At 44.6% G+C, this 286083-nt stretch overlaps 3 protein-coding genes across 5 annotated transcripts; 2 read left to right on the top strand and 1 right to left on the bottom strand.

The window, feature by feature from the left end:
• Nucleotides 1-24767: 24767 nt before the first annotated feature.
• Nucleotides 24768-86728, top strand: LOC143988962 (antigen-presenting glycoprotein CD1d-like). Its single transcript, XM_077488922.1, has 6 exons — nucleotides 24768-24890; nucleotides 59899-60156; nucleotides 68266-68544; nucleotides 74463-74729; nucleotides 81547-81652; nucleotides 86451-86728. The coding sequence occupies exons 1-6, from the start codon at nucleotides 24827-24829 to the stop codon at nucleotides 86485-86487; spliced, it is 1011 nt and encodes a 336-aa protein (XP_077345048.1). The 5' UTR covers nucleotides 24768-24826; the 3' UTR covers nucleotides 86488-86728.
• Nucleotides 86729-97969: 11241 nt separating this feature from the next.
• Nucleotides 97970-176859, bottom strand: LOC143988952 (antigen-presenting glycoprotein CD1d-like). 2 transcript variants are annotated; one of them, XM_077488902.1, is made up of 6 exons: nucleotides 176787-176859; nucleotides 158371-158628; nucleotides 152929-153207; nucleotides 131243-131509; nucleotides 100576-100681; nucleotides 97970-98270 (listed from the first exon to the last, which is right to left on the bottom strand). In XM_077488902.1, the coding sequence occupies exons 1-6, from the start codon at nucleotides 176848-176850 to the stop codon at nucleotides 98234-98236; spliced, it is 1011 nt and encodes a 336-aa protein (XP_077345028.1). In that variant the 5' UTR covers nucleotides 176851-176859; the 3' UTR covers nucleotides 97970-98233. The 2 variants fall into 2 exon arrangements, with proteins under 2 accessions (XP_077345028.1, XP_077345039.1); XM_077488913.1 differs by lacking the exon at nucleotides 176787-176859 and adding an exon at nucleotides 159489-159647.
• Nucleotides 176860-197173: 20314 nt separating this feature from the next.
• On the top strand, nucleotides 197174-280208 carry LOC143983873 (H-2 class I histocompatibility antigen, alpha chain-like). Of its 2 annotated transcripts, XM_077483987.1 has the most exons (6): nucleotides 197174-197334; nucleotides 222098-222355; nucleotides 248417-248695; nucleotides 266517-266783; nucleotides 275163-275265; nucleotides 279577-280208. In XM_077483987.1, the coding sequence occupies exons 1-6, from the start codon at nucleotides 197271-197273 to the stop codon at nucleotides 279632-279634; spliced, it is 1029 nt and encodes a 342-aa protein (XP_077340113.1). In that variant the 5' UTR covers nucleotides 197174-197270; the 3' UTR covers nucleotides 279635-280208. The 2 variants fall into 2 exon arrangements, with proteins under 2 accessions (XP_077340113.1, XP_077340121.1); XM_077483995.1 differs by lacking the exon at nucleotides 248417-248695.
• The last annotated feature ends 5875 nt before the right edge of the window (nucleotides 280209-286083 follow it).

The raw sequence follows: 286083 nt of genomic DNA, 5'->3' as shown, positions 1-286083 counted from the left end.
CAGTACACTATTAGTTATTAGCAGGCAAATTAAACATGGGCATATAATTAAAATTCTTGATATAATATTCCATAGCAGGGCCCGTTCCTGCACTCACCAAGAGTAACTGTGAGGGATTAGAGTGTTATGGTACCACCAACACCTAAGGCCCAATGTTCTGCATAGTATATATACTGCTGTTCAGAGTATATAGTGCCTGGGGGCCTGGGGGACCCCCAAGCCATTTTTTTTAAATTTTGGTTGTGGGGTTCCCCTTAATATCCATACCAGACCCATAGGTTCAGGTAATGGACTGAGGGGGGGGGGATCATTTTTTTTTGATTTTCATCTATATTGCTGGGACCCAACAATACATTACAGCCGCTAGTTTTAAATTACATTTCTTTCCTTTAGAAATGTCATTTTGCTGTGGTTTTGTTCCAAACACGGTAAAAATGCACTACTTTACAAGCATACTAAGGACACCCCCTAGGCATGATATTTAAAGGAATATTTAATTGTTATTGTTTCACTTTAAGCATTATTAAAATCACTGCTCCCGAAAAAAACGGCTGTTTTTAAAACTTTTTTTTGCATTGATACTTGTCCCCTGGGACATGATCCGGGTCCCCAAATACTTTTTATAGCAAAAAACATGCATATAAGCCTTTAAAATTAGCACATTTGATTTTTTACGTTCGTGTCTCATAAACTTTAATAGTGTTTTTGCGTGTTCGAACTAATTTTTTGCCTATTCGCATTTTCTGATGTGAACCAAACCGGGGTGGGTGTTCGGCTCATCCCTACTAATTGCAAAGAATGCTCATATTGCTTGCAAAAAACAGCATATGCTATAACAGTTAATCAGAAGTTTATTTTGAATTCTTAGAAATTATTTCTGAAAATGTAATGGTAATTTTCTGGTTTGGATCAATAAGTTATTTTTTCCTGTAAATCATGTTTATTTTTTTCAATAAAGATTTTATTGCAAGGAAAAAGATTAACAGATATACAATAATAGTGACGTTTGTTCAAATATTTATGTGTGATTAAAGTTCAACAATAAGTACAGAACATCATAAAAACAGTTGTTAGGTAGTAATCAGTATAAGATGGATAGGTTGTGTACTTTGTAAGTGATATTACAGGCGTACCCCACTTTTAAGTACACAATGGGGTTTATTTACTAAAGCTGAACAGTGCAAAATCAGGCTCACTTCTGCATAGAAACCAATGAGCTTCTAACCCCAGGTTTGCTAATAAAACCTGGAAGCTCATTGGTTTCTATGCAGAAGTGAGCCTGATTTTGCACGTTTCAGCTTTAGTAAATAAATAAACCCCATTGTGTACTTAAAAGCGGGGTATGCCTGTACAATTTTAATAGACAAAGCTTATCGTACGATTTATTTCTTAGAAGGCAAATAATCTGATTATTTATTCAGGAGTGATTATTCGGTAAACATACTATTCAAATATATGATACATAAGATATAAACTTGTGTAGGAAAAGTAATAGATCTGAAGGAGTTTGAAAAAAGAAAAGTACGAAAGAGGCAGAAGGCCAAGGTCCAAGGGTTTTCAGAATGAATTATTTATCACTAGACATGTGCATTCGTTTTAGTCCGAATGCATTTTCGTCCGAATTTCAGCTATTTTCGTTTTGACAAACGATAACGAAAGCACAGAATCCGAAAAACGAAAGATCCGACATAAATAAATGCTTTATTTTAATTTTCATTGTTACAACAGTTCGATATAGAATAGGAGATTCGACGTGACTCTGACAATAACAATCTGTCTATAGAACCTGTGGTCGAATGTGCCTAACCTTCATAGTTTCATAGTTAGGTTGAATAAAGACACAAGTCTATCCTGAGTGAGTGTCTACAATTGTCCCTTTTCCCTGTACATTGCTATACCCACATCGGTCCCTATCCTCAAGGAGCCCACAATCCAAGGTCCCCATTCATATACTAGGGCCAATTTTGGACAGAAGCCAGAAGCCAATTAACCTACCTGCATGTCTTTGGAATGTGGGAGGAAACTGGAGTACCCTGAGGAAACCCACGCAGGCACAGGGAGAACATGCAAACTCCAGGCAGGTAGTGTTGTGGTTGGGATTTGAACCAGCGACCTTCTTACTGCTAGGTGAGGTCCTGCCCCAGGGGACATGGATCAATGCAAAAAAAAGTTTTAAAAACTGCAGTTTTTTCGGAGCAGTGATTTTAATAATGATTAAAGTGAAACAATAAAAGTGTAATATTCCTTTAAATGTCGTAGGGGGGGGGGGGGTGTCTATAGTATGCCTGTAAAGGGGCTCATGTTTCTGGTGCTTAGAACTGTCCCTGCACAAAGTGTCATTTATGCAGGAAAAAAAGTCCTTTAAAATCACTCGCAGCTATTATGAATTGTCGGAGAACACTCATTGAAAGTCATTGATAAAAAAATAAATAAATAAATAAATAAATAAAGCGTGGGGGTCCTCCGAATTCAATTACCAGGCCCTTCAGGTCTGGTATGGATATTAAGGGGAACCCTGCCCCAAATTTAAGAAAAAATTTGACGTGGGGTTCCCCCTAAATATCCATAACCAGACCCTTCAGGTCTGATATGGATACTAAGGGGAACCCCGCGTCAAATTTAAAAAAAAATTGACATGGGGTCCCCCTAAAAATCCATACCAGACCCTTTATCCGAGCACGCAACCTGGCAGGCCGCAGGAAAAGAGGGGGGACGAGAGAGCGCCCCCCCCCCCTCCTGAACCGTACCAGACAGATTCGACCATAATTCATGTGGATTTTTGGACGAATGCAATTTTTGAATGAAAAACGAAATAAATAAAAACAAATTTCGGGAGTAACGAAACAAATTGAGTTTTCGGACGAAAACGAAATTCCGAAACGAAATATTTTACTCTGCACATGTCTATTTATCCCTGATGCAAATGCTTCAGAATATTTGTAGACAACCCACAATTGCAAAGTTTTATTAAATTGTTCAGTTGTCTCATGAGGTGTTGCCCTAGTTTCTTCCATAATGTAAATGTGTTGCACTCCATGAAGCCATTCTTTGATTGTGGGAGTAATTGTCGTTTTCCAGTGTCTAGGAATCACCAATTTTGAGGCAGTAAGTAGGAATCTGGTCAATGATCTTTTTTATTTTCAATTGAGCAATTAGAAATGTGCAGTAGGCAGCACACTGTGGTCAATTGGGTGGACGATTCCGTAATGAGCTTTATAATCTCACAGACATTTTGCCAGAATAAATGGTTGTATAAAAAGCGCAGTCCCACCATATATGTTGTAATGTGCTTTTCACCTGATCACAGTGCCAACAGAGATCTGAAAATGCAGGGATCCATCAACAAACTCTACTTATCTGGTATAACTTTCCACAAGATTTTGGAATCTTAATTTGTGCCAGTTTATCCAAAAGAGTATTCATGAAGATTGGACAAAAGAAGAAGAAGACTTGGCTCACAATCAGCATTCTAAAGGTGTTCCATAGGGTGGAGGTCAGGGTATAGTGCAGGCCACTCAACTTCCTCCCCACCAATATAATCAAGTTATGTCTTATGGAGCACAGGGACACTGTCAGGAAAGGGTTCACCTGCTGGTGGCACTGTGGCTCCCAAACCTATAGGCTGCAGTTCTGGTGTCCACCAGCAGGTATCTCTCAGCAGTCAGAAGCTCATGATAATCAGGCATCACCTGATGCTTGTTGCAGGAAGTGTATTTAAGCCCTGCCTATCTTTCCTCTTGCCCTTGATGTTTGGTCCATGTGCCCCACACCTTTGTTCCTGCATCTTGATCCTGTATCCTTCCTGATCCCTGACCCTGCAGCCTGATCCCTTACCTGCCTGCTCGTTCCTTCTCATGCTTACCCTCTCCCTGTCCTAGTTTGTTTCCTGTTCCTTCTGCCTCATCTTCCGTGTGTGACCCTGACTCTGACACCGTCTACACGTCATATATCCAGCTTTCTGTATATACTGTACTTGGTTTGGGCTGGTGTTCATTATTTGCTTACTCACTTATTAGACTCTCTGGTTTGATTTATACAGTTCTGGTATATTGGAGGTGTGTGTTTTTTTTTTGTTATCCACTTATTCTTAATAAATTACTTGTGGCTGGTATTCTCTATACAAGTTCACACATTTCTGGTCCCACCTGTTTCACAGGGTACCAGCACTATCCTTGACAGGCACAGACATACTGGACCAAACAAGGCCTTCTTCAGACTGTTACCCCATGGTTGAAGACACACCATTTTACCAGATTCTATCCATCAGTAGGGTGTAAACATCATAAATCTACCAAGCAACAGCCAAAATCCATAGGCTGGAAAGTGTGAGACCCACAAGTCTTGGGTTATTTTGAATTTTGGGTTGAATTATTAAAACTGGAAAGTTAAAAAATTGGGTGCAGTTTTGCGTAGAAACCAATCAGCTTCTATTTTTTTCTGAGGACTTATTTCCATGTAACAGTTTTTTATACGTATAAATATATAATATGTTTTCACCGTGTCAGAAAGTGGTGGATTACTGCCACATCCCTATTGCGTAAGAAAAAGGAAAGACCACCCTTGGTGGGATTTTAAAGGCTGCAACACAACTGATGTGGAATAAAAGATGTTTATTAATTTTTATAAGAAAAATAAATCTGTGCAATATGTATAATTTTTTCTTATTGAACTTTTTTGGTCTTGAATGTATTTTATTGCTTTGTAATAAAATATTGTATGTTTTTATAACCAGTTCCCGACCAGCGCACGTCAATGTACGTTGGCAGAATGGCACAGGCAGGCATATTGGCTTACGTGTACGTCCATTTTAATATGCCACCCTGCCATTGCGTGTTCGTGCCACCGCCGGCGCGCTCGCATGCCGGTCGGGACCCCCGTGAGTCCAGTCGTGGGTCCCGCGGACTCAATCACCGCGGCGATCGTCTCACGGGCGGCTGAACGGGGAGATGCCATTGTAAACAGCATCTCCCCATTCTGCCTAGCAACAAGTGGCACTGATAAGTGATGGACGAACTTCCGACGGGACAATGCGCGAACGCAGACCGCGAACGCGGCCGATAGTTTGCGAACTGTAACGTTCGCGGCGGGCCCCATTGACTTCAATGGGAGGCAAACTTTGCAAACATACAGGTCAAATTTCCAGCCACAAAATAATTACTAGCTGTGCAAACATAGTCCCACCACATGGCCAATGACATGACACATGTATGAGGTGAATCTGAGATCGACAACTACAAGCATTCTTTTTTTATATGTGAAATTGTGACAATTCAGGACTGTGGAGCGCATGAAGGCAATGGAGGAGAGGGAAGGTCAGGGTAGGCAAAGAAAAGGGTGCAGGAGATGATCACCAGCAGCGTGACATACAGCAATGACATTTGCACCGTGATAGAGTGATCTGACACCAGCACTGTGATAGAGAGCACTGACATCAGCAGCGTGACATACAGCAATGACACCTGCACCGTGATAGAGTTATCTGACACCAGCACCGTGATAGAGAGCACTTACATCAGCAGCGTGACATAAAGCACTGACACCAGCACCGTGATATAAAGCACTGACACCAGCACCGTGATATACAGCACTGACATCAGCAGTGTGACATACAGCAATGACACCTGCACCATGATAGAGTGATCTGACACCAGCACTGTGATAGAGAGCACTGACATCAGCAGCCTGACATAAAGCACTGACACCAGCACCGTGATAGAGTAATCTGACACCAGCACCGTGATAGAGAGCACTGACATCAGCAGCGGGACATACAGCAATGACACCTGCACCGTGATAGAGTGATCTGACACCAGCACCGTGATAGAGAGCACTGACATCAGCAGCGGGACATAAAGCACTGACACCAGCACCGTGATATACAGCACTGACGCCAGCACCATGATATACAGCACTGACATCAGCAGCGTGACATACAGCAATGACACCTGCACCGTGATAGAGTGATCTGACACCAGCACCGTGATAGAGCACTGACATCAGCAGCGTGACATAAAGCACTGACACCTGCACCGTAAGCAGCCCCAGGAGGAAGTCAGCATAGCACAGGGATGGTGGGAGCCCCTCATAATGAGCATAGCACAGGGATGGTGGGAGCCCCTCATAATATGCACAGCAGAGGTACAGCCCCAGGAGGAAGTCAGCACAGCACAGGGATGGTGGGAGCCCCTCATAATAAGCAGCCCCAGGAGGATGTCAGCATAGCACAGGGATGGTGGGAGCCCCTCATAATAAGAAGCCCCAGGAGGATGTCAGCATAGCACAGGGATGGTGGGAGCCCCTCATAATAAGCAGCCCCAGGAGGAAGTCAGCACAGCACAGGGATGGTGGGAGCCCCTCATAATAAGCAGCCCCAGGAGGATGTCAGCATAGCACAGGGATGGTGGAAGCCCCTCATAATAAGCAGCCCCAGGAGGAAGTCAGCACAGCACAGGAATGGTGGGAGCCCCCATAAACCCCGGGTATTCGAGGAAAATATTCTAGTTAGCTTAGACATTTTATCAACACATCAATAAGAATGGTTAGAGATCCTACTTGCAGTGTGTGGTCATTTGGCAATACCTTGTGACAACTATTACTGAAAGTCTGTGTCCAGGTGAAAAAAGAAAGAAAGAGGAGCATTCAGGAAAAGGTTGGATGGCAGGTCCATATGTGCGATGGTGGTATGAAGAACAATAACCAACGATACTGAGCAGATAAATAGAGATACCATCCTGAAAAAATCAAGAAGAAAGGAGAAAAAACAACAGCAACAATATGAGCATGGTGAAGTCGGCCAACAGGGCCTCACATACTTGCCAGAAGAGGGCTGGGGGACTACACCAGGCCACCAGGGGGCAACAGTGGAAGCGCACTTCAGTGTCCTAGAACTTCTCAACAGTGAGAGTAATAGCCTTGGTTGCAGAAAAACTATTTGGAGAACAGTCAGCTATCTCCGCCTTGACCAACTGTCATTGGGGAAGATAGAGGATAAGGGTCTTGTTATCAGCTTTAGAGAGTGTTAGTTCATGCCGGTACTGGGTGTCTATTGCGTGTTTCATGAATTGATTGTTCTTTATGGTCCAACCATTGTGCAACTGCTTCCGGGGAATCAAAGAATTGCACTGATCCCATCACCACAACTCTCAAATGGACTGGGTACAGCATAGCATATTTCAGGTCAAGATCTCTCAGGCGACGTTTAACATCGATAAACTTGGCTCTCTGTTTCTGCACATCTGCTGAAAAATCCGGGAAGAGAGACATTTTAGAATTATCCATTTTCAGTGCTGCTGGTTTTATTCTGGCGTTATGCAGAATTGCATCCCTGTCCTTGTAGTTTAGAAGTTTAAATAAAAATGGCCGTTGAGGGGCTCCTGGTGGGGGAGGCCTGGCTGGCACTCTGTATGCCCGTTCCACAGTGAATATTGGGGAAAACACCTCCCTGCCAAATGCCTTAATCAGCCATTGTTCAATGAATTCCACCAGATTTTTCCCCTCCATTCTTTCAGGGAGACCTACAGCTCTCACATTATTTCTTCTCATCCTATTTTCTAGCTCTTCTAAGCGAGAGGTGTGTTGTGTCAGCAGGTGATTATTATATGTTAGGTCTCTCTGCATGAAGCCATGTCATCTTCTATGGAGCTCACTCTCCCCTCTAGGGCTGATATTCTTTCCCTTAGCTTTTGAGTATCTTGGTGTAGAAAGGTTATTTCTATCTTTACCCCTTTTATTTCAGTAGTGAGGGCTGCTATAGAGACATTGCAAGTGTTTACAGCAGTAAAAATGTTCCACAGCATGGGTTCACCTTCAGCATTATGGTTAGTAGGCATATCAGGCCTAGCAGGGGTATCTGTTGGGGTACACACTGCATCCCATGTAAAGCCGACCCCGTTAGTGTCTTTCATCCTCTGTGTCATCAGCCTCAGATATTCCACCGGATGAATCCTCAGGAACACTAGAGGAGGTTGTTGGATCCGAGAGTGGCATGGAGAACAGCTTTTCGGCCGCCTCTCTGTGTATGGTCTTTGTAGAGCGCTGCGCGAGGGCGCCATTTTGGCCCATGAGGTCCGCGGACCTGGAGGTTTTGCCGTTTTGTAGCAGCCATCAGGAGTGCGACGCCGGGTCAATAAGGTGGTCAGGTACAGTGGACATTCCGACACCTAGTAAGTCGTGTGTTGAGCGGGGTATATAAAATCCTTAGAATATCTGATCGGAGTATCGGCGGAGCAAGCTGAAAGTGCGTCCGGCTACATCCACTGCCTGGCCACACCATGTTTTCCTTTTCTTATGTGAAGGAGCAGTAGAGAGGGGTCTGACACTCATAAGAGTCATTCCTCTGCTCTCCTGTAGCTGCCTCATATTGACATTATATGCACTTATTTGGGTATAGGCAATATAGTGTGCACTGTTCAATGTTTGAATCATTAAGGTGTTAGTTATTTTGCTACCAATAACATTCTTTGTAAGACAACCTTTTTGGGATTAAATTCAGGTTTGTTCTTTGATTCTTGCCTCATTTATCTCATTGAGTACCATATATACTCGAGTATAAGCCACCCCGAGTATAAGCTGAGGCACGTAATTTACCACAAAAAACTGGGAAAACGTATTGATTCGAGTATAAGTCGAGGGTGAAAAATGCAGCAGCTACTGTAAGTGGAAAAGAGGGCAGTGGCGGCTGGTGAAGTTTTAGGATGGGGGGGTGCAAGACCCTGCCCCCTTCACATTGGGTCCCTCCCACTTCTCATAAGCCACCCCCCTTATAGAATCCACCCACTCCATCCCCTGTATTCCACTTGCTTCCACACATAGTGTCAGGAGTATACAGCTCAGCATCACAGAATAGATTATACAGCCACAGCATCACAGGACAAAGTATATAGCCCCAGCATCACAAATCATGGTATATAGCACAGCCTTACAGATCGGCTCAAACTGAAAAATTACACTGTTAGTAATGAAAGACTCTAAATGGGCATTTTTTAGGTGATTATGTGTCATTCCTGCTAGATAAAATATAGAAAATGTTAATGTTTAAGCCAACTGTTAATGAATGCAATAAATGTACCATGAATCAGTGAATTGTTTTAAAACAGTAAACAAAGTTTATTGCACAACAAACAAAAAAACAAAAACCAAAAAAAAAACTCTGAATCAGAGTAAAGGTGACTGAATACAAATGAACTCCACATTCACATTAGCATTAGCAGAATTATTTGAAAATAAATGTTGCTCTCCTTTCTTTCTGGCTTGCACATTTCTCAATGATCTTCTGGTTGAAATCATGAAGTCATCTCTGTCACCACTCTCTTTTTCATGGGCAGCATGACCAATGCATTCAGCCTTTCCTGGGTCATGCTATTTCTCAAAAAAGTCTTAATCCTTTTTAAAGTGGTTGTAAACCCTTACAACCAACTTTGACCTACAGGCAAGCCTAGATTAAGGCTTACCTGTAGGTCCAAGAAATATCTCCTAAACCGAGATATTTATCCAAAGACAGCCACTGCTGTCTACGGTGCATGCGCCATATACAGCGGCGCACAGGCGCACTGGGCAGGCTGCAGATCGTGGTGATATGCCGCGAGTGTCGGCTCCCGTGCGCATGTGCGGGAGTGACGTCATCGCGACTCAGTCGAATCTCAGCACCGGAGCAAGAGAGACCCGGAAGTCTCGGCGAAAAGGAAGACGGAGGACCGCTTTAGGGGCTTTGTTCTAGCTCATTATGCCTTTGCCTTACAGGGTGTGTTTTAAAAAAAAATTGCCTTTACTTCCTCCTTACGGTTTAGAAGCACCTCTCAGCTTCTGCTGTGGTCATGTGTGTGATGATGAGAATCTTTAGAAGAGTGACAGTTTCTCTAAATATGTTTTTAAGATTGTTCTCCATAAACAGCTGGAATAGGTCCACAGCACCATTACATTTTCTGAACCCGTCTGTGCGGTAGATGAGAACAAGCTCTGTCTTTAACTAGCTCTTATTGAACAATGGATAGACCTTCAAAGTCTTACTCATTGCATCCTCCGGAAACTCCATTGCATACTGATCAAACCTGTCTGCTTGAAGCAAGGTGGCACTAACAAGGTGGTTTGTGAAGGAGAAACGTTGCATGCAGTGCAAGAGTATGGTATCACAGACATATAGATTGAAGGATAAAAATAAAAATTATGTAGTGATGACAAATGTCAATGTCATCTCTGTTAGCTCCCTGACCATCAGAAATGCATGAAACTTGACAAACGGATCTCTCTTCATAACTTAAAACTGGTCATTTTAAATGTTCAGTTTTAAGTTATAAAGGGAGATCAGTTTCAGTGGTTTTGAATCCATAACTTCTCAGAACTCTATACACACAGACAAGAAATTCTTAGTAAATACGTCAGGTCTCATGCATTTCTGATGCTCAACAAATGAAGGCTGTAATATTCATGTTATCCACTAGAGGGAATAACAAATCCTTTTAGCTCACATCATTTTTATATGAATATTGTAAGAAACATATTTTTCTTTCCAATCTTCATATCTATAAGGGAGCTATCAAAAAGACAAATATTGCAACAAATAAAAACTCACCTCAGATGCAATGTGTTTATGTTCTCCTGGATTCAGCGAGCACCGCTTCCTCAGTTGAGGACCACCTAGACTGCTTTGGTCAACCAGGGATGGGATAGAATCTCTGCAAAATGTATGAACAATAATAAAAATAATAATAATAATAATAATAACAGCAACACATGAAAAGGAGGAATACAGCTGCTACCAGATCTTCTGTATGTCCTTCTGGAACTGCTGGATGCTCCCCTTAATGTGGACTGAATCTATATCCTTCTTCTGGAGTTTGGCATAGAGGAGGTCCACATAGGGCATGATGTTGTGGAAAAGCGTCAGAAAAAATGTAAAATCCTGATCATCCAGGAGCACGGCAAAGCTGCCTCTCTCATGGTAAAAGGGTCAAAGTCATCTGAGTCTCGCATTGTTTCAAAACAGCGCATGAGGTCCTCTCTGTGCTCAAACACCGTATTGACGGCACAGCTCTGGAAGTTCCATCCGACACTGCTTGATGTCGGTAGTCTATGGGCAACTATTTTATCAAGAACATCTGTGCACTTGGGTGATCTGGCAAAAAATCTGGCAAATCCTCCAAGGTTAGTAAAAAATAGTCTCACCTTGGTCATTTGAGAAGTGGCCTGTTGCATTAACAGATTGAGCTGATGTGCATAGCAGTGGATGTAATGGGCATTTGGGTACACATCTTGAATTTTCTTTTGAACACCTGAAGTGGCACCCCTCATCACGCTGGCTCCATCATACGCTTGGGAGATTCGTTTATTCTTCTGATCCTCCGGAAGGATGACAGCAAGGCGCTCTTGTAGTGCTGTAGCGATGGAACCTGCTGTGGTTGAATGCAGAGGAAAAAACTAAAAAAAATTCTCCTGTACATTGCCACGGAATATCCCAGGATTCTCTGATGTCTCGCTCTTGTCATAACCACGCAAAGCCAGCTCAAATGCACCACAAAATTTCACGCAGTCTATTATTCTAGACAGGATGTGTACATTTTTTGTGACCTCTCCATTGTGTCTTCTAATGGCAATTCTGTAGCCTTCATCTAGCTGTTCACCAATGCTACACTTCCCAAAAAACTGGAGTCTCATAATATTGTCAAGATGGCTTTGGGTAATTTCATGCCACTTGCACTTTTCAATGAGATGCTTTAGGTCGCAAACTCCTGTTGATATCCACAATGTGTCAGTGCCATGACTTTGAAAAAGCAAACAGGGAAAACAATAATAGGCATTAGTCACATCACATCTAGCTAGCCAACTCCATTTGCTATATGAAGTGGTGGAAAAGCTTTGACTGTAACCTCAACCACGATCACTTGACCTCTGCTGAATTTGCAATTTGGGTTGATGTGGTCCAAGATCCTTTGTCCTCTTTTTTTCATTATCTGAATGCCTTGTGAAGGGCACTTGCTTCAAAGATAGAACAGAATTGTCATTCATTTTGAAAAAACAAATTCCACAATGATCAGTACCTATGAGTCAAATGAGAATCAGGGTAAGTTTAAGCGATAGGTATGGCTGCCAAATCCAAGTGTCTATTTCATCAAATGCAGCCTCACTGTGCACATCATATGCAGACTCACTGTGCCCATAGTGAGGGGTTCCCACCATGCCTGTGCTTAATTTCCGGGTCTGTACACCAGCTGTGCCCATAATGAGGGGTTCCCACCATGCCTGTGCTGAATTTCCAGGTCTGTACACCAGCTGTGCCCATAATGAGGGGTTCCCATCATTCCTGTGATGAGTTTGTGGCTGGCTTTTATACTCACAATAGACTTCAGAGAACAAGTGTACAGGGTACATTATGTAGGTTCAACCTGATCACCACATTTTTCAAGCTGTTCTGGATGCATGTTTATTCAATATTGCCATGTGAAAAACACAGCCAGAAATGTTCAGTTTATCTTGGAAAATCAATAGCTATCAGTTGTTATTTTGGGGTATTTCCCTTTAGATTGCACACTTGAAAGGAAGTATAGACTAGCGGTTTCCAAACTATGGCATCAAAACCACATCCGACCCACTACATGATTTTACCCGGTCTGCATCATATACCTATAACATTATACACCGGGCTCTGCACATCATATACCAGGCTACACATTATACACAGGGCTCTGCACATCATATGAAAAAAAGTCAGGTAGAATTGGCAATATACCCTTAAATAAAATGTGTCAATATGTGGAACTCTATTAATTAATAAAATTATTCCTAATCCGTGCAATTGGTTAAACAGTTATACATCCATACCAATAAAGGTTGTGAAACAATAATAAAAAAAAAAAATTGGTGATATAAACCTAGTGAAAAATACTGAAATAAATAAATAAATGCAATATTATTATCCTATAAACATAAAATGACGACAAGTCCTTTGTAATATATTAAACAGTTCATAATCAAAATGGTGCCTGGTGCAAATATCCAAAGAAAATCCCCGATGCGCTTTGGTGAAAATGAATTACCGTATTTGCCGGCGTATAAGACGACCCGGCATATAAGACGACCCCCTAAAAACCTGCACAGTTAAAATGTTTTGCCCGTACTCACCGTTTAAGACGACCCCCCATTCCGAGGCTTCCGACGCTTCATATCCCTCTTCTTCGTTCTTGCTGGAGCCATTTCCTTCTTCCTTCTTGCTGGTGCTGGAGCCAATCACGGCGAGCAATGTATTCTATTAATGAATACAAAGCCTGCTGGGATTGGCGGAGGCTGTTACATCATCAGCCCGCGCCTCACTCTCAAAGCCAATCGGAGCAGGCTACTGTGTGTAGCCTGCTCGGATTGGCAGAGATTGCTACTCCAATCCGAGCAGGCTCTGTATTCATTTGAATACATCGCTCACTGGGATTGGTTCAGTGGTATATACTGTATGTAGCCGAAGCTACATACAGTATTACCGGACATCTAGAAGGCATCCCAGCAGCTGACCCGGCGTATAAGACGACCCCTCCTTTTTGCTCAGTTTTTTTAAGTGTAAAAGGTCGTCTTATACGCCGGAAAATACGGTATATTGCGCTCACCAGATCTTTACCCCTACTGGGGGAAAACTGCCTTCACAGTGTATAGCCCCTGTGTCGCTCTCTGGGAATTTGGTTATTCATCCATCCACAGTTTAGATTCTCATTTAAACGTTACATGTAAAAAGGAGGTCACAGTGCACATAAGGACTTTAAAAAAAAAAAAATCTATTTTATATATATATATATATATATATTTTTTTTTTTACCTTTTTTTTTTTACTGTATGGGTGCCCCTATGGATGGGCTGCCACTGAAAGAGGGTCAACAATGCCCATCTGCAGCTACATAACTCACTGTGTCTATTGCATACCTCTCTGTGTCCATTGCAGCCTTCCTGCGCCAATCTGCAAGCTCTCTATGTCCATTGCAGCCTTCATGTGCCGATCTGCAAACTCTCTGTGTCCATTGCAGCCTTTCTGTGCTGATCTACAAGCTCTCTGTGGGGGATTGCTGTTTAAATGTAGCGGTGAGTGGTCGGGATGTCTCCCTGATCATTCTGCATACCTGATCAGCATGTCATATGCAGGTCAGACAAAATCATTGCAAAAATCATGCAATTTTTTGCCTGAAAACAACACGCCTAGGTGTGAACAGAGCCACATTTTTCAGGTGTTTTGCTTCAGGTGACAAAGCACTCATATGTGAACAGGTGCCATTGTAATGAATGGGATTTTGCTTGTTGGGCATTTTTCAAGCTTTTTTGGGGCTCAGGTCTGAATGCAGCCTAAATAAAACAGCTGATCTGAGCGACCTCTTATTATCCGACCTCTGGAAACCCTTATTACTCGATTCCCTACCAATTACAACCAAAGTGTCTATGATAGCCTGGAGAGCTCTTAACCATTCTAATGACTACTCGAAGCACAACCCGGCAGTGCTTTCCCACTTCCTATCCTGGAACACCTATCACCTCATCTGACCACCAGAGGCTTAGACCAATGAGATCACTTGGATTGAATACCTGCTTTTAGATGGCAAGCCAGGAGCTCCAGGTGAGCTCATACAAAAGTATACTATACTACTTACAAAACATCTTACATTACTTCACATTAAACGTTTTCTAACATCATATCCCCCACCTAAGGTTTATCTCCACACTAAAATGTGGCACTTCCTCACTGGGAATGGCCCTTTAAAAAAAATAGAAAAAAAATGTCCTTAAGTGCACTGTGTTCGGATGCCAGACAGAGTGCACTATGGGAAGCGCCACATCTCTGCAATCACGAGATTGCAGAAGCAGCACTTAATTTGTGGGCTTTTGTTGCACCTTGCGGCACATTCCAAAGCGCAGAGTAGCTTCCGCCCAGCGCCCGTAGTATCTATCACTACGGCCGGGTGGCTTGATTGACATCAAGTTAGATGCCACTTCTGGTTTTCTCTCTCCCATTGCGCCCGAGAGAAAAAAACAGAAGTACTGTATGAGGAGCGGACTCCTCCATTGCTGCTGCCAGTGCCCACTGAAGGAGACACAGCAGGAGGAGAGGACACCACAGCAAGGTAAATTCCGATCTGGACCTCTCGTGGAGAAGGGGAGGGGGATTTGATGGGACAGTCAGGCTGCCTTTGATGGGACACAGGCTGCTTTTGATGGGATAGTGAGGCTGCATTTGATGGGACAGTGAGACTGCAGTTGAAGGGACAGTGAGGGTGTATTTGATGAGACAGTGAGGCTGCATTTGATGGGACACGGGCTGCATTTGATGGGGCAGTGAGTCTGCATTTGTTAGGACAGTTAGGCTGCATTTGATGAGACACAGGCTGCATTTGATGGGACACAGTGAGCCTACATTTGATGGGACACAGTGAGGTTTCATTTGATGGGACAGTGAGGCTACATTTGATGGAACACAGTGAGCCTGCATTTGATGGAACACAGTGAGCCTGCATTTGATGGGACACAGTGAGGTTTCATTTGATGGGACAGTGAGGCTACATTTGATGGAACACAGTGAGGCTGTATTTGATGGGACACAGTGAAGCTGCTTTTGATGAGACAGTGAGACTGCATTTGATGGGGCACAGTGAGGCTGCATTTTATGGGCGCAGTGACTGCATGAGATGGACACAGTAGCTATTTTTGATGCCACAGTGGCAGCATTTAATGGACAGTGGTAGCAATGGATGGGCACAGTGGCTGAGTTTGATGGGCACAGTAGCTGCGATTGATGTTTTTTTTTTTTTTTCAGAACTTATTTGCTTGTTTGCAACCCCCCCCAAAAAAAAATTTTGAGCACCAGCTGCCACTGCTTAGGACATGTGGGGTCTTTCACATGGTCCTGATAGAAATAGGAACCTACCGGGGGCATGGCCTGGCCACTGAGGATGATGGCTGCTTAGTCCGATCGCTCTGCTCCTCCACGCCGCAGCCAAGCAGAATATAGCCGCCGCCCACCAAGGTTTTCGCCTCCACTATGGAGGAATCTTCTGCGGGACACCCCCGGACTATGTCCAGGAAAAAATATAAGCTCAAAGGCCCCCGCAGACTCCTTGATTTTTATATGAAACTGGCACAGCAGGGGCAGCAAGATGGCGCTGGCCATGAGCAGGAGGACACAGACACAGAGCCTGAGCCTCCGCCACACGAACAGCCAGGAGATGCCTCTACACTCTCGATGCAGCCTGACCCCATGGATCAAACCAACAACCAGGCAACATCCCCGGGAGACAGAGGTAAGAGACTGGCTGATTTCCCTGCATAATCGCCTGACAAACAGCCCCCCACCAAGAAACAACATGGCACTGGAACTTGTAGTCCACCTGCAGCACAAGCAGCCTCACAAATCCTCGCTGCATATCCCACAACAGACAATCCAGCCTCAGAACACTCTATTAAAGCTATGCTAATGTCCCTGCAAGCAGAGTTGCATAGAGAGCTTAAAATATCCTAAACCAAATACAGCAGAAAGTTGACTCTTTAGAACAACGCACTGATCACATAGAGCAACATCTCTCTGACGCCACTAAAGCGCATAACACTATGGTGGACATACAGGATGACCAAGTGGCACTTATCAACCGACTCCACCTAAAAATCGCAGATCTTGAAGATCGCTCGCGAAGGAACAATATTAAAATAAGGGGGGTCTCCGAATCATTGGCGCCCACAGAAACAGTTTCGCAAGCTCCTCCCTTCACTGACAACACAAGACATGCTTATAGACCACGCGCATAGGATTCACAAGCTGCAGCACCTTCCTGCCTCGGTCCCCAAAGATATACTCGCAAGAGTGCACTTTTTCCACGTGAAGGAAGAAATCATGCGTGCAGCAAGGTCCATGAGATCATTGCCTGACCCATTCAATAAAGTGCTGCTCTTTAATTACATCTCCGCAACCACGTCTCAGGCGCGCAGAGCTTTTGCCCCAGTTACCACTACCTTGCGAGACCGCAAAATCATATGCAAATGGAGACACCCCACAAAACTCTTGGTGATTTACCGCAATCAACAAGTCACTATTATGACTCCCAAGGAGGACCTCAAGCAGCTCCATAACTGGGGCCTAATCACCCAAGCTCCGCCTCATATCCCCAATGTCAGACCGCCATCTACAATCCCCAACCCATGGGATTCACATGCTCTCACCTAACTAAGAGACGCCATCTGGTTATATACATGGTTTATTATTTTCCGCAGCTTTCTCTGCCAAAGCCATAACTAGCAGACGTCGGCTAATTAAGCCCTGTTATGTGTTTACATACTGAATGTTGAAGTGAAGTGTGGGAGTGGAAGCCTATATGTTACCTCTTCCACGCCCCATTCCTTTTTGATGTGCTACGCACATCCCATAGTTTGGAATTATAGTTTTAGAATTGCTGTTGTCTTTTGTTTATAGATAACTGTCAAACCACTGTTTATTTTTTTTTTGTGCGCTCAGGCTGGGCCCACCCATTAGTGTTGGCTCGTCCTGCCCACGCATACGATTGTTTGCGACTCCATATCCTACCAAATTTTCTCCCTCCTCCCCTACAAGTGACTGGGGGTGAACCCTCTCGGTGCCGTAGCGAGACCTGCCCATCTGGCCTCTCCTATCCATAAAAATGGCACTTACAATTGTATACCTAAATGCCAAGGGCCTTAACAGCCCCTTTAAACGATCACTCCTATGAAGGGAAGCCATAGAACAAAAAGCAGACATACTTTGCGTGCAAGAAAAGCACTTCCCTGAGTCCAACTCCCCCCAGTGCTCGCATAGGTTATTTCCTCACTGCTTCCACGCACGAGCTGATAAAAAAACTGGTGGGGTAATGATTGCAGTACACTCGTCCGTCACCTTCGCCCTCACTCATGTTGAGCAAGACCCCGCAGGTAGACACCTGATATTATCTGCTATGTTCAACAATCAACCACTTCTCATAGTAAACATTTATGCCTCCAATACCCGCCAAAAAGCGTTTTACAAATCTATAATGCATAAGATCCAACCATATCCAAAAGATCACGCTGTCCTATGCTGCGACTTTAACAAAGTCCTAGACACTCATCCAATACAAAACGAAGGCAATCCACTGTCTTATCATCTGTTTCCCTAGAAGACGCCCACAACCCATGGAGATGCTTACATGGCACCAAGAGGGATTACTCTTTTTATTCACACACCCAGAAATCATATTCTAGGATCGATCTGTTCCTGGTCTCCAAAATTCTACTTCAGAAAATTTCTAAAGCCAAGATTGGCCTCATTACGTGGTCGGACCACGCACAATCTCTCTAACCACTACCTTATCCCCTACATCCACCAGACACACACTTTGGCACTTAAATGCAACACTTTTGAGTGTCCCTGAGACCCGGGAGCAGATCCAATCCGAGATTACTTCCTTCTTTGCTACTAACACTGGCTCTATATCCAACCCATCCACTCTATGGAATTCCCACAAGGCAGTTATCCGGGGAGTGTGTCTGAAGCTGGGTGCCCGGGAGAAGAAAAAGAGAACCTCCACGATTAATTCCCTCCTACAAAAAATTCAGGCCACTGAAATTATCAATAAACAAAACCCCTCACAGGCAAAGACAAAAGAACTTACCGAACTGAGGAACGACCTCAGCTATTATCTATACAAAAATTATGACTTCTACCTTAGACGCCTCCGCCTCACCTGGTATTCTCAGAGCAACAAAGCCAGGAATAGGGATGAGCCGAACACCCCCCGGTTCGGTTCGCACCAGAACTTTCGAACCGACCCCACGTTCGTTACGAATGTTAGAACCCCATTGAAGTCTATGGGACTCGAACGTTCGAAATGGAAAGTGCTAATTTTAACGGCTAATATGCAAGATACTGTCCTAAAAAGGGTTTGGGGACCTGACTCCTGCCTCAGGGGACATGGGTCAATGCAAAAAAAAGTTTTAAAAACGGCCGTTTTGGCGGGAGCACTGATTTTAATGACGATTAAAGTGAAAAAAAAAAGTGAAATATTCCTTTAAATATGGTGCCTGGGGGGTGTCTGTAGTATGCCTGTGAAGTGCCACGTGTTTCCCGTGTTTAGAACAGTCCCTGCACAAAATGACATTAAACGGAAATAACACCATTTAAAACTGCTTGCGGTTTTAATGTTATATCTGGTTCCTGCAATATGGTTGAAAATCATTGAGAAAAATGGCATGGGTAGCCCTCCCTGCCCATTACCAGCCTATTTGGGTCTTGTACGCATATTAAGGGGAACCCTGTACCCATATTAAAAAAAGGAAAGGCGTGTGGCCCCCAGGCCCTATATACTCAGAACAGCAGTATACAGGCGGTGCAAACAAGACAGGGACTGTGTAGGTTTGTTGTGTTAAGTTGAATCTGTTTGTAATTTTCAACTGGTACATTTTTAAAGTGTAGCTCCAGTCAAAAAAACAATTTTTAAGCTTTTTGGAAAACATAGGGAAGGGTTATCACCCCTGTATAATTTGTTTTGTCGTCCATCTTTTTTCATCTCACTTGCTGCTGTCTGATGTTTGTAAGTTGGATGTTTGAAAGTAGGGGCCTGCCCTATATGCTCTGCAGAAATGGCGGAACAAGGTGTTGGTTTTGCCACAACATTGTAAGCCCTCAAAGTGACTCTTGGTGGGCGCTGGAGCGCCCTGCTGTGAACGATTATATCAAGAATTGTAATTACATGCCATTGTTGAACAGTGGTAGAAAAATTGACCTTTGGTGGTTGTGGTGCTGGTGCCACAACACTATAAGTCCTCACCGTTACTCTGGGTGGGCACAGGAAGGGGCCCTCCTGTGAAATATTATATCAAGAATTGTAATTACACGTCCCTGTTAAACAGGGGCAGAAAAATTTGGCCTTAGGCACTGCTGCTGGTGCCACCACACTGCAACCTCTTCCATATACTCTAGTTTTTTTGCTGGAATTAGCCCTGCTGCAAAGCATTGCATCAAAATTGTACTTAAACGCCCCTGTTAAACAGGGGCAGAAAAATTGGGCCTTAGGCTGAGGTGAATATCGCGGTGTATACTGCGGTCAGGGCACGCAGACAATAACCAGAAAACAGCAGAGCTAAAGGGGTATATACAGATGTATACTGTGCTGTGCTGGAGGCACACACAACTTCCAATAACTCCTGCAGATGGCAATTGGGCTCAAATAGAGAACAGCTATGTAGGTGGATTATAGCGGTATGTACTGGGTACAGAGCACGCAAACAGCACGCACTATCTCCTAACACTACTGACTGCAAGCTCTATTATTAAAGATGGATCACTAGCTATATAGGTGAGGTGAATATCACGGTGTATACTGCGGTCAGGGCACGCAGACAATAACCAGAAAACAGCAGAGATAAAGGGGTATATACAGATGTATACTGTGCTGTGCTGGAGGCACACACAACTTCCAATAACTCCTGCAGATGGCAATTGGGCTCAAATAGAGAACAGCTATGTAGGTGGATTATAGCGGTATGTACTGGGTACAGAGCACGCAGACAGCACGCACTATCTCCTAACACTACTGACTGCAAGCTCTATTATTAAAGATGGATCACTAGCTATATAGGTGAGGTGAATATCACGGTGTATACTGCGGTCAGGGCACAGACAATAACCACTACACAAGAGCAAGATAGGAAATCAGCCAAAAACGATCGGTGTGTAACTGTGTTGAAGGTACACAGAACACCCACTGCTTCAGATGCCAACACACTACACGAGGCCGCCTCAAAGGCGGCCTTATATAGTGTGGGGCGTGCACTACACAGCCTGAGCTATGATTGGCCACAGGCATCCTGCCTGTGGCCAATCATGGCTCTCCTCGCTGCTGGCGCTGCGATTGGCCAAGCATGCGGGGTCACAGTGCATGCTTGGCCAATCATGAGCCAGCAATGCACTGCGTCATCGCAGTGCATTGTGGGCCGTGCGCGCCACACGAATTTTGACGCGAACGGACCAAGAGTTCGGATTTCGCCGAACGGACGAACAGCCAATGTTCGAGTCGAACGTACGTTCGACTCGAACACGAAGCTCATCCCTAGCCAGGAAATTTCTTGCCCAACAATATAGAAAGAGAACGACACAAAATAGAATACCATTCCTCTTAAATCACAAGAGCCACAAATTAACAAACCCAATGGATATTGTGGACGAATTTAGCCTATTTTACTCTAAACTGTACAATCTTTCCCAATCAGCGTCGGAACCCCATCCCCAGACCTAATCCAAAACTTTCTCGCACCTCTTCAGCTCCCCTCCCTTTCTCTTTCACAACTAGACTTACTAGCCCAGCCATTTACCCAAAAGGAAATTATCAAAGCCATACGAGACCTACCCCGCCACAAGGCGCCTGGACCTGACGTATACATCAATGAATATTACCAAACATATTGGGAACAAATAATTCCACACTTATGCAATTCTTTCAATAGTTTCCTAACCTCGAGAGAGATACCTTTGAAATCCCTAGAAGCGATAATAACTACAATACACAAACCGGGAAAACCAGCACACGACCCAGCTAGCTACCGCCCCATCTCCCTGCTCAACACTGACACCAAACTTTATGCAAAACTTCTAGCCACTCGCCTAGCCGAATATATCTCCAGCCTCATTCACCCACACCAGGTAGGTTTCATCTCCTCCAGACAAGCCTCAGATGGAACCCACAGACTTATAGATATGATCCATTGGGCAAAACACCATCAAATGCCTTCTCTGATGATCTCCCTAGACGCAGAGAAGGCATTTGATAGGGTCAATTGGCTGTACTTAGATGCGGTCCTACAAAAATTTGGCATATAAGGCCCCTTCCGACAAGCCATACTGGGCCTTTATTCCACCCCAAGCGCGAAGGTCCTAACCTCGCGTCTCCTGTCCTCATTACCAACGGGACCCGCCAGGGCTGTCCCCTATCACCATTAATCTTTGCACTAGTGATTGAACCCTTAGCATAAGCTACCAGAACTCATATGGGCATAGCCGGCCTTGAGATTGGCCAACACACCCATAAGATTGGTCTTTACGCCGATGACATAGTCATCTGGCTCACGGATCCTCTACGATCTATACCCCCCTTATGTGACCTCCTACATCGCTTCAGTCAAATATCTTATTATAAACTGAACTACTCCAAATCTGCTATGCTGGGGGTTTCTCTCTCCCCCCAGCTCAAAACAGACGTATCCACAATCTCTCGGTTCTCCTGGGCACCCAGCTCCTCCATGACTTACTTAGGTATGCAGCTTACATCTCCCGCAGCTCTTCTTCGAATGTAGCAACGCTAACTCAGAAACTCTAAGCCCTTGTACACACGGTCGGAGATTCCGACAACCAAATCCGTCGAAGTAATTCTGACGGATTAATTCTGGAAGAGGTCCGGAAGTGATGTTGCATACACACGGTCGGACTAAGTTGTCGGAAAATCTGATTGTATATAACGTGATGACGTTATTTTGTTACGACGGGACTACATTCAGGCTAGTAGCCAATAGCTTTGGTCTAGGAATTTGATCTGAGCATGCATGGCACTTTGTCCGTCGGAGTAGGCTACACATGATCGGAGCATGTCCGATAGCATTTTGTCGGAAAATTTTACCGTCAAGTTGGAAAAATTGGTCCGTCGGATATTCCGACGGAAACAGTCCGATGCAGACCACACACAGTCGGAATATCCGACAAAACGGTCCAAAAGGAAACATTCCAACGGAATCTCCGACCGTGTGTACAAGGGCTAAGACATTATGAAATTACTGGTTTCCGTGAGGGCCTCTTGGACCGGCAGAATAGCTCAATCCAAGATGTTTCTTCTACCACAGATTTTATATCTATTTAGGACCTTACCAATCCCTTTGCTAAAGTCAAACATAGCCGGACTTCAACGGATGATTAATAACTACATTTGAGCGGACCATAAACCACGGGTTAAAGCCTCCCTCCTCAACACTCCATCAAAGTACGCCGGTATGGGAGTCCCCAACCTCAGAGCATGCTATAAAGCCATCATACTAGATCAAACCAGGAAACTATGGGACCTGAATCCGTCATTACCATGGACACTTATTGAAGGTGCGGTCTTATCGTCTCACCCATCACTTAGCTTGTCCGCCATTTGGCTCGGTTGGCATCCTGCACGCTCCATTTTACCAACTGTCAACGCTTCCATGAATACTTGGAGGTCGCTAATACAACCCTCAAATGGAATACACACCCGAGCTCTATATCTCCTGCCACTGGCTTCTGTTGCACTTTTGTCTCCAAATCTACCAATTCATAAATGGACTCTTCAGGGCATAAAAACCCTTGGAGACTTGTTTCAACACGATCAACTCCTCTCTTTCCAACAGCTGCTAGGCCAGTTTTCCCTTAATAACAAGGATTTTTACATCTACCTGTGAATACGACATATCCTGTCCTCCATACCAACCTCAGAGGACACTCTGTCTAAGGACATACTGCAAGTATTCAGTACAAACAACATAAAACTCTCTGGCATCTCTACCTTTTATGGACTCCTGACCAAGCCGCCTAAGGAAGAACCCCCCCCCCCCCCCCGGCAATTTCATTCTGGGAAACTAAACTGAGAATACGAGTTCCCCCATCATTCTGGTACCAAGCGATTCACCTCCCGGCTACTTTTTCCAAAAATATCTCCCACTGGGAAACCGTAATGAAAATACTCTACAAATGGTATTATACACCATCAAAATTGGCAAGAATTTTTCCTTCTCTATCTAACAAATGCTGGAGAAACTGTGATATGGAGGGCCATATCTTTCATGTCTGGTGGTAATGTCCGTCCATGAATAAATATTGGACGGACGTCTCCATCCTCATCCGTGGAATCACGGGTATACCCTCTGATGTGTCTCCGCAGATGGCTCTGTTCGGGCTGGGCCTCTCGGATTGACCGCAAAATTTCAGCCCATTATCACTCATGTGTTCATCGCGGCCCATCTGGCCATATCTCGACGCTGGAAACAAACGTACGCACCCTCCCTGGAGAATGTTATAGACACCCTGAATGAACACTTATCAATAGAATTCCTTTTCTCAAAAGCACACTTTAGACTAGGTAAATTCTATAACCACTGGCAATACTGGCTCTCTGATCACAGGGCTAGGCCCTGCCCATGTTAGACAGCGATCAGTTAACTGTTATCTCCCACGCAATAACCTTCTTACACCTACAAGTGATTTAGCCCTTGTTCGCTGTTTGAACGGACTGAGCCATCTGCGATTCAACACAACTCAGATAAATGCTTCTTTCCTTATCCTGTCTCTCCTATAATGCAAATTATGCTCAAGCCTCTTCACCCCTACCTCTCCTATTCCCACCCGCCCCCCCCCCCCCCCCGCCTTTACTGGTATACTCCCCAGAGCCCCTCATTACGGACACTGGTGAATGCTTTGATTCTTATACACTACTCTTTTCGTTTTAATGCTCAACCATATGAATGTAACGATTATATGTTAAACATTGTTCTGTATTATCTCATGTTTGACAATTTTTGTGCGCTGATTTATATATGTCACTATCCTTTTTTTTGTGATTACTACCAATAAAGCTTTTGAAAAAAAAATAAAAATAAAAAATAAAAATAGGAAACTACCCAGTAGACAGTAGGTTGCTCACAGTTCAACCACAAGAGCTGCGCGGTTCCTAATTTGTACTTGTTTCATCACAGTACAGTAATAAGAAAAATTCCCTTTATACCACTGAACACGCAAGTCTGCTTCCTCTTTATTATAGTATAGTATTTATTATAGTATTTTAGGAGATTTTTGTTTTTCACTCAGCATTTTTAAAGAAGCAAGATGAAGGTTCTTATCCCATCCTTTATTGTATCCCTTCTTTTACTACTGAGCATTACAGCTGCAGGTAAGAAAATAACATGGATCTGTTTTATATTAATTATATTAATGTACAATATGTTCCTTATGCATCATAACTTATATCATCAAACTACATCAATGTGTTATAGTTACTACTCATAGAAACATAGAAGTCTGACAGCAGAAAAAGACCAAGTGGTCCATCTAGTCAGCCCTATTTTATATATAATATATTTATACACATACATATACACACAATACAGTGGTGTGAAAAAGTGTTTGCCCCCTTCCTCATTTCCTGTTCCTTTGCATGTTTGTCACACTTAAGTGTTTCGGAACATCAAACCAATTTAAACAATAGTCAAGGACAACACAAGTAAACACAAAATGCAATTTGTAAATGAAGGTGTTTATTATTAAAGGTGAAAAAAAATCCAAACCATCATGGCCCTGTGTGAAAAAGTGATTGCCCCCCTTGTTAAAACATACTATAACTGTGGTTGTCCACACCTGAGTTCAATTTCTCTAGCCACACCCAGGCCTGATTATTGCCACACCTGTTCACAATCAAGGCATCACTTAAATAGGAGCTGCTTGACACAGTAAGGTCCACCAGAAGATCCTTAAAAGCTACACATCATGTCGAGACCCAAAGAAATTCAGGAACAATTGAGAAAGAAAGTAATTGAGATCTATCAGTCTGGAAAGGGTTATAAAGCCATTTCCAAAGCTTTGGGAATCCAGCGAACCACAGTGAGAGCCATTATCCACAAATGGCGAAGACATGGAACAGTGGTGAACCTTCCCAGGAGTGGTCGGCCGCCCAAAATTACCCCAAGAGCGCAGCGACGACTCATCCAAGAGGTCACAAAAGACCCCACAACAACGCACAAGGAACTGCAGGCCTCACTTGCCTCAGTTAAGGTCAGCGTTCATGCCTCCACCATCAGGAAAAGACTGGGCAAAAATGGCCTGCATGGCAGAGTTCCAAGGAGAAAACCACTGCTGAGCAAAAAGAACATCAAAGCTCGTCTCAATTTCTCCACAACACATCTTGATGATCCCCAAGACTTTTGGGACAACATTCTGTGGACCGATGAGACAAAAGTGGAACTCTTTGGAAGGTGTGTGTCCAAGTATATCTGGCGTAGAAGGAACACTGCATTTCATAAAAAGAACATTATACCAACAGTAAAATATGGTGGTGGTAGTGTGATGGTCTGGGGCTGTTTTGCTGCTTCAGGACCTGGAAGACTTGCCGTGATAAAAGGAACTATGAATTCTGCTGTCTACCAAGAGATCCTGAAGGAGAATGTCCGACCATCTGTTTGTGTACTCAAGCTGAAACGAACTTGGGTTCTGCAGCAGGACAATGATCCTAAACACACCAGCAAGTCCACCACCGAATGGCTGAAGAAAAACAAAATGAAGACTTTGGAGTGGCCTAGCCAAAGTCCTGACCTGAATCCTATTGAGATGTTGTGGTATGACCTTAAAAAGGCCGTTCATGTTCGAAAACCCTCTAATGTAACTGAATTAGGACAATTCTGCAAAGATGAGTGGGCCAAAATTCCTCCAGGACGCCGTAAAAGCCTCATTGCAAGTTATCGCAAACGCTTGGTTGCAGTTGTTGCTGCTAAGGGTGGCCCAACCAGTTATTAGGTTTAGGGGGCAATCACTTTTTCACACAGGGCCATGATGGTTTGGATTTTTTTTCACCTTTAATAATAAACACCTTCATTTACAAATTGCATTTTGTGTTTACTTGTGTTGTCCTTGACTATTAATTAGTAAATAGATGGTGTTGCGCTCCACACCAAATAAATTAAGTCTAATAACACAATTAATAAATAATCGCATAAAATCTTGAAAACGCACTCATGTGATTAAAATTAAAATCACTAAATAATCGCATAAAATCTTGAAAACGTGCTCATGCGATTAAAAATTCCATCAATTCTAAAATAAATACCAAGTGAATAATACAGTGCTTGAAATAAAGCTATTTCCTACTAGTATTCATAAAATGAAGAAGCTAAAATAATCTATATAATCGTGATGAAGTGACAAGAAAAGAATCGCAAATCTTAAAATTATCAAAAGAATCGTGACATCAAACAAATCTGTGTCAGTCCATGAAAGTGCATACAAGTGCCAGCATATGTGCAGAAAAGAGTATATATAATATTAAATATACAATAAAAATATATAAAACGGTGTGTGAAAAAATTATTATCACAAAATACAAAAGATAATAGTCCAGCAAACGTGATAAAAAATGTCTCTAAATAAGTGTAAAAAAGCTAAATCATAAAGTTCATGCAGAAGATGAAATAAATCCACGCTGTGCTATGTGAAGAAATGAATCCTATGAACAACCCCGGGATGATTCCACCAGTGATTTTGCAGCTCCTTAAACGTGGGTGCTCACACACTGAGTGCAGTGGGTACCTTACCTCACTGCTGTCAGTAAGACAGCAAAATACTCCAGTGCAACAGTTGTATCCTCAAATGGGGTGTATATCCTCAGTGGGTGTAGGGGAACTTCAACACTTTGCGGTGTATATCCTAAATGTAGTATGGGCGCCCCCAAAACCTTTTCCTCCAGATATTCCGCAAGGGATCGCAAATCAGACCCAAGAAAGAAAGAGGGGGGCTCCAATGGTGAAGTACGTTCACACAAATACTTTATTATAAAAAGGAACTAAGTCCTGGGTACTCACATTTATACAATAAAAATCAAGCGGTTTTTTCGCTAACAAACAACGAACGGCTTCCTCGTTCGTACCCCGGACGTCACTTCCGGTATCCTCCTAGGCCAATCCTACGCGTATCGTCATTGATCACGTGACTTCATCAGGGACTAGACTAGTCCCTGATGAAGTCACGTGATCAATGACGATACGCGTAGGATTGGCCTAGGAGGATACCGGAAGTGACGTCCGGGGTACGAACGAGGAAGCCGTTCGTTGTTTGTTAGCGAAAAAACCGCTTGATTTTTATTGTATAAATGTGAGTACCCAGGACTTAGTTCCTTTTTATAATAAAGTATTTGTGTGAACGTACTTCACCATTGGAGCCCCCCTCTTTCTTTCTTGGGTCTGATTTGCGATCCCTTGCGGAATATCTGGAGGAAAAGGTTTTGGGGGCGCCCATACTACATTTAGGATATACACCGCAAAGTGTTGAAGTTCCCCTACACCCACTGAGGATATACACCCCATTTGAGGATACAACTGTTGCACTGGAGTATTTTGCTGTCTTACTGACAGCAGTGAGGTAAGGTACCCACTGCACTCAGTGTGTGAGCACCCACGTTTAAGGAGCTGCAAAATCACTGGTGGAATCATCCCGGGGTTGTTCATAGGATTCATTTCTTCACATAGCACAGCGTGGATTTATTTCATCTTCTGCATGAACTTTATGATTTAGCTTTTTTACACTTATTTAGAGACATTTTTTATCACGTTTGCTGGACTATTATCTGTTGTATTTTGTGATAATAATTTTTTCACACACCGTTTTATATATTTTTATTGTATATTTATTATTATATATACTCTTTTCTGCACATATGCTGGCACTTGTATGCACTTTCATGGACTGACACAGATTTGTTTGATGTCACGATTCTTTTGATAATTTTAAGATTTGCGATTCTTTTCTTGTCACTTCATCACGATTATATAGATTATTTTAGCTTCTTCATTTTATGAATACTAGTAGGAAATAGCTTTATTTCAAGCACTGTATTATTCACTTGGTACCGTATATACTCGAGTATAGGCCGACCCGAATATAAGCCGAGGCCCCCAATTTACCCCCAAAAAAACTGGCAAACTTATTGACTCGTGTATAAGCCGAGGGTGAGACATGCCTGTCCATCCCTGTGTGTGTGTCCGTCCATCCCTGTGTGTCCGTCCATCCCTGTGTGTCCGTCCATCCCTGTGTGTCCGTCCATCCCTGTGTGTCCGTCCATCCATCCCTGTGTGTGTGTGTGTCCATCCATCCATCCATCCCTGTGTGTGTGTGTCTCCATCCATCCATCCATCCCTGTGTGTGTGTGTCTCCATCCATCCATCCATCCCTGTGTGTGTGTGTCTCCATCCATCCCTGTGTGTGTGTGTCTCCATCCATCCATCCATCCATCCCTGTGTGTGTGTGTCTCCATCCATCCATCCATCCATCCCTGTGTGTGTCTCCATCCGTGTGTGTGTGTGTGTGTGTGTGTGTGTGTGTGTGTGTGTGTGTGTGTGTGTGTGTGTCCAGCCTACCTTTGTCCCGAGCCTCCGTCCCGTGCCTTGCCTCCTTGCCTCCGTCCCGTGCCTTGCCTTGCATCCGTCCCGTGTCGTGCCTTGCCTTGCCCCCGTCCCGTCCCGTGCCGTGCCGTGCCGTGCCTTGCCTTGCCTCCGTCCCGTGCCCTCTTCGTCGGCGGCCATTGTAAAATTCAAAAGCTGCGCCGCCGCCTTCGCCTGTGATAGGCGGAACACTGAATTTCCCAGCAGCCTGTGTTCCGCCTATCACAGACGTCGTATCATCCTCGTCCGTAGTACGAGGATGATACGATGTCCGTGATAGGCGGAACACAGGCTGCTGGGAAATTCAGTGTTCCGCCTATCACAGGCGAAGGCGGAGCCGGAGGCGCGGCTTTTGAATAGAATGGCCGCTGTCTGTCTGCTCGACACGCTGATCGAGCGGGCAGACAGCGATGACTCGAGTATAAGCCGAGGGGGGCACTTTCAGCCTCAAAAAAGAGGCTGAAAATCTCGGCTTATACTTGAGTATATACGGTATTTATTTTAGAATTAATGGAATTTTTAATCGCATGAGCACGTTTTCAAGATTTTATGCGATTATTTAGTGATTTTAATTTTAATCACATGAGTGCGTTTTCAAGATTTTATGCGATTATTTATTAATTGTGTTATTAGACTTAATTTATTTGGTGTGGAGCGCAACACCATCTATTTACTATTTACTGTCACTTTGAGGGGAGGGTTTGCACCTCTGTCTGTGTTTTTTGCTGCAACCACACCAACCTGCTCTAACTTTACCACTATAGCGCGAGGATAACCTACCATTACTATGTCCTTGACTATTGTTTAACCACTTGCTTACTGGGCACTTAAACCCCCCTCAGTCCCAGACCAATTTTCAGCTTTCAGCGCTGATGCACTTTGAGTGACAATTACGCGGTCATACAACACTGTACCCAAATGAAATTTTTATCATTTTTTTCCCACAAATAGAGCTTTCTTTTGGTGGTATTTAGTTACAGCTCGGAGTTTTATTTTTTGCTAAACAAACAAAAAAAGATGCAAAAAAAAAAAAAAAAAAAATCATGTTTTAATAGTTTGTTATAAAATTTTGCAAACGGGTCATTTTTCTCCTTCATTGAAGTGCGCTGATTAGGCGGCACTGATAGGCTGCATTGGTGGGCACTGATGGGCTGCATTGGTGGGCACTGATAGGCTGCACTGGTGGGCACTGATAGGCATAGTTAAGGCGGCACTAATAGGCACAGATAAGGCGGCACCGATGGGCACAGATAAGGCGGCACTGATGGGCAAAGATGGGCACAGATAAGATGGCACGGATGGGTGGCACGGATAAGTGGCACGGATGGGTGGCACGGATGGGCACTGATAGGTACCACAGATAGATGGGACTGATGGGCACTGATAGGTGGCACTGATAGGTGGCTCTGATAGGTGGCACTGCTGGGCACTGATGGGCGGCAATGCTGGGCACTGATGGGCGGCACTGCTGGGCACTGATGGGCGGCACTGGGGTGCAGCACCTTTGAGGCAGATTTTGGGTGGCACTGTGGGTGGCACTGCTGGGTGGCACTGTGGGTGGCACTGTGGGCACTGCTGGGTGGCACTGTGGGCACTGCTGGGTGGCACTGTGGGCACTATGGGCACTGCTGGGTGGCACTGACAGGGGGGCACTTACTTTATTTCAGGATGGCACTGCGGGTGGCAGGTGGGCACTGGCAGGGGGCAGGTGTCCGCTTGAATTGCTGGCCGTGATCGGGACTGATGTCCCGAACACGGCCGCCGGCGATCGGCTTTTTTTTTTTCTCCTCGCGCTGTCAGCGCGAGGAGGAATACTAGCCGATTACCGGCTCCGTTTTATCACATGATCAGCTGTCATTGGCTGACAGCTGATCACGTGATAAGGGGTCGGGATCGACCCCTTACACGGATCGGTGATCAGGCGAGTCTCACGGACTCGCCGATCACAGAGCGCGCCGCGCGCGCCCCTCAGGGGGCGCGCAGGCCGCTCGTAACCGGGACGACGTCAATAGACGTAGTCCCGGCAATCTAGGTCCGCGCTAATGCCGTCATTCGGCAATAGCGCGGTACCCAAGTGGTTAAATTGGTTTGATGTTCTGAAACACTTAAGTGTGACAAACATGCAAAGGAACAGGAAATGAGGAAGGGGGCAAACACTTTTTCACACCACTGTATGTGTGTAGCCATACTGTATATTTTGTTCTTTAATATTACATTTTTTAGCTTTTTTTGTCTGAGTAGAGATCTATGTTTGTCCCAAATATGTTTGATCTGTTGACTGACTCACTACCTCTATTGAAAGTCTATTCCAAGCATCAAGTGACAAACGCAATTTAAAAAAAAGTATTATAACTGGTGTGATAGACCAGTGCCCCCCCAAAATGACAGATTGAAGCAGGGTGTTATATGCCTTCTTCCACATACTGTACATACTGCACTTCTCTAGAGACTTTTGTCACAGGGTCTTTTAAAAAATGACAGGCAGAGGAAGAGGCAGGCCCTTATGCAGGGGTGGTAGGGATAGGGGAGGAGCAACAGGCTTGAGCCAAAGTGGGAAATTGCAGAAGGTGCGTTTGATTACGTCAAAGGACGCACCAGACTTGGTTGAGTGGCTCACTCAGCCTTACTCTTCTGCACCCTCCTCATCCTCTCGATCTGCACCCTCTTCTGCACTCTCCGTTGTGTGCACCCCCAAAGACACTACCACCAACACCACCACCACCACCATATACCCTTCGCTTGAGTCACAGGAAATATTTTCCGATACATCACAAGACATTGCCGATGCGCAGCCACTCTTGGCATTGGATCAGGAAGAGGAGGTAGCAACAACTGCCACTCAGCAGTCTGACGACAGTACCCAGATCAGCCCAAGCAGGAGGTTGGTCCCCGATGTTGCTGCCTACTCCGAGATCCTTAATTATAGCGGTGGGGAAGGTGACGTGGGAGCCCACAAGAGAGAAAAAGGAGGGGAGTTCAGAGGGAGATATGGACCAGCAGATAGGGAGGAGAAGCAGGTGGAACTTAGATTTCACAGGAAGGACAAAGCAGACTGCTAATGTATCAGGAGCGAGGCATCAACCATGTACGGTCACATCTGGCGCTCCCAGGACGCCGGAACATGGCTCCGCAGTGAGGACTTTTTTTAACGTGTCCGCTGCTGACAATAGTGTTGTCATCTGCAGCCTTTGCAGTCAACGCATAACTCGCAGTAAGCCCAACACTCACCTAGGGAGGACCGCCTTAAGAAGGCACATGAGCTGCCATCACCGAGCCCAGTGGGAGCAAAGGAACCCACAAAGCCACACTCCAGGCTCTCACAGTCAAGCCTCGTCTTCACGTCCTCACGTTTTTCTGGAAAAGGCAGGCTCCGTGTGTTCGAGCGTAAAAAAATGACGACGCTGGATAACCCTCTTGCCCAACGGTTGATGGCTGGCTTGTCAGAACTGATAGCCCGCCAACTACTGCCATATAAACTGGTGGACTCGGAGGCCTTTCGAAAATTTGTGGCCATTGGAACACCACAATGGAAGGTCCCAGGAAGGAAGTATTTCTCACAGAAGGGCATCCCAGAGCTATATGGCCATGTTCAGCGGCAAATGAATGTATCTCTGGCACACAGTGTCGGTGCCAAGATACATCTGACCACAGACACGTGGTCTAGCAAACACGGGCAGGGAAGGTACAGTGGTGTGAAAAAGTGTTTGCCCCCTTCCTCATTTCCTGTTCCTTTGCATGTTTGTCACACTTAAGTGTTTCGGAACATCAAACCAATTTAAACAATAGTCAAGGACAACACAAGTAAACACAAAATGCAATTTGTAAATGAAGGTGTTTATTATTAAAGGTGAAAAAAAATCCAAACCATCATGGCCCTGTGTGAAAAAGTGATTGCCGCCTAAACCTAATAACTGGTTGGGCCACCCTTAGCAGCAACAACTGCAACCAAGCGTTTGCGATAACGTGCAATGAGGCTTTTACAGCGTCCTGGAGGAATTTTGGCCCACTCATCTTTGCAGAATTGTCCTAATTCAGTTACATTAGAGGGTTTTCGAACATGAACGGCCTTTTTAAGGTCATACCACAACATCTCAATAGGATTCAGGTCAGGACTTTGGCTAGGCCACTCCAAAGTCTTCATTTTGTTTTTCTTCAGCCATTCGGTGGTGGACTTGCTGGTGTGTTTAGGATCATTGTCCTGCTGCAGAACCCAAGTTCGTTTCAGCTTGAGTACACAAACAGATGGTCGGACATTCTCCTTCAGGATCTCTTGGTAGACAGCAGAATTCATAGTTCCTTTTATCACGGCAAGTCTTCCAGGTCCTGAAGCAGCAAAACAGCCCCAGACCATCACACTACCACCACCATATTTTACTGTTGGTATAATGTTCTTTTTATGAAATGCAGTGTTCCTTCTACGCCAGATATACTTGGACACACACCTTCCAAAGAGTTCCACTTTTGTCTCATCGGTCCACAGAATGTTGTCCCAAAAGTCTTGGGGATCATCAAGATGTGTTGTGGAGAAATTGAGACGAGCTTTGATGTTCTTTTTGCTCAGCAGTGGTTTTCTCCTTGGAACTCTGCCATGCAGGCCATTTTTGCCCAGTCTTTTCCTGATGGTGGAGGCATGAACGCTGACCTTAACTGAGGCAAGTGAGGCCTGCAGTTCCTTGTGCGTTGTTGTGGGGTCTTTTGTGACCTCTTGGATGAGTCGTCGCTGCGCTCTTGGGGTAATTTTGGGCGGCCGACCACTCCTGGGAAGGTTCACCACTGTTCCATGTCTTCGCCATTTGTGGATAATGGCTCTCACTGTGGTTCGCTGGATTCCCAAAGTTTTGGAAATGGCTTTATAACCCTTTCCAGACTGATAGATCTCAATTACTTTCTTTCTCAATTGTTCCTGAATTTCTTTAGGTCTCGGCATGATGTGTAGCTTTTAAGGATCTTCTGGTGGACCTTACTGTGTCAAGCAGCTCCTATTTAAGTGATGCCTTGATTGTGAACAGGTGTGGCAATAATCAGGCCTGGGTGTGGCTAGAGAAATTGAACTCAGGTGTGGACAACCACAGTTATAGTATGTTTTAACAAGGGGGGCAATCACTTTTTCACACAGGGCCATGATGGTTTGGATTTTTTTTCACCTTTAATAATAAACACCTTCATTTACAAATTGCATTTTGTGTTTACTTGTGTTGTCCTTGACTATTGTTTAAATTGGTTTGATGTTCCGAAACACTTAAGTGTGACAAACATGCAAAGGAACAGGAAATGAGGAATGGGGGCAAACACTTTTTCACGCCACTGTATATAACTTTTACTGCCCACTGGGTGAACCTTCTGATGGCCATCAAGCATGTAACTCTTGGCACCTGTGTAGATTTGGTTTTACCACCACGGATTGCATGCAGGCCTGCCTCTTCTTCTCCTCCTCCTACTCCATCCTCCCTCTCCTCCTCGGCTGACACCTCCTTTTCTGCTGCTAGCGTCTCTTCTGTTGCTCAGCCCAAGATCCCCAGAACCTATTTGACATGCCAGATGAGAAGTTGCCATGCTGTGCTGCGTCTGTTGTGCCTGGAAGCCAAGAGCCACACTACCCTGCACTCCTTTCAGCTTTGCGTTCACAGGTAGATTAGTGGCTAAAACCGCTCAATTTGACAGTTGGTAAAGTGGTGTGTGACAACGGCGCCAATCTGCTTAGCGCATTGAAATAGGGCAAAATTACACATGTGCCATGCATGGCATGCGTCTTAAACTTGGTCGTGCAGCGATTCGTTGTCAAATACCCTGGGGTCCAGGACATCTTGCGGCAGGCAAGGAAAATCTCGGCCCATTTCAGAAGATCTTACACGGCCATGGCTCGCCTTGCTGACATTCAGCGGCGACACAATCTGCCAGTCAGATGTCTTATTTGTGATTGCCCGATGCAATGGAACTCAACCTTCTATGTGCTTAATAGGCTGCTCCAGCAGAAACGTGCAGTTAACGTCTACCTGTATGAACTCTGCGGCAGAACAGGTTCTGGGGAGCTTGTTTTTTTTTTCACCACGCCAGTGGCTGCTCATGCACGACACATGCAGACTTCTGTGGCCATTTGATGAGATCACCAAACTGGTCAGTCGCAGCCATGGCGCCATCAGTGACATGGTACCTTATGCCTTCTTTATGGAGCGTGCATTGCATCGTGTCATTGATCAAGCCGTGGAGGAGCAGGAGCAGGAAGATGAGGAAGTCGCAATGCTGGATGAATTCCCAGGGGGGGGCTACTCTATCTGAGACATGTCAACAACAGGAGTCTAAAGAGGAGTCAGAGGAGGAAGGTGCCGGGGCGGATGAGGAGGAGCAAGAAGAACATGCTTTAAACCTTCCTGGGATCCCTGTTGTTGTCCGTGGATTGGGAGAGGAGGACGAGGAGGACAACATTATCCTGGATGATGAGCAGGAGCCAGGCCACCACACCGCTTCCAGTTTAGTGCAAATGGGGGCCTTCATGCTCCAGTGTTTTAACAGGGACGCCCGTATATAAAGCATAAAGGTAAAGGACCAGTACTGGGTGGCAACGTACTTAGACCCCCAGTACAAACACAAAATGGCACAAATGTTACCACCATCACAGAGGGCTGTCAGAATGGAGCACTTACAGGCCCTGCTTCGAGAAATGCTGCATTCCCCTTTTGCGTGCGCTGGCAGAGGAGTAATTCCCACTCCCAGAGAAAGAGTTGCGGGTACCAATCCAACAGCGCCTGCAAGAAGAGGGCGGTTTGAAGATGTGTTGGTGACTTCTGATATGAGATCATTCTTTCAGCTGACCCATCGACTTGTCTTATCCGGATCCAGCATCAGGGAATGCCTAGACCGACAGGTGTCTGACTACATCGGGTTAACGGCCGATGTGGACGCTCTGAGGAGTGATGAACCCCTGGGCTACTGGGTGGGCAGGCTTGACCTCTGGCCAGAGCTTGCCCAATTTGCAATGGAGCTGTTGGCTTGCCCCTCGTCCAGTGTCCTGTCCGAAAAGGACGTTCAGCACAGCAGGGGGGATCGTGACCGATAAGCGCACTCGCCTAGCTCACGACAGTGTTGACTACCTCACATTTATAAAAATGAATGAGGCATGGATCTCGGAGGAATTCAACGCATGTGACCAGTAGACCATGTAAATGCATAACTATAAACGATTTATTTAATCTAGCACATGGACCTTTTTTCTACCTTTGGCTCACTTCCTTGTACAAAAAAAGCACACCGTACTATATGCCCGTACCCTCCTGTTTGAAGAGGTTGAGCGGTGTCATATTTTTGGGTCCCGCAGCAAGTTGCTGGTATCAGTGCTGGTGTCAGTGCTCTCTATCTCGGTGCTGGTGTCAGTGCTCTCTATCATGGTGCTGGTGTCAGTGCTCTCTATCACGGTGCTGGTGTCAGTGCTCTCACGGTGCTGTTTTTAGTGCTCTCTATCACGGTGCTGGTGTCAGTGCTCTCTATCTCGGTGCTGGTATGGTCTCAGTGTTCTCTGTCACGGTGCTGGTGTCAGTGCTCTCACGGTGCTGGTGTCAGTGCTCTCTATCACGGTGCTGGTGTCAGTGCTCTCTATCTCGGTGCTGGTGTCAGTGCTCTCTATCTCGGTGCTGGTGGCAGTGCTCTCTATCACGGTGCTGGTGTCAGTGCTCAGTATCTATCGCAGTGCTGGTTTCAGACAGTGAGGGAGATAGCAGCGGAGAAGCCAATCAGCAGGCAGTGCCAGCACCATGGCTGAGGATCAGCACTGGACTGGCACCTCCGGACCACTGCAGTGGAGCCCTGCATAGGTGGGGGTAAGGGCCAGGCAGAGGGAGGGGCTCAAGCACAGGTTGGCACACTGGGACACTGGCACAGGACTGCGCTGCCCTGACTGTGGCACAGATCATCTCCTGCACTCCCTTCATAGCCTGCCCTGACCTTGCCTCTCCTCCATGGCCTTCATGTGCTCCTGAATTGTCAAAATTTCACAGATAAAAAAATTATTCTTGTCGATCCCAGATTCACTTAATACTTTTGTTATGTCATTGTCCATGTTGTGGGACTATGTGTGCACAGCTAGTGGCTGAAAATATGACCTGGAGGTTTTTAAGGTTCGCCTGCCATTAAAGTCAATGGGGTCCGCATTCGTTCGTGGTTCACATTCGTAAAACGTCCCATCGGAAGTTCGTCCATCACTAATTAGGAATTTAAAAAATAAGATAATATTATAGCTTAAAGAAAATCCCATTTAATATTTTTTGCTATGCTTTTTATTTTTGTTTATTAATAATTAATTTTTTTTAGCTGTTTAACCTAGCCAACTTCACTTCATATTATGCCAAATTTAGGCTGCATTCACACCTGAGCGTTTTCAGCTCATAAAACGCTTGTAAAACGCCCAACAAAATACTTGAAAAATGGCCAACAAGAAAAAATCCTATTCATTTCAAACGCACCTGTTCACATCTGAGCGTTTTGCCACCTGAAGCAAAACGCATTATTTTTGCTGTAATTTTGCCACGCTTTTGTACAGGTCAAAAGGTTACCAATGTAAAAAGCAGAAAACGCCTGTAATCTGCCAAAAAGAAGCTCCTGTACTTTTTTGAACTTCAGGCTTTTTTCTTCAGATGACAAAACACTCAGATGTGAACAGGGGCCATTGAAATAAATGGGATTTGTCTTGTTGGGCGTTTTTGGAGCTGAGGCTTACAGCAGAAAAAAGCCCAAAAACGCCTAAGTTCAAAAAAGAGCATGAGCTTCTTTAAGGCAGATTACAGGCATTTGTATGCTATTTACATTGGTGACCTGCTCAAAAATGCGTAAAAAAACGCAATAAAAACGCCTTTGACTTCAAAATGCTCTGATGTGAATGCAGCCTAAGGCTGGCCATACACTATACAATTTTCTTGTTCAACTGTTCTTTAAGCCCCATACACACTATCAGTTTTTCTGCTGAGTTTTTCCTTCAGATTTACCAAAACCATATAATGCAAGGGCCTGCCTGGTTGCATACACATTGAAACTCCTAAGGTTTGCCCTCATTTTATATGGTTTTGGTAAATCTGAAGGAAAAACTCAGCAGAAAAACTGATAGTGTGTATGGGACTTTAGATTTACCACAACCATATAATATGAGGTCACACCTAAGCCCTTTCAATTTGTATGCAATCAGGCAAGCCCTTATACTACATAGTTGAAGGTAAATCTAAAGTAAATTGAATAAGAAAATTGTATAGTGTATGGCCAGCCTACGAAAGGTGTACTGCTGCATTCAAACCTGAGGATTTCAAAGTCGTTTGTTAATACAGTGTTTTTGCCGCATTTTTTATTGTGTTTTGCCGCATTTCTGCCACAATTTTGTACAGGTCACCAATGTAAAAAGCAGAAAAACACCTGTAATCTGTTCCAAAGAAGCTCATGTTCTTTTTTGAGTTTAAGATGTTTTTCAGGCATTTTGCTTCAGATGACAAAGCGCTCAGACGTGAACAGGTGCCATTGTAATGAATGGGATTTTGCTTGTTGGGCATTTTTCAGGCGTGTTTTTGATGACCGATCGGATCTTGATCAGACTTTTCAAAGGACTTGGTCAGGCGGACTGGAATCTGTCAGACAATTCGATCTTGTGTGGGCTCCAGCGAACTTTTCCTTCCCAAAAGTCCAGTGGACCTAGAAATAAAACTTGCTTCAAATCTTTCCGACAGACTCGAGTTCGGTTGAAAAATCCGGACGTCTGTGTGCTAGTCCAATAGACTAAAAATGATGCTAGGGCAGCTATTGGCTACTAGCTATGAACTTCCTTATTCTACGCCATCACGGTTGAATCTGTCGGACTTTTGGAGTGATCGTGTGTGGGCAAGTCCGTTTGTTTGAAAGTCCGGCGGACCTCACCTGCAAAGTCCGTCGGATAGTCCGATCGTGTGTACGTGGCATAAGGTTTATTTCCACCCTAAAGTGTGGCTCTTCCTCACTGACCCTTCTATACCCCCTAAGGGCATATCATTACTTTACAACCTGTCACAAAACAAATGTGAGTTTTCTAAAACCAGCTCCATGATAAAATGACAAGCAGACCTTTCTACATCCGTTATTCCTCCCAAATGGCTGCAAGCAATACGATATAGCCACACTATATCCCACTGTGTAAATCACTTGGAATTAGCTTTAAAAATTGGCACAAGATGGTATCTCACCCCCTACAGACTAGCCAATTTGTTTCCATTCAGGTCTTCTCTGTGCTGGAGAGGTTGTGGTCTTACAGGCACCCTTGTACATATGTGCATATAAACAGTGTAGTACTAAAACTTTATACACAAGTGAAAAAACTATACAAAAAATATCCATGATAATAGTGACTTATTCTCCAAAAGAAATTACCGGTAATATACAGTATGTAAATTAAAGTCCCAAATAGTGATGGCCGAACGGTTCGCCCGGCGGTCGTTTCGCGGAGAATTTCGGCTGTTCGCAAGTCCGCCCGATCGGCGGACTATTGCCGCCGTTCGCCCGGCGGACTTCCGTGTTTACTGTGTAAAAGAACTTTGACCTATGATGACACATCCATCATGGGGTACAGGACAGCCAATTGAGACGTTACAGCACATGGACACTTGGACATTCCCCCTAACTTATAAATAGACCCAATCTGGCGGCCATTTTACATTCTTTCTTCTGTCACTATAGGGAGAGGTTGCTGTGTGGTGCAGGGAGAGATTGCAGTGACCCAAATCGCTAGCTATTTGGTACACAAAAGTTCTTTTCAGGACTGGTATAGGTGTTAGGTATAGTTCAGGATATAGGTTTGCTGTGCTACTGATTGTTGCAGCAGCCTTTCGTCAGTTTAGAGAAAGGGACAGGACGGTGTGTGCTGCAGGGACAGTCAGTTTAGTAATTAGCTGTTACTATCAGGTCCACAAAAGTGCTATTCCAGTTATTGTTCCAGTAGCCTCTGTTTTGTCAGTTTATATAGGGACAGGCAGGAAGCTGTGTGTGAGGCAGTGAGGGTCAGTTTAATCAGTAGCTGTTACTATATTAGGTCCACAAAGGTTCTTTTCAGGACTGGTATCAGTGGTATGGTAATAGGCTTGTACACGTATAATATTCTTTCTTCCAAATATAGAAAGAATATTATACTTGACTGCTGCCCTTCTGCTGCAGTCTGCTAATCAGTCACACACAACCTACTTGTTCCACAAAGGTCCTTATAAGGACTGGTAACCTGGTGTAGGGTGCTATAGTACATAGGGTTGAGTGAGGTACAGTCTGCTATTCTATAAGGACTGGTATAGGTCCACAATACATAGGGTTGAGGTGCACTACTGCTGACCGCTGCCCTATACTGCAGCAGTCCTTCATCGGTATAGGGACTGACATACAGTCTGCTAATCAGTCACACACAACCTACTTGTTCCACAAAGGTCCTTATAAGGACTGGTAACCTGGTGTAGGGTGCTATAGTACATGGGGTTGAGTGAGGTACAGTCTGCTATTCTATAAGGACTGGTATAGGTCCACAATACATAGGGTTGAGGTGCACTACTGCTGACTGCTGCCCTATACTGCAGCAGTCCTTTATCAGTATAGGGACTGAGAGTTTTGTCACAGGGTCATTTAAAAAATGACAGGCAGAGGAAGAGGCAGGCCCTTCCGCAGGGGTGGTAGGGGTAGGGCAGGAGCAACAGGCTTGAGCCAAAGTGGGAAGTTGCAGAAGGTGCGTTCAATTCATTTAAAGGACGCACCAGACTTGGTCGAGTGGCTCACTCAGCCTTACTCTTCTGCACCCTCCTCATCCTCTCGATCTGCACCCTCTTTTTCACTCTCTGCTATGTGCACCCCCAAAGACACTACCACCAACAACACCACCACCACCACATACCTTCCGCTTGAGTCACAGGAATTATTTTCCAATCCATATCAAGACATTTCTGATGCGCAGCCACTCTTGGTATTGGATCAGGAAGAGGAGGTAGCAACAACGGCTACTCAGCAGTCTGACGACAGTACCCAGATCAGCCCAAGGAGGAGGTTGGTCCACGGTGTTGCTGCCTACTCCGAGATCTCTACTTATAGTGGTGGGGAAGGTGACATCGATGATGTAGTGTCTAGTGATGTCACGTGGGTGCCCACAAGAGAGGAAGAGGAGGGGAGTTCAGAGGGAGATATGGACCAGCAGATAGGGAGGAGAAGCAGGAATAACTTACATTGCACAGGAGGGACAAAGCAGACTGCAAATGTATCAGGAGCGAGTCATCGACCATGTACGGTCACATCTGGCGCTCCCAGGACACCGGCACATGGCTCCGCAGTGTGGGCTTTTTTTAACGTGTCCGCTGCTGACAATAGCGTTGCCATCTGCAATCTTTGCAGTCAACGCATTAGTCGCGGTAAGCCCAACACTCACCTAGGGACGACCGCCTTAAGAAGGCACATGAGCAGCCATCACCGAGCCCAGTGGGAGCAATGGAACACACAAAGCCACATTCCAGGCTCTCACCGTCCAGCCTCGTCTTCTACTTCTCCTTCTCCTCTCTCCTCACAATTGTCCTCCACTCCACCTTCCATCACGCCAAGCTCACGTTTTTCTGCAAAAAGGCAGGCTTCCGTGGGCCTGTTCGAGCGTAAAAAAATGATGACGCGGATAACCCTCTTGCCCAACGGTTGACGGCTGGCTTGTCAGAACTCATAGCCCGCCAATTACTGACATATAAACTGGTAGACTCGGAGGCCTTTCGAAAATTTGTGGCCATTGGAACACCACAATCGAAGGTCCCAGGAAGGAAGTATTTCTCAGAGAAGGGCATCCCAGAGCTATATGGCCATGTTCAGCGGCAAGTGAATGTATCTCTGGCACACAGTGTCGGTGCCAAGATACATCTGACCACAGACACGTGGTCTAGCAAACACGAGCAGGGAAGGTATATCACTTTTACTGCCCACTGGGTGAACCTTCTGACGGCCGTCAAGCATGTAACCCATGGCACCCGTGTAGATTTGGTTTTACCGCCACGGATTGCATGCAGGCCTGGCCCTTCTTCTCCTCCTCCTCCTACTCCATCCTCCTCCTACTCCATCCTCCTCCCTCTCCTCCTCGGCTGACTCCTCCTTTTCCGCTGCTAGCGTCTCTTCCGCTGCGCCGCCCAAGCTCCCCAGAACCTATTAGACATGACAGGTGAGACGTTGGGATGCCGTGCTGTGTCTGTTGTGCCTGGAAGCCAAGAGCCACACTGCCCGGCACTCCTTTCAGCTTTGTGTTCACAGGCAGATCAGTGGCTAACACCGCTTCTATTTGACAGTTGGTAAAGTGGTGTGTGACAATGGTGCCAATCTGCTTAGCGCATTGAAACAGGGAAAAATCACGCACGTGCCATGCATGGCACACGTCTTAAACTTGGTTGTGCAGCGATTCGTTGTCAAATACCCTGGGGTCCAGGACATCTTGCGGCAGGCAAGGAAAATCTCGGCCCATTTCAGAAGATCTTACACGGCCATGGCTCGCCTTGCTGACATTCAGCGGCGACACAATCTGCCGGTCAGACGTCTTACTTGCGATTGCCCGACGCGATGGAACTCAACTTTCTTTATGCTTGATAGGCTGCTCCAGCAGAAACATGCAGTTAACGTCTACCTGTATGAACTCTGCGGCAGAACAGGTTCTGGGGTGCTGGTTTTTTTTTCACCATGCCAGGAGCTGCTCATGCGTGACGCATGCAGACTTCTGCGCCCATTTGAGGAGATCACCAAACTGGTCAGTCGCAGCCATGGCGCCATCAGTGACATGGTACCTTATGCCTTCTTTATGGAGCGTGCATTGCGTCGTGTCATTGATCAAGCTGTGGAGGAGCAGGAGCGGGAAGATGAGGAAGTCGCAATGCTGGAGGAATTCCCAGGGGAGGCTACTCTATCTGAGACAAGTGAACAACAGGAGTCTGAAGAGGAGTCAGAGGAGGATGGTCCCGGGGCGGATGAGGAGGAGCAAGAAGAGCATGCTTTAAACCTTTCTGGGATCCCTGTTGTGCGTGGATGGGGAGAGGAGAATGAAGAGGACGACATTATCCTGGATGATGATCAGGAGCCAGGCCACCACACCGCTTCCAGTTTAGTGCAAATGGGGGCCTTCATGTTCCAGTGTTTTAATAGGGACCCCCGTATAAAAAGCATAAGGGTCAAGGACCAGTACTGGGTGGCAACGTACTTAGACCCCCGGTACAAACACAAAATGGCGAAAATGTTACCGTCGTCACAGAGGGCTGGCAGAATGGAGCACTTACAGGCCTTGCTTTGAGAAATGCTGCATTCTGCTTTTGCGTGCGCTGGCAGAGGAGCAATTCCCACTCCCAGAGAAGGAGTTGCGGGTACCAATCCAACAGCGCCTGCTAGAAGAGGCCGGTTTGAAGATGTGTTGGTGACTTCGGATATGAGGTCATTCTTTCAGCCGACCCATCGACAGGTCTCATCCGGATCCAGCATCAGGGAACGCCTAGACCGTCAGGTGTCTGACTACATCGGGTTAACGGCCGATGTGGACGCTCTGAGGAGTGATGAACCCCTGGACTACTGGGTGGGCAGGCTTGACCTCTGGCCAGAGCTTGCCCAATTTGCAATCGAACTGTTGGCTTGCCCCTCGTCCAGTGTCCTGTCCGAAAGGATGTTCAGCGCAGCAGGGGGGATCGTGACCGATAAGCGTACTCGCCTAGCTCACATTTCTAAAAATGAATGAGGCATGGATCTCGGAGGAATTCAACACATGTGACCAGTAGACCATGTATATGTCGATAAACAATTTTTTTAATCAAGCACACAGACCTTCTTTCTTCATTTGGCTCACTTCCTTGTCCAAAAAAAGCACACCGTACTATATGCTCGTACCCTCCTCTTTGAAGAGGTTGAGCGGTGTCTCATTTCTACTGGGGCTGCTTATTATGAGGGGCTCCCACCATCCCTGTGCTGTGCTGACTTCCTCCTGGGCCTGCTTATTATTAGGGGCTCCCACCATCCCTGAATGAATGAATGAATGAAATACTTGTATAGCGCACAATGCGAACTGAATCGCCTCTAGGCGCTGTGGCGAGCTTTGATCATCTGCTAAAAGAGGAAGGTCTTGAGTTTTTTCCTAAAAGCCAGGTGATTTTCTTCCAGGTGGATGCTGATTGGTAGAGCATTCCATAGCCGAGGCCCTTGGATAGCGAATCTCCGATCCCCCTTGGATTTATATCGGGCTTTGGGCACGAGGAGGAGGTTTTGTTGGCTGATCGAAGACTGCGGTTTGGTGTGTAATGATTTTTTTCCTGTTATCAGCCTTGCCGCCGTGTTTTGGATCAGTTGTAATCGCGCAAGTTGATATTGTGGTAATCCTATGTAAAGCGAGTTTGCGTAGTCCAGTCGTGAATTAATGATTGTTCCAACTACCACTGCTTTGTCATTCTTTGGGATAAAAGGGATGAGTCTGCAAAGCATGCATAGCAGATGGTGAGATCCACTGACTACAGATCCTATTTGCGCATCCATTGAAATGTGTGCGTCTAAAATAACCCAGAGACTCTTCGCTTTGGTCTTTGGGGAGATAGTCTGCCCAAAGACGGTTGGTGGAGACCAGGAGGTTTTGGTTGCGGGCTTATGATTTGGGTGTAAGATAAGAAGCTCTGTCTTTGATTCGTTCAGCTGGAGGGAGTTGGTGGTCATCCAGTCCTCTATTGATTTGAGGCAGTTTTCAAGTTGTTGTTGGTGATCTTTTTTTCCATTGATCCGGAAATAAAGTTGCGTGTCGTCAGCGTAAGAGTGGAAGCAGAGATCTGAGCATCTGATGATTTGAAGGAATGGGCGAATGTAAATGTTGAAGAGAACGGGTGATAATGTTGAAGAGAACGGGTGATAAAGGAGAGCCTTGAGGGACTCCGCAGGTGACTGCCCGAGTTTCGGAGAGGAATTTTCCTAGTTTCACTGTCTGTGACCGATTTCCTAGGAAGGACGCGAACCATTGGAGATCTATGTCTTGAACTCCGGCTACTTCTGTGAGTCGGACGAGTAGAGTATTGTGATCTACTGTATCAAACTCTGCACTTAGGTCTAGCAGTACGAGGAGACACGGCTCTCCGCCATCTGCTGCTTCGAGGGCGTCATCCCAAATCTTGAGGAGAGCTGTTTCTGTTCCATGAACTGGGCGGAAGCCTGATTGCAGTGGGTCCAGGAGTTTGTGAGTGTCCAGGTGAAGTTGTAGCTGATGTACTACAGCTTTCTCCATGATCTTAGAAATGGTGTTGAGGCTTGTAATTGGCCTACGGTTGTTTGGATCCTGAGGGTCCAGGTTTGGTTTCTTGAGTAGAGGTTTGACGATGCCTTGTTTGAGGATGCTGGGAACAATTCATTCGTGGAATGATCTGTTTATGAGGTGGGTTATGGTTGGAGCTACGATGTCGAAGCATTCTTTCAGTAGTTTTGTGGGGATGATGTCAATAGGTGAGGTACTGTCACGCAGTTTATTAATGATGTTTTTTGCGGTGTCTACGGTAATTGGGGATAGTGAAAATTTCGGCGGTTGCGGTATGTTGGTGCAGACATCCTCTTTATGTATTTGCTGGCTGAGGTTGGATGTTTTCTTATGACAAATTGTTTCCCTGATGGTTTTGACTTTATCGATGAAAAAATCCGACAGTTTGTCACAGTAATTCTGGGATTCGCTTTCTGGGGGTTCTAGGCACACCGGATTCATTGATTGATTAACCAGTTTAAACAGTTCCCGTGGTTGGTTTGCGGCCGTTGAGATTGTATATGAGAAGTGGTCCTTTTTGACTTTGAAGATTGCTTTCCGATAATTCTCTGTGAGAACTTTGTAGGTAAAGTGGTTTTCCTCTGTGCTGTGCTGACTTCCTCCTGGGGCTGTACCTCTGCTGTGCATATTATGAGGGGCTCCCACCATCCCTGTGCTATGCTTATTATGAGGGGCTCCCACCATCCCTGTGCTATGCTTATTATGAGGGGCTCCCACCATCCCTGTGCTGTGCTGACTTCCTCCTGGGGCTGCTTATTATGAGGGGCTCCCACCATCCCTGTGCTATGCTGACATCCTCCTGGGGCTGCTTATTATGAGGGGCTCCAACCATCCCTGTGCTATGCTCATTATGAGGGGCTCCCACCATCCCTGTGCTATGCTCATTATGAGGGGCTCCCACCATCCCTGTGCTATGCTCATTATGAGGGGCTTCCACCATCCCTGTGCTATGCTGACTTCCTCCTGGGGCTGCTTACGGTGCAGGTGTCAGTGCTGTATATCACGGTGCTGATGTCAGTACTCTCTATCACGGTGCTGCGGTCAGTGTTGTATATCACGGTGCTGGTGTTAGTGCTTTATGTCACGCTGCTGATGTCAGTGCTCTCTATCACGGTGCTGGTGTCAGATGACTCTATCACGGTGCAGGTGTCATTGCTGTATGTCACGCTGCTGATGTCAGTGCTCTCTATCACGGTGCTGCTGTCAGTGCTGTATATCACGGTGCTGGTGTTAGTGCTTTATGTCACGCTGCTGATGTCAGTACTCTCTATTACGGTGCTGGTGTCAGATGACTCTATCACGGTGCAGGTGTCATTGCTGTATGTCACGCTGCTGATGTCAGTGCTCTCTATCACGGTGCTGTTGTCAGATGACTCTATCACGGTGCAGGTGTCATTGCTGTATGTCACGCTGCTGATGTCAGTGCTCTCTATCACGGTGCTGCTGTCAGTGCTGTATATCACGGTGCTTGTGTCAGTGCTGTATATCACACTGCTGATGAAAGTACTCTCTATCACGGTGCTACTGTCAGTGCTGTATATCACGGTGCTGGTGTTAGTGCTTTATGTCATGCTGCTGATGTCAGTGCTCTCTATCACGTTTCTGTTGTCAGATGACTCTATCACGGTGCAGGTGTCATTGCTGTATGTCACGCTGCTGATGTCAGTGCTCTCTATCACGGTGCTGCTGTCAGATGACTCTATCACGGTGCAGGTGTCATTGCTGTATGTCACGCTGCTGGTGATCATCTCCTGCACCCTCTTCTTTGCCTACCCTGACCTTCCCTCTCCTCCATTGCCAGTCCTGAATTGTCACAACAATTTCCCATATAAAAAAAGAATGCTTGTAGATGTCGATCCCAGATTCACCTCATACGTGTGTTATGTCATTGGCCATGTGGTGGGACTATGTTTGCACAGTTATTAATTATTTTGTGGCTGCAAATTTGACCTGTAGGTTTGCAAAGTTCGCCTCCCATTGAAGTCAATGGGGCCCGCCGCGACCGTTCCGGTTCGCAAACTATCGGCCGCGTTCGCGGTCCGCGTACGCGAAACGTCCCGTCGGAAGTTCGTCCATCACTAGTCCCAAATCTCCAGAATGGTTAAATAAAAGACTGACAGTTACATAAGCCGTGTTCAAGAGGTGGAGATCATTAGGAGGAAAACCAGAGTGTCATCAGAGGTCCACCACATAGGTCCACCATCCAGGTTGCAAATAACTCCTATCATCCTCGTCCTTTAGGCAACCACTATGACTCAGGTGTCCAGGTGTGTTAGCAATCCGTATGTCATAAAAAGAGAACACACTCTAGTGTATTATCGTTGGTAAAACAATTCGATAAAAAGACTAACACTCACATGGATAAGAACAATTCAGGTATAAAACGTTGGAAATAGTACTTCCTCCAGTAGCCATTTTGGACTGTTTGCACTCATGTTTGTAATGTCACATATCATGACAGTGCACAGCAGCTTCAGTGGTCTTATATACTCAAGCACTGATTTGGTATATAGATACACCATTCTACCTATACTATGGTCCTATAAAAATATTTGGAGCTTCTGGAGGCACATTTTTCAAATCCTTTTGGACATAACTGGTGTCTTGAGGACTCCAGAATGTGTTTTAGCCCTTCTAAACTTGGTTATTGATGCCTTCCCCACTGCCTATCGCAGGACCAGAGCCAGCCTTCTTCTTTCAGCTAAATTAACAATCACCAGCCATTGGAAAGAGAACCTTGCTCCAAATCCATCCGAAGCTGTACGTACCACCCACCAACATTATTTACATAAATGAACACTCGCCCTGCAATCTTACTCATTATCTATCTTTGAAAATTCCTGGAAACCTTGGACTAATTGGTATGTTACTTGATGACTATACAACTCGCTTTTGAGTACAGAATCTACTTAAGTGAAACCTCTGTGACCCCATGTTAATGGTGTTTGGTTATATTTGATTTCCTTACTCACAAAATAGCAGGATCTTGTACATTGTTGTTTTTTTTCCTTGTTTTTTTCCTTTTTCTTTCTCTCCTTACGTTTTATTATCCAGATGATCGATCAGTTTGTAAATCCAAATGTCTTAGGTGGGGATCTGTGTTTAGTTTGTGTGTTGTGTCTACTTGTACTGGTCAAAAATCTTCAATAAAAATTATTAAAAAAAAAATTATTGTTAGAGTTGAGTTTTACATTGTTGAACACTTTTGTAAACTCCATCTAAATCCACCAGTCCATCTAAACCCCCTCTCCACTGACTGACAATGCTGTTGTCCATACCTCCCAACTTTAGAACTTGAGATTGAGGGACAGCTTGGGAAGGAGGAGTTCTCCAGTGCAATGTTTTCCCCCGTGGCAAAAAGTTGGTGTGGCCAAACTGTTAACTTCACTTTACCCCACTTCACCTCTGTCTTCAACTCCATCAAGGCACCTCATCTTCACCTCTGTCGCAGCACCTCCCTTCACCTCCATCACAGCTAGGGATGAGCCTGATGTTCCAGTCAAATGTAATTTAGACTCGAACATCGGGTGTTCGTCCGTTCGCCGAACAGCAAACAATATGCGGCGTTCACAGCAAATTCAACGTCTATGGGACACTAACATGAAAACCAAAAGTGCTATTTTTTTATGGCTTACACTCAAGTTATTGCCAAAAGTGTTTGGGGACCTGGGTCCTGCCCCAGGGGACAAGTATCAATGCATAAAACAGTTTTAAAAACTGCCATTTTTTCAGGAGCAGTGATTTTAATAATGCTTAAAGTGAAACAATAAAAATGAAATTGTCAGGATCTGGGCTTGAACCTGGGACCTCTGTGTCTGATATTGATTCTTCCCATTGAGCTATCTGGGATGCTGGACAGCTCCCTGCCTGATCTATTGGACAATACTATCTGATCCATTGGACAACCCTACATTGAATCTTTATTACTGTTGAACCTTGAACTCCTTGCTCCTCCCATGGACTTCCTATATAAGCCTTGTTTCAGCACTTCCTCTTTGCCAGGTTATTGTGCCTTCTCAGCCAGTGCCTTGCTCTTTTCTTCCCTGCTGCCATCTGTATTTGCTATCACTCGTGATTGACCCTTGGCTTGTTCCTCGACTACTCTACTGCCTGATCCCAACCAGCAACTACTCATTACAAACCTTTTGGCTTGTTTACTGACCACACTGCTGTTTAATCCATATCTGCTCATCTGCTATTGGATCCAGGCTTTCTCACACCCTGGTGAGGCAAACCTGAGGACCGCGACCTGGTGAACACCAGCTAGTACTTAGATTCTGCACCTCAGGTGAGCCTGTGTCATCTGCCAGAGTGTACCTATCCTGCTGTTTGGTGGTAGTCCTGCAACTGCTATAGCGATTGGTCTTCAAGCCCGACATCTGATCATGGCAGAAATATTCCTTTAAATATCGTGCCTGGGGGTGTCCTTAGTATGCCTGTAAAGTAGCACATCTATCCCATGTTTAGAACATTACCACAGCAAAATTACATTTCTAAAGGAAAAAATGCAATTTAAAACTGCTTGTGGCTGTAATGAATTGTTGGATCCCGGCAATATAGATAAAATTTATTGAAAGAAAACGGCATGGGTTCCCCCCCAGTCCATTAACAGGCCCTTTGGGTCTGGTATGAATATTAACCACTTGCCGACCGCCGCACGACGATATACGTCGGCAGAATGGCACGGGCAGGCATATGGGCGTATATGTAAGTCCCTGCCTTCCCGCGGGTGGGGGGCCCGATCGGGCCCCCCCCCGGTGCCTGCGGCGGTCGGCATTCGTTCGGGAGCGATCCGGGATGAGGGGGCAGCCATTCATTCATGGCCACCCCCTCGCGATCGCTCCCGACGAATAGAAATGCTCCTTGACATCACTTCCTCTCCTCACAGGAGAGGAAGTGATGTAATCTCTCCTCCGTGTCGGTATTTTTCGTTCCGGCACCGAGGAGAGAGGATTGGTGAGTTGCACCAACACACCACACGTACAGTAGAACATGCCAGGCACACTCACACCCCCCCTTTACCCCCCGATCACCCCCCCCCCCCCCAATTACCCCTGCCCCCCCCCCCCCCAGTCACAGTGACACCAATTGCATTTTTTTTTTTTTTTGCATTGGTGTCATTTGTGACTGTAATAACTGTTAGGGCAGTTAGGGTTAGCCCCCTTTAGTTCTAATGTGCCCCCCTAACCCCCCCAATAAAGGTTTAACCCCGTGATCACCCCCCGTCGCCAGTGTCAGTAAGGCTGGGTTCACATTGCAGCGGTTTATGAGAACGAATGTGATTCGCACCGCACTGCAGTGCAAATCACATCCGATCTCTGTGCGATTCGAGTTCAGCCATACAGATAGTATGGCTGAATTCGCACCGCACCCGCCGCAAGTTCGCACGGGACCCTTTTTTTGGTCCGCAGCAGAATCGGATCGCATGGGTGTTCACACCATGCGATCCGAGTTTGCAGATCGCACTGCGATATGCGAACTGATCTGGGGGTGTCATTAACATTTCACTGACACTCCCAGCAGTTCGCATAGGGCAGTGTGAACTGCCGCCGGGAGGCATGCGATGCGGGAACCCGCCGCGGATTCGTGGCGTTCCCGCATCGCTCCAGTGTGAACCCAGCCTAATAAGCGATCATTTTTCTGATCGCTGTATTAGTGTCACAGGTGACGCTAGTTAGGCAGGTAGGTATTTAGGTTCGCCACAACTTTTTATAGCGCCAGGGACCCCCATATACTACCGCATAAAGCCCCCTGATTGCCCCCTAGTTAACCCTTTCACCAGTGATCACCATATAACTGTTACAGGTGACGCTGGTTGGTTAGTTTTTTTTTATAGTTTCAGGGCACCCGCCATTTATTACCTAATAAAGGTTTAACCCCCTGATCACCCGGCGGGTGTCATTTGTGACTGTAATAACTGTTAGGGCAGTTAGGGTTAGCCCCCTTTAGTTCTAAGGTACCCCCCTAACCCCCCCAATAAAGATTTAACCCCGTGATCACCCCCCGTCGCCAGTGTCACTAAGACTGGGTTCACATTGCAGCGGTTTGAGAACGGATGTGATTCGCACCGCACTGCAGTGCAAATCACATCCGACCTCTGTGCGATTCGAGTTCAGCCATACAGATAGTATGGCTGAATTCGCGCCGCACCCGCTGCACCCGCCGCACCCGCCGCAAACTCGCACGGGACCCTTTTTTTGGTCCGCAGCAGAATCGGATCGCATGGGTGTTCACACCATGCGATCCGAGTTTGCAGATCGCACTGCGATATGCGAACTGATCTGGGGGTGTCATTAACATTTCACTGACACTTCCAGCAGTTCGCATAGGGCAGTGTGAACTGCCGCCGGGAGGCATGCGATGCGGGAACCCGCCGCGGATTTGTGGCGTTCCTGCATCGCTCCAGTGTGAACCCAGCCTAATAAGCGATCGTTTTTCTGATCGCTGTATTAGTGTCACAGGTGACGCTAGTTAGGCAGGTAGGTATTTAGGTTCGCCGCAGCTTTTTATAGCGCCAGGGACCCCCATATACTACCGCATAAAGCCCCCTGATTGCCCCCTAGTTAACCCTTTCACCAGTGATCACCATATAACGGTTACAGGTGACGCTGGTTGGTTAGTTATTTTTTTATAGTTTCAGGGCACCCGCCATTTATTACCTAGTCTCACTAGTGTACCCCTAAATTTAGGGGTGTCTACTTTCCAAAATGGGGTCATTTGGGGGGGGGGTTTGTGCCATCTTGGCATTTTATGGCCTTCAAAACTGTAACGCCCTTAGAAAGCCTGAAGGCGGTGCTTGGTTTTCGGGGCCCCGTACGCGGCTAGGCTCCCAAAAAGTCCCACATATGTGGTATCCCCGTACTCAGGAGAAGCAGCAGAATTTATTTTGGGGTGTCATTTCACATATGCCCATGGCATGCGTGAGCAATATATCATTTAGTGACAACTTTGTGAAAAAAATAAATAAAAAAAAAAGTTTGTAATTTTCCCGCAACTTGTGGCAAAATATAAAATATTCCATGGACTCAACATGCCTCTCAGCAAATAGCTTGGGGTGTCTACTTTCTAAAATGGGGTCATTTGTGGGGGTTTTGTGCCATCTTGGCATTTTATGGCCTTCAAAACTGTAATAGGTAGTGAGGAGTGAAGTCAAATATTTACGCCCTTAGAAAACCTGAAGGCGGTTCTTGGCTTTCGGGGCCCCGTACGCGGCTAGGCTCCCAAAAAATCCCACACATGTGGTATCCCCGTACTCAGGAGAAGCAGCAGAATTTATTTTGGGGTGTCATTTCACATATGCCCATGGCATGTGTGAGCAATATATCATTTAGTGACAACTTTGTGAAAAATAAAAATAAAAATTAAAGTTTGTAATTTTCCCGCAACTTGTGGCAAAATATAAAATATTCCATGGACTCAACATGCCTCTCAGCAAATAGCTTGGGGTGTCTACTTTCTAAAATGGGGTCATTTGTGGGGGTTTTGTGCCATCTTGGCATTTTATGGCCTTCAAAACTGTAATAGGTAGTGAGGAGTGAAGTCAAATATTTACGCCCTTAGAAAGCCTGAAGGCGGTTCTTGGTTTCGGGGCCCCGTACGCAGCTAGGCTCCCAAAAAATCCCACACATGTGGTATCCCCGTACTCAGGAGAAGCAGCAGAATTTATTTTGGGGTGTCATTTCACATATGCCCATAGCATGTGTGAGCAATATATCATTTAGTGACAACTTTGTGTAAAAAAAAAAAAAATATTTTTTTTTTGTCATTATTCAATCGCTTGAGGCAAAAAAATAAAATATTCAATGGGCTTAACATGCCACTTATCAATTTCCTTCGGGGGGTCTACTTTCCAAAATGGGGTCATTTGGGGGGGTTTTGTACTGCCCTGCCATTTTAGCACCTCAAGAAATTAGATAGGCAGTCGTAAACTAAAAGCTGCGTAAATTCCAGAAAACGTACCTTAGTTTGTAGATGTGACAACTTTTGCGCAAACCAATAAATATACAGTTATTGACTTTTTTTTTTACCAAAGACATGTAGCTGAATACATTTTGGCCTAAATGTATGACTAAAATTGAGTTTATTGGATTTTTCTAATAACAAAAAGTAGAAAATATCATTTTTTTTCTAAATTTGCGGTCTTTTTCCATTTATATCGCAAAAAATAAAAATCGCAGAGGCAATCAAATACCATCAAAAGAAAGCTCTATTTGTGGGAAGAAAAGGACGCACATTTTGTTTGGGTACAACATTGCATGACCGCGCAATTACCAGTTAAAGCAGCGCAGTGCCAAATTGTAAAAAGACCTCTGGTCATTTACCAGCAAAATGGTCCGGTCTGAAAGTGGTTAAGTTGAACCCGCATCAAAAAGTAAAAAAAAAAATTGTGTGGGGGTCCCCCAAAATCCACACCAGACCCTTATCAGAGCACGCAACCTGGCTGGTGGCAGGAAAAGGGGGGGTGAGAGAGTGGCCCCTCCCCCTCCTGAACCGTACCAGGCCACATGCCCTCAACATGGGGTCCCCCCAAAACACCTTGTCCTTATGTTGATGGGGACAAGGGCCTCATCCCCACAACCCTTGCCCGATGGTTGTGGGGTCTGTGGGCGGGGGTCTTATAAGAATCTGGAAGTCCCCTTTAACAGGAGGACACCCAGATGTGAATGGGTATCAGGTACATTGTACCCCTCACATTCACCAAAAAGTGTCAAAATGGTAAAAACGACAGTAGAAAATTTGGGACAAGTCCTTTATTAAAAAAAATAAAAATGTTTTCATTCATCTTTGATCACACCGTCAGATGAACTGAGAAAAAAAACGGAAAAAACTTTGCCTCATTGGGAGGCTGCCACTGACTGCAGGCTTTTTGCATTGACAGCTGTTATATAGCTGAGGGCGGGGCCACCTGGTGACATAAATGGATGATTCCGCCCGCTCTGATGTTGCATGATGTCAGAAGGGATGGGGTTACCCGTTTACATCACCGGGTGGCCTTGCCCTCAGCTATATAACAGCTATCAATGCAGAAAGCCTGCAGTTAGTGGGAGCCTCCCATGGAGGCAGAATTTTTTCAGTTTTTTTTTTCTCGGTCCGTTGGATGCTGTGATCGAAGATGAATGGACATCGTGGGACACTTTTTAAATTTTTTTTAACCACTTTCGGACTGTCGTACGCCAATGTACATCCTCAATTTGAGGACGGATATAATTGTTATGGCAGCTAGCTGCCATAACCCCGGTTTCCCCATGTTCGGCCGGCGGTCCGGTACAAGATAAAAGTGGTCTCTGAGGTGGATCACTTTTATTGACGGTGGGAGAGGGGGCCCCCTCCCACCATGATCCGGTGCCCTCCGCCGCTTACCGGAGCTGTCGGCAGTGGCGGAGGCAATCGGATCCTTCCCGTGGCTGTGCATGGAGACAAGTGAGGGGAAGATGGCCCCCACCCGTCTCCATGACACTGCAGGGCGGAAGCGACGTTGAAACATGATGGCAGGGGAGAGGAGCGGAGACCTGATGGCGACAATGTGGATGGCGGTGGCCAGGGTCAGACAGCGAGAGGAGCGGGGGAGAGTTGCTCTGTCCGGTCACTGATGGGGAGCAGCCTGGGCCCTCCTGGAAGGTAGCGAGTGGTGACATCGGGGGGCGTCCGCAGTGGCACCCAGCAGACTTCAGGTGTAGCGGGCCAGGGCAGCATGGAGGATCGCGAGGACGCTACCTTATCTGAAGGGGAGCTGGAAGACGAGAGTGAAGAAGAGCCAGTGGAGGTACCAGCAGCGATGGACAACGCAGTGAAGACCCGTGGAGGTCAAAATCAGCAGCAGCCTGGTAAGAGGCCAAAAAATTGGCGGGTGAGTATGTTGAAATTTTATCCCTTCTTTCGCTGGAGAAATTTAATCTGGACAGAGGTAAGTTAGATGAGAGCAAAAAAGAAGAGGAGGAGAAAAGGAGATACAGGCTCATTCTTCAGTCATTTATGAATTGGCTTCAGGCAGTCGCTATTTTAGTGAGTGTTATATGGGAAAGGGCGCCGGAGAATTGCTCTGCTCTCTTTTGCTACCTGGACTAGATCAGGGAAGCTTATTGAGTTTATGGGGGTCTGGCCTGGCTCAGGTATGATGAGCAGTTCTGTCAGTGCAAAGCAGTACGTCCGTCTTTGCAGTGGCGTAACTAGAACCTTCAGGGCCCCGATGCAAGAAACCATGAAGGGCCCCCCTGAACCCCAGCCAGGACCCTTCCCTCCGAGTTCGGTGGTGGAACTCCAGGGCGTAATCACAGGTATGACCTTTGTGAGCCCTGTAGTTCCACCACTGGTATCAGCAGTTTTTTTTTTTTTTTTTTTTTTACATTTTTAGGTGCCCCATTGGGGGACTGTCCCTAGGCAGGATTGGGTCCCTGCCCCCAGAAGAGATGAGGTCCTTTTCTCCAGGGCAGATGAAGTTACTGTCCCCAGGTGAGAAGGGGTCCCTGTCCCCAGAGGGATATGGAGGGGGTATGTAATAGTGTGTGCTAGCTACCTATGCCATATGTAGAGGGGGCTGCATGGGCCCCCTGCATCACAGGGCCCGGTTGCGGTCGCGACTGCTGCACCCCCTATAGTTACGCCCCTGCGTCTTTGCTCTGGGACCACAAAGACATTAGTCTTTGGATGCGGCTTATGACCTTGGCGCAGGCTGATACATTGTTATTTCAGTCAGGGGCCGGCGGATCTTCTTCCTCTGGACAGTTGGTCAGCAAACATAAGGGGTGTTGTTGGTCGTTCAACTAAGGAAATTTTAAGTTTGGAACAACGTGTAAATTTAAACATGAGTGCTCTGGCTGCGGGGGCTCCCATTCCCTCAATAAATGTACACAAAGGGGCAAGGGCAAAACAGGGGGAGCTTGCGAGAAAAAGGGAGGACTCTGGTGAACATAGCAAGGATTTGTCAGTTTCTAGGTAGGTATCCACAGAGGGAGGCGGTGGAACTGCTGGTTTCAGGATTCAGTGAGGGCTTTCGTATTTCATGTAGGCTTACCCATCCCCCCCCCCCCCCCCCCCCCCCCAACCTGTGACAATTTGAGGTCGGCATTGGCTCAGGAAGTGGTGTCTGAAAAATTGCCGAAAGAGGTTGAGCTGGGCCGCATGGCTGGTCCATTTGCCTCTTCACCGCTGGATAATTTGGTAGTTTCTCCTTTGGGGGTGGTCCCCAAAAAGGAACCGAGCAAGTTTAGATTGATCCATCATTTGTCCTGTCCCAAGGGGGGTTCGGTGAATGAGTCCATAGATCCGGGCCTGTGTTTCGTTTCATACACTTCTTTCGATACGGTGGTGCGCTGGGTTTGGTTATATGGTCGGGGGGCTTTATTGGCAAAAACGGATATTGAATCCGCTTTTCGCCTGTTGCCGGTACAACTGGACAGTTTTAATTTATTGGGTTGTAAGTGGCAGGGGTGCTACTTAATTGATCAATGTTCTTTGTTTGAAACTTTTAGTTCATTCTTTGAGTGGGTAGTCAGGGAGGTGTCCAGGTTTTCCATCTGTCATCCACTACTTGGATTCATTTTTGTGTATCGGGCCGGCCACTTTAGTAATCAGTATAGGATTTTGTTGGCTACTGTTTGGCACATGGCAGAATGCTTTGGCATTCTGCTGGCAGCAGACAAAATGGAAGGTCCGACCACAGTGCTGAGATTTCTTGGGATTTTGATTGATACTGTGGCCATGGAATGCTGCCTCCCATAAGACAAGTTGACGGATTTGCTGGTGGCGGTGGTTTCAGCAAGGGAGGCTGGCAAGTTGACCCTGCGCAGACTTCAGTCGCTTTTGGGTAAACTCAACTTTGCTTGTCGGTTTAATGCCGATGGGCAGGGTTTTTAACCTCCGGCTGGTGGCAGCTACAGCAGGGGTTCAGGCGCCAGGACATCGTATACACCTGACCCGGTAACACAGGGCAGACCTGGGATTTTGGGAATCCTTTTTGGATTCCTATAATGGCAGGTCAATGTAGATGTCTAAGGCTATGTCCAGTTTTAATTTGGAGCTTGTTTTCTGATGCAGCAGAATCGGCGGGCTATGAGTTATATTTTGGGGGGCGGTGGAGTGCAGAACCGTGGCCCTTGGAATGGTGAAAGGCGGGTTTACTGGGAACCTTGCACTTTTGGAACTGTTTCCAATTGGGCTTGCAGTGGAGCTCTGGGGTTCTCAGTTCTGCAACAAGAAGATCGATTTTTAACTGCGACAATATGGCAGTTGTGCAGGCTATTAATAGCGTGTCAGTGTCATTGCAAACGGTGGTGCGTTTGTTGAGACATTTGGTGTTAGCTTGCTTGCACTGCAATGCTTTTGCGGTTCATATCCTAGGGTGCACTAATTCCTTGGCCGATGCTCTTTCTCAGTTTCAGTGAGACAAGTTTAATTTGTTGACTCCGGGAGCGGCGCAACTGGGAGTTCCTTGTCCAGCATGGCTGTGGCGCATGGCATTAGAGTGACGCTTATTCAGCGGTCGATGAGTGAGGCTACCTGGTCAGTGTATTCAAAAGCTTGGGAGGAGTGGTTCGGTCTGGTCCATGGTTTGGGTGTTGCGGCACCAACTTCCCGCCCGCCCTGCAATTGGTGGGTACTTTGCATTTGTATGGTTGGGTATTGAGGGACTATAGGCGTTGGTTGTGGTATTTGGTGGGGTGCAAAGTCATTTTAGGACATATGGGCACATCAAAAGGCATGGTGTAGGGACCCATCTGAGGCACGACTCCCAGGTGGTATATGGGTACCTGCTAGTTGTCTCAGAGTCAGTGGTTTCACCTGACAAGTGACTAGCAGGTACAGTTCTGGTTTTGATGCCTATTGGGACCTTGTACTCCATTTTAGGGAATAACTGGATGTTATGTTTGAAAGGGTTATTATGTTGATTATTATGGTAATTATTTAATATTTATATTTGGTTAATAAAATGGCTGCGATGGCCACTTTACTCCATTTCAGTGTTGTGTGGTTATTGGGGGGGTGCATTATGTAAAAAGCCATAGTTAATTCCATGGTCAAGCAAAAATGGCTCTGGCAGCAAAAGGGTTCAAATATGGCACTATAGATGAACACTGCAGCCTAAAGAGTTCTACTTCATGTTAAAGGCTCTAATTTTTTATTCAATAAAGCCTCCAGCCTGCATGTAATCACATGGTCAGGAACCCCACTCAACTGGTTACCGAACGTCAATGGTGACCGAAGTTGTCAGTAACATCCGGGATCAAGAGGGCTCCCAAAGAGGAAGGTATTTATAGAATGTATCCCTAGCATGGCACATCATGCCGCAGGATGTTTATATATGTATGATTTTCAGAAAGAGTTATACCAGAAACAGTCTTAAAGTGGTTTTAAACCTCAGATATGAAATATGAACAAAGCACATCCCCCTATAGTAGGTACTTGTCTCAGTCCAGAGCACTAAGTGTAATTTTTGTCTAATAATTTGTTCCCCTGCTATCAGCATGAGTCAAAAAAGGTGACGAGAGGGACCTCCAGCACACAGCCTGTGATTGACAGTCTCAGCCCTGATCCTGTGTGATGTGTGAAGGGGGATGTGTCCCTTCCCTCCTATCAACTCTCAGAGCTTTCCTCACTGGGCTCATAGAAAATACGACTGCAGATAAACAGGTACAACTTATGCAGAAGGATTTGTTTCATGCAGGGGATGATCTGTCAGGCACTGGACCATTCAGGAGGGGCAGATGTTCGTATTGGCTGAGGTGTTTTTCTGTCTACAGTGATTGGGACAGAACAGTATAAGGTCGACCACCCCTCCTGAATGGTCTAATGGTCTAGTGCCTGACATATTGTCGCCTGCATTTTGGCTGGGGTATAGCTGACTGTGAATTGTGGTGTTCCTCCTGTCCCCCCGGAGCTGCAGCAATTGACTATTCTCAACGTATCTACACATTTGATGGATGTTTAAGTTCCCTAAGGGAGCAGATCAAGTCAACAAAACGCGTCAGCCCCATTATTAGGAATCTTCCATCTCATTATATACCATAACATACCATCAATTTTGATTTGTTTTATATGCACATGTGATATTTTAACATTTTGTGTGGTCTTATGGACCTTATTCGTGTTTTTTACTCATTTCGTAATAAAGCTTTACTTGATTTTAAAACTAATTATATTCTGTTGCCTCTCTGACAATATTACATCCTAAAAAATCTTACATAACGGATAGGAGGCCGAGTGCCCCTAAATGTTCTTCTTTTTTACTTTGTGGTTCTTAGTTAAGACATTTGAAGTTTACCCCCAAAGACTCTCTTCTGGAAACACTTGCCTATTTATGTTGTTACATGTTGCATGTTTGCTGGTATTTATTGAATTGGCAATGTTTGTTACATAAAGGGCTAATGTAGCCAATTTAAACCCATAAAAAAAAATCTATTGATTATTTGGAGTGTAGAATTGCAGGGAAGGAGTTTCACAAGTTCATTAATCATGTATGTGAGAGACATAGTCAGACAACTCACAATCACTTCTTTCCCCAGGCTCTATCAGCATGACAGTCACACAGAATTCCTATTTCTCCAGTGACCGACTAAGGACCTTTTGGGGCTCCCTGGAGGTTGAAGACATCGAGACACTGGCAGCCTACAATGATTCAAGGATTATTGAATTCAAGCAAAGCTGGTCAAAAGGGAACCTGGATGACACTCACTGGCAGTATTATAATATGTTTCTTAAGAGTTACTTATATTATTTTCATATACATCTGAGAGAAATCAGTGAGAAAGTTGGGTATAAAGGTAAGACATTGGATTGTAATTGGATTATGGTAATTCAATAATATTAAGAGGATGCATCCAACCACAGAAAAATATAGGGCACTCCAATCTTTGCCCTCAGTAGAAGTCAAGTAATTAAAGAGACACATTCTGGGCAAAGTGAAAGTACATTCTGGTACTTGGGCATACCCATCAAGGGAGTGCTGGAGAGGGGAGCTATTACTCTGCCCAAAATAGGTCTGTCTATTTAAATGACTAGAACTCAGAATAGCAGTTTTCTGTTTCAATGTTTTTATTGATGGTTAACATGAGCCTTTGATGGTAATGGCAAATGAAGCTCGCAATGCAGGCAAAAAGAAAAAAGGCATACATTGACAACGTCTATGATAGGTGCAACAAACCCAAATATCAAAATTTACCTTTGGATAGCAGAGTTAATCAAGAACAGGAACAAGGGAATGTATATGCTAACTTCGGAGCAGCTCCAGTGGTCCAGAGTCTGATTCTGCTCCATTTTCTATCAGTAAATAACAGGAACAAAAAGAACAGGGTGCTACATGATTTTAATGGAAAAATGAGGAGAGAAGAAAAGGAGGAAGGAAAAGGGAGTAAACCCCTGTACACACGGTCAGAAATTCCAGCGGAAAAGGTCTGATCGGACCATGTTGTCAGATAATCCGACTGTGTGTGGGCTACATCTGACTTTTTCCGTCGGAATGTCCGACCAACAAAGTTTGAGAGCTGGATATAACATTTTCCGACAACATGATCCGATTGGACTTTGTCCGATCATTTGTAGAGAATTCCGATCGGAGAAAGTGGCACGCACGCTCAGATAAAATTACGAGACCAAAGCTATTGGCTACTAGCCGCAACGTAGTCCCGTCGCACCAAACGAACGTCATCACGTTCCGAACTATCGGATTTTCCAACAACTTGGTCCGACCGTGTGTATGCAACACCAGTTTCGGACAAAATCCGTCAGAAAAAATCCGAGGGATTTTGTTGTTGGAATGTCCGACCGTGTGTACAAGGGCTTAGAGAGGAAGAGCAAAGATAGAGACATAATCAAACTTTGTGACAGTCCCTTCTATCCCAGCAAAGAGAGGATTTGTTATTAAGATGTAGTCTGAAAGTAACTAATCCTGATTCGCTCCTGGTAGAGATATCAAGTAAGAGGCAGACCATCTTCTCGTTGATCATGATCCTTGAGAGTTTACATTTCATTCATGTAAAGTCTACCACTCGATTCTTCCGGGCAGTTGCAATCGCAATTTTTGCTGCCAGGAACATAAAATATATTAGGGTCTTGGTAGATCTGTAAACTCCAGCTATGGGTTCATTAAGGAGTGCAGTTTTGGGGTTTTTAATATTAGTCATGGTCACTGTGAAGATCAGGGAATTAACTCGTATCCAGTATCATCTAACTTTAGGAATCGTTGTCCATATGTGAAACATCGTTCCCACTTGCCCATATCCCCAGAAATAGAGCGAGGAGGAACCAGGGTACATTCTTGACAAACATACTGGGACCAAATAGAGAAAGAGGACCTTATAGCCTGCATACACAAGGGAGACATTCATAATGTCTTTATGTATTCTAAGAGACCAGTCCCTCCAGTTGTCCTTGCCCATCTCCTCGGCTATGTCCCTTTCCCAGTCGAGCAAATATGAAAGTTTACTTGAAGTGGAGACAAACAACTTATATAGCCTCATGATTCCCTTCTTCTGAGTCTCGCCATGGAAACATCTGCTTTCAAAAGCTGTTCGTGAGGTAATGCCAATGGTGTTTCGTTGTAAGGGGCGGGGAAATTTTAGAGTTTGGTGTAAGCGGTAAAGCTCAGCATCAAGCATCTCGAGCTGTTGTGTAAAATTTGTAGAGGGGTGTATTCCCCTAAGAACCAGAAAGCGTCCCACACGATAGAGGCCTTTATTTAGACACCATTGGAATTCCTGTGGGCAAAGATCTGGGGGAATTTCTGGGTTGCCAAATAATGGCGCTACAGGAGAGTGGGGAGATTTAAGTGCAGCCAGTTTGCAGGAATATTCCCACAAATGCAATGAATGTGACAGTGTAAGACAGAGGATTGTGGGAGAAACCCACATTAAAAGATTGATGGGAAGAGGTGCGCAGGCTTGTGCCTCCAAGGCTATCCAGAACAGTAATTTTCAATCATGGCATTGGTCTCACTTTAGGGGATGGCTGAAAACCTTTGGCAGGACCAAACAGAGTCAACTAGCCCTTTCATGGTAGGGACAGTTTTCTGTGTGCTAAAGAAAGAGTACGTTATAGAGTGTGACATGGTGGACATGGTGAATGATTGTTCCTGAAGGACATGGGTAATTGTGATACGCCTTCCAGCATCAGCCTACATCCCAGTGCACTTCTTGGTCACATGACATCCCACAGCCTCAAAGGAGGTTGGTGGTGGAAAACTTTCCTCTGATACTAGACATGTAGGTCTGAAGGATTAACAGTTATCTGTAAAATGTTGCTATATACAAAAAGAAATGTGGATCATTAATCATTGCATAGACTCACTGCCTCTTTTTCCTGTCTGCAGAGGAGACTTGCAAGGTCGCATTGTGTATCTAGCCTTGTTTTAAAGCGGGAGTCCGCCGTTTTTTTTTTTAAAAGCCAGCAGCTACAAATACTGCAGCTGCTGACTTTTAAAATAATGACACTTACCCGCCCAGCGCGCCCGTGATGTCGGTACCCGAAGCCGATCTCTCGATCGTCTCTCAGGTGCTGCCGCCGCCATCTTGGGTATGGGAATCAGGAAGTGGAGCCTTTCGGCTTCATTTCCCAGTTCCCTACTGCGCATGCGCAAGTCGCGCTGCGCAATAAGGATGGTCCCCGCTGTCTCTGGGATCCGTGTGTTTCCCATCAGGCAGTGGGGGACCTTTGGAAAGGGGCATACCTTCTGCAGAATCTACGCCGGAAGTGGGTGCAGATACCTGTACTGTACAGGTACCTGCACCCCCCTCCCGCCTGAAAGGTGCCAATTGTGGCACCGGAGGGGGGGATGGTTCCAATGAGCGGAAGGTCCACTTTAGGGTGGACCTTCGCTTTAAAGCTATTCAGTGGAAAATGAAGGGCAGAGTTGGAAAGGGGAGAGATGGGGCAGTCAAGAAGGTATTTGTGCCCTTTTGACTGTTAGTATATTCTGTATATACTTTATATATAGGTTTAGTATATTCTTGGTGAATCTTTTACCTGAGGTTTTGTTCATAATTAAACCGCTTATCCCTCAAGGAAAAGGTGTCAATCCCTAGTGATAATTTACAAATGAATACAAGCATTGGGGGGGGGGGACCAATAACCATCAACACATGTAAAAAATTATAAAAAAAATTATTAGAACATGATTAAAATTATCGGAAACAATAAGACACAATGGGGGTTATTTACAAGAGGAAAATCCACTTTGCACTCCAAGTGCACTGCAAGTTCACTTGGAAGTGCAGGCACTGTAAATCCGAGGGGGACATGCAAGGAAAATAAAAAACAGCATTTTAGCTTGCACATGATTGGATGATAAAATTAGCAGAGCTTCCCCTCATTTCAGATCTACCCCTCAGATTTACAGTGACTGCACTTCCAAGTGCACTTGTAGTGCAAAGTGGATTTGCCTTTCGTAAATATCCCCCCAATGAGTCCAATATGAAGAAAAGATATAACATATATTACTCTGAATCTGCCACAGGGGCTATGGGGCCCAGTGGTGACCCCTTACGTGTTTCAACTCGCAGAGTCTTCTTCAGGGGATTCTGGTGGACAGAAATAGTAGTAGATTCTATAAAAGTTTTCATATGTAAGAAACAATAGTATTAAAAACAGTCATATCCATACTTAGTTGCATATAGTTTTAAACTGTTAGTTTAAAATCTACAGCTTACAAAAATTTTGCAGGAGTTTGAGCATTGTGTTAGCACCAACGGGGGGTATCCAGATACCCATACATCGATGGATAGCTCAAGGGAAAGGAGCCTAATGGGGGGAAAAAAATACAATAAGTTACATAGATATAAAAAATAGAATGCAGGTAAGACTAAATATAAACCAGAGCAGCATTGGTCAAATCATGACCATAGACAGTTTAACCAACAGATCGGTGAGCAATATGATTGCATACAGCTCAGTAGAAGTAAGTATAGTTAAAAAAAAAATCTGATAGATCATATGATCCAGAGCTTGGGTATCTAGAAAAATATATACTATATATAGTGAAGTATGGAGCATGGGTGACTCGATCTTATAGATTAACCATAGATGGGTGGGGGGGGGGGGTTATGGTTGATACTTACTACATTCAAGTCCAAAATGGGACAACAAGGGTATGACAAGCAGGTATAGGAGCACTTAGGATTGTGTACTGCTCAGCAGGGATAAATATGCTTCAAAAGCAGATATTATAGATCAGTGATTCTCAAACTTTGTGTCGTGACACACTAGTGTGCCGCTTGATATTTGCAGGTGTGCCGTTGGAGTTTTGAAAAATATTTAAAATTGCTAGCGTGAAACCTTTGAACATATCGAAAAATGAAATAGTAAATCAATGTTGAAAAAGTTTAGAAAGTAACATATATCGGTTCCTTTTGTAACATGCAACTTGTGCGAGATCTCAGGAGAACTTGATCACTCTAATTATTTTATAACAATAGAGAGAGTTCCATTCCAACTTTGATGCTTATAAATAAAGTTTGTTCATTGTTTAGCGAAGGAGAAATACTTAGGCCCCTTTCATACTTTGCGACTTGTCTTGCGACTTGGGACTGCAAAGTCGCATGACACGTTGTACCCCATGATTTCCAATGAGCACCATTCGTATCTGTGCGACTTCAAAGTAGTCACTGCACTACTTTGTTCCAACTATGATGCGACTTGAGGTTCATAGAATTCAAGATTACACAGGCATTGCTTTAAGTCGTGTCAAAATCGTACCAAGATCGCAGAAAAATTGTGTCAAAATTGCAGGACTTTCAGGTCGCACTAGTGTGAAAGGAGCCTTAATCAAGTCTGGAACTCTGAAAGAGAAATTGTTAAATGAAAAGCAAAGAAGCAAGCAAAAGTACAAAGAAGATTACAATTGCTTTAATCTAATTTGCTCTTGAAAGTAAGCACATCCTTCACATTAAATTTAAAATGAAACATATATGTAAAAATAAGTTCTTCACCACAAAAATTGTTAAATCTTTTCAGGTGTGCCATGAAAATTTTTAGACCTTTTTGTTGTGCCGCAAGACAAAAAAAGTTTGCTAAACACTGTTATAGATCATCTGATCAAGGACATGGTTCATATTTTTCAAAATAAATGATTGGATAGCCCAAAGTTGGTGTCTTTTTCCACATTTCTTTTTCTATATAACAGTATTTTTTTCCTGTGGTGACACCCACCAAGACAATTTGGTCAGGGCACCATAACCATTGTATGTGAAGTTTCCCAACCAATTGTGTTCCAGGTTTTTAGCTATAAAATGCCCAGGAAGTGACACTGACTGTGGGTCCTTTTCTGATCACCAATCTTATTAGTAATGGGCTGTTAGGTCAGGGAAGCAATAACCTGCTCTCTTGTCCATTCTTTTTCTGTCTTGCCTTTTATTGTGGATGTTAGAGAGCCAATGGGCCATTTAAAATATATATATATATATATATATATATATATATATATATATATATATATATATATATATATATATATATATATATATATATATAATTGTTTTGGAGCAGCAGCATCCTTCCAGGTAAAGTGTCTCTCACTGAAATCTTGGAGTTAATCTTCTGATAAGGGAGGACTCACTGTTTTGACTCATTCATTCGTGTGTGTAAATTTCAACATGAGTTATTGGGACTGTAAACAACTGGGTTCTCCAACAGATAAAGTGTCACTAAACTCACATCATAAAAAAATTATCAATAAATGGTGTATTACATGCTGTTCATACTCACTCAGTCACTATGAGGTTCCTTTTCAGTATTTTGCAAAAAAAAACTAGTTGATCCTTCTGCTCTCTATCTGCAACTTCTGTTCATGTCCCTAATTTAGCTAGCAATTTTGCAGCTGTTGAGGCAACTCTGCACATGCTCAGTTTTTAGTGAGTTTCTATGCTGAGAATTTCCTCCCTAGCACATCTGAACAGCCCATGTGACTATAGAGTCCCACATGTGGGCGTATACACAGTGGTAAATGACAGCCTACTCCCTCCCTCCTCCTCCATGCCCACTAACCAGCTAAACACAATGGGGTGGGATATTACATGTAGATTAATGGAGTCTTTGCCATCCTCTTATTTTAGACACAGACTGTAGGGGTGTGACACAGCCTGTGATTGGCAGAAATCTGCCCACACCATGTTATTTCAACAAAATAATAAAGATGTTACTTTAAATAAATATTTGTATAACAATTTAAAAATGTGTTCCAAAGGCTGTTTTTTTTAGTTTGAACATGTGACCAGTAGCAGAGGACTTGACGTTTCTTGTACTTATGTTTCCCTGCAGACAGGCTGGGAGAGAGCTGGGTCATATGACAGCAGTATATTGATTAGGAAAAAAATTACTTTTTTTTAAATTAAACAAATTACAGTGCCCTCATCCATATACAGAAATAGAAGGGACAATGTACATTAGTGTGTGTTTAGTATTACTAAAAATACGTTTGTATATTTTTTTATATAGAGATCATAGAGATATGTTAAAAAGCAGAATATGTTATATATTTTATAGGCAAATGGGCCTAGAGCTAGATGAGAAGCAGGAAAACATGAAGTGGGTAGAAAGTTCTATCTGCTGGCTGTATAGAAGACAACAAAACATCTAAATGAAATACTTTGTTAGAATTTGTAAAGTTTCATAAGATTTAATATTTAAATGTAAAGGCTGAAAAAGGCTGGAAGAATTTAGCAACATTAAGATGCTACTAAGAATTGACAAATGTGAAAACAGTATTTTATAAAAAAAAAAAAAGGCAGGTGTTAGGAGTCTGTCCTTAACACACAAAGCTGCAACAATACATACAGCTGAACTCTGGGAATGAGATATAATGATAAAATCTACCCTTGCACTTGGCCCCTCGCAGCACTATAAGGGTTAAATGCGTATTTAGTCTAGGGGTGCAAGGATAAGGTGTATTACTCTATCCCTCATCTTGGGAGACTCCAGAACACCTCCTTGGTTTGTGGCTGGCCCCTTAGTAACATCACACTTAATGAAGGGCAATTAACCCTCCACTGTACATGAGGAGGTGAGCAATGAGCATGTGACCTTGGACTGACACTGTGTCAGGAGCATGTGTAGCGCTTCTGACCCAAGGTAGCTACTGATCTCATTCCAGCATCCTGGTTTTGACTGAGCTGCACCCTCCCTGTCTGACTGTCCACCTGTAGAGTGATTGCTAGATTGCCTTTGGGTGGTGTTCAAACCTGTTTTAAACCTGCCAAGCCCTCGGTGTCATGTTTGTGATAGTGTTTGCAACACATGTTTCAAGCTCCCTATTTTACTAACTTGTTCCTATGCCTTGATCCTGATCTTTCCCCTAGCCCTGATAGTTAGTTTGGATTACCTTGTTATCGACCTTGGATAGGGCTTTGACTATGCTCTGAACTCAGCCTGCCTTTTGACCATGGATTTGACTCTGACTACTCTCTAAAATGCTGCCTGCCCTGTTTCCGAACTGTCACTGACCACTCTGCCTGTCTGACAACCGCAAGTACCTGTTCGCTGTGCTTGGTTTTTGCCTGCCCCATATTGGGGGCCAGGCGCTATAGAATTATGTATAAGACCAGGGAGCAACTGAGTACTGGTAGGCCACAGAACAGAAGAACACAGAAGCCATCTATAATGCCTGACCACCAATGCTAGAGGTGAGTGAGTGAGTGATTTGTATAGCGCTACCTATGCGAACTGAATTGAGGTAGGTAGAGGTAGGCGTGACAAGCTGCTTAGTGGGGATGCAGGATAAAGGGAGCCTGCCAGAGCCATGAATAAGATATCCCTGCACTCTTAGAATAAACAAACCCCACTGCAAGGGTAAAATTTGTCTAATTCCCGGAGTTCAACTTCTACTCTAACAAAAAGCAGCCAGAAAACATTACTACTTATTTTAACTGATAACCAATTTACCTCAGGTGCCTTCTTAATCCAGTGCTGGGTGAATTGTTCTTCGTCCTTGAATGAGATCAAGAGTTTCACCTACAGAGTGGCTGGGAATGGAGAAGATCTGGTGTCCTATAATGTCCTAGACAAAGTGTGGATTGCTGGAACTACTCCTTACTCTCAAGCTATACAGAGGATCATGCAAAAGGACAGAGTCACATCGATGTGTATTTCTAACATACTAATTAAATTTTGCTATTCACTGGCCCTTACATATTCCACTGCGGGAAAGGAAGCTTATTCAAGAAAGAGTAAGTAGCTACAATAATGCTTAAGTCATTAAAGTGTTTGTTACCCTAAAAAAAAGTACACAGTGCTTGTGCTGTGTCATTTGGCCCTTCGTATCACCTGAAATACTTGACTGATCCTGCCTAGCTATGCCCTCCATGGCTGCTGAGCCCTGACACCATGGTCAGTTTAAGTGCCTCCATCACGGCAGCTCTCCTGTCATCTTCTGTGCTCCTCTTCACCCTTCCTTCCCTGCCTGTCAGCTCGTGACAATGCCTGTTCCTTGCCTCCTGCTTCTGAAATTACCCTGAATGTTTCATATAATCATCTGTGTTTCCTAGTCCCGTGTGCCCCTGTATGTTATAAAAAAAATGCCGTTCTATACCTGATTTCAGAGCGCCGCTCAGCGCGCACATGACCAGCTGCCTCTCACCTCCCCTACTCCTCCCCCTCCCGACTGACATCAGCGAGAGGATTCTCGGCCCCTCCTGCTCTAGCTTTTAGATCTGGAGAGGGGAGAGGCGGCTGGTCATGTGAGCGCCGAGCAGCGCTTTGACATCAGATATAGGACGACATTTTTAATAAAACACAGAGACAGGCACACAGGATTAGGAAACTCATGGGATTATATGAAGATATAACAGTGGTTGAACAACTACTTTAACTCAAAAACAAAATTGTAATATTTTGAAGCTCACTAAATATTTATATGTGGTGGCTGAAAGCATTTTCTTTTTCTTTTTTTTTTTTTCTTTATTTGCAACTGGTGATTTTGCTAGTAACACATTTCCCTGCCCCAGGGTGGCAACATTTACACACCATATTGTATCAAGATAGCAAAAACAATGAACATTTTTGATTGTTTTCTCACTCAGTTGCAGTGGTCACCGGGACATCTAGAAATGTGAAGTAGAATATGTATCCACAGAAATCAATGTATCACCCTGAACTAGAAAGTGGCAATTTAAAGCCACAAAACACTTTTTTGTGTGAATAAAATTAATTTGACGTTTGATTAACCTGATCCATCCTTGACTAATTTACAAAGGGCGCCTCTGCCACTTGGACAACCAATAGGCTTTTTCAGACCTCTTTTAACCACTTCTGGACCGGCTCAAACTGATATACTTCGCCACTTTGACAAGGGAAATCGTTGGTATGGCAGCAGCTAGCTACCATAACCCTTCTTCATTGAGCGGTCTGGTTTCAAATAAAAGTGGTCTCTGCGGAGGATTCACAGCAAGATCACTTTTAAGGGCGGCGGTAGAGGGGCCCCCTCCCACCGCTCTCTGGTGCCCTCCGCCGCTTATTACAGCTGTCGGAGGAGATCGGGTCCTCTCCCTGGCTTGGTATGAAGATTAGTGAGGGGAAGATGGCCCCCACCTGTCTCCATACCATTGCAGGGCAGAAGCAAGGTCAAAACAACACTTCCGCCCATAGCTCTTAAAGAATTTTTTTTTTTTTTATGACATTTAATTGTATTTATTTTTTATTGCATTTTTGTGTAAATATGAGATTTGAGGTCTTTTTGAGCCCAGATCTCATATTTAAGAGGTCCTGTCATGCTTTTTTTTCTATTGCAAGGGATGTTTACATTCCCTGAAATAAGGATACAAGTGATACAATTTTTTAAAAAAAAGAACAATGTAATTCTTTCCTATGTGAGGCTGGATTCACACCTATGCATTTATAGTGCCTTTTGCAGATTTGCACTACAGAACGTGTTCAATAGGAAACCATGTTAAATGGACTGTAGTGCAAATCTGCAAAATGCAAAAAAGCACTAAAACTGTATAGGTGTGAATCCAGCCTAACTCAAAACATGCAACTTGTAGAATTTTTTTAAACGTTGCCTATGGAGATTTTTAAGGCCTCATGCACACGGACGTTTTAAAAAACTGGCTGCAAAGCTAGCTCCGACGCCTGGAAAAATCGTCGTTAAAAACTTGATTTTTACAGCGTTTTGCATTGGCGTTTTTGCGCGTTTTTGAGCGTTTTTTAGCGTTAGCGTTAAGTAGCTGTTTTTAAGAAACACATCTCTTGGCTATAGGACTCAGAAAACAAAGAAAATATGTTGCGCGTTTGTGCGCGTTTTTGCGCGTTTTCCCGCGATTCGCGTTTTTACAGCTCTAGCTCCACGCCACGGAACGCACTGGTCCTGGGTTTTTTTTACAGCTTAAAAACGCCTATGCCATTTGCAGCTCAAAAACGCCTAGGTGGGCATGAAGCCATAGACTAACATGGACAGGCCTTTTTAAGCTGCAAAAAAAGCTCAAAAAAGAGGCTGTAAAAACGTCCGTGTGCATGAGGCCTAAGGGTAAAAGTTTGCCGTGATTCCATGATCGGGCACAATTTTGAAGCGTGACATGTTGGGTTTCAATTTACTTGACGTAACTTTACTGTTGTCTTATTTTTTTAATTGAAAAAAGTGGATTTTTCCCCCCAAAAAAGTGTGCTTGTAAGACCGCTGTGCAAATACGGTGTGACAGAAACGATTGCAACGACCCCCATTTTATTCTCTAGGGCGTTAGAAAAAAATATATATAATGTTTGGGGGTTTTAAGTAATTTGCAAGCAAAAAAAAATGTTTTTAACTTGTAAACACCAAATCTCAGAAAGAGGCTCGGTCCCTAAGTGGTTAACTCACCTAGTAGAGCACCTGCCTGTGAACCCCAGAGAGCATCAAAGATTAGGGCCCCTGTGTCATTGAGAGTAACCTTTATAATCCTGTGTGAAGACAGGATTCTTTTCTTTCTTTAACTCACAGAAGGTCCTGTGTTGCCCTCACAGAAGGTCACGTGTTTCTACTCTACTAGGTTACAGCAACCTTAACCTTAGCAGACTATTATCATATTATACAGGATTTATATAGCGTCAACAGTTTGTGCAGCACTTTACAACATGAGGGCAGAGAGTACAGTTACAATACAATTCAATACACGAGGAATCAGAGGGCCCTGCTCCTTAGAGATTACAATCTAAAAGAGAGAGTCATGTGATAAGAAAGGTAATAACCGTGGGGATGAGCTGATGGAGAAAATAAAAGTACAGTTGTTAGATGGAGGTGGGAAAGGCTTCTTGAAGAGAAAGGTTTTCCAGGATTACCTAAAAATGTACAGAGTAGGAGATAGACAGATTGGGGTAGGAAATTCCATAGGATGGGAGAGGCCCGGAGAAGTCCTGGAGGCGAGCATTGGAGGAGGTAACGAGGGAGCTAGAGAGCAGGGAGAAATGCAGAGAACGATTTGGTTGGTATTTTGAGACTAGGTTGGTAATGTAGCTGAAGGCTGAGTGTAGATGGTTTTGTAAGTTGTGGTTAGTATTTTGAATTTAATTTGTTGGGAGAGTGGTAGATGTAAGTAATTTCCTTGTTCATCCTATTGATACACTTTTTTGAGGTAATGATATATATTTCAGTTACTTACTACAGTATAAGGGCTCTTCTGCCTCCCTCTTTTCTTTTCTGGTGGATATCCCATGTCAATACATTATAATTATATATTGCGATTTGGAATGGTTGCTGGCACAGGAAATGGAAAAAGAGGATCAGTTTTTTTATACTTGGACTGCCTGGTCAGATTTCTGAAGTTCCTCTGAATTTCTGACCTGGGCTAAAAATGGACCCTGTCACTGTTCTCTCCCAGCCATGATGGAGTGTTTCTGCCATTTCCCGTGTCCATGTTTCCTTCCACTTCCCTCCCCAGATCCTTACCCTTTTTCCCGAGTGACCTTTCCCTCCTCCTTCTTTTTTTTTTTACCCTCTCTCTCTTTTTTCTCTTCATCTTTCTTCCCTCCTCTTCATTTATTTTTTCCCATTAAAGCGGACGTCCACCCTAAAGTGGACCTTCCGCTCATTGGAATCCTCCCCCCCTCCGGCGCCACAATTGGAACCTTTCAGGGGGGAGGGGGGTGCAGGTACCTGTACAGCATGGGCGTCCGCAGAACTTTTTTCAGGGGGGGGGGCATAATTTTAGAGTCACCCATGCACCGCCCCTTTTCGACAATGTCATTATCACATTATCATGGTCAGAGACTGCAGACATAGTACAGTCCCCAGGATAAGTAATGGATAATGGCCTACAGGCCCTCTTACCAGACCCAGCGAAACTATGGCAGTGATCCCTCCGGCTGGACGATCGCTTACTTTGGGTTCCCCGGGGCGACTCAGGTCAGTAGTGTAGCATGTCTGTACCCTGGCAGTGGCTCAGTCTTTCTCTCTCTAGCGGTACTGGGCAGTGTGGCTCTCTCTGGTGGCGTTGGGCAGCATGGCTCTCTCTGGTGGCGCTGGAAAGCATGGCTCTCTGGTGGTGCTGGGCAGTGTAGCTCTCTTTCTGGTGGCGTGGGGCAGTGTAGCTCTCTCTCTGGCTTCCGCCCAGCACACTCCTCATTCTTTGTCCTGTAGCGCTCTCTCCCTCTGCTTTTTTCCAGGTGGCAGTCTCTCAATCTCTCTCTTGATCGAGCTGTAGTCTCCTCTCTGTGGAAAATGGGGCTGCCAATCTTTGGGACTACATGTCCCATGATGCTGTCCTCTCCTAGTCTCCTTTGATTGGCCCTCAGTTGTGGCCAAAAGGGAAGGAACGGAGCGGAAAGGTAGCTGTGCGAGGAACCTAGTGAGAGTTGTCGTCTCTTCTCCCTGACAGGAGAAAGGGGGAGGGGTGACTGGGGGAAACCTGATAGCCCGCAGCTAACTTTTCTCCTGTCACAGCGCCGCTGAGTTCTCTGCTGGACTGAGCAGGGAAAAGAGCCCGCAGTCACACTACACTGATGGGGGGGCTTGACAGAACCCTAATGGTGTCACCCTAATAGTGATGGAACTGTGCTGAATTTAAGATCTGATCCCTGATTCCAGGGGGGGGCACTTGACCCCCCTTGCCCCTACCTGCAGACGCCCATGCTGTACAGTACAGGTATCTGCACCCACTTCCGGCGTAGATTCTGCAGAAGGTACACCCCTTTCTGCAGAATCTACGCCCCTTTCCGAAAGTCCCCCACTGTCTGCTGGGAAACACACGGATCCCAGAGACAGTGGGTACCATCCTTATTGCGCAGTGCGACTCGCGCATGCGCAGTAGGGAACCGGCAAATGAAGCCGAAAGGCTCCACTTCCTGATTTCCATACCCAAGATGGTGGCGGCAGCACCTGAGAAACGATCGAGAGATCGGCTTTGGGTGCCGACATCGCGGGCGCGCTGGGCGGGTAAGTGTCACTATTTTAAAAGTCAGCAGCTGCAGTATTTGTAGCTGCTGGTTTTAAAAAAAAAGAAAAACGGCGGACTCCCGGCGGACTCTCGCTTTAAGTTTCAGTAAGAAAAAAAAAATACAATATGAATAATATACACACAAATGTATCCCCGAACGCAGTTGTGGAATATAAGACTATCCAATTTTTAACTGGAATTTTTGATCCTACCAAGTGTTGAGGTAAAACTTCTTTTTTGTTCTTTTACAGTATGTCTTTTACCATTGTTTATATTGCATAGTGCTATTTAGATGACGTGTATACATATGAATCTGTAATAATTTATTTTACCCTATTAAATCTTTTGTCAATTTTATATGCCATCCCTTTGACATGTATATGAAATGTATTCATCAGGTCAATGCCATGTATGTGTGTGTGTATACATATTATCCCTTTTCTAAATGTGCATTATTGTTCTGTATTGTCGGACTCCATATGCCAATAAAATATACTTTCTAACTATCTCACCCCCATAAATCAATAGCCTAATTTAAAGTCCCACCTTCCCTTTTCTCGCACCTGAACCAGGGATGGAGGCACAGACCGTGTGCTTCATTTAAAGTCCCATACTCCCCCTCTATTATTCTAACTTCAATAATCATGGTTTTATTTAATTATTATTAAAAATATATATTTTAAATTATTAATAATTAATTAAAAAAGTGTAATTTTTAATCAACTTTTCTCCACAAATCTCAGTCCAGCCACAGGTCTACATTACCAGGAAATCTGATGTATCTGAAACAGAGGTCATCTGTATGGTGACTGGCTTCTATCCAAAACCAATTAATGTAAGCTTGCTGAAGGAGAACCAAATGGAAGATGTGATGTCAACTGGGGCTCTACCCAATGGAGATGGGACTTACCAGATAACAGTGCTGACAACTATAAATATGGCAGATGAGCAAAGTGTCTACTGCAAGGTGGAGCACAGCAGTTTAAAAGAACCACTAATAGTATACCTGGGTGAGTATCCATGAAGTACGGCAATGTGAAATTTAGCAAAAAAAGAAATTCTAGAAAATCAGAGGTAATTTCAGCTGAATTCCAGAAATTCAGCAACTTTGTAAAAAAAAACGTACATGTGTTTTTATTGGGATTTTATGTGATAGACCAACACAAAGTGCCACATAATTCTGAACTGGAAGGAAAATAATAAATGTTTTTTTTTGTTTTTTTTACAGAGAAATATGTGAAAAATGTGGGGTACATTTGTATTCAGCCCCCCTGAGTCAATACTTTGTAGAATCACCTTTTACTGCAATTACAGCTGCAAGTCTTTTTGGGGATGTCTCTATCAGCTTTGCACATATAGAGAGTGACATTTTGCCCATTCTTCTTTTCAAAAATAGCTCAAGCTCTGTCAGATTGGAACAGCAATTTTCAAGTCTTGCCACAGATTCTCAATTGGATTTAGGTCAGGACTTTGACTGGGCCATTCTAACACATGACTATACTTTGATGTAAACCATTCCATTATAGCTCTGCTGGAAGGTGAACTGATAGACTCTATCAGGTTTTTTTCTAAGATTGCCCTGTATTTGGCTCCATCCATTTTCCCATCAACTCTGACCAGCTTCCCTGTCTCTGCTGAAGAAAAGCCAAAAAGTTAAATTTTGTTCTCATCTGACCAGAGCACCTTCTTCCACATGTTTGCTGTGTCCCCCACATGGCTTCTCGCAAACAATAAACAGGACTTCTTATGGCTTTCTTTCAACAAAGGCTTTCTTCTTACCACTCTTTCATAAAGCACAGCTTTGTGGAGAGCACGACTAATAGTTGTCCTGTGGACAGATTCTCCCACCTAAGCTGTGGATCTCTGCAGCTCCTCCAGAGTTATTATGGGCCTCCTGGCTGCTTCTCTGATTAATGCTCTCCTTGCTCGGCCTGTCAGTTTAGGTGAACTGTCATGTCTTGGTAAGTTTGCAGGTGTGCCATACTTTTTCCATTTTCAAATGATGGATTGAACAGTACTCCGTGAGATGTTCAAAGCTTGGGATATTTTTTTTTTAACCTAACCCTACTTTAAACTTCTCCACAACTTTATCCTTGACCTTTCTGGTATGTTCCTTGGCGTTTATAATGTTGTTTGTTAACTAAGGTTATCTAACAAACATCTGAGGGCTTCACAGAACAGCTGCATTTACACTGAGATTAAATTACACACAGGTGGACTCTATTTACTAATTAGGTGAGTTCTAAAAGCAATTGGTTCCACTATTTGTAAAAAAAAATGTAAAAAAACGTTTTATCATTTTCCTTCCACTTCACAATTATGTGCCACTTTGTGTTGTCTATCACATGAAATCCCAATGAAATACATTTACGTTTTTGGTTGCAGCATGACAAAATGTGGAAAATTTCAAGGGGTGTGAATACTTTTTCAAGGCACTGTATAAATGGGCAGAAGAAGGGGCAAGGTGGGCATAGCAGTTCCAGTGACTCTGCTCTTGCAGAAACTCTGAGCGCAGTGAGCATCGGAGCTCCAGAGGGGCAGCAGGCACTTAACTCATGGAGTGCCTACAATTTTAAAGTAGCTGAATTCCTGGAGTATAGCTTCAAAGTAAAATTGTCATAAGAGAAATACAGTGGTTGTTATGATCTTCTTTCAAAATGAATAACTCTTTGGCTTCAGTAATTCCAAGTCAATATCCTAGGACAAGCATTCAAAAGTCAGAATATCTCATATGTATACTTGTGCAGAGTTCCTGACTCAGAAACTATTGCAGCCAAAGTATCGACATGACAGCCAGACAACCAATATTTTCAGAAAGACAGATCAGCAAGAACAACCTCTCATTGAGAAGCTGTACTTCTTAAGCCGCGTACACACGGGCGGACTGTATGGCCAACTTAGTCCGTCAGACAATCCGACGGACAGTCCGTCCTACTTTCGAATGAACGGACTTGACCACACACGGATGCACAAACAGTCCGTCGAAAGCTTGCGCGATGACGTGTACAGCACGTACGACGGGACTAGAAATAGGAAGTCCAATACACAGCAATGCAACCTTTCGCCGTGTAAATCCTTTCTGAGCATGCGCCATACTTAGTCTGTCGAACTAGCCTACTCACGAGCGGATTGTCCGCTGAAACCAAAGTATGACGGACAGTATTATGGATATTCCGAAATACTTAGTCCGCCAGACTGCACGCTGAAAAAGTCCACTGAAGCCCACACACGAGCGGACTGTCCGCTGAAATGTGTTTCGACGGACTAAGTTGGCCAGACAGTCTGCCCGTGTGTACGCGGCTTTAGGGTGCTCAACCAGCGTAATCAGCGGGTGCTCATAGTGGCCTCAATTATTGGTGCTGTGCAAAACCAAGATGAAGAGATGGGAAGTCACCAGCACTTCAGCAATGTTCCTTTTCACACTTTCATTGATGGAACCAACTTCACATAAATTAAGAATTGCCGACCAGTTCTTTCCTTCAGCTTCCAGTGCTGAACAGAGCAGTGAGGGAGTGAAGGAAGGTATATGCTGCTGGGGACGGGGTGGAGGACTAAGAATCTTTGGTCTAGGGGCAATTATGACCAAATGGGCAATTATGTCAAATATTAAGTGTATCGTGCAAATTGTGCCATGGTGCCTCAATGATTGTTGGCCATGATGAGAATTGGGTATTTCTAAAGGATGTGGTGGATTGTGGCAAACCTTTTCATATCTTCCAGCATCGGCTTCATTTACAGCTCTAATTCAGTCACATGATATCTCAGAGCCACAAAGAAAATTGGTTCTTGGAAGACGTCCTTCTGCTACGATCACAGGTTGGACCAGGAAGCATGAAGCTATATAATGTCCAGCACCTGATTGCGGGTCCCATTCTGATCAATGTCTGATTAGTGAAGAATCTCTTGAGGGCCACCAGCCCAACATATCTCGTTACTACTGGCCCAAGGAGTTAAGTGCCTCTCCTGTCCATCACCCAGTTCTCCCGTAGTAGGGTATTAAATCAAATCTGTTGCTTTGCTCTAAATGAGAAAAACACAAGTTTTCTGTGTAACTGTGCAAACAATAGATGCAAGAATAGAAGGCAGAAGAAGAGGAACTGAAAAATAGAACTAATGAATATCTTGTTCCATCCCTGTGTCAGAGCTTGAATCACAAAGCTACTGTATATGTATTTTGCAATAATGACAGTTTTCACATGTAATTGTTTTTTTCAGCCAATGTTAAGAATACCAATCAATATGGCCAATAATACGCTTAGAACTTAGTAATGTGACACTTAAATTAAAAAAGTGAGTGAGTGTATGGGTCTTCATCCGCTTAGCATAGAAAGGTGCTTTCTCCTACCATGTAATGTCTTTTGGTCATTTTTTAACTTGGTTGTTATTATTTTATTTTATTTGTATTTGATTTGTTCTTGGTTTGTACAGATTATTTGCTTTTGACTAACATTTTACATATCAGCATTAAGTTTTTATTAGCTGATCTATTACGGCATAGATTTGTAATGGTGCATCACATTTTCAGCCTGTTACTAGCACTGTAAAATTAATTTTTTTTAGCTTTCTGTACAGTGAGAACAAGTTAGAACCTTTGTTGGGTTTGATGTCACTGGGAAAAAAAGCGAGGGAAAATGTAATGATCAGCTTTTAACTTTACCTTTAGACTGCTTTCACACTGAGGCACTTTACAGGCGCTACACCGTTAAAAATAGCGCCTGTAAAGAGCCTCTCCTGTCTCTCTAGTGTGAAAGCCCGAGGACTTTCTCCCTAGAGCACTAGAGCGGTGTACTTGCAGAATGGTAAAAAAAAGTCCTGCAAGCAGCATCTTTGCAGCGCTGTAGGAGCTGGCAGGAGGTCAAAAAAGTTATGCAAGCAGCTTCTTTGAGGCTCTTTAGGAGCAGTGTATACACCGCTCCTAAAGTGCTCCTGTCCATTGAAATCAATGGGCAGCGTCGCCAAAGCGCCTCGGCAGCAGCGCTTTGCGGGCGCTTTTAACCCTTTATTCAGCTGCTAACAGGGATTAAAATCTCCCTGCTAGCGGCTAAAAAGTGTCTCTAAAATGACGGTAAAGCGGTGCTAAAACTAGTGGCGCTTTACCGCAGATGCCCCTGTGCTGTCAGTGCGAAAAGGCTCTTAACTTCAACTTATCTGCTTGTTTATGCTGAGAACTGAAGCTCAGGTCTCTGCTGTGCACACCTGCCTTCATTAGTGGTATTTAATGTGAGGCCACATTTACCCTCAGGGCCACTGATGGGGGGACCACCAGTTCTTCTGTAGGGTGCCCAGGCTCCTTCACTTATTAGGGGGCCCGGCTGGCAGCTTGAGACTTCATGTAGGATGTCGCTTTGTACAGTTAGTCAGTGTACATAATATACATAAGATACTGTTCCACAACAGAGTCCTGGGTATTTATATTTACTGCTGGGCTGAGGGTAGCCCTGGGGGGGCCCCATCTGTTCACCTCTGGAGCTGGGAGACTGTAGATTGCGATGGCAGCTGTGGAATATTTTAAAATGCTAGGGCGCCCCCTGGGGGGACTTATGCCCTGTACACACGGTTGGACATTCTGACAACAAAATCCGTCAGATTTTTTCAGACGGATTTTGGCCGAAACTTGTGTTGCATACACACGGTCGGACAAAGTTGTCAGAAAATCAGATCGTTCGGAATGTGGTGACGTTCGTTGCGTACGACAAAACTACATAGAGGCTAGTAGCCAATAGCTTTGGCCTCGTAATTTAAGCTGAGAATACGTGGCACTTTGTCCATCGTAATTCTCTCGGAAAAAGTCCGATCGGATTTTGTTGTCGGAAAATTTGAGATTCAGCTCTCAAATTTTTTCCGTCGGAATTTCAGATGGAAAAAGTCCGATGAGCCCACACACGATCGGATTTTCCAACAACATAATCCGATTGGACCATTTTCATTGGGATTTCCGACCGTGTGTTCAGGGCATTACACACACTTTGCTGTCATGTGAGTCCCAGTTCTGTAAGTCCTAGATGCTGGCCTGCCCACTGCCTGTTTCCCTTAACAGGTAAGTGCTGAGGGTATCAGGCAGAAGAAGAGTGCTGGCAAGCTAGGGGCAGCTGGCTTGAGCCTGGAACTGGAAACAATCAGTGCGGGGCAGGCACAGAGTCGAGTCCTTGTGTGATGTCCACTCAGCAGCCAGTCCAGCAGTGCAGACACAGAGGGATTGCTAGCTATGGCAGAAGTCACACAAGACAGGTACAATCCCATGACATGACACAGCACACACCTGTCGCCATGCCATGACCATTGCCCAATTTCATTTATATAGCAGGGAACAGCCAAATGTGATCATCATTATCATGACGACAGTCACACTCACACATAGGGTTGACACTTTTTCTTCATGCCAAGCCTGAACACTTTAGCGGTGCACAGTGGACTCTGTTGTAAAGGGGAACTCTGATGTAAAGGAGTTACTGCTTACCAAACCTCCAACTTACATCAGAGTTCCCAGCATCCCCCTTAAATGGGGGTCCTTAAAGCCCCCCTTATATCAGAGTCCACAGGGGCCCCGTTAAACTGGTGTACTTACTTTCTTGAAGACAGGAGAGAGAAGGGAGGGAGGGGGGAGACTTCAGTTACAGACATTGGATGGTAAGCTCACTCACCCAAGGGTGGAGGCTCAGGCATCGACACCTTCCATTCACCATGTATCTGAGCTGAGTTTCTGAGTTTCAAACTTCCAGCCCACACATCCCTTTCCTAAAGGCGAAGAGCACTGGGGATTGGAGCGTGGGTGGGCAGACAGAGGGGTAGGAGTGGGAAGGGGAGGAGCAGATTAAACCCTCCCTCATGTCTGTGTATGGGGACGGGGGCCCGTGTGGACACCTGTGCACTTGGCATTTGTGGTACTTGATTACTTGGGGAGCCATAGCCTATTGTGAATATTGTGTCTGGGTTTCAGATGGTGTGAAACCCGGACATATGATTCAAAACCCGAACTGTCCAGGTGAGTCCCGGACAGGTGGTAACCCTACTCACACAGTGCAGGTGTTTTGAGCCACAGCACCTGTACTGTGTGATTTTCATGATAAGGGCCTCTGATGAGGCAGTACAGCCAGCCCTCCTGTACTGGGCCCGTGCCCCATCAGTTCAAAAGGGGGGCCCAGGAGGGACAGCTGTACTTTCTTATTACAGACAGCAATCCTCTTCTGTCTCCCACTGCAGCGCTGTCAGCTTCTCCTCCTCTCCCTCCCTCTGGTTGCATTGCAAGGGGATTGGTTCTTGCACATGCGCCCCTTCTGTCCATGGCCCCCCTTTGTGCCAATTTCCTTTGCAAAGCTTCCGACTTCTCTCCTCTCCCGGCAGGCACACGGGGGAATGAACATAGTAAGCGATCGGTACCAATAACTCCTGTGTTGCTTGAGGTGGGTCTTATTTTGCTGGGGGGGAGGGGGGTCAGTCGTTGCTGGGAGTGATCTACTTTTGAGGGAGGGAGTCTATTGTTGCTGTCTGCTGGAGGGTCTGTTGATGCTGGCTGTAGGGTGTCTATTTTTGCTGGGGGTCAATTGTTGCTAGCTACAGGAAATCTATTTTACTGCCTTTCTTGTTGTCAAAATACCTGAATACAGTCCTTCATGGCAGGATCACCGGGTATTATAAACAAAGCTTCAAATTTAAAAATATTCAAACTAACTTTTGAAATTACATTATTATGTTAAAGTTTATATGAGGTTTTAGTAGTTGGGTTTACACATGCTTGAAGAGGACTTTTATGAAACAAAAAAAAAAGAAGAGGACTTCACTTAATATTTCCTATTTAGCAATCACAGTCTGATTTCATCACCTCTTCAGATGAGATACATCACACCCCGATCGGACTGGTCGTAGGAATAACAGTTGCTGTCATTGTGTGTGTGATTGGTTTGTCGTGCTTTATGAAGCTGTATAAAAAGCACAGGTAAGATATTATCATTGAGAGATATAAATGTATTGTGGTGCAAGCTTACAGTAAAACATCCCATGCAATCCATAATCATTCCATGGGAAGCCTAGATTTCACGTGATCTCCTCTTGATTTTATTTCAGGACAAAAAACATATTTTAGTAAATATATTTGTTATGTGCAAACTGCATTTTTCAGTCTGATACATTTCTGTAGTTCATAAAGATTTTTTCATTCCTTTTAATAAGGATATTTTGCCTTTGTCTATACTGCTATATTTCCTTCTTTATCTTCTGAATGGTTTCTTTAGATCAATGGTCTCAAAACTGCGGCCCAGGGGTCAAATGCGGCCCTTTGCTTGCTTTTATCCAACCCTTGCAGTACTATTTCATCCACCGATACAAATAATGGAGCATAATTCCCCCACTGACATCAACGATGGAGCTCAATTCCTCCCAATGACACCAATGATGGGGCACAATTCCTCCAAATGACCCCAATGATGGGGCAAAATTCCTCCCAGTGACACCAATGATGGGGCACAATTCCTCCCAATGACACCAATGATGGGGCACAATTCCTCCCAATGACACCAATGATGGGGTACAATTCCTCCCAATGACACCAATGATGGGGCACAATTCCTCCCAATGACATCAATGATGGGGCAACATTTTTCTTCCAATGATGGGACACAATTCCTCCCAATGACACCAAAGATGGGAAACAATTCCTCCCAATGATGGGACACAATTCATCCCAATGACACCAATGATGGGGCAAAATTCCTCCCAATGACACCAGTGATGGGGCACAATTCCTCCTAATTACACCAATGATGGGGCACAATTCCTCCCAATGACACCAATGATGGGGTACAATTCCTCCCAATGACACCAATGATGGGGTACAATTCCTCCCAATGACACCAATGATGGGGCAACATTTTTCTTCCAATGGTGGGACACAATTCCTCCCAATGACACCAATGATGGGAAACAATTCCTCCCAATGATGGGACACAATTCCTCTCAATGACACCAATGATAGGGCACAATTTCTTCCAATGACACCAATGATGGGGGAACATTTTTCTTCCATTGATGGGACACAATTCCTCCCAATGACACCAATGATGGGACACAATTCCTTCTAATGACACAGATGGTTTGTCAAAATCTCTCCCAATGACACCAACAATGGGACACAATTCCCCCCAATTACACCAGTGATGGGGCACAATTCCTCCCACTGACACCAATGATAGGGCACAATTTTTTCCAATGACACCAACAATGGGACACAATTCCTCCCAATGACACAAGTGATGTGACATAATTTGATTATTTCCAATGACATTTAAGAAGGGGTGAAATACCTCCCACTAACACCAATGATGGGGCACAACTCCTCCACTGAAACCAAAGAAGGGGTATTGATTTTTTCCCACAGACACCAGCACCTTTTCTACTTCCAATGGCCACAGTCTGGCCCTTCTAAAGTCTGAAAGACAGCAAACTGGCCCTCTGTTTAGAAAGTTTGGAGACCCTCAATTTAGATTACGCACAGATGGTGCATTGCTTGTAAAAACCAACAGGTACTGAACAAAGATCAGAAAAAATCTGAGAAATTTTATTTTTAGAGGAAATATTCCAAAGGATCCCCATCAACAGAGCAAAAAAGGGAAATATATTGGGGCCATATTCCACTTCTTAAGTCCACTACCTAGTGAGTTCCAGCTTTGGTCAAGGATCCCAACAGATTACTTTGCTATTTAGTGGTAGTTAGTCACATTTAACCAGACCTGTTCTGTAAGGTTGAAGACATTTTACCACTTACCCAGCTAGTCTCTTTAGTCTTCTCAAAGTTTTATTGCTCCAGTTTTACAGGGAGAGAGGGTTGGGGCCAGCTCACACCATGAATCACACAGGAACATGCTGTGCATTCCTGTAGGATTCACATGTGACCTGGATGCAGTATAATTTCAGCCCATTCTTTTGCATGGTCAAAAATTGTACCAGACTACGCCAAATGTAGTTCATGCACTTCTTTACATAACGCAGAGCAACAGCAAAGCAACCTGCATTTCCGGTGTCCTTAAGTTTACACTGACACCTGCTGCAGGTTGCAAGTGCAGTGTTTTTTGAACGCAGTGTGGGAAATGTGCATAGAACGTGAGTTTTCTGCACCACTGTCTAGTGTGAACTGGCCCTTAGGGTTAGGTTTCAAAACAACCAGCGCTTCCAGACTCCATTAGTCCAAGAGTGTGCCAGACTGCTCTGAGAGAGGACACCAATCCCCCTCCAGCAGAACATCTTTTGGGCTCTGCCACCTTCAAAGCCATACCCTCTTTAAACAAGAAAACAGAAAAGAGAGGGCTCACTGGCCTTGTGCATTATCCTTTGGCAAATTTATTAAAAGAACACGTAATAAAACTACTCACAAAGGTAGATGAAAAATCACGCTTAAAATAGTCTTTGACTTGTGACAGTGTGTCCACTGATAGCAGTCTCCAGATCCTACGACCCACGACTGGACTTTTCGACGGACTAGGTCCGACGGTCTTCCCAACGGACTTTCGGCGGAGATCCAATAGATTTTCTGAACGAAACGGACTTGGCCACACACGGCCGGACTAAGTCCATTCGAAAGTCCATTAGTTTTGAATGTGATAACGTAAACGGGACTAAACAAGGAAGCTCAATAGCCAGTAGCCAATAGCTGCCCTTGTGTCGTATTTGGTCCGTCGGACCAGCATACAGACGAACGGTTTTCCCAATTTTTAGTCCGTCGGACTTGAATCCGTTGGATAGATTAGAAACATGTTTTATTTATAGGTCTGACGGACTTTTGTCCGACGGATTCCGGTCTGCCGGAAAGTCCGGTCGTGTGTATGAAGTGGACATGCAAACCGCTGCAAACCCTCTTCAACCAAGCAGGGCAACTTGAAGAATTCTGTGCTAGACCCCATGGGACTCAAGCCTACACAGCACAAATGTTTGCTAGAAAATGACTCAGAATCCCCAAACATTATATATATTGTTTTAGCAGACACCCTAGGGAATAAAATAGTGGTCGCTGGAACTTTTTATGTCACACGGTATTTGCACAGCAAAATATTAAACGCTTTTTTTGGGGGAGAAAAAACAGTTTCATGAATAAAAAATAAAAATTACGTTAGCCTGATTTTTTTGGTATAATGTGAAAGATGATGTTATGCTGAGCAAATAAATACCTAAGATGTCACACTTTAAAATTGCGCACACTTGTGGAATGGCGCCAAACTTCAGTATTTACAAATCTCCATAGGTGACACTTTAAATTTTTTACAGGTTACATGTTTAGAGTTACAGAGGAGGTCTAGTGCTAGAATTATTGCTCTCACTCTAATGATCGTGACATATGTAATCTGTGCATATCTGGCTCTGATACTAGCCAGTGCCTCACCAGCCACTGACCTCACCGCACATCACTGTTTTTCTCATAGTCTCCTGGCTAAGTCCTACAACAACCTTTTGAACCTTCAGGTGAAGTCCACCTAAGGCAGCACCCATCGATTCTTTGGTAACCATGCTGCTCTGCTCCTCCATGCCCATTTGAGATTGCACTGTCCCTTGGGAATATATTTCTTGAGCAGAAACACAAGTGGAAACAGGCATAGTTCAAGTTGGCATACTATAGACCAGTGATGGCGAACCTTGGCACTCCAGCTGTTTTGGAACTACATTTCCCATGATGCTCCTGCACTCTGCAGTGTAGTGGAGCATCATGGGAAATGCAGTTTCAAAACATCTGGGGTGCCAAGGTTCGCCATCACTGCTATAGACCATTATCTGCATCAACTATACATGGAGTTGAGTTCTGAGGATGCAAGGATATGTACAGTATGTGAGACACAGGCCGCGTACACACGGGCGGACTGTTCGCCCAACTTTGTCCGCTGAACAGTGTTTGGGCGGACAGTCCGCTCGTGTGTGGGCTTTCAGCGGACAGTTTCAGCGGACAGTTTGACGAACAAGGTTTTACGGAATTTCCGAAAAACTGTCCGCTGAAACAAGGTTTCAGCGGACAGTTTTTCGGAAATTCCGTAAAACCTTGTTCGTCAAACTGTCCGCTGAAACTGTCCGCTGAAAGCCCACACACGAGCGGACTGTCCGCCCAAACACTGTTCAGCGGACAAAGTTGGGCGAACAGTCCGCTCGTGTGTAGGCTTGTTCGTCAAACTAAGTTCCGCGCATGCTCAGAAAGGATTTACACGCCGAAAGTTATAATGCAGTGTATAGGACGTCGTATTTTTCGTCCCGTCGTACGTGCCGTTCACGTCATCGCGCACGGTTTCAGCAAACTGTTCGTCCGTCGTGTGTGGCCATGTCCGTCCATGCTAATTTTGAGCGGACTGTTTGCCGAAACTGTTTGACGGACAAAGTTGGGCGAACAGTCCGCGCGTGTGTACGCGGCCACAGAATATCATTGTTGATTATGTGAGTCAAATACTGGCCACTCCCTAACCTAGTTTTGCATCATTTTTCTTTTTGTTTTTGATATTGTATAGGGATCTTGAGGAATTTTTATTTTTAAGCCGTGCCATTCTGTTGCACCAGATTGACAGTAGAGTAGAGTAGATCTGAAGATATTTGGTCATCATTACACATACTAATTTAGAATATTATCCTGTGGTATTACAGAATAGGGGATTCAATATTTGGGTTTTAGAGTCTCCTGAGTATTCTTGCAATGTTGTTGTTTTGTACTATAAAGATTATTTTAACTATTAACTGACAGGTTCTAACCCAGATTGTTTTATATTAAACAGAAGATACACATTTATCACTGGACTGACTATGGACTGACTCTCCCTTAGAAGAGATGAGAAAAGTTGTTGCAACATACAAAAACCATAAACAATTTCAAAGTAATAAACAAGATCACCTTACATGCACAGATTTTTGTAGTTAAATCTATTTTGTTTCTATATGCTACAGCTTTTTTTCTAATTTGTCCAAATTATGGTTGTTTTCAAAAGATTTTTTTTATTTGATGATCCCATAGACTACCACCCTATCAAGAAAGATCATACATTGTTATCTTGTCCTCTCACTTCCTTTTCAATGAATAAAATCAGTGTTAAAAAAACAAGAACAAATGGTTCAATTTTTTTTTTCATTTTTTTTTTTTTTTTTTACAGCTATTTACCCAGTATCTGACAGTAAGATTAACCAATTGTATAAAATAATCCATGTAATGTTTGTCAGCCTCAGCATATAAAAAAGTTGAGTCCTCTTGTACATTTACTCCACCCACTTCCTGTGTACCCAGCCCCCTAGGGATTCACTATCAATCTGCCCTGAACTCGGCAGAGAGCTGCTAAATCCAATTTAGGGGTCTCAAAACAAGACAGATGATGAGATAGTGAGTCCAGATCTTAAGATAAGGTTATTAGGTGCTTTAGGTGCTTTATTGTATACAAACACTGCAGTGGAGAGACACAACACAGACCGACTTCCATCTCTACCAGGCGAAACAAAGCAGGAAGTGTCTCTGAGCTTACATCTACGGGTTGTACAATTTATACTTTATGAATATGCATAAGCACTAGCCGTGATATTGCTTTCTACATATATATATATATATATATATATATATATATATATATATATAATATATTATATTTTATATTATATCAACATTATCAGACCCCAAAAATTCTACTCAGAGCAAACCATGGCATTTCATCGAGCTGTTCTCTGGAGCATCCAGAAGCCACCTACCGCTGAAAGAAAAAGAGGAGAAGGAAGAAGAAAATATATTTATAAAGTTTTTTGTAATCACAGGTGGTAGAAGTAGGTGCTTTAAGGTGGTGACAGGAGATAAAGTGCTTGAAGCCTGTACTGTTTGAACTATTTTCAAATAGCTAATCAATAAATACCCCTTAACCAGGTCGCTATTAGTAAAATATGAAAAAAAAAATAGTTTTAGTTAAAGTGATTGTAAAATCTTGTTTAAAAAAAAAAAAAAAAAAAATAACAAACATGTCATACTTAGCTCCTCTGTGTAGTTGGTTTTGCACGGAGCAGCCTGGATCCTCTTTGCTGCTCCTAGCCCCTTCCTCCTATCAAGTGCCCGCTCAGGCAGCAGCTTTCTATGGGGGCACCCGAGCCGAGTCAGAGCTCTGTGTACCCATTCAGACACAGAGCCCCATGCTGGCCCTATCCCCTTTGGCTGGTGACAGGTACCCGTGTACTCTGATGGGCTGGTGACAGGCACTCGGGTAGTCCGATGGGATGGTGGCAGGTACTCGGGTACTCTGATGGGCTGGTGACAGCCTGGTACTCGGCTACTCTGATGGACACGCCTCATCCCCCATCGCCGCACCCATCAGGAGTGGCGAGAATGGGAGTATGTCAAATGATGGGGTGGGAGAGTGTTCCTGCCGGTGTCATTTTACTATGGCCCAGTATGGAAGTGGTTAAAGTGTTCACACAAAAGATAATAATTCAGATCCTGGTCCCTTAAAGCAGATTACACAGCACAGTGCTTGTGCTGCGTAATCTGCACCCCTCTAAACTGTAAAAGTATCCTCCCTGAATCTGCCACTTTCTGTATCCCCCCTCTGTACTAACCATGAAAATCAGGGCAGCTGAGCCCTGACCACCATGGTCAGAGTGTGTCCCTCCATCACACGCAGCCATCCTCTCTGCTCTCCTCTCTTCCCCTCATCCCTTCCCCCTTGCCTGTCAGCTCCTTCTCTGTGTCTCTGTCTTCACCATGCACCCCCCTGCAGCTATTATTAAAAATAAAAAACCTACAATAGTCACTGCCAGCCCCTCTATTAGAGCCTGGCACACAACGCTATGTAGATCATTTCTAAAAACAAGCATTGTAAATACCTATTTAGAGCTATCTTCAGGCCAGTCACTTGACTCACGGGTGCTTTACAGCTCCGAGACAGGACTTCTGTGGGAGGCCACGGGATCTCCCTGGCTGACATCAGAGGAAGATCTCAGTGCCCCCAGAGAAAGCAAGCAGCATTTTCTAGGGGGGCACTGCTCAACGAGCGCTGGCAAAAGACATTTTAGAAAAAAAAATGAAGTTTTAGTATTACTTTAATCAGATCAAGGAATGTGCAGCATGTTGTATTTGATACAGGTGAGCAGAACTTCTCATTCATTCCCTCCAATCCAATTCATATATTCATTCATTAAATTCTGAAATTAACAACAAGGCCACTTTTTCTGGTATATCACTGCTTCCCCAGAGGCACCCACTACGCCAAGTATGCAGTGGGTGTAAACTCTATCATGGGGTAGCAAAAGAAGAACACACATTAAAGTCCTTTTCCAATTAACTTTTTATCCAATGGCCAGAGTATGTAACACTTCAAGTATAACTCTTTCCAGGTAAAATTTTAAATCAGAAAGGTAGCTTTTACAGAGCAGTGTGACTTACCAGTGGTTGCCTGCTTTAAAGGAGAAGTATAGCCAAAGCTATTTTGGCCGTACTTCACTTATGGATCATAGGAGTGTAGTTTGTTCTGCACTCCTGTGACCAGTTTTCAGCTGACAGCGGGCTAAAGTCTACTGTTGGCTAATGTCACTCAGCCGGTCCAGGCCCTGGAAATACCATGACCACATGGTCAAGGTTTGCCCAAAAGCCTGACCAGCAGCTGGCTCAGCCTCTAAGCCATTGAAAGCCTGAGCCAGCTGCTCCTGCCCCCTCCATAGCCCGGTGGTCCAGTGAGCACTGGAGGGGCTGAGCATAGAGCCGATGACTGACAGTCACCATCTCTCTGCCCACTGAGAACAGAGCAATCAGTGGTCTTGAACGCTCAGAAGCACCCGCGGACAGATGACGCATCGGACCGATGCTGTATCCACCAAGGTATTATTTTCTCTTCAACAAACCCATACTTCTCTTTTAAGCTCCCAATTTGTTCTGGCCCTGCACTTCACTATTTACTGCTCACAGGTCCTAGTAATATATTTCAGGGCACCTAAGAGTAAAACAAAGGAGAACCTTACATCTACCAAAGCTCTCTTCTGGCAGTGCACTCTGCCAACTTTGCCACATGGTGGAGCCTGAGTGAGTCTGGGGCAAAGCTGAAAACAGATTATGGTTTAAATTATATTGTTGTCAAACAACATGAATATACTCACACTGTAATATATGCTGGCTAGCAAAAATGTTGAAAAGAGAAGTGAAGATGGGGACCCATTTGTTTTTGCTATCAGTAGTTTTAAACCTGTCCACCTTATTCAACATTCGTTTTTCTACAGTTCAGTTCTTGGACCAATAACTTGCTGCTCTTATGTTGCCCGCACAGGATATTGTGTTCTAGCAATTAACTTTTTATGTAAAATTATGATGTTTCTATTGGGAAGATAATGATGCTTTTATTGGTATTCATTTCATAGTAATCCTTGATAATTATTAGGTTAAAATCTTAGGGTCTTGCAGTTAGCTTTCAGATTAGAGGTTAGGTTTAGAAGTGGGACCATGCTGACATTTAGGTTTAGAGCAGGGATTTGCAATTAGTGGACCTCCAGCTGTTGCAAAACTGCAAATCCCATCATGCCTCTGGGTGCCCTGCTTGTGGCTGTCAGATTCTTGCTAAGCCTCATGGGACTTGTAATTCTGCAACAGCTGGAGGTCCACTAATTGCATACCCCTGGTTTAGAGTTTAGGTTTACATCAATTCATAAATTTTCCTATACTCCCCCACACTGCTGCAGCTGCTCAGCATTTGCTAAAGTTTTACCTTAATTCCTGTCATGCAGCTACAGTGTCATGGGGAGCAGTGTAAATCTTATGAATAGATTTGATCGGCAGCTGATGCTGGTGCTACCATAAACATACAACCTCTAAAACTTAAGTGAACGTAAGGGTTACTGAGTCAACCAGCAAAATAAACTTGTCCCAGTGACATTGACGATCACTTTTATGCCCCGTACACACGGTCGGATTTTCTGACGGAAAATGTTCTATGGGAGCTTGTTGTTATAAATTTCGACCGTGTGTAGGTTCCATGGTATATTTTCCATCAGATTTCCATCACACAAAATTTGAGATCTGGATCTCAAATTTTCCGACAACAAAATCTGTTGTCGTAAATTCCGATCATGTGTACACATTTCCGATGCACAAAGTTCCACGCATGCTCAGAATCAAGCAGAAGAGCCGCACTGGCTATTGAACTTTATTTTTCTCGGCTCTTCGTACGTGTTGTACATCACCGTGTTCTTGACGAACCAAATTTCCGACAATATTTGTGTGACTGTGTGTATGTAAGACAATTTTGAGCCAACATCCGTCGGAAAAAATCCATAGATTTTGTTGTCGGAATGTCCGATCAATGTCCGATCGTGTGTACGTGGCATTAGTCTGCTGGTGCTTATACTGCTGGTGCTTAGATTGCTGTCTCAGGAGCTGGAAAATCTCTGTGCAGGATGAGATCTGAAAGTGTATTTTTTGCAGTGAGTTCAAGTACTAATGTTGGATTAGAGTAGGGGTCAACTCTTAATATCACTAAGGGTTTGGGACCCCACTTTGAGAACAAGCACTAGGTTATGAGAAGTCTTGCATTTTTCTGCACTACGCCTCATGGGCTAGGCTTTTTGGCCAACACTAGGGCACATTTTGTTACCAGGCCGCAAGGCGTAGTCAATGCCCTTGCATTGGCACTTTTTTACTTTTGCATATTTGTTTTGCTCTCCGGGTATGTGTTCCCTTTTCACTCAGGATGGAGGGAGTGGGTCCTCAACCTACCCTAAAGTTAGGGGGAGGATGTGTGCACATCAGGTTCCTTACGTCCCTGTCTTGGGGGATCTCTCTTTGGCAGATCTCCTTGCTTAGTACTCAGTGGTCGAATTTGGCTGATCATGAGAAGAGGGGTCCTGCCAGGCATTTTGGCTAGATCAGAAAAAATTATATACAAAGTTGCGCTAAATATACGTGAAATCTATAGTGTAAAGAATAATGAAATCCAATATAGATTATATATAAAACATGAATCAAGAAAATACACCATGTAAGAAATTCAATCAAAAAAAAATCCTTATACGAAAAAAATCCTGGATATAACTAAAGTCCCCAGAAAATAGAGAACAGGGAAATCAGTCCTTCTCAAAATTTTGATGAGACCTTCCTGATTTTGCCAGCATCACTTCCAGACCGGAGAAAAAGTTGGACTCTTACCGCAATGGATGGACTCCGGACCAACGGAGTCGTTAGCGCTGGCAGACAAACCCTCTGCAGGGATCACAGATGCGCACTCTTGCAGGATCAGGGAGGCCATGCAGCGTAGGTTAGCTGAGGCATTCAGTCCGGATTCCTCTGGGTCACTAAGGACCACATGATCCGCAGCCACCTCCTCCCAGCCACGGACAAGTCCACTGGTTTCTGCAGACTGTAAATCATCCCTCATCATCCCCTGCTGATACTGAGTGCAAGGCTCCACCTCCATGCTGACACAATCCTCCTCCTCCTCTTCCTGTGTGATCGGTGGGCCAGCAGGAACACTTTCTGGATAAAGGGGGCCTTGAGAGGCAAGGAATTTTCCTCTTTCTGCCTCTGTTCTGCCTCATGTGCCCCGTCCATTATTCCACGCAGCGTGTGCTCCAACAGGTGGACAAGAGGTACAGTGTCACTGATGCATGCACTGTCATTGCTAACCATCCTCGTGGCCTCCTCAAATGGTGACAGGACAGTGCATGCATTCCTGATCATGGCCCACTGGAGTGGTGAAAAAACCGAGCTCCCCTGACCCTGTCTTGGTGCCGTAGTCGCACAGGTACTCATTGATGGCCCTCTGCTGCATGTGCAGCCGCTGCAGCATTGCCAACATTGAGTTCCACCTGGTGGGTATGTCACAGATTAGGCAGTTCTTGGGCAGGATCAATTCCTTTTGGAGGTCAGCCAGCCGAGCACCGGCATTATATGACCGGCGGAAATGCACAAAGACTTTCCTGGCCTGCCTCAGGACGTCCTGTAAGCCTGGGTACCTGCCCAAGAACGGCTGCAACATAAGTTAAGGACGTGAGCCACACAGGGCACATGGGTCAGTTGTCCCTGTTGGTGGGAGGAGAGGAGGTTGGTGCCATTGTCGCAAACCACCATTCCTGGCTTAAGCTGGCGTGGCGTCAACCACCTCTCAGCCTGCCCCTGTAGAGCTGACAAAATATCAGCCCCAGTGTGGCTCCTGTCCCCCAAGCACACCAGTGCAAGCACAGCATGGCATCTTTTTGCCTGCGTACTTGCGTATCCCCTTGAACGCCTACGCTGGTTCAGAGGACAAAGCACAGGAAGAGGCCACGGAGGAAGAAGAAAGGAAAGGGGTGGAGGAGAGAGGTGTGTCACAATCACCAGTAGTCCAACACTACTGCGCCTTGTCCTGCATCCTTCCCACCTGCCAGAAGAGTCACCCAATGCGCTGTGAAAGATAGGTAACATCCCTGTCCATGCCTGCTGGACCATGAGTCAGCGGTAATATGCACCTTACCGCTGCCCGCCCTGTCCAGTGAGGCAAGGACATTGCCTTCCACATGCTGGTAGAGAGCCAGAATCACCTTCCGTGAGAAAAAGTAGCATTTGGGAACCTGCCACTGAGGAACCGCACACTGCACAAACCCACGGAAGGGGACCGAGTCTACCAACTGAAAAGGCAGCAGTTGAAGTGCTAGCAATTTAGCCAAGCTAGCATTCAACCGCTGGGCATGTGGATGGCTGAGAGTGAACTTCTTTTGACGGTCCAGCAGCTGGGGCAGGGAAATTTGCCTGGTACAATCGACCGTTGGTGTACCACTAGCAGATTGCCCGCAAGTACTTGGCTGTGACACATCTAATTCTACACCTTCATTCCTCTCAGTGCAGGTTTCAGAGAGGACTGAAGGTATAGTGGGGTTTGAGATCCCAGCTGATGAGGAGCAAGGAGAGGTCTGCTTTGTTCTTTGGTGTGGGTCTTTTAGGTACGCTTGCCAAGGAACTGCATGGCAGGTCAACATATGTCTGGTCAAGCATGTGGTGCCCAAGCGGCTGATTTTTTGGCCACACGAGATATGCTTGAGACATATGTTGCAAATCGCAGCAGTGCAATCTGAGGCACTCATCTCAAAAAAGGCCCACACCAAAGAACTTTTGGAATAATGCGCAGAGGCAGCGTCCTGCACAGGCGGAGCTCTGCAGTGTGATTCATTCTATGTGCTGCCCTTAAGCTGGCCCCTGGAGGGCATCCTGCCTCATTGGAGATGTGCCTCCTCCTCCTCTCTCCTATCAGGCACCCATGTGGAGTCAGTCACCTCATCATCCCCTCCCTCGTCATCACCGGAGCAAACCTGGCAGTATGCTGCAGCTGGTGGAACATAACTGCCAGATTGCTGCCATTCTTGGGCATCTGTCAGGGAAATAGGCGCATCCCTATGTGCAATTCTACAAGGTCAGTGAGCCAGCATGTGCAAGGTCGCGCTGACATGCATCAGCACACACAAATGCGCAATAGCGGCGCAATCGGGCGAATGCGCGTGCATGCCGCTAACGGGCGAATGCGCATGTGCAATAGTGGCCCTAACGGGCAAACACGCGTACGCATCGGTGCGCGCACGAAATGACACAGGTACCTTGTTTATTTAAACGTTTCCCTGACAGTGCCGCGTGGCTGGATTGTCATCAGCTCTCCCTGTATACCTGTGTTTGCGATTCCTGTTACCCGATCACCTGTGTACTGACCCGGCTTGTTTGACCTGCTCCTGCTGATCTCCTGGCTCTACCTACCGGCTTGCATCTGACGTCTCCCTGCCTGCTTCCTGCATCTGACCCCAGCCTGGCTAATGGACTCCGTGTTTTCCTGTCTTATGTACCCGGACTTCTGGCTCTGATCTTGGACTGTCTTACTGTGTTTGACCCCTGGTCTGGCTTTTGACTCTGCTACTGGACTTCCATTGGTCCTCTCCTCCGGACCTCCCAAGCACGTTGCCTCCATTGACTTTGCTCTACCACGCTCCTGACATCAGCTGCTACTACCAGGCAACCCGTGCTTCTGTGGGCACCACATCCCTGTGTCACTTTCAGGGTTGTACTGCACTCGGCCGCAAGGGGAGCCCTCCCGGCATTTTGGCCTCCTACCAAGTTCTTGACAGCATCCCCTCTCTCTGGGCTCACGTTACTGCCTTCCTCTAGCTGGGTATCATCATCAGAGCCTTCAAAATGCTGGGCATCCTCCTGGAGCATGTACCCAACACTGTGCTCAAACAGTTCGGGGGACTCCTCAGGGGGAGGACATGCTGGGGCTAGGGAAGGAGTTACTGATGCCATTGAGACGAGGAAAGAGGCCACGTTGGCAGCTGCTTTGCCAGTACCCTGAGCCTGGGTGAGAGAGGATGAGGAGGATGAGGAGGGCTTGGTCATCCACTCTCTTCCTGATGAGGATGCACCACATCCACGACCAGCACTGTTGCCTCTAGACACAGAGCCTGCTTGCCCTCTTTTATTGGCTCGTGACTGTCTGCCTCTCCTTGTTGGCCTTCCAGACATACCAATGGCCTGCAGGTCCCAGCACAAAGCTGGGACGTATATACTGATTATACTGCAGCTAGCAGAATCAACTGCCTGCCTGTAGTATTATTACTATGTGAACACCAGCAATTGGGGTAGCTTTAGGTGCACACTGAGCAGATGACATAGTACACCGACTGTAATTACTGCAGCTGCATGCGGATTAGGATCAGCAGAACACCACCAATTGGGGTAGCTTTAGGTGCACACTGAGCATATGACACAGTCCACCGACTGTAATTGCTACAGCTGCCTGCGGATAGAATCAGCAGAACACCAGAAATTGGGGTAGCTTTAGGCGTACACTGTGGAGATGACACAATACACCAACTGTAATTACTGGAGCTACCTGTGGGGTAGCAATTGGGGTAGCTTTAGCTGTACACTGTGCAGGTGGCACAATACACCGACTGTAATTATTGCAGCTGCCAGCGTTATAGGATCAGCATAACACCAGCAATTTGGGTAGCTTTAGGTGCACACTGTGCAGATGACACAATACACCAAACTGTAATTACTGGAGCTGCCTGTGGTATAGGATCAGCAGAACACCAGATATTGGGGTAGCTTTAGGTGCAAATGTGCAGATGACACAGTACACTGACTGTAATTGCTACAGCTGCCTGTGGAAAGAATCAGCAGAACACCAGCAATTGGGGTAGCTTTAGGCGTACACTGTACAGGTGGCACAATACACCAACTGTAATTACTGGAGCTGTCTGCGGTATAGAATCAGCAGAACACCAGAAATTGGGGTAGCTTTAGGTGAAAACTGTGCAGATGACACAGTACACTGACTAATTGCTACAGCTGCCTGCGGATAGAATCAGCAGAACACCAGCAATTGGGGTAGCTTTAGGCGTACACTGTGCAGGTGGCACAATACACCAACTGTAATTACTGGAGCTGCCTGTGGTATAGGAGCAACAGTACACCAGCAATTGGGGTAGCTTTAGGTGCAACCTGTGCAGATGACACAGTACACCAACTGTAATTGCTACAGCTGCCTGCGGATAGAATCAGCAGAACACCAGCGATTGGGGTAGCTTTAGGCGTACACTGTGCAGGTGGCACAATACACCAACTGTAATTACTGGAGCTGCCTGTGGTATAGGATCAAACTGTGCATATGACACAGTACACCAACTGTAATTGCTACAGCTGCCTGCGGATAGAATCAGCAGAACACCAGCAATTGGGGTAGCTTTAGGCGTACACTGTGCAGGTGGCAAAGTACACCGACTGTAACTGCTACAGCTGCCTGTGGTATAGAACCAGCAGAACACCAGCAATTGGGCTAGATTTAGGTGCAAACTGTGCAGATGACACAGTACACCGACTGTAATTGCTACAGCTGCCTGCTGATAGAATCAACAGAACACCTGTCAGGGCTGGCTTAGCCTTTCCTTCTTTGGGCTGGCTGCTCAGCTGTCGGATAATTGCCAGCAATTGGGGTAGCTTTAGGCGTACACTGTGCAGATGACACAGTATACCGACTGTAATTGCTACAGCTGCCTGCTGATAGAATCAACAGAACACCTGTCAGGGCTGGCTTAGCCTTTCCTTCTCTGGGCTGGCTGCTCAGCTGTCGGATAATTGCCAGCTCTCTTCTCTCTGCACAGTTACCAGCTGTTCCTGATAATGCTCTTCTGACCTGCCTACTTAAAGCCTTCCAGCTCACTTCACCTCTGCCTTCACCTTGGTCACATCAGTAGAAACCATCTCCTGTGGTTTGTTTAAAGACTGGCTTGCTGACATCCCATCTGGCTCCTTATCCTGCTTGCTGTTTCTCTACTTGGATCCCTGACTTCTGGCCTGGCTGACTAACCGATCTGGTTATTGGACTCTGGCTATGCTTGACTACGCTTTAACTATTTACCTTTTTATTTTTATTAATAAACAAGTGTGATTTAATTGTACTTCTGTCTCAGTCTGATTCATGGTTTCTGACGGTAGGCGAAGGCAATTGAATTCAGAAGATACAGTCAATCCACTTGTTGGTAATATTTTTTCCAGATTGGATGAGCAAGATCACCGCATGGATCAGTTTGATATGGTGTTACAAACGCTCCTGAATCACACGGGCTCACCCAGACACAGCCCATTCTCAATCACAGTAAGGAGCCAATGAAATTGGCTCTTTACCACGTGACCAGCTCTGCCTAATCACAGCTGGTCACAAATGTCAACAATGCGGTTTTCAAGTTCTCTTCCATACTGTGTGAGGAGATCTGGAAGGAAAAAGTAAAAGTATAGTGCCCAATCTCCCTCCAAATAAAGAGTACCTGTCACACCCCCCAGAGTACCTGTCATAGCCCCAAAGTATCTGTCACAGCCCATCAGAATACCTGTCACCAGCATCAAAGTACCTGTTACAGCCCATTAAATTACCTGTCACCAGCCCATCAGAGTACCAAAGTAACTGTCACCAGCCCATCAGAGTACCCGAGTACTAGTCACCAGCCCATCAGAGAACCTGAGTGCCTGTCACCAACCAAAGGGGGTAGGGCCAGGGCAGGGCTCTGTGTCTGAATGGATACACAGAGCTCTGACTCGGCTCGGGTGCCCCCATAGAAAGCTACTGGCTGAGGGGGTATTCAATAGCAGGAAGGGGCATGGAGCAGCAAAGATGATCCAGGCTGCTCTGTGCCAAACCAACTGCACAGAGGAGGTAAGTATGACATGTTTGTTATTTATTATTTTATACAAATGGTTAATCTTACTGTCAGATACTGGGTAAAAAGCTGTAAAAAAAAAAAAAAAAAAAAAAGGAACCTTTTTTTTCACACTGATTTTATTTATTGAAAAGGAAGTGAGAGGACAAGATAACAATGTATGATCTTTCTTGATAGGGTGGTAGTCTATGGGATCATCAAACATAACATTTATTAGAAAATAACCGTAATTTGTACAAATTAGAAAAAAAGCTGTAGCATATAGAAACAACATATATATAACTAGTACTAAAATCAGTACATCATCTGTGCATACAATCGGTTTTTGTATGTTGCCTTGCACAGTTCAACATCTTTTCTCATCTCTTCTATGGGAGAGTCAGTCCATAGTCAGTCCAGTGATGAATGTGTATCTTCTGTTTAATATAAAACAATCTGGGTTAGCAACTGTCATTTAATAGTTAAAATAATCTTTATAGGACAAAACAAGAACATTGCAAGAATACCTGGGAGACTCTAAAACGCAAATATTGAATCCTCTATTCTTTAATACCACAGGACAATATTCTAAATTAGTATATGTAATGATGACCAAATATCTTCAGATCTACACTCCTGTCAGTCTGGTGCAACAGAATGGCACATCTTAAAAAAATAAGTCCTCAAGATCCCTATACAATATCCAAAAGTAAAATTATGCAAAACTTACCTGGGGAGTCGCCAATATTTGACTCATATAATCAACAATGATATTCTGTGTCTCACATACTGTACATATCCTATGTGTAGTGGATGGAGAGAATGGTCTATAGTATGGCAACTTGAACTATGACCGTTTCCACTTGTGTTTCTGCTTGAGAAATGTATTCCCAAGAAATAGTGCAATCTCAAATGTGCATGGAGGAGCAGTGCAGCATAGTTACCACAGCATTGCAGGGAGCTGTCTGGACTTCATCTGAAGGTTCTACAGGTTTTTGTAGGACTTTGCAGGGAGACTATGAGAAAAATAGTGACGTGCGGTGAGGCGAGTGTCTGGTGAAGCACTGGCTAGCATCAGAGCCAGATACACACAGGTTACATACGCCACGATCGCTAGAGCGAGAGCAATAATTCTAGCACTAGACCTCTTCTGTAACTCTAAACATGAAACCTGTAAAAAAATTAAAGCGTCACCTATAAAGATTTATAAATACTGATGTTTGGCGCCATTCCACAAGTGTGCGCAATTTTAAAGTGTAACATGTTGGGTATCTATTTACTCAGCATAACACCATCTTTCACATTACACAAAAAAAAAATATTATTATTCATGAAATCTCCTCCCCCCCCCCCCAAAAAAAAGTGTTTAAAAAAATTGCTACGCAAATACCATGTGGCATAAAAAGTTGCAATGACGACCATTTTTTCTCTAGGGTGTCTGGAGGAGTTGTGCCCCATCATTGGTGTTAGTGGGGGTATTTCAATTCTTCCTAAATGTCACTGGAAATTATGAAATTATGTCACATCACTGGTGTCATTGGGAGGAATTGTGTCCCAAAATTGGAGCAATTTGGAGTTATTGTGTCCCATTGTTGGTGTCATTGGGAAAAAGTGTGCCCTATCATTGGTGTCAGTGAGAGGAATTGTGCCTCATCGTTGGTGTAATTAGGAGGAATTGTGTCCCATTATTACATAGTTACATAGTTAGTAAAGTTGAATAAAGACACCAGTCCATCCAGTTCAACCTGAGTGTCTACAATTGTCCCTATCCCTGTACACTGGATGCTCACATTAGTTCCTACCCTCAAGGAGCCCACAATCCAAGGTCCCCATTCATATACTAAGGCCAATTTTGGACAGAAGCCAATGAACCTACCTGCATGTCTTTGGAGTGTGGGAGGAAACCAGAGTGCCCGGAGGAAACCCACGCAGGCACAGGGAGAACATGCAAATGCCAAGCAGGTAGTGTCGTGGTTGGTATTCAAACCAGCGACCCTTTTACTGCTAGGCGAGAGTGCTATCCACTACACCACTGTGCCACCCATTGTTGGTGTCATTGGGAGAGATTTTGACCCATCATTGGTGTCATTGGGAGAAATTGTGTCCCGTCGATGGAAGAACAATTTTGCACCATCGTTGGTGTCATTGGAAGGAATTGTGCCCTATCATTGGTGTCATTGGGAGGAATTGTGTCCCATCGTTGATGTCATTGGAAGAAAAATTTTGCCCCTTCGTTGGTGTCATTAGTAGGAATTGTGCCCCATCATTGATGTCATTGGGAGGAATTGTGCCCCATCATTGGTGTCATTGGGAGGAATTGTGCCTCATCGTTGATGTCAGTGGGGGAATTACGCTCCATTATTTGTGACAGTAGATGAAATAGTACCTCAAGGGCTAGGTAAAAGCAAGCAAATGTGGCCCCTGGGCTGCAGTTTTGAGACCACTGACCTAAAGAAACCATTCAGAAGATAAATAAGGATATATAGCAGTATAGACAAAGGTGATTATTCTTATTACAAGGAATGAAAAAATCTTTATGAACTACAGAAATGTATCAAACTGAAAAATGCAATTTGCACATAACAAATATATTTACTAAAATATAGTTTGTGTCCTGAAATAAAATCAAGAGGAGATCACGTGAAATCTAAGCTTACCATGGAATGATTATGGATTGCATGGGATGTTTTACTGTAAGCTTGCACCACAATACATTTATATCTCTCAATGATAATATCTTACCTGTGCTTTTTATACAGCTTCATAAAGCACGACAAACCGATCACACACACAATGACAGCAACTGTTATTCCTAAGACCAGTCCGATCGGGGTGTGATGTATCTCATCTGAAGAGGTGATGAAATTAGGTCAATATTAAAATGTATTGCTGGGCTCAAAAAAAAATGTGATTGTTAAATATCAAATAATACGTGAAGTCCTCTTCTTCTTTTTTTTTTTTGTTTCATAAAAGTCCTCTTCAAGAATGTGTAAATCAGGGCTTTTTTTCTCAGAGAATAGGTGCAGGAACTCCCTTCTTTTGAGTCACCCTTGCCTGTGCCCCCTACCCACCGCTGAGCACCGTTCCATGGTTCCAACCCCTCCTCACTTCCCAGTACCATCCCTTTTAGAGAATACAGAACCAAGTATCATTTTGTAGTGCTCATTAATTTGTATGGAATTTGTAAATGACAACAAGAAAGCCAGTAGAATAGATTTCCTGTAGCTAGCAACAATGGACCCCCCAGCAACAATAGACACCCTACAGCCAGCATCAATAGACCCTCCAGCAGCCAGCAACAATAGACTCCCTACCTCAACAGTAAATCACTCCCAGCAATGATTGACCCCCCAGCAAAATAAGACCCTCACCCAGCAACAATAGACCCTCCACCAGCAATAATAGACCCCCTCCAAAAAAATAGATACCCTCCAGCAACAATAGAACCTCCAGCAACCCTTGCCATTACATACATTCAGTGCTGGAGGTACCGGAACTGCATTCCGCCACGTTCCCCCTGAAAAAAAGCCCTGCCTAAGACAGATTATTGTACCTGTTCCTGACATCTATTAACAAATACCAACAATTTCTTTATTTTTAATCAGAATTTATTTTTGAAAATTTTTGTATAATATATATTTTTATTTATTTATTTATTTATTTCAGTGTGGAGGTGCAAAGGAGTTCTGAAGAGTATATATAAAATTAAACCTAGGAATGCAACACTGACTATGCCCACTTTTAATCACATGCACAAAATCACACACCACAATTTTGATCAATATCTAAACAGCATAAAAAATATATAAACTTTAACCTCCCTGGCAGTTTTCCTTAGTGTGGCTCGGGGTTAAATTACAGCAGCATTAGCGGTAACCCTGAGCCACACTCGGGATTACATTGCAGGATCCTGGTGCGGTATACTTACCTTGTCCTCGGGATCTTGAGATGTCCCTCCGCGGTGTCTGCAGGCTCTGTCCTCTGCCCATTGCCTCTGTGTGCCGAGATCCGTTCCCTGCGAGCCACACGATGCATGGGGGCAGAGCCCGGCAGCAAATTCAAAAAAGTGAAAAATCATAATACATACAATACACCGTAATCTTACAGATTACATTACTGTATGAAATTATTTCACATCCCTTTTTTCCCCAGTGCTTTGTCCAAATCCCGGCATGCAGTTTTATAGGATATATATATATTGTTCTGCCTGGAAACTGGAGATTGTCCATGGCAACCAAAAAGTGTCCCTTTACATCAAAAGTGGTTTAAGACAAGCTAGAAAACAGCGATAGTAAATTAGAACTCTTGCAGAATTGAGCGATAGTGAAACATGGGGAAATTCATTTTATTATTATTATATTATAATTTTTTTATAATTATTTATATTTATTTATTATTTATATGTATGCGGCTCCTGAAGAGCACGCGCTATGCATTTTTCTAAAGTTAAAGTTGCCTAAACTGCAGTTTGGTTTGGGTACAATTGCCTAAATTGGGCCTCGGCATCAGTCTGACTAGACCGTGAGATGTTCAGCCTGGCCACAGGGGGCACTGTCTCTTCTAGCAGGCATGGAACTATGGTCTGGTCAGGTGTTTAAGTTACTCTTTCTCGGAGCCAACCCAGTGGGAGTGGAGTTCTCGCTGTGCTTTCTGGGAGAGGGTATTTAAGATGTGGACGTCACGTGGTTTGGGGTTCCGGTCCAGAATGATGTGCTGACTTCATGTCCCTGGTCCTCCTGACCAGCCCCCAGGAAGGCTATGGCCTGGGGTGCGGATCCACCCGACTTTAATGTCTCAGGACTGGCTAGCCCTAGGCAAGGAAACTAAAGGAAGGATTCTGAGGTGGTTGGGTGCCGTCTCCGGTTCAGGAGAGACCCAGTGTACTTCAAGCATTCCAGGGGAGGACTCTGTTATCAGTCTCAAGTTCCTGCGCCATTTACCACGGGACATCTCCTAGACGTGCAACAAGGAGAGTGGAAGATAACGGTAAGCCCAAAAATAACCAGCAGCTCCTTTGGGGGTTAGTGCTACATGTGGGGACTTGCACTCCGGGATTTACCGTTACCCCGCAAAAGAACTGTACACGTGGTAAAGAACAGAGGTTTGTGTTTTGAACTGCGCCATCGCTGCCATCTTTACTTGGACTTTCACTGAGGTGCATAAGCATGGGAGGAGCCTTTGCCGAAAAGCCCATGAAATTGCGCAACCCAAGCATCCTAATGGGAAGAATCTGAGTTGTTCTTTCCTGCACGAGGCACCGCGTGAGAGTGTGTTGTGGAAGGAGGAGAGTTCAGTTGATTTTATCTCGGAGTGTTGGAAAGAAGATTTTTTCCTCAAGAATGTACCGTGCCCCGTATATGCGGTCTGTGGCAGGACCCAGGATGCCTATTGGAAGGGGTTCCACAGGTATGCAGCTGCCTGGTACCATGCTCACAGACACGGGCATTCGCCTGCTGCCGCAGGGGCGGTTTATACTGTATACCGCTGGAGATATCGAGGGCCTTGGCATGCTATGCGGAAAGTGTGACAGCCTGGTCGCCAACCCTCGACCGTATGCCAGATGCAAGAGGTGTGGGGAGTACACCTTTAAAGTAGAGCAGCCCACCAAATTGCCTTGGGCCTATTACATGGACTGGGTCACAGGCATGGCGACCGAGGAGTTGATCGTCTATGCCCCAGCTTCATCCGTTGGAGCTCGCATCCGAAGTCCAGGAAACTACCCTGGAGGTCATGGACACGACTTTGCTGTGAGTGTTGCCGCTGAGGAGCTGGGCTGCATGGAAGGGAAACAGCCCAGCGCTTCTTGCGGCCGTAAGAGCAGATCATCCCTACGCCGTCCCAGGGCCGAACATTTGGAAAAAGATACCCATGAACAAGCACAGGAAAGCTGCGGGTATTGCTACCGGGAACTGCCGGCCAGCAGGGGAGTCGTCGCAGAGCTCGGGGAACAGTTCTGGCTCCAATGAAGGAGATGACTGGCACTTTGAACCCATTTGCCTGCTGCCACAGGGGCGGTTTATACTGTATACCGCCCTCAATATCTCCAGCGGTATACAGTATAAACCACCCCTGTGGCAGTAGGCGAATGCTCGTGTCTGTGAGCACAGTACCGGGCAGCTGCATACCTGTGGAACCCCTTCCAATAGGCATCCTGGGTCCTGACACAGACTTTTTGAACTTTCTTTTAACGGCTTGTAGTTGTTAAGCCACTCTAAAAAACAAAAAAAAATTGCCCGATTATGACGAGGCCAATTCTGGTCTCCGAGACTTTTGGAATAAGCAGGTGGCAACAGAGTATGGGGTTGGAATTCCCCTATGTTCCAAGGGACATTATGACCGTTATTGAAAGGAACCATAAGACATGGTACAAGGACGATTTATGGAGATATTTAAAGGTACCAAAGCCGCTTCGGAAAAAGGCTTTTTCACCAGAGCTGTATGAACGGTTTGTCAGATGTCTACGGCATTAGAGCTACGGTCGGCACAGTTATGAGGACAAAGTTGCTGATTTGCAGACCAGAGAAAGACAGTGCCATGTACTTTATTACTACTGTGGATGCACAGGGGAAAGATTTAACTTTGCCTGATCCCCGCTTCTAGTGGTGAGTCAAGACTTTGAAATTTGCAAGGAGGGTTACTCTTGGTCTTTGCCTCTTTGCAATTTTTCTTGAAGCAACTGAACTATGGGGTAGTTAGACAGAGCCAGTTACACAAAGAATGGGACATCCACCATGTCAAGAACACTTAACCTGTTTTAAGTTAGAGACTGCACTTCAGCGACGCATACCACTAGGTGGCATGAGTTGGCACAATTAGTACTGCACTACAAGTAGAAAAAAAAAGAGGGTTTTAAAAGTTTTTAATGTTTTAGAGTTTAGAGGAGAGGAATCCATGGAGATTGGATGGAATCCTGCCTTCCAATGGTCTGTGTATAGTGTATTGTCTGTGTGTTTTCTTCTTTTTCAGGTTTCACCGAGGAGCATCTATCAAACTGCTGGAGAGTGGGTGGGTTAGATAGACAGGCTTGGGTGGTAATCTTAATGTATGATAACTTTATGTTTAACTATGTCTTTACACAATATAGGAAGTTTATTGTTTCCTTCCCTTTTTTCCCCATTCCCACCCAAACCATTCAGGTACTCTAAGGTTTTTTTTTTTTTTGGTAGAACAAGTTGTTAACTCTAGGTTTCTTTTTTTTCTGTCTTTCCCAGACGATGGGGACATCGTCTAAATAAGCAGGGGGAGTGTGTAGTGGCGGCTCCTGAAGAGCTATGCGTTTTTCTAAAGTTAAAGTTGCCTAAACTGCAGTTTAGTTTGGGTACAATGGCCTAAATTGGGCCTCGGCATCAGTCTGACTAGACCGTGAGATGTTCAGCCTGGCCACAGGGGGCACTGTCTCCTCTGGCAGGCATTGAACTATGATCTGGTCAGGTGTTTAAGTTACTCTCGGAGCCCATCCAGTGGGAGTGGCGCTCTTACTGTGCTTTCTGGGAGAGGGTATTTAAGATGCGGACATCACATGGTTCGGGCTTCTGGTCCAGAATGATGTTCTGACTTCATGGTCCTAGTCCTCCTGACCAGCCCCCAGGAAGGCTATGACCTGGGGTGCGGATCCATCCCGACTTTAATGTCTCGGGGCCGGCTAGCCCGAGGCAAGGAAACTAAAGGAAGGATTCTGAGGTGGTTGGGTGCCGTCTCTGGTTTGGGAGAGACCCAGTGTACTTCAAGCATTCCAGGGGAGGACTCTTCAGAAGAACACCATGTACGGATTGGTTTTCTTAGCAAGAGCCTGGAAGGGCTGAAGTAACCGAGAGAATCCGGTCTTGTGGCTATCGCCAAGCAGGCTGAAAGATCCAGGTATCCTAGAAGTGTTCTCAAGCTTAGTTTTCCTAAGGGTTCTACAACAACGTCTGTGGCAGAGATATTATCTTGTACATTCCTACAACAACGTCTGTGGCAGAGACGTGTTCCTGAGTAAGCACCAAGTTGGCTGCTAGGCCTTGTGAGAGAGGGACTGTCAACCTGAGTGATCATCCAGCTGCGAATGGCTATTCTCTGGATGCAGTCAAAGTAAGCAAGTTCTTCAATGTTTTTTTTTTTACTTTGACACTAAGAGTACCTGAACTTCCTTTCCAACCCTTTGATCCCAAGTTGAAAGACTGTTCAATTGCCTGAGTTTTGCAAATAAAATCTATTCAAGCGAATCTATTGTCAGTCTCAAGTTACTGGGCCATTTACCACGGGACATCCCCTAGACGTGCAACAAGGAGAACGGAAGGTAGCGGTAAGCCCAAAAATACCCAGCAGCTCCTTCGGGGGTTAGTGCTACATATAATTTATGATTTTGTGTTTCAAATGTTATCATACCCGGAATATCTACTAGACTCTTGTTTGGACAGATTTAAGTGTGTTATTGCTAAGAATTACAGGCCTACAATATAAAACTTTCTATGCAAAATAATTGTACCGCTTTGAGACGCAAACATCTGATACAATTATACCGCCAGGGAGGCTACCAATACCCATAAAGGCACTCTGTCTATATTTATGGTTGAAAAGCTAAAACAGTAAAGGGAGGATTTACTAAACCTGGAGAGTGCAAAATATCTGCAGCTCTACATAGAAACCAATCAGCTTCCATGTTTTAGTGTCAAATTTAATTGAACAAGCTGAAGTTAGAAGCTGATTTGCTACCATGCACAGCTGCACCAGATTCAGAGTGCTCCAGTTTCAGTAAATAAGCCCCAGTGGTGGGAATTTACTAAACCGGAGAGTAAAAACTCTGCAGCTATGCATAGAAACCAATCAGCTTCGAGGTTTTTTTGTCAAAGCTTAACTGAACAAGCTGATTGGCTACCATGCACAGCTGTGCCAGATCCTGAGTGCTCCAACTTCAGTAAACCAACACCAGTGTGACAAAATGTGAGCATGAATAGAGTTAAGAAAGACCCGGGGCATCCTGGGATAGAATTCATAAAAAAGTTCAGCGGAGCAAATGGGGGATATTACTAGACATCCGCGGTTTGTTTAATTAATATTCATACAATTTTTTTATAATTCGGAGATTTGGATAAATCCAAATCTCCAAATTACAGTATAAATGAAGTTGAATGCTCAGAATAACAAAACGTAATTCGAATTTGTCTGAATTTCTGAAATTCTAATTGAAATTTGAATCAAATTTTACATTGAATTCCATTCGAATTTGAACTGTAAATATATTTCTGAAATCAAAGACTGTGTGTTATTAGAGTGCCATTTCAAAATAATGCTGTTTTTGTTAAGCCAAAGGTGATTTAAAGAGTCATTGTAATCATTTGGTGAAGATTTTTCTTTTGCTTTTATTTGTTCGCTTTTCTGCATTCGAATCGAAAAAATATAACATTTTAATTTCGACCGATTCAAAATTTATCGATTTGAATGCTTTGAATTGAAAAAAATCTGTAAATTCAAAGAACATTCAAAAAAGACAAAACTAATTCTGAATATGAATCCCGAATCCCGAATACGAATTAAACAAATCAACCGGATTTAATGACATTAACCACTTCAGCCCCGGACCAATTAACAGCCTAAGGACTAGAGGTCTTTTTACAATTTCGCACTGCACTTCTTTAACTGGTAATTGCGCGGTCATGCAATGTTGTACCCAAACGAAATTTGCGTCCTTTTCTTCCCACAAATAGAGCTTTCTTTTGATGGTATTTGATTGCCTCTGCGATTTTTATTTTTTGCAATATAAATGGAAAAAGACCGAAAATTTTGAGAAAAAATGATATTTTCTAATTTTTGTTATAAGAAAAATCGAATAAACTCAATTTTAGTCATACATTTACGACAAAATGTATTCAGCCCCATGTCTTTAGTAAAAAAAATGTCAATAAGCGTATATTTATTGGTTTGCGCAAAAGTTATAGCGTCTACAAACTAGAGTACATTTTCTGGAATTTACACAGCTTTTAATTTACGACTGCCTATCTCATTTCTTGAGGTGCTAAAATGGCAGGGCAGTACAACCCCCCCCCAAATGACCCCATTTTGGAAAGTAGACACCCCAAGGAAGTTGTGGAGAGGCATGTTGAGCCCATTGAATATTTTTTTTTGTCCCAAGTGATTGAATAATGACACACACACAAAAAAAAAAAGTTTACAAAAAGTTGTCACTAAATTATATATTGCTCACACATGCCATAGTTATATGTGGAATTGCACCCCAAAATATATTCTGCTGCTTCTCCTGAGTACGAGGATACCACATATGTGGGACTTTTTGGGAGTCTAGCTGCGTACGGCACCCCGAAAACCAATCACTGCCTTCAGGGTTTCTAAGGGTGCAAATTTTTGATTTCACTCCTCACTACCTATCACAGTTTCGAAGGCCATAAAATGCCAAAATAGCACAAAACCCCCCCCAAATGACCCCATTTTGGAAAGTAGACACCCCAAGCTATTTACTGAGAGGCATGTTGAGTCCATGAAATATTTTATATTTTGCCACAAGTTGCAGGAATTTTACATTTTTTTTTTTTTTTTGCACAAAGTTGTCACTAAATGATATATTGATCACACATGCTATGGGCATAAGTCAAATTACACCCCAAAATAAATTCTGTTGCTTCTCCCGAGTATGGGGATACCACATGTGGGGGACTTTTTGGGAGCCTAGCCACGTACGGGACCCCGAAAACCAAGCACTGCCTTCCGGATTTAAATATAAAATGCTACCAAAAAAAACTGTTAGCGATCGCAGGGATCAGGCCTGACTCTGAGATCGCTGCAGTTATGTGTTTAGTGTTTTGTAAGTGACAGTGATCGATTGATACTGCACTTGGGTGGGCTGGGCAGAGGGGCAAAACGCAGGTGCTAGCAGGTATCTGATCCCGCTAACAATGCGTTTTTTTGGAACCCTAAACTGCTGGGGACGCTAGTATAGATCTGATCAGATCAGATATTGATCTGTTCAGATTCTATACCACTACGGGAGGTTTATGCTTTGCGTGTGGGTGTTAGCGGTACTGGCACTAACCTAGCGCTGCCTGGGGTGACGCAGACCCTGACCCTAAAACCTAATTGATATCACCCGTCGGGTGATCAGGGGGTTAAACCTTTATTGGGTAATAAATGGTGGGTGCCCTGATGCTATAAAAAGCAAACTAACCAGAGTCACCCGTAACACTTATACGGTGATCAGTGGTGAAAGGGTTAACTAGGGGCAATCAGGGGGTTCAAATTTTTATTAGGTAGTATATGGGGGTCCCTGGCGCTATATAAAAACCTGACGGGGTACCTAAATAACTAACTGGCTAACCAGCGTCACCAGTGACACTTATACTGTGATTGCTGGTGAAAGGGTTAACTAGGGGCAATCAGGGGGTTAAAACCATTATTGGGTAGTATATGGGGGTATCTAGCGCTATAAAAACCTGGCGGTGAACCTAAAAAAATAACTAGCTACCTAGCGACACTAGTGACACTAATGCAGCGATCAGAAAAATGATCGCTTAGTGACACTGGCAAAAGGGGGTGAAAGGGTTAACTAGGGTCAATCAGGGAGTTAAAACCATTATTGGGTAGTATATCGGGGTACCTAGCGCTATAAAAACCTGGCAGTGAACCTAAAAAAATAACTAGCTACCTAGCGGCACTAGTGACACTAATGCAGCGATCAGAAAAACGATCGCTTAGTGACACTGGCAAAAGGGGTTGAAAAGGGTTAACTAGGGGCAATCAGGGGGTTAAAACCATTATTGGGTAGTATATCGGGGTACCTAGCGCTATAAAAACCTAGCGGTGAACCTAAATGAAAAACTAGCTACCTAGCGACACTAATGCAGCGATCAGAAAAATGATCGCTTAGTGACACTGGCAAAAGGGGGTGAAAGGGTTAACTAGGGGCAATCAGGGGGTTAAAACCATTATTGGGTAGTATATCGGGGTACCTAGCGCTATAAAAACCTGGTGGTGAACCTAAAAAAATAACTAGCTACCTAGCGACACTAATGCAGCGATCAGAAAAATGATCGCTTAGTGACACTGGCAAAAGGGGGTGAAAGGGTTAACTCTAGGGGCAATCAGGGGGTTAAAACTTTATTGGGGGTGGTAGGGGGCTACCCTGGACCTAACACTAACTGCCCTGACAGTTTTTACTTTTACAACTGACACTGAATGCAGTGATCAGTAAATAAATGATCACTGCAATCAGTGACACTGTGACTGTGACTGGGGGGGGGGGGGGGGGGGGTTTGTGTGCCTGTGCCTACATGTCAGTGTAGTGTTGGTGCACACTTACTTTCTGTCTTCTCCTCGTAGTCCGGTCAAAAAGACCGCCCCGAGGAGAATTACATCACTTCCTCCCTGCCTGAGTATACAATACACAGTGGGAGGAAGCTTCTCATTCGCCAGGAGCGATCGAGAGGGGATGGCCAGAAACCAACGGCCATCCCCTCATCCTGGATCGCTCCTGAAGCGAAACGGACCGCCATATCCAGCGGGAGGGGGTCCGATCGGACCCCCCACCCGCTGGAAGGCAAGCACGTACATGTACGTGCTTGTGCCTGCCGGTGCCATTGTAATGACGTACATTGGCAATACGGCGGTCCTTAAGTGGTTAAATAACTAGATTAACGAATCAAAACAATTTTTTTCGTCATGCACTTGTCTAGGTATTACAAGATTATGTGTAAAATAGTAAAAATGGTGTAAGGGTAAACAGGGCCGCTGTTAGAGATCATGGGGCACAATACAGCCTACCTCATGGGGCCCCCAAAATCCCACCCCTGTAACTCTGTAGCTCCTGCTGGATTTTGCTTCTAATCCCCTTGTGGAGGCTTCCATCTGTGGATGGACATGTTATGGTTACACAACCTATCCCATTGCTATAATCTTTTTATATGGAATATAAACCAAAGGATTTATGAATAAATGGTCGTGGAACAAATCATCTGAGTTTGCATTATTTCTTATGGGGAAATTTGCTTTGATATACAAGTGCTTTGGATTACAAGCATGTTTCTGGAACAAATGATGCTCTAAATCCAAGGTTTTACTGTATGCTGCGTCTCGGTGCGCTGCCCTGTTTGACAAGCTTTGTTTTACCTTTATAAAGCTTTATGTTCTGCTTTGCGTTATTGAACTGTTGTATAACACTAGTGAGACATTTTAACAATAATTCAGATGTCAAGAAACGTGAGATGTCAGATCTGTATGTATTAATTTTTCTGAATAACTTTGTAAAACTACAACATAAGCATAAACAAACATGTGTCAGTACATTAAACATTATACAGCAGCCTCACTCTATCATTGAAAGTACTCACAGACAATTCCACCATTAGTCCAGGAATAGATAACAGCTCTGCTGCATGCAGTCTGCTTGGATGAAGGAGCAATCATGAAATGAAGGAAATACAGTTCCAAGTTAAAGGTTACTACCTTTCACTGTGAAGAAAATACCACTTCCTGTCAAGCTGTGGCAAAATAATAATTAACTCTGACCGCTAGATGGCAGCAACGTCAAACTAACATTGCAGTATAATCTGTAACAGCACATAGCAAATATTACTATGAAAAATATGGGCAGAACACTCCCTGTCTGGCATAATTTATTATGTCACTAACTAAATAACTACTGACATGCAGAAAAAAATATATAAACAGGAAAATGGAATCCTAGCTAGTCCGAGATCAAAACTATAATGTCAGTTACAGGTCTGAGATAAATTCTGGTGGTCTCATTTTTTACAGTTTTCACCTCCACCTTTCTAACCTTGCCATCCCTGCTTGGTAGAGTATTGACAATAAGTCCTACGGGCCACTCATTCCTGCTCTCTTGGCTGTTCTTCAACAGAACAACATCAACCACTTTTACATTTGGGCGATCCTCAGTCCATTTCCTACGGCGTTGCCGATTTGATAGATACTCTCTCTTCCATCTTTTCCAAAAGGTGTCTGCCAAACAGTGTACTTGCTTCCATTGTTTCACATGAACTTGTGTTGTACTTATGGTTCCAGATGGAGCAGACAAAGAGTTCAACTTTTGAGTCAACAACATTGCTGGGGTAAGGACCATAGGTGTATCTGGGTCTGAGGACACAGGAGCAATAGGCCTGGCCTTCATAATAGCTGAAACCTCTGCCAGAAAGGTGCTTAAAGTCTCATGAGTCAAGTGAGCAGGTTTGGTTTGTAGCAACATAGCATCCAAGATTCGCCTGGCAATACCTATAAGTCTCTCCCAGACACCACCCATATGTGAGGAGTGTGGAGGGTTAAAGGCCCATGTACATCCTCTGTCTTGGAGAAAATCTTGCAATTGTGATTCGTTGTCACAAATGTTAAGTTCTTTGCAGGCTCCCACAAAGTTTGTTCCTCTGTCAGAACGGAGCAGTTTTGCTGGGCCACGAATTGAGAAGAATCTCCTCAAGGCATTAATAAAGCTAGATGTTGACATGGCTTCAAGTAGCTCTATGTGTACAGCTCGGGTGGACAAACAAGTGAAAAGGACTGCCCATAGTTTACTGTCCTCGCTGCCTCCTCTAGTGTGACGGGTTAAAACAGACCACGGACCAAATACATCTAAGACCACATTGGTGAAAGATGGTTTAGCAATTACTCTGTCCTCTGGTAGCTCTGCCATCTTTTGACTTTGTAATCTTCCTCTCAGCTTGCTACAGATGACATATTTGTGTATAACAGCTAATACCAAGCGTTTTCAACCAAGAATTCAGAAACCTGCGGATCTAATTGCACCTTCTGTGATGTGTCGCCCTTGGTGAACTACTTGTTCATGATAGTACCTAACAAGCAGTGTCGCAATATGGTGATCATAAGGTATGATGACAGGCTTTTTCTCTTCCTCTGAAAGTTCAGCAAGAGACAAGCATCCACCTACTCTCAACAACCCATTCTTGTCTAGAAAGGGGCTAAGCTTCCTAAGTGCCGGTTCACACAGGGGCGACTCAGATCCGACTTCAAGTCGCCCCAAGTCACCTCAGGTCGCACAACATGTAGAAATCAATGTAAGTGAATGAGAGCCGTCTTAATGCACACTACTGAAGTCGCTCCGACTTCATAAAAGGTTCCTGTACTACTTCAATCCGACTTGTAGGCGACTGGTACCCATTGATTTCAATGGAGGTCACCTCCAAGTCGGATCTCCGTCTATACAGAGGCGACTCTCAGAGAATTATCAGCTCTCAAAAGGAGTTCCCCCCTGAGAGCTCATTCTCTGATTGGCCACGGCAAGTCGCCTGGCCTGGGGCGACTTAAAGTAGTGTTGTAAGTCGTGTCCAAGTCACGTCCAAGTCGCGTCTAAGTCACGTCCAAGTCACGTCCAAGTCACGTCCAAGTTGCCTCCAAAAGTCGTGTTGCCCCTGTGTGAACCGAGCCTGAGACGGCTTTGTTTTGGGAATGACTTTTGTTTTTTGATGCAGTCAATTTCCTTCTGGAAATGTTTGTTTTGAACAGAAGAAATTATAACAGACTTTGCCTGAGCAAGTTCTACTAGATTGACCTGTTCGTGGAAACTTCCCCACCACTGATCGCTATTAGTTTCTCTCCGGAAAGGTTTTAGCGACATGGATGAGTCTGGCTAGGGTCTTAACTAATATCTTCCAGCAAGAAAATCTATCAAAGCAATGTGAGTGAAGTGTGGCTTCAGAAGCTTTGGTACTGAAACTCGTAATTTACAATCTGATTTCAGGGTCAGCTTGGGGCTCTATGAGTGGATAAACATTATCAGTGTCTATCTGCTCACAAAGTCACAATGTGGTTGGTACAGAAAGGATGGGCCTGAGAACCATATAGAATTCTGAAGACATGCTGCTTGAGTAGGTCTAGTGGCAAAATCTGCAGGGTTTTGCTCTGTAGAATGCAAACGCTTCATGGCTTGCTCCCTGTTACTAGGAAAAACACGTCTGGGTGTGCAAAAGGGGAGAGGGGGCACCTGATTGTGACTGTCATCTTGGTAAGCCTCTCTATCCATAATCTGCAAGAAGGTCTGATCCTCTATAGTGAGGGACTGTTTATCATCATCTTTAGTTTTCTGGAACACTGTAATCCCTAGATTGTCTGTCTCAATGTTGGAATTGACTTCTTCCTTACCATATAGTGTAGCAGGGTCACAGTGTTGTGTTGACCTGCCAAAGCTCTCCTTGACAAGGAAGCTGTTGTGACGGGGACTGAGAAGGGATGTGCGTCCATTTGTTAACACAGACGTCTTCAAAGTGGTGATATTGTCAGGCTGGTGCACTGTCCCCAAACTTCTCCTACAATGACCCACCCCAGGTCCAGTCTCTGTGCGTAGGGGGCATTATAAGGTCCATTGATTTGCTGGCGCACCTTGTGTACCTGAAGGATGTCTCTCCCAAGAAGTAGGATCTGGCTCAACAGCTGGGATAAGGTGAGTAATTGAGCGGAGGTGCGGGTGGTGATGGGCTACTTCTGGAGAGGGAATCTCAGTTTTGTCGTCAGGTATCATGCCATACTCTATTAGGGTAGGAAGTGGCAACTACACTTTCTTATTGAAGGATTCAATGGTAAAGTCAGAAGCTCTTCTCCCTGTGGTTTTAATTGTCCCCACACATGTCCTTATCAAATAGTCATACACAGTCACTAAACAGATTTTAGAGCATGAACGTGCACTCTTGCCTTTTCCACATACTTTAGTGCAATTAGACATCACTGAGGAGAGCGGGGTCTCTTGTTGCTCCCTGCCCTGATCTTTCCTGGGTTCTACAGTCTCTAGTAGGGCAGGAGCAGGGCCTGGGTGCAAAGCTGCAATATGTCTCTCACTGCCACATTCTGTACAGTCTACTGGTATTTTGCAGGCTTTGGCAATGTGATAAGTAGATCCACAACACTTGAAACAGATGACGTTTTGTTTAAGTAAGGACATCCGCTCTGCAATGGGTTTGCTTCTAAAGCCTTTGCATTTCTTTAATGGATGTGTTTTTTTGTGTATTGGACAATGTCTATCCGTGTTTTCTGTGGGTGCGTCTGTGACTTCTGAAGGTACAGCTGTTTTATGTGCGGATACAGAAGTCCTACCGTGAGGTCTGTGAGGTTTCTCAGGGTTGTGTGATTGATTGCCGCTGGTGGTGAGGGCGAAACTGGGATCACTTCGCATTTTCGCTTGCTGTCGGACAAACCTAGAAAACACAGAGAAACGGGGGGAAGGCAACTCCATAATCTTCTTTGAATTTACCTCCCACAGACATCCACTTGTCTTACAGATTTGAGAGTAGTGTCTCTACTATGGGATTGGTGCCTCTAGCTGTATCTAGATATGAAAGTCCTGGAAAGGAGCTGTCCTCCTTGGCATATTCTATCTCTATTAATAGATCACATAGTTCTTGTAGCTGCACGTTGTCTCTGTAGTCCACCTTGGGAAAGACTTAAAGTTTTTTCAACAGTGCTCCTTCTATTACCTCTGGGGACCCATACATTTCTTCTAGTCTTTTCCAGGTCATATTGAGTCCTGCTGCAGGGTTGAACAGGTTTGCTCTTCTCATCCTCTTAGCACTCTCTGCTGACTCGGTACCAAGCCATTTTTTACTAAATTAAATATTTCTGCTGGTGAAAAGTTCAGACCTTCAGTGGCATTCAGAAAGGAAGATTTCCATGCCCAATAGTTTTCAGGACAGTCATCAAATTGGAGAAAGCCTGAGCTAACCATTTCTTTGCGGATGAGATATTTGGTGACATTCACTGCACGTTGTTGTTTGCACATGTAATCTATAGGTTGAGGTGATAGGAACACTTGTATGTTGTTCTTAGGAGTTTCTGATGCTTCATTCTTGATTTGCTGTCAGCCGCTGACCTCATGTGGTTGATTGGGCCTGCTCAGGGGGTATGTTGATCTCCGCCTGAATTCCATTGCTTCAGGTTTAAGAGACTGTTCCTTTGTATGCGCATCAGTAAGGTTCTGGATGTACTCACTTGTACGATCTGCCGAGAATAGAGGTTTTTCTGGAACTTCTGAGTCTTTATATGTTTTTTCACTTCCTGACCGACTTGTTCCCATGCCATGTAGGCAGCGGCCTCTGCTTCAGCAGCTGCAGCAGTGGTCTGTTACTTCAGGATGAGCAATTTTGATTCTAATTCTGCTTCTTCTTGTGCTATGGCAGCTTTCTTTGCTGCTAACTCCTGCATCATCATCTTTTTCTGCATACTGTAGCTAGACGCGGGCAGCTTCTGCCTTGGCACAAGCTTTAACTGTTGAGGAACTTGCTGAGGACATCTTGCTAGCCCGTGAAGATCTGGACACATGCGATTGTGCATCGTTTTGCTGTGCACTGGGAATGTTCTCCTGCCTTGCTGTGTCGGCGGTAGCATGTCATCAGCCTGGTACTTTGTTCCTGATCTTAGTCTCACATTGACAGCGCAGGGGCATCGGCTTTGCAAGTGCGTCTGCGACGCTGCCCATTGATTTCGCTCCTAAAGCGCCTCAAAGAAGCTGCTTGCTTGGATTGCAGATGTGGCATTTTTCTGGTGCTTTAAAGGTGCTATTTTAGCGCTAAAGCACCTGAAAAACGCCTTCATTGTGAAAGGGGTCTAAAGGTAAAGTTAAAAGCTGATCATTACATTTTTCCCTTGCTTTTTTTTCCAGTGACATCAAACCCAACAAAGGTTCTAACTTGTTCTCACTGTACAGAAAGCTAAGAAAAAAAATCTATTTTACAGTGATAGTAACAGGCTGAAAATGTGATGCACCAATACAAATATATGCCGTAATAGATCAACTAATAAAAATGTAATGCTGATATACAAAATGTAATGCCCCGTACACACGATCAAACTTTCCAACAACAAAACCATGGATTTTTGTCTGAAGGTTGTTGGCTCCAACTTGTCTTGCATACACACGGTCACACAAACGTTGGCCAACAATTACAAACTTACTGACGTACAAGACGTATGGCAAGCCAATAAAAGGGAAGTTCAATAGTGATGCGTGATTCCGAGCATGCATGTTTGTATTTTGGACTTTTGTCTGACGGACTTGTGTACACACGCTCGGAAAATCAGACAACAAACATTTGTTGGCTGAAAATTTGAGAGCATGCTAGCCAACATTTGTTGGCTGAAAGTCTGACAACAAATGTCCAATGGAGCATACACACGGTCGAACTTTCCGCCAACAAGCTCACATCCAACATTTGTTGTCGGAAAATCCAATCATGTGTACGGGGCATAAGAGTAAAAGATGCACAAAAAAAAGACATTACATTGTAGGAATAAGAAACTTTCTGTGCTAAGATAACTCGCAAGAGGACCCATACACTCACTCACTTTTTTAATTTAACCACTTCCCGACCAGCGCACTCCGATGTACGTCGGCAGAATTGCACAGGCAGGCATATTGGCGTACAGGTACATCCAATCTTAAATGCAGCCCTGCCATTGCTCGTGTGCCGGGCGGGACCCCTGTGAGTCCGGTCGCGGGTCCCGCGGACTTGATCGCCGCGCGCATACCTGCGATAGTCTCATGGGGCAGCTGAACTGGGAGATGCCGTTGTAAACAGTATCTCCCCGTTCTGCCTAGCAACAAGTGACGCTGATCTCTACTCCATGTGATTGGAGCAGAGATCAGTGTTCACAAAAAGAAAGCCCAGCCCCCAACAGTTAGTAACACACCCCTAGAAACACTTAAAGCGGGAGTCCGCCGGGACTCCGCGTTTTTTTTTTTTTTTCTTTTAAAGCCAGCAGCTACAAATACTGCAGCTGCTGACTTTTAAAATAGTGACACTTACCTGTCCAGCGCGCCCACGATGTCGGCACCCGAAGCCGATCTCTAGATCGTCTCTCGGGTCCTGCCGCCGCTATCTTGGGTATGGGAATCAGGAAATGGAGCCTTTCGGCTTCATTTCCCGGTTCCCTACTATGCATGCGCGAGTCGCGCTGCGCAATAAGGACTGTCCCCGCTGCCTCTGGGATCTGTGTGTTTCCCAGCAGGCAGCGGGGCACTTGCAGAAAGGGGCGTAATCTACGCCCCTTTCCGCAGAGAGCTATCCCCCTGAAAGGTGCCAATTGTGGCGCCGGAGGGGGGGAGGGTTCCAATGAGCGGAAGGTCCACTTTAGGGTGGACCTCCGCTTTAACCCCTACACTGTCACCCACTGGTTAACCCCTTGACTGCCAGTGTCATTTACACAGAAATCACTGCATTTGTATAGCAGTGATTGCTGTATAAATGACAGTGGTCCCAAAAATGTGTCAAAAATGTCCGATGTGTCCGCCATAATGTCACAGTCACAATAAAAATTGCTGATCGTCGCCATTACTAGTATAAAAAAAAATATTAACAAAAATGCCATAAAACTATCCCCTATTTTGTAAACGCTATAACTTTTGCGCAAACCAATAAATAATTGCTTATTGCGATTTTTTTACCAAAAATATGTAGAAGAATACGTATCGGCCTAAACTGAGGGTATTTTTTTATATATATATTTTTGGGGGATATTTATTATAACAAAAAAGTAAAAAATAATGCGTTTTTTTCAAAATCATCGCTCTATTTTTGTTTATAGCGCAAAAAATAAAAACCACAGGGGGGATCAAATACCACCAAAAGAAAGCTCTATTTGTGGGAAAAAAAGGACGTCAATTTTGTTTGGGAGCCATGTCGCATGACCGCGCAATTGTCAGTTAAAGAGACGCAGTGCAGAATCGCAAAAAGTGGTCTAGTCTTTGGCCAGCAAAATGGTCCGGGCTGAAGTGGTTAAGTGTCACATAACTAAGTTCTAAACATATTATTGGCCATATTGATTGGTATTTTTTAACACAGACTGAAAAGACAACCACATGGCTGTGAAAACAGTTATTATGGCAAAATATATATACAGTAACTTTGTGATTCAAGCTCTGACACAGGGATGGAACAAGATATTCATTAGTTTTATTTTTCAGTTCCTCTTTTGCTCCCTTCTATTCTTGCATCCGTGGTTTGCACAGTTACACAGAAAACGTGTGTTTTTGTCATTTAGGGCAAAGCAACAGATTTGATTTAACACCCTACTACGGGAGAACTGGGTGATGGAGAGGAGAGGCACTTTCCTCCTTGGGCCAGTAGTAACGAGATATGTTGGGCTGGTGGCCCTCAAGAGATACTTCACTAATCAGACATTGATCAGAATGGGACCCGCAATCAGGTGCTTGACATTATATAGCTTCATGCTTCCTGGTCCAACCTGTGATCATAGCAGAAGGAAGTCTTCCAGAACCAATTTTCTTTGTGGCTCTGAGATATTATGTGACTGAATTAGAGCTGTAAATGAAGCCGATGCTGGAAGATATGAAAAGGTTTGCCACAATCCACCACATCCTTTAGAACCACATCCTTTAGAAATACCCAATTCTCATCATGGCCAACAATCATTGAGGCACCATGGCACACTTTGCACGATGCACTTAATATTTGACATAATTGGCCATTTGGTTGTAATTGCCCCTAGAACAAAGGTTCTTAGTACTCCATCCCGTCCCCAGCAGCATATACCTTCCTTCACTCCCTCACTGCTCTGTTCAGCACTGGAAGCTGAAGGAAAGAACTGGTCAGCAATTCTTAATTTATGTGAAGTTGGTTCCATCAATGAAAGTGTGAAAAGGAACATTGCTGAAGTGCTGGTGACTTCCCGTCTCTTCATCTTCATTTTGCACAGCACCAATAATTGAGGCCACTATGGGCACCCACTGATTACGCTGGTTGAGCACCCTAAGGAGTACAGCTTCTCAATGAGAGGTTGCATATCTCCCAACATTTTGAGATGGGAATGAGGGACTCCTACTGTCAAATGTAGGCATAGGACACACACCCTGCCACACCGCCTTAAAAGGAAAATTAACCAAAAAAGTTTAATTAAATCCACAAGGACTTTTCTTTACCACTACTATTCCTTTATATTGGCTTTTAAAAGGTAAAAATGCAGCAATTTAGAAATTGTATGAAAGGTTTAGCACTGGGAAACACTTTTTGAAAGATAAAAAGTGCATTTTATGTACAACTATATAGATCAGACCAAAATGAGGAACAAATGAGGGACAATTGAGGGGGATGGGAGTGACAGAGGGACATTGCTCCAAATCAGGGACAGTCCATTCTTGCTGATCTATCTTTCTGAAAATATTGGTTGTCTGGCTGTCATGTCTAGGGATGTGCTGAGTGTTCGAGTCGAATGCATGTTCGACTCGAACACTGCCTGTTCGCCCGTTCGGCAAAACCAGAACTTTATGGCCCTTTTGCGTCAAATTCGAGTGGCGCTCTTGGCCCATAATGCACTGCGGCATCGCAGTGCATTGCTGGCTGATGATTGGCCAAGCATGCACTATGACCCGCATGCTTGGCCAATCACAGCGCCGTCAGCGAGGAGAGACATAATTGTCCACAGGCAGGATGCCTGTGGCCAATTAGGGCTCAGGGGTTTAGTACACGCCCCACACTATAAAAGGCCACCTGTGCAGCGGCCTTGTGTAGTGTGTTGCGGGTGGCTCATAGGGATAGACGGAGAGACAGTGTGTTTGTTTCCTCTGAAGCTAATGCAATTACAGTCGGTGTATTGTGCCCCCTGCACAGGTTACACCTGAAGATACCCCAATTGCTGGTGTTGTTCTGGTCCTATACCACAGGCAGCTGCAGCAGTTACAGTCGGTGTATTGTGCCCCCTGCACAGTGTACACCTGAAGATACCCCAATTGCTGGTGTTGTTCTGGTCCTATACCACAGGCAGCTGCAGCAGTTACAGTCGGTGTATTATGCCACCTGCACAGTGTACACTGGAAGCTAATTGGAAGCCAATTGCTGCTGTTCTTCAGATCCTATACCACAGGCAGGCAGCTGCAGTAATTACAGTCTGTGTAGTGTGTCATCTGCACAGTGTGCACCTAAAGCTACCTCAATTGCTGGTGTTCTTCTGATCCTATACCCCAGGCAGCTCCATTAATTACAGTCGGTGTATTGTGTCATCTGCACAGTGTGCAACTAAAAGTTACCCCAATTGCTGTTGTTCTGCTCATCCTATACTGCAGGCAGCTCCAGTAATTACAGTCAGTGTACTGTGTTATCTGCACAGTGTGCACCTAAAGCTACCCCAATTGCTGGTGTTCTCATCTCCCTGCAGGCCATTAGTATGTCTGGAAGGCCAACAAGGAGAGGCAGACAATAACGAGCCAATAAAAGAGGGCAAGCAGACTCTGTGTCTAGAGGCAACAGTGCTGGTTGTGGACGCAGTGTATCCTCATCAGCACATGGCCATGGGACACGCTTGTCCTTATTTTCGGCAGCTGGCTGGACGTGTTGAGCAGCAACATGCCAAAGACTTGGTAGAGTGGATGACCAAGCCCTCCTCATCCTCCTCATCACTCTCACCCAGGCTCAAGGTACTGGCAAAGCAGCTGCCAATGCGGCCTCTTCCCAATTGCACCAGTCACTCCTTCCCAAACCCACCATGCCCTCCTGAGGAGTCCCCCGAGGAGTCCCCCCTGTTTGAGCACAGTGTTGGGTATATGCTCCAGGAGGATGCCCAGTGTTTTGAAGGCTCTGATGATGATACCCAGCTAGAGGAAGGCAGTAGCGTGAGCCCAGAGAGCGGGGATGCCCAAGAAGGACAGCAATCTGGCAGTCATGTTCCACCATCTGCAGCATACTGTCAGGTTTACTTCAGTGATGAGGAGGGAGGGGATGATGGGGTCACTGACTCCACGTGAGTGCCTGATAGGAGAGAGGAGGAGGATGAGGAGGCACATCTCCAATGAGGCAGGATGCCCTCCAGGGGCCAGTTTAAGGACAGCACGCCGACTGAATCACACCACAGAGCTCCACCTGTGCAGAGCGCTGCCTCTGCACGTTCCAAAAGTTCTTTGGTGTGGGACTTTTTTGAGACGAGTGCATCAGATAGCACAGCTGCTATTTGCAACATATGTCTCAAGCGTATCTCGTGTGGTCAAAACATCAGCCGCTTGGGCACCACATGCTTGACCAGACATATGTTGACCTGCCATGCAGTTCTTAGCAAGTGTACCTTAAAGACCTACACCAAAGAACAAAGCAGACCTCTCCTTGCTCCTCACCAGCTGGGATCTCCAACCCCACTATACCTTCAGTCCTCTCTGAAACCTGCACTGAGAGGAATGAAGGTGTAGAATTAGGTGTGTCACAGCCAAGTACTTGTGGGCACTCTGCTAGCAGTACACCGACGTCCGATTGTAGCAGGCAAATTTCCCTGCCCCAGCTGCTGGACCATTGAAAACAGTTCACTCCCAAGCATCCACATGCCCAGCGGCTGAATGCTAGCTTGGTTAAACTGATAGCGCTTCAATTGCTGCCTTTTCAGTTGGTAGACTCGGCCCCCTTCCGTGAATTTGTGCAATGTGCAGTTCCTCAGTGGCAGGTTCCCAAACGCAACTTTTTCTCACGGAAGATGATTCCGGCTCTCTACCGGCATGTGGAAGGCAATGTCCATGCCTCGCTGGACAGGGTGATCAGCAGTAAGGTGCATATTACTGCTGACTCATGGTCCAGCAGGCATGGACAGGGATGTTACCTATCTTTCACGGCACATTGGGTGACTCCTTTGGCAGCTGGGAAGGATGCAGGACAAGGTGCAGTAGTGTTGGAGGCTGTTCTGCCACCACGCCTCCAAAATGCTACTACTGGTGATTGTGACACACCTCTGTCCTCCACCCCCTCCTCTTCTTCTTCCTCCATGGCCTCTTCCTGTGCTTTGTCGTCGCAAGCAGCGGTGCTCCGTAGGCGTTCAAGAGGCTACGCAAGTACGCAGGCAAAAAGATGCCATGCAGTGCTTGCACTGGTGTGCTTGGGGGACAGGAGCCACACTGGACAGATATTTTGTCAGCTCTGCAGGGGCAGGCTGAGAGGTGGCTGACGCTGTGCCAGCTTAAGCCAGGAATGGTGGTTTGCGACAATGGCACCAACCTCCTCTCCGTCCTCCGACAGGGGCAAGTGACCCATGTGCCCTGTGTGGCTCACGTCCTTAACTTGGTGGTGCAGCGGTTCTTGGGAAGGTACCCGGGCTTACAGGATGTCCTGAGGCAGGCCAGGAAAGTCTGTGTGCATTTCCGCCCGTCATATAATGCCAGTGCTCGGCTGGCTGAGCTCCAAAAGGAATTGAACATGCCCAAGAACCGTCTAATCTGTGAAATGCCCACCAGGTGGAACTCAACGTTGGCCATGCTGCAGCAGCTGCACACGCAGCAGAGGGCCATTAATGAGTACCTGTGTGACTACGGCACCAGGACAGGGTCAGGGGAGCTCGGTTTTTTTTTCACCATGCCAGTGGGCCATGATCAGGGATGCATGCACTGTCCTGTCACCATTTGAGGAGGCCACGAGGATGGTGAGCATTGACAGTGCATGCATCAGTGACACTGTACCTCTTGTCCACCTGTTGTAGCACACGCTGCGTGGAATAATGAACAGTAGACATGTGCATTCGTTTTCGTTCGAATGCATTTTCGTCCGAATTTCCGCTATTTTCGTTTTCGTTTTGACAAACGATAACGAAAGCACAAAATCCGAAAAACGAAAGATCCAACATAAATAAATGCTTTATTTTCGTTTTCATTGTTACAACAGTTCGATATAGAATAGGAGATTCGACATGACTCACAATAACAATCTGTCTATAGAACCTGTGGTCGAATGTGCCTAACCTTACCTCTATTAGTCCAAGATTATATAGAGAAAATATTCGACAGAGAAAAAAGATTTGACAGAGAGAAAAGATTCTGCAAGTTACTGTCCTAAAAAGTGTTTGGGGACCCGGGTCCTGCCCCAGGGGACATGTATCAATGCAAAAAAAAGTTTTAAAAACGGGCGTTTTTTCGGGAGCAGTGATTTTAATAATGATTAAAGTGAAACAATAAAAGTGTAATATTCCTTTAAATTTCGTAGGGGGGGGGGGGGGGGTGTCTATAGTATGCCTGTGAAGGGGCTCATGTTTCTGGTGCTTAGAACTGTCCCTGCACAAAGTGTCGTTTATGCAGGAAAAAAAGTCCTTTAAAATCACTCGCAGCTATTATGAAAGTATTTCCAGATTCTGATAAGCCCCCCGCCCGCAGACCTCCACAACCACCGGCCACGGTTGTGGGGATGAGGCCCTTGTCCTCATCAACATGGGGACAAGGTGCTTTGAGGGGTCACAGACCCCAAAAGCATCCTCCCAATGTTGAGGGCATGTGGCCTGGTACGGTTCAGGAGGGAGGGGGGCCGCTCTCTCGTCCCCCCCTCTTTTCCTGCGGCCTGCCAGGTTGCGTACTCGGATAAAGGGTCTGGTATGGATTTTTAGGGGGACCCCCACGTCAATTTTTTTTAAAATTTGACGCGGGGTTCCCCTTATTATCCATACCAGACCTGAAGGGTCTGGTTATGGATATTTAGGGGGAACCCCACGTCAAATTCTTTCTTAAATTTGAGGCAGGGTTCCCCTTAATATCCATACCAGACCTGAAGGGCCTGGTAATTGAATTTGGGGGACCCCCACGCTTTTTTTTTATTTTATTTTTTTATCAATGACTTTCAATGAGTGTTCTCTGTATTACAGAGCCGACAATTCATAATAGCTGCGAGTGATTTTAAAGGACTTCTTTTCCTGCATAAATGACACTTTGTGCAGGGACAGTTCTAAGCACCAGAAACATGAGCCCCTTCACAGGCATACTATAGACACCCCCCCCCCCCCCCCCACGAAATTTAAAGGAATATTACACTTTTATTGTTTCACTTTAATCATTATTAAAATCACTGCTCCCGAAAAAACGGCCGTTTTTAAAACTTTTTTTTGCATTGATACATGTCCCATGGGGCAGGACCCGGGTCCCCAAACACTTTTTAGGACAGTAACTTGCAAATTAGTCTTTAAAATTAGCACTTTAGATTTTGAACGTTGGAGTCCCATAGACTTTAACAGGGGTTCTAAAGTATGCTATATACTAGCTCCGTCGAATCTTCTTTATACATTCGACAGACACCATAAGTCTTCAAAGACAGATTTGACCGTAATTCATTTGGATTTTCGGACGAATGCAATTTTTGAACGAAAAACGAAATAAATAAAAACGAATTTCGGGAGTAACTAAATACGGACGAAAACGAAATTCCGAAACAAAATATTTTACTCTGCACATGTCTAATGAACAGGGCACTTGTGGCAGAACAGAGGCAGGAAGAGGAGGACTTAATTTCCTCTCAAGGCCCCCTTTATCCAGACAGTATTCCTGCTTGCCCGCTGATCACACAGGAAGAGGAGGAGGAGGAGGAGGAGGATTGTGTCAGCATGGAAGTGGAGCCTTGCACTCAGCATCAGCAGCCGTCTTTTAAGGGTGATTTACAGTCCCAAGAAACCCGTGGACTTGAACGTGGCTGGGAGGAGGTGGCTGCAGATCATGTCGTCCTTAGTGACCCAGTGGACTCCGGACAGAATTCCTCAGCTAACCTACGCTGCATGGCCTCCCTGATCCTGCAAAGCCTGTGGAAGGATCCTTGTATTCAGCAGATCAAGGAGAGGGATCATTACTGGCTGGCAACTCTCCTTGATCAAGGTACAAGGGTAAGATTGCAGACCTTATCTTGCTGTCGTAGAGGGAGCAGAGGATGAGACATGTCTGGGAGGCCTTGCAGAAAGGTCTGTGCAAAGCATTCCCAGAGACTGGGAGGTTACAAATTCCTGGTCCTGGAAAACGTTTTGCTGAGGCTTCGGTCAGTCACAGAAATAGCGGTGGAGAAGGTTGGCCGTCTGACCGATGCGTTCAGACAATTTTTTTAGTCCGCAGCCCCAAGGTATGATCGGTTCCAGCAACCATCTCCAGCGTCTGATTTACATGGTGCAGGAATACCTAGGGACAAGATCAGACTTGGACACCTTTCCCACCGAAAATCCTCTGGCTTACTGGGTCTTGAGGATGGATCACTGGCCAGAGCTTTCACAGTATGCAATTGAGCTACTGGCCTGTCCTGCATCCAATGTCCTTTCGGAACGCACATTCAGTGCTGCCAGAGGCTTTGTAGTCAATAACAGGGTGCGCCTGTCCACCAACTCGGTTGATCGACTGACCTTCATAAAAATGAATCAGTCTTGGATCACCACCAGCTACCAAGCACCTGAAGCTGATGTAACCAAATAATTTTTTTTGAAATGTCACATCCCTTCAAGACTGCCTATGCTGATGCTGAGTGACTATCCTGTTATGCTGACTGACTATCCTCTTCCTCCTCAATGATGCTGCTGATAGCTTGGAAGAACATTTTTTGGCCACCAGTGGCTAAGGCCCAATTTTTCAGCCCCTGTTTAACAGGGGCATGTCATTTAAATTTTTGATGCAATACTTTGCAGCAGGGCTCATTCCTGCACTCAAACTAGAGTATCTTTGAGGGGTTGCAGTGTCGTGGCACCAGAACCAGTGCCTAAGGCCCAATTTTTCAGCCCTTGTTTAACAGGGGCGTGTAATTACAATTTTTGATGCAATATTTTACTGAAGGGTTCGTTGCTGCGCTCAACTACAATATTTGTGAGTAAAGATGAGCTGAACACCCCCCCCCCCCTGTTCGCTTCGCACCAGAACCTGCGAACAGACCTAAACTTCATGTGAACTTTAGAACCCTATTAAAGTCTATGGGACTTGAACGTTCAAAATCTAAAGTGCTAATTTTAAAGGCTAATATGCAAGTTACTGTCCTAAAAAGTGTTTGGGAACCTGGGTCCTGCCCCAGGGGACATGTATCAATGCAAGAAAAAGTTTTTCGAGAGCAGTGATTTTAATAATGATTAAAGTGAAACAATGATCAATGACTTTCAATGACTGTTCTCTGTATTACGGGGAGCCGTCAAATTCATTATAGGTATAAGTGCTTTTAAATGACTTTTTCCTGCAGAAATGACACTTTGTGCAGGGACAGTTCTAAGCACGGGAAACATGCGCCCCTTCACAGGCATACTATACACAACCCCCAGGTACAAAATTTAAAGGAATATTACACTTTTATTGTTTCACTTTAATCATTATTAAAATCACTGCTCCCGAAAAAATGGCAGCTTTTAAAACTTTTTTTGCATTGATACATGTCCCCTGGGGCAGGGCCCAGGTCCCCAAACACTTTTTAGGACAGTAACTTGCATATTAGCCTTTAGAATTTGCACTTTAGATTTCTCCCATAGACTTGTACAGGGTGTTCCGCTGCTTTTTGAATTTGCCGCGGGCACCCCAAATTGTTCACTGTTCGTCGAATAGGCGAACAGGCAATGTTTGAGTCGATCTTGATTTCGACTGGAACTCGAAGCTTATCCCTATTTGTGAGTGGTTGTAGTGTTGTGGCACCAGTGCCTAAGGCCCTATTTTTAAGCCACTGTTTAACAGGGGCGTGCAATTACAATTTTTGATGCAATACTTTGCAACAGGGCTCATTCCTGCTCTCCAACTAGAGTTTCTGTGAGGTGTTGCAGTGTTGTGGCACCAGTGCCTAAGGCCCAATTTTTCAGCCCCTGTTTAACAGGTGCATGTAATTACAATTCTTGATATAATATTTCACAGCAGGGCCCGTTCCAGCGCCCACCGAGAGTAACTGTGAGGACTTACAGTATTGTGGCACCAGCACCACCAGAACCACCAAAGGCCCAATTTTTCTACCAGTGTTCAACAATGGCATGTAATTACAATTCTTGATATAATAGTTCACAGCAGGGGGCTCCAGTGCCCACCAAGAGTCACTTTGAGGGCTTACAGTGTTAACTTGTCGCAACACCAACACCTAATTTCTGCAGAGCATATAGGGCAGGCCCCTACTTTCAAATATCCGACTTACAAACGTCTCCTACTTGCAAATGGAAGGAGACAACAGGAAGTGAAATTAAAAAAGATAGACGGCCAAAAAAATTATACAGGGGTGATAACCCTTCCCTATGTTTTCCAAAAGCTTAAAAATTGATTTTTTTGACGATTTTTGGAGCTACACTTTAAAAATGTACCAGTTCAAAATTACAAACAGATTCTACTTAACACAAAGGGGCTGGTAATGGGCAGGGGGGCTACCCATGCAATTTTTTAATGATTTTCATCCATATTGCCAGAACCAAACATTACATTAAAACCGCAAGCAGTTTTAAATTACTTTTTTTTCCGTTAGAAATGTCATTTTCTGCCTCTATATACAGTGCATTGAAAAAGTATTCATACCCCTTGAAATGTTCCACATTTTGTCATGCTGCAACCAAAAACATAAATGTATTTTATTGGTATTTCATGTGATAGACCAACACAAAGTGACACATAATTGTGAAGTGGAAGGAAAATGATAAATTTATTTAAATTTTTTTTTTTTACAAATAAATGTCTGAAAAGTGTGGTGTGCATTTGTATTCAGGCCCCTTTACTCTAATACCCCAAATTAAAATCGAATGGAACCAACTGCCTTCAGGAGTCACCTAAATCATAGATATAGTCCACCTGTGTGTGATTTAATCTCAGTATAAATTCAGCTGTTCTGTGAAGCCCTCAGAGGTTTGTTAGAGAGCCTTGGTTAACAAACAGCATCATAAAGGCCAAGGAACATACCAGACAGGTCAGGGATAAAGTTGTGGAGAAGTTTAAAGCAGGGTTAGCTTAAAAAAAATTATCCCAAGCTTTGAACGTCTCAAAGAGCACTCTTCAATCCATCATGGAAAGAGTATGGCCCAACTGCAAACCTACCAAGACATGGCCATCCACCTAAACTGACAGGCCGAGCAAGGTGAGCATTACTCAGAGAAGCAGCCAAGAGGCTCATGATAACTCTGGAGGAGCTGCAGAGATCCACAGCTTAGGTGGGAGAATCTGTCCACAGGACAACTATTAGTCGTGCACTCCACAAATATGGCCTTTATGGAATAGTGGCAAGAAGAAAGCCATTGTTGAAAGAAAGCCATAAGAAGTCCTGTTTGCAGTTTGCGAGAAGCCATGTGGGGGACACAGCAAACATGTGGAAGAAAGTGCTCTGGGCAGATGAGACCAAAATTTAACTTTTTGGCCTAAAAGCAAAACACTAAATTCTAAAAAGCAGAACTAACACTGCACATCACCCTGAACACACCATCCACATTGTGAAACATGGTGGGGGCAGCATCATGTTGTGGGAATGCGTTTCTTCAGCAGGGACAAGGAAGCTGGTCAGAGTTGATAGGAACATGGATGGAGCCACATACAGGGAAATCTTGGAAGAAAACCTGTACCAACGGCCGGACTTTCCGTCAGAAAAGGTCCGACTGAATCATTCTGTCTGACATTCCAATCGTGTGTGGGCTTCACCGGACTTTTTCTTTCTAAAATTTTGATGGACCTAGAAAAAGAACATGTTTCAAATCTTTCCACAGGACCCAGTTCGTATCAAGAAAACCGCTCGTCTGTATGCTGTTCCGACGGACAAAAAACAACGCAAGGGCAGCTATTGGCTACTGGCTATTGAACTTCCTCTTTCTAGTCCCGTTGTACGTCATCGCGTTCTAAACGATCGGACTTTGGTGTGATCGTGTGTAGGCAAGTCTGTTTCTGTTTCAGTAGGACTCTGTTGAAAAGTCCTTCGGAGATCAGTCCGATGAGAAGTCCGCTCGTGTGTGCGCGGCATTAGAGTCTGCAAAAGACTTGAGACTGGGGTGGAGATTCACCTTCCAGCAGGAGAATGACCCTAAACATACAGCCAGAGCTACAATGGAATGGTTTATATCAAAGTATAGGCACTCACAATCCAATCTGACAGAGCTTGAGCTATTTTTCAAAGAAGAATGGGCAAAAATGTCACTCTTGATGGCCAAAGCTGGTAGAGACATCCCCAAAAAGACTTGCAGCTGTAAAGGGGGTTCTACAAAGTATTGACTCAGGGGGGCTGAATACAAATGTACACCACACTTTTGACATATTCGTAAAGAAAATTGAAAACCAATTTATTATTTTGCTTCCACTTCACAGTTATGTGCCACTTTGTGTTGGTCTGTCACATAAAATCCCAATAAAATACATTTACGTTTTTGGTTGTAACATGACAAAATGTGGAAAATGTCAAGGGGTATGAATACTTTTTCAAGGCACTGTATAAGCTTTATATTTTATGAACGAAGCCACAAAATACTGTACAAAGACTGTACAAAGGCCTTTTTGAACGGGCAGCAGAAGGGAGGGGAGGGCACAGCTGCTCTGTGTGCTTCTCTCTTCTCACAGCTGGAGTGTATCCTACTGGAGTGCAATAAACCTGTCGCATATACGTAATAGAGATAAGTCCCAGAGGTGACATGCCCCTAAGGCCGCGTACACACGGGCGGACTATCCGTCCAACTAAGTCCGTCAGACAATCCGACAGACAGTCCGTCCTACTTTTGAATGAACGGACTTGACCACACACGACGAACAGACAGTCCACTGAAAGCTTGCGCGATGACGTGTACGGCATGTACGACGGGACTAGAAATTCGACGTCCAATACACTGCAATGCAACCTTCGGCCGTGTAAGGCCGCGTACACACGCGGGGACTGTTCGCTCAACTTTGTTCGTCAAACAGTTTCAGCGGACAGTCCGCTCAAAATTAGCATGGACGGACATGGCCACACACGACGAACGAACAGTTTGCTGAAACCGTGCGCGATGACGTGAACGGCACGTACGACGGGACTAGAAAACGACGTCCTATACACTGCAATGCAACTTTCGGCGTATAAATTCTTTCTGAGCATGCGCGGAACTTTGTTTGACGAACAAGCCTACACACGAGGGGACTGTTCGCTGAAACCAAGTTTCAGCGGACAGTTTTTCGGAATTTCCGAAAAACTTTGTTCAGCAGACTGTCCGCTGAAACTGTCCGCTGAAAGCCCACACACGAGCGGACTGTCCGCCGAAACACTGTTCAGCGGACAAAGTTGGGCGAACAGTCCCCGCGTGTGTACGCGGCCTTAATCCTTTCTGAGCATGCGCCATACTTAGTCCGTTGAACTAGCCTACTCACGAGCGGACTGAAACCAAGTTTGGACGGACAATATTACGGAAATTCCGAAAGACTTAGTCCGCCAGACTGTCCGCTGAAAAAGTCCGCTGAAGCCCACACACGAGCGGATTGTCCGCTAAAACACGTTTCAGCGGACTAAGTTGGACGGACAATCCTCTCGTGTGTACGCGGCCTAATTGTACTGAACTGATATGGGTTGTTTTACTAAAACTGAAACCAAACAGCTTCCAGGTTGTTGTTTTTTTAAATGATCAAGCTGAAGTTTGAAACTGATTGGCTACCATGCACAGCTGCACCCAATTTTACACTCTCTAGTTTTAGTAAATCAACCCCTATGCATGCTGAACTTTTGACAAAGTTGCTGAATTTCTGGAATTCACCTGAAATAACTTCTGATTTTCTATAATTTCTTTCTTGCAAAACTTTATGGATACTCACCCAGGTGTACTATTAGTGGTTCTTTTAAACTGCTGTGCTCCACCTGGCAGTAGACACTTTGCTCTTCTGCCATATTTATAGTTGTCAGCACTGTTAACTGGTAAGTCCCATCTCCATTGGGTAGAGCCCCAGTTGACATCACATCCTCCATTTTGTTCTCCTTCCACAAGCTTACATTAATTGGTTTTGGATAGAAGCCAGTCACCATACAGATGACCTCTGTTTCAGATACATCAGATTTCCTGGTAATGTAGACCTGAGGCTGGACTGAGATATGTGGATAAAAGTTGATTAAAAATTACACTTTTTTATTAATTTAAAAAAAATAGTTTTAATAATAATTCAATAAAACCATGATTATTAAAGTTACAGATCGGTGGTATACACGGTACCAGCTCGATAATAAATTAATGAATACAATTTAAATTAATTAATACCTTTTACTTGGATCCCTTTTGTTTTCAACATGATATGATTCAACAAAAGAGAACAAAGCAAAAACAAAGCAAAGTCCCACCTTATATCAGTGTCCCCATTAGAGTATTACTTTACTTCAATGTCCCCATTACAGTTCCCCCTTACATCAGTGTCCCAGTTAGAGTATTGTGTATTTCAGGCACATTTTCCAGTGCATTTTGCGTTTTTAAACCAGCTGTTTACGTTTTTTTTTTCCGTCTCTTTAAATGCACAAACACACTGTATATATCTTGTTGCTAAGGAAGGGTCGGGAAGCCGACCGTCGCATCCTTAGCAACCGATGAGTCATCAGCTGTCAGCGAGGTTCCCCGCTGAAAGCTGAATGTAAAAAAAAAAAAAAAATTGCCACAAGGGACGGGCTCTCCGGGTGATGTCATCGGATGGCCACGCCCCATGGCTATATAAGAGTCAGCAGAGAGCAGGCGACAACAAAACAGATAAGGACATCAACAGAACAAGAGCGGCTTTTTAAAAATTATTAGCAGGTATCCGGCGCAGAGGAAGAAGACAGCAGCGGGAAGAGACAGCTTGAGGAGAAGACGGCAGGAAGGAGAGGACAGCTCGGGGAGGAGAAGACTCTGGGATGAGACAGCTTGAGAAGACAGGGCTATTAATAAAGGAATTGTTAAAAACTGGCTCTTGTGTTTTTATTACATTTCACTGCTTTTTTGGTGAATGGGCAGGGGTACCTGATACCCATTCACATAGAGGGGGGTAAGATCTGGGGACCCCCTTTTTAAGGGGGGCTTCCAGATTTCAATAACCCCCAGCCCACAGACAATGGGTAGGGTTGCTGGGTAGAGGTCCTTGTGCTCATCAACATGGGGGCAAGGTGCTTTGGGGTGGGGGGACAGAGCCCCCCCGCCCCAAAGTACCCACCCCTCCCATGTTGAGGTCATGCACCTTGGTATGGTTCGGGGGGCCGCTCGCTGGTCCCCTCCCTTTCCTGACCTGCTGAGCGGCATGCTTGGATAAGGGCCGGTTATGAATTTTGAGGGGGACACCACGCCATTTAAAAAAACTAAATAAATGGCATGGGTCTCTTTCAAATCCATACTAGACCTGAAAGGCCAGGTATGGACCTGGAGGGGGGGAAACCACACATTTTTTTTTTTATACAGTATATAAATATTAACCACTTAACAACCGGCCCATAGCCGAATGACGTCCTCCTAGAATTCCGCTCTCGCGCGCCCCCTGGGGCGTGCACTCTAGAGCATCCGTGACCGCCGGGTCATCGCGGCCATTTACCACGTGATCGCTCCGTCAAATGACAGAGCGATCACTTGTAAACAAACCACCACCGATCAGTACAGCAGAGGGGGAAGAGATCGGTGTCAGCAGCACTGTGGGCTGGATCTGCAGTGCCCACAGTGCTGCTCACCGAAAATTAACCCCTCAAATCCCTGCCAATTTTCTGCAATACCCAGCAATACTCTGCAATACCCAGCAATACTCTGTCAATACCCTGCCAAAACCTTGCCAATACTCTGCAATACCTTGCCAATACACTGCAATACCCTGCCAATACTCTGCAATACCCAGCAATACTCTGCAATACCCAATACCCTGCCAATATTCTGCAATGCCCAGCAATACTCTGCAATACCCTGCCAATACCCTGCCAATACCCTGCCAATACTCTGCCAATACTCTGCCAATACCCTGCCAATACCCTGCCAATACCCTGCCAATACCCTGCCAATACTCTGCCAATACTGTGCCAATACCGTGCCAATACTCTGCAATACCCTGCCAATACTGTGCCAATACCCAATACCCTGCCAATACGCTGCAATATCCTGCCAATACTCTGCAATACCCAATGCCCTGCCAATACTCTGCAATACCCTGCCAATACTCTGCAATAACCTGCAATACTCTGCAATACCCTGCAATACCCAATACCCTACAATACCCTTCCAATACTCTGCAATACCCAATACCCTGCAATACCCTGCCAATACTCTGCAATACCCTGCCAATACTCTCCCAATACTCTGCAATACCCAATACCCTGCCAATACTCTGCAATACCCTGCAATACTCTGCAATACCCAATACCCTGCCAATACTCTGCAATACCCAATACCCTGCCAATACTCTGCAATACCCTGCAATACTCTGCAATACCCAACACCCTGCCAATACTCTGCAATACCCAATACCCTGCCAATACTCTGCAATACCCTACCAATACTCTGCAATACCCAATACCCTGCCAATACTCTGCAATACCCTGCAATACTCTGCAATACCCTGACAATACTCTGCAATACCCTGACAATACTCTGCAATACCCAATACCCTGCCAATACTCTGCAATACCCAATACCCTGCCAATACTCTGCAATACCCTGCAATACTCTGCAATACCCAATACCCTGCCAATACCCTGCAATACTCTGCAATACCCTGCCAATACTCTGCAATACCCAATATCCTGCCAATACCCTGCAATACCCTGCAATACTCTGCAATACCCTGCCAATACTCTGCAATACCCTGCCAATACCCTGCCAATACCCTGCCAATACTCTGCAATACCCTGCCAATACTCTGCCAATACTCTGCAATACCCAATACCCTGCCAATACTCTGCAATATCCAATACCCTGCAATACTATGCAATACCAAATACCCTGTCAATACTCTGCAATACCCTGCCAATACTCTGAAATACCCAATACCCTGCCAATACTCTGCAATACCCTGCAATACCCTGCCAATACTCTGCAATACCCTGCAATACCCTGCAATACCCTGCAATACTCTGCAATACCCTGCCAATACTCTGCAATACCCTGCCAATACTCTGCAATACCCAATACCCTGCCAATACCCTGCAATACCCTGCAATACTCTGCAATACCCTGCCAATACTCTGCAATACCCTGCCAATACCCTGATAATACTCTGCAATACCCTGCCAATACTCTGCCAATACTCTGCAATACCCAATACCCTGCAATACTATGCAATACCCAATACCCTGCCAATACTCTGCAATACCCTGACAATACTCTGAAATACCCAATACCCTGCCAATACTCTGCAATACCCTGCAATACCCTGCCAATACTCTGCAATACCCTGCCAATACTCTGCAATACCCTGCAATACCCTGCAATACCCTGCCAATACTCTGCAATACCCAATACCCTGCAATACCCTGCCAATACCCTGCCAATACTCTGCAATACCCTGCCAATACTCTGCAATAACCTGCAATACTCTGCAATACCCTGCAATACCCTGCAATACCCTACAATACCCTTCCAATACTCTGCAATACCCAATACCCTGAAATACCCTGCCAATACTCTGCAATACCCTGCCAATACTCTCCCAATACTTTGCAATACCCAATACCCTGCCAATACTCTGCAATACCCTGCAATACTCTGCAATACCCAATACCCTGCCATTACTCTGCAATACCCAATACCCTGCCAATACTCTGCAATACCCTGCAATACTCTGCAAAACCCTGCCAATACTCTGCAATACCCAACACCCTGCCAATACTCTGCAATACCCAATACCCTGCCAATACTCTGCAATACCCTACCAATACTCTGCAATACCCAATACCCTGCCAATACTCTGCAATACCCTACCAATACTCTGCAATACCCAATACCCTGCCAATACTCTGCAATACCCTGCAATACTCTGCAATACCCTGCCAATAATCTGCAATACCCAATACCCTGCCAATACTCTGCAATACCCTGCAATACTCTGCAATACCCAATACCCTGCCAATACCCTGCAATACTCTGCAATACCCTGCCAATACTCTGCAATACCCAATATCCTGCCAATACCCTGCAATACCCTGCAATACTCTGCAATACCCTGCCAATACTCTGCAATACCCTGCCAATACCCTGCCAATACCCTGCAATACTATGCAATACCCAATACCCTGTCAATACTCTGCAATACCCTGCCAATACTCTGAAATACCCAATACCCTGCCAATACTCTGCAATACCCTGCAATACCCTGCCAATACTCTGCAATACCCTGCAATACCCTGCAATACCCTGCCAATACTCTGCAATACCCAATACCCTGCCAATACCCTGCCAATACCCTGCAATACCCTGCAATACCCTGCAATACCCTGCAATACTCTGCAATACCCTGCCAATACCCTGATAATACTCTGCAATACCCTGCCAATACTCTGCCAATACTCTGCAATACCCAATACCCTGCAATACTATGCAATACCCAATACCCTGCCAATAATCTGCAATACCCTGCCAATACTCTGAAATACCCAATACCCTGCCAATACTCTGCAATACCCTGCAATACCCTGCCAATACTCTGCAATACCCTGCCAATACTCTGCAATACCCTGCAATACCCTGCAATACCCTGCCAATACTCTGCAATACCCAATACCCTGCAATACCCTGCCAATACTCTGCAATACCCAATACCCTGCAATACCCTGCCAATACCCTGCCAATACTCTGCAATACCCTGCCAATACTCTGCAATAACCTGCAATACTCTGCAATACCCTGCAATACCCAATACCCTACAATACCCTTCCAATACTCTGCAATACCCAATACCCTGCAATACCCTGCCAATACTCTGCAATACCCTGCCAATACTCTCCCAATACTCTGCAATACCCAATACCCTGCCAATACTCTGCAATACCCTGCAATACTCTGCAATACCCAATACCCTGCCAATACTCTGCAATACCCTGCAATACTCTGCAAAACCCTGCCAATACTCTGCAATACCCAACACCCTGCCAATACTCTGCAATACCCAATACCCTGCCAATACTCTGCAATACCCTACCAATACTCTGCAATACCCAATACCCTGCCAATACTCTGCAATACCCTGCAATACTCTGCAATACCCTGACAATACTCTGCAATACCCAATACCCTGCCAATACTCTGCAATACCCTGCAATACTCTGCAATACCCAATACCCTGCCAATACCCTGCAATACTCTGCAATACCCTGCCAATACTCTGCAATACCCAATATCCTGCCAATACCCTGCAATACCCTGCAATACTCTGCAATACCCTGCCAATACTCTGCAATACCCTGCCAATACCCTGCCAATACCCTGCAATACTATGCAATACCCAATACCCTGTCAATACTCTGCAATACCCTGCCAATACTCTGAAATACCCAATACCCTGCCAATACTCTGCAATACCCTGCAATACCCTGCCAATACTCTGCAATACCCTGCCAATACTCTGCAATACCCTGCAATACCCTGCCAATACCCTGCAATACCCTGCCAATACTCTGCAATACCCTGCAATACTCTGCAATACCCTGCCAATACTCTGCAATACCCAATACCCTGCCAATACCCTGCAATACCCTGCAATACTCTGCAATACCCTGCCAATACTCTGCAATACCCTGCCAATACCCTGATAATACTCTGCAATACCCTGCCAATACTCTGCCAATACTCTGCAATACCCAATACCCTGCAATACTATGCAATACCCAATACCCTGCCAATACTCTGCAATACCCTGCCAATACTCTGAAATACCCAATACCCTGCCAATACTCTGCAATACCCTGCAATACCCTGCCAATACTCTACAATACCCTAACAATACTCTGCAATACCCTGCAATACCCAATACCCTGCAATACCCTGCCAATACTCTGCAATACCCAATACCCTGCAATACCCTGCCAATACTCTGCAATACCCTGCCAATACCCTGCCAATACTCTGCAATACCCAATACCCTGCCAATACTCTGCAATACCCTGCAATACTCTGCAATACCCAATACCCTGCCAATACTCTGCAATACCCTGAAATACTCTGCAATACCCTGCCAATACTCTGCAATACCCAATACCCTGCCAATACTCTGCAATACCCAATACCCTACCAATACTCTGCAATACCCTGCAATACTCTGCAAAACCCTGCCAATACTCTGCAATACTCAATACCCTGCCAATACTCTGCAATACCCAATACCCTGCCAATACTCTGCAATACCCTGCAATACTCTGCAATACCCAATACCCTGCCAATACTCTGCAATACTCTGCAATACCCTGCCAATACTCTGCAATGCCCAATACCCTGCCAATACTCTGCAATACCCTGCAATACTCTGCAATACCCAATACCCTGCCAATACTCTGCAATACCCAATACCCTGCCAATACCCTGTAATACCCTGCAATACCCTGCAATACCCTGCAATACCCTGCAATACCCTGCAATACCCTGCCAATACTCTGCAATACCCTGCCAATACCCTGCCAATACCCTGCAATACCCTGCAATACCCTGCAATACCCTGCAATACTCTGCAATACCCTGCCAATACTCTGCCAATACCCTGCCAATACTCTGCAATACCCTGCCAATACCCTGCCAATACTCTGCCAATACCCTGCCAATATTCTGCCAATACCCTGCCAATACCCTGCAATACCCTGCCAATACTCTGCAATACCCAATACCCTGCCAATACTCTGCAATACCCTGCCAATGCCCTGCCAATACTCTGCAATACCCAGCAATAATCTGCAATAAAGGTAAGAGAGTAGTGGTGCGCAGTACTAACTCAGGAAATATTGGCCTACAAAATCTGTAGATACTATAGATGCAGGTGTTTAAATGCTAGGTGTGTGGCCACCCAGACCAAAAAATGTATTGGGAGCTTAATATGTACGTTCTATGAGGGAGCGTGCGAAAACCTCACCACTATCACATAATAGTGTTTGGGATGTATATTGAAGTGATATAAAAAAAAAAAAAAAAATATAGTGGTAAAAAACTAAATAATTTCTGATGTGATTTTTTAGGGTGAGCATAGGACTCTAAAATAGCAATGCTAAGCAGTAAATAGGTCCGTTCTTACAGCATCCCATAGGTAAAATCAATATATAAGAATTGTGATAAAAAATATATTGCGATTTGTTGCGACTAATCCAATCGCATAAAAAGTGCTGGTGCTAAGTGATACAATAAGCGTGTTGCAATGTCTACTACACCGTGAACAACAATGTATAAATACACAATTATTAACTAAAAAACAGTTTAGTGCAAAAAGAAAAAAAGGAGATAGCTACTTGTGGTTAGCAAAGAAATCGCATAACGTGCCAGTGTTATGCCGGCCATACACGGTTCGAATTTCGAAAGAATTTTCTTTCGAAAATCGTATCTAAGAATTTTCGTATGAATTTCGCACCATTAGTGGGCTGCAGCAACAGCCGATTTTCGTGCAGAAATAAAATTTGAGGAATCGGACATGTTGGAAATTTTTAGAAAAACGAACGATTTTCTAATCAATGATGGGAGAATCGTGCGAGAAACGTAAGAAAATGTACGGAGATAAAAGAAAATGTACGGAGATAAAAGAAAATGTACGGAGAGAAAAGAAGATTCCCAGCCAAGAAAATTCTTTTCTGTAGCAACATGAGGTGAAATTGAAGGCTTGGTCGGCCGAATTTCGAAAATCAATGGTGGCACCATCGGATCACAAAAAAAACGAATTTTCTGATTTTGAAAAGAAAATTCGTTCGAAATTCGACCGTGTATGGCCTGCATTAGACAAATTGAGTTGGATGCGTATGGGTGTCTCTTCACCCTATACTAGGTAATAACTGCAGTGAAGTGAGATAAATTCATGCAAAATTGGCACAGAAAAAAAATTGAAAAACGCAGCATTAAAAACGCATAAAAAATAAATGCAGGTGAAAAAAACTATCTAACAATAATGCAAGTGAAATAGTGCTCAATGGTCAAAAACTATATGACATATACATTCCACAATAACGTGTGTAAAAATTGTGTCCATATACAACATGTGCGACAACCAATAGCGATTATATCCAAAATCGCATCAGGTAAAAAACGCATGCAGTACTGGTGTTAAGTGCTATATGAACTATAGCGATCTGGTCGGTGGTGATAGTAGTGAAAAATATCCCACGTGGTCCTGTGTACTCAGGATATGGGTGTCCCCTTACCTTACAGCTGTAAGGTAACAGCATGTAACATATATATCCTCAGGGTTCCTGGTGGTCTTTATCCCACGAGGTCTTGTTACTGTGTCCCCGTCTCTTGCCTATTCCGCTGTGTGGACACTTTAAATTGGTTGTGACCACACAGCGGAATAGGCAAGAGACGGGGACACAGTAACAAGACCTCGTGGGATAAAGACCACCAGGAACCCTGAGGATATATATGTTACATGCTGTTACCTTACAGCTGTAAGGTAAGGGGACACCCATATCCTGAGTACACAGGACCACATGGGATATTTTTCACTACTATCACCACCGACCAGATCGCTATAGTTCATATAGCACTTAACACCAGTACTGCATGCGTTTTTTACCTGATGCGATTTTGGATATAATCGCTATTGGTTGTCGCACATGTTGTATATGGACACAATTTTTACACACGTTATTGTGGAATGTATATGTCATATAGTTTTTGACCATTGAGCACTATTTCACTTGCATTATTGTTAGATAGTTTTTTTCACCTGTAACATTTATTTTTTATGCGTTTTTAATGCTGCGTTTTTCAATTTTTTTCTGTGCCAATTTTGCATGAATTTATCTCACTTCACTGCAGTTATTACCTAGTATAGGGTGAAGAGACACCCATACGCATCCAACTCAATTTGTCTAACACTGGCACGTTATGCGATTTCTTTGCTAACCACAAGTAGCTATCTCCTTTTTTTCTTTTTGCACTAAACTGTTTTTTAGTTAATAATTGTGTATTTATACATTGTTGTTCACGGTGTAGTAGACATTGCAACACGCTTATTGTATCACTTAGCACCAGCACTTTTTATGCGATTGGATTAGTCGCAACAAATCGCAATATATTTTTTATCACAATTCTTATATATTGATTTTACCTATGGGATGCTGTAAGAACAGACCTATTTACTGCTTAGCATTGCTATTTTAGAGTCCTATGCTCACCCTAAAAAATCACATCAGAAATTATTTAGTTTTTTACCACTATATATATTTTTTTTTTTTTTATATCACTTCAATATACATCCCAAACACTATTATGTGATAGTGGTGAGGTTTTCGCACGCTCCCTCATAGAACGTACATATTAAGCTCCCAATACATTTTTTGGTCTGGGTGGCCACACACCTAGCATTTAAACACCTGCATCTATAGTATCTACAGATTTTGTAGGCCAATATTTCCTGAGTTAGTACTGCGCACCACTACTCTCTTACCTTTCTTGATTCTTCAGGTACCCCGTATTCAGTGTGTGCAGCGGCACTAAAAAACTATTCCCCTTCCTGATTAGGCGCAGGAATAACTCCTATACTTATCAACATAATAATCTGCAATACTCTGCAATAGCCTGCAATACCCTGCCAATACTCTGCAATACCCAATACCCTGCCAATACTCTGCAATACCCTGCCAATGCCCTGCCAATACTCTGCAATACCCAGCAATAATCTGCAATACTCTGCAATAGCCTGCAATACCCTGCCAATATTCTGCAATACCCTGCCAATACTCTGCAATACCCAATACCCTGCCAATACTCTGCAATACCCTGCCAATACCCTGCAATACCCTGACAATACTCTGCAATACCCTGACAATACTCTGCAATACCCAATACCCTGACCATACTCAATACCCTACCAATACTCTGTAATACCCTGCAATACCTTGCCAAGACTCTGCAATACCCAGCAATAATCTGCAATACTCTGCAATAGCCTGCAATACCCTTCCAATACTCTGCAATACCCTGCCAATACTCTGCAATACCCAATACCCTGCCAATACTCTGCAATACCCTGCCAATACCCTGCAATACCCTGCCAATACTCTGCAATACCCTGCCAATACTCTGCAATACCCAATACCCTGCAATACCCTGCAATACTCTGCAATACCCTGCCAATACTCTGCAATACCCTGCCAATACCCTGATAATACTCTGCAATACCCTGCCAATACTCTGCCAATACTCTGCAATACCCAATACCCTGCAATACTATGCAATACCCAATACCCTGCCAATACTCTGCAATACCCTGCCAATACTCTGAAATACCCAATACCCTGCCAATACTCTGCAATACCCTGCAATACCCTGCCAATACTCTGCAATACCCTAACAATACTCTGCAATACCCTGCAATACCCAATACCCTGCAATACCCTGCCAATACTCTGCAATACCCAATACCCTGCAATACCCTGCCAATACTCTGCAATACCCTGCCAATACTCTGCAATACCCAATACCCTGCCAATACTCTGCAATACCCTGCAATACTCTGCAATACCCAATACCCTGCCAATACTCTGCAATACCCTGAAATACTCTGCAATACCCTGCCAATACTCTGCAATACCCAATACCCTGCCAATACTCTGCAATACCCAATACCCTACCAATACTCTGCAATACCCTGCAATACTCTGCAAAACCCTGCCAATACTCTGCAATACTCAATACCCTGCCAATACTCTGCAATACCCAATACCCTGCCAATACTCTGCAATACCCTGCAATACTCTGCAATACCCAATACCCTGCCAATACTCTGCAATACTCTGCAATACCCTGCCAATACTCTGCAATGCCCAATACCCTGCCAATACTCTGCAATACCCTGCAATACTCTGCAATACCCAATACCCTGCCAATACTCTGCAATACCCAATACCCTGCCAATACCCTGTAATACCCTGCAATACCCTGCAATACCCTGCCAATACCCTGCCAATACTCTGCAATACCCTGCCAATACCCTGCCAATACTCTGCAATACCCTGCCAATACCCTGCCAATACTCTGCAATACCCTGCCAATACCCTGCCAATACTCTGCCAATACCCTGCCAATATTCTGCCAATACCCTGCCAATACCCTGCAATACCCTGCCAATACTCTGCAATACCCAATACCCTGCCAATACTCTGCAATACCCTGCCAATGCCCTGCCAATACTCTGCAATACCCAGCAATAATCTGCAATACTCTGCAATAGCCTGCAATACCCTGCCAATACTCTGCAATACCCAATACCCTGCCAATACTCTGCAATACCCTGCCAATGCCCTGCCAATACTCTGCAATACCCAGCAATAATCTGCAATACTCTGCAATAGCCTGCAATACCCTGCCAATATTCTGCAATACCCTGCCAATACTCTGCAATACCCAATACCCTGCCAATACTCTGCAATACCCTGCCAATACCCTGCAATACCCTGCCAATACTCTGCAGTACCCTGACAATACTCTGCAATACCCAATACCCTGCCAATACTCAATGCCCTACCAATACTCTGCAATACCCTGCAATACCCTGCAATATCCAATACCCTGCCAATACTCTGCAATACCCTGCCAATACCCTGCAATACCCTGACAATACTCTGCAATACCCTGACAATACTCTGCAATACCCAATACCCTGACAATACTCAATACCCTACCAATACTCTGTAATACCCTGCAATACCTTGCCAAGACTCTGCAATACCCAGCAATAATCTGCAATACTCTGCAATAGCCTGCAATACCCTTCCAATACTCTGCAATACCCTTCCAATACTCTGCAATACCCTGCCAATACTCTGCAATACCCAATACCCTGCCAATACTCTGCAATACCCTGCCAATACCCTGCAATACCCTGCCAATACTCTGCAATACCCTGCCAATACCCTGCCAATACTCTGCAATACCCTGCCAATACTCTGCAATACCCAATACCCTGCCAATACTCTGCAATACCCTGCAATACTCTGCAATACCCAATACCCTGCCAATACTCTGCAATACCCTGAAATACTCTGCAATACCCTGCCAATACTCTGCAATACCCAATACCCTGCCAATACTCTGCAATACCCAATACCCTACCAATACTCTGCAATACCCTGCAATACTCTGCAAAACCCTGCCAATACTCTGCAAAACCCTGCCAATACTCTGCAATACTCAATACCCTGCCAATACTCTGCAATACCCAATACCCTGCCAATACTCTGCAATACCCTGCAATACTCTGCAATACCCAATACCCTGCCAATACTCTGCAATAGCCTGCAATACTCTGCAATACCCTGCCAATACTCTGCAATGCCCAATACCCTGCCAATACTCTGCAATACCCTGCCAATACTCTGCAATACCCAATACCCTGCCAATACCCTGTAATACCCTGCAATACCCTGCAATACCCTGCAATACCCTGCAATACCCTGCAATACCCTGCCAATACTCTGCAATACCCTGCCAATACTCTGCAATACCCTGCCAATACCCTGCCAATACTCTGCCAATACCCTGCCAATATTCTGCCAATACCCTGCCAATACCCTGCAATACCCTGCCAATACTCTGCAATACCCAATACCCTGCCAATACTCTGCAATACCCTGCCAATGCCCTGCCAATACTCTGCAATACCCTGCCAATGCCCTGCCAATACTCTGCAATACCCAGCAATAATCTGCAATACTCTGCAATAGCCTGCAATACCCTGCCAATACTCTGCAATACCCAATACCCTGCCAATACTCTGCAATACCCTGCCAATGCCCTGCCAATACTCTGCAATACCCAGCAATAATCTGCAATACTCTGCAATAGCCTGCAATACCCTGCCAATATTCTGCAATACCCAATACCCTGCCAATACTCTGCAATACCCTGCCAATACCCTGCAATACCCTGCCAATACTCTGCAGTACCCTGACAATACTCTGCAATACCCTGACAATACTCTGCAATACCCAATACCCTGCCAATACTCAATACCCTACCAATACTCTGTAATACCCTGCAATACCCTGCCAAGACTCTGCAATACCCAGCAATAATCTGCAATACTCTGCAATAGCCTGCAATACCCTTCCAATACTCTGCAATACCCTGCCAATACTCTGCAATACCCAATACCCTGCCAATACTCTGCAATACCCTGCCAATACCCTGCCAATACCCTGCAATACCCTGCCAATACTCTGCAATACCCTGACAATACTCTTCAATACCCAATACCCTGCCAATACTCTGCAATACCCTGCCAATACTCTGCAATACCCAATTCCCTGCCAATACTCAATGCCCTACCAATACTCTGCAATACCCTGCAATACCCTGCCAATACTCTGCAATGCCCAGCAATTGCCTGCAATACCCTGCCAATACTCTGCAATACCCTGCCAATCCTCTGCAATACCCAATACCCTGCCAATACTCTGCCAATACTCTGCAATACCCTGCCAATACTCTGCAATACCCTGCCAATACCCTGCCATACCCTGAAATACTCTGCAATACCCTGCCAATACCCTGCCAATACCCAATATCCTGCAATACCCTGACAATACTCTGCAATACCCAGCAATAATCTGCAATACACTGCAATAGCCTGCAATACCCTGCCAATACTCTGCAATACCCTGCCAATACTCTGCAATACCCAATACCCTGCCAATACTCTGCAATACCCTGCCAATACCCTGCAATACCCTGACAATACTTTGCAATACCCTGACATTACTCTGCAATACCCAATACCCTGCCAATATTCAATGCCCTACCAATACTCTGCAATACCCTGCAATACCCTGCCAAGACTCTGCAATACCCAGCAATAATCTGCAATACTCTGCAATAGCCTGCAATACCCTGCCAATACTCTGCAATACCCTGTCAATCCTCTGCAATACCCAATACCCTGCCAATACTCTGCAATACCCTGCAATACCCTGCAATACTCTGCAATACCCTGCAATACCCTGCCAATACCCTGTCAATACTCTACAATACCCTGCAATACCCTTCCAATAATCTGCAATACCCTGCAATACCCTGCCAATACCCTGCAATACCCTGCCAATACCCTGCCAATACCCAATACCCTTAAATACCCTGACAATACTCTGCAATACCTAATACCCTGCCAATACTCTGCAATACCCTGCCAATACTCTGCAATACCCTGCCAATACTCTGGCATTTTTTTGTTATTTCAGGCTTCCCAGCCTAAAGGGGAGATGCAGGGTCTTATTGAACCCCATATCGCACTGTAAAGAGGACCTGTCATGCCATATTCCTATTACAAGGGATGTTTACATTCCTTGTAATAGGAATAAAAGTGATCAAAAAATTTATTTTTGGGGAAAAAATTTCAAACTAAAATAAATAAAGTAAAATGAACAATAAAAAAAAAAAACATTTTAAAAGCGCCCATGTCCCCATGTGCTCGCATGCAGAAGCGAACACATGTGTAAGTCCCGCCCACATATGAAAACGGTGTTCAAACCACACATGTGAGGTATCCTTGTGAATGTTAGAGAAAGAACAATAATTCTGGCCCTAGACCTCCTCTGTAACTCAAAACATGTAACCAGTAAAACAAAAATGAAAGGGTTGCCTATCGGGATTTTTAAGTAGCGACGTTTGGCACCATTCCACGAGCGTGTGCAGTTTTGAAGAGTGACATGTTAGGTATCTATTTACTCAGCGTACCTTCATCTTTCATATTATGCAAAAACATTGGGCTAACTTTACTGTTTTTTTTGTTTTGTTTTTTAAGCACAAAACAGTTCTTTTTTTTCCAAAAAAAACGCGTTCGAAAAATTGCTGCACAAGTACCGTAAAGTTGCAATGACCACCATTGTATTCTCTAGGGTCTTTGCTAAAAAAAACATATATAATGTTTTGGGATTCTATGTAATTTTCTAGCAAATAAATTATGATTTTTACATGTAGGAGAGAAATGTCAGAATTGGCCTGGCTGCTCCAGAACGCCTGATGGCGCTCCCTGTATGTTGGGCCTCTGTGTGTAGCCACGCTGTGTAAAAGTCTCACACATGTGGTATCGCCGTACTCAGGAGTAATAGCAGAATGTGTTTTGGGGTGTAATTTGTGGTATGCATATGCTGTGTGTGAGAAAGAAACTGATAATACCGGTCCTGCAGGCTAGGTACTCAGGCCCAGCACTACCTGGCACGACTTGAGTAAGCCTCTTTAAATGATTGGTCCCCTTTAGTTATGTGTCTGCTAACAAGTTGTGCCTCTGTATAGCACTGTTCTATTAGTCACGACCAATGTAAAAGTGTAATAGCGCTATCTGTATTACGAGTAGATATGGTCGTGACAGCACTTTGTGTTTATGATGTTTCTCTGACTTGCATAGTTGTATGTCTTGCATTTTTTTCAATAAAATCTTTTATGAAAAAAAAAAAAAAGAAACTGATAATATGACAATTTTGTGAAAAAAAAAAAGGAAAAAGAAGGATTTTGCAAAGAATTGTAGGAAAAAGCTCATCATGCCTCTTACTAAATACCTTGGAATATCTTCTTTCCAAAAAGGGGTAATTTGGGGGGTATTTGTACTTTTATGGCATGTTAGGGTCACAAGAAATGAGATAGGCCGTCAGTCCTTCGGGTGTGATCAATTTTCAGATATTGGCACCATAGCTTGTGGACTCTATAACTTCCACAAAGACCAAATAATATCCACCAATTTGTACTTATTTTTACCAAAAATTTGTAGTAGTATAAATTTTGGCCAAAATGTATGAAGAAAAATTAATAAAAGTTATATATTATGTTATAATGTTATAAAATGTTATAAAATTACTAATTGTTATAATTGCTAAATGTTATAACAGAAACAAAGAAAATTTCATTTTTTTTACAGAATTTTCTGTCTTTTTTCTTTTATAGCACAAAATATAAAAAACCCAGCGGTGATTAAATACCACCAAAAGAAAGCTATATTTGTGTGAAAAAAAGGACAAAAATTTCATATGGGTACTGTGTTGCATGACTGAGTAATTGTCATTCAAAATGTGAGAGCACCGAAAGCTGAAAATTGGTCTGGTTATTAAGGGTGTTTAAGTGGCCAGTGGTCAAGTGGTTAAAAAGAAAGACGAAAAAAGAAGAGGAAGAAAAATTAAAAAATATATAATTTTGTTTTACCTCAACACTAAGTAGGATTAAGAATTCCAGTTAAACATTGGATAGTCTTATATTCCACAATTGTGTTCCGGGATACATCTGTGTGTATATTATTCATATTGTATTTTTTTTTCCCTTACCGAAACTTTAGAGGAAAAAAATACACGAAGAAGAGGGGGGAAGAAAGATAAAGAGAAAAAAAAAGAGAGAGGAAAAAAAAAAGAGGGGGGGGGGGGGGGGAATATGGAATTAGGGAAAGGTCGCTTGGGAAAAAGGGTAAGGATCTGGGGAGGGAAGTGGAGGGAAACATGGACACGGGAAATAGCAGAAACACTTCATCATAGCTGGGAGAGAACAGTGACAGGGTCCATTTTAGCCCAGGTCAGGAATTCAGATGAACTTCCGAAATCTGACCAGGCAAATCTTCTTTTTCTACTTCCTATGCCAGCAGCCATTCCAAATCGCGATGCATAAACTTTTGGCGCTAAATAATTCCTGTATAATAATATAATTATAATGTAGTGACACGGATTATCCACCAGAAAAGAAAAAAGAGAGAAGTGAGAGAGCACTTATACTGTATTAAGTTACACAAATATATTCATTACCTCAAAAAAGTGTATCAATAGGATGAACAAGGAAATTACTTACATCACCACTCTCCCAACAAATTAAATTCGAAATACTAACAACTGGACATGTGCACACTGAAATATTTTGTTTCGAAAATGTTGTTTTCGTCCAAAAAATACATTTATTTAGTTACTCCCGAAATTTGTTTTTATTTATTTCGCTTTGTTAAAAAATGCATTCGTCCGAAAATCCGAAATAATTAAGGTCAAATCTGTCATTGAAGGCTTATGGTGTCTGTCGAAAGTTCTAAGAAGATTAGACGGAGCAGCTAAACTGTACGACGCCGCAATCATACATTTCCGGACAAATATTCCGCCTACAACCTATAGTAGAATTGTAATGTTGTATGACACTAGTAATCTACTAGTCACCCAACATTAGAATTCTAATATAGCCTATAGGCAGAGCACTTGACCATAAATGTCCGCTCGTGGCGACTGCTTCGTTGAATCTTCATGTCGAATGTTTTCTCTCTATGTCGAATATTCTTGGACTAATAGAGTTAGGTTAGACACATTTGACCTTTTTTGCTATTGTCTCTATAATGTTGAATCATTCTCTTTATTTCCCCCTCGTCACCTCCTCCCATGCTCACCTCCAGGACTTCTCCTGAGCCTCTCCCATCCTATGGAATTTCCTACCCCAATCTGTCTATCTCCTATTCTGTCCACTTTTAGGCAATCACGGAAAACTTTTCTCTTCAAAGAAGCCTATCCCGCCTCCATCTATTAACTGTACTTTTATTTTCGCCATCAGCTCATCCCCCACGGTTATTACCTTTCTTATCACTTGGCCCTCCCTCTTAGATTGTAATCTCTAATGAGCAGGGCCCTCTGATTCCTCCTGTATTGAATTGTATTGTAACTGTACTGTTTGCCCTCATGTTGTAAAGTGTTGCATAAAACTGTTGGTGCTATATACAGTGCCTATACAGTGTATTCGGCCCCCTTGAACTTTTCAACCTTTTGCCACATTTCAATTTTTTGTGAAGAATCACCAACAAGTGGGACACAATTGTGAAGTGGAACAAAATCTATTGGATAATTTAAAAATTTTTAGCAAATAAAAAACTGAAAAGTGGTGCGTGCAAAATTATTCGGCCCCTTTACTTTCAGTGCAGCAAACTCACTCCAGAAGTTCAGTGAGGATCTCTGAATGATCCAATGTTGTCCTAAATGACTGATGGTGATAAATAGAATCCACCTGTGTGTAATCAAGTCTCTGTATAAATGTACCTGCTCTGTGATAGTCTCAGGGTTCTGTTGAAAGCGCAAAGAGCGCATCATGAAGACCAAGGAACACACCAGGCAGGTCCGTAATACTGTTATGGAGAAGTTTAAAGCTGGATTTGGATACCAAAAGATTTCCCAAGCTTTAAATATCCCAAGGAGCACTGTGCAAGCGATCATTTTGAAATGGAAGGAGTATCAGACCACTGCAAATCTACCAAGACCTGGCCGTCCCTCTAAACTTTCAGCTCAGACAAGGAGAATACTGATCAGAGATGCAGCCAAGAGGCCCATGATCACTCTGGATGAACTGCAGAGAACTACAGCTGAGGTGGGAGAGTCTGTCCATAGGACAACAATCAGTCGTACACTGCACAAATCTGGCCTTTATGGAAGAGTGGCAAGAAGAAAGCCATTTCTCAAAGATATCCATAAAAAGTCTCGTCTAAAGTTTGCCACAAGCCACCTGGGAGACACACCAAACATGTGGAAGAAGGTGCTCTGGTCAGATGAAACCAAAATCAAACTTTTTGCCCACAATGCAAAACGATATGTTTGGCGTAAAAGCAACACAGCTCATCACCCTCAACACACCATCCCCACTGTCAAACATGGGGGTGGCAGCATCATGGTTTGGGCCTGCTTTTCTTCAGCAGGGACAGGGAAGATGGTTAAAATTGAGGGGAAGATGGATGCAGCCAAATACAGGACCATTCTGGATGAAAACCTGTTGGAGTCTGCAAAAGACCTGAAACTGGGACGGAGATTTATCTTCCAACAAGAAAATGATCCCAAACATACAGCAAAATCTACAAAGGAATGGTTCACAAATAAACGTATCCAGGTGTTAGAATGGCCAAGTCAAAGTCCAGACCTGAATCCAATCGAGAATCTGTGGAAAGAGCTGAAAACTGCTGTTCACAAACGCTCTCCATCAAACCTCACTGAGCTTGAGCTGTTTTGCAAGGAAGAATGGGCAAGAATTTCAGTCTCTCGATGTGCAAAACTGATAGAGACATACCCCAAGTGACTTGCAGCTGTAATCGCAGCAAAAGGTGGCTCTACAAAGTATTAACACAAGGGGGCCGAATAATTTTGCACGCCCCACTTTTCATTTTTTTATTAGTTAAAAAAGTTTCAAAAATCCAATAGATTTCGTTCCACTTCACAATTGTGGCCCACTTGTTGGTGATTCTTCACAAAAAAATAAAATTTTTATACCTTTATGTTTGAAGCCTGAAATGTGGCAAAAGATTGAAAAGTTCAAGGGGGCCGAATACTTTCGCAAGGCACTGTAAATCCTGTATAATATGATAATAGTCTGCTGAGGTTAAGGTTGCGGTAACCCAGTAGAGTAGAAACATTTTTTTTGCTAGAAAATTACCTAGAACTGGCAAACATTATATATTTTTTGCTTGCAATACTTTCCGTCACACTGTATTTGCGCAGTGGTCTTACAACAGCACTTTGTAAAAAATACACTTTTTTGAATTAACAGTAAAGGTAGCCAATTTTTTTTTGATTTTGTGAAAGATAATGTTACGCTGACTAAATTGATACCCAACATGTCACGCTTCAAAATTGCACCCGCTCATGGAATCACAACAAACTTTTACCCTTAAAAATTGTCATTTAGGACGACGTTTAAAAAATTCTACCGGTAGCATGTTTTGAGTTAAAGAGGAAAGAATTATTGCTCTCGCTCTACCAATTGTGGCAATACCTCACTTGTGTGGTTTGAATACCATTTTCAGAAGTGGGCGCTGCTCACATATGCGAGCGCTTCTGGACGCGAGCTTGGTGGGACGGGTCGGTTTAGATTTTTATTTATTTTACCATTTATTTTTTATTTTTACAGTGTTCTTTTTATTTTTTTTAAATGGTGTCACTTTTATTCCTATTACAAGTAAACATCCCTTGTAATAGAAAAAAAGCATGACAGGACCTCTTAAATATGACATCTGGGCTCAAAAGGACCTCAGATACCATATTTACACTAAAATGCAATAAAAAAAGAAATAAAATTAAATGTTATTTAAAAAAATAAATAAGAAATAAATGTATGGCTCTGCTAAGCGGCAGAGGGCACCAGAGAGTGGCCCTCTCCCACCGCTGATAAAAGTGATCTTGCAGTGAATCCGCTGCAGAGACCACTTTTATCTGAAACCGGACCGTTCACTGAAGAAGAGGATACTGGGGTTGGGGTAGCTAGCTGCTGCCATAACAAAGATATTCCTCTTCAAAGTGGCAACGTATATAGGCATGAGTCGGTCCGGAAGTGGTTAAAAAAGGTCTGAAAAAGCCTATTGGTTGTCCGAGTGATAGGGGCGCCCTTTGTAAATTAGTATAAGGATGGATCAGAGTCACCTGGTTAATCAAACATCAAAACACTTAAAAAAAAAAAGTGTTTTATGGCTTTAAATTGACACTTTCTAGTTCAGGGTGATACATTGATTTCTGTGGATACATATTCTACTTGACATTTCTAGATGTCCCGGTGACCACTGCAACTGAGTGAGAAAATAATCCAAAATTCTAATTTGTTTTTGCTGTCTTGACACAATATGGTGTGTAAATCTTGCCACCCTGGGGCAGGAAAATGTGTGACTAACAAAATCACCATGTGCAAATAAAGAAAAAAAAAAGAAAAAGAAAATGCTTTCAGCAACCACATATAAATATTTAGTGAGCTTCAAAAAATTACAATTTTATTTTTGAGTTAAAGTGGTTGTTAAACTACTGTCATATCTTCACATAATCCCATGTGTTTCCTAATCCTGTGTGCCCATCTCTGTGTTTTTTTAAAAATGTCACCTATACTTGATTTCAAAGCGCTGCTCGGCGCTCACATGACCGGCCGCCTCTCCCCTCTCCAGATCTAAAAGCTAGAGTGGGAGGGGCTGAGAATCCACTCGCTGATGTCAGTCGGGAGGAGGAGGAGGAGGGGAGGAGAGAGGCAGCTGGTCACGTGAGAGCCAAGGGGCGCTCTGAAATCAGGTATAGAATGGCATTTTTTTATAATATACAGGGGCACACAGGACTAGGAAACACAGAGGATTATATGAAACATTAAAGGTAATTTCAGCAGCAGGAGGCAAGGAACAGGCACTGTCACAAGCTGACAGGCAGGGAGGGGAGGGTGAGAGGAGCACAAAAGATGACAGGAGAGCTGCCAATGATGGAGACACGTAAACTGACCATGGTGACAGGGCTCAGCAGGCATCGAGGGCATGGCCAGGCAGGATCAACCAGGTATTTCAGGTGATACAAGAGGCCAAATTACACAGCACAGGCACTGTGTACTTTTTTTATTGTAACAAACACTTTAATGACTTAAGTAATTGTAGCTACTTACTCTTTCTTGAATAAGCTTCCTTCCCCGCAGTTGAATACGTAAGGGCCAGTGGAAGGCCACGATTAATCAGTATGTTATTAATAGACATCGATGTGACTCTGTCCTTTTGCATGATCCTCTGTACATCTTGAGAGTAAGGAGTATTGCCAGCAACCCACACTTGCTCTACGACATTATAGGACACCAGATCTTCTCCATCCTTAGCCACTCTGTAGGTGAAACTCTTGATATCATTCAAGGATGAAGAACAATTCACCCAGCACTGGATTAAGAAGGCACCTGAGGTAAATTGATTATCAGTTAAAATAAGTAGTAATTTTTTCTGGCTGCTTTCTGTTAGAGCTGAACTCCGGGAATGAGACAAATTCCACCCTTGCAGTGGGGTTCATTTATTCTAAGAGTGCAGGGATATCTAATTCATGGCTCTGGCAGGCTCCCTTTATCCTGCATCCCTACTAAGCAGCTTGTCACGCCTACCTCTAGCATTGGTGGTCAGGCACTATAGCTGGCTTCTGTGTTCTTTGACTATAGCAGCCCCCTTTTCCATAAGGCAAGCAGGCCTACCAGTACTCAGTTGCTCCCTGGTCTTATAATTCTATAGCGCCTAGCCATTATTATGAGGCAGGCACAAACCAAGCACAGCAAACAGGTAATTGTTGGTTATCCTCGCGCTACAATGGTTAAACAAAAAGAGCTAATATGGTTGCAGCAAACCACCGACAGAGGTGCAAACCCTCCCCTCAAGTAATACTAGTGATAAAGAATGGTGTTGCGCTCCACACAAAATTAATTAAATCAAATAATAGTGAATAAATAATCGCATACAAAATCTAAAAAAACACACCTATGCAATTATAATAAACAATTAATTTAAACTGTATCTATACCCTATATGCATAAAATCATTATAAAGTGACTAATAGGGTATTCAGAATATACACATATTCCTAGTATCATTTGTAAAGTGATCAGTAAAGAAATTCAAATAGTCTACGTATTCCTAATAAAGTGCAAGTGAAGCAATAAATAGCGAAATCGCAGGTAATAATAATGATAATCCGGAAGGGTGTGCAATCCAAGATGTGTCTCAATCCATAAAAGTGCATCCAAGTGAAAAAATATACGTTAAAAATTGTATAAAAGTAAAATCCAGCAAATAAATAAACAAAAAAATATAAAACTATACAAAAAAATAAATAAAGCTAGATATAAACCACAATCCAAAAAAATTCTTAAAGTGTCTCTATTTGTCGAAAAAGTGGCAATCCATATCAGGTCATGCAAATAAGTGAATCCACACTGTGCTGTGTAAAAAGTTAATTCTGTGAACAAACACGGGATAGTTCCACCGGTGATCTTACAACTCCTCAAAGCAGGTGCTCACACACTGAGTGCAGTGGGTACCTTACCTCACTGCTGTCAGTTAGACAGCAATATGCTCCAATGATTAAGGTGTATATCCTCAGTTGATATAGGTACAGCAATATGCTCCAATGGTTAAGGTGTATGTCCTCAGTTGATATAGGCACCCCAGACACTTCACTATTGGAGCCCCTCTTCTCTTTTCCAGGTTTGATCTGTGGTCCATGGCTGAGTACCTGGAGGGAATTGTCTGGGGTGCCTATATCAACTGAGGACATACACCTTAACCATTGGAGCACATTGCTGTACCTATATCAACTGAGGATATACACCTTAATCATTGGAGCATATTGCTGTCTAACTGACAGCAGTGAGGTAAGGTACCCACTGCACTCAGTGTGTGAGCACCTGCTTTGAGGAGTTGTAAGATCACCGGTGGAACTATCCCGTGTTTGTTCACAGAATTAACTTTTTACACAGCACAGTGTGGATTCACTTATTTGCATGACCTGATATGGATTGCCACTTTTTCGACAAATAGAGACACTTTAAGAATTTTTTTGGATTGTGGTTTATATCTAGCTTTATTTATTTTTTTGTATATTTTTATATTTTTTTGTTTATTTATTTGCTGGATTTTACTTTTATACAATTTTTAACGTATATTTTTTCACTTGGATGCACTTTTATGGATTGAGACACATCTTGGATTGCACACCCTTCTGGATTATCATTATTATTACCTGCGATTTCGCTATTTATTGCTTCACTTGCACTTTATTAGGAATACGTAGACTATTTGAATTTCTTTACTGATCACTTTACAAATGATACTAGGAATATGTGTATATTCTGAATACCCTATTAGTCACTTTATAATGATTTTATGCATATAGGGTATAGATACAGTTTAAATTAATTGTTTATTATAATCGCATAGGTGTGTTTTTTTAGATTTTGTATGCGATTATTTATTCACTATTATTTGATTTAATTCATTTTGTGTGGAGCGCAACACCATTCTTTATCACAGCAAACAGGTACTTGTGGTTGTCAGACAGGCGGAGTGGTCAGTGGCAGTTCGGATACAGGACAGGCAGCATTTAGAGAGTAGTCAGAGTCAAATCCATGGTCAAAAGGCAGGCTGAGTTTGGAGCATAGTCAAAGTCCAATCCAAGGTCGATAACAAGGTAATCCAAACTAGCTGCCAGGGCTAGGGCAAAGATCAGGATCGAGGCATAAGAAAAAGGCAGTAAAACAGGGAGCTTAAAATACGTGTTGCAAACACTATCACAAACATGACACTGAGGGCTTTTCAGGTTTAAAATAGGTTTGAACACCACCCAAAGGCTGTATCTAGCAATCACTCTACAGATGGACAGTCAGACAGGGAGGGTGCAGCTCAGTCAAAATCAGGTTGCTGGAATGAGATCAGTAGCTACCATGGGTCCGGAGCGTTACATGCTCCTGACACAGGGTCAGTCCAAGGTCACATGCTCATCTCCTCACATACAATAGAGGGTTAAATGCCCTTCATTAAGTGTGATGTTACTAAGGGGCCAGCCACAAACCAAGGAGGTGCACTGGAGTCTCCCACGATAAGGGATAGGTTAATACACCTTATCCTTGCACCCCTAGACTAAACAAGCATTTAACCCTTATAGTGCTGGGAGGAGCCAAGTGCAAGGGTAGACTGAGTGAGTATGAACCGCATGTAATACACCATTTATTGGTAGTTTTTTTTATGATGTGAGTTTAGTGACACTTTATCTGTTGGAGAGTCCTGTTGTTTACAGTCCCAATAGCTCAAGCTGAAATTTACACACACACAAGTGAATGAATCAAAACAGTGAGCCCTCCTTTATTAGAAGATTAACTCCAAGATTTCAGCGAGAGCCACCTTACCTGGAAGGATGCTGCTGCTCCAAACAATTATATATATATATTTTTAATGGCCCATTGGCTCTCTAACATCCACAATAAAAGGCAAGACAGAAAAATAATGGACAGGAGAGCAAGGAGGTTATTGCTTCCCTGCCCCAACAGCCCATTACTAATAAGATTGGTGATCAGAAAGTGTATCATATAATTATCCTTCAGGAACAATCATTATTCACCATGTCCACCATGTCACACTCTATAGCGTACTCTCTCTTTAGCACACAGAAAACTGTCCCTACCATGAAAGGGCTAGTTGAGTTGTGTTTGGTCCTGCCAAAGGTTTTCAGTCATTCCCTTAATTGAGACGAGTGCCACGATTGAAAACTACTGTTCTGGATAGCCTTGGAGGCACAGGCTTGCACACCTCTTCCCATCAATCTTTTAATGTGGGTTTCTCCCACAATCCTCTGCCTTACACTGTCACATTCATTGTATTTGTGGTATTATTCCTGCAAACAACTCTCCCTACTCTCCTGTAGAGACATTATTTGGCAAGCTGGAAATTTCCCCCGGATCTTTGGCCATAGGAATTCCAATAGTGTCCAAATAAAGGCCTCTATCATGTGGAACACTTTCTGGTTCTTAGGGGAATACACCCCTCTACATATTTTACACAACAGCTTGAGATGCCTGATGCTGAGCTTTACTGCTTGCAGCAAATTCTCAATTTTCCTCGCCCCTTACAATGAAACACCATTGACATTACCACAAGAACAGCTTTTGAAAGCAGATGTTTCCATGGCGAGGCTCAGAAGAAGGGCATCACAAGCCTATATAAGTTATTTGTCTCCACTTCAACTAGACTTTCGTATATGCTCGACTGGGAATGGGACATAGACGAGGAGATGGACAAGGAGGACTGGAGGGACTGGTCTCTTAGAATACATAAATACATTATGAATGTCTCCCTTGTGGAGGCAAGCTATAAGGTCCTCTCTCATTCGTATTTGGTCCCAGAATGTTTGTCAAGAATGTAGGCTGGTTCCTCCTTGCTCTGTTTCCAGGGATGTGGGCAAGTGGGAATGATGTTCCACATATGGAGGACGATTCCTAGAATTAGATGATACTGGATACGAGTTCATTCCCTGATCTTCATGGCGACCATGACTAAAATTAAAAACTCCAGTACTGCACTGCTTAATGACCCCATAGCTGGAGTTTACAGATCTACCCAGGCCTTAATCTATTTTATATTCCTGGCAGCCAAAATTGCAATTGCAACTGCCCGAAAGAGTCGAGTGGTAGACTTTAGATTAATGAAATGTAAACTCTCAAGGATCAAGATCAACGAGAAGATGGTCTGCCTCTTACTTGATATCTCCACCAGGTTTGAGTGAATCTGGAGCGCATGGATTAGTTACTTGCAGACTGCATATTAATAACAAATCCTTTTTTGCTGGAATAGATGGGACTGTCACGAAGTTGAATTATGTCTCCCCCTTTTCTCTTCCTCTCCTAAGCCCCATACACACTATCAGATTATCTGCTGAGTTTTTCCTTCAGATTTACCAAAACCATGTAGTAGAAGGGCCTGCCTGATTGCATACACATTGAAACTCCTAAGGTTTGTCCTCATATTATATGTTTTTGGTAAATCTGAAGGAAAAACTCAGCAGAGATAATCTGATAGTGTGTATGGGGCTTTGTTCCCTGCAAAGAGTGCAGAGACGGACTTGTCATCCGCCGGCTCAGCGGAGATCAACGGAGCGATCCCCGCTGAGCAAGCAGAGTAGTAAAAACAGACAGCCCCATGTGGCCTGAGGGTAAACTTTGGTATATGGGTTTGCTGTACCTATAATAGATCAATGCCTGTCTTTTTTCTTTTTATTTGCCTACATTGTGAGCTTCATTTGCCGTAACCATCAATAGAAATATTGAAACAGAAAACTACTATTCTGAGTTCTAGGCATTTAAATAGACAGGCCTATTCTGGGCAGAGTAATAGCTCCCTTCTCCAGCACTCCTTTGATGAGTATGCCCAAGTACCAGAAGGTACTTTCACATTGCCCAAAATGTGTCTCTTTATTTACTTGACTTCTATTGAGTGTGAAGATTGGAGTTTCCCATATTTTTTGTGGTTGAATGTATCCTCTTAATATTATTGAATTACCATAATCCAATTACAATCCAATGTCTTACCTTTAAACCCAACTTTCTCACCGATTTCTCTCAGATGTATTTGAAAATAATATAAGTAACTCTTAAAATACATAATATAATACTGCCATTGAATGTCATCCAGGTTCCCCTTTGACCAACTTTGTTTGAATTCAATAAGCCCTGAGTCATTGTAGGCTGCCAGTGTCTCAATGTCTTCAACCTCCAGGGAGCCCCAGAAGGTCCATACTTGGTCACTGGATAAATAGGAATTCTGTGTGGCTGTCATGCTGATAGAGCCTGGGGAAAGAAGCGATTGTGAGTTGTCTGACTATGTCTCTCACATACATGATTAATGAATTTGTCAAACTCCATCCCTGCAATTCTACACTCCAAATAATCCCTTGATTTTTTTATATGGGTTTAAGTTGGCCACATTAGCCATTTACGTAACAAACATTGCCAATTCAATAAATACTAGCAAACATGCAACAAGTAACAACATAAATAGACAAGTGTTTCCAGAAGAGAGTATTTGGGTGTAAAATTCAAATGTCTTAACTAAGAACCACAAAGTAAAAAAGAAGAATATTTAGGGGCACTCTGCCTCCTATCTGTTATGTAAGATTTTTTAGGATGTAATATTGTCAGAGAGGCAACAGAATAGAATTAATTTTAAAATCAAGTAAAGCTTTATTACGAAATGAGTAAAAACATGCATAAGGTTCATAAGACCACATGACATTTTAAAATATCACATTGTGCATATAAAACGAATCAAAATTGATGGTATGGTATAGAATGAGATGGAAGATTCCCAATAATTGGGTCCGACACGTTTCGTTGACTTGATCTGCTCCCTTAGGGAACTCAGACATCCATCAAATGTGTAGATACATTGAGAATAGTCAATTGCTGCAGCTCCAGGGGGACAGGAGGAACACCACAATTCAGAGTCAGCTATAGCCCAGCCAAAATGCAGGCGACAAACTGTCCGGAACTAGACCATTCAGGAGGGGTGGTCAACTTTACACTGTTCTGTCCCAATCCATGTAGACAGAAAAAGACCTCAGCCAATACGAACATCTGCTCCCCCTGAATGGCCCAGTGCCTGACAGATTGTCCCCTGCATGAAACAAATCCTTTTACATAAGGTGTACCTGTTTATCTGCAGTCTTCTTTTCTCAGAGCCCAGTGAGGAAAGATCAGAGAGTAGATAGAAGGGAAGGGACACATCACATAGGAACAGGGCCGAAGACTGTCACTCACAGGCTGTGTGGTGGAGGTCCCTCGCCGGTCATCTTTTTTCTCTTGGTGTCAGGAAAACTTGCTGATAGCAGAGGAACAAATTATCAGACAAAAATGACACTTAGTGCTCTGGACTGAGACAAATACACAATGGGGGATATGCTTTGTTCATATTTCATATGTGAGGTTTAAAACCACTTTAAGGCTGTTTCTGGTATAACTCTTTCTGACAATCATACATATATAAACATCCTGCAGCCTGATGTGCCATGCTAGGGATACATTCTATAAATACCTTCCTCTCAATCTCAGATGTTACTGACAACTTTGGTCACCATTGACGTTCAGTAACCAATTGAGCGGAGTTCCTGACCATGTGATCATATGCAGGCTGGAAGCTTCATTGACAAAAAAATTGAGAGTCTTTAACCTGAAGTAAAACACTTTAGGCTGCAGTGTTCATCTATAGTGCCATATTTTAACCCTTTCGCTGCCAGAGCCATTTTTGCTTGACTATGGTATTAACTATGGCTTGTTACCTCCTGCACCAATAACCCCATTCCCCCCTCTAATAACCACACAACACTGAAATGGAGTAAATTGGCCATCACAGCCGTTTTATTAACCAAATATAAATATAAAATAATTTCCATAATAATTAACATAATAAGCTTTTCAAACATAACATCTTGTTATTCCCTAAAATAGAGCATAAGGTCCCAATAGGCATCAAAACCAGAACTGTACCTGCTAGTCACTTCTCAGGCCTCCAGTCACGAAACCACTGACTCAGAAACAACTAGCAGGCACCCATATACCACCTGGGAGGAATACCTCAGACGGGTCCCTACACCATGCCTTTTGATGTGCCCATATGACCTAAAAGGACCTTGCACCCACCACCACCACTCAAACCTGACACCTTAGGTTTGAGCGGAGCTCCACACCCTCAGGGCCCTCTGTATACCTTCCTCCAAACCAAGACACCACATGTCGATACCAACTTCATTCAAATGAACACTGTCCCTGCATAAGTATCTCCAAGGTTCAACCACCAACTCGTAATGGTGCACCGTCAAACCCCCATTGCGCATCAGAAATCTTGCCACCTCCAGATTCACCTTAACCCTTGCCTTGTTAATGCCTACCATCGACCTAGCCCACCTCCATTGTTTACGTGCTACCATATCCGACCATACTATTTTCAAGTTTGGGTAATCTATTCAAAGCCACAAGAAGTCAAATTTGACATCCTGTATGAGCTCTCTTATAGACCACAGCCCTAACAAATTCCCCCCAGCACGTACCAATAACACATGGGGGGCTCTATCCAGCCGAGCATAGCTCTTAAACTCTGGAACTACTCTACTCCACAATAGACCGGACATCCCGATCCAGTGAATCACTGTCTCCTCCCACAGAGGGGACAAAAAGGACAAAATACATGCACAAAACCCCAACATGAATTAACGTACTACAGCAACTTAGGATGAACATACAGGCAATAACCCCGAGATTCCAAGTCGCCGCAATGCCTACTCACTAGGGATGGTCCAGATGTTTGAGTCGAACGTAAGTTCGACTCGAACATCGCATTTTCTATGGGAGAAATCAAAAGTGCTAATTTTAAAGGCTTATATGCATGGTATTGTCATAAAAAAAAGTGTTTGGGGACCTGGGTATCAATGCAAAAAAAAGTTTAAAAAAAAAACGGCAATGAGCAGTGATTTTAATAATGCTTAAAGTGAAACAATAAAAGTATAATATTCCCCTACTTAACTAAGAACCACAAACTAAAAAAGATGAACATTTAGGAGCCACTCGGTTACTCGCTACGGGAAAGCTATATGGATGTCCCCGTGTGTCAGAGGGGGGTGGGGTCACCCAGTGATGTCATTGTGTTATAAAAGAACTGCCACCTGAGAGGCCCCGTCATTACGGTGGGTTCCTCCCATGGAGGCAGATCGTAGGCGGCTTGCATTTTTTTGAGGAAGGAAGAAGGAAGTACATTTGTACCCTTTACCGGGATCTGTGGGTCCCCTTGTTAAAGGGGGCTTCCAGATTCTGATAAGCCCCCTGCCCACATACCCCCACAACCACTGGGCAAGGGTTGTGGGGATAAGGCCATTCTCCCCATCAACATGGGGACAAGGTGCTTTGGGGGGCTGCTACCCCAAAGCGCCCTCCCAATGTGGAGGGCATGTGGCCTGGTACGGTTCAGGAGTAGGGGGGCAGGTTGCATGCTCGGATAAGGGTCTGGTATGGATTTTTGGGGGACCCCACGCCATTTTATTTTAGCGCGGGGTTCCCCTTAATATCCATACCAGACCTGAAGGGCCTGGTATGGAATTTGGGGGGACCCCCATGCATTTTTTTACATTTTGGTTCGGGGTTCCCCTGTGTTTTTATCAATGAACTTTTATGTGTATTGCCCAACAATTCATTATAGCAGCGAGTAGTTTTAAATTACTTTTTTTACTTTAGAAATGTAATTTTGCTGTTTTGGAATATTACACTTTTATTGTTTCACTTTAAGCAATATTAAAATCACTGCTCCCTAAAAAAAAACGTCAATTTTTTTAAACTTTTTTTTGCATTGATACATGTCCCCTGGGGCAGGACCCAGGTTCCCAATCCCTTTTTAAGACAATACCATTCATATAAGCCTTTAAAATTAGCACTTTTGATTTTTCATGTTCGTGTCCCATAGACTTTAACGGTGTTCACACAAATTTTTTGCCTGTTCGCATGTTCTGGTGCGAACCGAATGGGGGAGGTGTTCGGCCCATCCCTACTCCTCACTCAAACTCCATCACAGCCCAAATGTGAAAAGAATGAGAAGCAAAATCCGATGGACAAAATCCCAACACCCACAAACACCTCTGAAACACTGCCGTGAATTGATACCGAGACAAAGTCGAACCATCCACATGCAAAAGCAGGGGTCTGACCCTGACTGGGTGTGACTCCAGGAAACACAAAACAACCAGCACCAGACAACCCGGTGACCCGCTAACACCGAACAACTCAACCCATACCCCCCGCCCGGCTTGGTCGGTCTTGGATCTTCAGATCCAAAAACAACCAAATTGTTGCTGTATTGCACGTCCGCTGACTGCAAACCATCGGACCCCCCACCCTAGAAGAATAAACCAATTCCCAGATGCACAGCACTCCGAAAAATGCCAAGGAAAAAGCCGACTGAAACAAAAGGTCCTCATAGTCCGACAAACATACTTTAGACATGTTCAAACACTGCATAATTTTATTTGCCTAAAAATGTCCTTGCTAAGACCATTCCTACTCTTTCAGAATATACTTATACTCTCCTAAAAATGCCTCTGAAGAAGGAAGGGATTGTATCCTGAAACGTCAGGCTATTGGAGGATTTCTTGTATTCATATTCATCTTTGAATTTGTTTAACAGTGTATTGTATGTAAAGGAATTTTTTCTTGCATAGAATGTATTTTATACATATTTCTTAAAAAATATATTTTTCAAATAAAATTATATTTTAATAAATAAGGTTTTTCCTTGTTCGCCTTTAAAGTCCCGCTGTACCAGGGGGTACTTGTATCTCTCTTTTGAGGGTCCTTGTAGAACAAACACACTTCCAGCAGCACCAGGAAAAATTAACCTAACAACTCAAAGTACACTGGATGACGACCATTCACTGGCCAAGGCCTCCTGCCGTAACCCTTCACTGCTTGCCGCACAAAAAAAAATCCTTCGTGCAATCCCTGCGACCCAACTGTTTGAACAAAAAGCCAACCTTGCCAGTTTACTATTCAATACTGACACCGAAACTCCCATCTCCTATGAAATACAACATCAAGAACCCATCATCCCCTTCAGGTGCCATTCCACCAAAACGATGGACCAAATCTAACCACTCCTCCCAGGATTTTGAATACACCAACCAGGTAGCCTCACTCACCGACCGCCGAAAATGTGCTGGACAAGGAACTCCCAGAGTCAACAAACGAAACTTGTCCCACTGAAACCAAGAAAAAGCATCGGCCAAGGAATTAGTGCACCCTGGGATATGAACCGCATATACAAAGCATTCCAATGCAAACAAGCTAACACCAAATGTCTCAACAAATGCACAGCCGGTGGTAATGACGCCGACACGCTATTAATAGCCTGCACAAAACAGGTCCAAAAGTGCCAGGTTCCTAGTAAACCCCACCTCTCTACATTCCAAGGGCCATGGGCCCGCACTCCACTGCCCCGAAAATGTGCCCCATAGCCCACCAATCCTGCTGCATCAGTAAAAAGCTCCAAATCAAAACTGCCATTATAGGAATCCAAAAAGGATTCCCAAACTCCCAGGTCCGCCCTGTGTTCCCAGGTCAGGTAAATATGATGTCCCGGCGTCTGAACCCCCGCTGTAGCCGCCGCCAGCAAGCAGTTAAAAACCCTGCCCATCGGCATTAAACTGACAAGCAAAGTTGAGTTTACCCAAAAACGACTGAAGTCTGCGCAGGGTCAACTTACCAGCCCCCCGCGCTGAAACCACCGCCACCCTCAAATCTGTCAACTTGGGAGGCGGCATTCCATGGCCACAGTATCAATCAAAATCCCAAGAAAGCTTAGCACTGTGGCCGGACCTTCCATTTTGTCTGCTGCCAGCCGAATGCCAAAGAGTTCCACCATGTGCTGAACAGTGGCCAACAAAATCCTACACTGATTAGAAGCGTCCGGCCCGATACACAAAAAATCATCCAAGTAGTGGATGACAGACGGAACCCCAGACACCTCCCTGACCACCCACTCAAAGAATGAACTAAAAGTTTCAAACAAAGAACATTAAATAGCCCCACCACATGGGCAAACATTGATCAATGAAGTAACACCCCTGCCACTTACCAACCAACAAATGAAAACTGTCCGGATGTAATGGCAACAGGCGAAAAGCAAATTCAATAGCCGTTTTTGCCAATAAAGGCCCCTGACCATATAACCAAACCCAGCACACCACCATATCGAAAGAAGTCTATGAAACGGAACACAGGCCCAGATCTATGGATTCATTCGCTGAGCCCCCCTTGGGATAGGAAAAATGATGGATCAATCTAAACTTGTTGGGTTCCTTTTTGGGGACCACTCCCAAAGAAGAAACCATCAAATTATCCAGCGGTGAAGAGGCAAATGGACTAGCTATATGGCCCAGCTCAACCTCTTTTGACAATTTTTTGGACACCCCTTCCGGGCCAGCCAATGCCGACCTCAAATTGTCTGCAGGTTGGGAGGGTGGGTAATCCTACATGGAATACGAGCGCCCTCCTAAAATCCTGAAGCCAGCAGTTCCGCTGTCTCCCTCTGTGGATACCTACCTAGAAACGGGCGTATACTTGCTATGCTCACCGGAGTCCTCCCTTTTTCCCACAAGCTCCCCCGTTCTGCCCTTGCCCCTTTGTGTGCATTTATTGAGGGAATGGGACCCCGCAGCCGGAGCACTCGTGTTTAAATTTGCACGTTGTTCCAAACTTAAAATTCCCTTTGTTGAACACCCAACAACACCCCTTACGTTTGTTGACCGACTGTCAGAGGTAGAAGATCCGCAGGCCCCTGACTGAAAAACCGACATCCCAGCCAGCGCCAAGGTCATAAGCCGCATCCTAAGACTAATGTCTTTGTGGTCCCAGCGCAATTATGGACGTACTGTCATCGTAGCTGAGCCTGGCCAGACCCCCATAAACTCGCTAGCTTCCCCGATTGAGTACAGGTAGCAAAAGAGAGCGGAGCAATTCTCCGGCGCCCTTTCCCCTATAACACTCGCTAAAATGGCAAATGTCTGAAGCCAATTTGTAAATGACAAAGGAATGAGCCTGTACCTCCTCTTCTCCTCCTCCTCTTTTTTACTCTCATCTAACTTACCTCTGTTCAGATTAAATTTCTCCAGTGGAAGAAGGGAAAAAATTTTGACATACTCACCCGCCAAATTTTTTACCGCGCTTCCTGCTTGAGGTGTGCTCCCAGCAGCCCTTCAAAACAAACGTACACCTCACATTTTGTTGAATTTACCAAGCTAACCCTGTCCACCTCCTTAGCCAGTGCCTTACCTTGTCCGCCGCACCATCCTCCCCTGCTACTGACACTTGCGCCACCCCTGCTCCCGAGGCAACTGACGCCAATATCTGCACCAGATCCTGATCCCCCAGAATCCACTGCCACGTCCACCCCTGTCACAGACACACCAATCAACCCCCTCCCCCCCCCAGAACCCGTTCCCTCAAACACAGGCATACACACAGAAGACAAAGATTGTCGGCCAAAACAGCCTCTTACCAGGCTGCTGCAGATTTTGACCTCCACGAGCCATCACCGTGCTCCCCTTAGCTGCTAGCACCTCCACTGGCTCTTCTTTGCTCTCGTCTTTCAGCTCCCCCTCAGATAGGGTAGCATCCTCGCGATCCTCCACGCTGCCCCAGCCCGTTACACCTGAAGTCTGCTGGGTGCCACCGCAGATGCCCATGACCTCACCACTCGCTACCTTCCAGGGGGGCCTAGGTTGCTCCCCATAATTGACCGGATGGGCCCTTGCCACACTGCTTATCTGGCCAATCGATCTGGATGCCTGGACCTCTGAGCCCGTGTCACAGCGGGGGTGCAGGGACAGCACTCCCGCTCCCAGCTCCCGTGAGCAGTTCCCCGACCAGGGTGTGCAGCTAGTCGGCGCTGTGCACTGCCGCTGTCACCCTTAGCTGGGCCATGAATGTTTCTACGTCCCCCATGCTAAAGAAAAACAAGCGGAGCAGTAGCCAGGAGGCAAGTTACTTACCCTCTCTCCCCCCTTCCTGTTTGGTTCACTTCCTTCCACAGCTCCACCCCACTACACCTAGCCCACTGCACTGCTCTGCCTCCTAAGCCTTCCCCCTTTCAATTACTTCCTGTACCAAGCCCCATTAACCCCTGTCATGCCGGCCCTCCATTTATACCTCTGGTAATACTCCGGGCCTCTCTTTTTGCACGCATGCTTAAAAAATTATTTTAGGACTGAAGATTACATTACCCCCAAAGCATTATATATTTTTTTAAAGCAGACACCCTAGAGCAGTGATGGCGAACCTTGGCACCCCAGATGTTTTGGAACTACATTTCCCATGATGCTCTGGCACTCTGCAGTGTAGTAGAGCATGTAGTTCCAAAACATCTGGGGTGCCAAGGTTCGCCATCACTGCCCTAGAGAATAAAATATTGGCAGTTCCAATTTTTTATGTTACATTGATTTTAGGGCACACAAACACAATACATTACCAAATTTTTTGGTAAAATATAAAAGATAAGGTTGCACTGAGTAAAGAGATAACATTTCAAACCATAAATTTGCATGCATATTGCAAACTTCAGTACCCTATATTTTCTATAGGCGACACTTACCATAGGTGTTTAGTGTTGCAAATAGGGATGAGCCAAACACCCCCCGGTTCGGTTTGCACCAGAACTTTCGAACAGACTGCAAATTCGTGCGAACTTTAGAACCCCATTGAAGTCTATGGGACTCGAACGTTCGAAATAAAAAGTGCTAATTTTAATGGCTAATATGCAAGATATTGTCCTAAAAAGGGTTTGGGGACCTGGCTCCTGCCCCAGGGGACATGGGTCAATGCCTAAAATGTTTTTAAAAACGGTCGTTTTTCAGGAGCACTGATTTTAAGGACGATTAAAGTGAAAAAAAAAGTGAAATATTCCTTTAAATATCGTGCCTGGGGGGTGTCTATAGTATGCCTGTGAAGTGCCACGTGTTTCCCGTGTTAGAACAGTGCCTGCACAAAATGACATTTAATGGAAAAAAAGTCATTTAAAACTGCTTGCGGTTTTAATGTAATATCTTGTTCCGGCAATATGGATAAAAATCATTGAGAAAAATGGCATGGGTAGCCACCCCTGCCCATTACTAGCCCCTTTGGGTCTTGTACAGATATTAAGGGGAACCCCGTACCCATAAAAAAAGGAAAGACGTGCCCTATATACTCAGAACAGCAGTATACAGGCGGTGCAAACAAGACAGGGACTGTGTAGGTTTGTTGTGTTAAAACGGGACTGCACTGCGTAAAAAAACATTAAAAGCCAGCATACTACAGCTGCTGACTTTTAATAAATGGACACTCACCTGTCCAGGGGTCCAGCGATGCCGGCAGCCGAGATCGATTGATCGCTCGGGTCTCGGCTGCTGCCGCCGCCATTCTAGGTGAGGGAATCAGGAAGTGAAGCAAAGCGGCTTCACTTCCCAGTTCCTTACTGCGCATGCGCGAGTCGCGCAGCGCAATAGGAATTGTCCGCGCTGTCTCTGGGACCCGTGTGTGTCCCAGCAGACAGCGCGCAGGGACAGGAAGAGGCATAGACTCCCGTGGGAGTCTATGCCCGGAAGTGGGTGTAAGTATCTGTCTTTGACAGGTATCTGCACCCCCTCCCCCCTGAAAGGTGCCAATTGTGACACGGGAGGGGGGGGAGGGTTCCGATCAGCGGAAGTTCCACTTTAGGGTGGAACCCCGCTTTAAATAGAATCTGTTTATAATTTTGAACTGGTACATTTTTAAAGTGTAGCTCCAGTCAAAAAATCAATTTTTAAGTGTTTTGGAAAACATAGGGAAGGGTTATCACCCCTGTATAATTTGTTTTGCCGTCCGTCTTTTTTCATCTCACTTCCTGTTGTCTCCTTCCGTTTGCAAGTAGGAGACGTTTGTAAGTTGGATGTTTGAAAGTAGGGGCCTGCCCTATATGCTCTGCAGAAATGGCAGAAGAAGGTGTTGGTTTAGCCACAACATTGTAAGCCCTCAAAGTGACTCTTAGTGGGCGCTGGAGCGCCCTGCTGTGAACGATTATATCAAGAATTGTAATTACATGCCATTGTTGAACAGTGGTAGAAAAATTGGGCCTTTGGTGGTTGTGGTGGTGGTGCTGGTGTCACAACACTATAAGTCCTCACAGTTAGGCCGCGTACACACGGGCGGATTGTCTGCCCAACTAAGTTCGTCAGACAATCCGACAGACAGTCCGTCCAACATTTGAATGAACGGACTTGACCACACACGATGAACAGACAGTCCGCTGAAAGCTTGCGCGATGACGTGTACAGCACGTACGACGGGACTAGAAAAACAACGTCCAATACACTGCAATGCAACCTTCGGCCGTGTAAATCCTTTCTGAGCATGCGCCATACTTAGTCCGTCCAACTTGCCTACACACGAGCGGACTGTCCGCTGAAACCAAGTTTGGACGGACAAAACCAAGTTTGGACGGACAAAATTACGGAAATTCCGAAAGACTTAGTCCATCAGACTGTCCGCTGAAAAAGTCCGCTGAAGCCCACACACGAGCGGATTGTCCGCTGAAACACGGTTCAGCGGACTAAGTTGGGCAGACAATCCGCCCGTGTGTATGCGGCATTACTCTCGGGGGGCACAGGAACGGGCCCTGCTGCAAAATATTCTATCAAGAATTGTAATTACATGCCCCTGTTAAACAGGGGCAGAAAAATTGGGCCTTAGACACTGGTGCTGGTGCCACGACACTGCAACCTCTCCCGTTTACTCTAGTTGTAATGCAGGAATGAGCCCTGCGGCAAAGCATTGCATCAAAAATTGTAATTACATGCCCCTGTTAAACAGGGGCAGAAAAATTGGGCTGGTGGCATCACCCAGAACCAAAAATTTTCTTCCAAGATATCAGCGGAGGAGGAAGAGGATAGATAGTCAACATAACAGGACAGTCACTCAGCATCAGTATAGGCAGTCTTGAAGGGATGTGATATTTCCAAAAAAATTATTTGGTTACATCAGCTTCAGGTGCTTGGTAGCTGTGGGTGATCCAAGACTGATTCATCTTGATGAAGGTCAGTCGATCAACCGAGTCGGTGGACAGGCGCACCCTATGATCGGTAACAAAGCCACCAGCAGCACTGAAGGTGCGTTCCGAAAGAACGCTGGATGCAGGACAGGCCAGTAGCTAAATTGCATACTGTGCAAGCTCTGGCCAGTGATCCATTCTCAAGACCCAGTAAGCCAGAGGATTTTCGGTGGGAAAGGTGTCCAAGTCTAACCTTGCCCCTAGGTATTCCTGCACCATGTAAATCAGACGCTGGCGATGGTTGCTGGAACCGGTCATACCTTGTGGCTGCGGACTAAAAAATTCTCTGAACGCATCTGTCAGACGGCCACCTTCTCCAACGCTCCTTCTGACCGATGCCTCTAGTGGGGTTGGAGATCCCAGCTGATGAGGAGCAAGGAGAGGTCCGCTTTGTTCTTTGGTGTGGGTCTTTGAGGTACACTTGCCAATGAGCTGCATGGCAGGTCAACATATGTCTGGTCAAGCATGTGGTGCCCAAGCGGCTGATGTTTTGGCCATGCGAGATACGTTTGAGACATATGTTGCAAATAGCAGTGGTGCGATCTGATGCACTTGTCTCAAAAAAGGCCTACACCAAAGAACTTTTAGAATAACGTGCAGAGGCAGCGCCCTGCATAGGCGGAGCTCTGCGGTGTGATTCAGTCGGTGTGCTGCCCCTAAGCTGGCCCCCGGAGGGCATCCTGCCTCGTTGGAGATGTGCCTCCTCCTCCTCTCTCCTACCAGGCACCTACGTGGAGTCAGTGCCCTCATCATCCCCTCCCTCTTCATCGTTGGAGCAAACCTGGTGGTATGCTGCAGCTTGTGGAACATGACTGCCAGATTGCTGTCCTTCTTGAGCATCCCCTCTCTCTGCGCTCATGCTACTGCCTTCCTCTAGCTTAGTATCATCATCAGAGCCTACAAAACACTGGGCATCCTCCTGGAGCATGTACCCAACACTGAGCTCAAAGATTTTAGGGGACTCCTCAGGAGGACGTGGTGGGTCTAGGGAAGGAGTCACTGATGATGACATTGAGACGAGGGAAGATGATGCGTTGGCAGCTGCTTTGATAGTACCATGAGCCGGGGTGAGAGAGGATGAGGAGGATGAAGAGGGCTTGGTCATCCACTCTACCAAGTCTTCGGCATGATGCGGCTCAACACGTCCAGCTGCCGAAAGTAAGGACAAGTGTGTCCCATGGCCACGTGCTGATGACGATGCACAGCGTCCACGACCAGCACTGTTGTCTCTAGACACAAAGCCTGCTTGCCCTCTTTTATCGGCTCGTGCCTGTCTGCCTCTCCTTGTTGGCCTTCTAGACATGGTAATGGCCTGAAGGGAGATGGAAAAAGCAGCAATTGGGTAGTGTATATTGTGCTGGAGGCACACACAACACCCACTAACTCCTGCAGATGCATTTATTATAGAACAACGGGAATTAAAGGGTAGATAACGGTTTATACTGTGCTGTGCTGTAGGCACACAGCACCAACTAATCCCTGCAGATGGCAGATGGCTCAATTAGAGAAGAGCAAAATAGGTGGATAATGGTGTATACTGCGGTCAGGGCACACAGACAACACCCACAAACTCCTACAGCTGACTGAAAGCTGAATTACAGAAGAGCAATATAGCTATATAGGTGGATAATGGTGTATACTGCGGTCAGGGCACACAGACAACACTCACAAACTCCTACAGCTGACTAAAAGCTGAATTACAGAAGAGCAATATAGCTATATAGGTGGATAATGGTGTATACCAGTGATGGCGAACCTTGGCACCCCAGATGTTTTGGAACTACATTTCCCATGATGCTCACCTACACTGCAGAGCGCATGAGCATCATGGGAAATGTAGTTCCAAAACATCTGGGGTGCCGAGGTTTGCCATCACTGGTGTATACTGTGGTCAGGACACACAGACAACACCCACAAACTCCTACAGCTGACTGAAAGCTGAATTACAGAAGAGCAATATAGCTATATAGGTGGATAATGGTGTATACTGTGGTCAGGGCACACAGACAACACCCACAAACTCCTGCAGCTGGCTGAAAGCTCAATTACAGAAGAGCAAGAACGCTAAATCGGTGGATAATGGTGTATACTGCGCTCAGGGCACACAGACAACACCGACAAACTCCTGCAGATGGCTGAAAGCTCAATTACAGAAGAGCAAGAACGCTAAATTGGTCGAGAACGAACGGTGTATACTGCGTTGAAGGTACACAGAGAACACCCACTAACTCCTACAGACGCCAACACACTACACAAGGCCATCGCGCTGGCGGCCTTATATAGTGTGGGGCGTGTACTACACGCAGTGCATTGTGGGCAGTGAGCGCCACACGAATTTGGCGCGAACGCCCCATAACTTTGGTATTCGCTGAACGTGCGAACAGCCGATGTTCGAGTCGAACGTATGTTCGACTCAAACACCAAGCTCATCCCTAGTTGCGAAGGAGGTCTGGCGCAAGAATTATTGCTCTCACTCCGGCATGTGCAGAGATATATAACATGTGTGTCGCAATCATGATTCTCATGAGTTGGCACTCTCGACACGTGCATTTACGTTCATAAATGCGTATATGTAGAGGTGGGGGGCCTAAAAAAATTTTTTAGGGGGGATTTTATATGCAACTTACATTTTTTACAATTTAAGAACAAAATTAGTTTTACTTAGGTTTTTCTTTCATCGCATAGAGGACAAAAAAAGTTCTCTTTAATGAGACATACATATCTGGCTGGGGACACCGAGAGGCGGACCCGGAGTGTTCGCTTTCTGGGTCAGCAACAAGGAGGGAAGGAAAGCACATGTGGGTCCGCTCTGCTCCCTCCCCTCTACCGAGTGGCACCTGCTATGTCGGGCCTGGGCCCCGCAGATGGGCAAGTGGAGCCCAAGATACAGAGAGGGGTCACGCGTGGTGGGAGGGCACCGTTACTGGGGGTCAGTGGGAGCAATTGGGCGGCAGTGCAGGCACCAGACTGATTCCATCTGACAGGCAGGAGTCTGTGGCTGCAGCCACTGGGAATGTTCTCTTTAATGAGAACATTCCCAGTGGCTGCAGCCCAGAGGATGCTGGGACTGTGACATCATAAGGGGGTGGGGTCACCATGTGACCCGGTGACTCAGCCCCCTGTCCCTATATAAGTCGCCGCACAACGTGTCCTTGCCATTGCGGCCAGAGAGAGCGTTGTGTCAACATCAGAAGGAAGAAGAAGAAGAGAAGAAGGCAGCGGCGGCGGCGACAGAAGACCGGGCCAATGCTACTAAAAGAGCTATAAGAAGATAGCGGAGGCCTGGCAAGAAGAACCAAAGAGTGGGACAAGACCCCTGAAGAGTGGGACAAGACCCTGAAGTCGGAAGAAGACCCCCGGATGGCGACGAAAAAGAAAGCTGGTCTCCTCCACTAGTAAAAAAGCTAGCAGAAGATAGCAGAGAAGTCCGGCGAGAAGACCCGCCAAGAAGGAAGAAGAAAAGACTACCGGAGCGGTCTAATAAATTATTTTAAAAACTTGTGTTGTTTGTTTATTTACACTTTTTATCACCAGATGAATGGGTAGGGGTACATCATACTCATTCACATAGTGTGGGGGCCAGTATCTGGGGGCCCCCTTATTAAAGCCCCCCGCCCACAGACCCCGACAACCAACGGCCAGGGTTGTCAGGAAGAGGCCCTTGTCCTCATCAACATGGAGACAAGGTGCTTTGGGGTGGGGAGGCCGCACCCCCCATGTTGAGGGAATGTGGCCTGGTATGGCTCAGGACCGCCCGCTCGTCCCTACCCCCTTTCCTGACTAGCTGGGCTGCATGCTTAGATAAGGGTCCGCTATGGACCATACCAGGTGACGGGGACAGCGAGGTGTCAATCTCGCCGATGGAGGCGGCGACATTGACTTCCTTCGCTAGTCCCGGTTCAAAATTAACGGACTTTTCTCCGTGTGGACAAGTCCGTTCATTTCAAAAGTCCAGTGGACTAGCACACAGACGGGCAGATTGTTTTGAGTCAAAACTTCTTTCTAAGTCTGCTGGATTTTTGGTAAGAAAAAGTCTACTGGAGCCCACACACGGGCGGATTGTCCAAGTCTGCCGGATAGTCCGATCGTGTGTACGCGGCATCAGTGGTAGATTATACTTTTGTATGAGCTCATCTGAAACTCCTGGCTTGCCATCGAAAAGCGGGTCTTCGATCCAAATGATCTCATTGGTCTAAGCCTCTGGTGGTCAGATGGGGTGATAGGCGTTCCAGGATAGGAAGTGGGAAATGCACTGCCTGGTTGTGCTTCGAGTAGTCAATAGAATGGTTAAGAGCTCTCCAGGCTATCAGAAATGCTATGGTTGTACTTGGTAGGGAATCGAGTAATAAGGGTTTCCAGAGGTAGGCTAATAAGAGGCTAATAAGAGGTGGCTCAGGTCAGCTGTTTTATTTAGGCTGCATTCACACCTGAGCAGAAAAACGCTCAACAAGCAAAATCCCATTCTTTACAATGGCACCTGTTCACATCTTGTCACCTGAAGCAAAACGCCTAAAAAAAGAACATGAGCTTCTTTGGGGAAGATTACAGGCGTTTTTCTGCTGTTTACATTGGTGACCTGTACAAAATTGTGGCAGAAACACGGCAAAACACGATAAAAAAAAACTGTAAAAACGCACGACTTTGAAACGCTTAGGTGTGAATGCAGCAGTACACCTTTCTTAGGCTGGCCATACACTATACAATTTTCTTATTCATAGTTACATAGTTAGTCAGGTTGAAAAAAAAGACACAAGTCCATCCAGTTCAACCATAAAAAATAAATAAATAATTTAAAATAAAAAATCTCATACAATCCCATACCCACAGTTGATCCAGAGTAAGGCGAAAAAACCCCAACAAAGCAGTATCCAATTTGCAACAGCAGGGGATCTCAGATCCTGATCCCAGAGGGGGCAGCCGGATTTTCCCTGGACCAACTTTGCCTTTAGATTTACCTTCAACTATGTGGGTGAAGAGGGTGGAACGATCAAGGGTAATAGAAGAGTCGATACATAAAATAGAAGAAACAAAGGGGAAATACCAGGGGATATGGCAACAATGGCTGGCATTCTGGGAAAAGGGGGATTATCTTGTAATGCTCGAGGGAAACGGGGACAGAGAGGGAGGTGAGTGAGAGAAGTTAGTTAGAGGGGGGGCTTTTTTTTTTCTTTTTCTTTTCTTTCCGGGTGGGGGGAGGGGGGTAGAGGGTAGGTAAGGGTTGTTTAACTAGAATGTAATTTGTAAGAAGCGGCTGTGAAAGAAAGACTTTTGAATAAACTGTACAAATTGTTTTTACAAACTGTAAGCATAAAGAGGAAAAAATTAAGAATATATAAAAATATTTTTTTAGATTTACCTGCAAGTATGTAGTGCAAGGGCCTGCCTGATTGCATACAAATTGAAACAGCTTAGGTGTGACCTCATATTATATGGTTTTGGTAAATCTAAAGGAAAGTTGAACAACGAAAATTGTTTAGTGTATGGCCAGCCTAAAGGCCCGTACACACGGTCGGACTTTTTGACAACAAACATGCAAATGAGCTGTTTTGGAGCAACATCCGACTGTGTGTACGCTCCATCGGACAAACTTTTTCTGTTTTCATCGGACTTTTGTTGGCTGTGCGAACGGACAAACTTTCTGGCAACAAAAGTCTGATGGAGCAAAGTCCGACCGTGTGTACGCAAAAGCATCGGACTTTTGTACAAGGTACAAACACGCATGCTCAGAACCTATGCAAACGATCAGACTACAATACAGAAGTTGACCAAAGGTGGCGCTGGAGTCATTGAACGTCCTCTTTTGAAGTGGCGTCCGTACGTTGTGACGTCACCACGTTCGTGTTTGTTGTCAAAAAGTCCGTGTGTATGCAATACAAACTTGTGGACCACGCCCTTTGTACAAAAGTCCACGGAAAAGTTTGTACAAGTCCGACCGTGTGTACAGGCCTTTAGGCTGCATTCACACCTGAGCATTTTGAAGTCAAAGGCGTTTTTACCGCAGTATTTTAATTGCGTTTTTGCCGCATTTTTGCTGCGTTTTTTCACAGGTCAACAATGTAAAAAGCATAAAAACAGCTGTAATCTGCCCCAAAGAAGCACATGTTCTTTTCTGAGCTTAGGCTCTGTTCACATCTAGGTGTTTTTGGGCATTTTTCTGCTTTCTGCAGCTCCAAAAACGCCCAACAAGACAAATAACATTCATTTCAATGACCCATGTTCACATCGGAGTGTTTTGTCATCTGAAGCAAAACGCCCGAAGCTTCTTTTTTTGGCAGATTACAGGTGTTTTCTGTTTTTTTTTTCTCTTTTACATTGGTGACCTTTTGTGCTGTACAAAATCATAGCAAAAATCGCGCAACTTTCTTCCTGAAAACAACACGCCTACATGTGAACAGAGCCACGTTTTGCTTCAGGTGACAAAACGCTCAGATGTGAACAGGTGCCTTTGAAATTAATAGGATTTTGCTTGTAGGGCGTTTTCCAGGTGCTTTACAAGCATTTTATGAAATGAAACCGCTCAGGTGTGAATGCAGCCTAAATTTGACATAATATGAAGTGAAGTTGGCTGGGTTAAACAGCTAAAAATAAAAAATTAAAATATTAATAAACAAAAATAAAAAGCATAGCAAAAAAAAAAAGAATATTATAGCTTAAAGGAAATCACATTTATCTCATTTTTTTTAATTCCTAATAACCAAAAAATAAAAGTTGCATTTTCTGCAGATTCCATCTTAACATTCTCTATGTTCCTATTAGTAAAGCCCTTCTATTGTTTTGTTTTTTTACTTTTTCTTTACTTATTTTAATGTGCAGAAATGGAAACACCTTCACTGATTGTGAGATTAGCTTTCACACAGCAGCAGTAAAATCAGTGTGGCAATGAGTGATTGATAACATTAGAATGGGGGGGATGTAAAATTGATGTTCTGGAAACTTGCAATCTTATATTTTTTGAAAGAGTGGCTGGTGCTTGGAATAGACTTTCAGTAGAGGTAGTGAGTCAGTAAACCGATCAAACATATTTGGGACAAATATAGATCTCTACACAGACAAAAAGGGTAAAAATGTAAATATTAAAAAAAAATTAATATACAGTATGGATATACACATATAGTGTGTGTCTGTATATATATATATATATATATATATATATATATATGCACTCTGTATATATATAGCTAGATGTACCACGTGGCCTTTTTCTGCTGTCAGACTTCTATATTTCTATGAGTAGTAACTATAAAACATTGATCTAGTTTGATGATAGTTTGATGATATAAGTTATGATGCATAAGGAACATATTGTAAATTAATATAATTAATATAAAACAGATCCATGTTATTTTCTTACCTGCAGCTGTAATGCTCAATAGTAAGAGAAAGGATGCAATAAAGGATGCAATAAGAACCTTCATCTTCCTTCTTTAAAAATGCTGTGCGAAAAACTAAAATCGACTAAAATATTATAATAAAGAGGAAACAGACTTGCGTGTTCCTGTTCAGCAGTACAAAGGGAATTCTTCTTATTACTGTACTGTGGTGGAAGATGTGGAACTGCGCAGCTCTAATGGTTGAACTGTGAACAACCTTCTGGCCACTAGGTAGGTTCCTATTTCTTTCAGGATCATGTGAAAGACCCCACATATACTAATGTTAATCTAAACCCAAGAACAAACATTATATATGTAGCACACCCCCTAAGGAGCCCCAAGTAAACTGGGATCCCCCACCCTACACAGCCAGGCACCCCAAATCTTCACAGGCACATTTGAGTCAGAGAACAGTCCATCACTTTGTTTTTCTTGTTTTATTGAGGGATAATATCTTGGATAGAGAGGGGTGGTTATGGGATTCCCATTTGACTTTAACAACAAACTTCATGGACAACTCTTCCTATATACAGTCTCTATATACAGATCTATGTACAGCTCCACTTCTTCCAGCACTCACTTGCTTGCAGAACCCAGCTGGAACATTGTCAATATCTGACAGTCACTCAGTCAGATTGAAGCAATGACCCATTGTAGGCAGGAACCGGAGGCCCCATAGTTGTGTAGCAGTATATCAGTGTCCAGCTTGCACCTCTTCTCTGACTACTGATCCAAGCACCACCTCTGCAGGCAATGCCAACCCACCTGTCTGCAGCTGGCCCTCTCACTAGCCCTCCAGGCTAACTTCTATCAGCAGTCCTTCAGACTGACACTCACCAGTCCTCCCATCTGACTCTCAAGAGATCTCCCATACGTGCTGACTGGCTCCTGCTGTCCTCTCCTTGCTCCCGCGCCTCCAGAAAGGAGTTCCTCCGTGTGTTTTGGCAGGATCTTTCCAGCACCTGAGCCCCAGTGCCCAAGGTCACCCACCCCCAGACTAGAGGGCATACTCAAGGGCCATAGAAGCCTCCACAGCACTCCATCGTCCACCTGACTGTCCCTGCTGGCATGGCTCATGTCTATTTATGAGGTGGCCTGCCCCCTTCCAGACCCTTTTTCCTGGGGATTTTTTCAAGGACCTCATAAATATGCATGACAGTACCTCCATATTCCCACCTTTTAGCTCTAGAAGTTTCTATCAACTTCTAGACCAGGGGGAAGTGCCAGAGAGAGCTTCCTGATGAGCCATCCAGTCCCTAAGTTACTGAACCCTGACCTAGATTCACAGCCCCCCCCCCCCAGAAAAAGAGCCTGTCCCCATGGCTGGAAAAAAAAAACACTGCTGAGCCCAGGAGAAAAAAGGGCATCCCATAAGAAAATAAAGTAGGGGAAAAGGGAAACTACTGGGAGGGGGCTATGTACAAATGAGTAGTATCAAAAATATTCTTGTATTTTTTTCAAACCATATGTACATGTAGCGCTACCCTCTAAATCAATACCCCTATGGTTGCACTGACCCTGTGAGTCCTCTGACACTCTGGGTTCAAACATTTTTCCTCTGAATAACAGCAGCAATAAGGAAATACCTCAGAATTCGTTAAATCAGGAATGGTTTACACAATGAGATGAATGAGGAAAGAATCAAAGAACAAACCTGAATTTAACCCCAAAAAGTTTGTATTACATTATGTAGGTATCACATTAATATTACAATTTAACTTTTATGGTAACAAGGGGCGTAACATAGGCAGGCTAAATTCTAATCAGGACTTCAAAGAATGCAACATGTATTCAAAACATTATTAGTGATGTGTGCACAATGAGTGCACTGTGAATTTACAAATTTCCTTAAAAAAAAAAAAAACAATCAATATATAAATATACACCAATTGAGATTTTTTTTTATCAAATGTGTTTTTTTTCAACATGTTTGTTCCTTTTTTGTTTATATTGCAAAAAATAATGATAAAAAAAAGTGGTGTTCAAATACCAACAAAAGAAAGCTCTATTTGTGTGAAAAAATATTATATAAATTTTGTTTGGGTACAGTGTTGCATGACCGTGCAATTACCAGGTAAAATGGCACGATGCTAAGTGGTAAATAATGGCCTGGTCATGAGGGGGGTAAAATCTTCTGGAGGGCAAGTGATTAAAGAGTGTGTGAAAGCCCCAGCCTCCAATTATAAGTGGAGGAGTGGAGACATTTTATGCCTCTATAAGCCCTTGTACACACGGTCGGAAATTCTGACAACTAAATCCGTCGGATTTTGTCCGTCGGATTTTGTCCGAAACTGTTGCATACACACGGTCGGACAAAGTTGTCGGAAAATCCGACGTGATTACATTATTTCGTTACGATGGGACTACGTTCACGCTAGTAGCCAATAGCTTTGGTGTAGGAATTTGATCTGAGCATGCGTGGCACTTTGTCCGATCGGAATTCTCTACACATGATCGGAGTATGTCCAATCGGAGAATTTTGTCTGAAAATTTTACCAGCAAGTTGGAAAAGTTGGTCCGTCGGATACTCCGATGGAACACAGTCCGATGCAGAACACACACAGTCGGAATATCCGACAAAACGGTCCGATCGGACACATTCCGTCTGAATCTCCGACCATGTGAACAAGGGCTAAGAGAGCTCTAATGTGGTGCTTGAAGGAAGCATTAGTACAAATAAACTGGCTGGGGCATATGAATCAGTCAGTGACAAGAGGCTTTATCTAAAGAGTGTATTAGAGCCCCAGCTCCTTGTGTTTATTCCTGTGCTACACTAACGTACAGCTTTGCAAGGTTGAAGAGACATAAATAAACTTACTAGAATAATGAGCCACACTCAGTGATGAGGGGCTTCATTTAGAGAGTGTGTTAGAGCCCCAGCCTCCACTTATAAGTATTAAACACACAAATTCTGTTGAATAAAGCACCCTTTTTTAAGTACCTCTAAGGCCGCGTACACACGGGCGGACTGTTCGCCCAACCTTGTCCGCTGAACAGTGTTTGGGCGGACAGTCCGCCCGTGTGTGGGCTTTCAGTGGACAGTTTCAGCGGACAGTTTGACGGACAAAGTCTTTCGGAAATTCCGAAAAACTGTCCGCTGAAACTGAGCGAACAGTCCGCCCGTGTGTAGGCTACTTTCGAAATGAGCAAACTGTTCCCGCTCGGAGGAAAGTCTGCTCATTTCGAGCGTGTGTGAAGGTAGGCGGGGCCCGCGACGGAGACGTCGCGGGCTCCGCCGCCTGGAATGGGCTTAAAGGGGAACCCCAACGCCGAAAAAAATCGGCGTGGGGGTTCCCCCAAAGTCCACAACAGACCCTTGTCCGAGCACGCTACCCGGCCGGCCAGGAAAGGGGGGCGAGCGAGCGCGCCCCCCCTCCTGAGCCGTACCAGGCCGCGTGCCCTCAACATGGGGGGGTGCCTTGGGGAAGGGGGGGCCGCGCGGCCCCCCCACCCCAAAGCACCTTGTCCCCATGTTGATGAGGACAAGGGCCTCTTCCCGACAACCCTGGCCGTTGGTTGTCGGGGTCTGCGGGCGGGGGGCTTATCGGAATCCGGGAGCCCCCTTTAAGAAGGGGGCCCCCGGATACCGGCCCCCCACCCTATGTGAATGAGTATGGGGTACAATGTACCCCTACCCATTCACCTGTGAAATAAAGTACAAAAAAAACACAACACAGGGAAAAAATATTTTATTGCACAGCTCCGGGGGTCTTCCGTCTTCGGGGGTCTTCTCGCCGGACTCCTCCGCTATCTTCGTGTAGCTCTTTTGCTAGCGGAGGAGTCCGGCTTTCTTCCTCCCCGCCGCCGGCCTCTTCTCCCGACTTCGGGGGTCTTGTCCCCCTCTTCGGTTCTTCTGCCGGGCCACCGCGCCTTCTTGTAGCTCTTTTGCAGGCGGTGGCCCGGTCTTCTGTCGCCGCTGCCTTCCGTTCTTCTGTCGCCGCCTTCGGTTCTTCTGCCGGGCCACCGCGCCTTCTTGTAGCTCTTTTACAGGCGGTGGCCCGGGCTTCTGTCGCCGCTGTCGCTGTCGCCGTCGCCGTCGCCGTCGCCGCCTTCCGTTCTTCTTCTTCTTCTTGTTCTTCTTCTTCTTCCCCAGGAGATGTTGACACGTCGCTCTCTCCGGCCGGAATGCCAGAGCCGCGCTGTGCGGTCACTTATATAGTGACAATGGGGCGGGGTCACATGGTATATGTCACATGGGTTGGTCACATGGTGACCCCGCCCCCTTACGATGTCATAGTCCCCATGTGACATCAACCCATGTGACCAACCCATGTGACATATACCATGTGACCCCGCCCCATTGTCACTATATAAGTGACCGCACAGCGCGGCTCTGGCATTCCGGCCGGAGAGAGCGACGTGTCAACATCTCCTGGGGAAGAAGAAGAAGAACAAGAAGAAGAAGAAGAACGGAAGGCGGCGACGGCGACAGCGACAGCGGCGACAGAAGACCGGGCCACCGCCTGTAAAAGAGCTACAAGAAGGCGCGGTGGCCCGGCAGAAGAACCGAAGGCGGCGACAGAAGAACGGAAGGCAGCGGCGACAGAAGACCGGGCCACCGCCTGCAAAAGAGCTACAAGAAGGCGCGGTGGCCCAGCAGAAGAACCGAAGAGGGGGACAAGACCCCCGAAGTCGGGAGAAGAGGCCGGCGGCGGGGAGGAAGAAAGCCGGACTCCTCCGCTAGCAAAAGAGCTACACGAAGATAGCGGAGGAGTCCGGCGAGAAGACCCCCGAAGACGGAAGACCCCCGGAGCTGTGCAATAAAATATTTTTTCTCGTGTGTTGTGTTTTTTTTTTTTGGGTACTTTTATTTTACAGGTGAATGGGTAGGGGTACATTGTACCCCATACTCATTCACATAGGGTGGGGGGCCGGTATCCGGGGGCCCCCTTCTTAAAGGGGGCTCCCGGATTCCGATAAGCCCCCCGCCCGCAGACCCCGACAACCAACGGCCAGGGTTGTCGGGAAGAGGCCCTTGTCCTCATCAACATGGGGACAAGGTGCTTTGGGGTGGGGGGGGCGCGCGGCCCCCCCTTCCCCAAGGCACCCCCCCATGTTGAGGGCACGCGGCCTGGTACGGCTCAGGAGGGGGGGCGCGCTCGCTCGCCCCCCTTTCCTGGCCGGCCGGGTAGCGTGCTCGGACAAGGGTCTGTTGTGGACTTTGGGGGGACCCCACGCCAATTTTTTTCAGCGTTGGGGTTCCCCTTTAAGTCCATTCCAGGCGGCGGAGCCCGCGACGTCTCCTTCGCGGGCCCCGCCTACCTGTACACGCGCTCGAAATGGGCGGATTTGCCTCCGCCTTACGTGGGCGAGTCCGTTCATTTCAAAAGTTGAGCGAACTGTTTGGCAAACAGTTCGCTGAAACAGTCCGCTCAAAAAGTGCCGTGTGTGGCCATGTCCGTCCATGCTAATTTTGAGTGGACTGTTTGCCGAAACTGTTTGACGAACAAAGTTGGGCGAACAGTCCGCCCGTGTGTACGCAGCCTTAGGCTTCATGTTCAGTCAAATGTTCCTATCTTAAACGCGATTCTTCCACGTTCAGGAGAGGGAGGTTACCCTCTAAGCACTGCTAAAAGCCTATGTGTACATTGACACAGGCTTTTATGGAGTTTAGGAGCTTTGGCAGAAAAACGCTAAAAAAGTTAAATTTTAACCCTGTGACTTCTTTAGTGCGTGGGCATGCACACCCTCATTTATGTTTTGAATAGATGATGGACTAGGGTGATAATACATTCCTTGTGGAACCAGGTCTACAACATGTTGAACAAATTGTTAGGTACCTCTATCCCCATGCACCCAGGCGAAACTTTGTTCAACCAAGAAACCAGATGGCCTCTGAAATCATCAATTTAGACTTATACTAAACTTAGACTGTGATGTTTATATCCTACCGGCTGATGGAATCTGGAAAAATTTTGCATCTCCAGCCATATGACAACAGTTTGGAGAAGGTGTTTTCTGTTAAAGCATGACTGTACCCTTGTGCTGCATAAAGATATTGTTTTGATGAGTTTGGTGTTGAGGAATTTGAATGGCCTACACACAGATTTGAGCTCAGGCCTACTGAACACCTTTAGAGTGCTGATCGTGAGCCAAGTTTTCTTGTCCAAGCCTCACAAATACTCTTTTGGCTAAATTGGCACACATTTACAAGGACTACAAAATCGAGTGGAAAGTTTTTGCAAATGCTAAAGATTGTTATAGTCACAGACCTATATTAAAGTGATATACACAGAGGTTGATTTACTAAAACTGGAAAGTGCAAAATCTGTGCATCGTAGCCAATCAGGTTCTAACTTCAGCTTGTTCAATTAAGCTTAGACAATAAAACCTGGAAGCTGATTGGTTTCTATACAAGCTCAAGTTTTAGTTACTTAACCCCAGTAGGTTTAATTACCATTATCCTCTCTATTTTAACCGCTTCAGCCCCGGAAGATTTTACCCCCTTCCTGACCAGAGCACTTTTTGCGATTCTGCACTGCGTCGTTTTAACTGAAACAAACAAAATTGACGGTCTTTTTTCCCCACAAATATAGCTTACATTTGGTGGTATTTAATCACGTCTGCGGTTTTTATTTTTTGCGCTATAAACAAAAAAAAGAGCGACAATTTTGAAAAAAAAATGCATTATTTTTTACTAATTGCTATAATAAATATCCCCTAAAAATATATAAAAAAAAAATTTTTTCCTCAGTTTAGGCCGATATGTATTCTTCTACATATTTTTTGGAAAAAAAAAACGCAATAAGCGTATATTGATTGGTTTGCAAAAAAATTATAGTGTCTGCGATTTTTGGTTGGACTGTGACATTATGGCGGACACATAGGACACTTTTGACACTATTTTCTTACCAGCATCATTTATACAGGGATCAGTGCTATAAAAATGCAGTGATTACTGTGTAAATGACACTGGCAGTGAAAGGGGTAACCACCAGGGGGCAATGAAGGGGTTAAGTGTGTCCTAGGGAGTTATAAGGTGTTAAGAAACATTTGGCTCATAGTGTATACATTATTTAATAAAAATTATATATATATATATATATATATATATATATCTATATATGTGTGTGTGTGTCTTAGCACCCAGGAGTCTCAACATCGAATTTGATCTAAATTACTTTATCAGAAATAATTGATGGAAATGGTGGTTTTACCCCAAAAGATTAGATTGAGGTAGTAAATAAGGTGAATTCATTTTATATGCCCCCTGGTAGTAAAGCGGGATAATAATAATTAAGGTCATACCGATGATTATACTGTAAATTCATAATTAATAAATAAAAATTTAACTTAATATATAAATATGACACTTTTCATTACTGATGTTCGGAGCCCCTGGCTCACCCTATATAGGGTCCCAGGGGGAGCCCCCGCAGGCCGGGGGCCCTTACGTGGGACCTTCCCCTCACCAAACACACGGTGGAGGCCGGGAAGGCGACACCCCTTGATACCCCCCCCCCCCGCTCCCTACGCGACCTTCCCCCTTGTAATTTCCCTCCCTGATATCCCTCTCACCCCCTCCCCCCATAGATGACTGACTTATTCCCTCTCATGACTACCCTAGCCCAGACGACTGACCACTCTCCTTACTCCTTTCATCTACTAAGACAGATGAAACCGCTTTTCCATCCAGAGTCTCCCAATCAGACAAACGGGACACAGCCACCAAGGTTCGCATTTTGACATATGCATATATGACCGACGCCCCGATTAACTCAAACCCCACATCTTGGGAGACAGGGCCTGATAGGCCCCCCTGTCCTAATCAGTAAATAGTGGAGACATATAAAGTTGTTCAAATACCAATAAGCCCTGTTAATTACTCTACACATGGTCAGACTAAGCTTGTAAATGTTTGCGATGTACGCACAATGTCTGTTCATTTATATAACAATTTTGTATTTGCATTTTATTCTTAATAAAAATTTTCATGGAAAAAAATAAATATGGTACTGTAGCAGAGGTATTAAGGTTGGATCATTTTAAATGCATTTTAAATGGATATTAAATTGTAAGACTGATTTAAATGATTTTAATAAATAAGATTAATTGAGATTTAATCAAATGATTTCAATAAATAAAAATAATTAAGTGGTGTAAAATGAATGATATAATGTCTTTTATTTAGCTTGTTAATCTTTTAAGAGAAAATTGGTTATTATTTAGACCAAATTGTATGCAGATACAGCGTTAGGTTTGTACGATCGTCTTTTGGTGATTATGCTGCGGTGAAAGTCAGTTCCATTGCCCACAGGAAGTGGGCGCACTTCTTGTCACTCAGGTCTGCTAGGGAGAAGCTTGGGAGGTTACTATAGTAACGACAGACTACTTAAGGCTCGGGTGAGGTATCCCGCCCCATCTGCTTATGAAGACCAATCAGTGGTCAATACGGGTGCAGAGGGGATGATCCCAGCCTATGACGTCACACAGCCATGGTGGTGAGCCAGCGGACGCTCTTATTACATGAAATTAGCGATAGTTTGTCTTTTATCGCGTCACAAAGACAGGCATGATGATTGCACACCTGTGTGTTGGGTTTATATTCCCCTCATGAAAAGAGCTGAGGGTGCACACTTGGGAACAGCTTCACCCTACAGGCAGATGGCCTGGTGTAGGAGTCGGGAGGGCTTTCAGGTGGAGACGGCTCCACGAAAGAGAGACAGGCGGCCTCTAGAAGTCTGAGCGTGCAGGATGTCTGCAGGAGGCACAAGTGGCTGGTGACCAAGCAGCACGCAGCTGAGCAAGTAAGCTCCAGGAAGGAGTTTGACTAAGTAAGTGTGAGTGAGCCAGGAGGCTGAAGTTTTCTGTTATACAATGATGGTGGAACCCCCTGCGAGGAAAGATTTTGTGAAGTTTGGTTTGTTTAAATAAAATTGGGCTGCCACACCCTTAAAAATACAGTCTGGACTGACTGGTGTTCCTCAAAATGCATACACCACTTGTTGAACATAATTACCGTGGATCTTTACCATATATAATATATATATATATATATATTAAATAAATGCATAAAAAGATACAGTAGAACTAAGTGAGCCATTTGATTTAGCAGCTTAGAGCAATCTTTCTCAACTTTTTAACCACAGGGAACCCCTGCTAATATTATTCCATGGGGGGGGGGTTCATTAGGAAAATGCCCCTTACACTGATGGTCAGTGCGTAGAACAACCCCCTTATTGTAGAGGTGTAGACCCCGCTCCTCTTCCCCTCCTCTGTGCGGTGGCAGCATTCTAACTGTGGGCGCCTGGCTGTGGCATCACAGCCAAGTGCTCACTGCGAATACGCCAGCCGGGCGTGCACTGTCCATGCGTGAGCTGTGCTGTGAATGGCCGGGCAATCTTTTGGGACCTGCGATGTGTCCCAGAAGATTGCAGGGAAGGAGGGGAGAGAGGTGATCTTTCTTCCGGCGCCACGGCGACAGGGGAGGAATTGGGAGCAGGGTGCCTGTAAAAACAGGGTACCCGCTCCCCTTGCCAAAAAAAAACGTGGCATGTCAGGGGCTCACCAACCCTTAAAGTAGAAGTTCAATTTTTGGGTGCCACTCCGCTTTAAACTGTTGTTTTCTGCTATCATCAAGTACTAAAAAGTACCTCTATGTTTCTTTTTCCTATGATGCTATTTCCTATACAGTCATCTTTAACAAAAAGTGGAAATTGTCTCTGCCACTTTGCCCATTCATTGCAAAGTGGCAGTGCCCAGTGGCCTTGCAAAGCCCCCATCTCCATTACTTATCTAGTAAGTGATCCCTTCTTCTGTTGTAGCTGGCAATAAAATCCAGGATTGGATGCTATGGGGTGCTGTGACTTCACTCCCTCCATCATATGACAGTGCTTGGGTCTTTAATTAGCTATAAGACCTGAGCATTGTCAGTGGTGAGACGGTAACGTGTTCCCCTATTGCAGGAAACACCAATCATTGTTGGCAGCTGCGAAGGCTGAAGAAGTGATATATGGAGAATCTCTTGCAAGGTTAAATATTTTGGGAGCCTCTTTACAAAGATCCTGTCGTCTGTCCTAACAGACAAGATAACAGCTTACAACAGATAAAAGCTTTAATCAGCTTCTGTATTGGTCTGTTGGTTGTCTTTTAGATTTGTTTTAGGAAGATCCTTAATTAACTCAAAGTTTTCTATAAGTTCATTCTCTTTGGCGAGATTGCATATACAGTATTTCATAGATTACTCACCCAGATGGACTATTAGTGGCTCTTCAAAGCTGCTGTGCTCCACCCGGCAGTAGACACTTTCCTGTTCTATGACATTTACAGTTGTTGCAACTGTTATCTGGTAAGTCCCGTCTCCATTGTGTAGAGTCTCAGTTGACAACACGTTCTCCATGGGTTTGTTTTCCTTCCATAAGCTTACATTGATTGAATGTGGATAGAATCCAGTCACCATACAGATGACCTCTGTTTCAGATTGATCAGTTTGGCTGGTAATGTAGGGCTGTGGCTGGCCTGAGAAATAGGGGATTGGAAAAAAGAAGAATGATGAGATCTTATGTATGATGCATGTGGGATCAGATATGTTTTGGTGCATTAGCAAGGAAGGTTACATAATGTATATAGAATCATGTAAACTGGATCAAACGAATGCCTAGATTTGAGGATCATTGCTTTTACATACATTTTCATTTTCAGCTTAAGTATTTATTTTGATATTTTTGCTTTCATGCATTTACATACATCTCCACTTAGTAGCTTGAAGAAAAACTAAACCTAAAAACGAAAATGCAATATTGCAGCTTACCTGTTGATCTCATATGACTATTTGTATTAAAGAGCTGTAAGGTGTCCATTGATTGTACCTGCAGACTTTAGCCTGCATATTTGGCCGGTCTTTGAGATTTAAACTATGGCATGCAACAGAACATGAGGCCATTGCATGCAAAATCTCTTTATTCATTCCTCTGTAAACTACTAATCCTATTAGCCCTCAAGTAATGGAGATAAACAACTGTAGACTTGTTTAAACCTGAACTTCAGGAATAATATATATGTTGCATACTTACGTTGATCAAGCTTTGCAAACCTCATACCCAATGAGTAGCTTGGGAAAGGAAAATCACTGTGGGGGTTCTGTGTGAGAGCCTTACCCTCTGCACACTGACCATAGGGGTCACTTACTTGGCACTGCCACCATTTATAGAACGTTTTGTATTTTTTTTTTAAATAACTAATTTTTTGTTTTCTTTGTGAACATTGTGGAGATCATGACAGCACAACCCATCCTCTACAGGTCGAAAAAATAAAGCAAAAAAAAAGCCTGGAAAAAAATAAAATGAATGCAGCCACCTTGCCTAAGGATTGGTAAGCTGCGATATATCACAATTTTGTTTTGGGGGTTAGACATGCTTTAGATTGTAGTACACCCTAACAATTAACTTCTCTTTTGCTCCCTGGTCTGACATGAACCCCCATCAACTAAAAAAAACAGTAAACAACAGTGCTCTTGCTCCCTTAGCATTGCTGTTGATTGGAGCTGCTTTGTGAGAGCAGTGCCCTAACTCTTCTACTTGCTTTGTGTGAGAGCAGTGGCCTGACTCTCCTACTTGCTTTGTGTGAGAGCAGTGGCCTAACTCTTCTACTTGCTTTGTGTGAGAGCAGCGGCCTGACTCTCTTACTTGCTTTGTGCGAGAGCAGTGGTCTGACTCTCCTACTTGCTTTATGTGAGAGCAGTGGCCTGACTCTCCTACTTTCTTTATGTGAGAGCAGTGGCCTAACTCTCCTACTTGCTTTGTGTAGGTGCAATGGTCTGAATCTATTTGCTTTGTGTGAGAGCAGTGGCATGACTCTCCTACTTGCTTTCTGGGAAAGCACTGATTCAACTCTCTTAATTGCTTTGTGTAAGAGCAGTGATCCAACTCTCCTACTTGCTCCTCTACTCTTGTTGTATCACTTGAAAGCCAGAGTGCATTACATCAATAAATAAAAGTCCAATTAGGCTTTAATATTTGCATTACATGTTTTGATTTTAGGTAATTTCAATGGCTTGCCCTATTCCCTATGAATTTCTTTTTTAAATCACACTACACCAAAATGCTTGCTACTGCGGTACCATGTGTTTTGGGGCACAAATTAAGAAATATTAAGAATAAGTCTGCAAAAGGCAGCATGTTTTTGATTTTGCATCACATTCCTGCACCACACCTAGTGTGAACAAGTCCTAAGGCAGTACCATGTATTTAGCTACTGTGTGATTTTATAAAATGGCGCAAGCACCTTTTTTCCACTTTTCATGCACATAAGGCATACTATTGAAATAAATAGACCATTCCCCCCAAATGTGATGTGTGGGATGAGCCCCGAACACCCCCCCCCCCCCCCGTTCAGTTCGCACCAGAACATACCGTACAGGCAAAAAACACTGTTAAAGTCTATGGGACACAAACATGAAAAATCAAAAGTGCTCATTTTAAAGGCTTATATGCAAGTTATTGTAATAAAAAGTGTTTGGGGACCCGGGTCCTGCCCCAGGGGACACGTATCAATGCAAAAAATTTTTTAATCGCCCATTTTTTCAGGAGCAGTGATTTTTTTAATGCTTAAAGTGAAACAATAAAAATAAAATATTCCTTTAAATATCATGCCTGGGTGTGTGTCTATAATATGCCTGTAAAGTGGTTAATTTTTCCTGTGTCTAGAACAGTACCACAGCAAAATTACATTTCTAAAGGACAAATTGGCATTTAGGCTGCTTTCACACTGGGGCGGTATTCAGGCGTTACAGCGCTAAAAATAGCGCCTGTGTAACGCCTGAAAAAAAACGGCCCCTTTAACTCCAGTGTGAAAGCTGGAGGGCTTTCACACTGGAGCGATGCGCTGGCAGGACGGTGAAAAAAGTCCTGCTAGCCGCATCCTTGCAGCGGTGAAGGAGCGGTGTATTCACCGCTCCTATACCGCTCCTACCCATTGAAATCAATGGGACACCGTGGCAACACTGCCGGCAAAGCGCCGCTGCAGCGGCGCTTTGCGGGCGGGTTTAACCCCTTTTCGGCCGCTAGCGGGGGTTAAAACCACCCCGCTAGCGCCCGCACACCGTCGCTAAAATGACGGTAAAGCACCGCTAAAAATAGCGGCGCTTTACCGCCGACGCTGCTCCCGCCCCAGTGTGAAAGCAGCCTTAAAACTGATCGCAACTGTAATGAATTGTCGGGTCTCGGCAATATAGATTAAAGGGCATGGGTTCCCCCCCTAGTCAATTACCAGGCCCTTTGTGTCTGGTATGAATACTAAGGGGAAACCCGAACCAAAATAAAAAAAAATTGCATGGGGGTCCCCCTAAAATCCATACTAGACCCTTCAGGTCTGATATGGAAATTAAGGTGAACCCTGCACCAAATTTTTTATTTTTTTTTAAATGGCGCAGGGGTCCCCCCAAAATCCATACCAGGCCCTTATCCGAGCATGCAAACTGGCAGGCCGCAGAAAAAGAGGTACCTCCTGAACCGTACCAGGCCACATGCCCTCAACATGGGGAGGGTGCTTTGGAATAGCCCCCCAAAGCACCTTTTCCTGCACCTTGACATTCACACATTCAATCTCCAGAGAATATAGTCTGAGAACACTTCAGTTTGCCCTATTCAAACAAAACAAATTGACATTCAGTTTCAATATTAAGTGATTTTTTTATGAATACACCCAAAGTGTAATGCAATGGCATAAAACTCAAGTTGCAATAGCAAAGGAAAAAAACAAAAGATAATTAAAAATAAAATGGTACATGGCGCTAACTAGAATTAAATAAAAGTAAATGGATATGCGACACACATGCTGTCAACAACTGACAACAATGTGTAGCAACAGTGAAAATAAACTCACTATATGTGGCAAATCTTGCTACCAGAGAAGAAACCTCAACTCTAGTTAGTGAGATATTCAATAAATATGATTTGGTTAGATTTACTTTAAGTACTTAAATGGAATTAGATTGATTTCTTTTAAAACAGAAGGGATACTAATCCTTGGTGATGTTATATAAAATAAAACATCACCTGCATAAAGTGAGGTTTTATAATCAATTTCATTAATAGTAATACAGCGTATAGAGGATTTATTACTTATAGCTATTGCTAGATGTTCTATTGTGATCACATAAAGTAATGGAGATAGCAGACACCCTTGACGGGTACCTTTATTAATCTCAAATATGTTAGAAAATGTACCATTTGTTCGAACTTGAGAAGAAGGAACTGTATATAGTGCCATCATTTTATTTATTAAATTATCCCTCAGACTAATCTGACGAAGTGAATGAAATAAAAATCTCCAGTTTAATTGATCAAAAGCCTTTTCAGCAATTATTGAAAGCAGGCACGCCGGAATTGGTTGTTTCTGAGCAAGGGAGATCAATGAAAGAGTCTTACTAGTGTTGTCTCGAGTCTGTCTAACCTTCACAAACCGAGTCTGGACTCTATGGATAGTTTTAGGCTGAAGCCTATTAGCAATAAATTTAGCATAAAACTTTATAGCTTGAATCAGTAATGAAATACGGTGAGAGCAATTTGGATTTGTTTCATCTTTACCCGGTTTCAGAATAACAGAAATATAAGCCTTCAATGTTTCCAGCGGAAAAATCGGAGAGCTTGAAATTGATTCAAATGAGTACAAAAGAATTGAAGACAGATCTTCCACAAATATTTTATAAATTGACTAGAGAATCCATCGGGCCCTGGTGCTTTGCCGATCTTAGTAGTCTTAATAACATTTAGCAGTTCCTCTGGAATAAAAGGATCTTCTAAGGAAGAGTTAGTGGCCAAGTCAAGACTCGGCAAAGCTGTTTCTTCTATATGTGATTTTTTTTTCCATCTCTATACAAAAGTGGTCAGTTTTAGAATTGGTTTGTGAGATGTTATATAATAAAGAGTAATAATTGCAGAAAGTCTCTGCAATAGCTGAGTTAGTATACACCAATCCTTTACCAGGAACAGATAATTTCAAATCAGATGAGGATGAAGTTTTAGAGTAAAGAGAGTGCGCCAAAAAAGAGCCACTCTTATTACTATATTCATAAGACATTCTCAGTGTTTTATCCCGAGCTCTTAAAGACTGCTGGTCGAGTAAATGCAAAAGTTGACTTCTAGTATTAACAAGTTCAATTCTGACTCTATCACAGTTACTATTTGTTTGGATTAATTGTAAATCAGAAATTTTCTTTAATAAGGGTGAATATTCTATAGTTCTATTTTTTTTTAGTCTTGAACCATGCAATATAAATATTCCCCTCAATACACATTGTAAAGCCTCCCATTTAACTGGTGGTGCAGTATTATCTAATTTATGGTGTTCTATAAAATGTTTTATCGCTTTTCTAATATCAGTTACACACAGTGAATCTGCCAGTCATTTATCGTTTAATTGCCAGGATCCATTCCTGGCACATGATTCTACTAAATTAAAATGACAGAAAACAGGTGAATGGTCTGACCATATTTTAGATTTAATACTAATTGTAGGAGTAGCATCTAATAATGTTTGAGATACAAATCTATAGTCCAACCTACTATGTGTTTTATAATCTCTCTCACATAATATTAAAACACTTGTTAAAACATAATGTCCATGAATGATCCAAGATCTTGTATGATTAGCACCTGGAGGCAGCTCCCTTCGAGTGAAGTGATGGGCTCTGTGTAGAAATGGGAACAGAGGGGCACCAGACTGAGTGCAGTATAAATCATATATTTAATTAAAACAAGTAGCAACTCACAGGTTAAATTAGACGAGTTCAGTATGTAGTGAAAATTGCCAGTCCTGGAGTCTCATAAACTCCTATTTGGCGTCCTATTTTCCCTTTGCAGTCTACAGCTTCTCCACCAGACCATCTGATGAAGGTCTGATGAAGAAGCTGTAGCTTCAAAATGCATTACAATTCCTTGCCACTGTGAATAATCACATTTCCTGTTCCTAGGAAGTCAAAACCAGCTGCTTTTTGTTTCCTGCTTCCTGGTTGCCAGCCTCCTCTGGATCATTGTAAGATCACACCAGTGCCCCAGGCTGCAAAGGGAAAACAGGGCACCAAATAGGACGCTTATGAGACTCCAGGACTGGCGATTTTCACTACATAGTGAACTCATCTAATTTAACCTGTGAGTTACTACTTGTTTTTTATTAATATATGATTTATACTGCACTCAGTCTGGTGCCCCACTTTTCCCATTACCTTTTGTATCACTTGACCCTCCTTCCTAGGTTCTAAGCGGTTTTAAGAATGACACTCTAATTCCTCCTATATTTAATTGTATTGTAACTCTACCGTCTCCAGAGTTATTTTTAACATCAAATTTTGATTTAGTTTAAGTCATGGTCTTTTTACTAAAATGCCATTTTAGTTTTAGCCATATTTTAGTCATCTGAATTGTTTAACTTTAGTTGTATTTTAGTCGACTAAAATCTGCGGTACATTTTATTCTACTAAAATATAATGGGTTTAGTTAAATTGTAATGCGTTATTTAAGCATTTCTCTAGAATTTCCAAACTTATTATATACTCCTGGAGTAAAAATCTAAATAACATGTTATTACTTATGGTATTAAGATTTGAATATGCACTACAGACACAGATTTAGCTGTTGTGATATATAACGTCTTTATAAATAATAAAAAATAATAAAAGAAGTAAGTACAGACATTATTGTTCCACTGCTATTTTGCAGGAAGTTCCTCTTCATTCTCGAACTTTCCTCAGCCTTCCTTCTATTCCACTCTCCCCACCCTCCAACATGCTCACACTAATCTTTGTTACTCTCATATCTTTACCCCCCCCCACTCCAGCCCCCAACCTGTACATATCTCCCTCTCTTCTGCCCACTCAATATTACTCCTTACCATCTCAAGAAGGAAGAAGCAGAAGAAGAAGAAGAAGAATAGAAGGCGGTGGCGGCGGTGGCGGCGGTGGCGGCGGCAGCAGGAGACCTGGCCACCGCTAGTATAAGAGCTGGAAGAAAAAGCGGTAGCCCGGCAAGAAGAACCGAAAAGGGGGACAAGACCCCCGAAGTCGGAAGAAGGGGCGGCGGCGACAGAAGACCGGGCCTCGGCAAGTAAAAGAGCAAAAGGAACAAAGCGGAGGCCCGGCAAGAAGAACCGAAGAGGGGGACAAGACCTCCGAAGTCGGAAGAAGACCCCCCGGGCGGTGGCGGCGGCGAAGAAGAAAGCCGGGCTCCTCTGCTAGTAAAAGAGCTAGTAAAATAGCAGAAGATAGCGGAGGAGTCTGGCGAGAAGACACCCCCAAGACGGAAGACTCCCGGAGCAGTGCAATAAATTATTTTTAAGCCTTGTGTGTTGTGTTTTTTTTACATTTTTTTTCACAGGTGAATGGGTAGGGGTACATTGTACCCCATACTCATTCACATAGGGTGGGGGGCCCGGATCTGGGGGCCCCCTTATTAAAGGGGGCTCCTGGATTCCGATAAGCCCCCCGTCCGCAGACCCCGACAACCAACGGCCAGGGTTGTCGGGAAGAGGCCCTTGTCCTCATCAACATGGGGACAAGGTGCTATGTGGTGGGGGGACCGCAGGGTGCCTCCCTTCCCCCAAAGCACCCACCCCCCCATGTTGAGGGCACATGGCCTGGTACGGCTCAGGAGGGGGGCCACTTGCTCGTCCCCACCCCCATTCCTGGCCGGCCGGGCTGCGTGCTCGGATAGGGGTCTGGTATGGATTTTGGGGGGACCCCACGCCGTTTTTTTGGCGTAGGGGATTCCCCTTAAAATCCCTACTGGACCTAAGGGCCTGGTATGCCCCTGAAGGCATGCAGGCTTCATTAGTGAGGCGACATTATCGCCGATCTCTCGCTCGCTCGCTATTATAGGAAAATGACATTAGAGAAGCCTGTTGCCGGGAACCATCGCGACAGGATCGCTCTGGAAACACAATATCAGTGGCACCTCCTGTACAACACCTGCCTCCACACTGCTAAACAAACCTGTTACAACACTCTCATCAAAACCCTCTCATCCAAACCTTGTCAACTCTTTTCTACCCTTAATTCCTTACTTCACCCCCCACTGCCTCCACCCACAAACTTGCTTACCACTCAACAGATTGCCAACCATTTCAATAGCAAAATCGACACAATTCGCAAGGAGATATCCAGCATTCAAATTCATTCCCTACCCAACACCACACTCAATACTATCCTCTTTTTGCCCAGTTACCACAGATGGGCAACGCAGTGCATTCTATGCATTAAAAATATAGAAAATATAACAAATCAAATCATTATTCAACCAAAAAAAAAAAAATGTCAAAACACTCCAAGGCCAATAATAAATAACACGTTATCCGCAACATATCTGGTTAACGAATGGCCATTCATAAACAAACTGAAAAGCATGAAATGAAAAGCACAAAATGAAAAGCGTGAATCAACACTCACCAAACTTTTACTAACACAAAATTAGCAGAAGGAGCCCAAAGGGTGGCGCTAAAGAGCTGAAAAAACACATAGTACGTCAGTACGTTCATGTTTGTTGGCCGACAATTCCTTGCCATTTGTATGCAAGACAAGTTCCCAACACCCTTCGAACAAAAGTCCACAGTTTTGTTGGCCAACAATCCGATCAGGTGTACAAGGCTTTAGTCTTCCAACACCTCCTACAATGCTTCTTCCCACCTGTGTTATATCAAAAAAAAACTTTCCTAAAGTGTATGTGTAGCAAACAATTTTTGTTATAGTTAGGTAGAGAAGGGAAGGTCAAAAACTCCTTTTAAGCTAATCTTTTTGCTGCCTGTGTCCTACTAAGAAAGCGTTCCTCAACTTCCTGGCTTGTAAACACTACAGAAAATGAGAGAAAATCTCACCAAAGTGAGAGGAGTTTTCATCTTAGATAGATGTCTGGGCAAGTCCGTTCATTTCAAAAGTGAACCCACACACGAGCAGATTGTCCAGCGGACTCTGGTCCCCCGAACCAAGTCCGCCGGATAGTCCGATCGTGTGCATGGGGCATTACAGGGATTCTTTCTGGGGCTCATATAAGGGATTACGGGATACTGTTGGTAATGCCTTTTGAATTCTTGCTGTTTATAGCCTATAAATATATGTAGTTTAACTCTTTAAGGTGTGTTTTAGTATCATATGTTTTTTTGTTTTTTTTTGTTCTTAGTATTTTGTTGATTACACCCCCCGCAATTTAGTCGTTGAGTACTACTTTTCTTTTTGTGATCAGAGGCAGGATTCCCTAGTTGCTTATATTTTGTATACTGATAATCAGGCCACTGCAGCCCCAACAGTGCCCATCAGTGCCGCCTATCAGTGCTGCCTATCAGTGCCACCCATCAGTGCCCTTTAGCGTAGCCCATCAGTGCTGCTTATCAGTGCCCATTAGTGCCAATTATCAGTATTTCCTTATTAGTGGCCACCAGTGCTACCTATGCATGCCCATCAGCAAAGGAGAAAAATTACCTTTTTGCAAAATTTTATAACAGAAACCTCTCTCCAGACTGGCAATCTACTGTCCAAAGGTGACCCACTGTTCCTTCATCCAGAGTGGGGGTACTCTAATACAAGAGGTGTGTTATGCTGCGTCCATACGATTGGAATGTTGGTTGTAAAAAGCTCTGATGGTTTTCCCGACGGAATTCCGATGGGATTTCACTTAAGCTGTCTTGCATGCACACAGTCACACCAAATTCCGTCAAGAACGCGGTGACGTAGGATGGGACTAGGAAAAGGAATACCCAGTAGCCAATAGATTTCATCCCATGTTTGAATCTGAGCATTTGTGAGTTTAAGCACGTCGGAATCAGAATTTCCGATAGAAAGTTCTTCCATCTGAAAAATTTAAAACATGCTCCCAAATTTTTGCTGCCGGGAATTTGGCCAGCTAGATTCCGATGGAGCATACACATGGTCTCATTTTCTGATGAAAAGCCCTCATCGGTCTTTTGCTGGCCAAAATTCCGATCGTGTGTATGTGGCATAACTGGCCAGATCACCAGGTAAAAACAAAGGAAAAGAACCCTAAAAAAAGAAAATTAATGCAACCAACACATCTAATAATTAAGCCCCATACACACTATCAGATTTTCTGATGATTTTTGTCTTCAGATTTACCAAAACCATATAGTGCGAGGGCCTGCCTGATTACATACAAATTGAAACTCCTAAGGTTTGACCTCATATTATATGGTTTTGGTAAATCTGAAGGAAAGAATCAGCAGAAAATCTGATAGTGTGTATGGGGCTTTAGTAAGCTGCAATATATTACATTTTTGGCTTTGATTTTGATACCAAATGGGGTTTCCCATGACCCAAACGTATGTATATACTGTATATAACTGGACATCTACCCAGTAGCTGATTGCTCACAGTTTAACCACAAGAGTTGCATGTGTCTAAATCTGTACTTTTTCTCCATGGCTTTATAATAATGTTTCCCTTTCTGCATGAACACCCATCTGTTTCCTGTGTACTCAAGTATTCTAGTTGCTTTATTTTTCTCCTACAGCAGTTTTGAAGACAAGAGATGAAGGTCCTTATCACCTTCTTTATCGTATCCTTTCTATTACTACTGAGCATTGCAGCTGAAGGTAAGAATATACAATGGATCTGTTTTGTATTAATGCAAAATATATTTATGATGCATTGTAACTTATATCATCAAACTACATCAATGTGTCAGTTACCACTCTGCAATGAATATAAGACTGCAAGGCTTTAAAATTTCACAACCGGGGTCATTTCTTAATGCTAGAACAACTTGAAATCTATTGGTATTATCCACCCTATTGTTACCCACCCTAGCTGTAAACGACAAGCACATACTGGAAGAATGCCTAATTTTAAGAAAGCAAATTTTCCAAGCCTGAGGACTGCTGTTCAAGACTTAGGGAGGGGATATTGTAATTAAAGAACACAGAACAGAAATGGGAATGCTTCAAATTGAGTGTATGCAAACACACTGAAAAATATATTCCTATGGGCTATAGATTTAATCACTTAAGCCCTGGACCATTTTGCTGGCCAAAGACCAGAGCACTTTTTGTGATTCGGCACTGTGTCGCTTTAACTGACAATTGCGCGGTCGCACGACGTGGCTCCCAAACAAAATTGACGCCCTTTTTTTCCCACAAATAGAGCTTTCTTTTGGTGGTTTTTGATCACCTCTGCAGTTTTTTTTTTGCACTGTAAATAAAAAAATAGGGACAATTTTGAAAAAATGCATTATTTTTTACTTTTTGCTATAATATCCCCCAAAAATCCTCAGTTTAGGCCGACACATATTCTTAAACATATTTTTGGTTAAAAAAATGGCAATAAGCGTTTATTGATTGGTTTGCGCAAAAGTTTTAGTGTCTACAAAATAGGGGATAGTTTTATGGCATTTTTATTGATATTTTTTTTTTTTTACTAGTAATGGCGGCAATCAGCGATTTTTATCGTTACTGTGACATTATGGCGGGCACATCGGACAATTTTGGCGTGATTTTGGGACCATTCACATTTATTCAGAGATCGGTGCAATTAAAAATGCATCGATTACTGTGTAAATGTGACTGGCAGTGAAGGGGTTAACCACTAGGTGGTGCTGTAGGGGTTAAGTGTATCATAGGGAGTGATTCTAACAGTGGGGGGGAGGGGCTGTGTGTGAAATGTCACTGATCACCACTCCTGATTACAGGGAGTAGTGTGATCAGTCAGAGTGTCATTAGGCAGAACGGGTAGATGCTTATTTACATTAGCACCTCTTCGTTCTTCCTCACCATGAGACGATCGCAGGTATCCCCATGGACATCGTGTCTACGGGACCCGCAATCATGGTCACGGAGCTCCCGGCGGGCGTCCGCATGTTACCTCTTAAAGGGAAACGTACAGGTACATTAATCTTCCTGTACATGCCCTTCTGCCGACGTATATCTGCGTGAAAGTGGTTAAGAATGCCATAAATAATAAGAAAAGAACATTCACAGAATATAAAAATGAAGAAACACTATTATAATGTAAAAGTTACCAAAAATATAACAAAATATGTTAAAAGTAAATCAAGGCTGCAAAAATTAAAAATTAACGATAGGTTGAAAAAGAATATAGGGCAAATGCTCATAAATTCTTTAAATATATTTACATTAAAAAGGTCTGAGCATGTAGGTCCTTTACAAGATCATTTTGAGTTAGTGACGGGGACAAAGAGAAGGCAAATTTGAATGAATTGGTTTCCTTCTTTAGCTCTGTCCTTCTGTAACCAATGTCATCAGTATGTTTTGCAACAATAAGGTTGCAAAGGTCCTGAGAGAGCTCTTTTGGGATGTTTCTTGTGTGACACTTTGGTAATGAGACACCTTTTTATAGGCCATCAGTTGAGACTGAACCAGCTGATATTAATTTGCACTGACAAGGGGCAGGATTGCTTTCTAATTACTGATAGAATTCAGCTGCTGTCTCGGCTGTTTTGCACCTTGCTTTCTTCATTTGTTCAGTACTTTTTCCTTTTGTCATAAATTTTTTTTATACAAAACTTAATGTGGTTCTAAAGTCAGAAGGTTTTTTATCTTAATGCATTCTTTGCGTTAAGATAAAAAAAACGAGCTTTGTGCAGCAGCCCCCCTCAACCCCCTAATACTTACCTGTGCCCCATCTCGATACAGAGATGTTGTACGAGAGCCTCGGCTGTCTGGGACTCTTCCCCCTCATGACTGAGACATCAGCAAGGCGCCATTGGCTCACACTGCTGTCAATCAAAGTCAGTAAGCCAATGAGGTGAGAGAGGGGGCTGGGGCCAAGCCACGGCACTATGTCTGAATGGACACAAAGAGCAGTGGCTTGGCTCTGGTGCTCCCATAGCAAGCTGTTTGCTGTGGTTGCACTTGGCAGGAAGGAGTGGCCGGGAGCGCCAGCAAGGGACCCAAGAAAAGGGGGATCTGGGCTGTTCTGTGCAAAACTACTGCACAGAGCAGGTAAATATAACATGTTTGTTATTTTGAAACAAAAAAAAGAGACTCTAGTATCAATTAACATAAAACGTATTTTTTTTGTTTTCTTTGTATGTATGGATTGCATGGGTTGCTACAGACATGTGGTAAAAATTTCATGTCAATAGCACCTTTAGAAATACTATATATTTACCTAGAAAAATGGTGACGTGTTAAATATATATATTTTTTTTACCCATTGTATGTATGTCCAAAAATGACACAAATATTCTGCTTCTTCAGGACTGGTACAGGCAACGATTGTTTTCAAATCCAAAATTCAATAATCCATCTATACGACAAATATTTCATTGTACAAAGTAACACACATTTTCATTAGATGAACATATCTCCAACCAATTTACATGAAAACAATAATGCAATATCTAAGAAGGTTTTCATGATCTATTATAACCTGCTACAAACATCTATGGTGACATCACTGAAAACTGCATCCCACTAGGAACACAAAGCAAACAAAAAATAGGAGAGAAAAAAAGGGGAAAAATGCTGAGAAGGCCGGCAGGACACCCTAGATGTCCAAAGTACCCCACTCTTGTTCTCACCTCTTTGCTAGGTTAATCAGATCACTTAAGGTTTCCCTTTTATTTTGGTTTACTTGGCGGTGTCGTGTACTGTGGTGATCCACTGTATAAGTACCCCATATAAATGTTAGAATTGTTGTGGGGTGAATACTGGGGATTATTGGCTTCTTAATCTCAGGAATGGCTGACATATTCACTGTATCCCTTCTTTTCTTCTTTTTAAAGATGAAGTAAACCCTGATGGGTTTACTTCCTCTTTGTTTCCCTGCAAAGGTAAAGCATAATGGACTACTATGCATCGCATTGTAGCCCATTATGTGTCACTTACCTGACACAGGAGCCAGCGATGTCACCGCTGTCCCCTCTTCCACAGAGCATCCATCTTCTTTTCGGCATCGTGGCCCAATCACAGCGCCGGAGCCATGATGTCCAGAAAGGGGATGGACACTCTGCACGGGAGCAGCCACTAACAGCATATCGCTGTTAACAGCGACATGCTCAGTGCGCCCACGCACCGCTGTCTACATGCCTTTCTTTTTGCAAATATCTCCTAAACCATGTAGGTTTAGGAGATATTTCTTGGACCTACAAGTAAGCCTTAATCTAGGCTTACCTGTAGGTCAAAGTGGTCTGTAAAGGTTTATAACCACTTTAAGTGAGTATAGCGTGACTGTATCTTGTGAGTTGGTTTATAGCATAGGCACCCTTCTTTTTTCCAACATATGGTATTTATTTGTTTGGTTTGCTCCAGGGTCTCCCCACAGGCTGGTCAGACTTGTTGACCCACCCAGGCTGCATACACCTAATGGGGGTGTTTTTAAGGTAAGGGTGAGAGTGTAGTGCTATGGACATATCGGGTGCCCCTCCTCTCTCATTTTATTTCCATTTTTCCCTTTTTGTTCTTTTCTATTTTTGTTTATTTTGTGTTCTTATTGGGATGAGGTTTCCAGTGATGTTGCCATCGATTTTTGTTACAGGTTATACTTCGTGAAAATCTACTGAGATATTGTATTACCGTTTTCATTACGAAAATTAATTGGAGATATGTCCACCTAATCATTAAAAGGTGCGCATTATGCCCATATAAATATACCCTTATACATATACTATGTACACTGAATTACTGGTATTTGTAATATACTGTAGATGTACTATTGAATTGTGGATTTGAAGACAATTGTTGCACATCTCAGTCCTCAAGGAGCGGAATATTCATGAAACGTGCCAGCATTTTTGGGCATACAGTACATAGTATATCTATATAATCCACAGCACAGTGGTGATATACACAGTATATTATGACTTTTATGTATTTCTGGGCATCTTGCCTCTTAAGATTTGTTTCATAATAAAAAATGGAAATTTTATTTTACACAATTGTATCTGTAGCAGGCGCCTCATTCTGTCACCCACGACCCCACCAAGCTGGCCGCAGCAATGTACTCAGGCTTTCCAGCCTGAAGGAGGGAGAGAGCTGCATGGAATAGATGTGCATAAAACTGTGTGGAAAGAGACTGACTGCCCACATCCCTAATACATTAAACACAAAACCAATTTTTTCCTCGATTGGGACTTTAGTTTAGGCAGTAGTCTCAAAAATTATTAGCAAAAAGAAGTTAAAAAATAATTTTTATTACATAGTACAAAACAATATACATATGCGGATGCACAATGATTAATAGAGAGTACATTGGATTGGATTCCAGTGTTTCTAGAGCAGCATAATGGGGATGAACCCACGTTGTCGATCACAAAACAATGCTGAAACCAACAGAGGCCCGACGCGTTTTAAGGCTGTTCAAAAGTATTAAACCTATTCCTCAGGGGCTCATGATGCATTACATTCCCATCTATGGACATTACAAAAAAGAAAAAGACCATGGGTAGCAATAAATAAACAATATCCTAATATAGGTACAATTTGTGATAAAGAAACAAATTAGATTATAGCATATAATCTACCCAGATATTGTTGTGCGTTGCTATTCATAGGGCATCCAAATTGCTAAAACCTGGTGGAGAGATGTCTGCTGAACAGGACCCATACCGCGACCCACCCATGGCGGCCGGAGGTGCACAGTAAAAACAGCCAAAATGAACTGTACTCAAGGGGCGCGAATTCCACCCTGCAGATAATTGTGGTATGGCCAGGCGGTTCTATGGTCAAGAAGAAAAAATCAAAACACAGCCCACCAGAGATATAAACCCTGATTGGATTTTCCCCTGCTTTTAAGGGGAAAAAAGTGCGTGTTATACGCCGATAAATACTGTATATGGTCCATACACACTGACCCTATATAAGGACATGAACATAGTGGGAAATTCCTGCAATATTATAATCATATACCATTGTTCTACTATGATGGGGATTTTTTCAGGACTCTATTTTCCAATATTTTATGCTTTCCCCTCCATTGACCCTATACAGGGACATGGCTATAGTGGGAAATCCCTGCAATATTATATCATATACCAATGTTGTACTATGATGGGGATTTTTTCTGGACTCTATTTTCTAATATATGTCTTTTTACATTTTCCCTTGTGTTCCTTCCTCTCTCTGTATTTGCTAGTTTTGTGGACATCTCTGGAGGCCATTATCTCCACTTTTGGGATGGATGGCTGAATCCAGCACCTTTGTGTGAGGAATTTTGATAGGTATGGCATTCGGGTATAACCAGTATGTAGTCACATGGCTGACAAGTCTGGATTGGTAACTTTTCCAATCAGGGTTTATATCTCTGATGGGCTGTGTTTTGATTTTTTCTTCTTGACCATAGAACCGCTTGGCCATACCACAATTATCTGCAGGGTGGGATTCGCGCCCCTTGAGTGCAGTTCGTTTTGGCTGTTTTTACTGTGCACCTCCGGCCGCCAACGGTGGGTCGTGGTATGGGTCCTGTTTTATAATCTAACTGACTCTTAAACGGGCGGGACTAAAAATCCCAGCGTTCTCTGCTGGCAGGAAAGGAGAGACTCCATTTTGATTTCCTGAGGAGAATTCAGTCAGCATAAGGCGGAGGAAGTGATCAGACCTGAGGGAGAGATGCTGTCTCTCAGGTAACCTCCCATGCAATTGAGGCCCCACCGCCAGTCAGGACATTGAGCCTGAGAGAGAGGGATCCCAGGTGCACATCCAGGGGTACCTGCACCAATGGTGAAGTGTTCCAGTGTGGGGTGACCAGTCAGGTCGCCAGCAGAGCCTGCCTGTTCCAGGACGTTTGTTTGGACCTTGATCACAGGGTTGGGTGAGGGGGCTTTTTGCTCATTTGCTGCAAACAGGGACACCAAACCAAAGAAGGCATTAATTGAACACTGTATACAGACACTACTGCTGGTAGTCATTATCTGACACTTGTAGTGCCACTAGAATAAACGCTAAGGCCATCCATTTCTGGAGACACTGTATACAGACATCATTGTCCGTTCACGTTTCTGGGAAAAGCTCCTACCTGCTTCACTTGATAATCTGGGCCAGTTCAGTTGTTTGACCCTGCTGTTCAGGAGTTTATGTGCACCAACGAAAGGGGCTAGCTGAAGACACAAAGTTTTATCATTTCTTCAAATGGACTGAAGCTACTAGTGCCATACGGATCTGCACACACATATTTAAGGCTCTGTATATGCAGTGGGTGTGTGTGTGGGACAGCTTATCTAGGAAGTTAAGCCATTGCATGTTGATTTAAATAAAGTGTTTAAAGTTGGGCCTGTGGTGTCAGGGGACAAGAAGAGAGAGGCCTGACACAAAGGGGTTCATTCCTCTGCTGTCCTCCTGCCTGGACTCATCGAGCCAACCTGAGTAAAGATAATCAATCTGATCTAACCACTTCAATACAGAGTACTTGTACACCTTCGTGCCCTGTCGCACTTTGACCCAAACTAAATTTTTATTATTTTCTTCCCACAAATAGAGCTTTCTTTTGGTGGTATTTGATCACCTCTGGAATTTTAATTTTCTGCTATACAAATAAAAAAAAAAAAGAATAATGTTTTTGTTTTTTTTCTGTTACAAAACTTTATAAATAAGTACAATTTCTCCTTCAGTGATGGGCAGTGATAGGTGGCACTGATATGCAGCACTGATGGGTACACATAGGTGGCACCAAACTGCATGATACTGCGTGTGGAACCATGTGTTTTGGTGGCCACGAACACACCCAATTTTGTCAGATGTGTGGGGGTGCCATTAAAAAAAAAACACATATCAATGCTACACAATACATTAAAAAAACACGTCAATGCAGATCAACTTAATTGTATCAATCCATTCTATACACAGTGCATGTAGTGCGAAGGAACCCTAAATAAACCTGTCAGTGGAAATGTTATTTTAATAAAAAAATATGACTTCCTGATTGTCACTCTGATCACCTGGCTTCAATACCTTCTGAATACGAGGATCTGCATGACAGCCAGGCAGAAGTGGAGGTCAGCTTCCCTGTAGTCAGTATAATGTGATCAGACATGAAATGTACTCTCACCCTCCTCATCTGAGCTCTGTCAGAGGGAAGTGACACTGAGGCTGGTGATGTGCCTTGTATGTAGAATGGGCGGGAAAGGGTTACATTTCACAAATTAGGAATGTGACGTCAGAGGGGGCAGGGTGGGGCTGGGTGTCCCTGGGCGGGGCTGGGTTTCCCTGGATGCAGGTTGTACTGGGAGGATCCATGGACCACTTGGGATGGGATTAGTGGCTGATCATTACCTGGGAAGGAGGTGAGCGGGCATCCTGTGCTGTCTAGCACCTGGATGTAGACGTATCCAACTTGGAGGGTAATGGAGGAATCCACTAGGCTCCACTCCAGGCTCAGTGGCTCTGCCCCGGCATACACAGTGTACACAAACAGGGCCAAGAAGGAGGAGGAGAAGGGGGACCCTGGAGAGACAAACAGTCTGGAGTACGACATGTGTGCCCTAAACTCTGCCCCACTCCACTCCTCCAGGTAAACAAGTCAGAGAATCTGGCAGCTTTTGATTGTTGCTTTGTGCGGCCAACAATACATCGGGCAGCTTTGTGAAGGGGAAGGCCTACAAAGATCCTGCTTACAGTAAGCCACAGTCTGGTCTGAATAATGTGTACAGGTTTCAGGCAGACTGAAACCCAGACACATCATTCAAAACCTGGACTGGTGGCATCTCTATCTGGCACTGAATTTGCCGACTGCCTGTGATTGGCCTTGATTTCCAGGGCGAAGCCGGGGACAAGGTCATGTCAGGACAGCCGTTTAAAATCTGTGGGTATCTTAGTCGATTCAATACAGTTGGCAACTATGATATAGGATTGTGTATATGGAGGTTTTCTATTTATTTATTGTTTCTATTGGTTGAACTAGATGGGCTTTTGTAAACTTGGCTAACTACTGGTAAGTTTACTGGTACCTGTTCCACGGAGTAGTTTCCATCCCCTCCATGACCATGAACCCTTGCATATGAATTTAGAATATGGCCAGTACTGGTTTTTAACATTTCATTTTCAAAGATTTTGCACCCAAACTTTGCTCATGTTGTGCAAACCTGCCTCGAACCAAACCTGGGTAGATTCAGCTCATCCTTACCATGGACACTCCCCAGCAGCAGGCAGAAACAAACAATAACCAAGCTTAGGGAATGTGACAGAACCGCTTGGGCACCCCGCTTAGGTGCTTCCGCTTGCCAGCCAGCGCCTCATGTCCTCCAAACCATTCCGAACAGATCGAGAGCTAATACCAGCCCTTTTTACCCATCATTAAACATCATACACAGAGAAGATGTGAGGTAAACTACAAAGGAATGACTGTTTATTGAACAAAAATACAGGCTTTTTATACACTTGAAAAGTAGGTCATTCACCACCTAAACAATAGAATAGAAATGTTTACTTAAATGGTTTATGTAATATGTAACGAGGTAAAACTGACTCATGGCTAATCCCATCAAAGAGGATCCTCCAAAAGTTAGTCAAATTAGCCAACATATACTAGAAACATTAACCACTTGACATCCGCGCTATGACCGAATGACGGCCACAGCACGGATTTGAATTCCCGGGAGGCGGTGCATGCTCCCTGCGGGTGCTGTGATCACCGAGTCACTGAGAATGTGATCACCAATCCGGGTAAGGGGCTGGTACCGACCCCTTACCATGTGATCAGCTGTCAGCCAATGACAGCTGATCACATGATCAAAACAAAAACTCGGTGATCGCTTTTATCTTTCCTCACGCTGAAAGTGGAGGAGAAAAAAAAAACAGATCACTGGTTCATCTTAAAGGGACATTGGTCCCGAAACAGAAGAGGCAATTGTGCCTCATTTATACCATCTGAAAGTGCCCACAAGTGCCACCTATCAATGCCCACCAGTGGTGCCAATCAGTGCCACCTAGAAGTGCTGCCTATCAGTGCCCATTACTCAATTACCCATTTTAAAATTGTATAACAAAATAAAAAAAAAAAATATATATATATATATATATATATATATATATATATATATATATATATATATAATTTGTCAAGATAAGACAAAATTTACTTACCACGGATAATTATTTTAGCCCGGCCAAGCCCCCATTTGATATGAAATATATGGTTCTGGACCATCCTTTGTATTAATTCAGCAAGCCACTTTGGACCCTCGGTACCGGACATAGTCAGTGAGATCAATGAAAGCAAGAGTGTGAATTTTACCAAGTGTCTGACTTTTTAAAAAGCATGTGGGTTATATTGGGTATACAACAATAGATGGGGGAGGGGGGTGCTCTTAGTGACAGGAAGAGAGGTACTTTCACAGATACCAAAAATACGAAAAAACAGTAAACGCGGTAACTGGTCATTTAGTCATAAAATGAAGTTGATTTCCTTAAACAGGACATACAAACTTGAAAGGGCTTGACCATAAAATAAACACTATAGGGTGTATGTTATTTATACAGACATTCCTACATAATCATATACAACCTGAAACCAGACACCATGAGAAACTACACAGTTCTAGCAGGAACAAATCAAGAGATGGGAATTATTAAATTGGAGTCCATATGATTCATATTATTTCACTGGAGTCTTATACTTCCGCTGTGCTTCTCTGTCAGCCGGCCCCCTCCTCTCTGTCAGCTGTCCCCTATCCTCTCTGTCAGCCGCCCCCCCCCCCTCCTCTCTGTCAGCAGCCCCCCTCTCCTCTCTGTCAGCCGGCCCCCCTCCTCTCTGTTAGCCTCCCCCGCTCTTCTCTGTCAGACCCCCCTCCTCTCTGTCAAACCCCCCCTCTCCGTCAGAACCCCCTCCTCTCTGTCAGCTGCCCCCTCTCCTCTCTTTCAGCTGCCCCCTCTCCTCTCTGTCAGCCACTCCCCCTCTCCTCTCTGTCAGTACCCCCCTCTTCTCTCTGTCAGCCGCCCCCCTCCTCTCTGTCATCTGCCCCCCCTCCTCTGTCAGCCGCCCCCATCTTCTCTGTCAGCCACCCTCCTCCTCTCTGTCAGCTGCCCCCCTTCCTCTCTGTCAGCTGCCCCCCTCCTCTCTGTCAGACCCCCTCCCTTCTCTGTCAGTCCCCCCTCTTCTCTGTCAGGCCCCCCTCTTCTCTGTCATACCCCCTCTTCTCTGTCAGACCCCCCTCTTCTCTGTCTGCCCCCCTCTTCCCTGTCTGACCCCCCTCTTCTCTGTCTGACCCACCTCGTTTTTGTCTGACCCGTACAGCCAACAGCAGCCCTGTGAGTGAGTGCACCAGACCCCCTCCTCTCTGTCAGACCCCCCACCTCTCTGTCAGACCCCCCTCTTTCACCTCTATCCCCTCCTCCTCCCTTTCTCTCACCTCCTCTCACTACTGCCTCTCTTTTACCTCCCTCTTTCCCTCCTCAGGCTGTATGGGGCCCTGATAATTTCTAACAGCAGCCCTGGGAGTGAGTGCACCAGTTCGGATGTATCTTGACCTACCCCCTGTCATAGACCACCAGGGAAGCCCCCAGGACCACCAGGGATGTGGGCAACATGTGGATGGCCAGGTATGTAACCAGTGCCACCCATCAGTGTCCAGCAGTGCCGCCCATCAGTGCCCATCAGTGCCCACCTATCAGTGCCCATCCGTGCCACCTACCAGTGCCACCCATAACTAACCATCAGTGCCACCCAAAAGTACCCATCAGTGCCGCCTATGTGTTACCATCAGTGCCACCTATGAGTGCCCATCAGTGCTGCATACCAGTGCCACCTATCAGTGCCCATCAGTGACACCTATCAGTGCCCATTAGTGCCGCCTATCAGTGCCCATCAGTACCACCTCCTCTGTGCCCATCAGTGCCACCTGATCAGTGCCCATCAGTGCAGCCATATCAGTGCCCGTCATTGAAGAAGAAAACATACTTATTTACAAAAAAAATTAACAGAAACAAAGAAAAACATGTTTTTTTCAAAATGTTCAGTCTTTTTTTTTATTTGTTGCGCAAAAAATAAAAATCGCAGAGGTGATCAAATACCACCAAAAGAAAGCTCTATTTGTGGGAACAAAATGATAAAAAATGTTTGAGTACAGTGTTGTATGACTGTGCAATTGTTATTCAAATTGCGACAGCGATGAAAGCTGAAAATTGTCTTGGGCAGGAAGGTGTCTAAATGCCTGGTATTGAAGTGGTTAAGGAGGGGTGGGGCCTGGATCGAGGCAGAGTGCTGGGGGAAGAGAAAGGAGGAGGCCGGTTTTTACACTGCTCCTCCAACATGGCTGACGTGGACTTGATTTTGGCGAGACTGAGGCAGGCGGCAGTGAGCAGAGGACCGGACTGGCTTCACAGCCATGTCGCGGGCCCTGATCAAGGATGAGGTGGGGGATTCGTTGCAAGGAAGTGAGATGAGATTGCAGGTGCGGAAGTCTCGGCCTCTGAAGCGTTATTCTCCTGGGCTGGCTGAAAGGCCATGTTCGCTTGCCAAGGAGCCCGAGAGGGGATCAGTCACCACCGACCCGCAAAAGGGAACCAGCAGCCGGCTGCAGCTGGACTGGGCGGACTACACGCCGCAGACCTAGCATGGTGGGTGGGGTCAAGGGCCGCTATGGCGCCTCTTCCCCACTCGTGGGACTGATGCTCGGGTGAGGCCCCCAGCATTTCTACATGAGCCGAGGGGGGAAACAAGGAGGGAGAGATCCACAAGCTCTGCCCAGGGACGGGAATGGGAAGATCCAGTACCACCACAGGTGGGCAGAGCTCACACAGCCGGTGGCGAACAGGATGGCGGCCAGAATACTGCACAGGCCGGCCCGGTTACAGCTAGTTCAGTGCAGCACGGTGCAACAGCGGGAGATGGAGCTTTGGGGGCAGTACAGGAACCACAGCAGAGGGAGCATACGGCCTCTAGGAACACTTCTCCTGGGAGGCTAATGACACCACTGGTCCCGGTAAGAAGACACGTCAGAAGGCGAGGTGTTGGAGAAAGTGCCATGTGAGCAAGAACCGTCGAGGGAGAACAGCATGGCGGCTGTTGGGAAGTCGCCCAGTAAGTCCACAGATAAATTGTATCTGTCTAATGCTTTGAATGACTTGGGGGTGGTGATAACGGGTGTGGCAGGGGCGGTCGCCCCTCCGCTACAGTTGGCGGGGCAGGCTCCTGATCAACAACTGGTGGGCTATAGGACCACGAGTTACGGGTCAGGGGGCAACTGCGGGATCTACTGGAGGGCCTGCGGGATTTGGTAGGTCGTTTTGGAGGGGGGCAGGGGCAACTCTGGCCCCGTGGGCAAACACAGCTGGCGTGACAACTGAGGATGGCGGAGGATTGACCCCGGCTGGGGGGTGGAGGTCCCAGCGGTCACAACAGCACTGACTACTGGGCCAACAGGGATTGAGCCTGGCAATGGAAAGGCAGGCGAAAAAGGGACTCGGCGGTTACCGGGAGGACAGATGTGGTAAGGATTGCGGACGTGGCAAAATGCAAGGTGTATGTCTGATTTGAAGGCCCGCTGGGAGCAAACTTGAAACAGGAAGTTCGGGATAGGATTTGCAAAGGGGAATATGTGGAGATTTTCTCTTTGTTGCCCTTGGAAAAATTTAACTTGGACAGGGTCAAACCTGATAACTCCAAGAAGCAAGATGAGGAGAAGAGGAGATATAGGTTGATCCCACGTACGTTTGTTAACTGGCTACAAGCGTTCACCATTATGGCAAGAGTCATTGGCGAGAAGAACCCCCAACACTGTTCGGCTTTGTTTTTTTACATGGACGCTATCAGGCAGGCGCACAGGGTATATTGTTGCTCTGCTTGGCTACGATATGATGAACAGTTTTGACAGCACACATCGGTTCGTCCGTCTCTGCGTTGGGAACACAAGGATATTAGCCTGTGGATGCGATTTATGTTGTCGGCTAGGGCCCTGCCTCAGTTTCTTCAGGGGGGGCCGGGGGTAATCACTCCTCAGGACTGCCAGGCGGAGAAAAATGGGGGGTGGGTTGGCAGTACAAGGGCTCTTGTAAGTTCGAGGGGTCCTGAAAATTTAAGCACGAGTGCTCAGGGTGTGGGGGAGCCCATACATTGCCCCGGTGCTTCAAGAGAGGGAAGCATACCGGCGAGCCTGCTCACAAGAGGGATGACTCCAGTGAAGGGGGAAAGGATGCAGGCTTTCCTAAGTAGGTATCCGGATAGGGAAGCGGCATCGCTGCTTGCCTCGGTTTTTCAGGAGGGTTTCAAGATTCCATGTTCATTGGAGGTGGTTCCACCAATGGCAAGGAATCTAAAATCAGCATTACAGCATCCAGGGGTGGTGGGGAAAAAATTGGCAAAAGAGGTGGCCTTGGGCCGCATGGGGAGGCCGTTTGAGAATAAACCGTTACAGGACTTAGTGGTGTCTCAATTGGGGGTGGTGCCAAAGAAGGAGCTGAACAAGTTCCGTCTCATTCACCCCTTATCCTTTTCAAAAGTGGGTTCTGTAAATTATTTCATTGACTCTGACGCGTGCACCATGTCATATACTTCATTTGATGTGGCAGGTGGGTTAGGTGCTATGGAAAGGGGGCACTGATGGCAAAATCAGACATAGAATTGGCATTCCGGCTGCTTCTAGTACATCCAGATAGCTTCCGGCTGCTATGATGCTGCTGGCAGGGGCAGTTTTATGTAGACTGATGCTTGCCCATGGGTTGCTCCATTTCCTGTGCAATGTTTGAGGCATTCAGTTCTATTTTGGAGTGGGTTGTTAGGGATGTGTCGGGCCTTGATTCAGTCATACACTATTTGGATGACTTTCTATGCATAGGTCCCCCTTCCTCAGCTGTGTGTGCAATTTTACTTTCTACATTGCAACACATTGCAGAAAGGTTGCCATTGGCAGCTGAAAAAACAGTAGGCCCAACAACAGAGATTACTTTCTTAGGCATTGTGATCATCTCGACTCGACCGATGGATAAGTTAGAGGACTCGCAGAAGGAAATTCGGGAGATCCATCGACTGTGGAAAGTATAATTGAGGACCCTGCATTCTTTGCTGGGTAAGCTAAATTTTGCATGTAGGATTATCCCCATGGGTAGGATTTTTTGCAGGCGGCTGTCGGCGGCTACAGCAGGGGTTAAAGCCCCAACTCATTTTATTTGGCTTACCAGGGAGCACCGTGAGGACCTGAAGGTATAGTATTCGCCTCGTACAACGGCAGGTGGGTGTGGATGTCTGGTCCAGTGAGTAACTTCGATGTGGAATTGGTCACGGATGCGGCGGGCTCCACTGGGTATGGTGCGTTCTTTCAAGTGCAATGGAGTGCGGAACCTTGGCCCCAGTCCTGGGTTGAAGTGGGGTTACTTCGTAACCTGGTACTGCTGGAACTTTTTTCCGGTAGTGATGGATATGGAACTGTGGGGGCAGTCCTGCAGGGACTTAAAATTGAGATTGAACTGTGACAATATGGGAGTGGTGCAGGTGGTCAGTCGCATGTCAGAGTCTTCACAACCTGTCATAAGACTCATACGGCAGTTGGTGTTGTGGTACTTGCAATTGAAATTTTTTATCTATGCTGTGCATATACCGGGTATCAACAACACACTGGCTGATTCACTGTCTCGATTTCAGTGGGACAAGTTCAGCAAGCTGGCTTCGGCAGCAGAAAAGGAATGAGTTCCTTGCCCGGGCTGGATCTGGGAGCTGGCCTTGGAGTCGCCACAGGATGAATTCAGCAGTCAGTGAGTGAGTCCACATGGGCGGCTTATGTGAAGGTATGGAGGGAATGGTCAGGTTTAGTGCAAGAAGCTGGGGTGGGTACGGACGGGCCCGAGGTAAGACTGTTGGTCCTGTATTTTGTGTCCAGGAACATGGAGAACGGGGGATCGGTGTAGTCCATCGAGAAGAAGATGGCAGGATTGTCATTCATTTTTAAGCTGCAAGGAGGGGGGGTTAGACAAAAGATTTTTGGGTTAGGCAAGCCATAAAAGGGTTCTGTAAGGGTCATAGGACAAGAGATGCACGGAGGCCTGTCACTTTTGCGAACCTATTATCCATTTGTTGGAAGTTTGGGTCCGTGTGTATCTCGAGCTATGAGTGTTTGCTTTTTACAGCTGTGTTTTTGCTGGCATTTTTTGGGGCATTTCGCATTGGGGAATTGGTTAGCCTGTGACAGGGAGGTCTTGCGGGGGGGCTTTTGAAACAGGATGTACGGGCATACACTAACCGGGTATGTATACGGCTGCATAGGTCCAAAATGGATCAGAAGGGAAAAGGGGTGGATGTGCTATTGTTTGATTTGTCAGGGTCCAAGGTATGCTCTGTGGAAGTGGTAAGGGACTTTTTAAGGGTTAGACCAGTTGGGGGAGGGGCATTCCTGAGGCATGAGGATGGGTCCTACTTATCGAAATTTCAATTCATGGCAGTGTTTAGAAAGTGTTTAAAAGGGGCCGGGTTGGACGGGGCGACATATGCTTCACACTCTTTCCACAATTGGGGCAGCTACTGAAGCTGACAGATATGGGTTGGATGAGGCAGCTGTGGAAAGGATTGGTAGATAAGAATCAAAGAGATTTTGCACCTACATAAGGCCTCAACTGGCGGTGGAATAAAAAGAGGCATACGTGGGTAGGCTGGACTCTCATGCTGGGGTGTTGTTTGGTGGTAAGTTGTTCTTGTTGATGTCACCTTTGCCTTGTTGTCTTTTAATTTCAGATGGAGGGTCTATACACCTCGTCTGGATACTGGGGCACTCCTATGTTTGTTGGGGGGCCAGGAGAGGTGATGCGAGATCAGATGGGAGACAGTTGGGCATCTCGAGGAGAGAGGGATCCAGGCTAGGGTGGCCGGGGATGATGTGGAGTATGGTGGTAGCTGAAGTGGAGTGTTATGCGTGGTTGGATAGACCGCCGGATGTGTTGGTCTTACACACTGAAGGTAATGATTTAGGGGTGCGTACGGTCAGGGAGCTGATCTCAGACGTGAAGTCTGATTTTGTACATCTACACACAGCCTTCCCTACTACCTTGCTGCTGTGGTCTGACATTGTTGCTCAAACAACCTGGTACAGGGCAAGGTCCATGGAGCGGATTAACAAGGCACGTATATGAGTTAATAAGGTGGTGGGAAGGTTTGTGGCTCAGCACAGATTATTGGAGACGAATGTAGGCCTCTATTTGCGTAGGGATGATGTTCACCTCACGGATGTGGGGATTGATCTTTGGGCCATGGGGCTGAAAGAGGGGATCCAACGGGCCCTGTGGGTGTGGAGGGGCCCTTAAGGATAAGGTTTCATCCTTTCCTGCTGTGGCTGTGTTTTCTGTTGGTCTTTGACGGTAGCAGTAAACAGATGTGGTAAAAGGGGTGGGGGGCTCTAAAAGGGGTGGGGGGCTCATTGGTAGTATGGGCCCCTCCAGTGTATTCCAGCAAAAAGGTTGATGGAATACTGGAATGGTTGCACTGCGGGAAGGGGGTTGTCTCTGAGCAGTTACAGCTGGAGGCCTATCATGTTGGAAAAAGTCCCATAGTGTATTGGTGATATATCTGGTGGAAGGCGGTAGCTCCGTCACTGACCAACAGATTGTGGTTGAAACAAGTTGTTTCACTGATGTTTATATTTTATAGATTTAATTTTATATTGGAGTTATTTATCCAGATTGTTTTAATAAAAAAAAGGCAGTTATGGTCATTTATACTCCAAAAGCATGGTGTGGTCTCATCATTTTAGGAGGGAAGATAATTGGTTGTTGGAGTACAAGTGGTATAGCAGGTAAATGGGGACATCTGGACTACACTGGTCAAGGAACAAGAGAAAAAGAAAAAAAAAACAGTGACATTAATTTTCACATAAGGCAAAACCAACATATTGATACTAATATAATAATAAGTATATGAATAAGCCTCATTGGTTAAGAAATAAAAGCTTTAGAAAAACAATATAAGCTGTCTAAGAGGTGATATTCCGGTTAGTCTAACAATAGTTGAACAACTACCAAAGACAACATCCCAAGATAGAATATATAAAAATAAAGGCATAAGAACCAAGCTCACTGCTATGAGGTTAGTGATGTAGCTGGGGGCAGCGTTATGGATGGATTTGTAAATTATTTTTAGTACTTTGAATTTTATTTGTTGGGTGAGTGGAAGCCAGTGGAGGGATTGGCAGAGAGGGGTGGAGGAAACTGAATGGTCGGTAAGGTGTATGAGTCTTGCAGCAGCATTCATTATGGACTGAAGGGGGGATAGTCTATGTAAAGGTAATCCAATGAGGAGGGAGTTGCAGTAGTTGAGGCGAGAGATAACCAGGGAGTGAATTAGAAGCTTTGAGGTGTCATTAGTTAAAATAGAGAGTATTCTAAAAATGTTGCGGAGGCTAAGGCGGCATGATTTGGACAGGGATTGTATGTGGGCCTGAAAGGACAGTTCGGAGTCTAAGGTTACCCCTAGCACCCTGTTATGTGGGGATGGACTGATAGATGTGCCATTGATCTTGCCAGAGAAATCAGGGAGGGGGCACGTGGGGGAGGGAATATTAAGAGCTCAGTTTTAGATAGATTCAGTTTGAGGAAGTGGTTTAATATCCAGGCTGATATGTCTGTTAGTAAATCAGTGATGCGTGAGGAGATTGATGGGGTGAGCTGAGGGGCAGAGAGATAGATTTGGGTGTCATCAGCACATAAATGGTAGTGAAAGCCATGGGAGGCTATCAGCTGACCCAGGGAGGACGTGCAGATTGAGAATAGAGAGAAAGACAGAGCAGCACCGCTCTAAGAGTAGTAATTTTGTTTAAAAAAGGCTTTATTCAGTTTAAACATTTAAACTCACATTTGAGTTAGTCAGTTATTTGAATTAGTTCTTTCTGCTGTCCTCGGTTGTCCTCCGGTTTCCAGCTGGGCTGCGGTGTGGGGTCAGTCCCCGGTCACTCCGGTGGCGTTCCGTAGCTCAGTGGTAGGGGTTTCCCACAGCAGGCATGTCAGCAGGTGCGTCGACAGGGAACGTCAGATGCTCGAGAACGGGGGGCGTGGCTTCAGCGTTTGCGTTCGGAGCATGCGTACTCTTTTGTCAGACGTGGGTTCTGGCCATTATTGGCAATGTTTATATAGGGAAGGAAGAGAGGAGGGGAGGGAAAGGGACAGTATCCAGAACTGTAGAGTGCAGCCGACCAGCATTGAATTAGGGATGCGGGTCATTGATGAGGGCAAAATTATTAAAAAAGAAGAAAGGGGGAGGGGGAACTGCAGATCTATAGATATCACAATGTCACCAGCATATATAAACAAAACTACTCTTAGAGCGGCGCTGCTCTTTCTTTCTCTCGCTCCCATGCCACAGAGTCCCTTCTGCTCTCAGGAGCTGGCTGCCGCTTGCAACATTCACCATAACCTATTGATATAGGTCTGGAGTGATGAAACTGGATTGAATTTCCACAAGAATGGTTTATTTTTTTTTATCTACCACTGCCCCATAACATTTCACTAGCAGCCCCTGCCAGCTATCCATCTCCCCTAATTTTGGTAGATCGTGAATAGTAGAGGTCGAAGGACAGAACCTTGGGGGACCCCTAACAGTAAGAAGAGTTGGAGAACAGGAAGTGGAGCTTTAAGTGACACTGAAGATGTGATGAGATAGGTAAGATTCGAACCAAGGGAGAGTGCAGCCATGGAGACCAAGCAAATTGTGTTTTTTGAGGAGGAGGGGGTGGTCAACTGTATCAAAGGCAGCGGAAAGGTCCAAGAGTAAGAGTACAATTAGAAAAACAGAGAATACCAACCCATGAGAGATCCTGATCACTACTACCACATCCCACAAGAAAGTCTGCTTAGCCAGGATACATGCTGTATCTCAGTGAGCTGTTCCAAGCGTGCAAAGTTTTAAGGCATTCATTCCTAACCCTTCTTTTTGTGGGCTTTCCTCGTATGCACTGGTGTGCTGCTTTCTGTCTGGGAGAGGAGTCTGTCTAAGTTATATAAAGTGATAGTAGGGGTGCTACAAAAATTACAAATGTGAAACTTGTTAATCATAAAACACTTCAAGTGATAGACACCTATCACCGTAAATTAAAAAACCTGTAACAATTGCAAAAAAATATAAATGTATAGCGATGATACAATGAATAATAAAGTCCCACTTAGATGCTAGGAAAACAAAATATATCCACAGTCCATACAGTGATTCATTTAGTGAAAAACTCCGTCTATATCCATATGCCAGAAGGCGGCTGAAATCTTCTACAAGATTGTGACACGTCCCTTCACCAAATTTTGGACACAGACAACACCCCAACCGTGAAGATAAAGTTGTCTTCTTACCAGATGATGTTGACTACTTTACTTAAAAAGATAGTCAAAAAAGCTTAGGCAGGTGAATTCCCTGCTCACATGGAGTAAGATGGACCTCTTATGGAAAGAACCTTCTCCTTGTGAGCAGGGAATTCACCTGCATAAGCTTTTTTGACTATCTTTTTAAGTAAAGTAGTCAACATCATCTGGTAAGAAGACAACTTTATCTTCACGGTTGGGGTGTTGTCTGTGTCCAAAATTTGGTGAAGGGACGTGTCACAATCTTGTAGAAGATTTCAGCCGCCTTCTGGCATATGGATATAGACTGAGTTTTTCACTAAATGAATCACTGTATGGACTGTGGATATATTTTGTTTTCCTAGCATCTAAGTGGGACTTTATTATTCATTGTATCATCGCTATACATTTATATTTTTTTGCAATTGTTACAGGTCTTTTAATTTACGGTGATAGGTGTCTATCACTTGAAGTGTTTTATGATTAACAAGTTTCACATTTGTAATTTTTGTAGCGCCCCTACTATCACCTTATTTTACAGCACGATAAGTTTTTTTCTCTTGCTTCTAGGGAGCAGCTTTTAGTGTTTCACTCAGTTTATTTGAATCACTGATCATTTGTTTATTCTTTTTTTCACATTTTAATAAGTGGCACGGAGTTTATTTGCTGCTGTTTTTCAGCTACTTTTTCACATTTATTCTGTCTAAGTTATGCATACTGTTTAGCTTTTGAGGACAGTTCTTATATGCCTGTCCTCTTGTTGTTCCAATGGTGTCTACCACATTATTCAGCAATATACGAAATCTGAGGGACCATCAGCTAGTATCCATGCTAGTAATATCTTTCATATGATCTAACAACATAAAAAGGCTACCTTTTTAACCCCTGAGGAAGGACTTGGATATGCCACCAATGTAATCTTGTGGTTGTATTCTCCGAAACATGTCAGGATTTGTTGTGGACTATCACTCATATCTGACTTGATGTCGGATATATTTGTGTATTCCAAAATTTTTTTGGTAGCCGCTGTATTCTGTGTTTTATTGTATGATCTATTATCTTAGATGTGTATGTAATCATTTTTTCTATATGGTATTTAATGTTTCAATAAAATTTTACTTATATTTCTTTTTTACATTGTATACAAATTATCACTTTTTTTTAATCCTATCATTCTTTCTGCCCATAAAATCCCTGGGGCAACCCTTACCAGTTTTTACAAGAGTAAGAGTACGGAATAATGACCATTGGTTTTGGCTGTTAGTGAGTCGTTTGTGAGTTTTAGGAGGGCAGTTTCTGTGGAGTGTTGTGGGCCAAATCCAGACTCAATGAGGTGGTCGCTCAGTCGGTTGTAGACTAAACGTTCAAGGAGTTTGGAGGCAAAATGGAGTAAAGAGATGGGTCTTAGGTTGTTAAGATTGGTGGGGTCTGAGGCCTTTTTTTGGTATGGGAGTGACTAGTGCATGTTTTAGAGGGTTGGAGAAGATGCCAGTAGAGAGTGGGAGGTTGAAGATATGAGTTAAGAAGTGTAGGATTGAGTATTTGAGAAGGAACAGGGTCCAGGGGGCAGGAGGTTAGGTGGGCATTAGAAAAAAGGTATAGTGACTTCCTCTATAGTAGCTGGGTTAAAAGAGGGAAGTATTGATTGTGCAGGAGGACAAGGAGAGTATCGGGGACGCTCTGGCACCCCCGATTAATGTAAATAACCTTTTCATATGGTAAGTTACGGTAAATAACCTTATCATATGGTAAGGTACAGTAAAACCTTGGATTGTGAGTAACTTGGTCTGCGAGTGTTTTTACAAGCAAATTGTTTTATAAATTTTAACTTGATAAATGAGCGAAGTTTTGCAGTGCGAGTAACATCACGTCACAACTGAATATAAAAGAGAAGAGAAATCCAATGTTAGTCAATGAGAACTGTCTTAATTAGCACTACTGAAGTTGCTCCACATTTAGAAAAGTTTCCTGTACTACTTCAAGGTGACTTTTATCCAACTTGTGCCCATAGACTTTAAGACCTCATGCACACTGGATGTTTTTACAGCTGCTGTTTTTGGCTTCAGACATTTTTTTTCTACAGCCAGTGAACTCCCCAGCATGTTATCCTATGTGTCCATGCACACATAGGTTGTTATCAGCCTTTTTTGGCATGGGCAATGCATTTTCTGGCTGGAAAAAAAACAGAACTAGTGGGCTTTGAGAGGAGTTTATCAGCTGTAAAAAATGTGCTAACTCTGATAAAAGTTGAAAAATGCTAATAAATTTGTCTATTTAGCATTTATGAGCATTTTTGAGCCACAAGCTCTTATGGGAGTATAGTATAAAGCTAAAAAAATGCTACAGCTAAAAAACACTAAAAATGCTAAAAACATTAAAAAACGGTACCGCATAAATCCTGCAGAATTCATTATACAGCTATAGCTTTCTACAGCTAATGCTATTGACATTTCTATAATGCCCAGTGTGCATGAGCCCTAAGTGGGATCCTCATCTTAATTGATGTGATTTGCATCCGACATTACAGGAAGATTACCCAGGCATTCCTTGAAGTTGGCTCGAAGTCAGGCATGTACTGGCCATTGGGACTACAGGGAGTTTCCCGGTGGGCCGATGGCTCAGTGGGCCGGTCAGGTGCAGTCCTGGAGCCACTCCTCTCTGACAGCGAGTGATCGCGATTTCACTCCTGTTAGGTGGAGCAGCTGCCGTCACTTGCTGGAGAGAGCATAAGGCCTTCTGCTCCCTCCAGCCTGCAGGGGGAGATAGACAGCTGGCAGATGTTCCATTCTCTCTCCCCTTATCACTTGTCACTTATCACATGACTGGAGAGAGGAACGAGAAGTTGCCTTCAAAACTGAGTACACAAGGGAGGGGGAGGAGAGGGAGGACACTCTGATGTAAGGGGAAGTGCTGATGGAGACACTCAAAATTAAAGTGGGCCAGTCATGATAAAGTCCAGGGCCAAATTTTTGTCCCAGCCCAGCCCTGCTCGAAGTTGCCTTGAAGTCACTTTTCTATAATATTTTTATATGGACTATAGACTGAAGGACTTATGAATAAATGGTTGTGGAACAAACCATCTGAGTTTCCATTATTTTCTTTGGGGAAATTCACTTTGATGTACGAGTACTTTGGATTACAAGCACTTTTCTGGAATTAATTATTCTCGCAATCCAAGGTTTTACTGTATTGTTCATTTCAGTGATCAAGCTGAGAGGGTAGAAGGTATAGCATGTATCCGTCCCCAAGCCACCACTTTTCTGGTGCCCAACAGTGCTTCATGCATGAACGTAAGCATATAATTATCTATATCAGGATCTGAGAGTAAACTCAATAAACACTGTTTAGGATCCAGTGACAAGGCATATAAAAAAATCTACAGTGCTCTGGAAATCCTTAGTCATTTATTCTCTCTCGCGTACACACGGGCGGACTGTCTGCCCAAACTAAGTTCGTCAGACAGTCCGCTCAAACTTTTGAATGAACGAACTTGCCCACACACGGCACTTTTTGAGCGGACTAATACGGCAGACTAAGTTCGTCGTACTAAGTCCGCGCAACTTTTGAAATGAACGGACTCGCCCACACACGCGGCGGACAGTCCGCGTGTGTGGCGACAGAAGACCGGGCCACCGCCTCTAAAAGAGCTATAAGAAGGCGCGGTGGCCCGGCAGAAGAACCGAAGAGGGGGACAAGACCCCCGAAGTCGGGAGAAGAGGCCGGTGGCGGGGAGGAAGAAAGCCGGACTCCTCCGCTAGCAAAAGAGCTACAAGAAGATAGCGGAGGAGTCCGGCGAGAAGACCCCCGAAGACGGAAGACCCCCGGAGCTGTGCAATAAAATATTTTATCTCGTGTGTTGTGTTTTTTTTTGGGTACTTTTATTTTACAGGTGAATGGGTAGGGGTACATTGTACCCCATACTCATTCACATAGGGTGGGGGGCCGGTATCCGGGGGCCCCCTTATTAAAGGGGGCTCCCGGATTCCGATAAGCCCCCCGCCCGCAGACCCCGACAACCAACGGCCAGGGTTGTCGGGAAGAGGCCCTTGTCCTCATCAACATGGGGACAAGGTGCTTTGGGGTGGGGGGGCCGCGCGGCCCCCCCTTCCCCAAGGCACCCCCCATGTTGAGGGCACGCGGCCTGGTACGGCTCGGGAGGGGGGGGCGCGCTCGCTCGCCCCCCTTTCCTGGCCGGCCGGGTAGCGTGCTCGGACAAGGGTCTGTTGTGGACTTTGGGGGGACCCCCACGCCGATTTTCTTCGGCGTTGGGCTTCCCCTTTAAGTCCATTCCAGGCGGTGGAGCCCGCGACGTCTCCGTCGCGGGCCCCGCCTACCTTGACACGCGCTCGAAATGAGCAGACTTTTCTCCGGATGGGAACAGTTTGCTCATTTCGAAAGTACAGCGGACTGGCACACACACGGGCGGACTGTCCGCTGAAACCAAGTTTCAGCGAACAGTTTTACGGAAATTCCGTAAGACTTTGTTCGTCAGACAGTCCGCTGAAACTGTCCGCTGAAGCCCACACACGATCGGACTGTCCGCTGAAACACTGTTCAGCGGACAAAGTTGGGCGAACAGTCCGCCCGTGTGTACGCGGCCTTACTCTCTTTCTCTCTCTCTCAGCTTCATGTATTACTGAGCACACTCAAACTTCAAAATTCAGGGTAAGTTTGGGGGAGTGATGCTTGTGAGACATTTCACAGTACTGGCACTTTTTAATGTTAGGTTTTCTCAATGTGACATGTATACTTAGAGCTCTATCACACCGAGCCGCGGGGGGCATTGGTGGTAAAGCGGGGCTATTTTTATCGCCGCTTTACCCTATTCGGCCGCTAGGGGGGCAGTTTTACCTCCCTGCTAGCATTCGAGAAAGGGTTAAAACCACCGCAAAGCGCTGCTGCAGCAGCAGTGCTTTGCCGGTGGTATAGCCGTGCTGCCCCATTGATTTCAATGGGCACCGCTCCTTTACCGCTCCAAAGATGCTGCTAGCAGGACTTTTTTTACTGTCCTGCTAGCGCACTGCTCTGGGCTTTCACATTGGAGACACAGCAGCGTCTGTTTTAGGGCGCTTTGCGGGCGCTATTTGTAGGGCTGTAGCGTCTGCAAATCGCCCCATTGTGAAAGGGGTCTTAGATATATATCATGATAGCTTATTTTTTCTTTTCCCAGGCTTTCTGAGGTTAACATGCATGCAGAATGTCTATTTTTCAAATGAACAAATACAGACTGCCTGGCTCAACTTAAAAGCGGAAGACATTGAGATAGCGGCATGGTACAATGATACACGAATAATTGAATACAAGCAAAGCTGGGCAAAGACAAACATTAGTCTATTTGGCTTGAAGTTTATTGATGTGCTCCTATTACGTTACATTGATAATGCCCAAAAAATCTTCAGAAAAATCGATAAGAAACTTGGGATTGAAGGTGAGAGATTAGATTGTAATAGTATTGTAAGCTCTGATCTTCTGCCTCAGCAGAAATCACATAATTAAAGTTACATTGTTATTTATTCTTGACAAGGTGGCAGTGCCCCCTGATAGCACTGGTCTCACTTCAGGGGAGGATACAATACATGTGGTCACATAATATCTGAGTGTCTGGAAAACTTACTATAGACATTGTGGTTGCAGGTCTAAACAGGGAGCAGATAGATATATGATGAGTCTTCTAGACTTCTAAGTTTGGTGTCACCATTCTAAATCATTTGCCTCTGTGTGTAAATTTCAGCTTGCGCTATTGATAGCTGTAAACAGCAGAGTTTTGTTTTCCAACAAGGGATTTAGAAGAGCCTGTGAAACATACAAAGAATCTCAGAGCTAGATAAGACAGTATGACAACATGAAATCAGCCTAAAGTTCTTTCTGCTAGCTGGATAGAAGACTACATCTACCTGATTAACCATTGCAATACCAGACACTTTCACACTCTTCCTGCCCAGGCCAATTTTCAGCTTTCAGCACTGTCACATTTTGAATGCCAATTACTCAGTCATGCAAAACCGTACCCAAATTCAATTTTTATCATTTTTTTCACACAACTAGAGCTTTCTTTTGGTGGTATTTGATTACCACTGACATTTTTGTTATTTCTTTTTTGGGCTATATAAATGAAAAAATACAAAACAAATTGAAAAAAAGCCCACATTTTTCTTTGTTTCTGTTGTAAAATTTTGCAAATAAATAGTATTTCTTTATAAAGGTATGCCAAAATGTATTCTGCTACATTTCTTTGGTAAAAATAACCAAAATCAGTGTACAATATTTAGAGTGTAGGAAAGTTATAGAGTCTACAAACTATGATATAAATATTTGAAAATTGTTCAATCCTGATGTGCTGACTGCTTACTGCATCTCATTTCTTGAGACCTTAAAATGCCAGGAAAGTACAGATACCCACAAATGACCCATTTTTGAAAATGTGGGCATCTGAAGTATTTAGTAAAAGGCAGGGCAAGTTTTATGAAGTATTTTTTTGGAAAATGAAGAAAATAAATGTAAAAAAAATATATATTTTTACATACTGTCACCAGGGCAGTACAGCATCATCATATGACTGGTATGCCATGATCAGGGATACTTACTGGTGACAGTATGCAAAAAAAGTGATCTTATTTTTTTTTTTTACATTTTCTTTTCTTTTTTACAATTTATTTTTACATACTGTGCCTAGAGCAGTGCAGTGTTACCATACTGACACTGTACTACTCTGGGGAGGTGATATTTTGCACAATGTTAATCATTTTTATGAATGGCATCCATTCATTGCCAGTGTGTACTTTTGTGATAGCTGTGATTTGCCACAACTTTCACGTGGTACAGATGTGCTGTGATTAGCCATATCTGTACCTTGTGATCACTGTGGACAATCACAGAGATCACCGCAATAGTACACAATGAGTAACTATGAATGAAAATGTGAATTCATTTGTGTACATCTGTCATGTGATTGCTCACAGTGATCACACGGGTGCCAGATCCTGCTACAGCACGTCACTTAGGGAATGAGCGAGGCGTGTGACTGGGAAGAAAAAGAGCCAATCTCAAATTTCTACTCTGGCTCTGTGCTCTACATACACCAAATAGTGAGCAATCATCAACTGCCTCTCTTAGACAGCAGCTGTTTAAAGGTCCTTGCCATATGGCAAAAATGATTCCCACAGTGCTATCTATACTTAAATGAGATTTAAAAGAGACTTTTATTTATTTATGTATTGTTTGTAATTAGGGATGAGCCGAACACCCCCCTGTTCGGTTCGCACCAGAACCTGCGAACAGACCTAAACTTCGTGTGAACTTTAGAACCCTATTAAAGTCTATGGGACTCGAACGTTCACAATCTAAAGTGCTCATTTTAAAGGGTAATATGCAAGTTACTGTCCTAAAAAGTGTTTGGGGACCCGGGTCCTGCCCCAGGGGACATGGATCAATGCAAAAAAAAGTTTTAAAAATGGCCGTTTTTTCAGGAGCAGTGATTTTAATAATGATTAAAGTGAAACAATAAAAGTGTAATGTTCCTTTAAATTTCGTAGCTGGGGGGTATCTATAGTATGCCTGTGAAGGGGCGCATTTTTCCTGTGCTTAGAACTGTCCCTGCACAAAGTGTCATTTGTGCAGGAAAAAAAGTCTTTTAAAATCACTTGCGGCTAAATTGTCGGCTCCCCGTAATACAGAGAACACTCAATGAGTGTTCTCTGTATTAGCCGACAATTCATTCATTGATAAAAAAAAAAAAGCGTGCGGGTTCCCCTAAATTCAATTACCAGGCCCTTCAGGTCTGACATGGATATTAAGGGGAACCCCGTGTCAAATTAAAAAAAAAATTGACGTGGGGGTCCCCCTAAATATCCATACCAGACCCTTCAGGTCTGATATGAATATTAAGGGGAACCCCGCATCAAAAAAAAAAATTGCCGTGGGGGTCCCCCTAAAAATCCATACCAGACCCTTTATCCGAGCACGCAACCTGGCAGGCCGCAGGAAAAGAGGGGGGGATGAGAGAGCGGCCCCCTCCCTCCTGAACTGTACCAGGTCACATACCCTCAACATTGGGAGGATGCTTTGGGGGTCTGTGACCCCTCAAAGCACCTTGTCCCCATGTTGATGAGGACAAGGGCCTCATCCTCACAACCCTGGCCGGTGGTTGTGAGGGTCTGCAGGCGGGGGGCTTATCAGAATCTGGAAGCCCCCTTTAACAAGGGGACCCCCAGATCCCGCCCCCCCCTGTTTGAAATGGTAAGGGGGTACAAAAGTACCCCTACCATTTCACAAAGAAAGTGTAAAAATGGTTAAATAAGACAAACACACTTTTGAAAATTCCTTTATTAAAACTAAAAAAAATAAAAAAAAGATTCCAGCGGTGCTAATCCACTCTTGCTATCCAGCGACGAATCTCCGGGGTCCAGCGATGGATGATCATATCCAGCGACGGGGGATCTCTCAGTCCAGCGCTGTCCATACATCCTTCTTCTGTCTCCACTGCGGAGACTGCGGAGATCCCAGCGCTGACGTTTCTTATATTAGGAGGGCGGGGCCACCCGTCACCTGACCCCGCCCCTCTGACGCTGGAGAGGAAAGCCAGGGGTTCCCCAGTGACGTGTGGGTGACCCCGCCTCCTCTGATGTAACGGAAACCTGCGTTACATCAGAGGGGGCGGGGTCACCCACACGTCACTGGGGAACCCCTGGCTTTCCTCTCCAGCGTCAGAGGGGCGGGGTCAGGTGACGGGTGGCCCCGCCCTCCTAATATAAGAAACGTCAGCGCTGGGATCTCCGCAGTCTCCGCAGTGGAGACAAAAGAAGGATGTATGGACAGCGCTGGACTGAGAGATCCCCCGTCGCTGGATATGATCATCCATCGCTGGACCCCGGAGATTCGTCGCTGGATAGCAAGAGTGGATTAACACCGCTGGAATCTTTTTTTTATTTTTTTTTAGTTTTAATAAAGGAATTTTCAAAAGTGTGTTTGTCTTATTTAACCATTTTTACACTTTCTTTGTGAACTCGAAGCTCATCCCTATTTGTAATATATTATTAGCAGCATTTAAGTATAGATAGCTCTGTGAGAAAAATTTTGACACAGGTAAAAAGGAAAGCTTTTTTGAGAACTATATTTTTTATTTGTAATCATAAAAAATAATGGAAATACACAAAAAAGCAATATGCGCCCCCTATAAATGGCTTTAAATCTAGTATCTAAAATTTCATAAGATTTAATATGTTAATATCATTTTTAAATGTTGTTTTCAGTATTTTAAAATCTACAACTTTCATAAAAATTAGGGTTGCACCGATACCCATTTTTTAAGACTGAGTACAATAGTTTTTTTCAAGTACTCGCTGATACTGATATTTTTTTTAATATCATGGGACAGTGGCGCTAATATGATGGGCACTGATGACGCGTGGACTGTGTCAGTAGTTTTTATTTTTTATTTTCTTTTACAATTTCTTTCATTTTTTTACAATAAATATTTTTATTATTTTTTACAATTTATTATTTTGTTATTTTTCCTTTTACAGTGCTTTTTTTTAGGGGGGGTGGAAGGGGGGGTATGTACGATGGCAGAGTTTTTTTTTATTATTCTTATTTTTTAAATTTTATAAACCCTGTTGGGGGGGGGGGGGGGTGATGAGATATCAGGGGTCTAAACATACCCATGATGTCTCCCCTTTGAGACAAAGAAAGGGACTGGGGACACAGATTCCCCAGTCCCTTTCTCAGTTCTCAGCAGCCTCAGCTGCACTGCTGATGAATGGACAGGAGACAGGCTCCTGTTCATTCATAAACTGAGGCATACTAAACACAGTTTACAAGGCTCAACTATGAATAGACAGATACAAAAGAGCTCACTGCACATCATGTATCAGTATACATGATTTTTAATTTTTCTGTACTGTTCTATTCATGTTGTGTATTTTTCAATAAATAGTGTTTATTTTCATACCTCTTTGTTGTTTCCTATGCCTTCAAAGCCCACCCTAGGTTTACTGTTATAGTAAACCTTTTTTTCTTTTTTATTCCCCTTAATTTACGGATGTGGCTATGTGAGTGCGCTTTTTTTCTGTTCATTACTATGAATGGACAGAGTCAGTGATCACTGACTTTGTTCATTCAGTAAAGGAAGGAGCCAATAAATTACATATTTACTGGCTCCTTCCTTCCTTCTCCATCCTGACAGATCTGGGGCAGGGGGAACTGGAGGAGGACAGAGGGAGTGAAGGAGCACAGAGGAGGACCAGAAAAGCAGGAATGAGGACACAGGGGGACTGGAGGAGCAAGGAGGAGGACACGGAGGGGAACTGGAGAAGCATAAAGGAGGACACGGAGGGGGATTGGAGGAGGAGCACAGAGGGCGGGGGGAGCCTGGAGGGGGACCGGAGGAGCAAGAAGGAGGATAAGAAGGGGGACTGAAGGAGGAGCACAGAGGGGGACTGGAGGAGCACACGGAGGGGGACTGGAGAATGACACAGGGGACAGTCAGGGGTGATCAGTGTGGCGGCGGGGGGAGTTACAAGCACCCATCTCCCTGTATAGATTTCAATAAAGCAGCTGTAAGCCACAGAGGGAGAGAGAGGAGAAGAAGCGCCTGTCTAAGGCTCCTTTGACACTAGCCGCCTCCAAAGTTTGCACGATTTTCAGTGAAACTTTGGAGTTTGACTTTGATACGACTTTTATATTCTCTGGCATTGAAGCCTTGTCAAAGTCAGATCAAAGTAGTGCAGGAACCTTTTCTGAAATCATAGCGACTTCAGTAGTGTCACTTGGAATGGCTCTCATAGAGATACATGGTATTTCACATATCCTGCAAAATTGGGTCTCACAAGTCAGATCCTAAGTCACACAAATGTGAAAGGAGTCTTATGCAGCCCTGCTGGAAATTAAAAATGACTGTGCTGACCCACATTGCAGAGGCAGGGTCCACTGTTATTTCTATCAAGAAGCCATTCAATAGCATTGATGTGCTGCTGAGGCAGTTTGAAAGAGGTTGAAAAAGTCTGGAAAAGACATATAAAAAAGAATGCAAAGAAAGGTGAAAACTGTCTTTTATGGGAAAAACTGTCAATTGTTTATGATAGTCATTGCTTTAACTGCTTTCCAACTCACGGAGAGCGGCTCTGCTGTGCCGGATCACGTACCTAGTACATAATACAGCACTCCCAGGTAGGGGGCATGTGCGTGCTATGATTAGGCACAGCACAAATCAATTAGTGGGTGCCAGCCAATGGATTCGTTCTGGTACCCGCTGATCACCAAGGAGAGACATAGAACAGAGCTCTGTCTTGTTTGTCTGTCAGCAGGGATGTGGTGGATTTTATTTACCTCAATGCAATAAAATCTATCAGATCAGGGCGGACTGGGAATAAAAACCATCCCTGGAAATAATTTAATACCAGCCTCATAGCATTATTATACCAGCCCAATGTCATTATTTTCTTGCTTTTTAAAGCATATTTGAAGAGTGTATTATATATAGATAAGACAGATATGAAAGCACATAGGGCTAAGGATTTATATAGTATATCACAAAAGTAAGTACACCCCTCAAATTTTTGTAAATATTTTATTATATGTTTTCATGTGACAACACTGAAGAAATGACACTTTGCTACAATGTAAAGTAGTGAGTGTACAGCTTGTATAACAGTGTAAATTTGCTGTCCCCTCAAAATAACTCAATGCACAGCCATTAATGCCTAAACCACTGGCAACAAAAGTGAGTAAACCCCTGAGTGACCAGATTGCCAAGACCCTGAAACTGAGCTGCAGCACGGTGGCCAAGACCATACAGTGATTTAACAGGACAGGTTCCACTCAGAACAGGCCTCACCATGGTCGACCAAAGAAGTTAAGTGCACGTGCTCAGCATCATATCCAGAGGTTGTCTTTGGGAAACAGACGTATGAGTGCTGCCAGCATTACTGCAGAGGTTGAAGAGGTGGGGGGTCAGCCCATCAGTGCTCAGACCATATGCTTTCATCACCCACTGCATCAAATTGGTCTGCATGGCTGTTGTCCCAGAAGGGAGCCTCTGCTAAAGATGATGCACAAGAATGCCCGCAAACACTTTGAGACCAAGATAAACTTATTTAGTTCAGATATGGTCAAGCGTTTGTGGCGGCAACCAGGTGAGGAGTACAAAGACAAGTGTGTCTTGCCTACAGTCAAACATGGTGGTGGGAGTGTCATGTTCTGGGGCTGCATGAATGCTGCCAGCACTGGGGAGCTACAGTTCATTGAGGGAACCATGAATGCCAACATGTGCTCTGACATACTGAAGCACAGCATAATCCCTCCATTTGGAGACTGGACCACAGGGGAGTATTCCAACATGATAATGGCCCCAAACACATCCCTCCAAGACAACCACTGCCTTGGTAAAAAAGATGAGGGTAAAGGTGATGGATTGACCAAGCATGTCTCCAGACGTAAACCCTATTGAACATCTGTGGGGCATCCTCAAATGGAAGGTGGAGGGGTGCAAGGAATCGAACATCCATCAGCTCCATGATGTCATCATTGAGGAGTGGAAGAGGACTCCGGTGGCAACCTGTGAAGTTCTGGTGAACTCCATGCCCAAGAGGGTTAAGGTAGTGCTGGAAAATAATGGTGGCCACAAAAAATATTGACACTTTGGGCCCAATATGGACATTTGTACTTATGGGTGTACTCACTTTTGTTGCCAGCGGTTTAGACATTGATGGCTGTGTTGAGTTATTTTGAGGGGAGCGAAATTTACATTGTTATGCAAGTTGTACCCTCACTACTTTACACTGTAGCAGAGTGTAATTTCTTCAGTGCTGTCACATGAAAAGATATAATAAAATATTTACAAAAATGAGATACTGTATATATAAAACAGCAAATTTCAGTTAAAGTAGTAAAAGTGAAGCAATCATCAAGGGGGACACCTGGGGCTCTGGGAATGTGAGAGGGACTCTGGTGACCAGAGACTACCTTCCACAGAAAATACACTAAGGTAAGAGGGGTTGTTAAGGATATAGGGGGAAACCTTTAAATCCGTGCCTCCTTATATTATTGTATTCACTCCCCCCTTACAGTGACCCCCCTCAGACTGGCCTAGCAACGCTGTCACTGACCTCCTCTCAGGTGCACCGTGCAGGGATCAGTCAGTCAGCTCCACCTTGGTGGCTCTGGTTTTCCTATAGTCTCCTCTCCACAGTCCACACATGTCTGACTTCTCCCATGACCCCCATCTCGGCGGCTCTCCCACTCTTGACTCCTCTCCAGACACCCTCAGAGACTGCAGACATGATATAAGACAAAAGATGGTCAGAGACTGCGGGCATAGTACAGGAGATTTTCAGAGGTTGCGGGCATAGTACAGGCGATGGTCAGAGGCTGCGGGTATAGTACAGGAGATGGTCAGAGGCTGTGGGCATAATACAGGAGATGGTCAGAGGCTGTGGACATGGTACAGGAGATGGTCAGAGACTGTGGGCATGGTAAGGAGATCTCAGGGGCTGCGGGCATGGTACAGGAGATGTCAGAGGCATATTACAGGAGATGCAAATCAATAATACACTCACTAATGCCCTTTCATCTGTGTATTTACCACTGCGCTTCCAGCAAAAAAAACCTTCCCCACTAAGCAGCCACTTAAAATAATGTGTGATTTCTGTGTATTTGTTCCTATTATAAATAATTGAAACACGTGGCGCTAAACCAAGTGACTATTACACCACTAAATATTATACTACAAAGTGCATCAAATATAGCTGAAAAAAGGGGGCGTGGCGATCGTCCAGCATGATGGCCGCATAGAGAGGAGCTCCGCTCTACATGGGGGGAATTAACACACATACAGCCAGAAGGAAAGAGTACAGAGCACGGCGGAAACACCGGAGATTAGCGCCCCAGCGACACAATGACAACAAAGAGGAGGCAGTCACAAGCAATTAAACTGCCGGATTTTTATCCGGCAGTCGGCAGAGGACTACAATAAGATGGCGATGGGAGACACACACCTCCGCAGACACACAGCTCTCAGCCATCCATCCCACCGGAGCTAGACACAGTATCGTAGAGGCAGGAGGGTGAGCAGGACACAGCGGAGGAGTCAGACTCCAGCGACACACTCTCCCCCTGCATCTCACCTTTGTCAAGAAGCCCTGCTAAATCCAAGCCTAGGCTGGAATTTGAAATGATCGGTGGCTACACAGGGACATCACAGTGTATGGAGGTGAGCGACCCACAGAAAAAAGTGACACATAACAAGCCATACACAGATCCTATGTCCCAATTCCCCACAACAGAGCAACCAATTTCTGATATCACTATGAAAGAAATGTTAATGTCACTGCATACAATCTGATTTTATCGCATGTATTCAGCAGTGCAAGGAGGAAATAAGGGACATAGGAGACAGAGTACATAAAGTTGAAACACAAATGTGCGAGGTTACGTCATCCTTTAACGCATTGGTGGTCTCTCACTCAGCACAACAACAGACCGTATCCCAGATACAAGCGAAATTAGCAGATCTCGAAGATCGCTCTCGCAGAAATAATTTAAAACTTCAGGGAATACCCAAATCTATCTCCCACAACATCTGATGCAATTTACCCGAGAGCTGTTTCAAGCAGTTATTCCATTGTTAACTCAAACAGATATTATTATCTATAGGATACACAGGGTGCCAAAACCGTCTTTTCTACCCCAAGAAATCCCCAGAGATGTTTTGTTAAGAGTCCACTTCTTTCAAGTCAAAGAAAAAATTTTGGAAGCATTTCGTAAGGCTGAGAATCTACCAGAACAAGCACATAACATACAGGTTTTACCCGATCTGTCGCAATATACTCTCCAACAGCGTCGCAACATGGCAACACTCACCAAAGCATTGCGTAACCACAAAATTATGTACCGTTGGAAATACCCAGCCAAACTTAATATTACTTATAATGGCGCAAATCATCTGGTAAATTCGCTGGAGGAAGGAATCCACCTGCTGCAAAATTGGCAAATTTTGATACCAGAACGAGCCCAAAACACACCTCCATATCCACAAGGCCCACCTCCAAGTGGAAAAATCTTACAAGATTGGTCAATCAAAATGCAAAGGAAATCCACCACAAAACATCACTAAGGTCATCATACAGATCTCTGTGTGCTTTACGAGAACACTAGAATTCCCCCAGTGTTGGACAATTGGTACCTGACACCGTACCTGACCCCACCGTTGTAGGCGTCTTTTTCGCCTGTCCTTTGGATCTTTGTTCTTAAGTTTGTTTTGGTTCACAAGGTTATGAGGTTCCCCGTTGGGAACTGCTCAGATGTTCTTTACGGATCTAACGGGAAAATGGAGCGTCGGATGTATGGTGAACTTTTCTTTTATTTAGGATACAGTGGACAGGAATTTTTTGGTTTATTTTCCCTTTGCCCGGATAACTTGTCTCAGACAATGGCTGAATTGATATACGTTTCTGAAGTACTCATACCTTTCTCTCATCACCCTCTAAGCAGAACTCCAATCAACATTCTGGCACGACTACCAACAACATCAAAAAACTCCAATCAACATTCCGGCACGACTAACACTTATGGGTATTAGAATTCTATCTATAAATGCAAGAGGTTTAAACCATCCTGCTAAACACAGATCTGTATGGAGGGAAGCCGACCTTCACAAAGCGGACATATTAACAATACAGGAAACCCACTTTCACAAGCAAGCGACTCCAAAATGCTCTCATCCGAACTTCCCTCATGTCTTTCAAGCTTCGTTCACTTCAAAAAAGAAGCGTGATGGTAGCTATAAGGGACACAATATCCTTTGAACTCAAAAAGTCTATAATTGACCCTGAAGGACGATTTATAATATTGGTTTGTATAATAGACAATTTACATGTGACATTGGCTAATGTGTATGCTCCCAACTCACACCAAATTAAATTTATTAATAAGGTCATAAGGAAAATCTCTCAGGTACGGGAGGGGAACATACTATTATGTGGAGATTTTACTTGTATCGTAGATGAAAAACTGGATACCACTTCCTCGTGGGAAGAGACATCCCTTTCGTTTTAGGGATCTCCTTCTTCGGGAGGAGCTATTTGATGTGTGGAGGTGTCTGATTGCAGGCGAAAAATCGTTTACATTCTATTCAAGTATTCAATTCTATAAAGTTCAGAGATCCAAAACCAAAATCTCACACATATATCATCCTAAGACCTTGTACACACGGTCGGAGATTCCGACAACCAAATCCGTCTGATTTTGTCCGTCGGATTTTGTCCGTCGGATCTTGTCCGAAACTGTTGCATACACACGGTCGGACAAAGTTGTTGAAAAATCCGATCTTTCAGAACGTGATGACGTAATTTCGTTACGATTGGACTACGTTCAGGCTAGTAGCCAATAGCTTTGATGTAGGAATTTGATCTGAGCATGCGTGGCACTTTGTCCGATCGGAATTCTCTACACATGATCGGAGTATGTCCTATCGGACCAGTTTGTCGGAAAATATTTCCAGCAAGTTGGAAAATTTGGTCCGACGGATATTCCGACGGAAACAGTCCGATGCATACCACACACAGTCGGATTATCCGACAACACGATCCGATAGGACACATTCCGACGGATTCTCCGACCATGTGTACAAGGGCTAAGAGCTCTTCGAAGCTAATAAACTCCCAGGAGATAGCGGACGATTTTGCGGACTACTATTCGTCATTATATAACTTAGCAGATGACCCGGACACTGCCCAACCATCTATTAAAGATATCGAGGAATTCTTAGCTAAACTCAATCTTCTCATATTATCAGAAGATCACATCCACATATTAAATGCCCCTTTTTCAGCCATAGAAATAGAAAAGACCATAATATCCCTACCCTCAGGAAAATCCCCAGGTCCAGATGGACTGACAAATTCGTACTATAAAGTATTTAAACACACTCTTTATTGATCCTATTTAATGAAGCCCTTGATAAAGGTACATTTCCAGAAGAGATGCTAAAGGAGTATATTGTCACTATCCCCAAACCTGGCAAAACTCCTGATACACCAGCAAATTTCCACCCAATATCATTGCTGAACACAGATATCAAAATTTATGCCAAAATGCTCGCTTTGAGATTGCATGATATCTTACCATTATTAATTAAACAATATCAGTCAGGATTTACCAAAAATCGTCAGGCATCCGATGCCACTAGACGTTTAGTAAACATTATACACCTAGCAGAATCACGAAAAATGCCTTCTCTGCGTCTCTCTGTAGATGCAGAGAAGGCGTTTGACAGAATTCATTGGGGCTATATGGAAAAAGTCCTATGTAAATTTGGCTTTCAGGGAAATTTTCTCTCTGCGACGTTAGCCCTATACGCAAACCCATCCGCGCAAGTCCTCACATCCGGACTCGTCTCTAAAAAATGTAAAATAACAAATGGAATGCGCCAAGCCTGCCCGCTTTCTCCATCCATATTTAACCTAATGATGGAACCTTTGGCAGAAGCAATAAGAACTCAACCCCATATTACAGGATTTAAAATACAACAAGACACACATATAATAAATGTATTTGTGGATGATGTTATCTTAATTCTCACAAATCCTATCATATCACTAACGTTTGCACATGACACCCTTAATCACTTTAGTAAACTTTCCTATTACAAAGTCAATTTTAATAAATCCCTCATACTAGACTTAGGCATAAACCACCACACTCGAACGCACCTACAGCAACACTTTCCATATACATGGGCGGAAAAGCAGATACCCTACCTAGGAATTCTCCTGATGGCAAAGGTAGCACAACTAGCATAAACCAACATTAAGCCTTTAATAGTGAACATACGGGAATTGCTTAATCACATTGCAAAGGTGGAAATGTCCTGGGTGGAAAAAATCTCGGCCTTTAAGATGTTAGCCCTTCCCAAAATATTGTACATATTTCATACACTCCCAATTCCACTTAAAAATTCTCATATATCGAGTCTCCAAACCGCACTTAGACACTTTCTGTGGCAGGGAAAAAGGGCAAGATGCTCCCACAATCATCTTATTCAACATCGCAGAGTAGGGGGAATAGGTATGCCTGATATTAAGGATTATTATTGGGCCAAACTTCTTAATCAAATTGGGCATTGGTTCAAGCCTATTGAGCCACAATACTGGGTAAGGATTGAGTCAGCTATACTCAAAATCCCGTATGTACAACACCTATTATTGGCAGATATATGGAAGCCAAGACCGTTAGGACCCCTCTCTCCCACTCTACAGGCATCGCTCGTGGCCTGGAGACATTTACAAGTAAACACAGATAGTGATATTTCATGCACTACTGTCAGAATTCCATTGGAAACACTGGAAATAATCCTCCCCTACAGTTCATTTACTCCCTGGAAGGAAAGGGGTATATTATGGATAGATGAACTGATGGTCCAGGGGAAGGTTCACTCATTTGAATACTTACTTAGGAAGTACGAATTATCGGATTCAAGTGTGCACCTCTATAGACAAGTTGTCTCATTTATAAATAAATATCCACCTCCCTTAATCAATGTACAGTCTAAAATTTGGAAACTTTATATGACACTTGAGCGTACAAACATAGGCATAGGTCTCTTTTATAACACAATGCAATTAAAGCAAGAGTTTATTAAAACTTCACCTATGGTAGCATGGGAGACAGATTTAGGTCGGAAATTTTAACCTAAAAAGTGGTTAGCAATGTTAAAACACAATTATACAGCTTCTCACTGCATAAATCATTGGGAACTAACCCAAAAAGTATTAGCGAGGTGGTATAGGACTCCGCACCAACTCGCTAAAATGTATCCATCCCAGTCCTCACTTTGTTAGAGGGACTGTGGTAATACAGGCTCTATCTTTCATATATTCTGGAACTGTAAAAACCAAACCAGTTACAGGAAAAAGATTTTTGGTACGGTAGCAGAAATTACAGGTATTATAAGACCTCCTGAACCTGCATTGGCAATTCTTCATTTAGGCATTGAGGAGTAATGTTCCTAACCCTTCAGAAGTCATCACCCAAGTAAACCTCAATTATCACTATGAAAGACTTTTAGCCATTAGGAAAAACTCTTGCGTAGTCTTTGACAAACAGTGGAAATGCTGGAAAGTTTGGTATACGAAACAAGGAGGGTAAAGTAAGCAGGTTATAAAGAAAGATTACACTGAAAACCATAGTGATATACACTAGATAGTACATTGCCTCATTGATACAGCAAGAACCCATACGGGGTGTTGGTGTAGATAAAGTGCTGTCGCTGACTATTCTAGTGTGGTAAGGAAAGCCCACGAATTAATGTTGACAACATGCACCATTGTATCCTGTTTAGTATGTTTAGAACATTTAATATGTTTAGCATGATTATGCAATGTGTACAGGTGATCTCACTAATATGCAATATGTAACGTGTTCCATACATTGTACTCGTTGGAAAACCTTAATAAAAAATATTTAAAAAAAAAGTGACAACCCATCAAAATATTCCTTAGTTAATAAAACTTTTCTCACAAAAAAAAAAATATAGCTGAAAAAATTGTATACATAAATAAATAAATAAAAAATTATTAATAATAAATAAACATTAAATAAAAATAAATAACCCAGTGAATAAGTGATAGTTCACACTATACATTTAAACACTCCTCAGGGAGTATTGCAGAGCATATGCAGTGTTCATACAATGTTGCAAAAATCTGTGAGTCTCCAAAACATATTTCACTTTAACAAGCAATATTGATCAGTGTTTTTTCCTCTAAAACCGCATTTCCTTCACCACACCACTGTGAGATGTGATTCCTCTCCCCCTTATGTGAATTAACTCACCGACTAAATCAGCCTCACACTCAACGTGTTTGGCAGAAAAGCGCTTTCCAAACCCTTTTTGCAGGGATGTGGATGACAGGCATACAATCCTTCACTTCAGCGGGAGAAAAGCTGACCCAATTGACACTTTCATAGACAGTGCTCTCATGAAATAGAAAAAAAAAAATGCTCCCATAGCGTGATACCGTAAAAAAACTTAATCACACATAAGAAGATCCTCTTAAAGAGGAGGGCCGGTTATACGAAAAAAAAAAAAAAAAAGTCAGCAGCTGCAAACACTGCAGCTGCTGACTTAATCAACACACTCACCTGTCCAGGGCGCCCGCGATGTCGGCCACCCGAGGCCGACCCTTCTCTCGGCTCTCGGGTCCCGGCGCCGCCATTTCTTGTAAGGGAAACAGGCAGTGGAGTCTTACGGCTTCACTGTCCGTTTCCTACTGCGCATGCGCGAGTCCCGCAGCTACTGCGCATGCGCGAGTCCCGCAGCGCTTTCTGAATGGGACGCGCTGTGTTCTGGAACACACAGTTCCCAGAACACAGCGCGACCCATCACCCAGAAGACGCCGCGACGAAGACAGAAGACAGAAGATCTCCGCGGAGGAGGAAGAGGAAGATTAGGAGAAAGTGCCTAGCAACAGGCATTTCTGGTAAGTAAAAAAAAAAAATTTTTTCATTTTTTTTTTTTTTATATTTTTTTGTAATTTTTAATATTTTTTTGTTTTCAGGGTGGCCCTCCACTTTAAGTTACACTCACATTTAAAAACTTGTAACCATGCCAAATAAGTCACAGCCACAGCACACTTTAACACAGCTGATTGCCAAAGCATTGGTGATTTTAGCGGACCCAGGGTATGCGAGACACACTCTTTAAATCTCTCACCGCTCCTTGGCCTCGCTAGCACCTTGGTGAAGATAGACGTGAGCCGTCCGATGGTTCCTTTCACTCTCAGTTACCTAGTAGCCCCGTCCCGACATGTTTCGTCATTCACTTGACTTAATCATGGGGTTGGCTACTAGGCAGGGCATCTGGCTTTTTATTCCCACCACAGCTAGGCGCTGAGTGAGAAATGCCTGTGTGCTTGTGCACTAACTGTGTCTGCTATCACATCAATGCCTCAGCTTACACTGATTACTATTCACAGTTCTTCGGACAATAAAACAATTACATCCTATATTCAAGCAGCATACAATGAGCAACAGAGGCAGCACCCGCCTTTATTATATTACTGCAAACCCTGCTGTCAGATAATTTTAATTTTAAACTCTGTGAGTGGGAGAAACAACCTATACACCTATCGATTGTCATAGGAGTGCAATATATCATTGTAGCTTCTCACACTCACAGATCATCATAATACTGCATCAAAAGATTTGCATATTTTAAAATAACATAAATAAAAGCGGTCATTTCTCATAAAACCTCTCTTTCCTTGCAAAAATATATGAACGAGCAGATTGGAGCCACACATGATTCACCAGTTCTATAAATCATTGGATGATCAATGAACATTATTTTAACCCATCCTAGTATATCATTATCATAATATGAACTAGTGAGTCTTACATCCGACCTCTCCCCCTAATGAATATACAGTATAATATATCCATATGCAAAAAAATGATATATATTTAAATCTATGAAGATGAATATATATCATATATAAAGTGCATTACTTTATGATTATAAAATACAATTGGAGTCACTGGTGGAATGGGGATATGGAAGTGGAGCCTTGCGTGCGAAAGCGAGAAGGTACCTGGTTCCCAGTGCGTGTAGAATCCCTATTATCTACACTCTACCCAAGATTCATAAAAATGCTACCATTCCCCCAGCTCGACCCATTGTAAATGGCATAGGGTCCGTTACTGCGAGGCTGGGAGAGTACTTGGATAGATTACTCCAGCCAAGCGTAAAGGTCACTAGGGCCTATTTGAGGGACACCACTGACCTGCTAAAAGCCTTCGAGGGGTTAACCTGGTCTTCTTCTGCTGAAGTATATCTTGTCACGGCAGATGTAGCCTCCCTCTACACCATCATCCAGCATCAGGATGCAGCATTGGCCCTTAATTGGGCCTTGTGTGGAAGGGATGACATACCACACGTCCAGAAGGTGTTTTTGGGCCATGCACTTCAGTTTTGCATGGCACATAATTATTTCTGGTATGGTGGGTCCTTCTACTCCCAGCAGGTTGGTGTGGCTATGGGAGCAAAATTTTCCCCCGAGCCTCGCCAACTTGTTCATGCAGAGTGGGAGGACAGGATGGTATTTAGTGGGATGACCTCTTGTTTATCTGGGAAGGGATGGAGGCATCAGTTATGGAATTTCTGAAAAAACTAAATGACAACACTTGGAAAATCAAGTTAGATCATGTTGTCAGCCAAACTTCCGTTAACTTTCTAGATTTAAAAATAGAAAGAAATGGAACTAGACTTGTGACAACAGTGTTCTTTAAAAATACAGATAGAAATAGCTATCTGTCAATCAACACTGGACACCACCCTTCCTGGATTAGGAACATCTTTTTTTGTGAGTTAGGCGCAATTGTACAGAGCTTCAGGAATATAGGGCACAATCACAGATTCTAAAGGATAGATTTCTACATATGGGTTATGAGGTCCATTTTTTTTGGATAAGGTTATTTCTGAGGTAGGGGCGATTCCAAGGGAAAAATTTCTAGAAGAGATGGTAAGAGTACCTGATAATAACCAACATCAATGGGGGTTCATTTCAGGTTTTCATCAACAGTACAGGGACATTGAACAGATATTTGGGAAATATTGGCATATCCTCTGTAGAGATAAACATCTAGGAGGAGTGCTGCCAAGCACTCCAAAATGTATTTACAGACGCGCACCTAACATAGGAGATAGAATAGTGAAAAAAATATTAGATCCACCTATGAGACAAACCATTTTGCATAACCTGAGAGGTTTCTGTAGGAGATGTGTGTGCTGTAGAACAGTGAGTCAAATCAATAGGGGGGTTCCAAGTATTACAAACAGAGAAGGGGAAAGATTTGAGATTAGGGAGTTCATGATGTGCAATATGTCTCATGTGGTGTATCTGTTATGGTGCCCCTGTGGAATGTTTTATGTGGGATGCACTAAGCGTTTACTAAGGGTGCGAATCTCGGAGCATTTAGCAAACATCCGGAAGGGGTTCCAATACCACAGTGTTTCCTTACATTTTAAGGAACATCACCAACAAGACTCAAGTCTACTCCAATTTTGAGGAATTGATCATGTTTACCCCTCTTGGAGAGGGTCCAACCGGGTTAGGGACTTGTCACAGAGGGAAACCTGGTGGATATTTTTGATGAAGTGCCTCTCTCCAAGGGGAATGAGCATTGAGGTAGATCTAAATTGCTTTATAAGCAATTTTTGATCTAGATTTGTTTTATTTTAGTCTGAATGTCAGGTCACCTTGAGGCGAGGTGACAGGTGCACACCAAAGGATCAGGAGTGCACCGCCAGGTTGTGGACCCTACGGCTGACTGCTGCAGACGGGGGACAGATCCCACTGAGGTTAGAGCGTAAGATTCCCTGGGGCGCGGAGTCTAAGAGCCAGCAGGTGTTCACCAGAGCCTTGAGTGGTGAGGATGGACTTGGCTGCAACTGGCTCCAGGTTGCGACCCCCAGGCTCCCCCAGCTCACACCCACAGTAGGCAACAGGAGGATAGGGATGGTGAGGGACAAAGCCAAGGTCGGGGCCACAAGCAGACAAGAATAGTCGGGAACACGCCAAAAGGTCAGGATCACAGGCAAACAGGGATAGTGAAAACACGCCAAAATCGGTAACGGAAAACAGTAGAAGAGCACACGGCAGGAAACAGGAAACTAACACACAAAGGAATACACAATGGTTGATCAGCACTCATGGCCTGCAGTGCACAGGATAATATAGGGCTCCCTGATAGGGCCTGGGGTGGAGCCATGCTTAGAGGAGAGGTTATAAAAACCACCAGGTGGAAGTGGCTGGCTTCTTAGTCTGAAGACATGAGGGGAGGTAAGCAAACACAGGAAGATCACTGCATAACCATGACACTGAATAGATGTAGGTCCTTGAATTGGAATATATTATATATTTTTATATATATTCTGGAGTTTTTGAGTATTGACAATTATTGTATAAGTTTTTTTGCACACTTGATGTTGGCACATATGTTTTGAGATTAGGGATACATTTCTGGTCTATAATTGCACATATTTTTGGATTTTTATTAATATTAATTTTATTCAAATATTTTTACTTATATTTTATTTTTATTTTCATTTTTACTTTCATTTTTATTTTTTTTATTATTCTTCCATTTTATTTATTATTTTTTTTCATTTTCATTTTCTATTTTATTTTATTTTTCTTATTTTTTTTATTTTTATTTTTATTTTCACTTTTTATTTCTATTTTATTTTTATATTTATTTTTATATTTATTTTATGTATTTCTTTATTTATCACTACACACATTTCATATTTTGTCATATTAAATATATATTCTTCTTAATAGATTTAAATATATATAATTTTTTTGCATATGGATATATTATATATTCATTAGGTGGAGAGGTCGGATGTAAGGCTCACTAGTTCATATTATGATAATGATTTGTCTAGGCTGGGTTAAAATAATGTTCCTTGATCATCCAATAATTTATAGAACTGGTGAATCATGTGTGGCTCCAATCTGCTTGTTCATATATTTTTGCAAGGAAAGAGAGGTTTTATAAGAAATTACCGCTTTTATTTATGTTATTTTAAAATATGCAAATCCTTTGATGCAGTATTATGATGATCTGTGAGTGTGAGAAGCTACAATGATATATTGCACTCCTATGACAACCGATGGAGATCGGTAGGTGTATGGGTTGTTTCTCCCGCTCACAGAGTTTAAAATTAAAATTATCTGACAGCGGGGCTGGCAGTAATATAATAAAGGGGGGTACTGCCTCTGTTGCTCATTGTATGCTGCTTGAATATAGGATGTAATTGTTTTATTGTCCGAAGAACTTTGAATAGTAATCAGTGTAAGCTGAGGCATTGATGTGATAGCAGACACAATTAGTGTGCAAGCACACAGGCATTTCTCACTCAGCGTCTAGCTGTGGTGGGAATAAAAAGCCAGATGCCCTGCCTAGTAGCCAACCCCATGATTAAGTCAAGTGAATGACGAAACATGTCGGGACGGGGCTACTAGGTAACTGAGAGTGAAAGGAACCATTGGACGGCTCACGTCTATCTTCACCAAGGAGCGGTGAGAGATTTAAAGAGTGTGTCTCGCATACCCTGGGTCAGCTAAAATCACCAATGCTTTGGCAATCATCTGTGTTAAAGTGTGCTGTGGCTTGACTTATTTGGCGTGGTTACAAGTTTTTAAATGATTAAAAAATTTTTTACGGTATCACGCTATGGGAGCATTTCTTTTTTCTATTTCATGAGAGCACTGTCTATGAAAGTGTCAATTGGGTCAGCTTTTCTCCCGCTGAAGTGAAGGATTGTATGCCTGTCATCCACATCCCTGCAAAAAGGGTTTGGAAAGCGCTTTTCTGCCAAACACGTTGAGTGTGAGGCTGATTTAGTCGGTGAGTTAATTCACATAAGGGGGAGAGGAATCACATTTCACACTGTGCCCATCATTGCCGCCTCACTGTTCCCATCATTGCAGCCTCAGCTTGCCCATCATTGCAACCTCACAACCCCATCATTGCTGCCTCATCATGCCCCTCATTGCCGCCTCACCATGCCCATCATTGCCATCTCACCATGCCCATCATTGCTGCCTTACCATGCCCTCATTGCATCCTTACTGTGCTCATCATTGCAGCCTTACCGTGTCCTCATTGCAGCCTTACTTTGCCCATCATTGCAGCCTTACCGTGCTCTCATGGCAGCCTTACTGTGCCCATCATTGCAGCCTCACTGTGCCCTCTTTGCAGTTTTACTGAGCCCATCATTGCCGCCTTACCGTGCCCTCACTTCAGCCTTTCTGTGCCCATCATTGCAGCCTCACATGCCCATCATTGCAGCCTCACATGCCCGTCATTGCAGCCACATCATGCCCATCATTGCTGCCTTACTGTGCCCTCATTGCAGCCTTATTGTGCTCATGATTCCTGCCTTACTGTACCCTCATTGCAGCCTCACCATCATTGCCGCCTTACTGTGTCCATCATTGCCACCTTACTGTGCCCTCATTGCAGCCTCACTGTGCCCTCATTGCAGCCTTACTGTGCCCATCATTGCAGCCTTACTGTGCCAATCATTGCAGCCTCACCGTGCCAATCATTGCCGTCCTACTGTGCCCATCATTGCTGCCTTACTGTGCTCTCATTGCAGCCTCACAATGCCCTCATTTCAGCCTTATTGTGCCCATAATTGCCATCTTTCCATGCCCTCATTGCAGCCTTACTGTGCCCATCATTGCCACCTTACTGTGCCCATCATTAACACCTTACTGTGCCCTCATTGCAGCCCCACTGTGCCCTCATTGCAACCTTACTGTGCTTATCATTGCAGCCTAATCGTGCCCATCATTGCCGCCTTACTGTGCCCATCATTGCAGCCTTACTGTGCCAATCATTGCAGCCTCACCGTGCCAATCATTGCCGGCCTACTGTGCCCATCATTGCTGCCTTACTGTGCTCTCATTGCAGCCTCACAATGCCCTCATTTCAGCCTTATTGTGCCCATAATTGCCATCTTTCCATGCCCTCATTGCAGCCTTACTGTGCCCATCATTGCCACCTTACTGTGCCCATCATTAACACCTTACTGTGCCCTCATTGCAGCCCCACTGTGCCCTCATTGCAACCTTACTGTGCTTATCATTGCAGCCTAATCGTGCCCATCATTGCCGCCTTGTTGTGTCCATCATTGCAGCCTCACCGTGCCCTCATTACAGCCTTACTGTGCCCATCATTGCAGCTTCACATGCCCATCATTGCAGCCTCCCCATGCCCACCATTGCTGCCCTACTGTGTCCATCATTGCCACCTTACTGTGCCCATCATTGCCACCTTACTGTGCCCATCATTGCTACCTTACTGTGCCCTCATTACAGCCTCATTGTGCCCTCATTGCAGCCTTACTGTGCCCATCATTGCAGCCTCATCATGCCCATCATTGAAGCCTTATCCTGTGCATCATTGCCGCCTTGCTGTGTCCATCATTGCCACCTTACTGTGCCCTCATTGCAGCCTTACTGTGCCCATCCTTGCAGCCTCACATGCCCATCATTGCAGCCTCACCATGCCCATCATTGCCGCCATACTGTGCCCATCATTGCCACCTTACTGTGCCCTCATTGCAGCCTTACTGTGCCCATCATTGCTGCCGTACCGTGTCCTCATTGCAGCCTTACTGTACCCATCATTGCAGCCTCACAGGCCCATCATTGCAGCCTCACCATGCCCATCATTGCAGCCCTACTGTGCCCATCATTGCCACCTTACTGTGCCCTCATTGCAGCCTTACTGTGCCCATCATTGCTACCTTACCGTGTCCTCATTGCAGCCTTACTGTGCACATCATTGCAGCCTCACATGCCCATCATTGCAGCCTCACCATGCCCATCATTGCTGCCCTACTGTGCCCATCATTGCCACCTTACTGTGCCCATCATTGCCACCTTACTGTTCCCTCTATTGCCACCTAACTGTGCCCTCCATTGCCACTTTACCCTACCCTCATTGCAGCCTTCATTTGCCCAACATTGTCGACTTACTGTGCCCATCATTGCTGCCTTACTGTGCCCATCATTGTTACCTTACCGTGCCCTCATTGCAACCTTACTGTGCCCTTTATTGCAGCCTCATCGTGCCCATCATTGCAGCCTCACCATGCCCATCCTTGCCTCCTTACTGTGCCCTCATTGCAGCCTCACCGTGCCCTCATGGCAGCCGTACTGTGTCCATCATTTCCACCTTACCGTGCCCTCATTGCAGCCTTACTGTGCCCATCATTGTCACCTTACTGTGCCCTCATTTCAGCCTTCGTGTGCCCATCATTGCAGCCTCACTGTGCCCATCATTGCAGCCTCACTGTGCCCTCATTGCAGCCTTACTGTGCCCATCATTGCCACCTTACCGTGCCCTCATTGCAGCCTCACCATGCCCTCATTGCAGCCTTACTTTCCCCATTATTGCCACCTTACTGTGCCCATCATTGCCGCCTCACCATGCCTTCATTGAGCCACACTATTGTTGCAGCCTTACTGTGCCCATCATTGCAGCCTCACCGTGCCCATCATTGCAGCCTCACCGTGTCCTCATTGTAGCCTCACCATGCCCTCATTGCAGCCTTACTGTGTCCATCATTGCCACCTTACCGTGCCTCATTGCAGCCTTACTGTGCCCATCATTGCCGTCCTACTATGCCATCATTGCAGCCTCACTGTGCCCTCATTGCAGCCTTACTGTGCCCATCATTGCCACCTTACCGTGCCCTCATTGCAGTCTTAATGTGCCCATCATTGCAGCCTCGCCGTGCCCATCATTGCAGCCTCACCGTGCCCATCATTGCTGCTTTACCGTGCCCATCATTGCTGCCTTACTGTGCCCATCATTGCCGCCTTACTGTGCCCTCATTGCAGCCTCACCATGCTCTCATGGCAACCTTACTGTGTCCATCATTGTCGCCTTACCGGGCCCTCATTGCAGTCTTACTGTACCCATCATTGCAGCCTAACCATGCCAATCATTGCAGCCTTACTGTGCCCATCATTTCTGCCTTACTGTTCCCTCATTGCAGCCTCACCATGCCCTTATTGCAGCCTTTCTGTGTCCTCATTACAGCCTTACCATCATTGCAGCCTTAGCACCTGTATTACACACAGCAGTCAGCAGGCATCTCCCACTGTGTCACGGAGCTGTGAAATGTTCGGGCGCGCTATGACAAAAGTCTCACCCTCCTCCTAGACCAGCTCGTGTTATAGACAGAACACTGCGTCTATCACATGGGCTGGTCTAGGAGGATGCAGGACTTTTGTCATAGCGCGCCCGTACATTTCACAGCTCCGTGACACAGTGGTCTCCCGCTGTGCGTGACAACTTGGAGGAGAAGGAGAGAGGGGAGCACTGCGCTGCAGCCACAGTATAGATAAAAGTGGCCCCAGGGCAGGCAGCCTACCGGGAAATGTCTCGGTATCCCGTTATCCCAGTAGTCCCTGCATCAGATCCCTTAGTAAAAACAGCCCACTGTACACACAAACACTGGTTAAGCACACATTCAACCCTTTGATCACCCTAGATGTTTAACCCTTTCACAGCCGGTGACATTAGTACAGTGAGAGTGCATATTTTTAGCACAGATCACTGTATTAGCATTACTGGTTGTCAAAAGTGTCAGATTGTCGGCCATAATATTGCAGTCCAGCTATAAATCGCTGATCGCTGCCATTGCTAGTATAAATATTTTTAAAATAATACTGTATTTATATACGTATAACATGAACTTTTTTCTCCTGGAAATAGAGGGTAAACCCTGGCTGCGTGTTATACAGTGTTATTTTTTTTAATTTACCAGTGGGGGGTCAGGATTGGGTGGTCTGCCCCTGGGTGCTACCCATTGGGGGTTGTCAGGCCCGCTGCCCCGCCTCTCCTGGTCTGGTCCTGGGACAGCGCTGCCATACTTTAAAGTTAAGAAAACATTACTGATTGCTCTTTCTCATACAAAGTTACTCCCGTGTCACTCTCAATGTAAATGGAAGCCTGTAATACCTCGAAAAAACGCTGCTCATTCTGGCCGCTCTCTTCCTCCTGCTCCGCCTTCTCCTCGAGTGTAGCTTTTGATTGGAGGAGGAGAGCCGTCATGTGACCAGCAATAAAACCGTAGAGGAGAGTCACATGACCGGGTCCACAAGAGAGTGGCATTAATGGAGGTATTATAGGCTTCCATTTACATTGAGAGTGACATAGGAGGAACGTTGTATGAGAAAGGGCTGTCAGTAATGATTTACGTTTCCTGCTCCCCATATTGCTCTTTTTATCGTTCATTTTTATTGGATCACGTGATTCTTTTTGGATATTTTTTATGTCATTTTTTATATGTCATTTGGAAACATTTTTCAAATAAAACCTTTAATGGTGGAATTTCATTATGAGAGGCATTGTGTCCTTACTTTTTGTTTATGGTGAACCCGCTCTGAGCTCCTAGCTGACCGGAACCTTCGAGAGAGAGTTGAAAACCCTGGAGATCTGAGGTGTACCAATCCTGAAGTGGGCAGCGACTATTCGGATGGTGATCCATGACCTGATGTATACGAATGGTGTTTGTGACGCACATAAGCCTGCATGACACATTTACTATACAGTAGTTTGTGTCCACCATTTTCGGTAAGGGTATCCACCGTTTTCTATAATATTTTCTGGCTGTGAACGGAAGGCTATACAAAGTTCATACCAACGGAATATCTGGACTCACGTTTCACATTATTTTGTCATAGCTGGACTTTTTTATGCTCATATTGTTAGTTCACTAAAGCACATTTTCTGTATTCCTTACTAGACTGCACAACATGTGATATGTGTGCTGACATTTTAAGTTTGATTTCACTACCAGATCATTTGGTGATTTATGTCTAGGTTTTTTACATTTTTTGACATTATAGCGCTACATTGTTTGTTTGTTATCATTCATTAATGATTTACAATGAGGAGCAATGTATGAGAAGGATCTGGCAGTGATGTTTTCTTAACTTTAATGTATGCTGGCAGCACCCTTCCAGAAGACAGGGGGTCTCCTGGGAGTGCAGAGGGGCTTTATAATGAAAGGAGTCTGTGTACTATGCAGGGAAAGGGGTCTGCGTAATGTGCAGAGGGGCTGTGTGCTGTGCAGGGGGTCTGTGTGCTGTGCAGGAGTCTGTGTGCTGTGTAGGGGGCTGTGTGCTGTGCAGGGGATCAGTGCACTGTGCAGGGGGCCCGTGTGATGTGCAGGGGCTGTGTGCTTTGCAGGGGGGCCGTGTGCTGTGCAGGGGGCCGTGTGCTGTGCCTGGGGCCCGTGCACTGTGCCTGGGGCTGTGTACTGTACAGGGGGTCTGTGTACTGTGCAGGGGGTCTGTGTACTGTGCAGGGGGACTGTGGAAAGTTTTTCCTGAAACTTCCCTCCTTAAATTAGGGTGCATGTTATACGCCAATAAATACGGTATATCCTATAGTTTGTAGGCGCTATAACTGTTGCAGAAACCAATCAATATACACTTATTGGGATTTTTTTAACCATACATATTAGCCTACATTTATGAAGAGATTTGATTTTTTAAGTTATTTATTGGATATGTTTTATATCAGAAAGTACATTTTTTATAATTTTTTCAAAATCGTCTGTCTTTTTTTGTTTATAGCACAAAAATAACAAATCCAGGTGATCAAATACCGCCAAAAGAAAGCTCTATTTGTGGGGGGAAAAAGACATCAATTTTGCTTATGTACAGCGTTGCATGACAATGCAATTTGTCAGTTAAAGTAACGCAGTGGCAAAAAGCAAAACATGGTCTGTTTATTAAGGGGGGGGGGGGGGGGGTATATCTTCCAAAGGGCAAGTGGTTAATGAAAGGTTACAATATTTTTTATTTAGAAACCCGTCATGAACACATATAGCTACACTAATGCATATCTTCCATAAGTTTGAATATATTACTAGCTAAATTAACTGAAAACCCACCCATCTCAGGTTCCTATCTAATCCAGGCCTGGGCAGAATGTTCCTCTTCATTGGATGACATTGAGGGTTACACTTACAGACTGGCTAAGGATGGAGAAGATCTGGTGTCCTTAAATATCACAGAAGGTGTGTGGGTGGCTGGGAATGCCCCTCACTCTCAGGATATTCAGAGGATCATGCAGGCGGACTGCGCTGCAGTAGAGAGCATTAAGAATGTACTAATGCACTATTGCCCTTCAGTGGCCACCTTATACTTAACTGTGGGGAACAAAACTATTTCAAGAAAGAGTAAGTATTAACAGTAAATGCTTAAAACTGCTAAAAATGCTAAAACACATTTCAAATCAAAAGCTGTACAAACTGCTTACCAGCTCCTGTGGACCCCTTATTAAAGGGGGTCGATCTGCACCTGTGGCTTAAACCCAGCCAGAGCCTTTCTCCCCATCTCAGGGCTCCTCCACCAATCGGATGTCACTCAATGAGCTGGATGGGAATTTGTATCACCAAAAAAGACTTCATATAGCATAAAATCTTTGATAGGTTTATTAAAAGGGAAAATATTGCCCTTTCAACAATGAAATTTATTAAAAAGCCTCAAGTTTGGTGTGTCGCCAGCACACAACCAAACAAACCAATCCTCAATGACACGAGGGAGATGGTGATGTCAGCGCGTCACTCTGCCCTACACGTTTCATCACAAATGGCGTTGACCAGGGGCACATGCGGCGTGGCGTACCGCGACACCATCTTAAATACATTACAAACTACCAAGCCTTGTTCTGGGCCTTGGCTAGCCACACTGAGGACACATTGTTAGGAACCAAACCTTGATGTGAACTCCTAATACAACAGAACACAAACCAGCATTAGTATCATTAGACACTATGCTGTAAAGGGATTCCTCCTACAGATCATTCAATATACATTGAACAGCCCTGGGTATGATCTTTCCACATCAGTCCCACATATGGAAGGACACCTTAAGTAACTAATACACGGCAAAATGCAGTGAAATCAATCACCTTTTATCACCCCCACACGCTCAACAGCAGGAAGTAGTGGAGTTTAGTGATGGACGAACTTCCGACGGGACGTTTCGCGAACGCGAAACGCGAACGGGCACAAACGTTCGCGAAAACGACCGTTCGCCGCGGGCTCCATTGACTTCAATGGGAGGCGAATTTCGCAAACCTTTAGGTCGAATTTGCGGCCACGGGGTAATTATTAGGGGGTAGCACGTAGTCCCACCACCTGGACAATAGCATAATACATGTATGAGGTGAATTTGGGATCGATAACTACAAGCATTTTTTTTTTATTTGGGAAATTGTTCTGACAATTCAGGACTATGGAGCTAATGAAGGCAATGGAGGAGAGGGAAGGTCAGGGACCAGGGTAGGCAAACAAGAGGGTGCAGGAGATACAGAGCACTGACAGCAGCACCGTAATACAGAGCACTGACATCAGCACCGTGACATACAGCGCTGACAGCAGCTCCGTGACATACAGCGCTGACAGCAGCTCCGTGACATACAGCGCTGACAGCAGCTCCGTGACATACAGCGCTGACAGCAGCTCCGTGACATACAGCGCTGACAGCAGCTCCGTGACATACAGCGCTGACAGCAGCACCGTGACATACAGCGCTGACAGCAGCTCCGTGACATACAGCGCTGACAGCAGCTCCGTGACATACAGCGCTGACAGCAGCTCCGTGACATACAGCGCTGACAGCAGCTCCGTGACATACAGCGCTGACAGCAGCTCCGTGACATACAGCGCTGACAGCAGCACCGTGACATACAGCGCTGACAGCAGCTCCGTGACATACAGCGCTGACAGCAGCTCCGTGACATACAGCGCTGACAGCAGCTCCGTGACATACAGCGCTGACAGCAGCTCCGTGACATACAGCGCTGACAGCAGCTCCGTGACATACAGCGCTGACAGCAGCTCCGTGACATACAGCGCTGACAGCAGCTCCGTGACATACAGCGCTGACAGCAGCTCCGTGACATACAGCGCTGACAGCAGCACCGTAAGCAGCCCCAGGAGGAAGTCAGCACAGCACAGGGATGGTGTGATCCCCTCATAATAAGAACCCCCAGGAGGAAGTCAGCACAGCACAGGGATGGTGGGAGCCCCTCATAATAAGAACACCCAGGAGGAAGTCAGCACAGCACAGGGATGGTGGGAACCCCTCATAATAAGCAGCCCCAGTAGAAATATGACACCGCTCAACCTCTTCAAAGAGGAGGGTAGGGGCATATAGTACGGTGTGCTTTTTTGGGTCAGGGAAGTGAGCCAAATGAATTAAGAAGGTCTGTGTGCTTGATTCCAAAAATTGTTTATAGACATATACATGGTCTACTGATCACATGTGTTGAATTCCTCCGAGATCCATGCCTCATTCATTTTTAGAAATGTGAGGTAGTTAACACTGTGGTGAGCTAGGCGAGTACGCTTATCGGTCACAATCCCCCCTGCTGCGCTGAACGTCCTTTCGGACAGGACACTGGATGAGGGGCAAGCCAACAGTTCGATTGCAAATTGGGCAAGCTCTGGCCAGAGGTCAAGCCTGCCCACCCAGTAGTCTAGGGGTTCATCACTCCTCAGAGCGTCCACATCGGCCGTTAACCCAATGTAGTCGGACACCTGACGGTCTAGGCGTTCCCTGATGCTGGATCCGGATGACACCTGTCGATGGGTCGGCTGAAAGAATGACCTCATATCCGAAGTCACCAACACATCTTCAAACCGGCCTCTTCTTGCAGGCGCTGTTGGATTGGTACCCGCAAATCCTTCTCTGGGAGTGGGAATTGCTCCTCTGCCAGCGCACGCAAAAGCAGAATGCAGCATTTCTCGAAGCAAGGCCTGGAAGTGCTGCATTCTGACAGCCCTCTGCGACGGCGGTAACATTTCCGCCATTTTGTGTTTGTACCGGGGGTCTAAGTACGTTGCCACCCAGTACTGGTCCTTGACCCTCATGCTTTTTATACGGGGGTCCCTATTAAAACACTGGAGCATGAAGGCCCCCATTTGCACTAAAGTGGAAGCGGTGTGGTGGCCTGGCTCCTGCTCATCATCCAGGATAATGTCGTCCTCTTCATTCTCCTCTCCCCATCCTCGCACAACAGGGATCCCAGAAAGGTTTAAAGCATGCTCTTCTTGCTCCTGCTCATCCGCCCCGGCACCATCCTCCTCTGACTCCTCATCAGACTCCTGTTGTTGACTTGTCTCAGATAGAGTAGCCCCCCCTGGGAATTCATCCAGCATTGCGACTTCCTCATCTTCCCGCTCCTGCTCCTCCACAGCCTGATCAATGACACGACGCAATGCACGCTCCAGAAAGAAGGCATAAGGTACCATGTCACTGATGGCGCCATGGCTGCGACTGACCAGTTTGGTGATCTCCTCAAATGGCCGCAGAAGTCTGCATGTGTCGCGCATGAGCAGCCACTGGCGCGGTGAAAAAAAACCCAGCTCCCCAGAACCGTTTCTTTCGCAGAGTTCATACAGGTAGACGTTAACTGCACGTTTCTGCTGGAGCAGCCTATCAAGCATATAGAAGGTTGAGTTCCATCGCGTCGGGCAATCGCAAATAAGACGTCTGACCGGCAGATGGTGTCGCCGCTGAATGTCAGCAAGGCGAGCCATGGCCGTGTAAGATCTTCTGAAATGGGCCGAGATTTTCCTTGCCTGCCGCAAGATGTCCTGGACCCCAGGGTATTTGACAAGGAATCGCTGCACGACCAAGTTTAAGACGTGTGCCATGCACGGCACGTGCGTGATTTTGCCCTGTTTCAATGCGCTAAGCAGATTGGCACCGTTGTCACACACCACTTTACCAACTGTCAAATTGAGCGGTGTTAGCCACTCATCTGCCTGTGAACGCAAAGCTGAAAGGAGTGCCGGGCCAGTGTGGCTCTTTGCTTCCAGGCACAACAGACGCAGCACGGCATGGCAACGTCTCACCTGGCATGTGGAATAGGTTCTGGGGAGCTTGGGCGGTGCAGTGGAAGAGACGCTAGCAGCGGAAAAGGAGGAGGCAGCTGAGGAGGAGAGGGAGGAGGATGGAGTAGGAGGAGGAGAAGAAGAGTCAGGCCTGCATGCAATCCGTGGCGGTAAAACCAAATCTACACGGGTGCCACGGGTTACATGCTTGACGGCCGTCAGAAGGTTCACCCAGTGGGCAGTAAAACTGATATACCTTCCCTGCCCGTGTTTGCTAGACCACGTGTCTGTGGTCAGATGTATCTTGGCACCGACACTGTGTGCCAGAGATACATTCACTTGCCGCTGAACATGGCCATATAGCTCTGGGATGCCCTTCTCTGAGAAATACTTCCTTCCTGGGACCTTCCATTGTGGTGTTCCAATGGCCACAAATTTGCGAAAGGCCTCCGAGTCCACCAGTTTATATGGCAGTAGTTGGCGGGCTATGAGTTCTGACAAGCCAGCCGCCAACCGTTGGGCAAGAGGGTTATCCGGCGTCATCATTTTTTTACGCTCAAACATTAGGCCCACGGAAGCCTGCCTTTTTGCAGAAAAATGTGAGCTTGGCGTGATGGAAGGTGGAGTGGAGGACAATTGTGAGGAGAGAGGAGAAGGAGAAGTAGAAGACGAGGCTGGACGGTGAGAGCCTGCAGTGTGGCTTTGTGTGTTCCGTTGCTCCCACTGGGCTCGGTGATGGCTGCTCATGTGCCTTCTTAAGGCGGTCGTCCCTAGGTGAGTATTGGGCTTACCGCGACTAACGCGTTGACTGCAAAGATTGCAGATGGCAACGCTATTGTCAGCAGCGGACACGTTAAAAAAAGCCCACACTGCGGAGCCATGTGCCGGTGTCCTGGGAGCGCCAGATGTGACCGTACATGGTCGATGACTCGCTCCTGATACATTTGCAGTCTGCTTTGTCCCTGCTGTGCAATGTAAGTCATTGCTGCTTCTCCTCCCTATCTGCTGGTCCATATCTCCCTCTGAACTCCCCTCCTCTTCCTCTCTTGTGGGCACCCACGTGACATCACTAGACACGTCATCATCAACGTCACCTTCCCCACCGCTATAAGTAGAGATCTCGGAGTAGGCAGCAACACCGGGGACCAACCTCCTCCTTGGGCTGATCTGGGTACTGGCGTCAGACTGCTGAGTAGCGCTTGTTGCTACCTCCTCTTCCTGATCCAATACCAAGAGTGGCTGCGCATCAGAAATGTCCTCTTGATATGGATCGGAAAATAATTCCAGTGACTCAAGCGGAAGGTATGTGGTGGTGGTGGTGGTGGTCGTGTTGTTGGTGGTAGTGTCTTTGGGGGTGCACATAGCAGAGAGTGAAGAAGAGGGTGCAGATCGAGAGGATGAGGAGGGTGCAGAAGAGTAAGGCTGAGCGAGCCACTCAACCAAGTCTGGTGCATCCTTTAAAGTAATTGAACGCACCTTCTGCAACTTCCCACTTTGGCTCAAGCCTGTTGCTCCTGCCCTACCCCTACCACCCCTGCGGAAGGGCCTGCCTCTTCCTCTGCATGTCATTTTTTAAATGACCCTGTGACAAAACTCTTAGTCCCTATACCGCTGAAGGACTGCTGCAGTATAGGTGAGCGGTCAGCAGTGGTGCACGTCAACCCTATCTATTGTGGACCTATAGCGGTCCTTACAGAACAGCAGACTGTACCGCACTCAAGCCTATGTACCGTAGCACCCTATACCAAGTTACCAGTCCTTATAAGAACTTTTGTGGACCAAGCAGGTTGTGTATTAGTGTTTAGCAGACTGTACGTCAGTCCCTATACCGCTGAAGGACTGCTGCAGTATAGGGCAGCGGTCAGCAGTGGTGCACGTCAACCCTATCTATTGTGGACCGATAGCGGTCCTTACAGAACAGCAGACTGTACCGCACTCAAGCCTATGTACCGTAGCACCCTATACCAAGTTACCAGTCCTTATAAGAACTTTTGTGGAACAAGCAGGTTGTGTGTTAGTGATTAGCAGACTGTACGTCAGTCCCTATACCAATGAAGGACTGCTGCAGTATAGGGCAGCGGTCAGCAGTAGTGCACGGCAACCCTATGTATTGTGGACCGATAGCGGTCCTTACAGAACAGCAGACTGTAACGCACTCAGGCCTATGTACCGTAGCACCCTATACCAAGTTACCAGTCCTTATAAGAACTTTTGTGGACCAAGCAGGTTGTGTGTTAGTGATTAGCAGACTGTACGTCAGTCCCTATACCAATGAAGGACTGCTGCAGTATAGGGCAGCGGTCAGCAGTAGTGCACGGCAACCCTATGTATTGTGGACCGATAGCGGTCCTTACAGAACAGCAGACTGTAACGCACTCAGGCCTATGTACCGTAGCACCCTATACCAAGTTACCAGTCCTTATAAGAACTTTTGTGGACCAAGCAGGTTGTGTGTTAGTGATTAGCAGACTGTACGTCAGTCCCTATACCAATGAAGGACTGCTGCAGTATAGGGCAGCGGTCAGCAGTAGTGCACGGCAACCCTATGTATTGTGGACCGATAGCGGTCCTTACAGAACAGCAGACTGTAACGCACTCAGGCCTATGTACCGTAGCACCCTATACCAAGTTACCAGTCCTTATAAGAACTTTTGTGGACCAAGCAGGTTGTGTGTTAGTGATTAGCAGACTGTACGTCAGTCCCTATACCAATGAAGGACTGCTGCAGTATAGGGCAGCGGTCAGCAGTAGTGCACGGCAACCCTATGTATTGTGGACCGATAGCGGTCCTTACAGAACAGCAGACTGTACTGCACTCAGGCCTATGTACCGTAGCACCCTATACCAAGTTACCAGTCCTTATAAAAACTTTTGTGGACCAAGCAGGTTGTGTGTTAGTGATTAGCAGACTGTACGTCAGTCCCTATACCAATGAAGGACTGCTGCAGTATAGGGCAGCGGTCAGCAGTAGTGCACGGCAACCCTATGTATTGTGGACCGATAGCGGTCCTTACAGAACAGCAGACTGTAACGCACTCAGGCCTATGTACCGTAGCACCCTATACCAAGTTACCAGTCCTTATAAGAACTTTTGTGGACCAAGCAGGTTGTGTGTTAGTGATTAGCAGACTGTACGTCAGTCCCTATACCAATGAAGGACTGCTGCAGTATAGGGCAGCGGTCAGCAGTAGTGCACGGCAACCCTATGTATTGTGGACCGATAGCGGTCCTTACAGAACAGCAGACTGTAACGCACTCAGGCCTATGTACCGTAGCACCCTATACCAAGTTACCAGTCCTTATAAGAACTTTTGTGGACCAAGCAGGTTGTGTGTTAGTGTTTAGCAGACTGTGCGTCAGTCCCTATACCGCTGAAGGACTGCTGCAGTATAGGGCAGCGGTCAGCAGTAGTGCACGGCAACCCTATGTATTGTGGACCGATAGCGGTCCTTACAGAACAGCAGACTGTAACGCACTCAGGCCTATGTACCGTAGCACCCTATACCAAGTTACCAGTCCTTATAAGAACTTTTGTGGACCAAGCAGGTTGTGTGTTAGTGATTAGCAGACTGTACGTCAGTCCCTATACCAATGAAGGACTGCTGCAGTATAGGGCAGCGGTCAGCAGTAGTGCACGGCAACCCTATGTATTGTGGACCGATAGCGGTCCTTACAGAACAGCAGACTGTAACGCACTCAGGCCTATGTACCGTAGCACCCTATACCAAGTTACCAGTCCTTATAAGAACTTTTGTGGACCAAGCAGGTTGTGTGTTAGTGATTAGCAGACTGTACGTCAGTCCCTATACCAATGAAGGACTGCTGCAGTATAGGGCAGCGGTCAGCAGTAGTGCACGGCAACCCTATGTATTGTGGACCGATAGCGGTCCTTACAGAACAGCAGACTGTAACGCACTCAGGCCTATGTACCGTAGCACCCTATACCAAGTTACCAGTCCTTATAAGAACTTTTGTGGACCAAGCAGGTTGTGTATTAGTGTTTAGCAGACTGTGCGTCAGTCCCTATACCGCTGAAGGACTGCTGCAGTATAGGGCAGCGGTCAGCAGTAGTGCACGGCAACCCTATCTATTGTGGACCGATAGCGGTCCTTACAGAACAGCAGACTGTACCGCACCCAAGCCTATGTACCGTAGCACCCTAGACAGACCAAGTTACCAGTCCTTATAAGAACTTTTGTGGAACAAGTGAGTTGTGAATGATTAGCAGACTGCAGCAGAAGGGCAGCAGTCAAGTATAATATTCTTTCTATATTTGGAAGAAAGAATATTATACGTGTACAAGCCTATTACCGTACCACTGATACCAGTCCTGAAAAGAACCTTTGTGGAACTAATAGTAACAGCAAGTCTTTAAAATTATCCTCACTGCCTGACACACTGCTTCCTGCCTGTCCCTATACAAATTGGCAAAAAAGAGTAGGCTGGAACGATTAGCTGGAACAGCTCTTTTGTGGACCTGATAGTAACAGCTAATGATGATGATGATGATGATGATGAAGAAAGACTAATCTGGCTGAGCTGTCCCTAAAATAGCAGCATACAGCGCTCTGTCCCTTTATCTAAACTGACAAAAGAAACTCAGGCTGCTGACCTAACACCTATACCAGTCCTGAAAAGAACTTTTGTGTACCAAATAGCTAGCGTTTTCTCTGTCCCTACTCCACACAGGATCCTTTCCCTACAGTGACAGAAGAAAGAATGTAAAATGGCCACCGGATCGGGTGTATTTATAGGTTAGGGGGAATGTCCAAGTGTCCATGAGCTGTCATGTCTCAATTGGTTGTCCTGTAACACATGATAAACGTGTCACGAAAGGTTAAAGTTCTTGTATACATTAAACACGTAAGTCCGCCGGGGCGAACGACGGAAAAAGGCGTTCGAACCCGCGGACGGCGAAAGTCGGAAATTCGCCGCGAAACGACCGCCGGGCGAACCGTTCGGCCATCACTAGTGGAGTTGACCATCAAGTGACACTCTCACAAACTCCGTAAAATGACCCCTAGTGGACAAAAGAGAGGACAACGCTGGTTACATAATTATCCAGCTGGAATACATTTTATAGTTTAACCCATTCTAAATGGCTAAAGCCCTAGCTATCCAAGACTCAGACCAGAGTTCTCAACTCGACAAAGTTAAATTGTTATCACATATAAACACATATATAGTTGTTAAAAATATAAATCAGACTTAAAAATTAGAAAATCTATGTCACCCCCAAAAGACACCTTCCCACAACAGGAAGTGATGGAATTCATCACAAGGTGCCCCCATTGAATTCCATAACCATGGAGACCCCTAGTGGATGAAATAAGGCAGTTTGGCCAAATGATTAACCAACAAAAGAAAGTATTTTTACATCGAAAAATACCCCAAACTCCTAATCAGGATCTAAATTATTAATCCAATCTCTATTTATTTTACACCTAGGAATTATTATTGAATGCATTGACATCGACGTCTACATTTAGGCCGAAGAGGACATAAGATTTTAACCTATAAATTCAGCCCATCTCCTGTTTGGAGATCTCTCTCACTAGAGAGCTTCTTCTCCAGTGTAGTCTATACTTGTCAATACCCAAAAATAGGGGGGTCCCTATTATGCTTCATATCATAATTAGAGTTGAGCAGACACTTGGATGTTCGGATTCAACGGGTTTGGCCGAACTTCGGAAAAAAGTTCGGGTTCGGGACCGAACTTGACCCCGAACCCAAACCCCATTGAAGTCAATGGGGACCCAAACTTTGGAGGACTAAAATGGCTCAAAAAAAGTAATGGAAAGGGCTAGAGGGCTGCAAATGGCAACACAATATTGTTAAGAGCATGGCAAGTGCTCTGCAAACAAATGTGGATAGGGAAATAACTTAAAATAACATTAAAAAAATAAATATATATATATATATATATATATATATATATATATATATATATATGCTGGAGGCCCCCTTCTCAGAAGAAGAGGTACAGGAAGTGATTAAGAACCTCAGAAACTCAACGGCACGATGCCACACATATGGTGGGAATGCCCCAGAATACGCCCTTTCTGGAAAAAAAAATTAAATTTAATGGATAATCTAGTGGGAAAATAAAATACTTTGAAGAAATTATAATCTTGACCTAGGAGGATGAGGTCCATATGGAGTAGGAGGTTGAGGTGGCAGTGGATGTGGCGGTGTAGGTGGAAGCAGCGGTGGAGGAGGACGAGGTAGCCATCACTGATTAAAAAATACAACAATGGCTGGGTAAGGCTTGTGATGTGTCGAATTCTGTCCCCCGTCGGATAGTGTCCGCCCTGTACTGCGTTTGCTCAGTATGTAGGACAAGGGGATTTCGAAAATCTCAGAAGACAAACGGCGCTGTGCGGTGAGTCCAGGTTCAATCCACACAATCCGAGGTTCAAGCCGAGCGAAGCGAGGCCGTGCCCGAAGCGTGGTGAGCGAAGTGTGGCGAGCGAAGCGAGCCTGTGAGGGGCCCTGTTAGTGTGCTACCGTATGTCCACTTGGATGGTGGGGCTTGAACCTGCACTCACGGGGCAGGCGCCGTTCATCTTCCGAGATTTTCAGAACCTCCTTGTCCTCGGGCCGGACACTATCCGATGGACAGTTTTTGTCAGAACACCGGTATACATGTCTATTCTGCACATGATACGGACAAGTCCTGTGGGATCCATGCCTGGTTTATTTTAATGAACGTGAGCTTGTCCACATTGGCTATGGACAAGCGGCTGCGTTTGTCTGTGATAACGCCCCCCTGCCGTGCTAAATACACGTTCAGATAATACACTGGCTGCAGGGCAGGCCAGCACCTCCAAGGTGTAAAGGGCAAGCTCAGGCCATGTGCCCAATTTGGAAACCCAGAAGTTGAAGGGAGCAGACCCGTCATTCAGTACATGTAAGCGTGTGCACACATACTACTCCACCATGTTGGTGAAATGCTGCCTCCTGCTAAGACGTTCCTTCTCAGCTGGTGGTGCTGGTTCTTGTGGCGTGCTGACAAAGCTTTTCCACATTTCAGCCATGCTAACCCTGCCTTCTGAGGTGCTGGTGGTGCTCCGGCTGCGTTGGCGACCTCTTTCTCCTCCTCTGCCTTCACCTTGTGCTTCCACCGTATCCCCGCTGTCAGGTGGGAATGCCACCAGCAGCGCCTCTACCAGCATGTGCTTGTACTCGCGCATCTTACAATCACGCTCCAGTGAGGGAATTAAGGATGGTACATTGTCCTTGTAACGGGCATACAGCAGGGTGGCCATCCAGTAATCAGCACCGGTTAGAATGTGGGCAACTCGGCGGTCGTTGCAGAGACACTGCAGCATGTAATCGCTCATGTGTGCCAGGCTGCCCAGAGGCAACGAAAAGCTGTCCTCTGTGGGAGGTGTATTGTCTGTGTCCTCTGTATCCCCCCAGCCACGCACTAGTGATGGCCATGAGCTAGTCTGGGTGCCACCCTGCTGTGAACATGGTTCCTCCTCCTCCATCTCCTCCTCCTCATCCTCCACCTCCTCATCATCCAGAACTGTGCCCTTTCTGCCGGACAATTGTGTACCTGGCGTTTGTTGGTGCAGGAACCCACCCTCATAGCCACTTGTGAATGACTGCCCTGAAAGCCTTGCAAATAATCCCTCTTCCTCCTCCTCCTCCTCCCCCTGTGCCACATCCTCTTCCATCATCACCCGAAGCATTTTTTCAAGGAGGCATAGAACTGGGATAGTAACGCTGAGAACGGCGTCATCAGCACTGGCCATGTTGGTGGAGTACTCAAAACAGCGCAACAAGGCACACAGGTCTCGCATGGAGGCCCAGTTATTGGTGGTGAAGTGGTTCTGTTCCGCAGAGCAACTCACGCGTGCATGCTGCAGCTGAAACTCCACTATCGCCTGCTGCTCGCACAGTCTGGCCAGCATGTGCAAGGTGGAGTTCCACCTTGTGGGCACGTCACATATGAGGCGGTGAGCGGGAAGGCCGAAGTTACGCTGCAGTGCTGACAGGCGAGCAGCAGCAGGGTGAGAACGCCGAAAGTGCGCACAGACAGCCCGCACTTTCTGCAGCAGCTCTGGCATATGGGGGTAATTTTTAAGGAACCTCTGGACCACCAAGTTCAGCACATGCGCCAGGCAAGGGATGTGCGTCAAACCGGCTAGGCCCAGAGCTGCTACGAGATTTCGTCCATTATCGCACACCACCAGGTCGGGCTTGAGGCACACTACCACCAACCACTCATTGGTCTGTTGTTCCATGTCCCTCCACAACTCCTGCATGGTGTGGGGTTTTTCCCCAAAACAGGAAAGTTTTAAAACTGCCTGCTGTCGTTTACCCTGGCTGTGCTGAAGTTGGTGGTGAAGGTGTTACGCTGACTGGATGAGGAGGCGGTAGAGGATGAGGAAGCGGAGTAGGAGGAGTTAGCAACAGGAGGCAAACTGAAGCACCCTGCAATCCTCGGTGGTGGAAGGACATGTGCCAAACTGCTATCCGCCTCAGGCCCAGCCACCACTGCATTTACCCACTGTGCTGTTAGGGAGATATAACGTCCCTGACCGTGCTTACTGGTCCACGCATCCGTAGTTAGATGGACCTTGCAACATATGGCGTTGCGCAGTGCACACCTGATTTTTTCCCCCATTTGGTTGTGCAGGGAAAGGATGGCTCGCCTGGAAAAGTAGTGGCGGCTGGGCACGACGTACTGTGGGACAGCCAATGCCATCAGGCTTTTAAAACTCTGTGTCTCCACCAGACGAAATTACAGCATTTCAAAGGCGAGGAATTTTGAAATGCTAGCATTCAGGGCCAGGGATCGCAGGTGGCTAGTGGGGTGTTTCCTCTTCCGCTCCAGTGTTTGGGAGATAGAGAGCTGAACGCTTCCATGGGACATTGTGGAGATGGTTGGTGACCCAGGTGGTAGTGTTGCTACCAGCTCCTCTGTTTGCGGGTTGGCAGGTGCCACTGTCACTACAGAGGTGGATGAAGAGGCAAAGACTGCAGCAGAAGAGGAAGCAGGAGGAGCCAGAGACCTTTCTTGGTTTTTGAGGTGTCTACTCCACTGCAGCTCGTGTTTTGCACTTAGATGCCTGGTCATGCAGGTTGTGCTCAGGTTGAGAACGTTTATGCCTCGATTCAGGCTCTGATTGCACAGCGTGCAAACCACTTGTGTCTTGTCATCAGCACATTGTCTGAAGAACTGCCATGCTAGGGAACTCCTTGGACCTGGCTTTGGTCTGCTCGGTCCCTTGCTGTGTTAGAAAGTAGCAGGTGTACTGTCTAGGGGACGGACGCTCCGCTTTTGCATCCTGCTCCCTCTTCTGCTGTGCTGGTGGCTCTGTGCGAGCACCGCCTCTTCCTCCGAACTACACTGGTCACCTGCATGACGTTGATTCCATGTGGGGTCCAGGACCTCATCATCCTCCACATCGTCTTCCACCCAGTCTTCACCCCTGCCCTCCTTGTCGGTCTGCACCATATGCGAAAGCAGCAGCAGTTGGCACCTGTGTTTCGCCATCATCCGAGACGTGCTGCGATGGTCCTCCCATCTACTCATCTTCAAACATAAGTGGTTGGGCATCAGTGCACTCAATATCTTCCACTTCTGGGGCAGGGCTAGGTGGATGATCCTGGGAAACCCTGCTAACAGAGTCATCAAAAAGCAGAAGAGACTGCTGCATGATTTGGAGCTCAGACTGCTTGGCTTATTTGCAAGGGGGTGATGTGAAACACTGATGGACATCGGCTGCAGGTGCCAAACTGTAGTTGGCACAGATCGACCACGTCCTCTACCTGCAACAGGAGCCCCACCAGCAGCACCACGACCAGAGCCACATCCCTTCTTTGACGTTCTCCTCATATTTTCCAAATTTAGGATCTTGCCCTAAATGGGTGTTTTTGCAATAGCAGAATACACCCACAGTATGTACAGGGTGTATGTCACAGTAACGTATACAGTGCTGGTGCACTGAGCTTGCAGATAAAAGTTATATTCTCTGGCACTGTGCTCATGGCAGTGTAAAAAGACTGTGAACTGCAACCCAACCAGGTAAATCTGTGTAGATTGCTGAGTTATTAGAATAGATTTCTGAATCTGGACTCCTAGCTAATTCTCTCTCCCTCAAAGCAGCAACATGAACCCCTCCCTACACTGTCTATCTTTTTTCTCAGTGCAGTGTAAAATCGGTGACTAATTAGAATAGATCTCAGAATCAGGACTCCTATGTTATTCTCTCCCTAACAGCAGCAGCAGCCAGGAACCTTTCCCTACACTGTCTAAAGCAGAGTGACGTGCTGTGCTGTGTGCCTCTAGCTTAAATAGAGGCTGGGTCACATGCTACACTGGCCAATCATAGCCATGCCATTAGTAGGCATGGCTGTGATGGCTTCTAAGGGCACACCAGTTAAACGAATGTTGATTGGCTGCTGCAGGGCTTTTTAAAATGTGCCATTACGTTGCCTGAACACCGGACCCGAACCCGAACATACAGTCAATTGTTCGGGTTCGGGACCCAAAAAGCCAAAAGTTAGGTACGGAACCAAACTTTACAGTTCGGGTTTGCTCAACACTAATCATAATACTTAGACACAGAATGATTTTTAAAATCCTTTCTGATATTACTTATATGTGCATTGAGCCGTACCTGTAGGGCTTGTTTGGTCCACATACTGGAGCCCACACGGACATTGAATCAGATATATGACCCCAGTAGTAGAGCAAGTAATGAATGGTTCAATCTCAAATGAGTGAGGCGTGCTAGTGGAGGAAAAAACATTCACTCTCCTATTGGTACATCGATTATAGGAACATACCTGGCATTTACCACAACAATAATAGCCTGTAAAGTTTGGAAAGAAACATTCTCCTTAGGTGGATCCTGAACACTAGGGGCTATCCTATCCCTAAGAGAATATGCACCCTAAAGATTACTTGAGGGCTCTTAGGCAGGATGGTGCCAAGCACCTGATCATTGCCCAAGATATGCCAATGTTACTGTATCAGTTTTTTTATACTCTGATGTTGGACAGAATAAGTGGTAATAAATGGAAGAGAAATATTAGCACTATCCCTATCTTTAGGTTTTTCTAACATTGACATCCTATCCAAATCTCATACAGATCTAATCATATATTGGAGAGCTTCAAGGTTATAGCCCTTTTCTACAAATCTTTTAAGTAGGACCCTAGCTTGTTTATCATACTCATCAACCTTAGAGCAGTTACACCTGAGTCGCATACATTTACTTTTAGGTACTGCCTTTAACCATGATTCATGGTAGCAGCTGTCCAAGGGGATATATGAATTCCTGTTAGTGGAGTTGAAGAAAGTAGTAGTGACAAACCTATCTTCCCTTATCGAGATCTTCAAGTCTAAAAGGTCTTCACTAACCTCTATTAAGCATCTCCATGAACTCACACAGCTCAGAGTTACTACCTCGCCCATAGGACCACTTGAGGTCTCTGTTGGGCATAGATAATGTCCTCCTCCCATTAGGCCATAAATAAATTGGCCAAACTTGGGGCAAATTTTGCCCCAATGGCCACTGCCCTGTCTTGCCAGAAGAAGTTATGGGTCACCACAAATTGTAGCAGCCCCATAATAAAGTCCAGCTGTAACCCGGGGAGTCCAGAGTTACGTTTTAAATATAGCTCAACAGCTTCCAGGCCTAAATGGTGGGGAATAATTGTGTACAGTGAGGACACATCAGTCGTCAACAACAGTAGTCATTTCTTAGGGGTACGGTTAGACAAATGAATGATTTGTCCATAATATATAAAGCCACACTTAAGGCTTTTTTATATAAATTTTCATTGTTGAAAGTGCAATATTTTACCATTTAATAAACCTATCAAGGATTTTATGCTATATAGTGCCTTTGTCTCTTTTGGATGATACAACTTCCCATCCAACTCATTGAGTGACATCTGACTGGTGGAGGAGCCCTGAGATGTGGAGAAAGGACCTGGCTGGGTTTAAGCCACAGGCGCAGATCGACCCCCTGTAATAAGGGGTCCACAGGAGCTGGTAAGTAGTTTGTACAGCTTTTAGTGGAGGCACTATGGTTGAAGGTGATGGATGGTGGATATTATCACTAAGAAGGCTTTGCTTACAACTTAAGTGGACTTACCTATAGAGCATTGATGCAATATCATATTGTATGCTGACTTACATTTTGGATATTATTCATTATTTATTGTTCTCTGTTTTTTTTAGCACGATTCTTTTTTTTTTATGTTGATTATTGTGATTGTGCTACAGAAAAGAATCGCTGCTGGGTGTTTTAGGGTTACATTTTTAGCACAGTTTTTATATAATTTTTACATTTGAAATCACACCTCCAAAAGTTTTTGTTTTATCCACTGGATTCTCTATTTTTTCCTTTGAGTGCTCTCTGAAAAAGGGACTTTTATGAGTTTATTTCAACCAGAGCATTTTAACATGGTAAAAATAGATGTGTATTTATTGGCCCTCATTTTTATACTAGCATGACACATTAAAAATGCAGACTTTAAATTCATAAGCCTTAGGGTGTTTTGTCATCTCATTACCCTTTTTATATTGTGTTTATGTCTAAATACTTCTCACCAGTGCTTTTTTTTCCTCAGAGAATAGGTGCAGGAACTCAAGCACAACCCCCCATCATGGGGGTAGAACATGCCCCATCAAATGGTGGGTGTGGCTGAATTGCAGTGGGAGAGTCTTAAAGAGGCATTGTTAAATATCAGGAGTGCATTACATATAGCGTACAGAGCTCAGGGGTGCGCTACTTGCAGGGTTCAGGAGTGCGTTATCATATGATATTATATAATTTGTACATTGAGCCCTTGTGCGTTGCGTCTACTCCTTTCTCCGTAAAGGCTTCCTCAGGACACGGAAAAAGGTTCTAAGACGTAGCAAGAGAGAACAACAATAAATCTCACTATCTGAAATGAGATATATCAGAGTTCAAAAACTCAAAAACAAAGCATATATACACATAAACTTTGCATTGTATGTCACATTTAAAAAGCATGTGCTCAACTATCCAGAAAGCAGGAAGGCAAGCATAAGCAAGCATAATCAAAAATGATGGAGGAAAAAAAAAAGTGAATATACCTTCAAATGAGCTGCGCCTCAAGTACAAATGTTATAACAACCAGGACAGATCCAAATATAAAGAGCGGTCAACCACACGGTGATAGAGTGGACAGCAAGTGGCACATTCCGATGAGTACTAACATAGAAGAAAAATAAATAAATAGACCAATAAAAACCGCCATCTAACTTCAGTATATTATATATACATAATAGCACAAATTGGTTGTATAGACAGAGTACCTACCAAACAGAAATTGATAGTTGCTTATAGCAGGGGCAGGAAAGAAATCTCAGTCAGTAAATTACCATCAATGGGGATGGCCAATAGAGGACATAATCATCAACATAAAGCTTAGTAGATGCTGGTGACACATAGTATGGCCAAACAGCATATGAAGACTAAAAGTCTGCAATGGTGAGAGAGACAAAAGGTATAATAACCACCATGTCTCTGCCCAAATAAAGTAGGTATAGTGTCCAAATAAAAGTACGTGCATTTTTTATGGAGACAATGAAGGCATACCCCTGGGAGACAGCCCAATGCTGTGCACACGTTGGGGCTGCAAGTGTGGGTAATTTATAGTAAGAGCTCAACTTTATCAAATAAGGCATGCTAATCAGTGATCATAGTGAGCAGAGTGAACTATGGGGAAATGTAGGCAAAGAATAATGGGAATTGTAAAAAAAAAAAAAAGAAAGAAAAAAAAATAAAAACAACAAAAAACAAAAACAAAAAAAAAGCACATTTCAAATGTGCGTGTGTGCCAAAACCACCAAAAGAAATTTGCTAAGCCATCAGACGCGCACACATCGGCGCTCCATACTGTCCAAGCTGCATTGTGGGGATTATGGATCTGACTTATGCATGCACACAGACATAAGATGCCCGTAACAGACAAGGTGCACTGTTCTCATAGCCGCGCAATACAACGCAGACACATCCCGGCGCCACATAAAGCCCAGGGGCCATGATTGCTGCGAATATACTGCTTTATGTTAGAAGGAAATGGCTATTCTTAAACAGATCACATACTGTATAAGCCTTTAACTAGTGTTTTCTTATTGACTTTCCTGCATATATCTCAGTTCAGCCACAGGTCTACATTACCAAGAAACCTTATAACTCCAACACAGAGGTCATCTGTATAGTGACCGGCTTCTATCCAAAACCAATCAATGTAAGTTTGTGGAAGGAGAGCAAAATGGAGGATGTGATGTCAACTGTGACTCTACCCAATGGAGACGGGACTTACCAGATAACAGTGTTGATAACTGTAAATCTTCTAGAACAGCAAAGCGTCTACTGCCGAGTGGAGCACAGCAGCTTGAAAGAACCACTTATCGTATATCTGGGTAAGTAATCTGTATTGTACTGGAATGTAAAAATTTGCTATAAAAAAAAATCATATGTAGTACCACCCCGAAGGAACCATCCACCTGTTGTTGAGTACAACTCTCCACCATATTGTGTCAAACTTCTGGCCCTCGAAATCCCTGGCCATAGGCCCTAATATTGCATGAATAAAGGAAAGTCCCTAGATAAAATGCGTTTCCCGCACTTTACTGTAACTATAAGCTTTACAAAACTTCCCATGACATTTAACACACTGACAAATTTATTTGCCACAGAACACCACACCACAAGTAGAGATTATGTATAGCTATAATTTCTGCACAGAACACAAGCACATATCTTTAAAGTAGGGATGAGCTTCGTGTTCGAGTCGAACGTACGTTCGACTCGAACATTGGCCGTTCGGCCGTTCGACGAATTCCGAACGTTTTGGCCGTTCGCGTCAAAATTCGAGTGACGCGCGCGCGGACCACAATGCACTGCGTTGGCGCAGTGCATTGCTGCCCGATGATTGGCCAAGCATGCACTGTGACCCCGCATGCTTGGCCAATCGCAGCGCCGGCAGCGAGGAGAGCCATGATTGGCCACAGGCATCCTGCCTGTGGCCAATCATAGCTCAGGCTGTGTAGTGCACGCCCCACACTATATAAGGCCGCCTTTGAGGCGGCTTTGTGTAGTGTGTTACTTTGCATCTGAAGCAGTGGGTGTTCTGTGTACCTTCAACACAGTACACACCAATCGTTTTTGGCTGATTTCCTATCTTGCTGCTGTGTAGTGGTTGTTGTCTGTGCCCTGACTGCAGTATACACCACTATATTCACCTCACCTATATAGCTAGTGATCTAGCTTTAACCACTTAACAACTGCCCATTGCCGATTAACGGCTTCAGGGCGGTTGTTTAACTCAGAGAGGCCGTTAATTAACGGCCTCCCAGAATTCTGCTCTCGCGTGCCCCGAGGTGTGCGCACTCGAGAGCATCCGTGACCGCCGGGTCCATAGGACCCGGCGCATCACGGTAAACGGCCGCTCATAGCGGCCGTTTACCACGTGATTGCTCCGTCAAATGACGGAGTGATCACTTGGAAACAAACCGGCGTCATGTTATGATGCCTGTTCCTCCCTCCCCTTTCTGTACCGATCGGTACAGCGGAGGGGAAAGAGATCGGTGTCAGCAGCGATGTGGGCTGCATCTGCAGTGCCCACATCGCTGCTCACCGAATTTAACCCCTCAATTCCCTGCCAATACTCTGCAATACCAGTGCATACTCTGCAGTACCCTGCCATTACTCTGCAGTACCCCGCCATTACTCTGCAGTGCAGTACCCCGCCATTACTCTGCAGTGCAGTACCCTGCCATTACTCTGCAGTGCAGTACCCTGCCATTACTCTGTAGTACCCCGCCATTACTCTGCAGTGCGGTACCCCACCATTACTCTGCAGTGCAGTACCCTGCCATTACTCTGCAGTGCAGTACCCCGCCATTACTCTGCAGTGCAGTACCCCGCCATTACTCTGCAGTGCAGTACCCTGCCATTACTCTGCAGTGCAGTACCCTGCCATTACTCTGTAGTACCCCGCCATTACTCTGCAGTGCGGTACCCCACCATTACTCTGCAGTGCAGTACCCTGCCATTACTCTGCAGTGCAGTACCCCGCCATTACTCTGCAGTGCAGTACCCTGCCATTACTCTGCAGTGCAGTACCCTGCCATTACTCTGTAGTACCCCGCCATTACTCTGCAGTGCGGTACCCCACCATTACTCTGCAGTGCAGTACCCTGCCATTACTCTGCAGTGCAGTACCCCACCATTACTCTGCAGTACCCCGCCATTACTCTGCAGTGCAGTACCCCGCCATTACTCTGCAGTGCAGTACCCCGCCATTACTCTGCAGTGCAGTACCCTGCCATTACTCTGCAGTGCAGTACCCTGCTATTACTCTGTAGTACCCCACCAATACCCCGCCAATACTCTGTAATACCCTGCCATAAATTGCCATACCCAGCCATACTCAGAGATACCCAGCCATACTCGGTGATACCCTGAAATACCCAGCCATAGACGCCCCCCACCCCTCACCGCCCTCCGGTGCTTCTACCAACTCGCCAGTACGATCAAAGCCAGAATCTTTTTTTTATTTTTTATTTCAGGCTTCCCAGCCTAGAGGTGAGATGTGGGGTCATATTGACCCCCCAGATTTCACTGTAAAGAGGACCTGTCACCCCATATTCCTATTACAAGGGATGTTTACATTTCTTGTAATAGGAATAAAAGTGATCAAAAATATATTTTTGGGAAAAAAAATGTCAAACTAAAATAAATAAATAAAGTAAAATGAACAATAAAAAAATAAAATAAAAATTAAAGCGCCCATGTCCCCATGTGCTCGCATGTGCCACACATGTGAGGTATCGCCGAGAACGTTAGAGCGAGAGCAATAATTCTAGTCCTAGACCTCCTCTGCAACTCAAAACATGTAACCAGTAAAAAAATATTTAAAGCGTCGCCTATGGGGATTTTTTAAGTAGCGACGTTTGGCGCCATTCCACGGGCATGTGCAATTTTGAAGAGTGACATGTTTGACATCTATTTACTCAGCATAACTTCATCTTTCACTTTATGCAAACATTGGGCTAACAAGTGGTTAATAATAGAGCTTGCAGTCAGTAGTGTTAGGAGATAGTGCGTGCTGTCTGCGTGCTCTGTACCCAGTACATACCGCTATAATATAGGGCAGGCCCCTACTTTCAAACATCCAACTCACAAACATCTCCTACTTGCAAACGCAAGGAGACAGCAGCAAGTGAGATGAAAAAAGACGGACGACAAAACAAATTATACAGGGGTGATAACCCTTCCCTATGTTTTCCAAAAAGCTTAAAGATAGTTTTTTTGACTGGAGCTACACTTTAAAAATGTACCAGTTGAAAATGACAAACAGATTCAACTTAACACAACAAACCTACACAGTCCCTGTCTTGTTTGCACCGCCTGTATACTGCTGTTCTGAGTATATAGGGCCTGGGGGCCACACGCATTTCCTTTTTTTAATATGGGTACGGGGTTCCCCTTAATATGCGTACAAGACCCAAATAGGCTGGTAATGGGCAGGGAGGGCTACCCATGCCATGTTTCTCAATGATTTTCAACCATATTGCAGGAACCAGATATAACATTAAAACCGCAAGCAGTTTTAAATGGTGTTATTTCCGTTTAATGTCATTTTGTGCAGGGACTGTTCTAAACACGGGAAACACGTGGCACTTCACAGGCATACTACAGACACCCCCCAGGCACCATATTTAAAGGAATATTTCACTTTTTTTTTTTCACTTTAATCGTCATTAAAATCAGTGCTCCCACCAAAACGGTAGTTTTTAAAACTTTTTTTTGCAGTGACCCATGTCCCCTGAGGCAGGAGGCAGGTCGCCAAACCCTTTTTAGGACACTATCTTGCATATTAGCCGTTAAAATTAACACTTTCCAATTCGAACGTTCGAGTCCCATAGACTTCAATGGGGTTCTAACGTTCGTACCGAACGCGGGGGTCGTTCGCAAGTTCTGGTGCGAACCGAACCGGGGGGTGTTCGGCTCATCCCTACTTTAAAGCATTATTTACTGTACATCTCATCTCCTACTCAAGAGCACCATGGTGTTGGGACCACTTCCCCATGCATACTAAGTCGGGACTCACACGCTGACAGGCTCACTGAAGAGAGACAGAACCTGTCAGCAGCTGCAGGGGATTCTCCCCCTCCCTCTCCCCTTTACACTATGCAGTGAGCCAGCGCCAGTCACAGAGACTAGGCCGCCCATTCTGCTCCCTCCCCTGCTTCCTCATTGGCAGGAGGAGAGAGCCTATCACTGGGCAGAGCTTCTGCAGGAAAGGATCCTGGGACATGTAGTCCCCGGCACAGGAGGCCCCATAGCAATCCCTGGGGTAAGACTACACACTCCAGCATACCCTCAGGATGAAAGGTAAAAGGACACCAAGAGGCTACCTGGAAGCTTGGGGAAGATACCATGAGGCAAGGGGAGAGATCGGACACAGGAGAAGAGGTGCTTCCATCCAGGGTTGGTAAGCCCTTTCCTGTTACAGTTCTATAGCTGGTTGCAGACATTCCACCAGAGGGGGACCCCGGGTGCATCTCCAGGCGCATCCCTGAAGGCATGGGGCATTCAGGTTGTGGGGTAGCCAGATGAGCAACTGGAAGAGCCTGTCTGCCAAGACATCTCCTTTTGAAACTTGGTTGCGGGATTGGTGAGTGGCCACTTGCCCAACTTATGGATACAAACAAAAGAGACTGCATGCAGACAAGGTAGCTTTCTTTTACCTACACCTTTAGAACTTGTGTTACACTTACGCCCTGTTGAGCAGTTAGTGTCCACCTTTCTTACCTGGATACTGCCAGCATACTGTATATATTCACTCTGCCAACCAGGACACCAAGTGCATCAACACAGAGCTAGCTGAAGATACTGGACATCTCCACTGTTAGGAATTTCATGCTTCTTCTTCATTTAGCAGTGACTCAGTGAGACACATTCATACTCACTAAGAAGGAACTCTAACTTTAAGCCTAAAGTTGATAGTTCATACCGTTGCCTGTTGTATCACATATTTCCCTTTCAAGCCTGTGATTTCAGGATTTTAGGGTAATGGACTGACCTTCAACAGGTCATCCCTATGTAGCAGATGACATTTGGGATCAAATGTCACACGCATTATAAATTTAGTTTTTGCTTCAGGACAGTGAGGGTTAATTGTGTAGGTAGGCCTTAACACCAGTCTAGCCAGGCTATGTTTGAAAGTTCTGCCTGGTCATGTGAATGGTGAGGTGCACATGACAGGCTAGAACCAAGTCTGGTTGGATGTTTGGGTATGGCCCTCTCGGAGCCAATCAGTGGGGAGTGCCGGGGCCCGCTGAGGAGTCTGAGAGGGGGTACTTAAACAGGTGTGGGTCATGTGTTCGAGGTTTCCAGAGTTGTTCGTGAAACCCGTGTGGTCTGGTCTGGTTCCAGGCCCGGGGTAGCCCCGTGAGGGGTCCCAGTCACAGGGTGTTCGATACCCCGCAGCATGTTCCTGTCAGTGATCCCTTATAGACCCGCCTGGTCTGGTGTAGGGATCCGTCTGTTCCTGAGTCTCGGAACCAGCTGGTCCGAGGCGCTGTAACTGAGGGAGGATTCAAAGTGTCCGGGTGTGCTCTCGGCTTGGAGGGACACCGCAACTCGTGCAAGTGACCGGGGGAGGACTCTTCGGAGGAGGGCCGGCAAGTGGCATCCTGAGAAGTGCCTGGTTACTGAGTTGGGAAGGACATTGACGAATTCACACTTTTCCAGTACCATTGAGGAAGCGGGATATGTTCCAGGTACGGTGGAAAAAGGTTCCTGTTCACCCTCAGTTGTTCAAGTTTTGAGTCAACGTGCTGACTGCCATGATCTCTGGCTAGAGATCTGTTCAGCCTTGAAGTACCCAGCTGCGAGTGGCTACTCTCTGGATGGATTTAGAGACTTTGTTAAACCTGCAGTTCAAGGTGCCTGAGTTCTTCACCCGTGCCCTCTGTTCTCTAAGAGACTGTGTTGTGAAAGTTCCACTGCAAAATAAACCTTTTGAAAGGACTTTATCTGTGTCAATGTACAAGTCGTTGGGTATCAACCCTGGGAACCCCTAGACGCGGAGGAGCAGGCCAAGAGAAGGTAACCAGTAAGCCCATTCAGTCAAGGCCGCTCTGCAATGGGTTGTGGCCACTACACCTATATACCTTCATGCCCGAGCACTTAGGTCACATTAGAGTCATTTAAGTTGGTTGAATTGTGCTTTTTAAAATTTGCATGTGACTTTGTGTTATACTGTTATATAATCTATTTCTATTTGGTTACCTTATTACTGTTTGTTTGATGGTAAGCAGTCTTCCAGTAAACAAACCTTCTGGTTTACCACGGTTTGTGTCTATTTACTATTTTATCTGCAGTAACACTGTATACTAGGTGTGCCAGAGGGGCTGAAGTTGTTCTTGGGGTCGTAAGGCAGTGTACAGAACCAAACAGTGGCGAAACTAGACATTCTTTCACCCTGGGGAAAACATTTGGCTTGCCACCCCCCCCCCCCCTCCAAAGAAGACGGTATCAGTAGGACAGAGATTGGTGATAGTAGGGCAGTGGACAGTGTCGATACTTTTTTTTTCTTATTTAATGTTTTTTATTTTTACATTTTTATTATTTTTTTACAATAATATTTTTTATATTTTATAGGAGCCCTGTTGGGGGGCCTTTGATTAAATATTAGGGGTCTAAAATTTGAGACTGAGAAAGGGACTGAGGACAGATTCCCCAGTTCCTTTCTCTGCAGGGCATCAGTTAGCTATGGTATATACACAGTTACATTGGTCTTAGCTGGAAAAATGTAACCATGTATAATATAGCCTATGCCTGGAATTATTCTTTAAATTGCCCATGGATGTACAGTACTGCAGCCATCCCCACGGCTTGGGTTATGGAACTTACAGTAGGTAAGGACAAAGCCAATGTGAAACAGCTGTCTAGAAAATGGGACTGTCCAAGCAGTTCTGGGACACTTGGCAACTATGGGGGTAGCTTTCCTCCGCTCTGAAATTTCCTTACTAAGGCCCCTTTCACAAAAAGGGTCCAATCAGGTCTGCATGTCAGTTTTTCAGCCAGACCTGATAGGACCCTCCATTCACCTCTATGGACCGGCATGTGTAAATTAACTTGTGTCCTTTTACACCCGTCTATCTACAAACCAAACCAGTCTGATAAAAGAAAACAGAGGGGGACCTGTGCCCCTCCATCTATGCAGATGGGATTGGAGGGCAGTTAGGTATAAACAGACAGCTGGGCTGTCTCCGTGTCTACTCTGCATAAACTGAGCAGACACAGACCTGCCACGTACCCACCCTGCTTTGGACAGCAGACAGATCTCCTACTGAGCAAAGCGAATTCCACCCCATGTGAAAGGGGCCTCAAGACAGATGGCAAGTGGGGGAGTGAGATGCTACTGTGGCATTGGTGACTGCAGCACCAGGGACCTGGAGCAGTCTCCAGGGATTCAGGGCATGCTACTGCACGTATCTATTATTATTGTCATTAGGACATAAAGGTTACTATTGGAGATATCATAATGTGTATGCATTGAATTTTTACACCTTTTGGGGATTTTGTTGGCAACCATATAAACACAGACACTTCATTTCAAAAGTACAAATATAGATTTCATTATTCATTTTACATCATAACATATTCACCACCTTAATCTGTGGCATATTAAAAACAATAATTCTTTACAAAAGATAACAGAGGGTCTACATATACAGGAAAATACTTGTCAGATAGTGGTACGAACAGTTGTTCGCCAGCTGGGATGTTACCCCCGCAGTGAGCTTCAACTGGCGCTCCAATGCGTTTTGAGCATTAGTCAAAACAGTTCTTCATCAGGGAAGTACCACAATCACATCTGACTGTTAGCCCACCTATGATCCTCAGAGGCATCCAGCAAAGAAATCCATTCTGTGGTGGAAAGGAGAACAGACGCATGTAGCGAAACCAAGAATGGGTTCCTTTACTGAATGCCTCTGAGGATCATAAGTGGTCTAACAGTCAGATAGGATCGTGGTACTTCCGTGATAAAGAACTATTTTGACTTATGCTCGAAATGCATTGGAAGCTCCAGTTGAAACACACTGCTGGGGTAACATTCCAGCTAGCGGACAACAATTGGTTGTACCACCGGGGTATTTTTCAGCAGGAATGCGGGGGAATACAGACCATTAGAGCAGAGCCGGGTCAGAAGTGGAGTTTGGTAATGGATAAATGGGAAGGCATCAAAACACAAGCAGGATCAAGGTCAGAGACAAGCAGAGGTTGGCAAAATGCAGGCAACAAGGTACAGAGTTGATAGGCTAAATCTTGGTCAAGAGTCCTGGTTGAGGTACATAACGCAGATTGGCAGTAGACATAGACAGACAGGTGTAATCCAGAGGAAGGTCAGATGGAAGCTGGGTTAATAACCGAGTCTAGCAGATTCAGGATCACAGAAAACAGATACAAGTTCAAAGACCATCCAGCAAAGATCCCATGTAGGGCCCAGGTTTAATTAGGCCAGTAAGTGCCATTGTCTGTAATAGACATGCCATGCATCCTGGGGCATGCCGCTGTGTTCCTATATGTGTGTATGCACATGAACATGAGAACTTACCTCATGGCTGGCATGATCTCTGATGGCTGACATGATGTTCCTGACAGATTGGATTCACATATCTTAAATAGACTTCATGTAATTTTTTTTTATTTAACTATAGCAGTTTTTCTTTTTTAACCTGGCATTACATTTTAAAATTGACCTAATTTCACCACTTCGGCAGATGAGGAACATCACACCCCAATCGGACTGGTCATAGGAATAATAGTTGCTGCGGTGTGTGCTTTTGGGCTGGCATGCTTTGTGAAGTTGTATAAAAAGCGCAGGTAAGACATCATCAAGAAATATGAATATATATTGGGGCAATCTTACAGCAAAACATCCAATTCCATAATCATTACCAAACAAACATCAACAAGCTTCTAGCCTAGACTTCACAAGATCATCCCTTGATTTTAATTCTCCACCCAGACTATACAGTCTTTAGTTAATTTCATGTATATGACATTTCTCATTTTGTAGTACATAATATCATATTTTTTTTTCATTCCTTTTAATATTTGCCTTTATCCAAGTTGTTATAGTTCCTTATTTTTATTCTCAGTGGTTACTGAAGATAACACACAATTGTAGCATTGCTTGTGAAAATCAGCAGATACTGTAACAGAGGTCAGAAAACAAAAGAGAAAATGTATGCAGATGCACTTGTCATTAAAGTAGAATTAAAGGATTTTTTATTTACTTTTGAATAAAGTGGAGAAGGATTAGAACACCTGTCATGTCTTTGTTGTTGTCTGTAAGCCCTATTTACCGTTGTCACCAAACTGAAAACAAAATCTAAAATTTTGACTTGTGCAGTTCCAATGGGGGCACTAGTTAGGGTGATCCTGGTGACAACAAGGAATTCCCTTACACTAGATGGATTTTCTTTCCCTTCGCGTTGCAGATATGGGACAGGAAGTGAAAGGGAAATCTGCCCAATGGGACATGGGGAAAAAATACTGGCAGTGGTTAAAACCCCCCTTACGCTATCAAAAAGACAGATCTCCAATGAGAGAAAGCACAATCTCCCTGCAAGGTGTGCTACCTACACAAGGAGGTACAAGAGCAGGGCTAGGTAGGAGAGAAAGATAAGAGAAAGAAAGCTCTGGGTGGGTAGAATTGCACACCATGCACTCTGTACACAGCGCACCCCTGAACTCTGCACTCCCCACACAACTCCCCACTGAACTCTGCACTCTCCACACAACTCCCCACTGAACTCTGCACTCTCCACACAACTCTCCACTGAACTCTGCACTCTGTACGTAGTATGCCCCTAAACCCTGCATTCTGTACATTACACACCCCTAAACCCTGCATTCTGTACACAGCGCACCCCTGAACCCTGTACTCTATAAGCAATGCCCCTAAAATTGAACCGGCCCTTTAAGGGCAACCATACTGTTGATTAGGGATGAGCCGAACACCCGCCAGTTCGGTTTGCATCAAAACATGTGAACAGGCAATAAATTTGTTCGAACATCTGAACATCGTTAAAGTCTATGGGACTCGAACATGAAAAATCTAAAGTACTGATTTTAAAGGCTTATATGCAAGTTATTGTCATAAAAAGTGTTTGGGGACCTGAGTCCTGCCCCAGGGGACATGTATTAATGCAAGAAAGTTTTAAAAACTGACGTTTTTCAGGAGCAGGGATTTTAATAGTGCTTAAAGTGAAACAATAAAAGTGTAATATGCCTTTAAATTTCATAACTGTATAGTATGCCTGTAAAGTTGTGCTTGTTTCCCTTGCATAGAACTGTCCCTGCACAAAGTGTCATTTCTGAAGGAAAAAAAGTCATTTAAAAGCACTCGCGGCTATAATGAATTGTCGGCTCCCGGTAATTCAGAGAACAGTCATTGATAAAAAAAAATGCGTGGGGGTCCCCCCAAATTCAATTACCAGGCCCTTCAGGTTGGTATGGATATTAAGGGGAAACCTGCGTCAAATTGGATTTTAAGGGGAACTCCACGCCAATTTCTTTTAAAAAGATGGCGTGGAGTTCCCCCCAAAAATCCATACCAGACCCTTTATCCAAGCACGCAACCTGGCAGGAAAAATGGGGGGGGGCGAGAGAGCATCTCCCGTCCTGAACCATACCAGGCCACATGCCCTCAACATTGGGAGGGTGCTTTGGGGGTAGCCCCCCAAAGCACCTTGTCTCCATGTTGACGGGGACAAAGGCCTCATCCCCACAACCCTTGCTTGGTGGTTGTGGGGGGTTTATCAGAATCTGGAAGCCCCCTTTAACAAGGGGACCCCCAGATCCCACCCCCCCTGTTTGAAATGGTAACGGGTACATTGTACCCCTTACCATTTCACAAAGATAGTGTAAAAAAATTGTAAAAAAAACACACAGACACCGTTGGAATAAGTCCTTTATTAAAAATAAAAACAATTTAAAAAAGATTCCAGCTGTGGTAATCCACTCTCGGTATCCTGCGATGTGTGATCACCTCTCTGGGGTCCAGCGATGGATGATCTCTCCTCTCCAGGTCCAGGGTGCAGTGCATCCTGTCTTGACCGGAGACACCGCGGGAATCCTGGCAGCCTGACAGGTGTCTTAGCTGTGACGGGTGGCCCCGTCCCCCTCTGACAAAAGGGGAAACCCAGGCTTCCCCCAGTGATGTGCGGGTGACCCTGCCCCCTCTAATGTAACAGAAACCTGCATTACATCAGAGGGGCGAGGTCACCCACATGTCACTGGGGAAGCTCGGGTTTCCCCTTGCGTCAGAAGGGGACGAGGTCACATGACGGATGGCCCCGTCCTCAGCTAAGAGACCTGGCAGGCTGCCGGTATTCCCGCAGTGTGTCCGGTGGAGACAGACATCATCGTTGGACTCTGGACCTGGAGAGGCGAGATCATCCATCGCTGGACCCCAGAGAGATGACTACCCATCGCAGGATACCAAGAGTGGATTACCACCACTGGAATCCTTTATTTTAAAAAAAGACTTATTTTTTTACAATTTTTTTACACTTTCTTTGTGAAATGGTAGGGGTACAATGTACCCATTACCATTTCAAACGGGGGGGGGGTGGGATCTGGGGTTCCCCTTGTTAAAGGGGGCTTCCAGATTCCGATAAGCTCCCTGCCCGCAGACCCCAACAACCACCGGGCGAGGGTTATGGGGATGAGGCACTTGTCCCCTTCAACATGGGGACAAGCTGCTTTGGAGGGCTACCCCTGAAGCACCCTCCCAATGTTGAGGGCATGTGGCCTGGTATGGTTCAGGAGTGGGGGGGGAGCGCTCTCTCGTCCCCCCTCGTTTCCTGTGGCCTGCCAGGTTGCGTGCTCGGATAAAGGGTCTGGTATGAATTTTTGGGGGGAACTCCACGCCATTTTTTTTTTTTTTTATGTGGCGTGGAGTTCCCATTAACATCCATACCAGACCTGAAGGGTTGAATTGAATACATATAAATTAAACGAATTCCAAGAAGAAAATTAAAGAAATTAAACAAATTTCTGTAAATACTGAACCAAAATGAAATGCAACCAATTTTTTGTACGGCACATGTCTAGACAGCTGGTTTGCAGAAGTGTTATGCTGTGTACACACAACCGGACTTTCCGGCAGACTAGGTCCGCCGGTCTTCCCAGCGGACTTTCTGCAAGGGTTCCAACTGATTTTCCAAATGAACGAACTTGGCCTCACACGAACAGACTAAGTCCATTCGAAAGTCTGTTCCTTTTGAACGTGATGACGTAAGATGGGACTAAAAAGGAAGTTCAATAGCCAGTAGCCAATAGCTTCCCTAGCGTCGTATTTGATCCGTCGGACCAGCATACAGACGAACGGTTTTCCGGATAGGAATTGAGTCAGTTGGACAGATTTGACACATGTTCTATTTCTAGGTCCGTCTGATTTTTATTTTTTTTATGAAAAATGATTGGATTAGCCCACACACCATCGGATTATCCGACGGATTGATTCCATCTGACCTAGTCTGCCGGAAAGTCCAGTCGCGTGTACGTGGCATAAAAGTGGATATTTGCGTCATACCGGAACAGGAACAACATTCAACCATGCAACTCAAATAACCAACACCTGTCCCATACTTTGTGACACCACAGTGATTGGGTTATAAAATAGAACAGACAGGCTTCACAAACTGCCACACCTGCAGTCATCTTCTGGCAATCTGTATCTGTGTTGATGCATTACATGACACTGTAGTGATTGGACCAAGTAACTGAATTACTAAAATGGTGAAACTTCTTCAACATTACACAAGTCCAGTTGAATGAGTCCAACTACTACTAGTTATACCATGACCTTGATAAATGAAACCCTTCACATACAATCTAGTTACTAGTTCACTAAGTAAGCCTAGTAGATTGCAAATATGAGCCCAGCACAGCGAATCTCAGCTTCTGTTCCAACATATCTATAGCAGAGCAGATCTGAAATACAGTATATAGGTCATCATTATTACACATGTGATTGTACAATCAGTTTATAGAAAGAGGATTCAATATTTGCTTTATTAAAGTTGCTTGAACATCTCTGTGATATTTTTTTTGTGCTTTAAAGATTCTTTAAATAGCTAAATTTCATGTACTAACCCAGCTTATTTTTATCACATTAAACAGAAGAAACACATCCATCCATGGGATGACCATGGACATCATCTCCCGGATAAGAGAGTAGAAAAATTGGTGAACTGCGCAGACAACAAACAAGAACCATACATACAACAACTTATACCTCCTATCAAATGTTAATTTGTAAAATAAGGATTTTATGAAAAAAAAAAAAAGGGCCAGACAACAAACAAGAACCATTCTGATGTAGCACCCTACCAATTAAGCTACTATGTAAATCTAGATTTTGGCTTTCTATAATCAGGGGAGCTGCGATTGTTAAGGCTGGTCTTTTCAGGGCTTCATAGGCTGGGAATTTGATCGCTTCCCTCTGTCTCTACCCTGTTTTCCCAAAAATAAGCCCTATCCTGAAAATAAGACCTACACATACTTTAACTAGGGCTTATTTGGGGGGTAGGGCTTATATTGCAGCCATCACCGACAATCACACTAGGTCTTATTTTTGTCCAACAACTGCCTTATAGTATCCAGCTGTAAGGGACAGACTGTGCTATTTCTGCAATTTTGTTAAAGAGAAAAGTGTTTTCTATCTACTGTCCTTATTATTTTTTTCAGTGTCCCATACTACCCCAAACCCCATCCTGTTACAAGTTTTACAAGCAAATAAACTTCAAAAAACATCCCCCAGATTGTTCAATGAGTCAGAGTAAATGGAATGTTGCTGTGTGCCTGGCTGCCTCCACACTGTGTGGGAAAAGAACCTGTTACACTCAAGGGCTCCTTTGGAGGTAGCACACTTTAACAGCAAATTATACCTCTATTAAATGTTAAAGTGGTTGTAAACCTCAGACATGAAATATGAACGAAGCATATCCCTCTATAGTGTGTACTTGTCTCAATTAAAAGTGCTAAGTGTCATTTCTCTCTGCTGCTTCATTCCTCTGCTATCAGCATGAGTCACTTGAGTAAGTTTTCCTGACACCAAGGGAAAAAAAAAGTTGACAGGAGAGGAAACTCCAGCACACAGCCTGTGATTGACAGTCTTAGCTCTGTTCCTGTGTGCTGTGTGAAGGGGGCGTGTGCCTTCCCTCCAATCGGCTATCAGAACTCTCCTCCTGGAGTGTGTAGTTTCAGCTTACTGCCCCCTTTTTTTCTCTCAGCTCAGACAAGCTTTATACATTCTGGACTTTGAATAGGTGTAAAGAAGAGAAGACTGCACAAAGATAGGCACAATGTATGTATTAGGATTTGTTTAATCTCTGAGTATCACCTGAACCCAGTCACTTCACTGGGTATATGTAAGTGTAGCACCCTCTAGTTAGTGTTCTAGTGTAAATAGGTTAGTTGTTAGTGTAGGCAAATTGGCTTGGCTGAGAGCCAGGCCTGGGTATGAATCTGGGTCAGAGATGAGTGACTCAGGGGCTGGATGACCCATCCTGAATGCTCCTCTAGTGCCTTCCCCTTGTTCTCTAAAATATTGGAGAATGTTCTAGACATAATGGCTGGAAGCTAGGAGGGGCTGTTAGGAATATTTATGAGGACCTCAGCCAATCCTCAGTAAAGGGCTGGCAGGGGGCAGGCATCCTCATAAATAGACATGAGTCATGTCAGCAGGGGCAGTCGGGGGGAAGATGGAGATGGAGTGCTGAAGAGGCTGTCAGTGGCCCTTGAGGGTGCCCTCTAGTCTGGGGGTGACCTCGGGTATGGGGTTCAGATGCTATAAGATTCCTCCAACAACACATGGAGTAAATACTTTCTGGAGACACGGGAGCAAGTGAGAGGACAGCAGGAACAGGTCAGCACATCCGGAAGATCTCAGAGTCAACCAGCTGGACTGGTGAGTGTCAGTCTGGAGGACTGTGGAAAGAGTGTCAGTGTGGCGGACTTTGGGGAGAAATTGGCCTGGAGGGCTAATGAAAGGGGCAGCTGCAGCAAGGTGGGTTGGCAGTGCCTGCAGAGGTGACGCTGGGATCAGTAGCCACAAGAGGAATGTAAGCTGGACACTGAACTTTCCTACACAATCAAGGGGCCTCGGGTCCCTGCCTATAACAGGTCATTGCGCTAATCTGACTGAGTACTTTTGTCATTTTTTACAAGTGTCCCATCTGGGTTTCTGCAAGCAAATGAGATCTGGAGGAAAAAGTGTAGTGTTCATACAGACTATATATAGGATTGCATATAGGAAGAGTTGTCGCTGAAGTTGTCCTAAATTCAAGTGGGTATCCCATCTCCAATCCCTATCCAAGTTATTATCCCTCAATAAAACACAAAAAAACAATGAGACTGTTCTCTGAGTGCTGGTGGAAATTTGGTGTGCCTGGTTGTGCGGGGTGGGGGATCCCAGTTCATCTGTGACCCTTAAGGGAGCACACTACATAAGGGTTTACAACCACTTTAATTTTGTGAATTAAGGATTGTATTAAATTAAAAAAATATTTATCTTATCAAATATTAACCCTTTCATGAAATTCTCAAAGCCAGGAAGGGGGAAGAAAGGGGAAAAGCGAGAGGAGATTTTTAAACGGTGCAATTATAAATACTGTTGAGACACATTATAATAAAAAAAATCATTTATTAATACACATAAAAAAAACACTATATTGTTGTGTATAGTGTTATAAAGTACAAAATACAAAATGCGCATTTATTACTAGACTAAAGGGATCCCGGCAAGGCAAGTTGATGAGCCGATAGCACTCGTTCCCAACATGTTTCGCAACAAGCTTCTTCAGGGGAATGTGCCACTAACAATAAACATAATATGAAATTAATATAAATTATAACATAAATCAACAGTGTGTAAATACAACAATACATGAACACCATATATTTATACAACCCAGGAATGTGTGATCTTGAACAAAATGGCGCTTACCACCCATCAATTGATAACCGCACAACCGGGGGCAACCACTAGATGTGAAATGCGTGCAAACAGTCGGTCAAATCAGCAGCTAATTGGCCTTTTTGGAGGACACAGATGGAGGTAAGTCAGCACTACAAAATGAGCAAAAAGAAACAGAAAAATAATACACCAATATAGGCAATATACTTGTATAATTATCATAAATGAATTAGCCTCCAAGAAATGAAGGGATAGGGCAAAAAGCCTCACTTCAATAATATTCTCGAATACTGATTAAAAAACAAAACAAAATGAACTATGGCAAGTTATAAATATAATAACCAAGAGTAAATAGAATTGGATTGGAGGCTAATTCATTTATGATAATTATACAAGTATATTGCCTATATTGGTGTATTATTTTTCGGTTTCTTTTTGCTCATTTTGTAGGGCTGACTTACCTCCATCTGTGTCCTCCAAAAAGGCCAATTAGCTGCTGATTTGACCGACTGTTTGCACGCATTTCACATCTAGTGGTTGCCCCCGGTTGTGCGGTTATGTTATAATTTATATTAATTTCATATTATGTTTATTGTTAGTGGCACATTCCCCTGAAGAAGCTTGTTGCGAAACATGTTGGGAACGAGTGCTATCGGCTCATCAACTTGCCTTGCCGGGATCCCTTTAGTCTAGTAATAAATGCGCATTTTGTATTTTGTACTTTATAACACTATACACAACAATATAGTGTTTTTTTATGTGTATTAATAAATGAATTTTTTTATTATAATGTGTCTCAACAGTATTTATAATTGCACCGTTTAAAAATCTCCTCTCGCTTTTCCCCTTTCTTCCCCCTTCCTGGCTTTGAGAATTTCATATAAATTTGGAGATGAGGTGCCTATATCTATATGGTGTCATTGGGTAGATTGGACCACACTGTTTCTATTAATACATACATCTAAGGGAAATTAAATAAAATTGAGCTTTCATCAATATTTTTTAATAGCCACAAAAAAACATCTCTACAAACCTACAGGACATCTTCACTGGGTTGCACATAGCCTATGTACAAAGCAAAGCTGTGGGTTGGACCCAGTAGCACCACCCAGTACAGGCTGGCTACAGAAAGCTACAAAGGCAGAGACATCACCAATCAACCAACACTAATGCCCTGTGCACACGATTGGAATTTTGAACGGAAAAAGCTCTGATGGTTTTCCCGACAGAATTCTGATGGGATTTCACTCAAGTTGTCTTACATACACACAGTCACACAAATTCCCACTGTCAAGAACGCGGGGACGTACAACACGTACGACGGCACTAGAAAATGGAAGTTCAATAGCCAGTAGCCAATAGGTTCCGTCTTGTAGTTGAATCTGAGCATGCGTGAGTTTTTGTGTGTCGGAATTGCATACACACGATCAGAATTTCCGATAGAAACTTTTTCCGTCTGCAAAATTGAGAACCTGCTCTGAATCTTTTGCTGCCAGAAATTCGGCAAGCAAAATTCCGATGGAGCATACAAATGGTCACTTTTTCCGACGAAAAGCTCTCATCGGTCTTTTGCTGGCCGAAATTCTGTACACGGCATAAGAGAAGAGAGCAGCAGTCAACAATCTTTATTATAGGAAAATCCTTTCATGATGGATTGTACAAATCTTAAAGAAATCAGCAAAGAACACCATGATCCAAATAGCAATACTCATGGCTCTTGTACTGTATTTAGACAATATTTGTTAAGCGCAGATCTCAGCTTTAACTTCAAGTTATATAGAAGACAAGGCCTGTTGTACAAAAATATGCCTGGAATATAAAGTGGCAACTGGAGTAAGTGAAAAAAAAATCAGGGTTATCATCCGAGAGATAATTCCGAAAATCATCTGGATTATTCTCCTGGAGCTCCTGCAGCAAAGGCATATGACATAATTGGTCATGATTAATAAAGCAACCCATTTTTGGTCCAAGAGATCATCCTCCTTATATTCCTGGACTGGACTTGGGTCAAAGCAATAACTCCAAGGCCAATAATAAATAACACGTTATCTCCTCCGATTACGCAACATGGCTGGTTGGTGAATGATAATTCAGAAACGAACTGAAAAGTGTTAAATGAAAAACGCAAACTGAAAAGCGCTAAATGAAAAACGCAAACTGAAAAGTGCCAATCACTCACCAAACTTCTACTAACATGAAATTATCAGAATGAGACCACAGGGTGGCGCTAAAGAGCTGAAAAAACACATAGTACATCACTACATTTGTGTTTGTTGGCCGACAATTCCTTGCCGTTTGTATGCAAGACAAAATCCAGCCACACGCCTTCGGACAAAAGTCTGAGGTTTTGTCTGTGGAAAATCCAATTGTGTGTATGAGGCTTAATTATTGTGTGCTTGCTAAAGTTTACAGTAAGATATACTGGTAGTGGTAGTCAGTGAGGGTGAGGCCTTACATAGGACTGGATAAGAGAAGAGTACCCAAATCAGCTCCTGGGGTAGCACTACATATGTAAAATGTTCATGCCTAAAATAGGGATCTATAGAAAGACAGACCCACAGGTCACCCCACTCCAACTGAGTTCTCATCCATGTGATCCATACATACTACAGGGGTGAGTAAATTATTGGCTGCCTTCAAAGCTATCCAATGTTGTTGATAAAAGATATAGTCCATAATAGTAACCTTAGATCCAGTATCTATCACACAGCACACTGATCGACCATTCGCAACTACTGTTGCTACCTGTCAAGAAGTAGCCACTTCAGTTTCAAGTTGGGGGCTAGACAAGGTAGTTCCTTCAGCTTGCCACTCTGCTGATGAAATCTTTAGTTTAAAGGTGTGCAATGCTGAGGGATGCTGAGGCAAATCCTAGCAATATGACCAAGTTACCCACATTGCCAACATCTCCAGTCAATTTTGGTATACCTACAAAGAAGATTTATCTTATTTATAATACGATATATAATCGTTATAATGTGTATTTTGTTTTCTTAATATTGCTCGGTTTTAGTATAATAGCTCGGCCTAAATCATCCAGAACTGACAGCAGGCGAAAAATACATGTCACATACATATACGGTCCATTCACACATCTGTAAAATGGGTCCGCATCCGTTCCACAATTTAGCGGAACGTTTGCAGACCCATTGATTTTCAATTCCACTCTAAAAAATTAGACATTAACAGCCTGGATAAAGAAATAAGTGTCAGCCAGTACAGGCCCCAAAAATTAGCAAAGAGGCATTCACCTGACAGCAAAGAACTATGTATTCTGTGGCTGGAGGTACATTAGGCATTCACAGGATAAATACGTTTCGGCCATTGCAGGCCCCCAAAATTAGGCATTCAATGGACATAAAAGGCCTTTTATGCCGCTGTATTTACCTAAGACAGGGACCATGAATTGTTATGGGTGGTGACAGATATTTGTGGCCTGTCATGAGGAATTTGAATCAAACATGGTCTACTGGTCACATGTGTTGAATTCCTCCGAGATCCATGCCTCATTAATTTTTAGAAATGTGAGGTAGTCAACACTGTCGTGAGCTAGGCGAGTGCGCTTATCGGTCACGATCCCCCCTGCTGCGCTGAACGTCTTTCCGGACAGGATACTGGACGAGGGGCAAGACAACAATTCCATTGCAAACTGTGCAAGCTCTGGTCAGAGGTCAAGCCTGCCCACCCAGTAGTCCAGGGGTTCATCACTT

This window comes from Lithobates pipiens, unplaced genomic scaffold (genome assembly GCF_037356315.1).
Source record: "Lithobates pipiens isolate NorthernLeopardFrog02 unplaced genomic scaffold, aLitPip1_a1.2 Scaffold_1, whole genome shotgun sequence".
Classification (NCBI taxonomy): domain Eukaryota; kingdom Metazoa; phylum Chordata; class Amphibia; order Anura; family Ranidae; genus Lithobates; species Lithobates pipiens.
This window is presented reverse-complemented; position numbering and strand designations above follow the sequence as displayed.

Excerpts from the sequence above, each read along its gene's own strand:
- LOC143988962 (XM_077488922.1), top strand. The coding sequence starts at position 24,827 with ATGAAGGTTCTTATCCCATCCTTTATTGTATCCCTTCTTTTACTACTG. Across the intron at positions 24,891-59,898 it reads ACTGAGCATTACAGCTGCAG|GCTCTATCAGCATGACAGTC; the intron begins GTAAGAAAATAA and ends TTCTTTCCCCAG. Across the intron at positions 68,545-74,462 it reads GGAAGCTTATTCAAGAAAGA|TCCAGCCACAGGTCTACATT; the intron begins GTAAGTAGCTAC and ends CACAAATCTCAG.
- LOC143988952 (XM_077488902.1), bottom strand. The coding sequence starts at position 176,850 with ATGAAGGTTCTTATTGCATCCTTTATTGCATCCTTTCTCTTACTATTG. Across the intron at positions 153,208-158,370 it reads TGAGAAAGTTGGGTTTAAAG|GTGCCTTCTTAATCCAGTGC; the intron begins GTAAGACATTGG and ends AATTTACCTCAG. Across the intron at positions 98,271-100,575 it reads AAGCTGTATAAAAAGCACAG|AAGATACACATTCATCACTG; the intron begins GTAAGATATTAT and ends TATATTAAACAG.
- LOC143983873 (XM_077483987.1), top strand. The coding sequence starts at position 197,271 with ATGAAGGTCCTTATCACCTTCTTTATCGTATCCTTTCTATTACTACTG. Across the intron at positions 197,335-222,097 it reads ACTGAGCATTGCAGCTGAAG|GCTTTCTGAGGTTAACATGC; the intron begins GTAAGAATATAC and ends TTCTTTTCCCAG. Across the intron at positions 266,784-275,162 it reads ACCACTTATCGTATATCTGG|ATGAGGAACATCACACCCCA; the intron begins GTAAGTAATCTG and ends CCACTTCGGCAG.